We start from the raw sequence: 288,358 nt of genomic DNA on the forward strand, positions 1-288,358 counted from the left end.
CAGTTCTACACCATCTGCAGCGCTCCATAGTGATCAGTGTGTTCTAAGGGGATGACTAATACTCAGCCTATATGAAGATGTCCAAAAGAACAGATACCATCTTGATATAGTTAAGGCTAACCAGCCATTCACCTTCTTCTTCTGTGCTGATACACACGTATTGCCCGAACTCTTACGGGACTCGGTAAGATTGTCTGCCTCGAGTAATGCGGGTAATGGGCAGGGGCACTACGAATGTAGTGTGTAGACATTAAGTTGGGAATGTAGGTCTCACGGGGAGCGTGCAAGGGATAAGTCCCTGCAGTCGCACTATCCTCTGTGCCCTCGGTGGTTCAGGTGGATAGAGCGTCTGCCAAGTAAGCAGGAGATCCTGGGTTCGAGTCCCGGTCGGGGCACACATTTTCACCTGACCCCGTTGGTGTATATCAACGCCTGCCGGCAGCGTAGGGTCTTGATTACAAATACTGCTTCTCAATCTTTACGTTTGGAAATCCAGAACTTGCTCTAAAACGCTATATCGGTATTTCGTTTACTGGTAAATAGAGTTACGATGGCTTACTTGTTTGGAGATGAATCGGATCATTCCTAACCAAGTATTTGATGTGGTTTTCGAATACAGGACGCATAAGGCATCAGGCACGGGTTCATGGTTGGGTTCTGTGGGCGGCGGTCATTGTTTCTTATTTTCTCCTCCTCCTCCAGCAAAAAGAATTTGCTATCACTCCTCTATTGTAACGTACCACAATTGCTTAGGAATAAATAATAAATATAACACGTGCAACATATTTTAATATAATAATAATAATAACTTGCTTACATTAATACCTAGTATATCGCCTTAGCGTAACTCACAAGAATAATAATTTGCGCGACATAAAATCAAAGTGTGCAGTCACCACTGTCGTTACTTCACTTAGCTCTACAATTGCGAACTTCAGACTACGGCTATGCGAACATGTAAATGAGAGGAATGCTGTTTGTTTTAGTTGTTCAAATGGTTCAAATGGCTCTGAGCACTATGGGGCTTAACATCTGAGGTCATCAGTCCCCTAGAACTTAGAACTACTTAAACCTAATTAACCTAAAGACATCACACACATCCATGCCCAAGGCAGGATTCGAACCTGCGACCAAACTGAAGCGCCTAGAACCGTTCGGCCACCGCGGCCGGCTTATAGTTGTCCGCGATCCGCACTGCAAAAGGTGATTATTCATGCTTTTGACAGCTGTTCGCATTATTGTGACTGGACAGGTGTTTATAGACTTCGTGAGCCCGTTACCGCGCTTGCGATCAGAGAAAAAAGTACGCACTGTCGTGCCTGGACCCATTTAGCAGATTATCTTGGTTGTTTCGCATGAAGTTGACGAGACAGCGCAGGCGGCCATGTATTGGTTGAGGCAGATATTTGGCACCTTCGTCCACGCCAGACCTTGGCGTCTGTTAATGCGACGGCGTTTGCGTCCAAGGCAGTTAAGCAGTTCTGGTTTGGTCTATGAATGATACATTCCATAACCATTCCCTACTATCCCAAACCATCATTTACTGAAATGGTTAAACGCAGTCTTCACGCCGCCCTGATAGCTTGCCATCATTTTGATTGTTCAGGATGGGATGATATAGTTAAGGCTAACCGGCCATTGACCTTCTTCTTCTGTACTGATACACACGTATTGCCCGAACTCTCCCTGATGTACGCATTCAGTAATGTTAAACTCAAAACTAACAATGATACTCCGGCTGGGTTAATGTTTCTCTTTCGTGTGAGCTACACGTTATCAAATCTGTGATCAGTTAATGGTCTGTTGCCGAGTAAAGTATCTCCTAGGGAAATTAGGGAGAGGTGTACAGGGCAGGTAAGAACATCTTAACTTACATACTTTTATAAACGAGGGAGGCTCCCAAATACACTGGATTGCAAAACTTGAGGATGAAAGTAGCTTTGCATAATGTGTCACTGCCAAGTCATAAAGCTCAATGAAACTTGGACTATACATAGAAATAACTGCTACAGAATACTACTGAAAAAATACGCATTGAGTGATCAAAATGACACTTGTATTTAAAGACAATAATTCCACTGAAGTCACCGAGATTCATAATGGTCCTTTGCACATTAAAAACAGCTGGATATTGTTCTCAGCAGGGTATGCCATCACCAAAAACGCCAATGCATGCTCTCCAACGTTCTCTCGTGATGGCCACAAGATTGCCAAGGAGTTCTTGTGGTAGGGTGTTCCATTCTTCCGCCAGAGCGGCTGACAACTCTAGATGGTCGTTGGTGTCGTTGGCGTGCTGCAATACGTCTCCTCAACGCATCGCACACGTGCTGGATGGCATTTAAGTTCGGAGCAAATGACAGGCCAGTCTATTTACCGAATATTCTCTCGATCCAAGAGCTCCTCCACCTGCGAAGTTCGATGCGGTCCTGCAGTGTCATCCGTAAAAATGAAGTCAGGGCTGAATGCATCCTGGAAAAAAAAATGTTCAAATGTGTTTGAATTCCTAAGGGAACAATCTGCTGAGGTGTGTTTGAATTCCTAAGGGAATAATCTGCTGAGGTCCCCAGAGTTATAGAGTTACACACTACTTAAACTAACTTATGCTAAGAACAACACACACACACACACACACACGCATACCCGAGAGAGGACTCGAACTTCCGGCAGGAGGGGCCCCACAATCAGTAACATGGCGCCCCAAACCGCGTGGCCACTCCGCGCGGCGAATGCACCACGGAAAAGACGCACCTGCTGAAGAAGTGAGGTGTCACAATAACATTGAGCGGTGAGTGCACAGTGTTCAAAGAACTGGAGATCAGTATGTACCTGCAACATTATACCTCCCCACAACATAACACCTGGACCGCCAAAACGGTCATGTTTGACAATGTTCGTGGGTGCATTTCGTGTTTCCACCCCTTGCTATGTGAGGATATGTCCAGCTTTGTTGAAGACATCTCCGTCAACTTCGTCCGGTGGAGAGACAGTAGCTACAGCGGCTTCCAACTGTGCCTTCCGTCAAAATTCTTCCGGTGGAGAGACAGTAGCTATAATAGTCTCCAACTGTGCCCAGTTTTGGTCCCAGCTGGGACCTCATTGTTGCGATGGAGTACCACCCACAGTAAGGTCAAAAATAAAGAGTATATTGTTCGAGGAAAATACGTTCCGAGTAGTCGCCGTGATGAGAAATGTGAGTCGCTTCACAAGCCACTGTATGGTTCTACGTCCATTTGCGTCGTTCTTGCCGAAGCCTGCGTGGCCAAAACTCACACAAGGTCGAATTGATGAGTATTTCTTGGCCGTCGTACTGGGATGCTAATCGTCGTTCCATGCAGCGGCACGTATAAAATAGATGTAGCCTTGGTATGCAAACAGTCTAACATAACAGTCGCGACACTCTATCTGCTTTATGTTACTCATTGCAATAGCACTGTACCAAGCGGTCAGCAAGCGACACTTCTGAATGCAATATCGCTTGAGTGCAAATCCTGTCGTTCATATTGATTTGTAAAATAGTTTACACAATAGGGACGGTATAAAGTGCAATAAAAATCGACAATAGCTAAAAAAATGATAGCACATTTGTCATTCGTTAGTTTCCTAAGAACGTTGGAAAGTATGAAACGGTACCTTACAGCATATTTTATTTCCGATTCTCTTGTAACATACAGATATGTACTGAATAATGTAGTTTTCCTTTAAAAACAAAAAGCTGTTAGTAAACACCAGAAGACCAGACCTTTTGCAGACAGACGTCAACAACGTGAAGTTTTGTTTGCTACACTTTCATCCAAATCAGTGAACGTGGAACGTAGGAAAGCTGTACGGAATGTAATACCTACATTATTTAACGTATAAAATAAGCCACCACACCTGTAACTGAAGCGAATGCCACACACACGTGATAATAAAACTTCCAAAGAAAGAAAACTGTTTCCCAACACAGAAGAAACCAATACCACAATAGTTGCTACACCTGCACCACAAACGATAAGAATCATCAACATATTCGCCTTTGAAGCAAAAATAATTACATTTACAAAAATATTCATGTACTAGAAAGTCGAGTGAACTATAAGAATGGGTGCATCATTAGACTCCATTAAAAAATTTTATTTGGCAAGGAAAGTTCCTATCACAATAAGAAAGGACAACAATTGAAATACGTGTTTATGGCTCAAATGGCTCTGAGCACTATGGGACATAACATCTATGGTCATCAGTCCCCTAGAACTTAGAACTACTTAAACCTAACTAACCTAAGGACAGCACACAACACCCAGCCATCACGAGGCAGAGAAAATCCCTAACCCCGGCGGGAATCGAACCCGGGAACCCGGGCGTGGGAAGCGAGAACGCTACCGCGCGACCACGAGATGCGGGCTACGTGTTTATATTCTCTTGCTTTCAGTAGGATAAGCTGCAGTTATACAGATATTCTAAAGTATTTCTTCGTAAGTTGTAGCTTATGTAACTGAATCAGTGAGATTTAGCTGTTTTCACATTTCTTACACGATAATTTGTCTCTTGGTTATTTTCTAATGCATGGAACGCAAACCCAACAACTATTTTGTTAGTTAAGTAGAAAAATAATTAAAAATAAATATTGCCATTACGACACAGGTAGCTGTCTGCTTCCGACATCTACATCCTACTCCGAAAGCCACCTAATGGTGTGTGGCGGAGTGTACTTTCGGCACCACTATCTTATCCTTCCAACCCTGTTCCACTCGCGAATAGTGCGTGGGAAGAATGATTGTCGGTAAGCCTCTGTATTGGCTCTAAACTCTCGAACTTTCTCCTCGTGGTCAATACGCGGGATGTAATATGTTGTGCGACTCCTCCTGAAAAGTTCTATCCCGATATTTCGATAGTAAATCTCTCCGTGATGCTCAACGCCTTTCTTGTAACGTCTGACAGTGGAGTTTGCTTAGCATCTCCGTAACGCTCTCTCGCCAGCTAAACGCTACCGTGATGAAACACACCCTTCTTCGTTGGATCTTCCCTGTCTCCTCTATCAGTTCTACCTGATAGGGATCCCAGATAGATGAACAGTACTCAAGAATCGGGCCAATAAGCGCCTCAAAAGCCACGTCTTTCGTGGATGAGTTACATCTCCTTAAGATTCTTCCGATGAATCTGAGTCTAGTGTCAGCTTTTCCACAATCTGTTTTATGTGGTCATTCCACTTAAGGTCGCTCTGGATAGTTACGCCCAGATATATTACCTGGAGCGCTAGTGTAGCTCCAGCTGTCAAACAGTAACAACTTTCTCTGGTGCAGAGAGTGTCGCGACTGTGTGTATTAGACTGTGTTATGAGGCTACATGATCCCCACCGAAGCCTGCATATTTCTGCCATTATTCCTCATTATTGCGTGGACTGTCGTCAGCAGGATGTTCGTAGGCACAGACGTATCTTGGGAGCACTGAGCAGACTGGGTGACATGGTCGACAAATGGTTCAAATGGCTCTGAGCACTATGGGACTCAACTGCTGAGGTCATTAGTCCCCTAGAACTTAGAACTAGTTAAACCCAACTAACCTAAGGATATCACAAACATCCATGCCCGAGGCAGGATTCGAACCTGCGACCGTAGCGGTCTTGCGGTTCCAGACTGCAGCGCCTTTAACCGCACGGCCACTTCGGCCGGCACATGGTCGACAACCTGGCAGTTTTAGCTCTCTTCTTGGAACGCAGTTCACCCATCTTCAATGGTATGGCATGGATCCTCGTAATGTTACATAATACACTTTAATGCGTGTTTTAGTTGATAATGATGAGGGTCAGAGGAGATTTCCTAAACGTGTTGAGCGATGGAAGGCGTGGCCTGGAGCGTCAGCCGTAGCCACAGAGCAGGTCCGCCATCTCTCGCCTGAAATTGTCAAGACTGTACTTTCATGCAAGGCTGTGAACTACGATCTTTCGGGGTCTTGTCCGCCAAAGACGGAAATGTATAAAATGGCATCTCCCGTTCTCCAAATGCTATATTGTTGCTCTGTAATCGGCAGCAGATAGTAGGCTGATTTTCGATAGATCTGTCCTAATAGGGAGCATGGTGAACTTCTTGTGTCCCACGAGTACCTTAAGACGCCGAAATAGCTCAGTGCTGTTATCCTCTAATTTGACTTCTGAGGGAACTGTATTCTCAACAGAGAATTTTTAGGTAGACTTCGTTGTACAGACAAGGCCAGATATCGCTTCTGAGGGGCCGTTTTCTGTTTGTTTTTGCCTCCTTTCTGATTTTGCTTTGGGCCATGGGGTTCTGTTTGCTTCATCTGTTTCAAAGTTTAGTTTTTCGACATAGTCTTACTAGAGAAACAGAAAGTCCCTTATATCAATAGAATATTTTTAAATTACAGTGCCCAAAATTTAAACTACAAGAAATGTACAAATCATTGCGATAAATTGCATCTGCAATTGGAAGAAACTACATATACATCTCCATCTATACTCCGCCAGCCACCAGGCGGTGTGTGGCGGAGGGCACAATTCGCGCCAAAGTCATATTTCGCCCCCTCTCTTCCACTCGCGGATCGCTCAAAGTGGTTCAAACGGATCTAAGCACTATGGGACTTAACATATGAAGTCATCAGTCCGCTAGACTTAGAACTAATTAAACCTAACTAACCTAAGGACATCACGAACATCCATGCCCGAGGCAGGATTCCAACCTGCGACCGTAGCAGCAGCGCGGTCACGGACTGAAGGGCCTAGAACCGCTCGGCCACAGCGGCCGGCTTCAAGGATCGCGCGAGGGAAAAACGACTGTCTGAACGCCTCAGTACGAGCTCCCATTGCGTGATTCGAAAGTTGATGGTAATAATATATGCTCTACATCCTCGGCGAAGATCGGATTTCGGAAGTTAGTGAGCAGCCTCTTCCGTTTAGCGCGTCGTGCATCTGCAAGTGTGTCCCACTTCATACTTTCTATGCCGGCCGCGGTGGTCTCGCGGTTCTAGGCGCGCAGTCCGCAATCGCGCGACTGCTACGGTCGCAGGTTCGAATCCTGCCTCGGGCATGGATGTGTGTGATGTCCTTAGGTTAGTTAGGTTTAAGTAGTTTTAAGTTCTAGGGGACTGATGACCACAGCTGTTAAGTCCCATAGTGCTCAGAGCCATTTGAACCATTTGAACCATACTTTCTATGAGATTTGTAACGCTCTCGCGACGGCTAAATTTACCAGTCACGAATCTTGCCGCTCTTCTTTGGACCTTCTCAATCTCTTGAATCAGACCCAACTGCTAAGAGTCCCATACAGACGAACAAGACTCTAAGACTGGACGAACTGAAGTATTGAAAGCTATTTCCTTTATTGAAGGACTGCATCGCTTCAGGATTCTACCAATAAACCAAAATCTAGAGTTCGCCTTGCCCTTTGCTTGTGTAGTCTGATCATTCCATTTGAGATCATTTCGAATAGTCACAGCCAGATACTTGACGGACGTTACCGCTTCCAAAGACTGGACATTTACTTTGTACTCTTACATTAATGGGGATTTTCGCCTTGTTATACGCAGTAGGCTACACTTACTAATATTGAGAGATAACTGCCAGTCATTACACCACGCATTTATTTTCTGCAAATACTCATTGCTTTGTTCACAACTTTCGTGTGATACTACTTTCCTCTAGACTACAGCATCATCGGCAAACAGTCTAATGCCGCTGTCAATACCATCAACCAGGTCGTTAATGTAAATCGTAAAAAGCAGCGGACCTATTAGGCTGCCCTGGGGCACACCTGAAGTTTCTGGGAGCACTGAGCAGACTGGGTGACATGGTCGACAACCTGGCAGTTTTAGCTCTCTTCTTGGAACGCAGTTCACCCATCTTCATTGGTATGGCATGGATCCTCGTAATGTTACATAATACACTTTAATGCGTGTTTTCGTTGATAATGATGAGGGTCAGAGGAGATTTCCTAAACGTGTTGGGCGATGGAAGGCGTGGCCTGGAGCGTCAGCCGTAGCCACAGAGCAGGTCCTCCACCTCTCGCCTGAAATTGTCAAGATTGTACTTTCATGCAAGGCTGTGAACTACGATCTTTCGGCGTCTTGTCCACCAAAGACGGAAATGTATAAAATGGCATCTCCCTTTCTCCAAATGCTATATTGTTGCTCTGTAATCGGCAGCAGATAGTAGGCTGATTTTCGATAGATCTGTCCTAGTAGGGAGGATGGTGAACTTCTTGTGTCCCACGAGTACCTTCAGAAGCCGAAATAGCTCAGTGCTGTTATCCTCTGATTTGACTGCAACGGGCGGTGGCTTTGGTTCCTTTCGAGACTCTTCGGCATCCGTGTCTAATGAGTGGAGGGTATTAGCGATTTCCGCTGGGGGCGCGGCGGAATGTTCTGCTTGTTCGTAAGCCTCGTGGCCTGTCTATCAGCATCCAGTAGAGACGTTCTTTTCAATTTCTTCCTCCTTGGTGAGCCGCGGTGGGCAGAAGTGACAGCAGGGTCCCTTTTCTTGTACTGTGCACGAAGTCGAAGTTTTCGACGTAGGCTCATCCACAGCGTGGAGCACTGGCACCTGAAGCCAGTCGAGTTCGTAGGAATTATCTTGATGTCGTTGCTCGTAGTTCTAGACGTATTGGATCGGCCGACTGTGGCAGCAGACGAGCCGAATCCTGCCGCTTGCTGACTGGCCATTGCCCAAGTGTGCGGCACTGAGGCTCCATCCACAGCGTGTAATTTTTCCTCCTATCTACGTAACTCTGTAGCTCTCAATTCGTTCGAGCAATCAATCATTCATGATAGGAAACACAGTCATAGCTCAGTCACTCAAAGTGATTCTGAAATTTTACTTGTTAGAATGAAATCAGGCGATGATTCTTGTTCTCTGCAGGCTCGTGCTTTGCGGCAGTCTGCTAATCTGTACAAATAAAATGCCTCGTAATTTTGGGAGCGTTGTATAATCAGTCGGGAAACCTCAGATCAAGCGGATATTTGGCTTTGATGAAGTTTAACCTTCCGGAGAAGTAATGGAGCTCTTGGATTATTAAATGCAGGTTCGTATCCAATCTTTCGGAAGTCCCTTCTGATTAACAACTACGCAATATATCGATAAATATCATTAATTCTCAATTGTCAAATACACACCTTTGTATGAAGGAGCAATCTATATATATATTTCCCTTTTAATCGTACAGTTCGTATCAGTTATCTTCTGTGATAAATCTCAATAATCAGATTACAGTTCTTCCAAACCAAGCTCAGGCTAATCGGCACGAAGACAATCTCGGAAGCTCTCATTCTTTTTTTTTCTAACAACCACCAGAGAGAGTACTACAAAGAATACTTATGCGCTCATGGCATAGCTATTGTATGAACTACTTTTCGCATGGATTCTGCGACTATGAAGATAGAAAATTAGTAAACGTCATTCAAGGGTAGAATTGAATCAGAATAATTCATCGAATATGAAGAGATATTACAAGCGGTAGTACAAGCGTTCTCTCGCAGTGACATACTGTACCTGAATAAGGAACTGCTGATGGGCTCCTGTTATGCCCTTATAAACACTATGTCACAGGTGCTCACAGTATCACCATATGAAGGCATACACTGACTCGTGTTCAATGAACCCGCTTTAACCGTGCAATGGCTGGATCACACGCCGCGCTCAGTTGTAGGCAGACGTCTCTACTAAGAGTGTTATCAGTGATTTTTATTTCAATGGGTTCTTTTATTATACTATCCCGGGAGACATTAGTGCAAGCTAAGAAGGGGTAATGTGAAATTTGATCCGGTGACTATTTCCTAGAGGATGCTCCGCTGAAGCAGATCCTTCGGGATAGTGTAGGCGATATAACCTCTCATGCTCTTCGTTGTGTTCTTCTACAGTGGTCATGGTTTGTCCAACCTAAGACTAGTCGCACTTGCAGGGTATTTTCAAAACGCCAGGTGTTCTAACAGTGACTCATCTTTAACTGGTTTCAGTAGCTGTGGATTTTCGATGGTGGCCTGAAGATGGATTTGATTTTGTGTCTATTCAGCAGATGGCTTATCTTTCCTGATATGGAGCCACGGAATGGCAAAAATCCAAACATCTTTTCCTGTTCCTCGCCGAATGTCTTAATCGATTCTTACTTGAAATCACTTCATTTGTTTCATGATCGTTGTAACCGTTGTTCCTGAAGACCTCAGGCAGGTGGCTCAGCTAATGGACAGGTTATATTGTTCTTGTATGAAATACCAATACTTGTATTGCAGTGCGCTTCTGTGAAGAGTGATAATAGTTGATGGTGCGCAAGTAAAGACCAGTGCGCATTGTTTTCAGTAGACGCTGTGTCCAAGGTGTCCATTTCGTTTACGGCGGACAAGGAAGTCGAGGAAGCGCAAGGCATCGACCTTCCTACTTTCGTAGTGACCTGGATGCTACTGTTAATGCTGTTGATATGTTCCTTCAACGCACATAGTTTTTCACGTCTGTGGGTTCGAATGACGAATGTGTCATCAACGTGTCGAAAGGAACATCTAGGCTTTAATGGCACTATATCCAAGACAATGTCCTCGAATTTCTCAGTAAAGAAGTTTGCGACTGCTGGAACTAGTTGTTTCCTATAACAAAACCGTCAGAATGGTCGTAATACTGGTCGTTGCAAAAAAAAACATGGCATAATAATGTGCCTAAATAGCGAGACAACGTCAGTTTTAAGGAACTGGGATCCTTGGTCCGAAGAATCATTGATAGGCACATTCGTAAACAGCGTCACCATGCCAAAAATGACCATAATATCATCCACACTGGGATCCTTGGTCCGAAGAATCATCGATAGGCAAATTCGTAAACAGCGTCACCATGACCAAAATGACCATAATATCATCCACATTGAGCCGAAGACGTTAATTCGACTGATAAAATCGACTGAGTTCTTAATATAATATTCACAGTGATCCACAAGCGGAGCGAGGAAATTCGCCAAGTATTTCGCCAGTATGTACGTCAGTGAACCAATCGTGGATACGATGAGGCGGAAGGATATCCGATCCTAGTGGATCTTAGGTAGAACATAAACAGTAGATGGTCTTTTGCCTGACAGAGAAGGTTCTTGACAACTTTTTTCCAGCGATGAGAGCTTAATAATCTAAAATGCCACTTTTGTTATTCTCGATGTTGGGTAGCGTGGGAGCTTGCAGTAAGTGTCTTATCCCAGCAGCGCACAGACACATGTTTCATAATTACAGCTGCACTGTACTAGTCGGCAGAAAGATCAAAATGTTTTCATCATTGCTTAATGCGCACAGGGCATTGCGCTCAGCCTCTGGTCATGTTTTGTGCACGTGGCTTTGCTTTCGTGAGAAGCTCTTACACTCAAGAGCCTATTTGTGATACAAACCAAAATATCGAGTCTTTCGTTTTGATTTTTCCCAGGCTGTTGCTTTCAGATTCTATTGAATCTCTTTGTTACTATTGCGTTTTCAGCTGCAAGTCCAATTCGTGAAGACAAGATTACTGAATCTCCTTTCAGACGTAGATATTGTTTCAAATTCCTAGATCTAAAGGCGGATATAAGACAACTTTGGCACTTTACGGCACTCTGCAGGTAAATTATGTTGTTTAAGGCTTTTTATCAGAAGTATCTACCAGTGTATTCTTGGCCATGTGTATATCAGGTGTTGTATCTCCTATGGATATGATGACTTGAATGGTGTCATTGTTTTACCAGTATACTGATGTAATGTTAAACTCATGAGTACTGCTTTTACAATTTGTAGTGTAGCAAGATATTTAAACATATGTATTTCCTTACCGTTCATAATATTTGTTCTAAAGATTCTGGTGATTGTCGCTACCTGAAACCGGTCGCATAATTAATTGGTATATTTTAATAGTAGCTTACTAAACAATTGACATGAAATAAGAAAACTAACAACCACTTCTACTGCTATTATTACTACGTCTATGAATTATGCAAACAAATGGCCGAAAACCACAACGTCTATTCAGATTATTATTAAACAACAAAATTAATTTTGTTTGTCCCTAGGTACGAGGGGCGTTCAATAAGTAATGGAACATATTTTTTGTGAAAGCAGGTTGGTTTTATTCAGGATTCCAATAAACATATTATTCCCCACTCTTTTGGCTACAAAACCCTATTTTGCAACACAATCACCTTTCAATGCGACGGCCTTACGCCACATTACTGGGAGGGCCTGTATGCCGACATGATACCACTGTATTGATCGACGTCGGAGGCAACGTCTTGCTGCATCAGTAACCTCCCCATCATCCCCGTACTGCTTTCCGTGGAGTGCATCCTTCATCGGACCATACAGATGGATTTGGAAAGTGCAAACTCCGGACTGTATAGGAACCTAGTAGGGAAACACCTTTTAGTATCCCAACAGGTGGACGAATGTATCAGCACTACCAACAGAGTCGTCCAGTTGAGCAGCGAGGTCTTTGATTATGATGCGTCGATCACCTCGAATGAGAGTGTCCACACGTTCCAACACTGCAGGAGTCAATGCTGCTTGCAGCTGGCCGACACGCGGGAGATCGGACAGGATTGCGCGACCTTGTTGCGATGATGACAGGAAAAAAATGGTTCAAATGGCTCTGAGTACTATGGGACTTAACATCTATGGTCATCAGTCCCCCTAGAACTTAGAACTACTTAAACCTAACTAACCTAAGGACAGCACACAACACCCAGTCATCACGAGGCAGAGAAAATCCCTGACCCCGCCGGGAATCGAACCCGGGAACCCGGGCGTGGGAAGCGAGAACGCTACCGCACGACCACGAGATGCGGGCGATGATGACAGACACCTCGCCCAACGGCTCATCGTGCTTTTGCCCACTGCCAGGTCTCCGTAGCGCCTGTGGATATCTGCGATGCACTGGTTTTCTGCGGAAAGAAAGTCAGTGATAGATATTTGCTTGGAACGTACCTCCATTACAGGCGCCATTTTGAAGGCTATGGGACTATCGGGACTTCTTCAAACTAGAGGGGCTAAAGCAGGAATACTTCATGATGACCCACAACAAATTCTGCATCTTTCTAATCGAAATTGCCAGAGAAAAAAAGTGTTGCACTCGTTATTGAACGTGACTCGTATCAGCTTTCCCGAATATCTTTTATTACAGCTGATATACAACAAAACTAAGGATATTATAGTCTGTAAATCTTCACTATCTGAATAAACAACTTCTGCTAGCAAAAACACTTTCAAAGTTTTATTTGTTTCTTTGTTTCATTCATTCCGATATTGTTGATAATCCATTAAAACTGAGTGTTACAAAGTGAATTTATAGACATTCATCATATGAATGGATTTATTATTACAATTTTTTTTTAATTTTCCTTCTTCTATTAGCATTAAGTTAGTGTTACTACAATCATAACTGTGATAATCATCAGGGTGTGATTTTTCCTAAGGCATCAGTTTCCATTTCCTGCTTCATGAAATGAGTCAGTTATTTCCATGTTCGTCACACTCTGTGACTACTAGAACTTATATTATTTTGCAGTTACTGTTGGAGGTTTGAACACAAGTAACATATCCTCTTCCTCTTCCTATTGCTACTTCTATTGAAATGTTGTATGCAGCACAAATTATGAGTGAAGTGGCGGATCCGCTAAGACATTTGATTCTCCTTTGAGAGAAACGGAATTCAAATCCTATACAGCCATTCAGATTTAGATTTTCCATTTTGCTATACTGGTTCCTCTGAAAAGGACGCGGCCAATATCCTTCTCTGTTATTGTACAACACGGACTTATTTTCAAATGGAATGTTAAATCTTGACCACGCTTTCTTTCTTTTTGCATAAAAAATATCACAAATGTTATTCCACTATTACTAAATTCCAAGTATTAGAGCTTGATCCGTCGCTGAGACAAGTTGCGTCATTGTTGTCGACACACTGTTAGGCACTGTACCATCTTGTCCCAATATCGTCTTTTTCTGTACATTTCTGGAAGTTACACGGTATATTGTCCAGAGATTTCAATACGTTTATCAATACGCCACAAAACAGATCAGGCGTACTATCGCAATTATAGTCCAGATCATATGGAGATGGATTGGATCGCATTTCCTGTCACAGAGCCTTGTTGAACACAGACACATCATGTTGTCTTCACCTCCTTTCATTACTCAGTTATAGGCCAATTGGCTACAGGGCTACAGGGATTCTTCTTCTCGATTCATATAATGGCCCTCTTTGACTTTGCTTTGGTGTTCGCTGACTTCTAGAAAACGTTTACATACCTTGCGCCTTCAGGAACTTCGAGAGACAGAACATTTAGGTTATATAACTTTAATTATGTGGTTAATATCAGTAGAAGGCCAATGGGAGTATCGGGGAGACATAATCACCCCCAAGAAACGCCGATAGTTCCGGTCTGTTAGGCGACGTGGAAGGAAGACTGTTCCCAAAATACGGACGCCAATTATCCCGGCCCACACCTTCCGGCTGCACCGATGCTGTTGATTCGCTTTCACCATAACATGGGGTTCTGCATACTATCCTGCAGATGACTGTTATGAAAGTTGAAGATACCACTCCGCGTAAAGGTGGTCTCATCTGTGTATAGTATGGATGACACAGATCCCGGAATCCTGGTTGCCTGATGAAGAAACTGGTGACAAAACTGCTCCCGACGTGGAAAATTTGTCGCTAGTAAGCCTTGCACACGTTGTAAGTGATAAGGGTAGTAACAATTGTCACGGAGAATGTTTCATTCGGTAGTCAGGCTTACCCTGTACTGGCGGACCAATTGCCTGGTACGGACACGGCTGTCGCCTTCCACAGTTTTAATCACATTTTCCTCCAAGTCTGGTGTCCGAACATTTCGGGTACGTCCCTCATGATTTCCTGCTTCCTGAAACGACCCTGTTTCATAGAAACGGCGAAACACTGTTGCAAACAGTGAATACTGTGGTTGTTGGTGGTGGAGATAGGTCTTCTGATACAACCTTGCTGGCCGCCGCCCCTCTCCATTTGCCTTTCCGTAAGTAAATACCATGCCGGCAAGCTGTCGATTCGAATACGGAACTATAGTGTACAACGCTGTATCACATCCACTACAAGGTGAGTCAGCAAGAGAAGTGAATCGGACACAACATTACCAATTGCTATGGCAGGAGAGGGCGCTAGAACATGGCGTATGAGGAACAGTAGCACCCTCTTGAGGGAAACCATGCATACCGCAATTGTGGCTGCATGCTACATCGTGTATTAGACCGCAGAGTATGTAATAAAGTATGATTGAATAAATGGTGCCTAGAATGGAAACCATGTATTTCCGGACATAACTTCATTAGACCTTTTTCTACATCTACATACATACTTTGCATACCACCATACGGTGCGTGGCGGAGGATACCTCGTACCACAACTAGCATCTTCTCTCCCTCAGAACGAGGGAAAAATGACTGCCTATATGCCTCTGTACGAGCCCTAATCTCTCTCATCTTCTCTTTGTGGTCTTTCCGCGAAATGTAAGTTGGCAGCAGTAAAATTGTACTGCAGTCAGCCTAAAATGCTGGTTCTCTAAATTTCCTCAGTAGCGATTCACGAAAAGAACGCCTCCTTTCCTCTAGAGCCTCCCACCCGAGTTCCTGAAGCATTTCCGTAACACTCGCGTGATGATCAAACCTACCAGTAACAAATCTAGCAGCCCGCCTCTGAATTGCTTCTATGTCCTCCTTCAATCCGACCTGATAGGAATCCCAAACGCTCGAGCAGTACTCAAGAATAGGTCGTATTAGTGTTTTATAAGCGGTCTCCTTTACAGATGAACCACATCTTCCAAAAATTCTACCAATGAACCGAAGACGACTATCCGCCTTCCCCACAACTGCCATTACATGCTTGTCCCACTTCATATCGCTCTGCAATGTTACGCCCAAATACTTACTCGACGTGATTGTGTCAAGCGCTACACTACTAATGGAGTATTCAAACATCACAGGATTGTTTTTCTTATTCATCTGCATTAATTTACATTTATCTATATTTAGAGTTAGCTGCCATTCTTTACACTAGTCACAAATCCTGTCCAAGTCATCTTGTATCCTCCTACAGTCACTCAACGACGACACCTTCCCGTACACCACAGCATCATCAGCAAACAGCCGCACATTGCTATCCACCCTATCCAAAAGATCATTTATGTAGATAGAAAACAACAGCGGACCTACCACACTTCCCTGGGGCACTCCAGATGAACTCCGATGAACACTCATCATCGTGGACAACGTACTGGGTTCTATTACTTAAGAAGTCTTCCAGCCACTCACATACTTGGGAACCAATCCCATATGCTCGTACCTTAGTTTGAAGTCTGCAGTGGGGCACCGAGTCAAACGCTTTCCGGAAGTTAAGGAATATGGCATCCGTCTGATACCCTTCATCCATGGTTCGCAAGATATCATGTGAAAAAAGGGCGAGTTGCGTTTCGCAGGAGCGATGCTTTCTAATGCCGTGCTGATTCATGGACAGCAACTTCTCTGTCTCAAGGAAGTTCATTATATTCGAACTGAGAATATGTTCGAGAATCCTGCAACAAACCGATGTTAACGATATTGGTCTGTAATTTTGAGGATCCGTCCTTCTACCCTTCTTATATACAGGCGTCACCTGCGCATTTTTCCAGTCGTTCGGGACTTTACGTTGGGCAAGAGATTCGCGATAAATGCAAGCTAAGTAAGGAGCCAACGTAGTAGAGTACCGCATCCTCTCATCGATCAATCCCTAGAGTTTGTACACTGAGGAAGAAATCACCCTGTAGTCCAAAGATAACATGGTGCCTTTGATTACTATCACAGCTCTCATGAAGGTCAAGGTGAATGTCCCCAGTAGCATAATACTGACCCTAACAGCCTGTGTCATTGGCGCAGTGCAAGTTTCGAGCAGGTGTTCGCCTGTATGACGGCGTATCCAGACACGTCCATCGACCTGGTGTAACAAGAAATTCGATTCATCCGACCAGGCGACATGTTTGCATTGACCCACGGTCAAATATCAAAGATCCCTTGCAGGCCACCATCGTAAGTGACGATATCGTTGGGTCAGCAAAATTTAAGGGTTGTCAGATGCGGAGCCCATGAGATATAATAATGGGAGGGGACGCTACAGACTTACGCTGTACATTGGTCTGTAGTGGGCGTCGTCACTTCAGTAGGCCCTTAACATTGGCAGACTACTATTTAATATTGCTTTTGTTCTTAATTTCTGTCATGTCCATGCAACAGTTGTTTTAAACAGTAAATATTAAAGTGCATTCGTGAATAACATAGTATCAGGAAGGCGTTTTAGGACTTTTTTTATTGTTAAATGCATGTTTGGTCTAGTAATACGACGCCTTTAGCCTCGTTACTGTAACTTGATTTTCGTTGCACATTTCACATAGATAAGAAAATAAATATGTAGCGTGACAAGACTGCCATCGTAATCCAGCATTTTGCGTAGTATGGATTGACAAAACTGATGTTCTGTAGCCGGCCGGAGTGGCTGAGCGGTTCTAGGCGCTACAGTGTGGAACCGCGCGACCGCTACGGTCGCAGGTTCGAATCCTGCCTCGGGCATGGATGTGTGTGATGTCCTTAGATTAGTTAGGTTTAAGTAGTTCTAAGTTCTAGGGGACTGATGACCTCAGAAGTTAAGTCCCATAGTGCTCAGAGCCATTTGAACCATTTTTTGATGTTCCGTCTATGTCCTCTTCCCGAAAACGCTGAGAACATATTTCGCTATGCCTGGACGGTTTGCAACATTTCCTACTCACAGCGTTCAAACAGGGCGCTCTTCAAGTTGTACTGTTAGAAAATCTAAGGTCAAATTACAGAAATAAAACGGCTACAGTGAAAGTACCCAACGGAACTAATATTCATGTATATAAAAGAAAGTGTCACTTGATCGAGTCCACGTACGAATGAAATGTAATTCCTCCACACTTTATACTACAATCGGAACTACTAACACACCTGTAAATGATGCAAGCTGGCAATTTTTATCAAAACGCTTCCGCCAGAAGCGAACGTTTGGAGCTATCAACATGGCGGTCGTCGGACTCAAGTTTCTGACGTCATGACAACTCGTATTATACCCCCATGGCAGCGCCCCACGTTTAACAACGAGCGCTGAACGGTGTGCAACTCAGGAAGACTTACGTCTGCACCATCACTGTATTATGCCCTCAGACGTGCCACACATCGCCGCTGAACCTGCTTTATAGGCTGGGCAAGCCTCCGTCATCCACATTCTGCCTTAAGGAGTGGACTCCCAACACCTTATCGCCTACTCCTAATTTCACCCTCGGTCGACCACTTCCCATGGATTCTCAATAGAGTAACACGAGGTTAGCCTACCACTTTCGCCGTTTCCGAGATGCCCGTTCTCAGGAGCCGGGCCATAGCAGTCTGCCCTTTCTTAGTGTGGCTTGTAACAGTGGATTTCCCCATTTGCAGCCCTCATCGTCGCTAGAATGAGTCCCCATCTGTCTCTTCTCAACTTATATACTTTACTTACCGAGTCACACTGGACTCGCATTCGGGAGGACGACGGTTCAATCCCGTCTCCGGCCATCCTGATTTAGGTTTTCCGTGATTTCCCTAAATCGTTTCAGGCAAATGCCGGGATGGTTCCTTTGAAAGGGCACGGCCGATTTCCTTCCCAATCCTTCCCTAACCCGAGCTTGCGCTCCGTCTCTAATGACCTCGTTGTCGACGGGACGTTAAACACTAACCACCACCACCACCACTTACCGAGTCACGTGTCCGCATCACCACTAGGCGGCATTCAACCTCTCGGTGGACAGTGGTCGTAATTTTCTGACTCATCAGTTCAAATGGTTCAAATGGCTCTGAGCACTATGGGACTTAACATCTGTGGTCATCAGTCCCCTAGAACTTAGAACTACTTAAACCTAACTAACCTAAGGACATCACACACATCCATGCCCGAGGCAGGATTCGAACCTGCGACCGTAGCAGTCGCGCGGTTCCAGACTGCGCGCCTAGAACCGCTAGACCACCGCGGCCGGCGACTCATCAGTCTATTCATATACAGAATTACTTAGAAACCAGTGCATTAACAACAGTAACCGCCAGCAGCCAACGCTCCACTCTGTTTAGTACAATGTATCTTCGGATGGTGTGTAAAATTGCAAAACACAAAATTCAAGACATTGAATAAGATATTTTACCCGATTTCCTGTACACCAGCATCAGCTCTCGCAACAAATCCAAACTAATGCACAGTACTGAACTGTATACTGTACTACAGACCAAGGAGAGTGTGACCGCTGTGGGCACACCGTTTGAGGTGAGAACTTCCACTGTGTCCGACGGCGATATGGAGGCAGTCAGCCTGCTAAACACGTGAAATAGTGGGGAAATTTCAGTTATTTTTTGAAGAATCATGAATTTCAAAGCGCTGGAGAGAAAGAGGAATTGCCAGTGCATGATTACGACATATGACTTCAGTTACACTCTGTCATGGGATAATGTTGCTATCCTATGTTCTTAGCAGCAACTAGTCCTATGTACACACATCGAAAAAAGTTTTGCATCACCTCGGTTCCGAGGGTTCCGGAACCTGTACAGAAAATTAGATTAGAAATCAACATAAACATCATTTCCGCCTTTGCTCATGAAAACCTCACATTGTATGTTGTATCACCATGCAGCGAGACCTTCAGAGTGGTGGTCCAGATTGCTGTACACACCGCTACCTCTAATACCCAGTAGCACGTCCTCTTGCATTGATACATGACTGTATTCGTCGTGGTATACAATCCACAAGTTCTCCGGCCGCGGTAGCCGAGCAGTTCTAGGTGCTTCAGTCCAGAACCGCGCGGCTCCTACGGTCGCAGGTTCAAATCCTGCCTCGGGCATGGATGTGTGTGATGTCCTTGGGTTAGTTAGGTTTAAGTGGTTCTACATTCCAGGGGACTGATGACCTGAGATGTTAAGTCCCATAGTGTTCAGAGCCTTTTGAACCATTTTTATCCACAACTTCATCAAGGTGCTGTTGGTCCGGATTGTCCTACTCCTCAACGGCAATTCGGCGTAGATACCTCAAAGTGGTTGGTGGGTCACGTCGTCCATGAACAGCCCTTTTCAATGTATTCCAGGCATGTTCGATAGGGTTCGTGCCTGGAGAACATGCTGGCCACCCTAGTCGAGCGATGTCGCTATCCTGAAGGAAGTCATTCACAAGATGTGTACGATGGGGGCGCGAATTGTCGTCCATGAAGACGAATGCCTCGCCAGTATGCTGCCAATATGGTTGCACTATCGGTCAGAAGATGGCATTCACGTATCGTACAGCGGTTACGGCGCCTTCCATGACCACCAGTGGCGTACGTCGGCCCCACATAATGCCACCCCAAAACAGCAGGGAACCTCCACCTTGCAGCACTCGCTGGACAGTGTGTCTCAGGCGTTCGTCCCGACCGGGTTGCCTCCAAACACGTTCCAACGATTGTCTGGTTGAAGGCATATGCGACACTCATCGGTCAAGAGGACGTGATGCCAATCCCCAGCAGTCCACTCGGTATGTTGTTGGGCCCATCTGTACCGCGCTGCATGGTGTCGTGGTTGCAAAGATGGACCTCGCCATGGACGTCGCGAGTGAAGCTGCGTATCATGCAGCCTATTGCGCACAGTTTGAGTCGTAACACGACGTCCTGTGGCTGCACGAAAAGCATTATCAAATATGGTGGCGTTGCTGTCAGGGTTCCTCCGAGCCATAATCCATAGGTAGCTTTCAACCACTGAAGTAGAAGCCTTTGGGCGGCCTGAGCGAGGTATGTCATCGACAGTTCCATTCTCTCTGTATTTCCTCCATGTCCGAACAACATGGCTTTGGTTCGCTCCCAGACGCCTGGACACTTCCCTTGTTGAGCGCCCTTGCTAGCACAAAGTAACAATGCAGACGCGAACGAACCACGATATTGACCGTCTAGGCATGATTGAACTACAGACAACACGAGCCGTGTATCTCCTTCCTGGTGGAATGAACGGAACTGATCGGTTGTCGGACCCCCTGAGTCTAATAGGCGCTACTCATGCATGGGTGTTTACATCTTTGGGCGGATTTAGTGACATCTTTGAACAGACAAAGGGACTGTGTCTGTGATACAATATTCACAGTCAACGTCTGTCTTCAGTAGTTTTGGGAATTGGGGTGATACAAAACTTTTTGTGATGTGTGTATTTGGTTTTGTGCAGCAAATGGCTCTGAGCACTATGGGACTTAACATCTGAGTCATCAGTCCTCTAGAACTTAGAACTACTTAAACCTAACTAACCTAAGGACATCACACACATCTATGCCCGTGGCAGGATTCGAACCTGCGACCTTAGCGGCCGCGCGGTTCCAGACTGAAGCGCCTAGAACCGCTCAGCCACACTGGCCGGTGCTTTTGTGCTGCACCTCAAACGACTATCATACCTGCATATTTTTACTAGCCTTCTCAGTAGAAGTAGATGTTATAAATGTGTGTTCCGAAACCAAGGTTAATTTTGAGAAAATATGGCCACAAAAATAGAAATAATAAAAATAATTCAAAATTTTGCTGTTATCTTTTTATTATTTCTTAAATACCATCAGTAATTATTTTGTGTAATTATTGCTTTCTTTTAAAAATAAATTTTGTCCTTACACTTGGCGTGTTCCCGAACGCATTACCAAATTGTTGGTCCACATTTGTTAAAACAGTTTCGTCGAATAATACTTCACTCAACAGCTGCAATATCTATTTAGCAGCTATGAAATATAGCAACTGAATAACTTACTTATCGTGTTTGCTACTTATGTTGGAATTTAATTCCAGTTCACTGATATGTAAGGTATTAGACTGCAGAAGTTTCGCTGAGAATTCCTTACACATCTTCCAGACAGTCCCAATCTCTCCCATTGCGATTTCCGTATTTTTGGAGCCGTGAAGAAATAAATTGGTGGCTGTCGATTTGCTTCGGACGAAGAAGTGCAGGTCTAGGTATAATCATGATTCCAAAGGCAACCGCAAACATTTTGCCGTGAAGGCATTGATCGTCTTCCCCACAGTGGGATAAATGTATTACCAGTAGTGCCTATTACTTTTGAAATAATAAACAATTTACTTACTTTATTCCATCTGTCTCATTTGCGTTTTACTGCCCCCTATACTTTCTGAATAGCACGAGTATCTCGAAAAGGAAGAAATATTCCTAATATTTCCGTTTACTACTACACTATTGCCTGACAATTTTGAAATTCTTAACTTTGCTTTCTCACCGTTATTAGCCAGTCGAATCGATTCATAGAAATTTCGTGGTTTCGACGCAACAAATATTTAAGTGTATTCAAGAGATTTACTGTGAAGTATATAAAAAAGTTCTTAACTTGTGAGTTCCTTTTTTGTGGAGACCGACTCAGCGATTAAATAAAAGTCTTTTTGTTTGGCTGCCAAACACGTTTTATCTCTTTTATTTATGAGGTATATTCAGCTGCTACCTTTTGCGGAATAAAATAATAACTATGGCACACAAAAAAATGGCTCTGAGCACTATGGGACTTAACTTCTGAGGTCATCAGTCCCCTAGAACTTAGAACTACCTAAACCTAACTAACCTAATGACATCATACACATCCATGCCCGAGGCAGGATTCGAACCTGCGAACGTAGCGGTCGCGCGGTTCCAGACTGAAGCGCCTAGAACCGCTCGTCCATCCCGGCCGGCGCTATGGCACACATTTAAGAATTATTTTACGTAGTCGCACAGAAGCTTTACATATAAAAAGGGAAGTCACAGTTGATTTTAGTGACTAACAAGCCAACAGCATACACAAAAAATGATCTCCGGAACTTTTGTAGTCGTTATGAATGCATGATGGTAGCGAAACTTCCTCTTGCATTTTCAGTAACGTCGGCCACGTCTGAAGTTCTGTCGAAAACATAATTATGGAAGGGAGAATGGACTGTGGCTCCGTGGTTTACAAAATGGCTCTGAACACTATGGGACTTAACAGCTATGGTCATCAGTCCCCTAGAACTTAGAACTACTTAAACCTAACTAACCTAAGGACAGCACACAACACCCAGCCATCACGAGGCAGAGAAAATCCCTGACCCCGCCGGGAATCGAACCCGGGAGCCCGGGCGTGGGAAGCGAGAACGCTACCGCACGACCACGAGATGCGGGCCCGTGGTTTACACCCAGATCGCATATTCAGGAAAGTAAACCTCAAATCCTCGTCTAACAATGCTGACTTGGGCTTATTAGGGTTACCCTAAATTGTCAGGAATGTGCATAAATAGAGTGTGTTTCTTATGTCCGACATCCCATGCATTTTCGAGAAACTAACAGATGTAACAATCTTTTGTCCTGCGAATTGTTGAATTCACCTGGAAGATAATTTTAGGTAGCATCAAATCGAAGAAGGAGGGCTAGCAGATCTATAGAACGAAGTGCCTGTGAAGGTTTGGTCTAGGTTTATACCTTTACTGCACTGATACTATTATTTGATGCTCAGATATATAAAAACTGGTCCGCAGCTCGTGGTCGTACGGTAGCGTTCTCTCTTCCCAAGCCCGGGTTCCCGGGTTCGATTCCCGGCGGGGTCAGGGATTTTCTCTGCCTGGTGATGACTGGGTGTTGTGTGATGTCCTTAGGTTAGTCAGGTTTAAGTAGTTCTAAGTTCTAGGGGACTGATGACCATCGATGTTAAGTCCCATAGTGCTCAGAGCCATTTGAACCTTTTGAGCCATTGTAAAAACTGTTAAGAAATTGTTATGTCTGAATGATGAGGATAAAAAAGTGACTTACCGTAGCAGTACTCAATTTATGAATGAATAAAAGACGGATAGATCAGATTATGAGACAAATTTTGTGATGACGGGAATTTCTGGCAGTTTAGTACCCGGATCGAGACTCCAGTGTGGGATGTTTTGCCTTTCATGGAAAGTGCTCTACTGGTTTAACTACGCAAGCACGACTCACGATGCGCCCGCATAGCTCCATTTCCGCCAGTATCTCTTCTGCTGCCTTCCAGATGATGGCACTTCAGTCCGGAACCGCGCTGCTGCTACGGTCGCAGGTTCGAGTCCTGCCTCGGGCATGGATGTGTGTGATGTCCTTACGTTAGTTAGGTTTAAGTAGTTCTAAGTTCTAAGGAACTGATGACCTCAGATGTTACGTCCCATAGTGCTCAGAGCCATTTTGAACCAGATGATGATTACTAGTAGTTCAGGATTTCTTGCGCGTCAGGGAATCAGTAACAAACAACGCAGTTAACTGGCATTTCAGCAGTGAGTGCTCAGAACGTATGCATGTATGTCTGCCGATACCAGGACGCACTACATATAAGAAGTGTAATAAGTGATTAGAAATTAGATGCATTTTTAATTTAAGTTCATATAAACAATTTATAATGCATATTTTGATGTAGATCAGTAATATAGAGGGTGAGTCAGGAGGAAAGATACATGCTTCAGGGGCTGATAACACCCGTGATTCTGAACGGAAAACTTCGTACGGTTATATGCCCTATTCCGAATGGTTTCCGAGGTAGAACATATTTAATATCACTTTTGTACGTTTTTCTTGAGTAATTCGAAAACCGCGCCCTCTAGCTAAAACCTGTAACAGTACAAAATTAAACTACTTTAAATTTCCTACAAAAAAGCTCTTATTCATTTTTTCTCTAGGACTAGTAGTTTGAGCGAAAACAGAGCGAGAATACTGAAAATCTCTCGCAACGCGCATGCTCTGCAGCTTAGGTAGTTTTTGTAGGTCAATCAGAGATAGTTTCCCGATTTGATAGACCCCAAATATTCTACAGGAAACTGTTCGTCTCGACTTCCTCTATACTACTGTGGTACGTTGTAAACAATGACAATGGCTGAATAATACAGAATATGAATAACAATGTACATTAAATGTGTTCTACCTCGGAAACTATTCGAAGTAGGGCATATGTTCATACGAAGATTTTTGTCCAGAATCACTAATATTATCATCCTTCAAAGCATGTACCTTTCTTCCTGAATTTCCACGTATTATGCTACAGTTATTAACAAAATAGTCTGTAGTACAAAATTATGCTACACATTTCCTTATTCTGTAGGAATTAGCAAGCTTTGACGTAGCCTCAAGCAGGCAAACATTGCTTATGATGGCAAATAAATAAATAACAAATACTGTAAATTATTTCAGAAAAATACCAGCCCAGTACCTCAGCTGTTACCTTCCTCCACCCTTTTCCACCTGAGTTAATTAGCCGTCATCAGTGACCTCAGAGACGACGAGAAAAACTCAAGCCATCTTTTCCCCTTCGAAAATCGCAATGTCTAAACATGAAATAAAATTCACTTATTTTTAAGAGTTTTATAAGTTCTGAGTACTTTAAGTGAGGCAAAGTGACGAGCTGGTTCCGAATCTCCAATGTTAATGGATAATGAGTATGGCCGTAACTCTTAGCACTTCTTCATAAAACGTCATAGGAAAGAGGAAAGAAATGTAACACTTGCGGACTATTTACATTAAGCAAGAATTCTTTTTCTGTCTGTCGGCTGCAGACTGTGATAAATTTTGTAAGGCACTAAGCTCAGTATTTTAAGGCCGCCGATGCTCTTCTGTTCCTCTAAGAAGCAGTTCAAATTTCCGCTTCGTAAGTGGTAACGATCGATACGAAGTACTCCGCTAGTAACTTCTCCTTCTTCGTTCCCACTTCCAAAACCGCCAGTGGAGCAACTTCCTTTTTTCCCCTTCGTTTTCTTTTTTGCTTTTCTTCCTCCTGGCATCGAGAGCGGCTCCTGCGCCCGTCGTTCTGCTCTTTATTTCCTTTGTGCTTTTGCCATCCAGTGTTGGGAAGGTTCCAAGTCGTTCGTAGCCGTCCGCTTGTGTAAGTAATTCGCCTAGGACGTGAGGTCGTAAGTTTCAACGGCTGTTTAGAGAGCCTCAAACGACTATAAACAGAAATAAAAATATCTCGGCGTCTCGGTTCCGGAGGGAAGCGAAGAGAATACAATGTAATGGGAACAGTGCGGGCTGAAGTGCGCGGGTGGCGGAAGAGGCTGCTTTGAAGCGCAATCTAGGCTGTTTATTGGTGGCGCTATGACGCCACGCGCCCTCGCTCCAGCCCCGGCGTTGATTAATGGCGGTGGAGCGCAGACAGCGCCTGAATAATTTAATTTCCCATTTTGGCCCTTCTTATACGCAGAACGGGGAGAGTTGATGGCAAAATTAGCAGGCGTTGCAACCCCTTTGGCGCGCCGCGAGCTGCTTTGAGGCGCCTCCTTATAGTGGCAGACTCCTCTTATCCAAAGACCATCATTAACCACCGCACAAGGAAAATGGAAGGCTTCGCTCCAGCTCAAAAATCATCCAATTAACAACAAAAAAGGTATTTTGTGTGCATTGTGCCTCATAAATTAAGCTTGAAGATAAAAGTCTCGCGACGGTGAGAAGATCTGAATAAAATTTGCGGAGTAGCCTATCGAAAATGTTCGTATATTCTACGAAGTATTTCTCGAACATGAACAAACAGAACAAAAGGAGGACCACAGGTAATTATATACAGACTAGTTAGTCAGCTGGTTGTTTATTGATCCTTGTGTCATTTTCCAATTATGTTAGACACTTCAGCTTAATCATGCTTCCTGCGAACCATTCGCGACTAGAAGAGGAAAGGGAGAAAGTGACAGTGGTAAACAAACTACCCTCGGCCACACACCATAAGGTGGCTTGCGGAGTGTATATGTAGATACAGAATACAACAACTGAATATAATTGACAGGAAATAACAGTACAAAAGTAAAAGTTCACATATTCATGTATGGAGCCATACATTTACTTATGGGTGTAGCTTCACAACAATTTGTACGCCTTGTACGATGCTCTATTGCAAATATATAGATTGAATCAGTTATAACTTGCACCCCTTATACTCTGCGAACAATTAAAAACATATGAATGAGGTTTCTAGCGAATGACAGTACGCAGACGGGCATCTAATTTTATTGTACTGGTAATACACCTGACTCTTTATCAAGTGAGATATTATAACAAATATAGTTGTCGGATGGAATGATATTTTTAACGGTATTCGAAAGTTCTTGAGAAGTAGAGTGAAGTGATATAAAACTCACTCTTTAATTTTGGATTTTCAGTTTATCGCAGACGTATCAGAGAAGTGCGCTAAAGCTGAAAGGCAAGGCAGCCAGTATCGGCCATTCGGTGTAAACTACGCCATTTGGGGATGATGATGATGATGATAAAGTCCCATACTCCGAGTCGCGTGGGGGACGATGCGGGAGGCCGGCACCGCTGAGTAGGCAAGGTCCTCGCGGAGATGGTTTGCCGACCGTAATGGGGATGAATGATGATGATCATGATCAAGACGACACAACACCCAGTCATCTCGAGGCAGGAAAAATCCCTGACTCCGCCGGGGATCGAACCCGGGACCCCATGCGCGGGAAACGAGAACGCTACCCCAAGACCACGAGCTGTGGACAGTTGGGGATCTCATGTCGTATTCCGTGGTTATATGCAGTAGGAAGATAGTCTTACGCTAATAGGATAAAACGTATTTCCTCTTACTCCTGCGTTATACGATATATAGGGTCAGCTGCGATTGTTGTAACTGAAAATACAAGGTGGGGCAAATAAAAATTACCCGGAAAACAGAGTTTCAGGATACAATGAGACCCACCAGAGGAAAGGAAATACAGTACTAACCTGACTATAGCAGATGTTGAAACTGACCACCATTCATCTCTTGACACTTTTAAGCCCTGGTCAGCAAGTTGCTGAAGGCGGATCGAAGCTGGAATGCTTGAATTGCTGCAGTCTCATCCGAAATGTTCTGCTGCAGTTCTTGAAGACTATGAGGATAGTTGCGATACACATTAGACTTGAGGGCTCCTCATACAAAGTAATCGCACACTGACAGATCAGGTGACCTGGGTGGGCAAGTTAGGGAAGCGACCAAACTGACCTCTGCTAGCAAGTCTGTCAGGCGTGAAGATCGTGTTAATGTGCTCCAAGGAAGCGGTGTGGATCACGTGGTTGGCATACACGTGCTGTGGTTATATGCGTTCATTCACGTCCAATCGGATCCACTCGTCCGGGTCACGTTTATTTGTCCCCCCCCCCCCCCCGCCCCCCGCCCCCCGCCGTATATATTTGCTTCTCGCGGGGTAGGAAAACTGTGCCAAAAGTTTGTACGTACTCATGTTGAAGTGAACAGCTTTTGTGAAAACTAGTAAACAGTCGAAAGGCACGATACAGCGGCTGAGCCGACCATGCACGAGAGCCCGACTTGGCCTTCTTTACAACGCAGTAGCCGTTTCCAGTAGTCTTATATTTCAATTTCAGTGCATGTCTTGGATAATTTGCGAAAGGTTTCAACGTCAACATTAGCGAGCGTTATATCACTGTATTCGTCGTTTCAAGAGGTTTCAAATGCGGTTAAAAAAATTGCTTTTCAAATCAAACCATAATTTTTGCTTCAATATCTCGTCTGACACAAGAGTTAAAAGTGTTACCAACACAACAAAATTAGTGTGTCTTTGCCTACCATCATTTGGCGAAAACTACGTTTCGTTATCTTGGGCCATTGACGAAAGTTCCAAACTTGGCGACGTGCTCTCATATGCAACACCCACATATTCGTACAGCGGAGAGTAATCATGGAGTACTTTTCAGAATTGTAGTCATGTGGTGTCCCACATGAATAACTTCAGAAATTCTGCCAGATAATGACCGCTAGTTCGAAACTAGTTGCACAACGATAGAAAAAAAACTTGTAAAAGCTTGAGTTAGTTATTTTACAACACAATATCCTTTATGCAAACTGTGCTGCACGATTTAGAAGTCTACCATTTAAAATGCGGCGTATTGACAGCGGTACATCACAAGCAACGCACAGTAGTGGGTCTTTCGATTAGAGGAAGAGCTTATGTGTTCCAATATGGATATGTATTAAAAGCTTTTTTGGAAGGTGACCATCAACAGCCGTCAGTAATGTATAAAATGCATGTTTGACCATCAGCTGGTTTTATTTTAAACCTAAATATCGACCGGTTTCAGTCATGGACCATGTTTACGGTAAGGGTTAAAATGGTTTAAGCCACAACAGTACATTTGTCATTACTTACATAATGTGCTGCACGATTTAGAAGTCTACCATTTAAAATGCGGCGTATTGACAGCGGTACATCACAAGCAACGCACAGTAGTGGGTCTTTCGATTAGAGGAAGAGCTTATGTGTTCCAATATGGATATGTATTAAAAGCTTTTTTGGAAGGTGACCATCAACAGCCGTCAGTAATGTATAAAATGCATGTTTGACCATCAGCTGGTTTTATTTTAAACCTAAATATCGACCGGTTTCAGTCATGGACCATGTTTACGGTAAGGGTTAAAATGGTTTAAGCCACAACAGTACATTTGTCATTACTTACATAATGTGTAGAGCATGTCACGAATATTAGTATACGACACAGGACGTTTAGAAGCAAACATACTAATACCAAGTGCATACAGAGCAGTACTGCAGGGAAATCTTCTCTTCAATAGTGCTCTGTGTTTCGTGATGGTCTCTGATATTCTCATTGAGCGACGAAGCCATTCGGGATCCCTGCAGAAGGAAGTCTAGTGTCGATTGGTATGAAAACAATACGCGTCCTTAACCACGACTGGAGTCGTCACCTAACCTTGAGCTATTCAGGACCAATATAATTTTAGATTTAACAAAGTGAAAAGAAATAATACTTCAGAATAAATTTTTAAAATTCTATTTGAAAATATTTTAAATTAACGATGCAAATACCACAATACCAGTCCAGACTGGTTGTCAAAGTACGAGGAGAACATGAGTTGCTTTGTGGTACGCCCTAATCAAGTAATGTCTACGATACAGAGGTACAGGCGATATTGAGAGCACCCGAGCAGATGAGATAGACTGTCTGATGAAAGGTATTCGGACAAGAATGGTTCAAATGGCTATGAGCACTATGGGACTTAACATCTGAGGTCATCAGTCCCCTAGAACTTAGAACTACTTAAACCGTAACGGTCGCGCGGTTCTAGACTGAAGCGCCCAGAACCGCTCGGCCACACCGGCCGGCTAAATTCGGACACCTGTTAGTGGGTATTAATAGGGATGTGTCCACCTTTCAACTTTTTGACAGCTTGAACTCTGCTCGGGACATTTTCAAGGAGGTGCCTGAATGCCTGTGTAGGAGTGGCAATCCATTCTTCCGCAAGAGCAGAAACTAGAGAAATTATTGAAGTTGGACGCTGGGGTCTGGAGCTAAGTAGAAGTTATAACTCATCCCAAAAGTGTTCCATCTTGCTCAGATCAGCACCGTGGGTACGTCAGTCCACTTCAGGAATTTTATTATCCACAAACCAAGTTTTAGTGGTTTAGCATATCCAACATATCCTTTAGTCTTATCGCCCCCCCCCCCCCCCATTAGCGGTTTTTAATTTCTTGACATGCTGAGGCAGTATCATGAAACTGACATTAAATGTGTTTGTCGCTTTCCTTAGTGACAGTTTTTCCGTTATTACACCTTCTGGCAGAGCAGCAAAGAACTTGGAAGAGCAGCTGAACGGAATGGACAGTGTCTTGAAAGGAGAATATAAGATAAACCAAAACGACGACAATGGAATGTAGTCGAATTAAATCTGGTGATGCTGAGGGATTAGATAAGGAAATGAGACACTGCAAGCAGTAGATGAATTTGCTATTTGTTCAAAATGGCTCTGAGCACTATGCGACTCAACTTCTAAGGTCATCAGTCGCCTAGAACTTATAACTAATTAAACCTAACTAACCTAAGGACATCACACACATCCATGCCCGAGGCAGGATTCGAACCTGCGACAGTAGCGGTCTTGCGGTTCCAGACTGACGCGCCTAGAACCGCACGGCCACACCGGCCGGCAATTGCTATTTGGACAGGAAACAACTGACGATGGCCGAAGTAGAGAGCAGATAAGATGTATACTGGTAATGGCAAGAAAACCGTTCTTAACATCTAGTATAAATTTAAGTGTCAGGAAGATTTTTCTAAAAGTATTTGTATAGAGTGTAGCCACATATGAAAGCGAAACATGGACGATAAACATGTTAGACAAGAAGAGAATAGAAGCTCTTGAAATGTGGTGCTACAGAAGGATGCTGAACACTGGATGGACAAATGGTTCAAATGCCTCTAAGCACTATAGGACTTAACATCTGAGGTCATCAGTCCCCTAGACTTGGAACGATTTAAACCTAACTAACCTAAGGACATCACACACATCCATGCCCGGGGCAGGATTCGAACCTGCGAGCGTAGCAGCCGCATGGTTCCGGACTGAAGCGCCTAGAACCGCTCGGCCACAGCGGCCGGCAATGGATGGACAGATCACGGAACTAATGACGAGGAACTGAATAGAAATGGGGAAAAATTTGTGGCACAACCCGACTAGAAAAGAGGGTTCGGTTGGTAGGACACATTCTAAGACATTAAGGGATCACCAGTTTAGTACTAGAGGGAAGAGTGGGGAGTAAAATTCGTAGAGGGAGACCAATAGATGAATACAGTAAGTAGAATCAGAAGGATGTAGGTTGCAGTAGTTACTCAGAGATGAAGAGGTTTGCTCAGGATAGAGTAGCATGGAGAGCTGCATCAAACCAGTCTTCGGACTGAAGACTACAACAACAACGCCTACTGCAGCTACATCCGAATTTTCCTTCGTAACGCCACCAATATTTATGTCGTATCGCAACAACCCAAAAAATACTGTGCGCCAAGTCGTTACAGCTTAACGAGATGTCTCCGTATTCTTATAAGAATCGCCGCTGCGAGACTATGACAACAAAAAGCCGTCTGGTGCACAATGAGCCACATAACGGAACTCCCATTGCTACATAAACATAACTCACACAATATATCTCCACATACAGTTTAAATGCTCTGACGGAAAGAATATTCGCAACACCAAGAAGGAGTTGTGTGACATAAACTAAAGTTGATAGGCGTGTTCCTACATCATAAAGATGATGTCTGTACAAATTTCAGGCCAGTCGCGTAAGAGCAGCGCTTGTAGCGCCACTATGAGGGTGCAAATCATGTTCGATTTAAATACACACTGTAACGATCGCGAGTGTTAGTTACCTTTGAGATTGGACGTGGAAAGTTGTTGTTAGTCAAGAATGTCTTTAAGGCTAAAACGACGCCATTAACACCCCAATGCGTTTGAACGAGGTGGTGTAATAGGGCTACAAGAGCTGGGTGTTTCTTCTTTGATACTGCAAAGAGACTTGGCAGGAATGTAGCCACTGTACATAATTGCTGGTCACGGTGATCACGAGAATAAATGGTCGCACGGAGATCGACCTCCGGACGACCACGCTGTACTACCATCGTGTTCGACGTACGGCTTTGGCGTGTCGTACTGCGTCGGCAGCAGCAATTTGAGCAGCAGTTGGAACCACTCAGACACAATGAACTGTTACAAATTCGTTAATTCAAGGACAGTTCCGTCCCAGACGCCCTATAGCGTGCATTTCACTGACCCCAAACCACCGCCATTTGCGAGTTCAATGGTGTCAAGCGAGAGCTCATTGGAGGGCGGGGTACAGGTCTATTGTGTTTTGTAATGAAAGCTGGTTTTGCCTCGGTGCCAGTGATGGCCGTGTATCGGATAGAAGGAGGCCAGATGAGGGCCTGCAGCCAACCTCTCTGCTTGCTAGACACACCTAACGTACACTTGGAGTTATTGTCTGGGGGTGCGATTTCGTATGGCAGCAAGAGGATTCTCGTGATTATCCCACCATGCCTGACCTCAAATCTGTACGTCAGTGTTGTGATTCGACCTGTTGTGCTGCCATTCGTAAACAGCATTCCGTGGGGTGTTTCTCAACAGGATAACGCTCGCCCACATACCACTATTGTAACCCAACATACTCTGCAGAGTGTCAACATGTAGCCACATATGTCCCCAACCGAGCACATATGGGATATCATCGGACGACAACTCCAGCGTCATTCCAACCAGCATTAGTCGTACCGGTACACACAACACAATGTACACACATTTGCATGCTTGCATTGAACATTTTGGCGGTTAAACCAGTTATTAATACACTAGCATTTCACATTTACAATAGCTTATCCTACGCTTACATAAACCTGTGATCTTGCTATGTTAGTCACATAAATATGATACCTAGACAAATGTACTCCCGAAATATCATTACTCTACATTAATTCTTTTTTGGTGCTGCGATTTTTTTACCGTCAGTGTATACACAGATTTCCTATAACGCTTGGTGGTCGCAAAATACACTGTAAGACAGAATGTCTCGCTCCCACTGGACAATTTAAACCTTCTGGATAGAAATTCCAAACGCAACTACAGAGAAACGGAAACTGGGAAGATTCAGGACCCTGACAGTCTGAAATGACTGCTTATATTGTTCCGACGTAAAACCTTTAACAATTCACCCTTCTAACATCTAGCCTCCCTCCTCTACTTACTTGCAAAGGGCCCACTTGCAACTGTGTTTAACAAAAATTATAATGAACAGTCAACTAACTGCGTCGTCTACATTATTACCATACATCATGTTAATGGTCCATGGATTACTAAAAAATTTTAACATGGACTTAGCATATTAGTAAATGTGGGTGGCTGCCGTGTAGTCTATATGTCCCAAGGAATCAATGGGTCTTTTAAATACATTCAGCAGTTTTATGCATACCTTTTGCCAAACACTTCATTCGGCTAAATTACACGAAAATACCTGTCCCTGTTAGAAGATCGCATTGCTTCTACTTATGTTGTTGTTACGCTCCTTCTGTCACTTGCCTATCGTTTTTCACAACACAAAATTGAAAAAAAATACGCACTTTTTCGTTTCTTTCATACCCTGGAAAGAGGTAATTTAAATTGGGTAGGAGGGCTACGTAATAAATGTGTTGTCTCTAAGAACAACAGCAATCTTTTGAATGATGGCTGGAATAGAGGGGGAGGGATAGAGGGAGACGAGACTGAAACATACGAGTAATAAAAAATAAAAATAATTTAGGAATACGGCTTGCACTGAGGTGACCAAAGCCGTGGAATACCACCTGATTACGTGTCGGATTCCCTTTTGCCCGGCATAATACAGAAACTCCACGTGGCATGGGCTCAACGAGTCGTTGGAAGCCCCTGCTAAAATGTGGAGCCATACTGCGTCTATAGCCATCCATAATTGCGAACGTGTTGAAGGTGCAGGATTTAGTGCACAAACTGACCTCTCAATTATGACACATAAATTTTCAATGGGATCCATCTCAGGCGATCTGGGTGGCCAAACCATTCGCTCGAACTGTCCAGAATGTTGTTCAAACCAATCGCGAACAGTTGCGGCCCGGTGGCATGGCGCATTGTCATCCACAAAAATTCCACGGTTGTTTGGGAACATGAAGCCCATGAATGACTGCAAATGATCAATGATCGGTTTAGTTGGACCAGAGGAACCACACCATTCCATGTAAACACAGCACACACCATTACGTAGCCACACCAGCTTGCACAGTGCCTTGTTGGCAATTCGGGTTCATGGCTTCGTGAAGTCTGCGCTACACTCGAACTATACCATCAGCTTTACTACCTGAAATCTGGACTCATTTGGCCACACTACTGTTTTCCGGTCGTCTATGTCTCAAACGATATGGTCACGAACCCAGGAGAGTCAATGCAGGTGAAGTCGTGTTGTTTGCAAAAGCACTCGTGTCGGTCATCTGATGCTATAGCCCATTAACGCCAGATTTCGCCACATTGTTCTAACTAATACGTTCCTCGTACATGCACACTGATATCTGCGGTTATTTGACGCTCTCTTACTTGTCTGTCAGCACTCACAACTCTAGGCAAACGCACTGTTCTCGGTCCTCAAGTGAAGGCCGTCAACTTCTGAGTTGTCCGTGGTGGGAGGTAATGCCTGAAATTTGATATTCTCGCCAAACACTTGAGTGTATCTCGGAATATTAAATTCCCTAATCATTTCAGAAATGTAATTTCCCATGTGTCTAGTGCCAACTACAATTTCACGTTCAGGGTCTGTTAATTCCCGTCCTGCGGCCATAATTACACTAGTAGCCATTAAAATTGCTACACCACGAAGATGACGTGCTACAGACGCGAAATTTAAGGAGGTGGCGACACCTACAACGTGCTGACATGGAAGTTTCCAACCGATTTCTCATACACAAACAGCAGCTGACCGGCGTTGCCTGGTGATACGTTGTTGTGATGCCTCGTGTAAGGAGGAGAAATGCGTACCATCACGTTTCCGACTTTGATAAAGGTCGGATTGTAGCCTATCGCGATTGCGGTTTATCGGATCGCGACATTGCTGCTCGCTTTGGTCGAGATCCAATGACTGTTAGCAGAATATGGAATCGGTGGGTACAGAGGGGTAATACGGAACGCCGTGCTGGATCCCAACGGCCTCGTATCACTAGCAGTCGAGATGACAGGCATCTTATCCGCATTTCTGTAACGGATCGTGCAGCCACGTCTCGATTCCTGAGTCAACAGAAGGGGACGCTTACAAACATCAACCATCTGCACGAACAGTTCGACGACGTTTGCAGCAGTATGGACTATCAGCTCGGAGACCATGGTTGCGGTTACCCTTGACGCTGCATCACAGACAGGAGCGACTGCGATGGTGTACTCAACGACGAACCTGGGTGGACGAATGGCAAAACATCATTTTTTCGGATGAATCCAGGTTCTGTTTACAGCATCATGATGGTCGCTTCCGTGTTTGGCGACATCGCGGTGAACGCACATTGGAAGCGTGTATTCGTCATCGTCATACTGGCGTATCACCCGGCGTGATGGTATGGGGTGCCATTGGTTACACGTCTCGGTCACCTCTTATTCGCATTGACAGTACTTTGAACAGTGGACGTTACATTTCAGATGCGTTACGACCTGTGGCTCTACCCTTCATTCGATCCCTTCGGAACCCTGCATTTCAGTAGGATAATGCACGACCGTATGTCGCAGGTCCCGTACGGGCCTTTCTGGATACAGAAAATGTTCGACTGCTGCCCCGGCCAGCACATTCTTCAGATCTCTCATCAAGTGAAAACGTCTGGTCAATGGTGGCCGAGCAGGGCTCGTCACAATACGTCAGTCATACTCTTGATGAACTGTAGTATCGTGTTGAAGCTTCATGGGCAGCTGTACCTGTACACGCCATCCAAGTTCTGTTTGACTCAATGCCCAGGCATATCAAGGCCGTTATTACGGCCAGAGGTGGTTGTTCTTGGTACCGATTTCTCACGATCTATGCACCCAAATTGCGTGAAAATGTAATCACATGTCAGTTCTAGTATAATATATTTGTCCAATGAATACTCGTGTATCATCTGCATTTCTTCTTGGTGTAGCAATTTTAATGGCCAGTAGTGTACATCGGAAACCTTTTCACATGAGTCCAAATGACAGCTCCGCCAATACGCTGCCAATTTATTCCTTGTGTACGCAGTACCACCGCCATCTGTATATGTGCATATCGCTATCCCATGACCTTCATCATCTCAGTCCATTACTAATTGCAGTTTTAATAATAATGAGTTACACACGAATCAATAAGGCAAGGGATCTTCGAAATTAATGAAATGTGAAGTATGGTGGTAATGCGCGGCCTCGCAAGAGCTGTAGAACTTGGCACAGTGATACTGGTACAGCATGAGTCAGAAAACTGACTGTGGGTGGTGTGTGAAATTTGTCTTACATAGTGTACCTTCGCAGGTAGCAGTCAGAACGTCAATACGTGTTCTCATAACCTGGCATGGCAATAGAGAATGCACAACGACTCCTAATTCTGAGGATCAGTTCCTCACGCACGGCTCACAGTAACGTCTCCCACGCTGGGTATGCGCCCTCTGCACGTCAACGGTGTTCCGTGGTTGTTGGCGATAAGGTTACAATCTTCAGCTTAAGAGGGCTCCGTTTTTTCCATTAGATTTAATTCAGAAAAGATAAATGGTAGCTCTAGTAGCATGAAGAGCTTATGCTTCAGGTGCTTGTCCAGCAGCCTTATGTAACCTGGCATCATTTGTAACTCAGATCCCTATGCACCATGAATAAGGCGTACATAGTGTTGATGGAAGTCATTCTTATATCCTGTCAGCACCACAGTATGCCTTGGAAACAGATATGATAGCGTAAGTGTTCTTAAAATGGTGCTTACCTAGACGAGATAGCTACAACGCACGACAGCCCGGTCAACATTAGTGGGGTTGTAACCTGTCCCAGAGTCTCGCCAGATCAACAGAGGGTACGATTGGTTCTCGAAGCCAAATAGCGTTCATGCGAGAATAGGCCACTGCCCCATACTGTTGCTGGGTCCACTCTCGCTGGTCAAGATACCATTTTTGCCAAGCTAAACGTAGTCTTTCTGTGAGGGGAATGCGTGTAACGAATCGCCATGCATACAGGGCAGTAACTCGAAGCCGAAGATACACTGTACAGCGGGAGATTTGTAAGCTAGAGACTGCCGCGATATCTCTAGGCAGGACAAGTGGTCCGGTGGTTGGACGTCTTGGAGCACTAATGTCAAGATAACGGTCTTAGTTTTGGGTTTTAGCACATGGTCGACCTTGCCTTGAATATTCCCTCAAGTGTTACACTGCTGTCTGCACAATGTTCTGGAAAAGTTCTGGAAGATACTTTAAATTATGAACTTTATTACGTGTTATCTAATATCTAAGCTGAACGGTACGGCGTTTCGAGACTTGATTAATAAAAAACTAAGGACCATTAAGACCGTGGTTTTAATGCTTCTAGTTTTCTAGATAATCTCTCACAACTTGATTAAAAAGCACAAAACGCTCATGCAGCCACGTGAATCTGTCAGAAAAGTCCTCAATTTGGATGTATTTCAACTAAAGCGTCACATTAACTTGAATGTCGGTAATGTCATCAAAGAGTTGCTCCTTCATGTGAATTTCCACACTTCGTCGCTGTGTGGTAGTTTCGCACTGACAACAATAAGTCTCGTTGTGCATGATGATTTTTTTTTTAGAAAAGAAGTGTCCACGTTCTTTTATTTCAATCACGTCGCAGCAGGCGTCCATTTGTCTCAGTTTTTGTTCGGGAGTCAAGGTATGCGGGATAAACTTTGCACACATTTTTCTCTTCTTCAAATCTGTCTGCAAAATGTCTTGAACACTTGATTTAGAAATGTTGCTCGATTACAATTTGTGACGCAATAACTTTAATATACTACGGTCGTATGCCCAATACTTAACGCTGCCTGTTCACAACTGGATGGTCCAATGTACAGTTGTTATTTCAAACAGTCATCGTAGTTACTGCACTGATGTCGCTTATACGCCAGAAATAAAGTCAGTCTTTGCAATTTTTGGGTAGATGGTGTGTAAATCATTGGCGTGTACGGTAGTCGAAATCAGTATAAAGGCATGAATATTTGAAGGAAAATTAACGTTGTCGGTTGGAATAATTGAGTATGTGTATATGCAACAGTATGAGATCTAGTACATCGACAAATACAATAAAACAGTGTCGTGTTTCATGTCAGTAATACAGTTTATAATAAGACACCAACGCTTGAAATGTTAGAGGGTGGATCTCGGTATAAAGGCAGTCGACTCTGTGCTATGTCAGTGTGTGTGTGTGTGTGTGTGTGTGTGTGTGTGTGTGTTCTATGCAGGTAGAAAACAGACACCATTAGTGACAATTTGTATTGTGTACACAACCCACGATTGTGACAGTGCGACGTGGAAAACAGATATCACGTGATGAAAAAGCAAAAATCGGTGCGTAGAAGGAAATGGGATTCTCTAATCGTCAAATCGCCAAGAAGTTGAAGCGTTCAGGTATTGTGGTTTATAATTACGCTAGATTGGACGCACGATATGGACAGAACGGAAAATATAGACAAAGTAAAAAATTGGTTCAAAAGGCTCTGAGCACTATGGAACTCAACATCTATGGTCATCAGTCCCCTAGCACTTAGAACTACTTAAACCTAACGACATCACCCAACACCCAGAGGCAGAGAAAATTCGTGACCCAGCCGGGAATCGAACCCGGGAACCCGGGCTCGGAAAGCGAGAACGCGACCGCGAGACCACGAGCTGCGGACAAAGTAAAAAATTATCTGTGGCATCGAAGCGGTCACTTTTGAGCATAGCAAGGGCCAAAAAACCGTTAATCTTCTCAACCTGTTGCTGATTTACAGTTGCCAGTAACTGTCAGACGTGTCAAATGAAAACATTTTGCGTTCAAGAGCCAACTGCAGGAACATGCTCTAGCACTCAAACATAAACAGGCTAGACTGGAGTTTGCTGAGAAACGTATGTCATGGACTTGAAAATGGGATAAAATGATCTTCAGTGATGAAAAGAAGTTTTGATTTAGATGGTCCAGATGGATTTCAACAACAAAAAAGTGGTATGATGATAAAAATATCTATATCTTGCCCTGTCCTGCATGTAGCCTGCACTTGAACCCCGAGGAAAACCTTTGGGGAACACTTTCAAGGTGTGTTTATCGCAAAGGAAGGTAATTTGATGCCCAATGTGAGCTGAAGATAGCGATACGAGAAAATTGGGTGACAATTTCACTGTACGAACTACAAACTCTAAAAAAAACCAATGCCGAAGAGAATTTTTGAGGTAATTAGTACTAAGTAATTAGTACTAACGCAAAGTACTAACAACGCAATAACAAAACAGGACAGTGAGTGCCTTTATACTAAGTTCCATCCAGGAAATGCAAACACCTTATTTTGTTACTCGTGTCATGAAAGTTACTATGTAATTCCGTCATACCTGTTTATGTATTATATGTATCGACTTCATTCATAATAAATTCAATACATGTATGCTTCAGATATTGTATATTACTTTCGTAGGAGCCTTATCTTTATACTGGTTGCCATATTGTGTAAGTAATATGACAGTGCAGGAAATACACTTCATGCTCTTGTTTTCAAAACAAGTCGTCCTCTTCCGTTTACAAGAAATGAAACAGACGTACTCCTCCCAGATGTGGAGAAAGTCTTTCTACAGTAAGCGAAGCATATACCAATCTTATAGAAAACTGAGTGGTTTTAAATTTGATAAACTTGGTGGGAAGGATGTGTTGTGACTATCGTGCGAAGAACCGTAACAGGATTCGCTTGAAGTGACTATCGGGATGTACAGAGAATATAAAACAGGACAGCAGCATCCGAATCGACTACGTCCTACCCTTCCCCCCCCTCCCCCCCTCCCACCCCACTACACACGCACACGCATGATTTCGCCGAATTCTTTTGTATCATCGTTCTAGACGGCACAGCAGGCGCCAACACCGCGAAAAGAAAAAGTGAGATAGAAGAACCTTCAGTATCTCTGCAGTATGGACTCGATCCAATCATTGCATGAAGAGTATTGTATTTCTCGGTGCCAGGTGACATTCTAGCCCTGCTGTATGAGACTCGCCTAGCAGCTAATACATTACCCTGCATGTAACATTCATTTATTATACGAGGTGCATTCAAGTTCTAAGGCCTCCGATTTTTTTTCTAATTAACTACTCACCTGAAATCGATGAAACTGGCGTTACTTCTCGACGTAATCACCCTTCAGACGTACACATTTTTCACAACGCTGTCGCCATAATTCCATGGCAGCGGCGAAGGCTTCTTTAGGAGTCTGTTTTGACCACTGGAAAATCGCTGAGGCAATAGCACCATGGCTGGTGAATGTGCGGCCACGGAGAGTGTCTTTCATTGTTGGAAAAAGCGAAAAGTCACTAGGAGCCAGGTCAGGTGAGTAGGGAGCATGAGGAATCACTTCAAAGTTGTTATCACGAAGAAACTGTTGCGTAACGTTAGCTCGATGTGCGGGTGCGTTGTCTTGCTGAAACAGCACACGCGCAGCCCTTCCTAGACGTTTTTGTTGCAGTGCAGGAAGGAATTTGTTCTTCAAAACATTTTCGTAGGATGCACCTGTTACCGTAGTGCCCTTTGGAACGCAATGGGTAAGGATTACGCCCTCGCTGTCCCAGGACATGGACACCATCATTTTTTCAGCACTGGCGGTTACCCGAAATATTTTTGGTGGCGCTGAATCTGTGTGCTTCCATTGAGCTGACTGGCGCTTTGCTTCTGGATTGAAAAATGGCATTCACATCTCATCCATTGTCACAACCGATGAAAAGAAAGTCCCATTCATGCTGTCGTTGCGCGTCAACATTGCTTGGCAAAGTGCCACACGGGCAGCCATGTGGTCGTCTGTCAGCATTTGTGGCACCCACCTGGGTGACACTTTTCGCATTTTCAGGTCGTCATGCAGGATTGTATGCACAGAACCCACAGAAATGCCAACTCTGGAGGCGATCTGTTCAACTGTCATTCGGCGATCCCCAAACACAATTCTCTCCACTTTCTTGATCATGTCGTCAGACCGGCTTGTGCGAGCCCGAGGTTGTTTCGGTTTGTTGTCACACGATGTTCTGCCTTCATTAAACTGTTGCACCCACGAACGCACTTTCGACACATCCATAACTCCATCACCACATGTCTCCTTCAACTGTCAATGAATTTCAATTGGTTTCACACCACGCAAATTCAGAAAACGAATGATTGCACGCTGTTCAAGTAAGGAAAACGTCGCCATTTTAAGTATTTAAAACAGTTCTCATTCTCGCCGCTGGCGGTAAAATTCCATCTGCCGTACGGTGCTGCCGTCTCTGGGACGTATTGAAAATGAACGCGGCCTCATTTTAAAACAATGCGCATGTCTCTATCTCTTTCCAGTCCGGAGAAAAAAAATCGGAGGCCTTAGAACTTGAATGCACCTCGTAATTTACAGAATGGCGTCAATGATAAATTTTTATGTACCTAACTGTACAAAGTGAGGTATTCCAATACTAAATTATACACCAATTTAGAGAATGATAATAATGCACACCTACTCATCTACAAAGAAAAAAATATGTTTCGTCACATAAAGTAATGTAGTGTCAAAACACATTAATTGTATTCTGCAAGATTAAATTTCAGTTTGGGCATCCACATTTAATTTCACCATAGTTTTCTTCAGTCACTTCTAATGAATATCGGAATAGGTCCCCGAAGGGTCACTTCAAGCAAATTCCCAATGGCTCAATTCTGTGACGATATCTTAGGCCATCTTTACCCAACTTTTTACAGCTCCAGCAATTGCAGTGTTCCCTTTACGTTAATAACAAACTTCCTTACTCTTTCACGTGTTAAATAATTCACAGTTGTGCTTGTATCATTCCATGCCACATTACATTTCATTTATGTGGATTGACTCTCTTCTTCCGCATCTACAGTCACATGATCCAGTTAATGGCGAAGGATAGATAGTTCTGTTCTGTTTCACAAAAAGGGCCACAGACTAATAGAATTAATTCCTGAGTAGACGCTCCTACGTGCGTGATCTTGCTCTTACTGTTACTGCGACATGAGTGTGTTGGAGACAGGAACATAGTTTTAAAGTGTACCTCAAATACTGGCAGTCATAATTTATCAATATTATTTCGCCAGCAGAATGCGATTTTATTCCCTTGCGTTTTATATTTCAGCTCATTTTAATTCGGAGTACCTATATCATTGTGACTAATCTAGCAGCAATATCTCTGAATTCCTTCTATATCGTCTCGTAGCACTACTTGGCTACCTCTACAGCATAGTGGTTAGCGTCGAGTTCAGGGTTCAATTTCGTGTAGAAACTTCGACTTTTTCTGTGAGAAGACAGACTGTAACTAATGAGAGGTTTACGAACAAGTTCTTTTATTTAATAAAATAACCCTTGATATTTATAAGGAAGTGGATTCTCACCGAACGTCTTGGATACAACACGAAAGGCTGAGGTGCCTACATAAAATTGGATCCTGTGTTTTGTGTTGTACGTTTCGTGCTTCGATGTTACGTTCTCCTTCACAATTTCCAGAATGAACTTTCACTCCAAGTACTGATATGAAACTTTCTGTCAGATTAAAACTGTGTGTCGCATTGGGATACGAACCTGGAATGTTTTCGTCTGGCTGACAAGTCATCTACCCACTGAGTTATCTATGCACGACTCATGACCGGTTCTCACATCTTTACCTCCGCCAGTACATCTCCTAACGTCCAAACTTCACAGAAGTTTTCCTGGGTAACTTGCAGGACCAGCACTCATTGAAGAAAGAATATTGTGGAGGTTTGGCCAAGCCACAGCCTGTCCTGAGCAGCTCGGTCGATAGAGCACGTGCCCGCGAAAGTCAAAGGTCCCACGTTGGAGTCCTGGTCTGGCGCAAGGTTTTAATCTTCCAGGAAGTTTCAGTACAAAGTCTGTACCACCAACCTATCCGTCGCTAGCTGTATGCAGCCTCCTACAGTAGGAGGAGTTTTCGTACAGAGTACACCAGGAGAAGCGCACAATCTAGACCGAGTTCTTAGTGGTCGGAGTTCTGTAACGGTTTGAGCGAACAAGTCATTGTTTTCAGTGTGTTCTACGGCTATAATTAGGGAAAAGTAACTGCCAGTTTTTTAAACGATTTTAATCACACCCACACTCACACAACTACAAATATGAAATATTTGTTTAATGATAATCCAGATTCGTGTCCCAGTCCGACCCGCAGTTAAAATCTGCCAGGAAGCTTCATGTCAGCTCACACTTCGCTACAGAGTGAAACTTCATTCTAGAAAATGTGAAAAAGCATGTAACATCCAATCATCCAACGTGCAACACAAAACACATGATCCTTTTTTACTGTTTTACATAGGCACCTATTTCTTGCGTGTTGTTCCTAACACGTTCGGCAACAATCCTCTTGCTTTTCGATGTCAGTGGTTATTTTATGCAAAAATCTCAGGAGGCTTAGAATGGAATAGTCCAATCCGACATGTCCAAACCAGCCCTAAAATTTTTTATGCAGGTATAATACACCGAAACGAACAGAACTGCCAAATTTCAGCCGCTAAGGTGCTTTGAGACATGTACACGCCTACCAGAGCCTTAGCAGACAGCGCAAGTGCAACATATCCTTTTGATGGCACGTCGGTAAAAAGATAAAACGGCACGCGATACTAATTTATAAAGCGAATTTCACTTTCTGTTGATAGTTTCTCTGACACAAATGTTCACAGTAACTACTCGCAGAATTTGTAACTCATTTAATGTCAGCAGTAATTAGCAGTTGCCTTTACGATATCGCTAAATGTTAACAATATAAATAAAACTCAATTTCTTTGTGTTTTCTTTGTATATGCTTTGCAGCAGCGTCTGCCTTTGTGCAGGTCCACAGAGTTTCACATTAATGTGGAATCCAACTAATGTTTTCAACCTTCCAAAGGTGAAATATGAAGAACGTGGTGTGCAGCGGAAATCACCTACTCCTGCTGAAGACCTACGTATGTTACAGTTTTAAACATGGCTGTTACTCAGCAAACGTATACTAGTTTCAACATAGAATCATACAGCCAAATGGTGTCATCAGAAGACACCCCTAGTAGTTGTCAAAACCTAAGTCAGTGCACCTAACAGTTATCTGCAACCGGTTGGCTGTATAAACCTATGTCGAACCTTTCATATGGGTTATTTACTAGTTAACATCTTCGAGATTTATTCGAATGATGTCGAAATTTCGTTAGAAATTGTGGAAACGTTAGGAGAACATAACCCTGTCGATTTCATGAATTGTTTTTGTAACGGTGATCGTTGGGACAATTAAATCCCATAACAAAAACACAGTACCTTCAAAGCCCAAAGAAAACATGTAAAGTAATACAGCATTCAGTGACAAAGAGAAGGCTGTAACTTTTTTGAGTTAAGCAAAGAAGGGAAAATCACTTGAAGCTAAGCACTGTGCAAAACCACTTCCTTTTCGTAAAATCTGAATATGAACCGTATAAATGGAAGAAAGACCTGCACGAAGTACGAAATACGCGCCAAAATGAGACTCACAAAAGTGTCAAGGAAAAACTACTCTAAAGATCTAGAATTGTTCGTGAGACACAACGCATCATTACCGAGTGAGATCTTCAGGACTGAGCGCTCTGAATTGCAAGTAAGATGAACATTACTGATTTCCAAGCTTGTTCGACCTGGTTAAACGGATTCAAGGAAGCACACGAAAAAGGGTTGGGTTGTTTGGGGGAGGAGACCAGACAACGAGGTCATCAGTCTCATAGGATTATGGAAGGACGGGGAAGGATGTCAGCCGTGCCCTTTCAAAGGAGCCATCCCGGCATTTGCCTGGAGCGATTTAGGGAAATCACGGAAAACCTAAATGGCCGGACGCGGGATTGAACCGTCGTCCTCCCGAATGCGAGTCCAGCTTGCTAACCACTGCACCACCACGCTCGGTACAGGAAAAAGGAAGTTTTCTCCAAGTAAACGTGTACAGGAGAATTAATTAATACGTAATACTATAGAGAAATTCGTAAGTGAATTGAATACAAAGGTTCTTATTATTCCGTAAAATGCTTTGTTGTATAACGCCAATCAGATTTCGTGCGAGAAATGCTTCCAAACCGCTGTTTATCATTTCGAGCGAAAAATGACAGAGTCGCTTGTGCAGTCGATGAATGCTGTGACACATTCGCATATAACAATGCCAGTGATAAGTATCAGGGAATTACTGATTCTGCAAATTTATATCTGTGTCCTGGAGCCTAAAGGAAAATTAGGATGACTTGCAAAAATCATGCAGTCTACGTAGCAAAATCCGGAAAAATGGGAGAGAATAATTTTGAAGTGGCCGTGCGGTTCTAGGCGCTTCAGTCTGGAACCGCGCGACCGCTACGGTCGCAGGTTCGAATCCTGCCTCGGGCATGGATGTGTGTGATGTCGTTAGGTTAGTTAGGTTTAAGTAGTTCTAAGTTCTAGGGGACTGATGACCACAGATGTTAAGTCCCATAGTGCTCAGAGCCATTTATTTTTAATAATTTTGAATAACACATCTCAAACGTCTTATTATCAGTTACAGAAAATAATTCATTGCTTTTGTTGGACTCTTTCCCTGGACAGTAAGACATCTCCGTCTTCTGGAGGACGACGAAAAGACTATTAATATAATTCTGATTCCACCCGAAACTTATAATGTGATTCAGCCTCTCGATAAAAGAAATTTCTCGACAGTGTAAAGCATTCTTCAGAAAATCCTTAGACAGTATAATTTCCGATAGTTCTTTGTCATTCCAGATTTATCAGCTGAAGGCTATTGTCAAAGTTCAGTCACTCATGCATTGTCAGTTTGCATCACCACATTTTACGAATATGATCAAGTATATCTGGTACGCAGCACAATAAGCAGAACGGCCACGGTCGTGTCTTACTGCATCCCAATTCTGTCTAAATGAAACTAGTAATTACTGTGAAGTGCCTGAATGCATCAAATTTTCTATTATCAGGTGTGCCTGGTGTAAGGAAAAGTCTACAGATACTTTACATTTTTATGATGACTACAGCGAATAAAGAAGGAACTGTTTCATTTCCATTGTTAGTAAATATGCATTATTCTACATTATTAAAAAATTCCACATCTACATTTACATACATACTCCGCAAGCTACCATATAGTGAGTGGCGGAGGGTATTCTGTATATTTCATTTCCTTTTCCATTCGTTAAACGACTATCTAAATGCCTCCGTGCGTGTCCCAATCTCTCTGATCTTATCTTCACGGTCCTTACGCGTAATGTACGTTGGCGGCAGCAGACTCGTTCTTCAGTCAGCCACGTATACAGGTTCTCCAAATTTTGTCACCAGTGCTCATCGAAAAGAATGTGCTTTCCCCCCGTGATTCCCACTCGAGTTCCCGAAGCATCTCCTCCATCCGTTGATTATCATAAGAATTGTACTACTAAATATTTCATGTCAACGAAGTCCCCACTGATGGAAGTCGTCCGTAATGCAACATCATATACTGCCTTGATTTTCTGTCCTCTGCTAGTCACTTTTGTAAAAATTACATCTGCAACAGTTTAGCTGTCGATATGAACTGGAAGTTATTCGAAAAAGTTAATGATCTGAGCCATTTTTGGTGTGATTTAAGTGCTTAAAATTCGCGTGTGTGCATTTTGGATTTTGCACTTCGTCCTCCTGTCGCAGCTGCCCCTGCTTATGCACCGAGTCCCAGGTAGGCCGAAAGGGCTGCGAAAAACGCTGTTATAAGCAGTTCTTCGTGCGACAAAAACGAGGTATATTCTTCCTGCGGATTCTTCCAGGGTAGGTTTCGAAATGCCGGACTTGACCATTTCCTTGTTATTGACAGTCTGTCTCCCCACAGAAAAAGCTGAAGTTTTTACGCGAAACTGAAGCCAGCACTTCTGTCATTAGCTATCAATTATGCTGTAGAGGTATTCAAGTAGGACCACGATACTCGGTCAAAGGAATTCAGAGATATGATGTTAGATTATTCACTGTCATACAGGAACTCAGAATTGCTATGAGCTGAAATATAAAACTCAAGAAAATAAAATCATGTTCTGCTGGGGAAAGGACATTGATAAAGTATGAATGCCAGTATTTGATTACGGTCAGTATCGAAAAAATAATTCTAGACGAGTTTCTCTCTTCAGGGCTATAGTATTTCTTGTGCTTTCGCGACAAAAATGTGTGCATGTGGTCGTAATTGTAGGAGTGAAGTGCTTTAATATGAAGGTGAATTTAAAGTGTGTACCCGAATTAAAAGCGAAAGCTGACACGGATAGAATTATGCGTTTTTTCTTGGCACAGTGGCATCTACCAGCTGGACAATGCAACGTGCCACACAGTTTGCAGTGTACGTGCGTAGTTGGAAGAGCACCAGGATGAGTTTACCTCACTCCCTTGGCTGCCAAACTCCCTGGATTGAAACCCAATCGAGAATCTGTGGGACCACCTCGATCTGGCTGCTCGCGCAGTGGATAATCAACCTACACTCATTATTAAGGATAAATTAAGGATAATGCTGATAATGTAGGTTGCAATAGGTACTGGGAGATGAAGAAGCTTGCACAGGATAGAGTAGCATGGAGAGCTGCATCAAACCAGTCTCAGGACTGAAGACCACACAACAACAATGCTGATACATGATGAAACAACGCTCTGGTGTGCGGTTTGAGGTTCTAATCAGCTCGGGGTATGACCACGCGGTGCATCTGACCTGCGGTCGTCGCACGGTGGCGCTGGAAGCAGTTCACATACGCAGAGGTATGTTGGTGCATGTCAGAGTACGGTGAAACGAGTAAGTGTGCAGACGTTTTCAGACGTGCTAATGATGACTGTGTGTTGAAAATGGCTCAAAGAACACATATTGATGAAGCTATGAGGGGTAGGATACTAGTGCTGGAGGGTGGTCAAACACAGCAGGTCGTAGCACGGGCCTTCCGTGTGCCACAAAGTGTGATCTCAAGATTATAGCATCGATTCCAGCAGACAGGAAATGTGTCCATGCGCTACAGTACGGAACGTCCACAGTGTACAACACCACAAGAAGACTGATATCTCACCATCAGTGCCCGCAGACGGCCACGGAGTACTGCAGGTAGCCTTGCTCGGGACCCTACCGCAGCAACTGGAACAGTTGTCTACAGACACACAGTCTACAGACGACTGAACAGACACGGTTTATTCGCCTGGAGACCTGCAAGGTGCATTCTACTAAGCCCTGGTCACAGGAGAGCCCGTAAAGCCTGGTGTCAAGAACAGAGTATATGGTCATTGGAACAGTGGTCACAGGGTATGTTCACGGACAAGTCCAGATTCGGCGGGTTTTCATCTGGCGTGAACCAGGAACCAGATACCAACCCCTTAATGTCCTTGAAAGGGACCTGCTTGGAGGTCGTTGTTTGATAGTGTGGGGTGCGATTATGATTGGTGCACGAACACCCCCGCATGTCTTTGACAGAGGAACTGTAACAGGTCCGGTGTAACGGGACGTCATTTTGCACCAGTATGCCCGCCTTTTCAGGGGTGTAGTGGGTTCCACCTTCCTCCTGATGGATGGTAACGCACGGCCCCACCGAGCTGCCATCGTGGAGGAGTACCTTGAAACAGAAGGTATCAGGCGAATGGAGTGGCCTGCCTGTTATCCAGACCTAAATCCCATCGAGTACGTGTGGGATGCTCTCGGTCGACGTGTCGCTGCACGTCTTCAAACCTCTACGACACTTCAGGAGCTCCGACATGCACTCGTACAAGAATGGGAGGCTATACCCCAGCAGCTGCTCGACCACCTGATCAAGAGTATGCCAACCCGTTGTGCGGCCTGTGTACGTGTGCATGGTGATCATATCCCATATTGATGTCGGGGTACATGCGAAGGAAACAGTGGCGTTCTGTGGCACATGTGTTTCGGGACGGTTTTCTCAACTTATCACCAATACCGTGGACTTACAGACCTGCGTCGTGTGTGTTCCCTATGTGCCTATGCTACTAGCGCCAGTTTTGTGTAGTGCCACGTTGTGTGGCACCACATTCTACAATTATCCTTAATTTGAGCGTGAGTGTAAAAACCTAGACAGTTGGACACAGCACTGGAGTTGGTATGGCTTCACATCCCTGTCGGAACCTTCCAGAACCTCCGTGACTCTTTTCCTTCAGTTCGCAGCGGCCCGGTGTGCGTGAGGTGGCTATTCGAGCTTTTGACAAACGGTCACATTAATGTGACTGGACAGTGTATATCCATAGTGTTATCGAAAGAACAGACACTGTTTTGATCCTGCATCCACTATAAATCAAGACACAAGGGAATTAAAGGCATGAGTTGCCAGTGGGCATTGATTTACATCAATGGGGCAAGCTGAAAATCTGTGGCAGAAAGGGATTGGAACCAACGTCTCATGCTTACTAGACCCGGGTTCGAATTCCGGTCCGACAAAAATTTTCAACTCGCACCTGTGATATAACTAAATGTCCACTGGCAGCTATGTTTTTAATTCCTATGTGTCTTTATTGCCCTCTGAGCTTCTGGTAAGTATTTATTTTTTTAAAGCTAGTCAGTCACTGTAAAGATATTGTTTTGTTGTTTATGCTCATTCCCGACGTTTCAGTCACGTACTTTCCAATGTTAATGTTTCATTGCCAGTTTTCTGATGTTTTCTCTTTTAATATTGCAGGCACACTGTTGTAAGTTTTAACTTGATTCTAGTAACCTGCCTGGCGCACAGATTAATTAATTACATACTTTAGGATAAACTAACCCTTTACAAATTATTTATTTATAAATTAAAATCTCAGTATTCATTTTATGAAATCTGAGAATATTTTCCTTGAAGGAAGACCTCTCAAGAGGCACATTATATTTGTAGACTTCAATTTTGGTGCTCATCGTGGGGAGAGAAACAGCAAGCATCTCTCAAGGAATCGAAACAGCTTTTTTTTCTGTTGCGAGGAGTGGTGAAAATCGCTTTGCATCTCTATCGATCCCTAGGAGGATTCGTGATGTTTGAAGTCAAATAATGTACCTAAAATGTAATAGGAGTGTGTCTACATTATTTTTCCGATCCCTTTCACAACGTCAACGGTGGTTCACACTTCCTTTCCTCTGTAAATACTCTTGTTACAAAGTGACCTCGTGTTTCTGAAACGGAAAATGTGTTGCGGCCGGGAGGGCACTCAGCTTAGGTAATTCGTGCAGCAATGCTGACCATCGTGCTGTGGTAGTGTAATGGTTAGCATTTATGCCTAGCAAGGAAAATGTGTTGCCGAAGAGACACCGTACAAACCAATTCTGGCCGGCCGCTGGTGGCCTAGCGGTTCTAGGCGCTTCAGTCTGGAACCGCGCGACCGCTGCGGTCGCAGGTTCGAATTCTGCCTCGGGCATGGATGTCCTTAGGTTAGTTAGGTTTAAGTAGTTCTAAGTTTTAGGGGACTGATGACCTGAGATTTTAAGTCCCGTAGTGCTCAGAGCCATTTGAACCATGTGAAACCAATTCTGTGTCCTTTGAGTCACTTCACTGTCGGGAATCACAATGAATTAATTAATCTCGGGCGAGACATAGAAGGAGAAATCCGACCACTTTTATAGGTGCAGTTTATCGGATGCTTAATGGAAACTTCTGCATAATGAAATATGTGTAAAAAACTGAGAAGGAAAATAAGAGAGAAGAGGGTAAAACGAACAAATGCTTTCATTTGCAGAAATGATCGCCATTCAGGCTGAGAGTAACGAAGCCTATGAGGAACTGTTGAATGGAGGAAAGGGCATATAGTTAGGAGAAAATATAGCGGAAACACAGATACGCTTGGATGCTGAAGAGTGGTTGAAAGAAGAAGGTGAAATTATTAAAAATCGGATTTGTAGACTCCAGTAAGGGAAGCCAAATAATTTTTCTGCAACGTATGCAAGGTGATCCGAAGTGGGCAAAGCAAGAGAGATGTTAGAAACTGTTTTTTACAGGAGAAGAACGCTGTGTTCTTTGAAAGAGCTCTATTGGTATTATACACAGGGTGTCCAAGGAGGAATGGTCAATATTCAGCAATATGATAGGAACCATCACTCGAAGCAAAAAATTTCAAATCGCCTTATGCCCTATTTCGAATGGTTTCCAAGACAGAACATATTTAATTTACATTTTATTTATTTTAGGTATTATTTAATACTTTGTCTGGATTACACATTTACACATGTCCAAGAGATAGTAACCACTACAACATGCATTTTACAGAGTATCAATTGAAAAATACGTATTTTTAAAACATTCACCTCTAAGAATTATCGTACACGTCACATTACACCTATTGTAAAGTACACAATAAATGTTCGAATATCCCACACCATCTTCAGCGCATTTGTGCACTCTTGAGAGAATATGTTGTGTTGCTTATCTGAGTGCCTCTGCACGTTCCCTGGTGAGGGTTGCAGCGTCCATGATGCGACCAAGCAGTTGATCTCGGATGTTCACCTTTCGTTTGTGCGCCTTAGACTTCATCTAACTCCAACAATAAACATCTAGTGGCGTAACGTCTAGTTCTACTACCACGATCATTCCAGCGATTAGAGTAGCGTCGCCGGTATTCTTCGACAACAGCGAAAGCACTAGCATTGCAAAAGCCGTAACATACACATTCTCCATCAGTGTAGATGTGTGGCATATTACCCAGCGAGTGTACAAACACAATTAACCTATACTTCTCCTTTCTTCACTATACAATACTTCTAAGTCGATTCTCAGGAAACTAATTGTCTCACAAAATTGATTTTTTGTTATCTTATTGGCTGATACCACAGCTCGATGATGAAGTGTCTATTTTTTCGATATTGCTCATACTTACTGTGATACTTAATTTCTAAATTGCTACCGCGTAAAATTTGAAGGGTTTAAAGTGAAAATTGTAGTCGCTGGCTACTTCACGTTCAGTTTAGGTGATGCACTGTTCTGTATGAAATGCAGCTAACATATCGAAATTATTTTTAAAGCTGAAACGAAAGCCATATTGCACTGCAGTATGGAAAAAAATGTTGGGTTGGTGCAGAAGTTCGAAGAATTTTTCAAAAAAATGGTTCAAATGGCTCTGAGCACTATGGGACTTAACATCTGTGGTCATCAGTCCCCTAGAACTTAGAACTACTTAAACCTAACTAACCTAAGGACATCACGCACATCCATGCCCGAGGCAGGATTCGAACCTGCGACCGTAGCGGTCACACGGTTCCACACTGAAGCGCCTAGAAGAGTTTTTCCATAAGTTTAATAAACACGGCAGATACACACAAATGAGACTTTAGTTATCAATAATACAGTAAAACTTCGTTAACACGAATCCGAAGGGACCCAAAAATCAGGAGTTCGTCTTACAAAATTCGTGTTAAGTGAAAACCACAGATTTTAATAAGTATACATGTATAGCAGTATACTAATGTGTAATACACTACACTATCAATCACGTTATTGTAGACTTATAACACTATAAAGTGACTGTAAAATGCAAGTACTCACAAATTACGTACGTTACTTTCTTGGAAAAAATTTGGTCATGGTTCGCTGACGTTCATGGGAACGATAATATTTTGTAATATTTGAACCTTCCGCATTCCGTGCAAATGCCGTACAATGGTGAAACTATCACAGTTCATCATATTTGCCACTTCTCGAGTACTCTTACGTAATAACTGTGGATTAATGCGCTTAAACGATCTTCATCAAACCACGAACGTCTTCCTGAACGTGGAGACTTATTCCTTAAAAGGAGAAAACCACTTTCTTGCAGTGCTCTGTCCAGTGGCACTATCTCCGTGCACGGTGCAAATGTTTCTAGCTGCCTTCGCTGTTTTCACCCCTTCACTCAACTCAAACAGAAGAATATGGCGGTAATGTTCCTATTTCTCCACTTTTCTAACCTCCACAGCTCCACTCACTGTCTCCAAACGACAAAACGACAGTATGTAAACTCAGATAACAACAGTAAATTATAAATAATAATGAAAATCGATAAATAAATCAATAGCAACCAGAGTCCCTACATGCAAAACAAAAACGCTACGATCTTATGCACTAACCTAATAGAAATCGAAATATTTTATTTGGGCGCGCAGACGTCTAGTGCGCTGCCTGAGTATCTCACTCGCCAACAGTTGGTGGAAGTAGGCTTATTACTACGCCGTCAGCACGCCCTCTTAGTAAGCTCAGTGCATTCATTATGGACAGATGAAAAATATTTTTAACGTAAGCTCATATCTTAAATTTCAGATACTGAAGAAACATTGCCAACGACAAAAGAGTGAGACTAATATTGTATAATCAGAAAGGCATAATCACGGAGAATTTTATCATTTGTATGAAGAATTGACATATCAACCTTTGCTGTTCAAGGAGAATGCTTGAGTGTTACGTACAACGTTTGATTAGGCCTATGCCATGAATGCTATAAAACCTGAAACTTCCTGGCAGATTAAAACTGTGTGCCCGACCGAGACTCGAACTCGGGACCTTTTGCCTTTCGCGGGCAAGTGCTCTACCATCTGAGCTACCGAAGCACGACTCACGGCCGGTACTCACAGTTTTACTTCTGCCAGTATCTCGTCTCCTACCTTCCAAACTTTACAGAAGCTCTTCCGCGAACCTTGCAGAACTAGCACTCCTGAAAGAAAGGATATAGCGGAGACATGGCTTAGCCACAGCCTGGGGGATGTTTCCAGAATTCTGGCTATAAAACCTGTTCTGCGATTGAAATGAAGCAATACGCTTTCATCAGCTCGTTTTTTCTTTCAGAGTTTAAAAGAACGCGATTATTTCCACACTCGTTGCAGAAGTTTGTACAGCTATATGCACAACATTGTTAAGAAAGCACAAGCTCGAGCCAAAAGAAGACGCTTTTAAAGAACCATCACAATGTTTGTAGCACATAAAGCAATTCCGTAACTTTCTTGGGAATCACATTCGCATTAAAAACCTAGTAAATCTGGCTCTATCAGCCGTTGTTACTAATCTTTCTTCTTGTTTAGATTATTAGCTTTCACTGATGCAAATTATAAATTATTACTGTGAACGTTGCTTCCTGCGGTAAAAAGAACGATGCATTTATTTTTTATGACTGACGTTTCCGACATACAATAGAAATGAAAGACTAAAAACACCTAAACACGAATTTTTGCAGGATCCATTATCAAGTGTGCGTATATTTTCCAAGGGGATGTAGCATTTCCTCTAAAGGAATATTTAATAAGGAATTTTCCAGAAAGAACAAACACAGTAGGTGATGCTAAAATAGATACAACTGTCGGTTATCTAGGGCAACAATGATGGCAAAATGTTCTTTTGGTTCAGCGGGGTGATTCCGTGATGAAGTCACAAACTTTCAGGAATGGTGGACGAGGGCAAATGTATCAGTTTGAGGTAAAGGACCTTGGTCCGGAGAAGACAAAGTCGAATGTTATATGCGAAAATCATTCTGATACCTTTGACAGGCGACCTCTTCTACTGCAAGTTCTTTGCTTTCCACATTTTGAGAGGAGGCAATATGAACCAAAACAAGAAAATATTATTCAGTACCATGGGCTCTAAAATGCGTAATTTAAGAACTGTGAGAACGTTTCTAATGGAAGAGATATTTTTTTCTTGTTTTGGTCCTTACTACCTTCTAATAAAACAAGGAAAGCAAAGAGCTTGCAGTAAAAGTGGAGCGCTGTAAAAGGTATCAGTGATTTTCGCTTATACCTTTCGTCTCGGTCGTTTCCAGGTCAAGTTTCCTTACCTCAGTTTGATACATTTACCTTCTCCATCATTCCTGAACGTTAGTAACATTATAACGGAATCACTCTGCATAACACCAAAATTAGAATTTTACATAAATCTATCGAAACCAGTGAAGAAAATGCGGTACATATTGTGAAAGCTATAACTTTATTACCCAACATCTTCCGTGATCTCGAATCAATAAAGACGCTGAGGTTCCATTTTTCCTGGATCTAGACCAAAATACGAAAACAGCAGGAGACAATTTACAAAAGAGATATAACGCTTCATCGCGAGCAGCAGTGCAAGCAAGGGAAGATTGTTAATTGTATTTTGAATAAAATTCTATACAGAGTATGTAAAATAAGATGCTTTGAAAATGTGTTATGCGTACTTACTTGAAGCACCAATTATTTTGACAAGTTCTTCGCATTCACGGTACGATATCAAACGACCAATGTAATTTTTGTCTCTTGTCTTACTTGATACGCAAATGCTTCCATCTATGAAGCAGGTGGCTGTTCAGTATTGGAACCTCTTGATCACAATTTAATTTATTGACGTGTTTCGATACGTCGTCATCAGATCACAGCTGTGTTGAAAAGCAAAGGAAGAATTTCATCATGAAATGTTACCGAACAATTGCATGTCAGCCATTGTATCAGCAGTTACGAAGAAATACAAGAACGAGTCACACAGCCACATAGCAGTAGTCACGTAAGATAGTGCAAACAGCTCATTCATATATAAGCCTAGTGCCAAACTGGTCGTACAGTACATAGGGACCAGTAGTGGTGAGGATAACAACAGCCATTATCAGATGGAGTTGGCAACTAACGCAGTGCCTAAATGACTGCCAAAAAATATTCTTCTGGAGATCATACACTGAACATCGATTATGTACTGTTCAGTATAAAAACCATTGAAGAACCATAGCAGGCATAGTATTTTTTTAAAAATATGTAATGTACAGAATAACAATAAATAATACTACAAAATATACAGATTTCATGTGGAATATTAGTTGCTACACTTAATAATGTTTAGTAAACATAGAGTAGGTATCAATAAGGTAGTTTTTTTGAAGCTTTGTCACATTCTGTGCTCACATTGTAATCCTTTGTGAGCATAAGGCATATTATTTCTGTATTTTGAGTCTTGCATATTGTTATAATTTTCGTTTTATTGCTCTATTTTTGGTGATTATAGTAGCTATACTCTACATGAAATCTGTGTATTTAGTCATATTTATTGTTATTCTGTGAAGTACACAAAGTTTCTAAAATAGTAAGTCTGCATGGTTCCTCCATGCAGTACACAATCGATGTTCAGAGTACGATTTCCTGTAGGTTACAGTTTTCGATAGTTATTTATGTGCCGGCCGCAGTGGTCTAGCGGTTCAGGCGCTCAGTCCGGAACCGCGCGACTGCTACGGTCGCAGGTTCGAATCCTGCCTCGGGCATGGATGTGTGTGATGTCCTTAGGTTAGTTAGGTTTAAGTAGTTTTAAGTTCTAGGGGACTGATGACCACAGATGTTAAGTCCCATAGTGCTCAGAGACATTTGAACCATAGTTATTTATGTGTTTATTAGTTCCCAACGCCATCTGGTAATTCCTCACTACTACTGATCTCTATGTACGTTCAAACTAGGCTTCTATACGTATGAACTGTTTTCAATACCTTATGTGCCCACGTTCTTGTGTTTCTTTGTAAGCATTGATGCAACGGCTGACAATGTAATTATATATTTGTTCTGTGGTATGTGGCATTTCATATTGTAATTCATTCTTTTTAACACTGCTATGTTCTGATGATGATGTATCGAAGCGCGGCAATAGATTAAACTAAGTGCCAATTTTATTCCTCTTGTCCCACTATAAACAACGTTCTTGAATAGCTTTGATCAAAATTTCAGACATTGTAAGTTAAACCTGCAAACTGCAAACCGCATTCACTTACCGCAAGAAAAAGCAACCTAACTGATCAAGTCCGGCTGGCCGAATCGTGCTTCGCTCTATACCACGAGGGTGTGCGCTCACGTTGGACAATTCAACTGCTGGCGACTGTATTGTATTTTCGCGCGGTCTTCGCGCCGCGCTGCGTTCGCAACAGTTTGTTCACGTAGGACAGCGCCTAACACACGTGGCGTGACAAGCGAGCGATGTGACACAAGGTGTGTCAGATACGTGGAACTGACGTCACCTGTATACCTCGACGCTAACAGAAGTGGGAATAGTTAGTGACGTGGACCACTTCTTCTTCGGACGTTGAAACTTCCCTGGCTTTAGTCGACCTATTTAACATTAATCAAAGGGTGCATCCTTTTATTGAAGTTGAGGAGTATGGCTGCAACAGTGATGGGAGAGTATTAAAATAAAACTGTTGTGAAACCACAGTGCATCCGTATTATGGTATCAATTCGGAAAATATGATGCACTAGTTGTCCGGATGTTATGGGAAAATAGGGACCCATTATCAAATTCTTAGAAATATTATTCCATAGTATAATCATAATTGAATCGTGTGTTCCCGAACATGATGTGTTTTGAAATAGATAGAGAGCACATCTGGACAACCGGTGCGTCATATTCTTCACGCTGATAAAGTTCTGTCGGTAAAGCATTGTTTAGTGACGAGCTCCCACTTCCGAATCCTACTCCTTTGCCGCAAGAAGACTGCAAATTTCCTTGTTACTTCGCTGCGTAAAATGCTTTTGCTCTCACAAAACACATAATGAGATCAGATCCTCACAGAAAATTAACTGCTGAAAGGGGAAGAAAGTATGTGTGTAATGTTATTTCGGTATGTCAGTGAGTAAACTCAAGGTGCTGATGCAAAGGACATCACATTGAATATTTCTTTCTAGTTCGTTATCTTCCATCTTTTCCACAAATTCCTTAAGTTAATTTCGATTACTGCACCTCTCTGTGACACCTCGCTTGCAATTATTTCTCATTCTGTATGTCTGTGTTCCCGTTGCTCCGTTCTGTATTGTTGTCGTAAATACATACTCTACAAGATCAACAGAATGAATGTTGAACTCAATATCATCTCTTATTCTCCTAGGTACATAGACAATAGCAAAAGAAAAGGAGAAAGTCCCGTAAAGTGTTATTCATTATTATAGCACAGCCGTGCAAAAGTGCAGCATGCCACATTCGTCTGTCAGTGATGTGGAATGCCAGAAGACGCGGTTATGTCACATAAGTCTGGTATGCCGCGGCATGCTGCAGCAGCTGTTTCACATTTTTTTATTCTGCTGCTATTGTGGGCGGCACGATAGCTCCCTTCATTTCATTCCTCCCCCGTCTCTCAGCACAGTCCCAGCGAAATGAAATGTGTACAAATTTTTGAGTTTTAATTTAACATGGTTTGAAATAAAAGAATAATACAGTGGATTCACTCACTTACATTAGATAATGTAAAAGCTTTGTTCTTATGCATATTTTTAGAGAGACGGCTATGAAGCTAAAGATACATTATCGATAACTGGGCTTAAAGAAGTGCAGGCAGCAGGCCAGACACGCGGAAAAATTTCAACAAATAATGTGAAGAACATAATACACACATCAAAAAACGTTTTGCATCACCTCGGTTCCGAGAGTTCCGGATCCTGTTCAGAAAATTGAAATACAGATCAACATAAACATCATTTCCGCCCTTTTTATTGCTCATGAAAACCACACATTGTATACTGTACCACCATACAGCGAGACCCTCAGAGGTGGTGGTCCAGATTTCTGTACACACGGGTACCTCTAATACACAGTAGCACGTCCTCTTGCATTGACGCATGCCTGTATTCGTCGTGGCATACTATCCACAAGTTCATCGAGGCACTGTTGGTCCAGATTGTCTCACTCCTCAACGGCGATTCGGCATAGATCCCTCAGAATGGTCGGTAGGTCACGTCGTCCATAAACAGACCTTTTCAATCTATCCCAGGCATAAGCGATAGGGTTCATGTCTGGAGAACATGCTGGACAGTCTAGTCGAGCGATGTTGTTATCCTGAAGGAAGTCATTCATAAGTTGTGCATGATGGGGGTGACAACTGCCGTCCATGAAAACGAATGCCTCGCCAATATTCTGCCGATATGGTTGCACTACAGGTCGGAGAATGGCATTCACGTATTGTACAGCCGTTACGGCGCCTTCCATGACCACCAGCAGCGTACGTCGGCCCCACATAATGCCACCCCAAAACATCACCTCTATCTTGCTGCACTCGCTGGACAGTGTGTCTAAGGCGTTCAGCCTGACCAGGTTGTCTCCAAACACATCTCCAACGATTGTCTGGTTGAAGGCATATACGACATTCATCGGCGAAGAGAACGTTGTGCCAGTCCTGAAGCGGTCCATACGGCATGTTGTTGGGCCCATCTTTACGGCGCTGCATGGTGTCGTGGTTGCAAAGATGGACCTCACCATGGACGTCGAGAGTGAAGTTGCGTATCACGCAGCCTATTGTGCACACTTCGAGTCGTAACACGACGTCCTGAGACGACACAAAAAGCATTATTATTATGGTGGCGTTGCTGTCAGGGTTCCTCCGAGTCATAATCCGTAGGTAGCGGTCATCCACTGCAGTAGTAGCCCTTGGGCGGCCTGAGCAAGGCATGTCATCGACAGTTCCTGTCTCTTTGTATCTCCTACATGTCCGAACATCACTTTGGTTCACTCCGAGACGCCTGGACGCTTCCCCTGCTGAGAGCTCTTCCTGGCAGAAAGTAACAATGGGGACGCGATCGAACCGCGGTATTGACCGTCTAGGCATGGTTGAACTACAGACAACACAAGCCGTGTACCTCCTTCCTGGTGGAATGACTGGAACTGATCAGCCGTCGGACCCCCTCCGTCTAATGGGCGAGTTTAGCGACATCTCTGAACAGTCAAAGGGACTGTGTCTGTGATACAATATCCACAGTCAACGTCTATCTTCAGGAGTTCTGGGAACCGGCTTGAGGCATAACTTTTTTTGATGTGTGTAGATTACTTTTAAACTTCAGCTGGGTCCGAAAACTGGCCGTTTTCTAAAATATAATTGTATAACAGATTACACAGGAGAAATGATTTTAATAAACCAATGAGGTAGACAAGGGTATCGTTTACTGCTTGTTCTTTTTAATATTTATACAGACGACGCCATCCCAAAACGGAAAGAAAGTGCCACAGAACGGATGCATATGAACAAGAATAAATATATTAATATAGTATTATATGCTGATGACATTGTATTAATGGAAAATTCTGAAGACGTACTACAAAAATCAATCAATCTTTTAAACTTTATTAGAAACGATTGTAATTTTAAGGTAGCACTAAATGAAACTAAGGCAGCGGTATTCCAAGGGAAATACCCAGTACGAAACAAAACTGCAACTTTTGATAGGTCGTCTAGTGAAAACATAAGACGAGAACTGAATATTTTTGCAGTAAATACGAAGTAGAAGAACACAAACAAAACTGGAACAGCTGGAATGAATGAAAGAAATGAGGATTCCAGATACGACCTTACAATACAAAGCCAGAAGGAAGAGGGACATAGAATGACCCCTTAAAAGATGGAACTGAGGGCAGAACAGGTCGGCAGGACTAATCTGTGAAAGGCAGAAGAGGAGAAGATAATTCAGTGTAAAGCCGGCCGCGGTGGCCGATGCCGGCACGGTAGCTCAGCGTGTTCGGTCAGAGGGTTAGCTGCCCTCTGTAATAAAAAAACTGAGTTAATCGATCAACTTAAACGGATGTCTTACGACATCCGCCCCGAGCAGATACAACGAACGAAAGCGAACAAAATGAGAGAAAAAAAAGCGGTTCTAGGCGCTTCAGGCCGGAACCACACGACTGCTACGGTCGCAGGTTCGAATCCTGCCTCGGGCATGGATGTGTGTGATGTCCTTAGGTTAGTTAGGTTTAAGTAGTTCTAAGTTCTAGGGGAATGATGCAAAAATGGCTCTGAGCACTATGGGACTTAACATCTGTGGTCATCAGTCCCCTAGAACTTAGAACTACTTAAACCTAACTAACCTAAGGACATCACACACATCCATGCCCGAGGCAGGTTTCGAACCTGCGACCGTAGCGGTCACGCGGTTTCAGACTGAAGCGCCTAGAACCGCACGGCCACACCGGCCGACAGGGGAATGATGACCTCAGCTGTTAAGTCCCATACTGTTCAGAGCCATTTGAACCAATTCAATGTAAACCATTTTCAAGTATTTTTAACCTGCACCACCCAATCACCTGATGAAATTTTTTTCCAGGCATTCTATTTCTCTAATTCTTCCCTTACCTCTTTGGATTGACCTTCACTGACATTTTGCTGTTGTTTACTAATCTTGAGACAAAACCGAGGAAATGAACTAATACGACCCGACTAGTTAAAGTCGATAGTGTTAATGGCACTGACTGGAAAGAAGTACAAAGTGTGAGGTTTAGTGGCACGTGTAGCGCATCACGCATGCGCACACTGCAAATTGGCAGCAACTAGGTAAGTGCCGCGGCAGAAAAGCGCGTCACTTACGCTTGACTGTCAGGAAGCGCTCGTGCGGCTGCGTTATCAGGCGAGATAGCATCGGTCATCTTTAGCCCCTTCCGCCAAAGTTAGCAAAGTGTACCCACTCTGTCTCTCGCACACCACAGCCGCCAGCTGGCCACGCGGATAGACCACGCGCCTGGAGGGCTCTACGATGTACCCACGTAATCTTCAGCATTCTTCTGCAGCACTAAAAATCAAAAACGTCTTGTCTTTCCTTGTCTAAAGTGTTTATCATACACGTTTCATTTCCATATCAAACTACACTCCAGATTAATTAACATTTCAAATCGTATTCAGTGTTAAAAATTTTCTCTCTTTCATAAACGATTTTCTCGCTATATATCCTCTGTACTTCGGCTATTGCCAGCTATATCCCTGCCAAAATATTATAGCTCATCTGCTGCTTTAAGTGTTCCATTTTCCAAGTGTCATTCACTTACCATTGCCTGTTTTACTTCCACTACTCTTTTAAAGACACTATCCAGTCACTATATCTCCCCAACTCTTCTCCAACTGCTCTGCGTTTGTCCTCCTCGACGGAAATGAAATTAAATCGCCCATTTAGGATCAAAGAAACGTAACTCCAAAATCAGTGTTTTGAGATAATTCAATTTAAAAGCTTTGTCCAAAAAACTGAGTACTTTCTAATAGTTTTCACAAACCTTACTATAATAAATAAAAAGTTACTTCAGTGGCTGTTGTTTTCTATTAGGTGTAACATATTATAGTCACTCGGTGGACACTAATGAAATGTTTTATGAAATTATGCACGTAGTTACTTTTGTCGGATCCTTATCTGAATGGCTGCTGCTGTATAACATGTGAACGTCAAACAAATTATATGCAGCTTTAAGTAATATTATCATATTAAAGATTACTGCAGTTGTATTAATAATGTCTTTATAAATGCAGATTACACGGAACAAGCTGTAGGAATGTGTGCTGGTGCGATTCAATGAGTACTATAAGCAAGAGAACTGTTTTCCAGCAAGTTTATTATCACTCTATGATGGAGAATACATAAAAGACGTTATTATTTTCTCTTTGCATTATTTGTCTGCAGTTAAACTGAACTTAACTATAAATAGTTTACAGGTACCAGAAATACTATTCTTGCTTTTTAACCTTCACACGGCAAACATAGCAAAAAGCATTTTAACAAAACACAGTGCTCTCTCAGACCTGTTTCTCTGTTTGTGGATTATTGTTTCAAAAATAATACAACACAGACATTTAAACGAACCAAAATTAGGGGATTACATGAAATAGCCAAGGTGATGAACTAGCAACAATAATAAAGGAGACAAAACACAGAAAATAAACATGAAGTCTATTCCTGTGATTCTTCCACGTTTTCCTCATTTTCTAAATCGTTAGCAGTATTAAGTCTTTGATATAATGTGTGATAGCTAGGAGGTATAATACCCTTATTACGTGAATCTACAAGAGCTTTTTTCTTTTCTTGACTTATGCACAGTTGACTGTCATATGCTGGGCACACAGTATTGTCTTCAGGTCCTGGATTTGAAGAATTTCGTAGGCTAGGTCTTTGCTTCGTATACAAAACTTGAAAGTCACGATCATCGTAGGCATACTTGAAAAACATTATATCAGGCTGATCTTTCCTATATTTCATCCAAACAATCTTAAGCCATTTCACAGTTCCCCCATTCTCAGCGGTTTTCCTATTAAGAATTATTTTCTTCTGAAGCTGGTTGAAATCTAAAATTTGAGTGTTATCCATTTTTGTCACTCTGTACTTGCTGGAGGTCATTCTAACAACTGTATACCACCCAATGGGATCAAAAACGTCCAAATATTTGCTTTTTCCGTCGATGCTCCCATAAACTGAGTCTACTTCCATTTGTGTATGTCCAGGCTCAAAAAATCATTGGTCGATTGTTGGAGTGTCCAGTGTATTCACTGCATGAAAACACATAGTGCTCATGTTGGCATTCCTGTTCTGGGTCCCACATGTATCAGAAAATCAGTTTTCCTTGTGCACGATTTTTCAAAAAATCCCAGACATGAAATCACCTCCATGGACCCTTTTTTTTTTTTTTTTTGCTGTTGTCTCGTCCCACATGTAGCAATCGGTTTTGTTTTCTCCTACATTAAGAACTGCCAGACTGCACACAGACAGCCTTCTTTTATAGAATACTGCCTTTGCATTCACTTTAGAGCAGTAAAGCACAGCTTGTAACTCAAACTCAGCTAGCAGAGATTCGCCTTTTCTTGCCCTTTCTTCCTTAATGTTCTTAAATTCCCTTGCCATTTTTTTACTTTTCAAATGCTCTTCCCGTTCCCTTTTAAAATCTTTGTCTTCCTTTTCCTCAGCCGAAAGGTGTGAAAACTTTAAGCATTTATCACACATATCTTTTTGTGGCCTGTGGGATTTCAGACTAAATTCCTTTGTGAATATCTGCCTATACAGTAATAATTTCTGGACTGTCTTTCCTTCCTCATAACATTGTTCCCGATGTAACTCATACATTATCTCGATACTCATATCGGCAGGTAAATAATCTGCTGTACATTCTTTCCTCTTGTAATGAGAAGGAAGGGAAGGAAAAATCTTAATGTGTTTCCTCATAGCCTTTTTACATTCTTCTGGTCTCTTTATACCTGATTCATGACATCCTCTTCGCTCATTCTCAATTACATGATGTTCATCTCTTTTTTAATAGTAATTCTTACAAAGTTTTCAGAAATGTCAAATATCTAGAGAAAAAACTGCATATACACTCGAATCTTATCAGATCCCTTTATTAGATCAAATTTCTTGGTTCTCTTCCTTCGTGAGTTATCAGGTTTTGCCGTCACATTTCCAATAACTTATTTAGGTACTGCCTTTGTAGCACAACTGATCCTAGATCCCAGTAGGTTCTATGAATATTTTGTCTGTCTTGCTCCGTAAAAGTACTGCTACACCGCCGTGGACATTTAGAGCAATCTTTTGGCTTTACATTTCTTGCAGGAACTTCGAAGCTCTTCCTAGAAATATATGCCCTACCATGCTGTCGACTGATTTTTCTTTGATTTCTTTTCCATTCCTCTTTAACTGCTATCCATTTTCGTTTTCTTGTTTTGTTACTATTCTCAATACCAGAATTATCATCTGCAATTTCCCCATCCTGATTGTGTGATTTACTTGTGCACTAACTGCATCCTCAGCAGTTTTTGTGACATTCTTTACAAGGGACATTCCATGTTCAACACTGCCATCTGTAACAATAACATGACAGGTAGTCAGAGGAAGGGAAAAGAAAATTAACTGGAGCTTCTATAGGGTCTAGTAATTGTTTGGCTACTCACCAGAATCTGTAGAGTTGTCCAATTCATAGGAAGGATCATCTGTATCTGAACCAATGAATATCCCGAGCATCTGCACATCGCGCTCTTCCTCAGATATTAATGTAAACAATAATATGATAATAATAGTAATAATAACAGCAGTAATAGCAATAATAATAATAATAATTATTATTATTATTACAGAACTTGCTGCCGAAATGTGTACACTAAGGAACAGGTTCTAATACTTACAAGATTCCATTAAATTCTGTTCCTTCTCCAGACATATGTTCATCATCCTTCTTCCTCTGGAGTCCATAGTGCTCCCACTTGCTTATAAACCCTTTCACAGCTGAAACAATATTTATCTTCCTTGCCAGGAAGTTGCATTTCATTGTTGTCACAGGGCGACGGCGACAATGCGATTAAAGAGAAGTAGCGGGAAAAGCAACTTCTAATAGTTCTGTTAGGATCAGAGAAACGTAAGAGCTGGTCCGTTTCACAAATTAACACTACGTCCTGTGATCTACAAACGGATCAGCTCTTCCGTCTGTCTGACCCTTACTATTTTTCGTAAAATGTAGATACGTTGACAACTAAAACGGAAACCACATAAGAAAGAGTTACGCTTGTTTGATCGTAACGTAGTCTTGATTCCGTATACCTTATGGTACTAACAACTCAAAAGTGGCAAAATGTAGTTACGTCTGTCTGATCCTAAATGGGCGAAATGATCGTGTGGCATTGTTGGCTGGGATGCTCCGTCCGGGGAAGTTTGGCCGCCAGGTGCGAGTCTTATTTCAGGTGACGCAACATGGGCGTCTTGAGCGTCGGTGATAATGAGGTGATGACGAGGACAACACGAAACCCAGTCCAAGGGCGGAGAAAATCTCCAACCCGGTCGGGTATCGAACCCGGGTCCGCAGCATTGTAGGCAAGCACGTTACCACTGAGCTAAGCAGGCGGACTATTCCCGACGGAATTACAAAGTTAACGGCGAACCTCGAAGTTTTTATTTCATCTCTTTTTAGCTCCATTACGAAGTTTCTCCTTTGTTTTCTTTACTCATTTCCCAATGTGCAGACTGAAATGTCACAACCCAGTCTCACTCCCTTCTCAATTACTACTTCTCTTTCATGTCTTTCGACTGTTATAGCTTCAGTCCGGTTTCTGCACAAATTGTAGGTAACATTTCCCTCCCTGTGTTTCATCCCTGCTACCTTCGTAATTTCAAGGATTGTACTCCAGTCAACATTGTCACAAGCTTTCTCTAAATCGATAACTACTTTTTTTCTTCACTCTATCTTCGAAGACAAGCCGTAATGTTCATATATTTCTCAGGAACCGATAACGATGTTTTTCGAGTTCGATTTTACAGACCTACCCACTCTTGTGTAAATCATCGTAGTCGGTATTTTGCAACAACGACTGAGTAAACGAAATATCCACACCTCTCAGCAACTGCCTCCTTTCTTTGTACATACATATGAAAATATTAGCACAAAGCAGATAAAGAATTATTACGTTATCAGTCCAACCGAAGACTAGCACCTTTGAAAGAAAGTAGTTTTGGATATTATTTACCAAATGACCGTGGTTTATGACAGTGCTTTGCATTGCCAGTACCTCAATCACAGTCCCTAAGGCTCCATAGAAAGCCGAGCAGTTCTCTCGTCCATTTCCTGACGGCAAACGGCGGAAGAGGCGGCCGCACTCGCCGCTGCCGTCCAGGAAACTCCGGCTAATAAATATGCGAAAAAAATACCCGCGCTCCAACGGTGCATTTCTGGGAAGTGCTTCTAACTGTTGAAAAAATCCATTAAGCAGTATTAATGGCTTCGGCCAAATGCGATAGTTAGAGAAGCGGGCGCTACGAGCAATCTAGCAAGGATTGCAGAAAACGATTGAAATGAAGCGTCGTTTTTAGGTAAGGGCGCGCGCCGCCAGCGCCGCGGGCGGCGGCCTTATGAATTATTTAAATTGCGCAGCAGCACTCACCAGATTTGCGTTCCCGGGAGCGGCGCTGCGCCGCGCGGCTCGTCCTCTCGCCTCCCTTCTCCCTTCCTTCCTTCCTTTCCCGTCTTTTCCTTTCCCTCTGCTACGGAATAATAGACGTAAACGAGGCTAACAGAAATACGTTAGCAGAGGGGCGGCGCGCTGGCACGCTTTTCATTTTTGTCACTTTGCTCCAGCGCCTCCGCCACCACTACGCCTCCTACACGCTTTCAGCAGCCTCCTCCCCTCTCCCCACCCTTCGGCCCCTCCCTCACCCCCCCCCCCCCCCCGTTTCCCGCAACGCACTGAGCTCCAGGGGCGATAAAATTTGCACTTTCGTCGAATTAACGAGAAACGGGAGTGCACGCGAAAATCCCATCATATTTAGCTTCTCATCTCGCTTGTGATACGGCGTTCGTGCCCCCTCCCCTGCGCTCGCAGACCGCTCCGACGCTGCAGCCTCCATTAAACTTAGTGCAGGCATTTTCGTAGCAATTCTCCAAACACAATTCTGACACGCGCGCTCTACGTTGTAGCCGCACAAAAGGCTGACGTCCTCTGCTCGCACGGAGCCGCAGATATTGTGGATTGCACAAGGAAAGCCAGTTACCCAAAGGTGATAACTGAACCCAAAAAGACGAATCATATACAAAAAATTGACCAAGTGCCAGTAGGACTCGCTCACTGACGGTTCTACATCTACTTAGATACTCCACAAGCTACTGTACGGCGCGTGGCGGAGGGCACCCTGTACCACCACTAGTCATTTCCTTTTCTGTTCCACTCACAAACAGAGAGAGCGAAAAACGACTATCTGTATGCCTCCGTATGAGCCCTAATTTCTCGTATCTTATCTTCGTGGTCCTTACACGCAATGTACGTTGGCGGCAGTAGAATCGTTCGGCACTGAGGTTCAAATGACGGTTCTCTAAATTTTCTCAATTGTGTTCCTCGAGAATAACGTCGCCTTGCCTCCAAGGGTTCCCATTTGAGTTTCCAAAACATATCCGTCACACTTACGTGTTGTTTGAACCTACTGGTAGAAAACTTAGCAGCCCAACTCTGAATTCCTTCGATATCTTCATTTAAACCGACCTGGTACATATCCCAAACACTCGAGCAATGCTCAAGAATAGGTCGCACCAGCGTCCTATATGCAGTCTCCTTTACAAACTTAATAATGTGTATACATAGATCAGCCATCCTAGGAATCGAGAATTTCGACAGTTTTGGCTTGTTCTCTATATCGATACAGGCAAGATATCGCTCCCGGGAATTGCAAGACCGTATCAGAATCTCTACAGTAGTTCCCGAAATTAACCCGAACAAAAAGAAGGGGACAGGGGAGTTCGGTTTCTTTGGGTAGAGAGAGAAGATTAAATTAAATATTTTTATATACTAACTAAAACATGACTACAACTTACATTTTATGTTTGTAGGCTGTAATAACCGTCTCTTACGCTTTTCGCGGATGATGAATGCAATGTAGCTCCTAACGGCAAAAAAATATTATTATGTGATATAATTACACTTAAACAACTCTCAGATTTTCTTCTAGCTTCCTGCCAAATTTCATGATTCTAGGTCAACGGGAAGTAGAGTGACCTGTAGGTTTTGATGAGTCAGTTTGCGAGTATCGAAATACGTGACATTTCATGATTCTAGGTCAACGGAAGTAGAGTAACCTGCAGGTTTTGATGAATCAGTTTGAGAGTATCGAAATATATGACATATTGACAGTTTGTTACTGTCTCCTTCCCCCCCCCCCCCTCCCCCCAAATACACACACCCACACACACTTTTAACGTGCCACGAGATGCCCACGATTTTAATAATAAATTATTTTAATATCATAATAATTTATTTATACCAGTACTAACTACACAGAATTAGTATAACACCAAAGAAATTGTAATTGGCAGACATATAACATTTGAAATGCATTCATCCGGAAATTTTGAGAACAATGTGTGTCATACAATTAATTTCAGAGCTATAACAGTAGTATACTCTCACAAATTCGACAACGTCATAATTCACTCAGTATAAAATCGATGTGTGCACTTGCACTTTTTTGAGTCATTAGTCTTCTGCCTGGTTGGGCGGCCCACCAGTAATTCCTCTCCTATGCCAACCGCTTCATTTCAGAGTAGCACCTGCAACCCACGTCCTTAATTATTTGCTGGATGTATTCCAGTCTCTGCCCTCTCCTATAGTTTTTACCGTCTACTGCTTACTGTTGAGGTGTTTTACAGTATCGACACCACAGCAGGCAGAACGCATCCCGAGGTTAGTAGGAAACCATGCGACAGTCTAGCCAATCCGTCTCGAGGCCACACCTCCGGCTGCACTCACACGCAGCTCCACCACCGAGTAGGGATAAGCGGCCGGCCCAGTATAGTAGCAGCCTACGAGTGGAGCCAGCCGGAGCCTCAACAGTTTATAGTAGCTACATGTGATTGTGCTTCATTACGACGAACTGGACTGTGAGCGGACTCCTTATTATCTGTAATACTAAACACCTTTTTCCAAAGCTGTTTCACAGAGGAAGACTGCACTGCAGTTCCTTCTCTAAATCCTCGCACAAACGAAAAAATGGCTCACATCGAAATAAGTGTCCAAGGAATAGAAAAGCAACTCAAATCACTCAATAGAGGAAAGTCCACTGGACCTGACGGGATACCAATTCGATTCTACACAGAGTACGCGAAAGAACTTGCCCCCCTTCTAACAGCCGTGTACCGCAAGTCTCTAGAGGAACGGAGGGTTCCAAATGATTGGAAAAGAGCACAGATAGTCCCAGTCTTCAAGAAGGGTCGTCGAGCAGATGCGCAAAACTATAGACCCATATCTCTGACGTCGATATGTTGTAGAATTTTAGAACATGTTTTTGCTCGAGTATCATGTCGTTTTTGGAAACCCAGAATCTACTATGTAGGAATCAACATGGATTCCGGAAACAGCGATCGTGTGAGACCCAACTCGCTTTATTTGTTCATGACACCCAGAAAATATTAGATACAGGCTCCCAGGTAGATGCTATTTTTCCTGACTTCCGGAAGGCGTTCAATACAGTTCCGCACTGTCGCCTGATAAACAAAGTAAGAGCCTACGGAATATCAGACCAGCTGTGTGGCTGGATTGAAGAGTTTTTAGCAAACAGAACACAGCATGTTGTTATCAATGGAGAGACGTCTACAGACGTTAAAGTAACCTCTGGCGTGCCACAGGGGAGTGTTATGGGACCATTGCTTTTCACAATATATATAAATGACCTAGTAGATAGTGTCGGAAGTTCCATGCGGCTTTTCGCGGATGATGCTGTAGTATACAGAGAAGTTGCAGCGTTAGAAAATTGTAGCGAAATGCAGGAAGATCTGCAGCGGATAGGCACTTGGTGCAGGGAGTGGCAACTGTCCCATAACATAGACAAATGTAATGTATTGCGAATACATAGAAAGAAGGATCCTTTATTGTATGATTATATGATAGCGGAACAAAGACTGGTAGCAGTTACTTCTGTAAAATATCTGGGAGTATGCGTGCGGAACGATTTGAAGTGGAATGATCATATAAAATTAATTGTTGGTAAGGCGGGTACCAGGTTGAGATTCATTGGGAGAGTGCTTAGAAAATGTAGTCCATCAACAAAGGAGGTGGCTTACAAAACACTCGTTCGACCTATACTTGAGTTTTGCTCATCAGTGTGGGATCCGTACCAGATCGGTCTGACGGAGGAGATAGAGAAGATCCAAAGAAGAGCGGCGCGTTTCGTCACAGGGTTATTTGGTAACCGTGATAGCGTTACGGAGATGTTTAATAAACTCAAGTGGCAGACTCTGCAAGAGAGGCGCTCTGCATCTCGGTGTAGCTTGCTCGCCAGGTTTCGAGAGGGTGCGTTTCTGGATGAGGTATCGAATATATTGCTTCCCCCTACTTATACCTCCCGAGGAGATCACGAATGTAAAATTAGAGACATTAGAGCACGCACGGAGGCTTTCAGACAGTCGTTCTTCCCGCGAACCATACGCGACTGGAACAGGAAAGGGAGGTAATGACAGTGGCACGTAAAGTGCCCTCCGCCACACACCGTTGGGTGGCTTGCGGATTATAAATGTAGATGTAGATATAGATCTGCTCCACAAAATGTAAGCAAAGTTATTGAGCCATTCAGATTACATGTGCGGCTACTTTTCTGCTTTGCGTCTAAGCACCCACGTATCCCTTGGCACCCACCTCTGGCGCAACCAACACCTTTAGGATCGTGGAGATTATTTCTGGATGCCGTAATACATGTCCTATCATCTTGTCCCTTCTTCTTGTCAGAGTTTTCCATATGTTCTTTTCTTCAACGATTCCGTGGAGAACCTCATCATTCCTTAACTTACCAGACCACCTGATTTTCAACGTCCGTCCGTAGCAAATCAAAATCTTCGATTCTCTTCTGTTCCGGTTTTCCCACTGTACGTGATTCACTACCATACAACGTGCTCCAGACGTGCGTTCCCTGAAATTTCTTTCTCAAATTAAGGCCTATGTTCGACACCGGTAAACTTCTATTCCCGTGAAAGGCAAAGGTCCCGAGTTCGAGTCTCGGTCCGGTACACAGTTTTAATCTGCCAGGGAGTTTCATATCAGCACACACTCCGCTGCAGAGTGGAAATCTCATTCTGGAAACTTCTCTTGGCCAGGACTGCTCATTTTGTCTGTGGTAGCCTGCTTTTTATGTCTTTCTTTCTTCTTCCATCATCGATTGTTTTGTTTTCAAGGTAGCAGAATTCCTTAAGTTCTTCTACTTCGTGATAACCAATTTGTATGTTAAGTTTTTTGTTGTTCTCATTTCTGTTACGTCTCATTTCTTTCGCCTTTTTCCGCCTTACTCTCAATCCATATTCTTGAACTCATTAGGCTGTTCATTGCATTCAACACATCCTGTAATTCGTCTTGTTTTGCACTGAGGATAGGAATGACATCAACGAAGCTTATCATTGATATCGTTTCACCGCGAATTTTAATGCTACTCTTGAACCTTTCTTCTATTTCCGTCATTGCTTCTTCTTTTCCTGAAATGTGCTGTCCCGAAATTTCAACAGTAAGTCTCTCCGTGATGCACACGCCTCTCTTGTAACGTCTGCCAGTAGAGTTTGTTTAGAATCTTCGTAACGCTCTCTCGCCAGCTAAACTATGCTGTGACGAAACGCGCCTCTCTTAGTTGGATTTTCTCTATCTTCTCTATCAGTCCTACCTGATAGGGATCCCAGATAGATGAACAATGCCCAAGAATCGGGCGAACAAGCGCCTTTCATTTCGATTTCTTCACATTTTTCCTGTAGCCGTTTGGCCTTGTCTGCCCTGCATTCACTTTTTACTTCATTCCTAAGTGAACTGTATTGCTGTATTCCTGTCACTATTATCTCCATTTCACTTAGTCCTATGATTATATTCACTGGTCTGTAGACTATGGATATGTGTGAAGGAAGTGCTATTTACAAAATTGTTAAGGCTTTCGTGGCCACTTGTTGACAAACTGCTTATTGGCTTCTGTCTCGGGTTCTTCGGCCGACGTTCATCTAATCATTTTTCTGACGTTTCGCCAGCACGAGTGGAGCGTCGAGGGTGAAGCTTTGACAATGTCAGCCATTCGTGCTGGTGAAACGTCAGAAAAATCATTAGATGAACGTCGGCCGAAGAACCCGAGACGGAAGCCAATAGGCAGTTTGAAGTGCTATTTCTTTCAGTGGTTTCCACCTACGTTCGGGAACTTAGTTTTTTTTTAATTTATTTTTTACCTGTCTGGACGTAAGTCCATCTGTGTGGGCAATGCCTCACACAAGCAACCGGAAACTACCCTGTGTTAAATGTAGCTTCTAATTTATAGAATCCTTTACCATCTTCGACACTCTTAGTTTTCAAGTTACTTTATTCTCCGAAAGTTAGCTGTGAAATTTGGAAATTGATTTGTGTAAAATATGAATGCTTCTGCTCAAATGTAACGTGGGGAGAGGGGGATCGTGACCCTCGCCTTGGACATGCGCCTGACATTTCCTCCCCTGTTGAAAAAGTTCTCCTGGAGACCCTAAGGGATTGGATCGGACAAGGAAGTTCAGTTGTCCGGCTCTCCTGATCACCGTTTAGATCTTTACCCGTAGGGGCACGTGAAAGGTGCCGGGTGTGTGAAGCACACTCGAGACATATAACCACTGGGACAACGCGTTCATGCTGCTTAGCGTCGTCCGTACTATGCTGGTGCATTCGAATGGATACGGCAGTCCTTGCGACGTCTATGTTGATACCTGAAGGAATTGGTTCAAATGGCTCTGAGCACTATGGGACTTAACATCTGAGGTTATCAGTCCCCTAGACTTAGAAGTACTTAAACCCAACTAACCTAAGGACATCACACACAACCATGCCCGAGGCAGGATTCGAACCTGCGACCGTAGCAGCAGAGCGGTTTCGGACTGAAGCACCTAAAACCGCTCGGCCGCAACGGCCGGCGATACCTGAAGACCAGTAGGGTCACTACGAACACCGCCTCTGGGTCACATGGCAGTGTGTCGTTCACTGGAATGTACCGCACAGGGGGTATCGCTCGGTGTTATCAAAGGACCCAAGCATTTCCGGGCATATGTGCAATACCTTCTCAACAACTGCCTTCCGCAGTTGTTCGATATCAGTGTGTACAATCTGAAAATCACTGTAAATTGCGTGGAAGTGCGTGCACAATATTTTATCACAAATTGTGCCAAACGTCAATGGAAAAACCTCGCAAAATAATCTTTAGAGAGAGTAGACGCAGAGGCTATCACGAAATGGGTTCAAAAATGCATAATTATACAGTAATCCGTATGCATATATTACACAGAGCACCCAGATTCTTCCTATTTGTGGGAATAAAATATGAGAGACAGGTAACAATATGTACGGTACACTAGTAAATATTTAACGGGAAAACTAATGTGTCCCTGAATACCGCAGAGACAGTACGAATGGGAGGTGTCTGTCCCCTGGTATGATTCAAATTCTTCATTTGTGTGGCCATTGCGTCCCTAGCTGCTTTACAATAAGTGAAGGTATTCCAACTCCGTGTTTGAAACTACAAAAAAATTCGTATTTACTTTACCAAACGCGTTTCATTTTATTCATTTATAAGGTCGTCAGTGACAGCATTTTAGCCCTACTTTCACTTATATTAAAGTGTTGTCTGCACGCACATTGCCCAGGTATTCCTGCCTTTGGCGCTGAACATTTTGACTACTCTGTTTTGGCTTGCAGCACTTACACATTTCTTCACGTAAAACACTTCAAAATATTTCACGACTAATGTTTGTTGTCGCTCTGTAACTAAACGTATGTGTGTGGCAGATCTGATATATCTTTAATAATACTGCCGGCCGGTGTGGCCGCGCGGTTCTAGGCGCGTCAGTCTGGAACCGCGTGACCGCTACGGTCGCAGGTTCGAATCCTGCCTCGGGCATGGATGTGTGTGATGTCCTTAGGTTAGTTAGGTTTAAGTAGTTCTAAGTTCTAGGGGACTTATGACCTAAGATGTTGAGTCCCATAGTGCTCAGAGCCATTTGAACCATTTTTTTTAATAATACTGTTATTTTCTGTGAGATGTAGCACAAAGGTGTACAAATGGAAAATTCTCGAAGCTGCGGTATATCATTGGCTCAGCGGACGGTCATCCTCAGACCAGAGGCGTCACTGGATGTGGATATGGAGGGGCATGTGGTCAGCACACCGCTCTCCCGGCCGTATGTCAGTTTACGAGACCGGAGCCGCTACTTCTCAATCAAGTAACTCGTCAGTTTGCCTCACAACGGCTGAGTGCACCCCGCTTGCCAATAGTGCTCTGCAGACCGGATGGTCACCCATCCAAGTGCTAGCCCAGTCCGACAGCGCTTAACTTCGGTGATCTGACGGGAACCGGTGTTACCACTGTACGTTATACTAGACGCCGAATATTCAAAAGAAACGAAAATAGCGTCGGGTGCGTCACAATGAAACGTAATAGGATGGATGTGTTCTCAATATGCAGTACATAAACGATTTACTATTTTGCGTCAGTATCGTTATCGAATTGTTTGCTGACTATGCTGCTGTCTACACAATTGGTCCGTATGCAGGTTTTGGTTTGTGTCTAGAATTAGTCCCCTATTAAATCTGGAAACAGAGAAGATAAAGCATATAACGGGAGAGAAGATGCATAACATCTGATTACAAAATTAGTGGTAAACTTCAGAACGCTATCACGCCCTTCCGCTATCTATGTGCAATGCGGTAAAGCGATATGAAATGGGACGAATACCTGAAATCAGTAGTACAGAAGGTGAATGGGATATTTAAATTTGTTTGAGCATGATGGAAAAGTGTGGTGCATCTGTATGATCCAGCGACTAGATGCCATATCTAGAAACATGACAAAAGGCGTTGCACGAATTTCGAGACGCACTGCTACAATTACGACGGATCACTATAGAACATACAAAGCTGTAACGCTGATGCTCATGGAGCTGTCATGTAAATCTCTGGGTGAAAGACGACGTTGTTCTCGTGAAACACTGTTGGATAAATAAAGAGAATCGGTATTCGAGGAATAACTGAGCAACATTTCTACTGCGCCCGTCGTATGTTTCGCGTAGGAAGCACGAGAATAAGAAGTGAGGGATTAGGGCACGTATAGAATCACGTAGAGATAAATTTTTCACCCGCTATATACGTTGATATGTTAGTGCCGAAACTCATTAATACGAAGTACCCCTCGCTATGCAGTGTACAGTGGTTTGTGAAGTATACACTGGATGACGAAAAAAGTGAAACATCCAGAAGACATGGTCGGATGACTATATACACTCGTGTTCAGGAAAAATAGAACATCTTGAGCGACTAGAGATAGGACATCCTTAATCACAGGACATGTACAGTCGTGCTCAAAATTATCCGAACGACCTGAATTGTATTTCGCCTGATTCGCATGCAACCCACATAACGCACCTGACTAGCAAGTCCTCTAATCGTTCCTTGGTATAGTCGTTTGACTATTGAAAATGGCTCCAACAAGTCACCACTAGAAAACTCGGCTCTGTATCGCAGTAACTCAAGATGTAAAGTAATACCACGATACTAGAAATATCAGGGAACACCTTATCACAGATAAGACTGTCCTTAAGGCTTGTAAGCTCACATTTATTACAATAAATGACATACCTGAAACGTTACCACTCTCATTATTACGTCAGATAGGTAATGCACGTAGTAAGTTCGTCGTATTCATGATTCCCTCTTCAAATAACATACCGTACTTGTTATTTAACACAAAATGACATTAAAAATTTAAGTTATTCAAGAGCAGCTAGTTGAGAATATGTATGAACTTCAAATGACACGACGAACCGTGTCGTTCTGTATTTGGATTCAAACCCAGGTCATGCAGACTAAGATTTCGTGACTGACGGAAACTAAAAGTCATTCCTGACTAGGCATACAGAGGGTGATATACCTCGATTTTAGACAGTATCAGTTAGCAAATATCAACTTTAAATTACATTACGTAAATATTTTTAACGGACGCGAATTCCTACCCAGCATCTATTGTAGCTGTTAACGAACTACGAGAGATGTTAAATATTGCTTCTTCACAAGTAACTTATTTGAAATGCCGTGATGCAAATCTTTGTGTTGGACAGGGATTCGAACCCAGAACCTAATCGGATTGTTATCGAAGCACAATCAACTGTGACATATCGGATTTTCTCGGCAGTAGCTAGATGTATTAACTGAAATGACGAGACGAAACATTAATTTTTTCCTTCCCAGGACTCCAACCCGGAACCTATCGCTGTTATTTATTAGAGAAAACGAACGTTAAATATGGGTTTGTTACATCAGCAGCGACATGTGAGCATGTTTGAACTAGAATATGACGAAGAGTTCAATGCTGACTGGGAATCGAACCCCACACATACCGTTGTTGAATACACACAAAGAGACGTCAGCTACAGAATTTTTCTCCATCAGCATCTCGGAATAACATCCCTGAATTTAGAGTGATCTCTCAAATAGTTCTGTGTCTCACTGGGAGTCAAACACGTCAGAGATCGTTAGTGTTGACAACGAATGAAAATGCATTAAAAATCAAAATTGTTATCCATCAGCAGATAGGTGTTCTCATGCTAGAGCTTGATAATCCATAATGAAAACTTTAGTGCAGGGCCAGCATTCGAACCCATTCCCGCGCAATATGTGGATATGTTGAGGAATCTGCAGTTTTGAACAAACAACAAATTGGAATTCGTAATACGTCTGATTCGCATTTCGGTAACCAGGTTTAGGGACTGGAGCGTAGTTACTAATAATACTCAGAACTGACTGAAAACTAAGCATCATAAATCAGTAACTCTCATAGTTGTTTTTATATTTCTTTCGTAACTGTACTCAAATCTAGGAAACTCATTCACGGACGTTTTCGTGCCTCGCCGATAGTTGAGCACACCAAACAAATAAAAAAAAAATGTGTGTGTGTGTGTGTGTGTGTGTGTGTGTGTGTGTGTGAGAGAGAGAGAGAGAGAGAGAGAGAGAGAGAGAGACAGAGAAGAGATAGAGAGAAATAAAGATAAAGCAGAATGAGAGAGAGGGTAAAAAATTGTTGTAAAGAAATTGAATACCGGTATGTAAAGAAATCTTTCATTAAAATACCACGTTCCACATCATTACGAAGTGTCGTATTCATGATCTATGGAACAAGTATTAATCCATTCTAATATAATCAATCATATTGCTGACTAGCCGAGAAGAGTCATGAATTACCGAAATTTTCGCCAATATCCGCAACCAAATCTAAACTTGAAAATAAAAGACGACAGTTTTTGTAATAAGCCAGGACTCCTATCAAGATCCTTTCATCCCTGTTAACTAACCACGAAAGATGTCTGATATACCTCCATTCACAAGTAACAAAGTGTGTATGCATTTAATGATGAAGCGCATGATGTGATGTTCTGTGACGGAGGTACGAACCCAACACGTAATCTGATTGTTAACTAAGTAAAATCAAATGTTACGTATCGGTTTTTCTTACCAGCTGCTAGTTGTTTGAATCTAAAATAAGGATACAAATTTTTGTTCCTGAGCGACAATCCAACCGCACTCCTATCGTTCTTCTATATCGTCCACGAATATAGCTTAAGTATCAATTGCTTACTCACCAACAGTAAGATGTGTGCGTGTTTGACCAGAAATTGTTGGCAACACATGAACAGACATTAAAAATACACGTTAATTTTCACTAGCAGGTCGGTGTGCACGTGATAGGGCTTGAAATGAAATTATGAATATTTTTGTACTGGATCAGGAATCGGACCCACATACTTACCTATGGGGGTGACCTAGAGAAGATTGCAGTCTTGGAAAAAGGAACGAAATGATTGAACTATACTGTTCCGAGAGATTCAGATCCTCGAAAGAGGAGATACGAATTCGAATCATAGTCCAGCACCAAATTTTTCAACGTCTCTAGTTCAGTCAAGTACAAGTAAAATAAGAGCCCTGTTCCTTTAAATGGCTATCGGTTCATCAAATAAAATAAACTTTAGTAATGTAAGTAAGTTTATTGGCGACAGTATTTCTGTTTACGGTGACCTCCGCCTGCGTTATTTCCCAAAGCAAACAGGCTCTGTCCAGTTGGTAATGAAGGAACGTGATGTTTAATGCGGATTCTGGATTATAACGTTTTTCTCTTGAGGTTACCAGAGGTAAAGTAAATCTGTTCGTGTCTCTTAAAAGTAAATGCTTGTACCCACGCATTGCACTTGTGATAGTTCGTTCCACCAGACCACATTTCCCAGCCCCAGGAGTGTGCTGTAACGGAAGATGTGCTTAGCTTACAAAATTAGTCACGGTGGAAAAAATGCGAGTCTATTAAATGGTTTAGTAGAAGGAAGCTTTTGACGCGGAGATTATGCTATTCTCACGTCAGCACTATGTAAAGACTCTTCTAGGCATCATAGCCTCGATGTGAAGCCATTTTGAAATTTTCACTAATTCAGGAAATATCTTACTTCGAGAAAATCCACTATGAAGTGTGAAGTTACGGAATAATTCAATTATTACCGTACTTATTACTATCATTTTCTTCATACTGCTGCTGGAACACATGTGCTTGAAGATCATTTAATGCCTTTTGGTCATTATGGAAGTAGTTGCCCAAGAACAGGTTCTTTCCCTGTCTACGGAATCCTTTTCATGTTAATATCAAACATCAGCAATTACTCGTAGATTACATTAAAATTAAAGTAATTGATGAAGACGTTACTTGATAACAAAAGCGCTGCCTTTCTTCGTTTACTTGCGGCTAGAAATGGATGTCGAATACTGCCAAAACAAAAGCCTTCCGACATACGTCGCTCTCAGTTCTTCCATATGATTTGGTCGACGTGACCTGTTTCAAGATGAGTATGACAGAGAATGTTTTAGAAAATCAATTGTATTCCTTTGCAATAAACAGAAAGATTTTCATTCTAAGCTATCCAAGTTCAAAATTTTCGGAATATTAGTTCAAATTTATTATTCGCTTCTGTAATGTAGGAAAGTATTTCACAGTTGCAAAACCCGCATCCGACTCATTGTCCTTACATTTAGTCGCTGACCATAAATCCTAGCTCAGAGTGACACCGGTTTAAGTAACCTAATGTAGCGAAGACTGTTTCCCAGTGCTCTTTCTCATCGGAAAATAAGCACATCACTCATTGGGCTCTATTAGTACACTGTAACAGTAATTTCTGTGTGTATGCAATGCATACGGATTGTAGAATTCAGTGGTGCTCTCTCTTCCACTTCAGTATACAATATGACTGACCTAAACGGTCCCTTTATCATTACAGGCCCTGGGCGGTGCAACATCATACTGACAACAGTAATGTACTTATACTGACCACCTCACTGTTCGTTTTACCTGATTTTGTAATCATTTAAATAAAACATGACCTTCCAGAGGGAGACATTGCGTCCCCCATTTCCTCGTGTGAAATTTGTCAGTAAGCTTTTTGCCTTACAACCAGCGCAATGCGGCAGAGTACGGCCGGTAAACGATTCACAAACCACGATCTAGTGCCGTTAAGACGATTTCTTTAAACATTGGCGTAGCTGAAGGAATTCAGTTTCTTCTTAAATCGTCTTATGCAACAACGTTCACAGATATCTCAAATAGGAAAAGCTCTTTATCCAGATACGAAGGTTGTAAAACAAACTTCCCATTGGTTGTGTCAGGTTGATCTTTTCGTCTGATAGCACTGCGTAAGTATTTTGTCTAAGAGGTATCACAAGTAGCGTTCCTGTAGCTGTGGGAATCATTGGCTGAAAACTAGTTTAACACCAGTGGGTACAGCACTGCTAAATATTCAAAATGATTATCAACCTAAGTCTGAGTTCATCCACAAACAGAGGCGTACTTATAATATTGAAGCTAGACTGTGTATCGCTGTCTTCCTTGAGTGGGCATCGGAAGGAGTTTACACACACGTATACGAGGGTAATCCCAGAAGTAAGGACTCCTAAGGGACATGCATGTGCCAACGCAGGCACAAACGAGAGATCCTTAATTTTAATGCTAAGCATAAACCACAGTAGTACCTGCATAGTGGCAAACTGGGCAAGAGAACGGATACGAAGGTCTCAGGTTCAATCCGCCGGTAGGCCCATGATTTTTATGTGCCATTTTACATTTATTTCCCGACAGGCAGTGTTTGAGGATGTGAAAAATGCCACGTTAAGCTGTAGGTTCCCCTATTAACTGACTAGGTAAGTCAACTCAAAGGTCGTAGGGAAGCAACGGCATACCATCTTCAACAAGACCGTGCCTATTAAAGCACTGTGGTGTTCACTCTTCCGACTGATGGCTGCTTTACTTTCTATGGATTCTAAAGTTAATGATCTTCGGGTTATTAACATTTTTGTGCTTTCATGCTGTAGCTTTGATACCAGTAAACGTAAGTAACCGGGCGAGCACTGTCACCGTTCGAGTTGTCAAGGTGGTAGACGACGATGCTGTCGACCCCAGTTACAGTCTTGGTCATCGCTATGTTTCAGTCGAATACCTCCATGTGACTTTCTGCGTATTTCAAGATATATTTTTATACACTTGGTACGCACCCAAATTTGTATCTGATAGAGCTGTATTTATCAACATGAATCAGATATGTTTTCCGTGCAATTCAGTGCAGCGAGATTTCGTTTGTGTGATGCGCATGGTGCAAGAAATGTTTGTGTTTTGCTTGCTTCTGTGATAGGTTTCACCCAACTGAATGCGAGAAGTTCACGAATAGACTGTTAGTAACTGGAATTACGCAATAATACACTTATAATTTGTATTTTTGCAGTACGTATCCCAGTGAAAATAACAGTAAACAGGTTATATGCCTACTTGCTTATTATTCGCGCTTCTCGATGCTTTCCTCAAAAAATAAAAACAAAAATAAAAAAAGAGAGACAGAGAGAGAAAACAGAAATGTATTTCAAATATCAGCTCGGTGACACCATGTTCGACTCGTGATGTAAAGCAAGGATAGTTGATCGGTAATATCTCGTTGTACTAGCGATATCTATGGCTACAGGGTTCTTTCTTTTCTCTCTGCAAACAACCAGAACAGAATTCAGTAACAAAGTGGTAAGAACGTCCATGCAGTGGGCCAATTAAACACTCAGATTTTCTGGGTTATATTGTTAATTGTCTGTAATGCAGTAACATCCTTGATTACTGATTCGTTATTACTACCATCTATCGGCGAGGCACGAAAACGTCCGTGAATGAGTTTCCTATGTTTGAGTACAGTTACGAAAGAAATATAAAAACAACTATGAGAGTTACTGATTTATGATGCTAGTTTGTAGTCAGTTCTGAGTATTATTAGTAACTACGCTCCAGTCCGTAAAACTGGTTACAGAAATGCGAATCAGACGCATTACGTATTCCAAGCCGTTGCAGCCGCGACTTGGAGACACCCGCTGTGGTCACTTCCCAGCCCACTGTAACATCGGTTCGTCTTCTTCCTGCTGGTACTGTAACAGATATGGAAACAAGGCAAGGTATATTGGCAACTCTGTGATCGACGAGTTACTTCCTGGTGTGCACGGAATTAAGCCTCAAAGTTCACTTGATTTTTCCTGACATTTCCATTGAATAATCTGAGTTATTATCGCTTCAGGTGTAACAAAAGGCTGTAAATTTACGGCTTTCAGCCCAGGAAAGTCGTTGCATGTGTAAATGGCAACTAAACTCGTCCTTTAAATAGCGGTTTACGAGTTCTAGACACTATTGGCCTCGTAAAAGAAATGGGCAACATATACGTCTTCACTAGCTCTGTGGTGACGTGCTGACATCTGAAATAGCGTGTGTTATGGTTCGCGGTTCTAGTCCTGCTGACTGTAACGTTTTTATCCCTTCTGTGAAAGAGCTACAAGCAGTCATATCAAACATCGATAGGGAAATCGCAAGAAAATACTTTCAGCTCATAGTGCAATGGTGAAAAACTCACAATGCTGCACAACAGGTAACGCCTTGTTCCACTGCTGACAAGCAGATTTTGGGTCTCTAGGAATACCCAGTATTATCAAAACAGACTTTCGTCATAAGGTTATCGTGGGTAGTTTTATTTAATTTCTTTTAATACAGTGCACAATTTTTGTAAGGTTTCTTTTAGTGTTGTTATGAAAGAAAAATGAGTAATACAGAAGGTGATTTGGTGGTCTGTTGGATTGATGATAGGTTCCTATACTGATGATCTGGATTCGATTCCAACTTCTGCCCATGATTTTTAATAGGGAGAGACTGATTCTATTCTCTTCTGGCTACGCCAAGTGAAGAAGTTATAATGAGAGAGAAATTAATCATCAACGATGTATGCGAATTCTCTGATGTGATCTATAACACTCTGACATTGCACATGCAGTTTATTGTGTACATGCATGTAGAAAACTTGTTCTGGGTTAAAGCTGTCAAACAAGGATTGAAGAAGAATAAAATGCCACTACCGGACGACAGCTAATGTAGAAAATACTTTTCTGACTATTTTGGCACGATGCGCTCTCCCCATTCATAATGCAAAAGCTTCAAGATGCATCTGCTGCCTGACCGTCTATTAAACCTGAAAAGAACAAAATGTCGCAGAAGTTAGCCGTTTTTCCACATGCGGCTATTTTGTGTTGAGAAGTGAAAGTAATTATGTTCAAAGTTCCATTAAATTGGTAACTTCAGCAGACAGTAGAATTGCATTGTAAAGAAAGTAGCAGCGAAAGAAATGGAACTCGCGACATCTTATCTACGGTGTGTGACACTTACCGTGATGCTACTAGCTGGCATCTACCTACAGCACCTCCAGAAGTCCGCATTCCACAGTGCTGTGAGATAATGCATATGTCTGGCTCTAGACTTCTGAGAGACAGACAGTTACAGCTTTTCTTTTGCACTGCACGACGTTTTCAACAAATAGATAGTGCAATAGAGTAGCTCAAATGAAAAGGAACACTTCCTCTTTAAATTTCTGCATCCTACACTGTTGGCAGTTCTGTGTAGGTGTCAGTTACATGATTTTATTTTGGTGATTACAAAACAGAGTCTAATCTATGCAGTGGGTGACCGAGGCAGCTAGTTCGTGGCGATTCGGTCAACCAAGTAAATGAATGTACTGAACATGCTGCAAACCACTACAGCGAGCCTGTGTGTCAGAATTCTCATCGAGTGTGCCGCGACGGTGTTATGAAAGAAAAATGAGTCATACAGAAGATGATTTGGTGGTCTGTTGGATTGATGATCGTTTGCTATCATGATGGTCTGGATTCGATTCCAACTTCTGCCCATGATTTTTAATAGGGAGAGACAGATTCTATTCTCTTCTGGCTACGCCAAGTGAAGAAGTTATAATGGCATTGTGGTCTGAAATTCACATAAAACATGATATTCCTTCTCTGCCAAGTAGTCGTTAGGTTGCACCACAATAAAGTCAGGAGTGGCGAAATGTGGGAACTCTGTCACCAGTACCCTTTCTTATACTAGTTATTTATTTATAGTGACGAAACAAACGCTATGTAGGGTCACAGGACCCTTATTCCATCTCTTATTTGAGCTTCTGTGTGTCGATAAAATTGGTTCTGAAATTGGAATGCAACTCAGACCGCCCTTAACGCGGAATTTGATCCCTTCGTGACAATACAGCTCGACTACAATTTGTTGTTCGTACAAAACTGCAGAATCCTCAACATCTCCACATATTGCGCGGGAATGGGTTCGAATGATAGCACAGCACTAAAGGTTTCATTATGGATTATCAGCCTCTAGCATGAGAACACCTATCTGCTGATGGATAATAATTTTGATTTTTAATGCATTTTCATTCGTTGTCAACACTAACGATCTCTGACGTTTTTGACTCCCAGTGAGACACAGAACTATTTGAGAGATCACTCTAAGTTCAAGGCTGTTATTCCGAGCTGCTGGTGGAGAAAAATTCTGTAGCTGACGTCTCTTTGTGTGTATTCAACAACGGTATGTGTGGGGTTCGATTCCCAGTCAGCATTGAACTCTTCGTCATATTATTTCTAGTTCAGACATGCTCACATGTCGCTGCTGATGTAACAAACCCATATTTAACGTTCGTTTTCTCTAATAAATAACAGCGATAGGTTCCGAGTTGGAGTCCTGGGAAAGAAAAAATTAATGTTTCGTCTCGTCATTTCAGCTAAAACATCTAGCTACTGCCGAGAAAATCCGATATGTCACAGTTGATTGTGCTTCGATAACAATCCGATTAGGTTCTGGGTTCGAATCCCTGTCCAACACAAAGCTTTGCATCATGTCATTTCAAGTAAGTTACTTGTGAAGAAGCAATATTTAACATCTCTCGTAGTTCGTTAACAGCTACAATAGATGCTGGGTAGGAATTCGCGTCCGTTAAAAATATTTACGTAATGTAATTTAAAGTTGATATTTGCTAACTGATACTGTCTAAAATCGAGGTATATCACCCTCTGTATGCCTAGTCAGGAATGACTTTTAGTTTCCGTCAGTCACGAAATCTTAGTCTGCATGACCTGGGTTTGAATCCAAATACAGAACGACACGGTTCGTCGTGTCATTTGAAGTTCATACATATTCTCAACTAGCTGCTCTTGAATAACTTAAATTTTTAATGTCATTTTGTGTTAAATAACAAGTACGGTATGTTATTTGAAGAGGGAATCATGAATACGACGAACTTACTACGTGCATTACCTATCTGACGTAATAATGAGAGTGGTAACGTTTCAGGTATGTCATTTATTGTAATAAATGTGAGCTTACAAGCCTTAAGGACAGTCTTATCTGTGATAAGGTGTTCCCTGATATTTCTAGTATCGTGGTATTACTTTACATCTTGAGTTACTGCGATACAGAGCCGAGTTTTCTAGTGGTGACTTGTTGGAGCCATTTTCAATAGTCAAACGACTATACCAAGGAACGATTAGAGGACTTGCTAGTCAGGTGCGTTATGTGGGTTGCATGCGAATCAGGCGAAATACAATTCAGGTCGTTCGGATAATTTTGAGCACGACTGTGCATTAGTATGTTCTGCAGAAATGATTAGCATTTCAGTCACCTCGGTTCAGCCTGTGTCCTGTTGCCTTGTATGCAAAGGGTCCGCCATGAGCCCTGATAACTCGTTCCATGCGTGATGGCATCGTCGTGTATAAGGACCGAATGGCATCCTGTGGCATAGCCATCCATTCTGCATTCACCTTGTTCCAAAGTTCATCTGTGGCGGTCGGCACTGTGTCACTGCGCTGCACCCGTTGTTTCACCAATCCCACACATTTTCGATTGGCGACAAGTCTGATGATCGGGCGGGGCAGAGCAAAAGATCGACACCCTGTGACACAAAGAAGGCACGTATTCGTGCAGCAACATGTGGTCGTGCATTGGCTTGCTGAATAATGACATCTGAGGTGGTGTGCACAAAGGGTATGGCTACATGCCGCAGGATGTCGGTCACGTAAGTCACACTGGTCACACTGCCCTGGGTTGTACCCAGCAGCACCCTACACCGTAAGGCCTCGAGTTGGCGCTGTGAGTTTTGTGTGAATTCAGTCACTGTGATGCCGCTCCCTCTGTCTGAGGCGAACCAAAATGTGACCATCATTTTCAAACATGCTGAACTTGGATTCGTCCGAAAACATTATCTGATTGCGTTCCTGTCCACATTGAAATGTCATTCCCAATGGAGAGAAGTCTTCCGAAGTAAGAGTGATTTCAGGTGTGCCGCAGGGGAGTGTCGTAGGACCGTTGCTATTCACAATATATATAAATGACCTTGTGGATAACATCGGAAGTTCACTGAGGCTTTTTGCGGATGATGCTGTAATATATCGAGAGGTTGTAACAATGGAAAATTGTACTGAAATGCAGGAGGATCTGCAACGAATTGACGCATGGTGCAGGGAAAGGCAATTGAGTCTTAATGTAGACAAGTGTAATGTGCTATGAATACATAGAAAGAAAGATCCTTTTCATTTAGCTACAATATAGCAGGCCAGCAACTGGAAGCAGTTAATTCGATAAATTATCTGGGAGTAGGCATTAGGAGTGATTTCAAATGGAATGACCATATAAAATTCATCGTCGGTAAAGCAGGTACCAGACTGAGATACATTGGAAGAATCCTAAGGAAATGCAATCCGAAAACAAAGGAAGTAGGTTACAGTACACTTGTTCGCCCACTGCTTGAGTACTGCTCACCGGTGAGGGATCCGTATCAGATAGTGTTGATAGAAGAGATAGAGAAAATCCAACGGAGAGCAGCGGGCTTCGTTACAGGATCATTTAGTAATCGCGAAAGCGTTACGGAGATGATAGATAAACTCCAGTGGAAGACTCTGCAAGAGAGACGCTCAGTAGCTCGGTGCGGGCTTTTATTGAAGTTTCGAGAACATACCTTCACCGAGGTGTCAAGCAGTACACTGCTCCCTCCAACGTATATCTCGCGAAGAGACCACGAGGATAAAATCAGAGAGATTAGAGGCCACACAGAGGCATACCAACAATCTTTCTTTCCACCAACAATACGAGACTGGAAAAGAAGGGAGAACCGATAGAGATACTCAAGGTACCCTCTGCCACACACCGTCAGGTGGCTTGCGGAGTATGGATGTAGATGTAGATGTAGATGTAGAGACATCGTTCCATACACCATTGCCATCTAGCACGTTTCTGCACATTTGACAGAAATGTGGACTACGCACAAGTAACCTGTGCCGCAAAAGACGGCGACGGTCTGTCACCTCTAGTAGTGCACGATATATTACACTGTTCCACTGTTGCGCCAGAGCCGAGGAGGAGGCAGATCTGTCCTGCCATGCCATTAGGATGATGTGTCTATCTTCTTGGGAGGTGGTCTGGGTGGTGTGATTTGACCCATCTCGTCGAGTTGTACGGCCTTCCATGAATCATTGTGAACAGACCCGTTGCACTGCCGAACACTTAATCCTACACGAGCAGCAATTTCCTGGATGGATGCATCACATTCTCTCATGCCAACAATGCGCCCTCTTTCAAATTTACTGACCTGACGGTACGGTTCGCGCATACGTTTGCGAGGCACCCCGCACGTCTGCTCAAGTCATTCTGATCCATTCATTACTCTCGGTTTATATCGGCAACGATAGCCGCAGGCACATTTTACCGGTAGGTGGTGTTGCGCCGTAATATCGATGTTGACCCTGAACCCGCTGGCTGACATGGTTCAAATGTGTGTGTGAAATCTTATGGGACTTAACTGCTAAGGTCATCAGTCCCTAGGCTTACACACAACTTAACCTAAATTATCCTAAGGACAAACACACACAACCATGCCCGAGGGAGGACTCGAACCTCCGCCGGGACCAGCCGCACAGACCCTGACTGCAGCGCCTTAGACCGCACGGCTAATCCCGCGCGGCCATGGTTCAAATGCTAATCATTTCTGCAGAATATACTGTCGTACACGTCCTGTGAATATGAACGTCATATCTATAGTCGTTCAAAGTGCTCTGTTTTTTTTTCTGAAGATGAGCATAATTTCGTACATGTACACACCGTCAGTGAGTATGCAAAACAATTAAAGTTCCATTTCTCTGTGGCAGGTAGAACAGCCACAATGTTGCATTAGTGTCGTTTGCGTTTGGTGCTGTTACAGGACCGGTAAGCTATGTAAGATGTGTGAACATCGCCAGATGTTCAGTGATTGTTGCCAAGGGCACGGAGATGCCACGTACACGTGTGAGACAGCAATATAAGCAGCTAACAGTATTTGAAGGGCCTCATTTCGATTCTCCATTTCACCAGCTGGTCGAGTCGTGCAATTTCCAGATTCGTGCGGCATTCGGATGTGACAGTGGCCCGATGTTTGACAGCATGTAAACGTGAGAGCTGGTATACGTGTCATCAAGGCCCCGGTCGACTACGTTTAACCCCCACAAGGTGGGATCGCCATATTATGCACCAACTGCAAGCACATTTGCATGTGCCATCTGAGAACAAGCAATGGACTCTCTGCAACATTCTGTGTGATCCCACGCAGAAGGCGAGCTGGGGAATTACCGTCCCATGCGTAGGTGGAACACCAGAACACAAACAACTGTGTTTGGAGAGGTGCCATGACCAGGAAGCATGTCTTCAGTGGCGCATTGTGTTCAGAAATGAATCATGCTTCTGCACCGCTACGGATGACGATCGTCGGCGAGTATGGCGGTGAACTGGATAGAAGTCCCAGTCTTTCAATCCTTTGGAGAGGCACAGTGGCGTTACTCCTCGAGTCATGGTGAGGGAAGCCAGCGGGTATGACTTCCGGTCAAGGCTAGAAGTGAGTGAGAGAACCGTGAAGGCACAATGCTTCGTCATGGACAACCTGTGTCCTCATGTGTTATCTCTCAGGTGACAGTATCACGGTGTAATTTTTCAACAGGAAAATGCCCGTTCACACATGACACGTGTCTCCACGAACTGTCTGCGTGATGTCAAGGTACTCCCATGGACAGAAGATTCTCAGATCTGTCCCCAACAGAACATCCGTGGGACCAGCTCGGATGTCAACTCTGTCCCATGGCCAGTATTCAGGGTATCAAGGACCAGCTGCAACAGTGGTGGGCCAACTTGCCTCAGGAGAGGATACAACGGTTTCAAGAAACTTGCAAGAACCCCCCCCCCCCCTCACCGTACTGGGACTAAACCCCCAAAAATGCCTCAGTTTAGCCGGTGAGTCCGTATATGGTGGTATACGGGGAGTAGAGTATAATTGACTACGCTTTCCCACTCGAGTTTTGCGATAATTAAACCAGTTCGTCCTTGAAGTAACTTTGTGAGCCGCCCCGTGGGAATTCTTCCTACCTGTTATGTGGAGATGTTCACATAGTTTTCTTAGTTTTATGTCCCCTTGCAGAGCCGTAGCAGCGCCGTCGGATTCTGAAAGTGCAGAATGTCTATGTTGCCAGCCCGGCTAGCCGCGCGGTCTAACGCACTGCTTCCCGAGCGGGAAGGCGTGCTAGTCCCCGGCACGAATCCGCCCTGTGGATTAGTGTCGAGGTCCGGTGTGCTGACCAGCCTGTGGACGGTTTTTAAGATGGTTTCCCATCTGCCTCGGCGATTTCGGGCTGGGTCCTCTTATTCCGCCTCAGTTACACTGTGTCGGCGATTGCAGTGCAAACTCCGTTTCCACGCGCGTACACCATAATTATTCTACCACGCAAAAATTTGGGGTTACACTCGTCTGTTATGAGACGTTCCTGAGGGGGGGGGGGGGTCCACTGGAGGCCAAACCGCACAAAAACCCTGGGTTCGGTGTGGGGCGGCGGTGGGGTGGGTGGACTGCTGTGGCCTGTTGTGGGGTTGTGAACCAATGAGGACTAGAGCGGAACGAAGCCTCTCCGTCGTTTCCAGGTCCCCGGTTCAATACACAACACACACACACACTGTCTATGTTTAACGTAATGAAGCGGTAAGAAGTTTTATTTGCAAATAATTCTAACAAGGAATGCCATTAAGGTGCGTTTATTTAAGAAACATCGTAAAATGAACTTGTTCACGCTGATTATAAGCTAACTATTAACGGTACGAGAGCATGGTCTGCCACATGACTACGACTGCCGACTGTGGCGTACAGTCTGTAACTTGAGCATACAGTCGATATAGTTCGTATAAGATCGTACGTCTTCGGTTATGTCGAAGTTATTCATTTATTTGTTAATATCAATGTTTCCTGGCACTGTAAAATTACTGAAAATAACAATAATGGAAGAATAAATGTTCTTTCCATGTGTATCTCTTTGCTGACGTCACGAGTGATTTCTACATCGGCACCTCATCCCACTGGCTCTGTGAAAGCGCCAGGTGGCCAACCGCCTCTGCTAGCTAGTGTGGGAACCCACCGCCCGCACCTCACTGCCCACGTACTGCAGCGCTGATACGTACGTGAAATAGCAAAACTGGAAATAAATTAAAATTTCCTATTATCTGCAAATAAGGGGTATCTCACAACCCCAAACGAATCAGTGCATGCATCTGGGCCAAAGGAGGCGCAATGTCATACTAATAAATGGGCTCATGTTGCCAAGTTCCTTGTAAATTTGACTCGATTTTGTATCACTGAAATGAAATGAAATCACACACCCTCTCAACTAGCGAAGTTTCATATCAGTTTCCACTCCGCTTCTGGGTATTTCACTTTTTTTGTCAGACAGTGTGTATGTAGATGTAGCTTGATTGCTCGTATGCTTCCGTGTGAACTATTAACAATATTATTTTATCTTCACAATACCTACGAGAATGATATGTAGGGGGCTCATGAATTTTAGAGCGTGCTGACGTTGATTAACAGTTCTTGGACCATTCTAACTGGGTTGTGGCGAGATATTATAAATATTACTGTGTAAACTCAATGTCCCCTACTAGACTACCATCATACTGAGCCACACAGTTGAGATGCAGCCCAGTGTAGGTCGTACTAATGGTTCGTGAGCACTCTCATTCGTCGATGAACTGCATTTCCCAACATATCAATAAATCAAAGCTTACTAATCTTTTACCTACAAATAAGACTACTTAATGTCCCTACGTATTGTTACTCCCAAATATTTACATTAATTGTAGTTGTTATCCGTTTACCTGCATTACGACCTACTTTCCTATCTCTGCACTACATATTTTGTCAAGATCTTATTGCTGGTTACTCCAATTTTCATCGGCTGACTCCTCATAGATAATTAGGACTTCCAAGTAATGTCTGAGATTTCATTATCGTTACTCGCTAAGTAATTATTACGTGATGTGGCAGAAACTGACTTATCACACTTCGCTGAGACACACCTATCTCTCCTTTCAGGATCATAAGACGAGATCTTCCAACCGAGAAGTCGTCAGTCTAGTTTCACCCCTGGCTAGGTGTCCAATATGAACGTATTTTCTCTATCAGATGGCAATGTAATATGAAATCTAAAGTTTCTCGAAACTCTAGAAATACCTACTTCATCTTTCTACCTCTCTTCGAGACTTTGAGAATAAAATAACACAGCGGATGGATTCTATATGATTCATGTTTCTCATACCCATCTGATTACTATGATAAAGATCTTTTATTCCTAGAACCTCTTCGTGTTCGAACGCAGAATAAGTAATGACAGAGAATAAAAACGAATTGTAATGTATTTCGTCATAGCAAACATTCACAGTCAAGTTGATTTGTCTTCCAATCGCCTTTTCCTTCTTTTTTATCTAGTCAGTTACGTAACGACTATACATGAGCATTTCAGCTGTTATTTATTTACTTATTCCTTATAGCTGTATTTTTAATTTCATTTTTATGTTTATTTCATGTATGTAACATCGATTTCGAGACAATGTTGTCTCATCTTCAAGTACCTGTTTAGCGTGCTTCACGAAGTATCTTAACTGTTATCCCACGAAAGAAGCCGAGTCTGTCATGTGTCTGCCACCATCTTTGATAATACACCGAACACCGTTTCGAAAAGAGATGTGTGACACGAATTATCAGACTGTGTACCAGACGCATTAAAGACGCCTCCCTCAATCGAACGACAATTAAGGTACAGGGTGACACGGAATAATGAGAATGTTTGAAATGAGTAGTGGCAACCATGGACAGGTGGCAGCACTGCGGGTTCGTGGCAGCGAGTAAACAGTCCGCGATTGCAGTAATCATGAATCAGTGGAAAGGACAACGACGTGCGTTAGCCATAAAAATGTTTTATAAAAATAATGATAGTTTGGTAGTGGAGCAGAGGGAGTTTCGACGTTTTTATAATTTAGGGCGTCATGATGCCGTTCCGTCGAAACAAGCGATAAAATGTTGCATTAATAACTTTGAAGAGGCTGGATCTGACTTCAAGAAGAAACCAACAGAAGGACCAAGAAGTGTGCGTTCTCCAGCGAACAATGATGTTCTACGCGAGTCTGTCATACGGAGCCCACAGCGTTCAGTTCGTAAGCAAGCAGCAGTGGTTGGAACGTTCGCAGAATTATTCATCTTGATTTAAAATTTCATCAGTACAAACTACAGATGGTTCAACAACTGAAGGACAAAGATTACCGGTTACGATTAGAATTCTGTCAAGAAATGATAACAAAAATAAACAAACAATGACGATGAATTTCTACACAAGTTGTGGATGTCAGATGAGGCACGTTTTCATCTCACAGGTTATGTGAATAAACAGAACTACCGTTACTGGGCAAACACAAATCCCAATGACGTTCATGAGTGCTCTTTACACGCTAGTAAAGTGACAGTCTAGTGTAGTGTTTCAACACATGGCACTATCGGACCGTATTTTTTCGCAGATGAACAGGGAAACACAATAACTGTCAATGCCGATCGTTACGTGGAGATGTTACGAACTTTCGTTACACCTGCGTTGAACAGCTTTCCAAAAGTTCAAGAAGCCAGGTTTCAACAGGACGGAGCGACATCACACATTTCACGGCTATCAATGGCATATGTGCAAGAATTGTTTGGCAATCGTGTGATCTCACGATTCGGTAACATTCCCTGTACCCCTAGATCGCCAAATTTATCCGTTTGTGATTTTTTTTTCTTGTGGGCCTACCTCAAGTGCAAAGTCTACACGACTCGACCAAGAGCCGTCGATGAGTTAAAACAGAGAATTCGGGATGCAATTCATAGTATCACAGCTGAGATGTTGCAGCGGTCAATGAGGAATCTCAACAGCAGATTTCACGAATGCATTCGTACAGGAGGACGCCATCTAAAGGACGTAATTTTTAAAAAATGATAAATGTCATCAATGTTTCGTAAATGTCAAAGTTGTAATGTTTCAATTACTACGATTGCACTTTCTTTCCTTCATCACTTCTAGTTTTATTGGTTTGTGGAAACGTGCCTGTTTTTCTGTGTTACCCTGTACTTAAGGGCATCATATAGCTCTGCTCTAAAACTTGATCAGATAGTACAGCTGTGAGAAAATAACATCTTACAGACAGCAGTTACGATGTCATAAGCTGAGTGGCAGTGATAACATGGAACTGAAACAGTGCTTCTGGTTTTGAAGTTAAAATACAAAAAAATGGTTCAAATGGCTCTGAGCACTATGGGACTCAACTGCTGAGGTCATTAGTCCCCTAGAACTTAGAACTAGTTAAACCGAACTAACCTAAGCACATCACAAACATCCATGCCCGAGGCAGGATTCGAACCTGCGACCGTAGCGGTCTTGCGGTTCCAGACTGCAGCGCCTTTAACCGCACGGCCACTTCGGCCGGCAGTTAAAATACACTCATGCTGGTAATGAAGTAATGCGAGCTCTATGAACAGCTGTTGTTTTTGTTTCCTACGACACCAGCCATATAAGTAATAGAGCCATATAAGTAATAGAGGACAGTACTTCAGTCTGCAGCTATTGCAGTATTTAAATCTTCAAGGAAACCTTTTCGGTAGGTTCCGACACTCTCCAGGCATAATTTCTTCCCTTTTTTAGAAACGTGGTGAATAATTTAGGTACGTTTTTGAAATAGTGCGAAAAGAAAGACGTAAGGTTAAAGCTTAAAGTCCCGTCGATAATCGCTTCATTAGAGACAAAGCACAAGCTCGCGCTGAATAACAACGAGAAATAAAATTAGTCGTGAAAATTCCAAAGGACCATTACAACGTTCTACTCTAGTGGTTTAGGAAATCCGCTCCTCCATAGAGCCGGTCGAGTATCTTAACTATTGCGACACCCTGATCGCGTCAGATTTGCGGGCGATTTAACCCTGCTCCCAGTCAGAGCTTTAGTTCATCTCAAAAACTTCCTATGAGTTTCAGTTGGATCACTGAGAAGATCAAATCGGGAAATTCATTAGGTTTTCTTTGAACCACGATGATACTTACTTCATGGACAGTAATTTTGTCATACTGACACAGAACTACCCCCGAAAGGCAAAGGTCCCGAGTTCGAGTCTCGGTCCAGCTCACAGTTTTAATCTGCCAGGAAGTTTCATATCATCGCACACTCCGCTGCAGAGTGAAAACCTCATTCTGGAAACATCCCCAGGCTGTGGCTAAGCCACGTCTCCGTAATATCTTTTCTTCCAGGAGTGCTAGTTCTGCAAGGTTCGCAGAAGAGCTTCTGTGAAGTTTGGAAGGTAGGGGACGAAGTACTGGGAGAAATGAAGCTATGAGGCTGGGTCGGGAGTCATACTTGGGTAGCTCAGATGGGCCCACCGACGTCTCTGGCACACATCCCACCTCCGATGTCACATATCGGCCTTTTCTTTTTGGAGTATAGCTACATATGCACCGAGCTCCCCAGGACCAGGCAGACGACCACCCGCGACTTCTCCGAAAGTCTCCACCCCGCAACCCCGTCGAAACACGTCACCCCCAGGTTTCATGGCCTACAGTTGGAAAGCGATCCACCAACCATATCACACCACTGACACCACCTCTATGTGGTACCTTCTCGTCAACGGCAAGTATACTACAAGACAGAAACTGCATCGCATCGCACTGGTGGACTCACTCCTGTGCCTCAAGTGCAATGTCGAAGATACAGATTTACATCGTTTTGAGTGTGGGCCAGCAGCAGCTGTCTGGACCCTCGCACAGAAGATTGTGGCTTTCTACCTCCGAGTACCACCACATCACGTTTCTCCTACCATGATGATATATCCCGACTCGACCTACTTTCCATCGGCTAAGTGGCACGCCATCACATGGATCAGTGGCATGGCTGTCAACTACCTCTTCCGCGACGACATCGTCGATCCGGCAGACTTTTGGACGCGCCTCCAAGTACATCACCACACGCTTCGCCGACATCGACACTATCGGGCCACTTTCGCGAACTATTTACAGAGTATTTTCACCAACCCCCCTCAAAGCTGGAATCTCAACGAACTGTGCCAGCCAAGACTGGACGATCCCACGTTCCCCTTTAATAGTCAATGATAGAATGCATTTTGTTCTGATGGCGCGCCAAAGTGGAGCATGGCGTGGAAAGTATTCCTATTTTATTTCACTTCCCTTTTCTCCTCCTCTTCTAAGTTTTTTTTCCTTTCACATGTAAAAAAAAAAAAAAAAAAAAAAAAGAAGGCCGCTGCGGAAATATAGCTCCCTTTTATGTTTTACGTTTTCAAAGGATATTGTGTTATTTTATGAAGAATGTCGTCTTTTATTTTCATACGAAAGAGGTTTTTATTTGTTTCCTCCTTACCTGCAACTTAAAAAAAAAGAATGTCAATCCTAACGACCCGGGTTCGAGTCCCGGCTGGGTCAAAAAAAATAAAAATAAAAAATAAATGAAGAAAGAAAAAAAAATGTTGGTAGAGCACTTGCCCGCGAAGGCAGAGTTCCCGAGGGGGAAAAAAAATGATAGAGCACTTGCCCACGAAACTCAAAGGTCCCGAGTTTGAGTCTCGCTCCGGCATACGGTTTTAATCTGCCAGGAAGTTTCCGAAGAAAATGTGATTACGAAGTGTTGCGACAGTGTGAGAAAAATTAAATCGTGTAAAATTTTTTCTTAAACGATAGTATTCATTTTGCCATGGATCAAAATTATTGGACCAAATCGAAACGTAGCATAATAGTAAAAATATCTATAAAAAAGAAAGACCACTCCTGCTGTCTGGAGGACAGTCATAAGGATAAGATCAAGAAACAGCTTTTAAACTGAACAACTTGCAACTTTGATGATTTCAGAGGGAAGCGTCGCCATTCGAAAACATGGAACAGAGTTGAGGCAGGTTGCAGGGTGGGCCAAAGTACGCGTAACACTTGCGGGAAAATCCGAGATGCGGCCAATAACTAGCGCAACACTTTTTTTCTCTGAATGCAAGTAGGTTCCAATACACCATATTACTCCCCACTCTTCTGGCTAGAAAATCCTATTTTTCAAGATAATCTCCGTTGAGTGTGGCAGCCTTACTGGGAGGGTCTGTATGCCCACATGGTACTACTCTGCGTCTTGCTGCATCAATAACCTTCCCATCATCCACTTACTGCTGCCCACGGAGTGCACTCTTCATTTGACCAAACAGATGGAAGCCTGAAGGTGCGAGATCCGGGCTGTAGAGTGGATGAGGAAGAACAGTCCAATGAAGTTTCGTTAGCTCCTCTCGGGTGTTCAGAATTGTGTGAGGCCTTGCATTGTCATGGAGAAGGAGAATTTAGTTTGCATTTTTGTGGAGACGAACACGCTCGAGTCCTTTCTTCAATTTTCTGAGGTTAGCACAATACAATTCAAAGTTGTTTGTTTCACCATGAGAGAGGACATCAAACAGAATAACCCCTTCAGAGTCCTAGAAAACCGTCACCATGACTTTAGCGGCTGACGATGCAGATTCGAACTTGTTCTTCGGAGAAACGATGTGGCGCCACGCCATGAGTTAGAGTTTTGTTTCCGGTTCGAAGTGATGAATCCATGTTTCATCGCCTGTGACTATTCGACAAAAATTGTCACGATGAGCCTCGTAAAGCGCAAAAAATTGCTCACAAATGTTCCTTCGTTGCTCTTTATGGTCTTGGGTTAGGCGGCGAGGGACGCAGCGGGCATACACCTTTGAATACGCCAACTGGAGGATGAGTCCGTCAGCAATACCAACAGAGACTTGCAGATTGTGGAGCGAGGTGTTTGACTGTGACATGTCGATCAGCTGGAATGAGAGTGTCCGCACGTTTCAACGTTGCAGAAGTCATAGCTGTGTGCGGCCAGCCGGCACGCAGGAGATCGGACATGTTTGCGCGACCTTGTTGCGATGAAGACAGACGCGTCGCCCACGATTCATAAAAAAAAAAAAAAAAAAAAAAAGGTCTGAGTACTATGCAGTATGTGAGTTAACATAATAAGGTTATCATCAGTCCCCTAAAACTTTGAACTACTTAAACATAACTAACCTAAGGACAGCACACACATCGATGCCTGAGGCACTGAGGTAGGATTCGAACTTGCGACCGTAGCGGTCGCACGGTTCCAAACTGAAGCGCCTAGAACCGCTCGGCCACAGCGGCCGGCGCCCACGATTCACCGTGCTTTTGTTCATTGCCAAGTCTCTGTAGACATTGTGCCAGCGCCCAGGAATATTTGCGATTCTCTGGTTTCCCGTCAAAAGAAACTCAACGACAGCTCTCTGCTTGGAACGCACTGCGTTACAAACGCCATTTTGAAGCCTACGTTATGGCGCCGCCACCTATCGGAACTTCATGGAACTATAGGTGCTGAAGCGGGAATGTCCCAGAACAAATTCCGCATTTTTTTCAACCGAAACTGGCCAAGAAAAAAAAGAGTGCATTACTTATCGAACGCCTTCGTATGTAGCATGTTGAGCCGGGAGTTACGGACGCTATGAAGCGGCAGGCAGTTAGCTGTAGGATGGTGCGGTCTTATGAACGACCCCTTAGAGGACAGCTCAACGGCTAACAAGCTCGTCAAATACAACGATTATACTGTATCTCGTTGCTGACTGAGTACCTCTCCAGACAAGAAAAGTGCGCGGCAGGATGACAAGAGGCAATTCAAATGGCATACCTACTTAAGCAGACCAATTAATTTGAATAATTAGAAATGCAAACAGCAAAGCGTACACTTTGAAAGTTATTGTTCCAGCGAATCATCCTTTAGCCACTCAACCAACCATCCAGGAAATGCACAAGAAAATGCTTTCCATATAAGACCATGAAGTGATACTCGACGTCAATGGAGAACGTGACGCAATTTGTGAAATACGTGACTAAAACCTATGTAAAAAAATGGCTCTGAGCACTATGCGACTTAACTTCTGAGGTCATCAGTCGCCTAGAACTTAGAACTAATTAAACCTAACTAACCCAAGGACATCACACACGTCCATGCCCGAGGCAGGATTCGAACCTGCGACCGTAGCGGTCACGCGGTTCCAGACTGAAGCGCCTAGAACCGCACGGCCACACCGGCCGGCTAAAACCTATGTAAAACGTTGTCTACTAGGTCCCCTCTACAACCTCTAGAAGTGTGTAACAGCAACTGTGAAACAGCATTTAAATTTGTCTTATATAGAAAAAATCCGGACAAGTGTGCATAGAACTTGTGCTCTGAGCGTCGCATGCAAACTTATTAGTTCATTCATCCCGGGAATTTGGAATCTGGACGACTTTTACCTGTTATCGATATCGATACTGGCAAGACGTCTGCCCCGAGAATTCCAACACTTTCGAGAATGTTTTAATTTAAAGTTTGAAGCTCAAATTTTTTGTGTAATTTCGAATTTGCTATTGTAATTTTTTATTTATTCTTAATTCTGGAATTATATTAACATAGTTAACTGGCAACTGCAGATGAGCCGACTTCGTCTGTTCTCGTCCCTCTTGAGATTACTGGTAAGATTTGATGGAAGACTCCATAGAAGAAAGCGGTACAGTCAGCCACTGGGCTATTGTTGTTATCAAACGTCGAATTGTTCTACGGATTGCTTCAACAGATAATTTATGGGATATCGAAACGTCCTCCCAAACAATGGCAGTGCAGCCCTGCATCAATTATCAGCATTACTTGAAACATTACAGATGCTGTATGTGCCGTAGGCATGGACTGTCTGGGAATGTTTGTATGTAGAATGAGCAGTTTGTAAAGAAGCTGTGATACCAGGACCGGCGCGGCACAATAGTCGGGCGACCTTCCGCCTAGCATCGCTAGATGGCAAAGGCATCATATTTACAGTAGCTCCTTGTAGCTCAGCCAATTATTACGATATATTTGTAAATTATATTGACTAACCCTTCCTCGTGAATCACTCTATCTATTACTGAAAACCATATCAAATTTCCTACAGTAGTTCCTGAGCTTTTGGACGTATTAGGAATGCAATGTAAGTTTGTAATAGCAAAAATATTTTTATGTGATATGATTATGTGATATGATTTCGTTTCTTTTTTTTTTACTTTATTTGTGATGTAAAACCTTGCTTCTTACCAAACTGCATAATACTAGGTCTACGGGAAGTACTCTATACGTTTTGATGAGTGATTTTACAACTGTCAAAAAATTTGCGTATTTTTTAATTGCATTGACCTAGAAGTTTAAATTTTTTACACCGCCATGGAACCGTAAACCTTAGTATGGGACATAAATTTCAACTTGATACCTCAACCTGTTCCAAGGAAAAGTTGTCATTACAGTGAAATCAAATGGCTCTGAGCACTATGGGACTTAACATCTGTGGTCATCAGTCCCCTAGAACTTAGAACTACTTAAACTTAACTAACCTAAGGACGTCACACACATCCATGCCCGAGGCAGTATTCGAACCTGCGACCGTAACGGTCACGCGGCTCCAGGTTGAAGCGCCTAGAACCGCTCGGCCACACCGCGTTGCAGTCGGATAGACACATGGACAACGAGGTGACCATATAAGGGTGCAGTATATATCTATTGAACCCTAAAAACGGAATTTATCTCTCCATACATTGTTTCTAACGTATCTTCATCTATATGAGAAATGTTTTAGAGACGTATTTAGTGTTTTAGAAGCAAAAGTTACCGGTTGTTCGGTTCCGTCTGCACCTCCTGGGAAAAATCTGTGATGCAACCATTTGACAGCTAGCCACCGTTAAGTTCAAAAAATTTCATTGCGTGCATGTGGCCAAACATGGTGTTGAATGTATACTACCTTTTACAAAAAACTGAATAACTACGTTGCAATTGGGTGACCATTCAAAAATTCTTCCAAAGCTCGTTTAACTGGTAGGAAATGGTACGGCATTGGCGTTAAAGTTCCAGTACCTGTTTACTTTCGGCAATCCATCTTCACGCTTTGCGTTTTCGCCTTGTATGTGACTAAAATATTTGATACCAGTTTGAGGAAAACAGCATTCATTTCAGTTTCATTTTAAAGCATTAACATGAAGTTTACGGAACAGTGTTTCTAAACTTCTTTTACAAGGTAAGGCAGCTAAGACAACCCCACAGATAGATCCAGAAAGAGCAGCTATAACCACAGATAGATCCAGAAAGAACATCTATATCGATCTGCGGTTTTAGATAAGTTTAACAGATCATCTGGGGTCCAATGGCCAAGGTCTCATCCGGGTCTCTGGATTAGCAAAGCCTCAGCAACCACATTATTATGAGGGTTACTACTCGACGGATCGACGACCCTGCATACGAATAATTGTTCTTTACGTTTCGGAAGTGATATTTGTAACTGCAGCTCGGACTTTTGAGTTCTACTACCCATGAGCTGTATCTTTGGCCAACAAGCTTCCTATGCGGAATCTATTCCAGACGAGCTGCCACGGACACTACATGTGTCTGATTAAAGAGATATCCAGACAATTTACAACAGATTTCTGAGTAATTCCCTTAGGAAGGAGTTGTAAAGTTTCCGGATTAGAGAACAACATGAAATATTACAGTCTCAGAAACGCATCTACAGCCTTCTCTTTCAGTCGGAGGAAACATGGGTGGCAGTATTGGCTACAGAGGTCCCAATGACTTAGTTCCTTCCTCAAGAGGTAAAACTGTTCTTATTGCATTCGGGGTTGCTGCTGCTACTGGAGTTGTTGCTTTCACGCTGCTGCTATCCCAGAAGCTGTTATTGCTCCAACTTCATAAACTCTGGATTCGTTATGTCTGTATAACACCACTGAATTTTGAATTCTAAAACCAATCCCACGCCACTTCAAGCGGGTAGTCTTGTCGTCATTTTAGTATCGGACACGACAGTAATGTTGTGCCATAAACATAGATAACACAAATCGCAATCAATAGTAACAAGCCAGAGGCCCTATTCCATCAACAAGGAAGAAGATCAGAATACAGAGTCGTTGGTACGTAAACCGTTTCTAAGCCAAGTCAAAAGTCATAAGAACAGTGGAAGAGAGGAGACTGAACAGATAAATTACGCAGTCCGACACAGACTGGTAACTATGATTCAGTACACCTACTGTAAATCGTCCTGCTTTTTTTTTTTAAAAAAAAATCTTTATTCAAATCATTACATTATACATATTAACCCACTACCTGAGTACAATAGTGGGTCCTAATTTCATAGACAGTATTGCAGCTATTTTTCCACCCTACAGGTAAATCTAAGATTTGGATCTTACCACTACAGGGTTCCTATTATCTACTTTCTACAAAACTTATGCAAACTGCAGCGTTACAGGTGTGCCAGTGATCTATAAACCTGATGGATGTTGGCCTGGCTCACTGAGCTAATCCCAGCACTGGGCTGGCCGGTAACTTGGTATCGCTGCAGTCTCTCCTAGAAAACCTTATCCTACCTTGCTACATACTAACCTATTTTAAGTCTAGTGTCACAATTGGTGCGTGTCCTATCCAGTTAAATGTACACCCTCCCCCCCTAGTCCAGAGCAAGGCGGATCCCAACCGTGAAGCGGCTGGCCAAGTCCAGGCCCGGCGTAAAAGGAAAGGTGCACGGAGTCTAAATTGGTGTGATTTTTACTGGTTGTCCCTTAGAAATTTCATAAGGACTTTTCTCGAAATCTCGTCTGTCAATTTGTTTAAGACATTGAAGGTGTCTTGCCTTAGCCGATAGTACGTGTCGTTATTCGGAAGTTGTTGTCTTAGTTCGTTTGCTACGTCATCGAAGAGGTGGCACTCATACACCACATGTTCTGGCGTGCATTGCACAGCGCCACAGTCAAACGCGGGTGTAGCCTGCTTCCTAAACCGACATAGATATGTCTGGTAGGGTCCATGTCCTGTAAGAAAGTGTAGCATTCCTCTCGTAGGCATGAAGTACGTCAGCTTTACCCGTTCATCTATGTCCGGTTACAGCTCATAAGTTCTGCGCCCCGTATCCTCGTTGTTCCACTGTTCCTGCCATAGTTCTATCCCTCTCTTTTTAATTGCAGTTTTATCCCCAGCATAAACCCCCAATATCTCCATTATCTTATCCCTTTTCTCCTTCTTCACCCAGTACCAGGCGGCCTGCTCACGGATTTTAATGTCCAGTGGACAGATCCCCATTAGCACAAGAAGCGCCCCTCCAGCTGTTGTTCTGTATGCTCCTGCTGAACGCAGGAGCATATTACGCTGCACCCTTCTTACGGCCATAGCGGGCATGACCCTCGTGAGTCTGTGTCCGCAGACCCCTGATCCGTATACTACTATTGATGTTGGAATACTGTTGTGGTACAGTTTTATTAGGTTGGGTGGAAGATGAAAGGGTTTGTGGCCTATCCCAATGAGGGTGTTTAGCAGTACTGCTTGCTCTCACAAACATTCAGCGGTAATACTTCCCTGTAGTAGACAGCGTCGTCAACGTACAAATCGAGAGTGCAGCTAACCGTTCATGCGAGCGGTCATGTGACCCTCCTCTGCTGACGTAATTCATGGCTGTGAAGTGGTGTGTATGCATCAGTCGCTTGCATGGACTGAACGACGTAGCACGTTTCTATGCGAAGATTTGAAAGGATGACAGAAAGGAGTTGTCGTGTTTGGATGTGCCCGTGTATAAGTTGCCCATTTTTTTGTGTATCAACGCTTAATAACAAACGTGTCTGTAAGGAATAGTGAACCACTTGCAGTCACGCAACACGTCATAATAACACTGGTCGAAAAAAAGATTCTAAGCGATACCAATTGGAGACGAGTCTCACTTCTTGTTAATAACAGTCTGTTTCAAACCCGACAGGAATTGATGAGTTGCTCGAAGTGGACTTGGTTTAACCTACAGCAGCTACACTACTGGCCATTAAAATTGCTACACCACGAAGATGACGTGCTACAGACGCGAAATTTAACCGACAGGAAGAAGATGCAGTGATATGCAAATGGTTAGCTTTTCAGAGCATTCACACAAGGTTGGCGCCGGTGGCGACACCTATAACGTGCTGACATGAGGAAAGTTTCCAACCGATTTCTCATACACAAACAGCAGTTGACCGGCGTCGCCTGGTGAAACGTTGTTGTGATGCCTCGTGCAAGGAGGAGAAATGCCTACCATCACGTTTCCGACTTTGATAAAGGTCGGATTGTAGCCTATCGCGATTGCGGTTTATCGTATCGCGACATTGCTGCTCGCGTTCGTCGAGATCCAATTACTGTTAGCAGAATATGAATCGGTGGGTTCAGGAGGGTAATACGCAATGCCGTGCTGGATCCCAACGGCCTCGTATCACTAGCAGTCGAGACGACAGGCACCTTATCCGCATAGCTGTAACGGATCGTGCAGCCACGCCTCGATCCCTGAGTCAACAGATGGGGACGTTTGCAAGACAACAACCATCTGCACGAACAGTTCGACGACGTTTGCAGCAGCATGGACTATCAGCTAGGAGACCATGGCTGTGGTTGACCGTGACGGTGCATCACAGACAGGAGCGCATGCGATGGTGTATTCAACGACGAACCTGGGTGCACGAATGGCAAAACGTCATTTTTTCGGATGAATCCAGGTTCTGTTTACAGCATCACGATGGTCGCATCCGTGTTTGGCGACATCGCGGTGAACGCACATTGGAAGCGTGTATTCGTCATCGCCATACTGGTGTATCACCCGGCGTGATGGTATGGAGTGCCATTGGTTACACGTCTCGGTCACCTCTTGTTTGCATTGACGGCACTTTGAACAGTGGACGATACATTTCTGATGTGTTAAGACACGGGGCTCTACCCTTCATTCGATCCCTGCGAAACCCTACATTTCAGCAGGATAATGCGCGACCGCATGTTGCAGGTCCTGTACGGGACTTTCTGGATACAGAAAATGTTCGACTGCTGCCTGGCCAGCACATTCTCCAGATCTCTCACCAACTGAAAACGTCTGGTCAATGGCGGCCGAGCAACTGGCTCGTCACAAAACACCAGTCACTACTCTTATTGAACTGTAGTATCGCGTTGAAGCTGCATGAGCAGCTGTACCTGTACACGCCATCCAAGCTCTGTTTGACACAATGCCCAGGCGTATCAAGGCCATTATGGTGGTTGTTCTGGGTACTGATTTCTCAGGATCTATGCACCCAAATTCAGTGAAAACGCACATGTCAGTTCTACTATAATATAATTGTCCAATGAATACCCGTTTATCATCTGCATTTCTTCTTGGTGTAGCAATTTTAATGGCCAGTAGTGTATTACTGCAACGCGTCGACGTTAAACCAACACAACAAACGTAACTATACTGTCCACTGACAGTATGCAGACAATATGGTGTGCGTCCCATGCTATTGTCACATTACATCGTATAGTATCCGCTCACTGATTCCATACAAATACCACTGTCGTAGCAGTATGCCCTGTAACATGATATCACAAAATTTCTTACCGTAAACCTGTCATTCTATCCAGCTCAAATTTAGTCTGCTACTTCTGATATTGACAAGGCATGCTGTCACTTGTTTCCGCTTTTCCAACTCGAGTTATGGCTTTTCATGGCTTGAGCTGATCATAATAATGACTATTCTGTACACCCCATCTGTCACCTTGTAAACGTTTTGTGGTGTCTCCCACTGTAGTCCAAGTTTGTGTGTAGGGAAGGCGAATGGACGATATCGGTTTATTGGGAGAATTCGAGGAATGTGTAGCTCATCTACAAAGCAGACCGGGTACAGAACAGATGAACTGTGCTCGAGTGTTGGGGATACCAACCGGGTCGGATTAAAGGAAGACATCTAAGCAAGTCAGCGACGTGCCGTTAGATATCTTACCGGCAGGTTCGATCAACACGTGAGTGTTACGGAAAGGTTCAGCGAACTCAAATGGGAATCCCTGGAGAGAAGACGACGTTCCATATGCGGTACAATATTGAGAAAGTTTAGAGAAATGGCATTTGCGACGGATTGCACAACAATTCTACTGTCAACAATGTACAAGTCGCATAAGGATAGCATAGACAAGGTAAAAAACGTACCCTTCTCTATTCACTGTATGCTGGCTTGCAGAGATGTATGTACACTGCAGGAAAAAAACGCAAGATCCTCAAGGACAAGGCCATTTTATTGACAAGTGCTTTGGGAGGTATTCATCATTGTAGGAATATATGGTAACAAATTCAGACCAAATAAAACAGATATGTACCATACAGGATGCCTGAACAGTCGCATCAGTAAGCAGTGTTCTGCCCTCTGGCGACAACGCAGACATGTATTATGGCATGCAAACGATCTTACAGGTACCGAGTTCCCAAGCACCTTGCACCTTTTGTTACATTTCGGCTAAATATGTTGCAGGCTCTGTAGAATGAGTGATTTCACGAGGTCCGCCGGCCGGTGTGGCCGTACGGTTCTAGGCGCTTCAGTCTGGAACCGCGTGACCGCTACGGTCGCAGGTTCGAATCCTGCCTCGGGCATGGATGTGTGTGATGTCCTTAGGTTAGTTAGGTTTAAGTAGTTCTAAGTTCTAGGGGACTGATGACCACAGCAGTTGAGTCCCATAGTGCTCAGGGCCATTTGAACCATTTTTTCACGAGGTCCCATACGTGCTCAATTGACGAGAGATCTGGTGATTTTGCCAGGGCAGTAGTTACACACAATCAAGGGCACATTGCGTGGCAGTACTCGTATGTGGAGGTGCATTATCTTGCTAAACAAGCACATCAACTGCCTGCCGAAGGATTGGCAGCATGGGAATAATAACCTGTACAGTGTAGTAGGCACTTGCTATTTTACCTTGCAGAAACACCATATGTCACCACCAGTTGTTAGTGATGGCCCCCACATCATGATGCCTGGGGTGGCTCAAAATGGTTCAATTGCCTCTGAGTACTATGGGACTTAACATCTGAGGTCATCAGTCCCCTAGAACGTAGAACTACTTAAACCTAACTATACTAAGGACATCATACACATCCATACCTGATGCAGGTTTCGAACCTGTGACCGTAGCGGTCGCGCGGTTCCAGACTGAAGCGCCTAGAACCGCCTGGCCACAGCGGCCGGCGCCTGGGGTGGGACCTGTGTGTTGTGGGCAAATTTACTCTGATGTAGGCCGTTCACCAGATCTGTACTGAACACGTGTACGTCCACCATCGTGAGCGACTGCAGTCCGGAGTAGACCATTCACCAGGTCTACGCCGAACATGTGTATGTCCACCATCATCAGCGAATGCACTCCAGTATAGGCTGCTCACCAGGTCTACACTTGAACTCGTGTACGTCCTCCATCGCGGGTTAATGCACTCAGGTATAGGCCACTCACCAGCTCTATGCTGAACACGTGTACACCCGCCATCGTGGGCGTCTGCACTCTGGTGTAGACCGCTCACCAGGTCTACGCCATACTCGTGTACGTCAACTACTCACACACACTCAAAACCTAATCTCATCGTTGAAGATAAGAGAGTGCCATTCCACTGTCCAGTCAACTCTTCCACTACACCAGACCAGCCGTGCTTGGCGGTGTCGTTATGTCAGTGGTAGCCTGGCCAGAGACACTCTTGATCTTAGTACTGCTGCAAGTAGACGATTGCCAATAGTACTTGGTGAACATGTGCCCAGATTTTTTCCTGTATGATGTTCGGTCGGCCACTGCTGCTCTCACAATGCGTTGATGTTGATGTGCATTTCACTACGCAGGCATCGAGAACCTGATCTGCGTGTGTAGTAATGTTCTGAAGACCACTGCTGAAACCAGCGACACACGGCGCAGCCCGCCGATACATCCATCCAGCTTCCCACAGGCCAGCAGAGCAATGCTGTTAAAATGCCTAATCTAACTATGTAGACTTTCCCGGCGTATCAACAGATCTGATTCGTGTTGGGTCTTCAGCTGGATCAAACTGTCATCTGCACACGCGGTTCACCTGACAGATGAAAAAAACTAAAGCGCTCTCGCCGATAACTGATGCGAACCGTGAATGACAGAACCGTTATATGAAGCGAAAATACACCTCTCGCCTGATGATGGCAGCAAAGTGGACCGTGGAAATATTGTGTGCAGAGGATAGTTTGATCTGGCTGAAGACCCGACAAGAATTTGATGACTGAAGATGTTAAACAGGAAAACGTACTCGTCGGTGGGGCATGTTAATACTATATAATGAATGTTGCACACATTGTCCACCTCCTAACTCTGCACAGGTACTGCATGCAGAGTCAAAATAGGGTGCGCGAAGACATGCTTCCAGAGCGCCATTTGCTCGTCGATGACCGTGATAAATGAATCACCAACACTAAAACCCCTAATTATGTACATTTTATACCATGGTGCCATAAACAGAGGCCTTGAGGGTGTTGCATTTTTTTCCGGCAGTGTAGATGATAACCGGTGTCGTTCAGTTGCAGAAAGTCCTCGTATCAATAATAGCTGCAGAGCATCCAGTTACCTTCAGCTGTTGCGTACAGCTTACGTAAGTCAGGGAGGCACACGGAATAAACGGTGGAATTTGTAAAGGCGTGGAGGGATACACATTGTCAAGAAATTCGGACGTGTCTCTGTGTGTGGTCAGTTAGATGACAAAATCGTCTACATCTACATCTACATCTACATGGTTACTCTGCAATTCACACTTAAGTGCCTGGCAGAGGGTTCATCGAAGCATTATCATACTACTTCTCTACCATTCCACTCTCGAATGGCTCGTGGGAAAAAGAAACACCTAAATCTTTCCGTTCGAGCTCTGATTTCTCTTATTTTATTATGATGATCACTTCTCCCTACGTAGGTGGGCGTCAACAAAATATTTTCGAATTCGGAAGAGAAAGTTAGTGATTGAAATTTCGTAAATAGATCTCGCCGTAAAGAAGAGTGCCTTTGTTTCAGTGACTGCCGCCCCAACTCGCGTATCATATCATTGACACTCTCACCCCTATTGCGCGATAACACGAAATGGGCTGCACTTCTTTGCACTTTTTCGATGTCATCCGTCAATCCTACCTGGTAAGGATCCCACACCGCGCAGCAATATCCCAGCAGTGGACGTACAAGTGTAATGTAGGCTGTCTCTTTAGTGGGTTTGTCGCATCTTCTAAGTGCTCTGCCAACGCAGCGCAGTCTTTGTTTCGCCTTCCCCACAATATTATCTATGTGGTCTTTCCAATTTAAGTTGCTCTAAATTGTAATTCCTAGGTATTTAGTCGAATTGACAGCCCTTAGATTTGTGCGATTAATCGTATACCCAAAAATTATCGGATTTCTTTTAGTACCCATGTGGATGACCTCGCAATTTTCTTTGTTTAGTGCCAATTGCCGCTTTTCGCACCATACAGAAAGTCTCTCTAGATCATTTTGTAACTGGAATTGATCCTCTGATGATTTTATTAGAAGGTAAATAACTTTTTTTGGCACATTGTTCAACAGGTGTATGTAATCATTATTTATATTTCTGATTATTGATGTTTTCATAACCGTTTGTGTAATAGCAAGGTCGTGAAACCGTCTGATATACAGCTTTTAGTGTTTCTTTCTCATTTGAGAATTGCTTTGTCTCCCTGTCTCTCGTAATAATTCTTGTAACCACTCAAAAATTCAATACTTGGAGTAAAATGGTATTGTCAGCCTATGCTAGCACAGAAAAGAGATACGTATGGGGAAAAACGACATTTGATCATCTATTCTTTAACACTTCTCGCAGAACTCCTGCTACTCCTCAGAAGTACTTTGGAGTAAACAGTTTGCAGTATGTGAATGAATTAATGTGTGTGTCCGTGTGTGTGTGTGTGTGTGTGTGTGTGTGTGTGTGTGTGTGTGTGTGTGTGTGTGTGTGTGTTGGCTTGTGAGCGTGCGTGCTAACATACTTGTTAACAAGTAACGTACAACGATCAGCAAAGTATTGCATTAGTGCAGTAACTAAAGTATTTTACATTTTTGAATAAAAGTATTAATGATGCAGACATCCTAATTAAAAGCAAACAATTTTAAACAGTGGTTTTTAAAAGGTGATTGAAAGAGACAATACGTGAACCTAGTTACAGTAAACATGTGTAGACTGTATGACATGGCATGAAATACTTTATCATTAGCCATTTGACGTCAACAACCGAATAAAGGCCTCCTATAGACTTTTCAGCACACGCGACAACGGTAGTACTGCACCTTTACAAATGTCATCTACCTACCCTCCATTATGTCATCAACTACCTCTTTTATTGCCTTTTGGAATTCTGCAAAAAATGTTTTCTATCCATTTACTATCCACATGGCTTCATGTTCCACCCACCTCCATGTCATTAATACATCTAATACTACACTTTGTTCCCAAAGACATCCGTTTCTTTTCCAGTCTCTGCCTATCAACAGCTGCACATAATATCTATATTTTGTGAGCCAGTGTTATTTTACCAATAATATAATAAATCTCACAAACCTCTCTCTATTGCTGTCTGAGCAGCTCTCAGTTTTTTGACGGGTTTCATATAAAAGTCCATGGCCTACTGACATAAACCAAATCTCGTAGTACTGGTTGGTATCTTCATTTTGAAAATTCTGTTTAGTGTGCCACAAACACGAGGGCGAGCTGAAAAGAAATGCATCCGAAATGCTGATGTCAAAACTCTTAAGGATTTTTAAATAAAAGGAATATTATTTACAGTCTTCATCTTTATTCTTCATGTCTACATATTTGCGACCCTCTGATGGTAGAGGACTCCGAATTGTAGCGTGTAACATGGCGATCTGTCAGTGCGTGAGAAACAGCGTGCTGTAATCGAGTTTCAAATTTGATGAGTTCGTCCATACACTTCTCCTTCAGCATGACAATGCAAGACCACACACATGCGCTGCGGCGTCTACAGCCCGACATCATGGGTTCACTGTTCTCGATCGTCCTCCATATAGACCCCATCTGACCTAGTCCAATATTCATCTGTTTCCGAAACTTAAAGAACACCTTCGAGGACTGCACTTTGATAGCGATGACGCGGCGCAAGCAGAGGTGAGGTTGTGGTTCCGTCAACAAAGCCAAACATTCTACAGTGAAGGTATCAACAAAATTGTCTCTCGGTGGGATAGACTTGTGCGTCGCCACGTCTACTATCTCGAGAAATAAATATGGAGACATGAAGAATAAAGATGCAGAGTGTTAATAACATTTGTTTTATTTTAAAAGTCTTAAGATTTTTCACATAATAAATTTTAAGATATTAGTTTTCAGCGCGCTCTCGTATTCCAGACCACATTTTCTCTTTAGTTCATTTCCATTACTGTCCAGCCTGTTGTTATTTTCCACTGTCATAAATATAAAAATTTATCAACTGTTTGTGTCACTTCATTCTAATTTTTTATCGTTATGTGTACCATAAGTTATTTTAGTCTTATTCTAATTAATTTTCAGTCCTAGTTTCAGATATGTTCTATTAAACTTTCTCATTCGTTGTTGAGAGTTACGTACACTTGGGGCAAACTACAGTGTCATTACCAAAGCGAACGGGTTTCAGATATGCTCCATTAGTACACATTCCTTCATCGTTTTCCCAGTTCAAGTATCTAAAGACACCCTCTAAACCTGCTGAGAATAATTTGAATGACACAGAATCTCCTTTTCTGACCCATCCCTCAGTTGTAAATTTCCACTCTAAAGTTTGATGTGTATACTCTTTAGTATTCCTACATAGATTGAAGTGGGACTAACTCTGGAAGATTTCCACAAACGCATTTCGCTGAAGAATAGACACCAAGAGCACCTTGGTAATCAAGAAGAGCTACAACTAAGAACTGGAAGAACAAGGACTGAAAATATGAAGGAAAAGTACAGCAAACGAATTTTGGTGTACTGGGCTAGAGTTAAATTGCAGCCGCAAGGAAAAGTCAAAGTTCAGTTGAATTAGACTGGCCCGAAGGTGGCCAGTACGAAAAAAATAAGAAGACAGTTTGAATAAGTGCTTTCTTTCTCCAAGGCTGTAGAGAACCGATTTCAAATTATGTTTTAAAATGTGTCGATCTCAGGTCAAGTGGTGTACACAGTGTGTCCCAGTTCTGTCAGGACAGCTTGTGTGAATTTCCAAACTGCAGCGCAACAACGACTCTGTAGAAAAAATGTTCAAATGTGTGAGAGTTCTTAAGGAACCAAACTGCAGAGGTCATCGGTCCCTAGGCTGACACACTACTTAAACTAAACTATGCTAAGAACACCACACACACCCATGCCAGGGGGAGGACTCGAACCTCCGGCGGGAGGAGCGGCGCAGTCCGTGACATGGCGCCTCTAACCGCGCGGCCACTCCGCGTACCGCTGTGTTGAAGGTCAAAGCGCTTGGTTGTTTTGGGGAAGGAGACCAGACAGCGAGGTCATCGGTCTCATCGGATTAGGGACGGACGGAGAAGGAAGTTGGCCGTGCCCTTTGAAAGGAACCATCCCGGCATTTGCCTGGAGTGATTTAGGGAAATCACGGAAAACCTAAATCAGGATGGCCGGACGCGGGATTGAACCGTCGTCCTCCCGAATGCGAGTCCAGTGTCTAACCACTGCGCCACCTCGCTCGGTCAAAGCGCTTGTATCGCTGTAGTAGGCGTCCTGCTTGCAAATGTAAAAGTGAGATATGAGTCTCACACTTGTAGGGAAATGGCCTTGGAGCAATGAGGTAACGTCAAGTTTTGTTTTAAGTTAGGTACATCTGCCAGCGTATTCTTCGAATTCGATCCGAATACCGAGAGGCAGGTTCCTGGTCGCTCCTCCACGACAAGCCCCCGCCCAGTGAAGATCGTGCGCGAGTGTTTGGCCAGCAAACGGATCACAGTCCGGGATCATACGCCGTATTCGCTGCATTTGGCCCTAGCCGACTTCTGGTTGTTCCCAAAATCGAACTTGGCAATGAAAGGACACTGAAAAGATGCATTATAGGACATCCAAGAAAATTGTACTTGTTGTAACCTGTTGTGACCGTGACCGGAACGGTCGCGGGGTGGCCGAGAAAGCGCGGCGGGACCAAATGGAGAGCGGCCCGCGAACAAACAAGCGGACGGAAAGGACGACACGAAACAATGACGGACGATGGAGAGAGAACTTACGACAACACGCAAGAAGCAATGGAGTGACAGAGACAACGAAACGAATCCAAGACGTCCACTAGTAATGAAAACAAAGAACGATAAACACGCTGTCTGTAGTCGAGGCGATGGCGAAAAAAAAACGTGGAACTTAAAACATAGAACAAATGGATGATGATGCTAATAAAATACACATGAAGCAGACAGGTAAAATAATAGACAGACAATTAAAAAACACAGCGACAGTCTGGTTCCTGTTCGCAAAACACATAAAATTCACACCCAGCGACAGTATGGTTTCTGTTCGCAACACTTTGGAAGGACGAACGACTCTGAACATTCACTGGAACACTGCACTAAAAAGTTGGTGAATGTGACATATCTCAGACGAGAGCAGGTGGGGGGAAACTGGACAGATGATGGGAAAATAAAAAGGGGGGAAGGAGAGGAAAAGCGAAGGGGGGAAGGGGGAAAGGAGCCGATGGAGGATGAGGACCCATAAGAGGGGTGGGGGGTGTGGGGCAGACGCGACAGGGAGTGGGGCAGGCAGAGGAGGGGAATATAAAAGGACTCAGGGGGGGAGGAGAAGGGAGGTAGGGAGAGGTTAGGCGGGGAGAAAACAGGATGGAAGGGGGGAAGAGGGAGCCCATAGAAAGGACGGAGGTAAAGTGGGGAGGTGAGGATAAGAGTTGATAGGAGGGATAAATGGAGAGAGAGAGGGCATCATCCGGGAGGGGGAGTTGATGGAAGCCACCTTGAGGAAGGAGATGAAGGGTGTAGAGATGGAGGGTAGCGGGGAAACAACAGTGAAGGCGTGGCAGGGGGTGGGGACGGGAGAGGAGAGGAGCAACCAGGGGGTGAGGGGGATCAAGGTGGTGGGAGGTGTAGCATATATGGATATGATCGAGGAACAGGAGCAGGTGGGGGAAAGGAATCAGGTCATAGAGGATCCATGTGGGGGACAGGAGGCGTATACAAAAGGTGAGGCGGAGTGCATGACGCTCAAGGAACTGGAGGGACTTATAGAATTTGGGGGGGGGGGGGTCGGCAGATATCCAGGTGGGACTGGCATAACAGAGGATGGGACAGATTAAGGATTTGTAGGTGTGGAGGATAGTAGATGGGGTTGTTAGGAGGGATAAATGGAGGGAGAGAGGGCATCATCCGGGAGGGGGAGTTGATGGAAGCCACCTTGGGAAATGGTTGAACTTTTGTTTTCCTTTATTGAATTTCGATTCCCCCCTAAGGGCACGGGTTGTCAGCAGCTTAGTACACTGCTCTGCAGCCTACAGACTTTTTAAAACGTAAGAAGAAGGTAAGAATCAATAAAAGCAGGCGATAAAATGGTGACTTAAATTGTAAAACGGCGGATAATTGTGGAAAGTAAAAACATAAAAAATAGGGTTGGCAACGCTAATAAAATACACAGGAAGCAGACAGGTAACATAGCAGACAGACAATTAAAAAACATGGGAACAGTCTGGTTTCTGTTCGCGAGAGATATAAAAATCACACCCAGCAACAGTATGATGTCCGTTCGCAACACTTCGGACAAGACATACAACACTGAACACTCACTGTAAACACTGCTCTAAAATGACAGCACAAAGATGACACACCATAGCCAAGGGCGGATGGGGGTGGGGGGCTGGACAGATGAGGGGGAAAACAAGGAGGGAGGAGAGGAAAATCGAAAGGGAGGGGGAACAAAAGGAGGTAGAGGACACATAGAGGGGGGGGGGGGGACAGGGCAGATGCGAGAGGGAATGGGAAAAGGCAGAGGAGGGAAATGCAAAAGGACTTGGGGGAGAGAGGGGGGCCAGAGAGAGGGTAGGTGGGGAAAAAAGAGGATGGAAGGGGGGGAGAGGGAGCCCAGGAAAAGGACTGAGGAAAGGAGGGGGGTGAGGATCAGAGTTGATAGGAGGGATAAATGCATGGAGAGAGGGTATCATCTGGGAGGGGGCGTTGATGGAAGCCACCTTGGGAAAGGAGATGAAGGGTGTAGAGATGGAGGGTAGGGGGGACACAACAGTGAAGACATGGCAGGGGGCGGGGATGGGAGAGGTGAGGAGCAACCGGAGGGGGGGAGGGGGATCAAAGCGGCGGGAGGTGTAGAGTATGTGGATATGATCGAGGAATAGAAGCAGATGGGGGAAAGGAATGAGGTCATAGAGTATCCACGTGGGGGACGGGAGGCGTATAAGGAAGGCGAGGCGGAGTGCATGACGCTCAAGGATCAATGGCTGAGCGACAGGCAAGCGCTTAATTACTCTATCGGGGACGCCGCTATTGGCCGCTGGAACCACGTGTTCCACTTTGGCGCCCCCACACTAATGCGGACAAGGAGGCGCGCGCCGCCACAGCTTACGGCGCCCGTCCCGGCATTTGCCTGAAGCGATTTTGGGAAATCACGGAAAACCTAAATCAGCATGGTCGGACGCGGGTTTGAACCGTCGTCCTCCCGAGTGCGAGTCCAGTGTGCTAGCCATTGCGCCACCTCGACCGTAACGGAACTGGGACACGCTGTGTATTATTCTTGCTTAAATAAGATAATATATTAACTACTGAAGACTTCCGATTTTATATGAGTCACCGTTTAAACCTGTCAAGTATATTGAAGGCAGTCTGCATAATATATCGTTACTGTTATTCAAATATTTGCCTTATCTCGTCACAACAAATATTTGAATGGAGTGATAGGCGAAGGTAGACAAAACTAGCCTTACAGGGTCACAGTGACAGCTCTGATACCATTCACTGGAGTGTTCCTTTCTCTCTCTTTTTTGTTTCTTTTTTTCAGATATATATGGCTCTTCAGTTAGAAAGGAAAAATATAAAGCACCAATTCTTCTGTCTCCTTGCAGCAAAAGCTTTGGTAGCTCGTACGATTTTAATGAATTGTCCTTTCACTTGGCTTCGTTAAAATTCCTCGCCCGGTCTGCTTTTTATTTGGAACTTCACCAGAGGCAATCCGAAAGAGACGGTTTGTGTGTGTGCGTGTGTGTGTGCGTGTGTGTGTGTGCGTGAGTGAGAGAGAGAGAGAGAGAGAGAGAGAGAGAGAGAGAGAAGCACAAAGTTTCGTCGCTTAAAATGAATAATTAAGCGGCGCAATGACGGCTTTTGGCATCGGGTTTTATTCGTCAGTGTTTTGACACCGAGAGCTCCGAGGAAAAGCGGGGCAGAGCAAGCGCGTGGGCGAAATTCCCAATATACGCTTCGTACATCATGATAAATTCAGTCGTCAGCCTTACTCTCAGACGGCAAATGGCAGACATGAATAAAAAATAAACAGACTTAGGGAATTAGTTTTGTAAATGTAACGTTGAGCGGTAATTAGATTGAGCAAGCGTGGCTCAAACCTATCGCTGCCGCATTCAGGAGCCGGACGCTGGCAACATAACCGAATATAAAGCGCTCTAAAGTGAATGAATAAAAGATGAGGCGGCTGTGTTGTGCGGGGGTCAGCAGCAGACGCGGCCCGTGGCTCCTCCGGCAGCGTCGTGCTCGCGACCGCGACCACGACCACGACCACGCCCCGCTGGCCTGCCGCCACATATTAAAACCGCCTCCTTTTCCCACACCTACGTTCAGATATAAACGGCTGACTTACTCGGTTCGCTACAGTAATCCCTTAAATTAATTCGCCGGATTTTGTGTCGCACGTACGCGCTGGCTCGTGAAAACTGATTACGCCGAGCTCGTCTCTCGCATCGTTCTCCCCTGCAGCCGTAATTCTACAAAGATTTTCTCACAATTTTCGTCGAGTAGGAAAGGAATGTTTGCCAAAAATTGTATAAGTTTGACTCACTATTATTCCATGTTCCCGCTCTGTTTTCTTCTCAAAAGTCTGATTTACGAGATTCTAACTACCCTACCAAAACAAAGGTCAAAAATTAATTATGATTGTAGTGTTGCTCACGCTGCTAAATATTGCATTTTCGGGCAACAACAAAGTTATATTATGTGGCAGGTGTCATTAGAGCACAGTTAATAAAGTCATTTCTTGAAATAATGGATGAACTAGGCACTCATCTTTTCGTGTTTCCCACGCTGGTCTAGTTGTGAACTCATGGCTCAATCGTCGAAAATCTAGGTGGTGATGATTCCAACCTCGGATGCAAGGAGGCCTAGGTGTTATTCTGCGATACTCAAAAGTTTTGTAGATGTGTTTCATAAACCATTCTTGAAGATTAAACTTTTGCAAGTTAGGATAATGGTGATGTAAAAAAGTAATCAGCACTCCGAATTTAAGCTACACTTCTTCTTTATTACTTTTGTTGCAATATCACGTTACTCGTTCCAAAACATCACTACACAATATAAAACATACTTGAAAATATCTTCCACACTGTTAAAGTTCACATTTCATAAACTGACTACAATTTGTGTTCTTTTTAACATGACGACCAAAGCTTGACTCTCTAATAACCGCTTACGCGCTCAAAAGTTACAAGTACGTCAAAGATCATAGTGACAAAAGAAAGAATACACATAAGAATAATATCATTGCAATATATACATATCGATGTATCGAAGTACCTCTACATTAATGAAATCAAATCTGAATGTTGTCACAGAAATATGTTAACTATTTTACAGAAACACAGTAGAAAATATTGCTGGTATCGAGAGGTCGAAGTGAGGTGCCGTAATGGTTACGTAATTCAAGTACCATTATAAGATATAAAACGTCATTACAAAATATTAATCCAGCTGTTTGCGGGTTTCATTCCACAACATATTAATATTCCGCAGAATATCTATTCACTGCAAGGTACCATTTATGAAATGAAAGTAAAGAAAAGTGGGACGCAAATGTGAAACAGAAACAGTCATATGCTTCTAGAATGAAATTTTCACTCTACAGCGGAGTGTGCGCTGATATGAAACTTCCTGGCAGATTAAAACTGCGTGCCGGACCGAGTTTGGAAGGTAGGAGACGAGATACTGGCAGAAGTAAAGCTGTGAGGACCGTGCGTGAGTCGTGCTTCGGTAGCTCAGTTGGTAGAGCACTTGCCCGCGAAAGGCAAAGGTCCCGAGTTCGAGCCGGCCGGTGTGGCCGTGCGGTTTAGGCGCTTCAGTCTGGAACCGCGTGACCACGCCTCGGGCATGGATGTGTGTGATGTCCTGAGGTTAGTTAGGTTTAAGTAGTTCTACGATCTAGGGGACTGATGACCACAGATGTTAAGTCCCATAGTGCTCAGAGCCATTTGAGCCGAGTTCGAGTCTCGGTCGGGCACATAGTTTTAATCTACCAGGAATTTTATATCAGCGCACACTCCGCTGTAGAGTGAAAATTTCATTCTAGAAACATCCCCCAGGCTGCGGCTAAGCCATGTCTCCGCAATATCCTTTCTTCCAAGAGCGCTAATTCTGCAAGGTTCGCAGGAGATCTTCTGTGAAGTTTGGAAGGTAGGAGACGAGGTACTGGCGGAATTAAAGCTGTGAGGACGGGGCGTGAGTCGTGCTTGGGTAGCTCAGTAAATCCCGGCTCGACTTCTGGACCTATTTACGGACAGCCCATGCAGCTCTAGAAAACACGCCACGTTACCGAACATTATTTGCTAATTATCTTCGAGCGGTCTTTGTTAGACCTCCACTGAGTTGGGGGGTGCCTGGCACAGAGGGCACCCACCCCTCCTCCCCCAGCGGTGTCTGAGTTTCAACCGCCTACGATCTATTCTACTTCTGACCTCCGCGGATGGGAGAGCGCGTCGCAGATTGCGCGGATTTTATTTCCTTTTGCTTTTCCTTTTTCCTTTCTTTTTCTTTACCCAGAATTTATATTTCTTTTCTCTTTTGCATATGTGTTCCCATAATTTCATGTTATTAGTGAATATTACAAAACACATGCAAATAAATAAATAACAACGCCTGCCACTACTGTTGATTCCTGTTTCTCCCACTTCCCTAAGCATCACAGGCTCGGTGGTGGTGAGGGGGACACTGTGGCCAGGCCTCGGGTTTCAACCCCTGCCCACTTTGCCCCCCGAGCCCCCAAAGTGTCTTACTTCAAAAAAAAAAAAAAAAAAAAAAAAAAAAGTTGGTAGAGCACTTGTCCGCGAAAGGCAAAGGTCTCGAGTTCGAGTCTCGGTCCGGCACACAGTTTTTAATCTGCCAGGAAGTTTCAGTAATATGCTTTTTAATGCAGAGTTATTCAGTTTGCCATGGTACCTTTAGTTGCTTCATTTATCTCGTTTACGTTATTTTACCCATAGTGGAGCTTTTCAGGACGCAACCAGTCACAAATACTTTTATAATGAATTATTTTACTGCATTTATGCCCAACTTCAGACAGCTACAGTTTTATTACAGCAGCCTGCATCTAGTCTGCTCCTATACTGCATAAGAATATTTAAGGATTTGGCGCCACTTTGTACACCGCGTGGGTGGCTTGTATAATGTAGACAAATATCCTAATGTGCAAGCAGCAGAGAACATATAAAGTAATTGAGGTATGTGCTCTTCCATTTGTTCTAGTGAACGGCTGTGTACCTCGAGACATGAATGTCACCACATTTTTCTATATTATGCAAGTCATCCACACAGTACATAAAGTGGTGGTAACTACTCGAATGTTCTTATGCAGGGCAGCAGCAGACGACATTCTGTTAATGATTCCGATGCAAGTCTAGCCGTCTGAAGACGGGCATAATGGTAAGAAAAATAAATCTTCTTAAAACTATTTGTAGCTATTTGTATTCTTCTTCAACAATCCTTATTCCTATATTACTATAGTTCTAGTGTAAGCAATTGCTAAAACGCGTTACTTCATCAATACAGTAGTGTTTTATGCAGTGAAACTGTGGTGTCACCGCCAGACACCACACTTGCTAGGTGGTAGCCTTTAAATGGGCCACGGTCCGTTAGTATACGTCGGACCCGCGTGTCGCTACTGTCAGTGATTGCAGACCGAGCGCCGCCACACGGCAGGTCTAGAGAGACTTCCTAGCACTCGCCCCAGTTGTACAGCCGACTTTGCTAGCGATGGTTCACTGACAATTTACGCTCTCATTTGCCGAGACGATAGTTAGCATAGCCTTCAGCTACGTCATTTGCTACGACCTAGCAAGGCGCCATTATCATTTGCTATTTATCTTGTGATGCATGTACCGTCAGACCGATGTTCACCAATTATGGATTAAAGTTAAGTATTCCTCAGCTACGTACGTTCTTTGCTACTATAACTTCCTTTACCTGTTCCAGACCTCACGCCAGCCTGCGTGAGCTTAAATGCGTGCCTTTCGGCTACCCGTCATTGTGGATTGGCTGTCTTGCCAGTCCACAACAGAAACAATGTCAGTCATCTACATCTCTCTTTCATTGCGATGTTTTGCTTCAATGCACATTTCACAGATACTTCCATCTCTGCCATTGGTTTTTGTTGCCCGTAGGAGTGGCCAAGCTGTACGAGGTGCATTCAAGTTCTAAGGCCTCCGATTTTTTTTCTCCGGACTGGAAAGAGATAGAAACATGTGCATTTTTTTAAAATGAGGCCGCGTTCCCAGAGATGGCAGCACCTACGGCAGATGGAATTTTACCGCCAGCGGCGAGAATGAGAACTGTTTTAAATACTTAAAATGGCGACGTTTTCCTTACTTGAACAGCGTGCAATCATTCGTTTTCTGAATTTGCGTGGTGTGAAACCAATTGAAATTCATCGACGGTTGAAGGAGACATATGGTGATGGAGTTATGGATGTGTCGAAAGTGCGTTCGTGGGTGCGACAGTTTAATGAAGGCAGAACATCGTGTGACAACAAACCGAAACAACCTCGGGCTTGCACAAGCCGGTCTGACGACATGATCGAGAAAGTGGAGAGAATTGTTTTGGAGGATCTGTTGAACAGATCACCTCCAGAGTTGGCATTTCTGTGGGTTCTGTGCACACAATCCTGCATGACGACCTGAAAATGCGAAAAGTGTCATCCAGGTGGGTGCCACGAATGCTGACGGACGACCATATGGCTGCACGTGTGGCATGTTGCCAAGCAATGTTGACACGCAACGACAGCATGAATGGGACTTTCTTTTCGTCGGTTGTGACAATGGATGAGACGTGGATGCCATTTTTCAATCCAGAAACAAAGCGCCATTCAGCTCAATGGAAGCACACAGATTCACCGCCACCAAAAAAATTTCGGGTAACAGCCAGCGCTGAAAAAATGATGATGTCCATGTTCTGGGACAGCGAGGGCGTAATCCTCACCTGTTGCGTTCCAAAGGGCACTACGGTAACAGGTGCATCCTGCGAAAATGTTTTGAAGAACGAATTCCTTCCTGCACTGCAACAAAAACGTCTGGGAAGGGCTGCGCGTGTGCTGTTTCACCAAGAGAACGCACCCGCACATCGAGCTAACGTAACGCAACAGTTTCTTCGTGATAACAACTTTGGAGTGATTCCTCATGCTCCCTACTCACCTGACCTGGCTCCTAGTGACTTTTGGCTTTTTCCAACAATGAAAGACACTCTCCGTGGCCGCACATTCACCAGCCGTGCTGCTATTGCCTCAGCGATTTTCCAGTGGTCAAAACAGACACCTAAAGAAGCCTTCGCCGCTGCCATGGAATCATGGCGTCAACGTTGTGAAAAATGTGTACATCTGCAGGGCGATTACGTCGAGAAGTAACGCCAGTTTCATCGATTTCAGGTGAGTAGTTAATTAGAAAAAAAATCGGAGGCCTTAAAACTTGAATGCACCTCGTACTAGGCGCTACAGTCTGGAACCGCGCGACCACTACGGTCGCAGGTTCGAATCCTGCCTCGAGCATGGATGAGTTTGATGTTCTTAGGTTAGTTAGGTTTAAGTAGTTCTAAGTTCTAGGGGACTGATGACCTCAGCAGTTAAGTCCCATAATGCTCAGAGCCATTTGAACTATTTTTATTGTCCGTATTCTTCTTCATTTACGTAGCACTGCCTTCCTGGATATTTGTTTCTTTTTATGCGGACCGTGTTTTGTTAATAGGACATATAGTTTCTCTTAGTCAATTTACGGTAAACAGTAAAACGCTAAATGTTGGTGGCCGCACGAGGCTTCGAAAAATACTCCACTCAAATGCGAATCCAATGCCTTAAGAATCATGTCGCCTCTCTCTTTCATACGGTTGGACTGGCTGCGTGTTAATTTCTCATATCTGTGCCGAACTGAACGCGCAGAGTTACACAATTCTTAAAGGTGAGAAACGTCAGAATGTCGTGTATTGCTGAATGTAAGAAACGGACAGCATATACCTACATCTACATCTACGTAGATACTCCGCAAATCACATTTAAGTTCCTGGCAGAGAGTTCATCGAACCACCTTCACAATTCTCTATTGTTCCAATCTCGTATAGCTCTCGGAAAGAACGAACACCTATACCTTTCCGTACTAGCTCTGATTTCCCTTATTTTATCATGGTGATCGTTTCTCTCTATGTAGTTCGGAGTCAACAAAATATTTTCGCATTCGGAGGAGAAAGTTGGTGATTGGAAATTCGTGAGAAGATTCCTCCGCAACGATAAACGCCTTTGTTTTAATGATGTCCACCCCAAATCCTGTATCATTTTCAGTGACAATCTCTCCCCTATTTCGCGATAATACAAAACGTGCTTTCTTTCTTTGATCTTTTTCGATATACTCCGTCAATCCTATCTGGTAATGATGCCACACCGCGCAACAATAGTCTAAAAGAGGACGGATAAGCATAGTATAGGCAGTCTCCTTAGTACATCTGTTACACTTTCTAAGTGTCCTGCCAATAAAAGGCAGTCTTTGGTTAGCCTTCCCACAACATTTTTTATGTGTTCCTTCCGATGTAAGTTGTTCGTAATTGTAATTCCTAGGTATTTAATTGAATTTACGGCCTTTAGATTTGACTGATTTATCGTGTAACCGAAGTTTAATGGATTCCTTTAAGCGCTCATGTGGATGACCTCACACTTATCTTTATTTAGGGTCAATTGCCAATTTTCACGCCGTACAGATATTTTTTCTAAATCGTTTTGCAATTTGTTTTGATTATCTGATGACCTTATTAGTCGATAAACGACAGTGTCATCTGCAAACAACCTAAGAGGGCTGCTCAGATTGTCTTCCAAATCGTTTATATACATAAGGAGCAACAAAGGGACTTTAACACTACCTTAGGGAACGCCAGAATTCACTTCTGTTTTACTCGATGACTTTCCGTCAGTTATTTCGAACTGTGACCTCCTCTGACAGGAAATCACGAATCCAGTCACATAACTAAGACGATATTCCATAAGCACACAATTTCACTACAAGTCGCTTGTGTGGTACAATGTCAAAAGCCTTTCGGAAAACCAGAAATACAGAATCACTCTGAAATCCTGTGTCAATACCACTCAGCACTTCATGCGAGTAAAGAGCTAGTTGTGTTTCACAAGAATGATGTTTTGTAAATCCATGTTGACTGTGTGTCAATAGACCGTTTTCTTCGACGTAATTCATAATGTTCGAACACAATACATGTTCCAGAATCCTGCTGCATATCGATATTAATGATATGGGCCTGTAATTTAGTGGATTACTCCTACTACCTTTCTTGAATATTGGTGTGACCTGTGCAACTTTCCAGTCTTTGGGTACGGATGTTTCGTCGAGGGAACGGTTGTATATGATTGTTAAGTATGGAGCTATTGCATGAGCATATTCTGAAGGAAACCTAATTGATATACGGTTTGAACCAGAAGACTTGCTTTTATTAAGTGATTTAAGTTACTTCACTACTGCGAGGATATTTACTTCTGCGTCACTCATGTTGGCAGTGGTTCTTAATTCGAATTCTGAAATATTTACTTCGTCTTCTTTTGTGAAGGCATCATGGAAGCAATACCAGAAACTCACAAGGAAACAGCAGCTGCTGACTATGGTTTTACAGAATACAAAGAAACGTAGTTTAGTAGTCACATAGACAGAATCTGAAGTTATGAAGTATTCATTAATATTGTTCTGTGTTCCACATACAACTGCATACAAACCTAAATAACAGGAGGAGTTACTTTTTTATACAAAAAAGGGCGTCCTTGAAGTAACAAAGAGAAGGTATTTTTCTGTAACTCGATAATTGTGTCTTTACTAACAGCGTTCCGTTCTTCCACACATAAAAAGAGAGACGTTTCGTAGTATCTAGGATACACAATCGCTCTTAGGCTCCCCATAGGACTTATCACGTAACTGAAGGAACACTGGACGCAGAATATCACTATAGCTGCTACATATAGATTACACATCGCTATTCTAAGTTTCTCCCGAGGGTTTGTAAGCAATGTGATTATTAGACGCAAAATGTTTCTTTTTAGTCTAAGACATTTAAACGAAAGATACACGACCATTCATAGCTACAATTTACAGTCTAAATGCTATAAAGTGTTAAAATCGTGATTTATAAGTCTCTGTCACAAGCGTTAAACCTACAGGCGCTGGGTAAACGAAGTAAGGGGAAGGAAAGAACATTGGGGTTTTAATGTCCAGTTGACAGCGAGAACACTAGAGACGGATAGCAAGCTCGGATACGAAAGGAAAGGATGGGGGAGGAAATCGGTTGTGTTCTTTGCAAAGCAACCGAGAACTACTTAGGAAAAACACAGAAAACTAAATCTGGTTGACCGGACGCGGATTTGAATCGTCGTCCCGAAAACGAGTCCAGTGTGGTAAAATAAAGTTTACGCATGGGTGATATTGTGTATGGCTACCTTTTTCGTCGAAAACAACTTCAGCTCTCCTGGAGATCAAGACGTACATATTCTAAATAGTAGTCGATAACACGGTGCACTCGTCATCGTGAAGAAATTGTTCTAATTCCTTGAGGCCAGCTAGTTCTTAATCATTAATCTAATACAGGACGCAGTATCTATATGCTATTCATATGCGTCGATTATGCAGGCCGTAGAATATGGATTATTTTGTCACCATGCTAAACAAAATAATCTTGGACATTTCCAGCCGTACGATGGGGGGAATTACCATCTTGAGAGATGCAAACCTCTTGTTGGGAATAATAGTTTATGAAAAACAGAGTGCTATAAACTTCCCTTGTTGTTATCCATAGATAAACAATTCATGCGGTAGTGAACAATGTAAGATTAGACACGCTGCATCGTATTCCACTTTCTAGGGTCAGAGTATCTTGAGAGAATTAGTTTCGAAGTTGATCCTATTCAAGGTGTGAAGCATCACAGTCGTGATCACATGAGTTTTACCGTAGGTACACGGGAATGTAACTCGTTCACTTAGAGATGACAGTAAACAAACGGAACGAAAATGAAAATGCGCGCTAGTCATTCGATCAATAGTCTTAAGTTTGCAGTTAATGCTACAGAATTTAATCAAAGAGTGCCTTTACTGTGCACAACATATCGTTTAAAAGACCTATACCCGTGTTATAAAAAAGAAAATACACCGAAGCGCTAAGGAAACTGGTACAGGCATGCGTATTCAAATACAGAGATGTGTAAACAGGCAGAATACGGCGCTGAGGTCGACAACGCCTATATAAAATAACAAGTGTCTGGCGCAGTAGTTTGATCGGTTACTGTTGCTACAAAGACAGGTTATCAAGATTTAAGTGAGTTTTAATGTGGTGTTATGGTCCGCGCACGAGCGATGGGACACGAAATCTCCGAGGTAGCGAGACGTGAACGGATATGGAGACAACCTCATGAATCCATGGATCCTGCATGCCGGCAGCAGACTTCTCAAGCTGGTGGAGGATCTGTAATGGTGTGGGGCGTGTGCAGTTGGAGTGATATGGGACCCCTGATACCTCTAGATACGATTCTCACAGGAGACACGTACGTAAGCATCCTGTCTGATCACCTGCACCTATTTATGTCTTGGGCAATTCCAGCAGGACAATGCGACACCCCACAAGTCCAGGGTTGCTACAGAGCGGCTCCAGGAACACCCTTCCGAGGTTAAACACTTCCCTTGGCTACCCAACTCCCCAGACATGAACATTATTGAGCATATCTGGGATGCTTTGTTCAGAAGAGATCTCCACCCGCTCGTACTCTACGGATTTATGGACAGCCCTGCAGAATTCATGTCAGATCCCTCAAGCACTACTTCAGACATTAGTCGAGTCTATGCCACGTCGTACTGCAGCACTTCAGCGAGCTCGCGGGGGTCCGACTAGATATTAGGCAGGTGTACCAGTTTCTTTGGTTCTTTAGAGTATTACTGTTCTAGTAACTTACATTCTCCATAGACGAGAAGCGTTTTTACCTTCTATTCGGTGGTGTATAAATATGGCATCCTTAAGGAAGTGAGTGAGCAGCGTCACGCTATCGATTCCCAAACGCCAGGCGAAAGCCATTCTAGCATCCTCATTTTTGAAACTTCCTGGCAGATTAAAACTGTGTGCCCGACCGAGACTCGAACTCGGGACCTTTGCCTTTCGCGAGCAAGTGCTCTACCATCTGAGCTACCGAAGCACGACTCACGTCCCGTACTCACAGCTTTACTTCTGCCAGTACCTCGTCTCCTACCTTCCAAACTTTACAGAAGCTCTCCTGCGAACCTTGCAGAACTAGCACTCCTGAAGGAAAGGATACTGCGGAGACACAGCTTAGCCACAGCCTGAGGGATGTTTCCAGATTGAGATTTTCACTCTGCAGCGGAGTGTGCGCTGATATGAAACTTCCTGGCAGATTTTAATCCGCTATAGTTGTGCTCTACCGCCACAGAGGGCGCTGATAACACGTACTACATCTGAGCCGTGTATCGACTCGTGCTACACCTTGTGTTTAGATTGTCTTCGTTTTCCTTTTCTTCCCCTGACATGTTTGTTTGATATGTTGTCTGTCATTAAGTGGCTGCTTGGTTGTATTTCCCCTTTGCTATCGATATATGCGTTTTTGCTTCCGGGAAACTGCTATGGAGGAAGTGAGATCTTTGACCGGTGGTAACTTCGTGTGGTGGCGCGGAAGTAGGGTTGTGCGCTCGGATAGTCTGGTGGACACGGGAGGGCAGTGTGGCTCGCCAGCGCGGACCAGGCGTGGTCGGTTGTACCGAGTCGCCACGTGATGTATGTCGGTTGTGTGTAACGAGCGGGTGGAGTTGACAGAAGAGCTCCCTGCGGGTTGGTTGTATAAAGAATCGCCCCACGAGTAGTTGCTATTCATTGCACCTTAGTTGGATGTTAACAAGCTTCTTTAAGTCCTCCGTTACAACACTGGAGTTTAAAAAGGGGACACCTAACATGAAAGAGTGGTCACTACCCGTCAACGTTGCAGAGAAGACGAACTCCGGTGACAGAGCGTGTTGTCGCGTGACCGTGGCGTGTCAAGTATACTGGCGACGCGTGCGCGGCCGGATGTGTGGATCCTTGCCATCGGAGGTCGTGTACTGCCTGTTAGAGCATAACTGCAAGTTAAGCTAGTGGAAGGTTTAATCAGTAAGTAATACGTTTGCGTAACCAGTGGCTCTTCTGCCTTTTGACCTCCGGCGATCGGGTTTCCTGTCCCTGGCACCGGTGTAATTGAAGACAGTGATCTTTCCTCCTCCTCTCGTTACTGCCCGATGGGAGGTGTAGTTTTGGCAGTTTAATTGTTTAGCTATTCTGTCGTGTGTTATGAGTAAATTCATGCTTTTTGTTGGTTGATCTTGTGGTCGCTCATTCAGGACTGTGTGGTGTTATGTTTCCTTGCACGAGGTTAGCTCTAATTCTGTCAGCAAGTTAAGCCATATTATTACAAGTTTTCGCTGGCTAAAAGTCGGTGCAGTGACCAGTCTGGGAGTGGCAATTGTGTTTACGGGCGTATTTAAATTGGTCAGTATTCTGCCTAGCCTGAGCATTCCTGAGTGGGTGATTTGTGGCCGCCTTACACGGGTCCTTCATATCTGTTATGTTCTAATGATATTCCAGGACAATTTTGTTTAAAAACTTTTTAAAATTCCTCCATTCCTTATTGCCATTAACCGTGTGTTTGCTGAGACCTTTGATTTTTTTTTAATGGCGGTGTTGGTAGCTTCACTACCTCACCGTACTTTAGTAACAAAGTTCTGTATTTACTTTAGTAGCCTGTTTACTAATGTTCTTTAAATTTTTTAACCTGTTGTATTGCTATAAATCACTTGATTGCCGTTAGCGGCGTGTTTTGAAAGGCTGTTATTGCCGTACTGTTAGCTTCTGTGTTTTTTTAAAAAAGGTAATTTTAAACTGTTGTATTGCTATAAATGACTGGATTGCCGTTTTTAAAAGAAATTTTTAAACTGTTGCATTGCCGTAAATGACTTGATTGCCGTTAGAGGCGTGTTTTGAAAGGTTGTTGATTGCCGTACTGGTACTTCTATTTAAAAAAAAAAAAAAGAATTTTTTTTAGATTGTTGTATTGCTATAAATGATATGATTGCCGTTAGCGGCGTGTTTAAAAGGTTGTTTATTGCCGCACTGTTAGTTTCTGTAAGATATGAATAAAACATTTGTGTGTGAAAATCTCAACTCGACAGTAAACTATTAGAAATTTGGCCCCGTTTCCCAACTTGTGGTGTGGCTTGTAATAACCGTAACCACTGTGTGTGTCAACATCCTGCTCCCGCCTGACGTCAGACAAATGGTATGCAAATGAACATTCTTCCACCGACTGCACATTTAAGCGGACTCGCAACTTCACTCGGGCAGTTGCCATCAGTCACCACCAACTTGCCATCAGTCACCAGCAACTCGCTGTCAGTCACCAGCTTGTTGCCATCAGTCACCGGCAAGTCACCATCAGTTGTCACGTCGCCCCAATCATCGCACAGTGTCGCAGGGTATGTTCGTGTCGATGTGTGCGGTATTAAAGAGCTAGAACTTAAGATGCTATCACCGACAGTAGAGTCACACTGCAACTGCTATTAGATTAGCTAGTTTTCTATCACTGGAGTTATGTTTAGACATGTGTTCAGATCTTTAACCGCAGTTCCACACCGTCACGTCATCGCCACATTAAAGGTGAGTATTTGTATATATACGCTTTTAAAATGGTTCAAATGGCTCGGAGCACTTTGGGACTTGACTGCTGTGGTCATCAGTCCCCTAGAACTTAGAACTACTTAAACCTAACTAACCTAAGGACATCACACATATCCATGCCCGAGGCAGGATTCGAACCTGGGACCGTAGTGGTCGCGCGGTTCCAGTCTGTAGCGCCTAGAGTGCTCGGCCACTTCGGCCGGCTATATGCTTTTAACAAGCGTTTGTTAATTGCTACTCATTGTATTGAGAACATCGTTTTTATTGCAGTCCGATTTTGCTCTGTGACGAGACAGTTTCTGCGTGCAAGCCCGCCATCCGAATACAAAAATCCAGAATGAGATTTTCATTCTGCTGCGGAGTGTGCGCTGATATGAAACTCCCTGGCAGATTAAAACTGTGTGTCGGTCTGGCACACAGTTTTAATCCGCCAGGAAGTTTCATATCAGCGCACACTCCGCTGCAGAGAGAAAATCTCATTCTGGAAACATACCCTAGGATATGGCTAAGCCATGTCTCCGCAATATCCTTTCTTTCAGGAGTGCTTGTTCTGCAAGGTTCGCAGGAGAGCTTCTGAAAAGTTTGGAAGGTAGGAGACGAGGTACTGGCAGAAGTAAAGCTGTGAGAACGGGGCGTGAGTCGTGCTTGGGTAGCTCAGATGGTAGAGCACATGCCCGCGAAAGGCAAATGTCCCGATTTCGAGTCTTGGTCCGGCACACAGTTTCAATCTGCCAGCAAGTTTCGAATACAAAAATGTTCAAATCTATGTGAATTCCTAAGGGACCAAACTGCTGGGGCATCGGTCCCTAGACTTACACACCACTTAAACTAACTTATGCCATTGTGATTGGAAATACTTTGTTCGAACACCACAGAAGGCGAACACCACCTAAGTTGAATGATGGCAGGTACCAGACTGATTATATCATAATTCAAAATAGGTACAAAAACTGCCTAATGATTTCCAGAGCATACCGTGGAGCAGACACAGAATCAGACCACAACTTGGTGGTGACGGACCTGTAAATAAGGTTGAAGAGAGTGGGAGAAAAAAACCAACAGACAAATTTGACCTAGAGAGACAAAGGAAGAAGGTAATGCTGCTGAGTTGGAAAACACATTTATGTCAAAATGGGATAGAGGGCCCAATGAAGAGAGTGCAAACAAGAAATGGAAGAGGATGAGACAAAACCTTAAGTAACCACAGAAGCAGTTGTAGGTGTGAGGAAGTTCGAAGAAATATGGAAAGAATGGATATCAAATGCAATGCTGCAAGAGATGAAAGAAAGAAGGGAATAGAAGACAGTAGGAACTGAGGAAGAAAGAAGAATGTACAGAAAGCTGAACAATGAATTAAGGAGAGAAACAGAAAAGGCTAGGAAGACATGGGTGAAAGAGAGATGTAAAGAAATAATGAAACTGGAAAAGGAAGGAAAACATGAAATGCTGTATAGATCAGTTGCTGATCTAGTCTTTGAAGCAAAGAAAAGCGGGACAATTAAGTGAACAGAAAGAAGTGATAGTACTATCGTTCATAAACCAGCAGAAGTGTGAGAAATGTGGCGAGAATATGAAGATTGCCTATATGAGGCTGATCAGAGACACAACGATATTAAACTAGTAGAGGAGATGATAGTTATAGAACAGGACAAAGGATGCTGCATCTTGGGAGGAGAAGTAGAAAGTACTTTAAGAGCAGTGAAGAATCATAAAACAATTGAAACAGATGGATTACCAGCGGAGTTGTTTAAGAGCCTTGTGAGTAGTGGTGTGAAAGAGTTAACATACCTATGTAATAAGATACAAAAAAAAGTTAATGGCAGGATGAATTTCTCTTGGCACTGATGATACCGACTGACAAGAAACGGAATGTGATAATCTTAGAACTACAAGTTTGATTTCTCATGTAGCAAAAGTTTTATTACTGCTGATAAGTAGAAGACTTCACCGAAGACTGGAAAAAAGTATTGCAGAGGAACAATATGGATTGAGAGACAGTACAAGCGATGCAACTGGATTGCTGGGAATTATAATTGGGAGACACATTGAAAGAGGAAGAGAAGTTTATAGTGTTTTCATTGAGTTGGAGAAAGCCTTTGATAGAGCACAGTGGAATAAATTAATGGACACTCTAAGGAAGAATAGTGTCTACTGGAGGGATAGAAAGTTGATTAAAAACCCATATTTACAACAGAAAATCCGAGCACAGATTGGGAATGAGACGACAGAGGAAAGCACAATTGGAGGGGGAGTGAGGCAAGACGTCTGTCTCTCCCCTATACTGTTTAACATATATTTGGAGCATATTATTCAGAAATTTTTGAAAGTGAATAGAGGAGTGCGGATTGAAGGTTGGAGGATAAAATGTATTCGATTTGCGGATGGTGTAATGTTATTTGGAGGGAGCAGAAGAACTATGACTGGAATGTTAAAAGAATTAAACAAGAGTTATGAGGAATTCGGAATAAGAATTGATAAGCAAAAGACAACGTGTGTTGTGATAAGTGCAAGAAAAGTAACAACAACTATAAAGTTAGAACAGGCAGATATAGAATAAGTTAGTGCTTTCAAATATTTGGGAGGCATTATTACGGACGACATGAGACGTAATAAGGGGGTGAAAACCCGCATAGCAAATTGCCAAGGAGGCATTTAATAAGAGTAGGTTTCTATGTGGCTGCAGGGACAGGGTCCTGAGGAGGAGACTGGCGAAGTGCTTCAGATGGAGCTTGGCATTATACGAAGCTGAGACATGGACGCAGGGGAAAGAGGAAGCAAGAAGAGTAGAAGCATTTGAGATGCGGATTTGAAGGAGGGTGGAAAAGATAAAATGGGAAGACCAAGCGAGAAATGAGGAGGTGTTGAAAACAGTGGGGGAAGAGGGAGAAATTTTAAAGGTATTCAGGAAGAGAAAACACAACTGACTTGGACATTAGATGAAAAGAAATAGTTTACTGATGGATGCTATAGAAGGAACGGTGAATGGAAGGAGAAGAAGAGGACACAGAAGATGACAGATGGTGGATAGCAATTGTGAGGAAACGAAGAGAGTAGCAAACGACAAGACTACATGGAGAACAACTTCTGAAGATCTGTCCTAGGGCGGAATACTGATGATGATGACGATGATGATGATGATGAACACGTTTCAGATTTGACCTCTCAGACTTTCTAAGTGTGACTGATTAATGGTGAGCTTTCGGATGTTCAGTCAAGTTGTTGATTACATTTTTATGTACAATATTTCGATGTGCGACGCATTAGTCTAGATGCTGCTTCACGAGCTAAGCGAGTACCAGTAATTTCTCGTTGCTGGATTTCTGAAAGATCAGACATGATGATAAATCAGTACAACACCACCGCGATCGAAGATATACTGATGATACAGAAGACTTCGAGTGCTGTTACGTTAGACAGGAAAACATATCTTCCTCGAGAAATTTAACTACAGTTACGACCATACTGGGCACTACAGTGCTAATTCAAACTGGTTTTCGTATTTATTCGAATATGTAGGCATGGAAAATAATGTCGCTAAATACCTTCGCAGGTTTTAGCGACGGCTGGATATTAACGTCATTCAGGTTCAATCTTGACATTTTCTCGCCGCACTTTTCCTGACTATTTGAAGACGTCTGACATATGCGCAGATGAAATGTCATGCGTGGTCATAAACGATGATCGGTTGCACCCCCGAAACATCATCAAAGCGACCAGGAGAAGGTGACGGAAGCTTCTAGCAAACTGTTAAATTAAGCAAGGAGATGGTGTGTAAATTACGGAAGAAATGTCACTTTGTCGACAGCCTGGCATTCGAATATCCACCCAAATAAATAACAAGTAAAGAACTCACAGTGAGCAATCCTACGATAACATGCACAAATTTTCTAACCGCAGAGATTTCTGCGACATCCGTACATATTAGAAAAGTGGATGTGCGTATGTATGTTCCACATCACTTCCTACATCACTGGATCTATTTCAGTCAAAATCTGTCCACATATCACTGGAACGAACCGCCGGGATAATAACCACTTCCCTCTCAAAGCGGTGGTGGTAGGGGTGAAAAGGTATCGACGTGCAAATAGCCAGACTATATTCCTTTAGTATATGAGAACGTACTCGATGAATATAGCCTATAGCATATGAGAATGCATGGAAGAGGACGTAGATGAAGATGAGATGGGAGATATGGTACTGCGTGAAGAATTTGACAGAGCACTGAAAGACCTAAGTCGAAACAAGGTTCCAGGAGCAGACAAAATTCCGTTACAACTACTGATAGCCTTGGGAGAGCCAGCCACGACAAAATTCTTCCATTTGGTGAGCAAGATGTATGAGACAGGCGAAATACCCTCAGACTTCAAGAAGAATATAATAATTCCAATTCCTAAGAAAGCAAGTGTTCACAAGTGTGAAAATTACCGAACTATCAGTTTAATAAGTCACGGTTGCAAAATACTAACACGAATTTCTTACAGAAGAATGGAAAAATTGGTAGAAGCCGACCACAGGGAAGACCAGTTTCGATTCCCGAGAAATGTAGCAACACGCGAGGCAATACTAACCCTACGACTTCACATAGAAAACAGGTTAAGGAAAGGCAAACCAAGGTTTATAGCATTTGTAGACTTAGAGAAAGCTTTTGATAATGTTCACTGGAATACTGTCTTTAAAATTCTAAGCGAGGCAGTGGTAAAATACAGGCAGAGAAAAGCTATTTACAATTTGGATGGAAATCAGATGGCAGTTATAAGAGTCGAGGGGCAGGAAAGGGAAGCAATGGTTATAAGGGAGTGTGACAGGGTTGTAGACTATCCCTGACGTTATTCAGTTTGTATATTGAGCAAGCAGTAAAGGACACAAAAGAAAAATTTGGAGTAGGAATTAAAATCCATGGAGAAAAAATAAAACCTTTGAGGTTGGCCGGCGGCATTATAATTCTGTCAGAGACAGACAAGGGTCTTGAAGAGCAGTTGAATGAAATAGACAGTGTCTTGAAAGGAGGATATAAAATGAACATCAACAAAAACAAAACGAGGATAATGGAATATAGTCGAATTAAATCAGGTGATGCTGAGGGAATTAGCTTAGGAAATGAGACACTTAAATTAGTAGAGATGATGGTCGAAGTAGGGAGGATATAAAATGTAGACTGGCAATGGCAAGAAAAGCGTTTCTGGAGAAGAGAAATTTATTAACATCGAGTATTGATTTAAGTGTCAGGAAGTCTTTTCTCAAAGTATTTGCATGGAGTGTACCCAGGTATGGATGTGAAACGTGGATGACAAGTAGTTTAGACAAGAAGAGAATAGCGGCTTTAGAAATGTGGCGCTACAGAAGAATGTGGAAGATTAGATGGGTGGATCACATAACTAATGAGGAGGTATTGAATAGAATTGGAGAGAAAAGAAATTTGTGGCACAACTTGACTAGAAGAAGGGATCGGTTGGTAGGGCATATTCTGAGGCATCAAGGGATCACCAATTTGGTATTGGAGCGCAGCGTGGAGGGTAAAAATCGTAGAGGGATACCAAGAGATGAATAGAGTAAGCAGATTCAGAAAGATGTAAGTTGCAGCAGTTACTCGGAGATGAAGAGGCTTGCAGAGGATAGAGCAGCATGGAGAGCTGCATCAAACCAGTCTTTGGACTGAAGACCACAACAACAGCATATGAGAGTGAGAGCACTTTTCTAACTAATTTCAAAACCTTACGAGACCTTTTCTCGTTGAATCCCCACCAAACTATGAAAGGAAAAAATTGATCGCTTATTAGATTTTCGCTATTCATGCATGAAAACTGTCGCATCAGGCGGGACGTTTTAATTTATTACTTCTTTACTGCTGACTCTATTCGCAGTACATTTAGCAGACAGCATCCACATACATCACTGGATGTACCTGCAGTATATAACGTTGCACGACACATAGTTCAGGTGAGATGACGTCGTGGATAATGAGCTGTGTGAGAACTAAACTGCAGGGCGAAATTCGTTAGAGATGCGGGTGAAATATGTGCAGAATTATTACTAAAATATGTTAAATATTTGTGAAACATATATTTGACAAGTGCGTGAGTGGGCAAAGCTACAGGGAAAAAGCTCCGCTTAAACCCCTACATCGATTTCAACCAACCTTGGCACGCATATTACTTACTGTCTGGAAAGAAGTAGTGTGGGGGTAAGAACCAGGAACCTTCTATTGGTATGGGGCAGAGAGAATGGGAAGAAGAATATGGATAGACAGGGGAAAGGAGGATATGAACACACACAGAGGGGAGGAGGCGACGGAGAGAGAGCTAGGGAGGGAGAAGTGGACAGAGAAAAAGATGAGGAGGAGATGGACAGAGAGAGGGAGTAGGAGAGTACAGGGAGAGAGGGGTGGAAGAGATGGACAGAGAGATAGGTGGGGAGGAGGAGGAGATGGAAAAAGAGCGAGGGTTGGAAGAGGTGACCAGAAAGAGGGGGAGGAGGAGACTGACAGGGAGAGGACGGAGGAGAAGATGGATTTAGAGGGGGTGAGGAGTAGTTAGAGGGGGAGGATGAGATGGACAAAGGGGAAAGGAGCAGATGGAGAGAGGTCGCGAAGCAGGTGGAATGAGAAGAAGAAGTAGTTTGTGCAAAATGCTACTGAGAAAGTTAAGAGAAACAGCATATGTGACAGAATGAAGAAGGTATCTACTGCCGTTGACAAACGAGGGCCTGCTGAAAAGAAATGCCCTCGATTTTTTTCTTTTTGTGAAACTCTTCAATCTTGATAAAACGAACGTTATTAACAATCTACATCTATATTCTTCATGTCTACATATTTCTAGCCCCCTGTCAGTACACGGCTTCGAATTGAAGCGTGTAACATGGCGGTGTGTAACGTAACTATAGCAGTACGTGAGAAACAGCGTATCACAATCGAGTTTAGAACTCGAAGAGGTCGTCCACACATAGAGCACGATATCCTTCAGCATGACAATGCCAGATCACAAGAGCGCTGCACATCTGCAACAGTCCGACGCCTTGGGTCAACTGTCATCGATCGTCCTCCATACAGTTCCGACTTAGCCCCATCCGATTTTCATCTGTTTCCAAACCTTAAAGAAGACCCTCGAGGACTTCACTTTGATAGTGATGAAGCGGTACAAGCAGAGGTGACGTGGTGGCTCCGTCAACAAAGTCAAACATTCTACAGTGACGGTATCAACAAAGTCGTCTCTCGTTGGAATGTGTTCGTCGCCACGGTGACTATGTTGAGAAATAAATATACAGACGTGAAGGATAAAGATGCAGGATGTTAATAACATTCGCATAAGACCCGCAAAGATAATACAAGAGAAATCAGGGCACGTAATGTAGCATATAGGAAGTTGCTTTTTCCCTCAATCTGTTTGTGAGAGGGACAGGAAAGGGAATGATTAGAAATTGTACAAGGTACACTCGACCATTAACATTATGGTGGCTTGTGGAGTATGTACACTGAAACGATAAAATTCATGGGACAGCAATGTCTACATATACAGATGGCGGTAGTATCCCGTACACCAGGTATAAAAGGGCAGTGCATGGGCGGAGTTTTCATTTGTACTCAGGCGATTCATGTGCAAAAGTTCCTGAGGTGATTATGGCCGCAAGACGGAAATTAACAGACTTCGAGCCCGGAATGGTAGTTCGAACTAGACTCGTGGTAGATTCCTTTTCGTAAATCGTTAGCATTCAATTTTCCAAGACCTAGAGCGTCAAGAGCGTACTGAGAATACAAAATTTCAAGAATTATCTAGAAGAACTGACAGTAGGGTTCGAGTGTGGTGCAGGCCCCACGAAGCCATTGACCCAGGTTGTCAACAAGGTACTGTGCAATTTGGTGGTGGCTCGATAATGGCTTTTTTTTTTTAATTTAATCATATGGCTAGGGCCCCCCATCGGGTAGGCTGTTCGCCGGGTCTTTCAATTTGACACCACTTCGGAAACCTGCAGTCGATGAGGATGATAGGGTGATGATGCGGACAGCATAACACCCAGGCCCTGGGCGGAGAAAATTCTCCGACCCAGCCGGGAATCGAACCCGGGCCCAGAGGATTGACAATCCGTCACGCTGACCATTCACATACCGGGGGCGTACTCGATAATGGTGTTGGCTATGTTTACATAAAATGGACTGGATCCTTTGGTCCAACTGACCGGATCATTGACTGGAAATTGTCATGTTCGGCTACCTGTAGACCATCTGCAGCCGTTCATGCCAAACAACGATGGCATTTTTATAGATGACAATTTGCCATGGGATTAGCCGAGCGGTCTAAGGCGCTGCAGTCATGGACTGTGCGGCTGGTCCCAGCGGAGGTTCGAGTCCTCCTTCGGGCATGGGAGTGCGTGTTTGTCCTTAGGATAATTTAGGTTAAGTAGTGTGTAAGCTTAGGGACTGATGACCTTAGCAGTTAAGTCACGTAAGATTTCATACACATTTGAACATTTTTTTGAATGTGCCATGTCACCGGACCACAATTGTTCGCGATTAGTATGAAGAGAACTCTGATCAATTCGAGCGAATGATTTGGCCACCAAGATCTCCCAACGTGAATCCCATGGGACATTACGGACATAATCGAGAAGTCAGTTCGTGCACAAAACCGTGCACCGGCAACAGTTTCGCAATTCTGGTCGGCTATAGAGGCAGCATGCATCAATATTTCTGCAGGGGACTTGCAACGACTTGCTGAGTCCATACTACGCCGTGTTATTGCACTACGCCGGACAAAAGGAGGTCCAACACGAAATCAGGGGTTATCTCATGATTTTTGTCACGTCAGTGTATATACACTCCTGGAAATGGAAAAAAGAACACATTGACACCGGTGTGTCAGACCCATCATACTTGCTCCGGACACTGCGAGAGGGCTGTACAAGCAATGATCACACGCACGGCACAGCGGACACACCAGGAACCGCGGTGTTGGCCGTCGAATGGCGCTAGCTGCGCAGCATTTGTGCACCGCCGCCGTCAGTGTCAGCCAGTTTGCCGTGGCATACGGAGCTCCATCGCAGTCTTTAACACTGGTAGCATGCCGCGACAGCGTGGACGTGAACCGTATGTGCAGTTGACGGACTTTGAGCGAGGGCGTATAGTGGGCACGCGGGAGGCCGGGTGGACGTACCGCCGAATTGCTCAACACGTGGGGCGTGAGGTCTCCACAGTACATCGATGTTGTCGCCAGTGGTCGGTGGAAGGTGCACGTGCCCGTCGACCTGGGACCGGACCGCAGCGACGCACGGATGCACGCCAAGACCGTAGGATCCTACGCAGTGCCGTAGGGGACCGCACCGCCACTTCCCAGCAAATTAGGGACACTGTTGCTCCTGGGGTATCGGCGAGGACCATTCGCAACCGTCTCCATGAAGCTGGGCTACAGTCCCGCACACCGTTAGGCCGTCTTCCGCTCACGCCCCAACATCGTGCAGCCCGCCTCCTGTGGTGTCGTGACAGGCGTGAATGGAGGGACGAATGGAGACGTGTCGTTTTCAGCGATGAGAGTCGCTTCTGCCTTGGTGCAATGATGGTCGTATGCGTGTTTGGCGCCGTGCAGGTGAGCGCCACAATCAGGACTGCATACGACCGAGGCACACAGGGCCAACACCCGGCATCATGGTGTGGGGAGCGATCTCCTACACTGGCCGTACACCACTGGTGATCGTCGAGGGTACACTGAATAGTGCACGGTACATCCAAACCGTCATCGAACCCATCGTTCTACCATTCCTAGACCGGCAAGGGAACTTGCTGTTCCAACAGGACAATGCACGTCCGCATGTATCCCGTGCCACCCAACCTGCTCTAGAAGGTGTAAGTCAACTACCCTGGCCAGCAAGATCCCCGGATCTGTCCCCCATTGAGCATGTTTGAGACTGGATGAAGCGTCGTCTCACGCGGTCTGCACGTCCAGCACGAACGCTGGTCCAACTGAGGCGCCGGGTGGAAATGGCATGGCAAGCCGTTCCACAGGACTACATCCAGCATCTCTACGATCGTCTCCATGGGAGAATAGCAGCCTGCCTTGCTGCGAAAGGTGGATATACACTGTACTAGTGCCGACATTGTGCATGCTCTGTTGACTGTGTCTATGTGCCTGTGGTTCTGTCAGTGTGATCATGTGATGTATCTGACCCCAGGAATGTGTCAATAAAGTTTCCCCTTCCTGGGACAATGAATTCACGGTGTTCTTATTTCAATTTGCAGGAGTGTAGATGAAGATACCCGCCAGGGTAGCCGAGAGCGCTAACGCGCTGCTTCCTGGAGTCGGGTAGGCGCGCCGGCCCCGGATCGAATCCGCCCGGCGGATTCACGACGACGGCCGGTGTGCCGACTAGCTTGGATGTGGTTTTTCGGCGGTTTTCCACATCCTACTAGGTGAATACCGGGCTGGTCCCCACGTCCCGCCTCAGTTACACGACTCGCAGAGGTTTGAAACACGTTCACACTATTTCACGATTTACACTAGACGCAGACAGCTGGGGTACACTACTTCCATCCCAGGGAGTATGGGATGGCGGTAGGAAGGGCATCGGGCCACCCCTTAAAATTAATCATGCCAGTTCCGTACTTATCCCCGCCAACCCTGCGCAGAATGCGGGATAAAGGCAGTAGCAAAAGAAAGAAACAAAGGAAGTGTATATAGATGAAGATCTAGATAATTTAGCATCTGCTTTGAAGAAACTGTATCTCACATTGGAACTCGGTCTTTGTATGACTAAAATCCGCAGTTAAAAAGAACAATCCCTGTACTTTAGATATGTCAACATCTGACTTCTTAAATCAGTGTTCGGCGTAGGCCTCTGAATCACTGAAGTTGTAAGAAAGCCACGCAACGGGCCTTCTTGCGAAAATCTGCTCCGGCGTCGACATTAAAAGAATGATTCATGATATTTAAAGCGGCAGAAGGGAAGCTGCAGAGGCAGAAAAAACGTCGCAGGCGGGGCATATGCTAAGAGGACAGTTTCCCCAGATGACGAGACATTCGTTTGTCAACCTCCGCCGGCTGCATTGTGTTGCAGATGAGGCCGGAGTGCTCGGCTCGTTTAAGTTGCCGGGCTGGCTGGCCTCCTCTCTCCTCGCAACACACATAAAAGGCCTAAGCGCCGAAACAAAACGCTCACGCCCGCCCCGTCACACAGCCGAAAGCTACTTGTACTCAACTTCTAAAGATTACAACTGGCCAACTTTCTCTCGTGGAACAAGGGAAGTAAGCCACAAACTGGAACGTTACATAGCCGTCTTAAACGGAAATGACTTCCCCTGCTCGTATAGCGTAAAGTTTAGAGCGCTGGCTTCTGACAGGTAAGGAATAAACAACGGGTGTATGCTACAATAGTCGTCCTGGGAGTGATTTTTAGGAAGTTTCTGCATCTTCCTCAGTAACACAAATCACAAATATTTAAATCACGATTCGTAAAAGTATGAAGTAGACAATATTAGTTGCCGTGTTTGGATGCGTAGGAACATCGTTTAGTGTCACAATCATGCTAAGCGGCTGTAAGGCTTGCATTCAGTCTCTTGTTGACCAGTCTGGCGTGACAGTTGAAGATAGCAAAACGAAAGCTGAAGTTTTAAATTTCACGTTCAAGAAATCGTTGACTCAGAAAATCGTACAAACATACCGTCATTTGAAACTTCCTGGCAGATTAAAACTGTGTGCCGGACCGAGACTGGAACTCGGGAACTTTGCCTTTCGCGGGCATTTCACCATCGGACAGATTTCCATATGGACGACATAGTAATAACCTTTCCTGGAGTAGAGAAACAACCGAAAGATTTGAAAGCAAATAAATCACCCGTTTCGGATGGAATCCCAGTTCGATTTTACAAAGAGTTCTCTACGGCCCTTTACCAAGCTTGCATTTATCGTGAATCTCCCGCCCAGCGCAAATCCCAAGCGGCTGGAAAAAAGCACAGGTGACTCCAGTGCATAAGATCGGTAAAAGAACGGACCTCAAAATTAAAGACCTATATCCCTGACTTTTGTTTGCTGCAGAAACATTGAACATATTCTCAATTCGAATATAATAAACTTTCTTTTGACTGAGAAGCTTGTTGTTGTTGTGGTCTTCAGTCCTGAGACTGGTTTGATGCAGCTCTCCATGCTACTCTATCCTGTGCAAGCTTCTTCATCTCCCAGTACCTACTGCAGCCTACATCCTTCTGAAACTGCTTAGCGTATTCATCTCTTGGTCTCCCTCTACGATTTTTACTCTCCACGCTGCCCTCCAGAACTAAATTTGTGATCCCTTGATGCCTCAGAACATGTCCTACCAACCGATCCCTTCTTCTGGTCAAGTTGTGCCACAAAATCCTCTTCTCCCCAATTCTATTCAATACCACCTCATTAGTTATGTGATCTATCCATCTAATCTTCAGCATTCTTCTGTAGCACCACATTTCGAAAGCTTCTATTCTCTTCTTGTCTAAACTATTTATCGTCCATGTTTCACTTCCATACATTGCTACACTCCATAGAAATACTTTCAGGAACGACTTCCTGACACTTAAATCTATACTCGATGTTAACAAATTTCTCTTCTTCAGAAATGCTTTCCTTGCCATTGCCAGTCTACATTTTATATTCTCTCTACTTCCACCATCAACAGTTATTTTGCTCCCCAAATAGCAAAACTCCTTTACTACTTTAAGTGTCTCATTTCCTAATCTAATTCCCTCAGCATCACCCGACTTAATTCGGCTACATTCCATTATACTTGTTTTGCTTTTGTTGATGTTCATCTTATACCCTCCTTTCAAGACAATGTCCATTCCGTTCAACTGCTCTTCCAAGTCTTTTGCTGTCTCTGACAGAATTATAATGACATCGGAGAAACCTCGAAGTTTTTATTTCTTCTCCATGGATTTTAATACCTACTCCGAACTTTTCTTTTGTTTCCTTTACTGCTTGCTCAATATACAGATTGATAGCATCGGGGAGAGGCTACAACCCTGCCTCACTCCCTTCCCAACCACTAGTTGCCTTTTATGCCCCTCGACTCTTATAACTGCCATCTGCTTTCTGTACAAATTGTAAATAGCCTTTCGCTCCCTGTATTTTACCCCTACCACCTTCAGAATTTGAAAGAGAGTATTCCAGGCAACATTGTCAAAAGCTTTCTCTAAGTCTACAAATGCTACAAACGTAGGTTTGCCTTTCCTTAATCTTTCTTGTAAGATAAGTCGTAGGGTCTGTATTGCCTCACGTGTTCCAACATTTCTACGGAATCCAAACTGATCTTCCCCTTGGTCGGCTTCTACCAGTTTTTTCCATTTCGCTGTAAAGAATTCGCGTTAGTATTTTGCAGCTGTGACTTTTTAAACTGATAGTTCGGTAATTTTCACATCTGTCAACACCTGTTTTCTTTGCGATTGGAATTATTATATTCTTCTTGACATCTGAGGGAATTTCGCCTGTCTCATATATTTTTGTCAGGACTGGCTCTCCCAAAGAGGCTTATGTGCACGAATCAGCACGGTTTTATAAAGCATCGCTCGTGCGAAACTCAGCTTACCCTTTTCTCACATGCTATACTGAGAACTATGGATGAAGGGCGACAGGCAGATTCCACATTTATAGATTTCCAGAAAGCATTTGACATGGTGCCCCATTGCAGGCTGTTAACGAAGATACGAGCATATGGAATGAGTTCACAGATATGTGAGTGGCTCGAAGACTTCTTAAATAATAGAAACCAGTATGTTGTTCTCGACGTCGAGTGTTCATCAGAGACAAGGGAATCGTCATGAGTGCCACAGGGAAGTGTGGTAGGACGGCTGTTGTTCTCTATACACACAAAAGATTTGGCTGACAAGGTGGGCAGCAATCTGGGGTTGTTTTCTGATAATGCCGTGGTGTACGGTAAGGTGTCGAAGTTGAGCGACTGTAGGAAGATACAAGACGACTTAGACAAAATCTGCAGTTGGCGTGATAACTGGCAGCTAGCCCCAAACATGTAAAAATGTAAGTTAATGCGAATGAGTAGGAAGATCTAACCTGTAATGTTCGGATACAGTATACTAGTGTCCTGCTTGACACAGTAAATTCCTTTAAATATCTGGGCATAACGTTTCAAAGGGAAATGAGGTGGAACGAGTATGTGAGAACTGTGGTAGGGGAAGTGAATGGTCGACTTCGGTTCACTGGGAGAATTTTAGGAAAGAGTGGTTCACCTGTAAAGGAAACTGCCTTCAGGACGCTGGTGCGATCTGTTCTTGAATACCGCTCGAGTGTTTGGGATCCGTGTCTGGTCGGTTTGAAGGAAGACATCGAAGCAATTCAGAGATGCCCGGCTAGATTTGTTACCGGTAGGTTTGAACAACACGTAAGTGTTACTGCGACGCTTCGGGAACTCAAATGGGAATCCTTGGAGGGAAGGCGACGTTCTTTTCGAGAAACACCATTGAGAAAATTTAGAGAACCGGTATTTGAAGACGACTACCGGACGATTCTACTGCCGCCAAAGTACATTGCACGTAAGGACCACGAATATAAGATACGAGAAATTAGGGCCCATACGGAGGCACAGACAGTCGTTTTTCCCTCGCACTATTCTCGAGTGGAACAGGAAAGAAAATGACAAGTATTGGTACAGGATACCCTCCGCCACGCACCGTACGGTACCTTGCGCCGTATCTGTGTAGATGTAGATGTAGATGTAGATGAAGAATCCACGGGGCCAGAGGCGGAACCGCTGCTGGCTTGACAACAGGCGAGGCCCACTGTACTGATCGTCCGCGAAAAGCCTCAAGGAACTGATGACGTTATCCACTAGGTAATCTATACATATTTTGGAAATTAATGGTCCAATAACACTCCCTTTGGGTACGCCTGAAATGACTTTCGTATATTAAGGTTTCTCTCCATTCAGGATGGTATACTGTGTTCAGTTTGGTAGGAGCGCTTCAGTCAAGTCATGCAGCAGGCCTGATATTCAGAACGCTCCTATTTTGTTCACTAGATGGCTGTGTGCAACTGCATCTAACGCCTTCAGGAAGTCAAGATACGCGGCATCAATACGGGTGCCTGTATCAATTGCTTTCTGGGGTCTCGAAGACGAAGAGAACGAGCTGGGTTTCACACGATCGTGTTTCCTGTGGCCATTTTCATTCCTACAGAGAATATTTTCGTCCTCCATGAATGTTATAATACGGGAACATAAAAGACGTTCAAAAATTCTGCAACAGACTGACGTCAGAGCTTTAGGCCTATAAGTTTTTGCGTCTATTCCACGACCCTTCTTGAAAACAGGATTGATCTGCACATTTTTCCAGTCATTAGTAAAGCTTCGCTCCTCCATTGTCGGAGGAGATGCAGTCTGAATGTAGCGTGAGAGTGAACTGCAATGCATGTGGCATCTAGTGAAAGAAGTAGTACCAGTTTTGCACACGTTAGTGAGCAGACGTTAAATTATACAGGAGCATCGCAAAATAATTACTTAATGTTTTATATGTTCCTATTGGCAGTAGGAGAGATGGCGTGAAGCTATGAAACAGATTCATGGAGAACTCGATTTTTAAACTTCTCCCGTTTAGTGTTGCTTTCTTTTGGTTCAAATGGTTCAAATGGCTCTGAGAACTATGGGACTTAACTTCTGAGGTCATCAGTCCCCTAGAACTTAGAACTACTTAAACCTAACTAACCTAAGGACATCACACACATCCATGCCCGAGGCACGATTCGAACCTGCGACCGTAGCAGTCTCGCGGTTCCAGACTATAGCGCCTAGAACCGCACGGCCACTCCGGCTGGCTTGATTTTTTTTTTACTCTTGTACTTTTGCGTAAACATTCCAGCATATTTCAGAAGTCAGAATTCTTGGTACTAACCACAGATGCACAGAACGATTGAGAAATACAAATCTTCGCTTACTCACTCTGTCCGGTGGTGATCCTTTGAAAAGAGTAAGAGAGTAATAATCATCATTGAGCGCTGACTGGACTTCTTTCAACATTCGAGATTATTCTGCAGAAAAAGAATTCCAGGCGTGCACAGATAGGCGTCTAATATACAACGAGCATAAGGCTGCAGGCCAGGTGTAGAAATTCTGGAAGAGATCGGTTGAGTAGTACTACAGTGTTATTTCAAGCCCAAGGAACCCAAACACAGCTTCAGGGAAATTGCCGCAATTATACACAGTCTAGTCACATTAATTCACGTGGCCACCTACCAAAAGACTGAAGAACTACCTTCTGCTACGCGGACCGCTGACAGACATACAGGAAGAGTGTCAATGAAGTACCGACAGGGGTTTGGAACCATGCCGACGTCCTGCTGGTGGATGTCATATTGCCGAAGAAGAAAAAAACATTCCTGTAGGGATGGACATGGTTCCCAAGGATAGAGTCATACTTATGTTGATCTGCTGTGCCTTCCAGAATGACGAAATCACCCAGGGAATGCCACGATAGCCGGTTTGCGGTGGCCGAGCGGTTCTAGGAGCTTCATTCCGGAACCGCGCGACTGCTACGGTCGCAGGTTCGACTCCTGCCACACACATGGTTGTGTGTGATGCCCTTAGGTTGGTTAGGTTTAAGTAGTTCTACGTCTAGGGGACTGATGACCTCAGATGTTAAGTCCCATAGTGCTCAGAGCCATTTGAACCATTTGAATGCCACGATAACATTCCCGAGACCACAATGCTCCCTTCTCCGCCATAGACCCTTCCGACTACTGTTAAAGGGTGATTACTTTGAGAAGTTTCACGCCGTACATGCCGAAGGCCATCTATCCGATGGGGCATGAAACCTGATTCATCTGGAAACATCACCTGTCACCTTAGTGGACGTCCAGTCGCAGTACTGGCGTGCAATTTCCAGCCTTCATCGGCGGTGAGCAGCAGCCAGCATGGCTGCATGGATCAGGCGCCTGCTGCCGTGCCCGATAAGCAGCAACGTTCGCTGAAACGTAGTTGCGGAGACAGTGCTGGTCGCCCTTGGCCCATCGGGATGGTCACTTGCTCGCCATTTGCACGTCTATTCGCCCGCGCGCCTCTCGGCAGGTGCCGGTTCTGGGTAGCGCCATCTTGACATTCACGATATACTTTAAACACGGCGGCATGAGATGCCAACAGTTTACAGACTTAACCGTTTCGAAAATGGTTCCACCCTTGGCCTGAAAACCAGTCATCATACCCTTTTGTACGCCAGATAAATCACTCCATTTCCACATTACGACTGCGACTGCACTATTGTCAGCGTCCCCCCAGATACGCTTTCATACCTTCCACTGCAGGTGGAGAAATCAGAGGAATGGCCTACCTCAGGGAAGCGTCCTCACCCCAGCTCTGTATAATATATACACAAATGACCAACCAGTGCCAAACATCACGCGCCAATTTATGTATGCCGATGACACTGCAGTTGCAGCCCAAGGTAACAATTTTATGGATGTAGAGGAGAAATTAACCAGTTCCTTGGAAGCTCTCTCCCAGTATTATGAGGCAAACCACCTAAGGCCGAACCCTTCCAAGACGCAGGTCTGTGCATTCAATTTAAAGAACAGGGAGGCAAATCGTGAATTAAATGTAATATGGAGAGGTGAACATCTCGAGCATTGTAAAACGCCCAAATATCTTGGTGTCACGTTGGATCGCACACTGACCCATAAACATCATTGTAATGCCACAACGGAAAAAGTCTCAACTAGAAACAACATCATCAGGAAACTAATCAGCGGATCCTGGGGTGCAAACCCAAAAGTCCTGAGAACTTCAGCCCTTGCGCTCAGTGTGTCAGCCGCGGAATACGCCGCTCCAGTATGGTCTGCATCAACACACGCGAGAAAAGTTGATGTCGCGGTGAATGAAATGGCACGGATTGTTACCGGATGCTTGAGGCCAGCCCTAGTTCACAAGATGTACTTAATCATGGGGATCGCACCGCGCAACATACGACGTGACATCGCTGCCGAAGTCGAAAAAACCAAGCAAGAAAAGGACATGCGTCATCCTTTATATGGACATCAGCCTGCTGACCGACGGCTTTGTTCGAGGAAGAGTCTCCTGTCACGTACCCGAGACCTGGAAGGGTCAGCTGCAGAGAATCGTTTGAAAAGGTGGGAAATCGACCTGAGAAACCCCCATAAAGATGTAAAAGAAGAACTGGCGCCTGGTGGAGACCTACCATCCCCAGTCTGGAAACCCTAAACCGTATGAGGGTAGAAGTGCCAAAGTGCAAGACAAACCTGCAGCAATGGGGTTTCCTAAAATAGAATGAGAACACTCTCTGTCTGTGTGGCTCTGTCCACGATCCTCAACACCTGTTTATCTGTCCATATTTAGACCAGCCCTGCACAATGAATGACTTATGGGAGGCAAATGACAAGGCCATATTGGCTGCTGATTTTTGGAAGTCTGAAGTCTAGTTCCGGACACGGAAAGTAAGTACCTTCCACTGCCAGTTCTGTCGCCTGCCGCCTGTGAGCGATTATTGCGCGTTGACGTGGAACGTAGGCGGTGATCACATTAATGATACTGGATGGTGTATTTGTTTACTGCTTACTGCAGTGTATCTGTGATGGACATCCTTGAGCTGCTGGTTGTATGTAACTCTGTGCTATAACCTTTGATACAGGGGTGCTAGTCCTGACGCTTTCTACGAGAGATCGCATGGAGTTTGAATGATGTGGAGAGGAACCAGTGGCTACCTCTAGCTTAAGTCTGTCCGTGAGGAGTGCTCGGACAGTTTTAGCGTTAGCGAAGTTCTAGAGACAGTGGTAACAGATTCCAAGATGCTACTCCAGGCGGGTGTAAAAATGAATGTGCCCAACGGAAAATAATAAACGTTAAAATGAAGATTTGGCCCTGTCTGTCTACCCCCTGCAGCAGATCTTAGGATCCCTTAATTCTATAAATTACAAAAATGGTTCAAATGGCTCTGAGCACTATGGGACTTAACTTCTGAGGTCATCAGTCCCCTAGAACTTAGAACTACTTAAACCTAACTAACCTTACGACATCACACACATCCATGCTCGAGGCAGGTTTCGAACCTGCGACCGTAGCGGTCGCGCGGTTCCGGGCTGTAGCGCCTAGAATCGCTCGGCCACTCCGGCCGGCTATAAATTACAATCTAAACATAAATGAATGATGAGGGCGACTAATGCTACTAAATGATAAACGTTGTTCCTGCTTATATATTTATTGTATATTAAAATAAAAACCTTTATATTACAAAGTTTACATTTCCTAAGTAAAATTACTGATCAATTGCCCAACTCTGTCTCTTATTATGACTGTGCGGTCTAATATCAACAACGCAAAACGACTGACATCATCTTCGTACCAAACACTAGAAGACACTACTTTCAAAGATGATCTACGGTGGTGTGGAACCTCAGTGGAAATAAACTAACGTGATCACAGCAGTTTAGCTTTACAGCCCTAATAGGCCGAAGCAGTTTGCGATATCCCCGTATGTACTGCGTCTGGTGCGTGGGTGTGCCGGTTCTCTTACTCGTCGGCGTCGATGGAAGAACTCCAGCCGCAAAATAAAACTCAGACACTAGGACGGCAGAAGGTGGTCCTCTGACTAATATCCTCTAATACTGTCTTCTCCTGTCTGTGTTCTACAGACGATAAACGCGCACCCCCAGCCACAAGGACGGAGTTCAGATATTACATAGAGATGGGGCCCCTCCACGCCCGCACCAACGTGGTGACCAAACCAAAATTTCTACTGTCACCTCCGTCAACATGTTAGTTATCTAGTAAATGGATCACAGGATGCTGGGCTGTGATGTTATCCGTGCGTCTGGGTAAGACCACGCATTAACACGGTCCATCAGGTGGACGAAACGCGAGTGAGGGTAGCGATTTGAAGAGCAGAGGGAAAAAAAGTGCCAAGGCTCGTGCCGTGGGAAAAAAACCTCTGCGACAGTGGGATAGGTAGTAAGAGCAGTAGTGGCTTACTAGCTGCGATAGTTCATGCAAGGTTGGATTTGTTAGTATGGGTATCATGCATCATTACCGTGGCAAGCGATGGCGATATATCCCAGTTGCTGCAAACGCTACATTCCTGGAACAATCAAGATCGTTATACAGTAGTGGGAGATCGGCCATAGATCATCTCACTGTATGGGGGATGTGTGGAGCTTGTCTGCATGCAGTGTACGGTACGGCTTCCCTGCGTGGTGCCAGTTTTTCGGCAGTGTATTCCAGCTGGATTTGCAGTAATAGCGTCTGATTAACAGGGGCTCACCTGTACCATTGTGTTTGCGTGTGCTAGGCCATAGATGTTAGGTCCTTAGAAGTATATCTTTTGGTCTTTTATGTTTCCAGCTATGGTTGTGGTCGTAGTTCCCCAGATTCAGAATAAACGGTTTCTGCGAATGCTTGGAGTTTCTGTACAGTCTTGTGGTGAGTTTTTGGATTACCTTCTTGAGTGTCTCAAGTCGGTATTCACGGTGAAGGTCCGCGATGCGTGTGTATCGTGGAGCATTGCTTATGATTTTGAGTACTTTGTTTTGTATGAGCTGCAGACGACGCAGGCGTGTAGGCGCAGCGTATCCCCAGACAGGAGCTGCGTACGTCATCAGGGGTCGAATAAGTGTCATGTACATGGACCTCGACACCCTTCTGTTCAGTGTGCTACGCCTGTTAAGCATAGGGTAGAGCTGTTTGAGCCTCGCGCTAGCTCGGTTGGTCATATGTTGTATGTGGTCCCCCCAGAGTAATTTCCGGTCCGTCTCAACGTAAGTATAGGCAGAAGAGGTGCTTTCAATTACTGAACGCTGCGTACTCAACGACGACTTCCAGCCCGGAGGTGAAGTCCAGAATCGTATAGGTTCGCAACGGTACAGTGCCCACCTGTTCTAACTATAAACTCTTCTGATAGCAAAGACAGCAAGTCCGTCTGTACCAACAAAGCTGATATCGAGCGACCGTCACACATGGGCGCTCACAACAGAAGACCTCGTCTCTCCACTGCTGGCCTCCCAGCAAGGCTCAGCTCCCCACCGTCGTAATTCCGAAAGCGAATCATATTCCCGAAGCCATGGAATATTCTCCCTCTCTACAGATTCTTCCGAACGCCGACCAACCATATTTTAGTCTTTTGTCGTCCAGCGCGGAAAGTTTGCAAGTAAAAACCTATACTCGTACAATGGTACGCTTCTGAGTAAAAATCCTTGGAATTAACCCAGCCTGCGTGGTTTCCGAGGTGCAGCTTCTTCGTTCCTCGCACCTGCGTCCAAAATTTGCAGAGTTCGGAAGTATTATCCAGTTATCATTCTGGCCGGTAGCTCCTGTATTGTGTCTTCGGGCTCAGGTGTCACGACGTCCGTCTAGCTACTTCCTGTGTTTAAGCAGGACCAACACACCTGTGTGGGCCTTCCATCCAGTGCTTGAGTTCCGCCTGCCGTTTCATCTCCACTGGCGTTCCAACCGCTACTAGTATAGGCAATCATTCATTACGCCATTCTGATACTAAGGACACTACGTCACCTTTCATCCAATAAGCGTTAACAATTATTTACAAGGCGTACGTGACAGTGTCAGTCTCCTTTATGTATTCATATTTACGATGTACAACCTATCAAATTATATCTAATTGCGTTTGTAGATCACAACAAAGTATGTGGATGGGTGCTTGTAAGGTGCGAAATTATAGCCACCTTACAAGATAATAAATGTTCAGAGAGTAGTCATTTGGTACGAAAGAAAGCACTTTTTCAGTTGTATAGGCGGGGAAATCTCCTCTCTTTCATAGTACAGGTTCCTTTCTTGTAAAACGATGAAGAAACTGCGATGTTCTTTCGGAGTTTTCTCACAGTTATAACAAAGTTCTCTCGGTGGGTAGCTGTCGTTTCCTGGTACTGCAAGTGGCAACTCACGTCTCTTTCGTCGAAATACTACTTAGAATCGATGCCGACAGTGACACCGGGAGCAAAACAAAACAGAGTTACGACCCGATCGCAAAGAATTTGTAGGCAGCGAGCGTGATGGTGTTTGTAGCTGCGCCCGCTTTCGTTAAGGAGGCATCTGAAGTCGTTTCCGGCGGGCGCGCTGCGTTGTAAGCGATCTTGGCCGACCACGGACAATATTAATGCAGCGCACTCTGTCCCGGCACATCAAAGAGGGTCGCGGTTAGTTAGACTCAATCAGCAGCTTCTGTGGTAATGTTTCTGGCGAGACCTGTCGCCCGCCGAGACCGGAATGATAATGACTGCTGGTAACACGCAGGTGCAGCCCCGCACAGCCCGTCGTTACGTATTCATCATTCCCGGATTTTGCAGCTCGCTTCTGTGCCGCGCCGCACCGTAACGACGTTTCCGCTAAGACCTCGCTGTTTGCTACTCTGATTACAGATTTCTCTAATACATAGCCCGTCCTTAACGCGAGTAGAATGATAATGGATTGTGATGCAAAAATTAACAGTCTGTCAGACAGTGCTATGTTACTGTTAAACACCAATGGGTGCGTTTTAAAACAGTAACACTTTCCCTTTATTTGTATATGAGAATTTTAATTGTCTTCAACATAAATACCGTAACCAATGATCACTACACCGCAGATGTGGGAACACTTTATAGTTGTCAAAAGACGAACGTGATAATAAGGCGCACTGCAAAAGTGAATAACTATCCACGTGACGTTGTGGGTAGTACATATAAGGACGCAGCTAATAAATACAAAAACAAGATGACCTATGCAATAACATGGCTTCTAAAGAAAATAATAAGTTTGTTAGTTTACCTTACAAGGGAAAAATGAGTACATGGATTGCAACTATCTTTGTAAAGTACAATGTGACAGTGTCTTTTGGAACCAAAAATCATTTAGAATGTATTTTGCAACATACTGTATATACAAAGAACCTATTTCATGCTTCTGGAGTTTATACAACTGATTGCCCGGACTGTGGGGCATGTTACGTTGGCCAAACTAGGATGAGGCTAGAAATTAGGTTTGGAGAATACGTCGGGTTGGACAGAAAAGATGCCACAGAGAAATCGAGTATGGCTGCTCATTTACTTACAAGAAAATGTAAGTTGACGACTTCGACATCTAATGTCAAGACACTGCATAAGTGCGACAAGAGCTAGAGATTTTTTGCCATTTCAAATATGTTACCAACAGTCTAATTAATGATCAGATCATTACAAAAACTAGTTACTGAGGAGCAGCGAAGGATATTGGCAAGAACGTACAAAGTCGCTTCTGCCGTCTTGCCAATATGTAGCAGCTATTAACATAATACTGCACTAGTACAACGGTTATAACATTGAGCCTACGCAACTGTTTTCATGTTACATTAGTTTAGATGTATGTACATTGTTAATAATAGCAATTCAGTAAACTGGTATTATTGTACCTATAATTAAAATCTGTTTGAAATGGCACAGAGATTAGCACTCTCTACATACGTAACGGAACGGCCAGACACACCAACCATCCATCTTGCTGACATTTGCCACCATCTATGAAGTATTCAGTAAATAATAGGAACCACATACCACGTCGCGATGGTTAAATAAAGAGAAAAATAGTACAAAAGATAAAAATATTTAAATCAAGTCATTTGTAATAGTCACAGCATACAGCATATACCTCTGTGTTCTATAAAAAATTAAGAAAAATTGTTTACCAATTGACGTCTCCTATGTGTTTTAGAGAATAACAAAACAATTGGCCCACAAGGAGTGAGTCTGGCATTTTTTACATCTTCTATCTTTACTCTTAAATGTGGCAGTAAGTCAGACATAATTTTACTTGTATTTTATTTTGTGTTATTCCTACGCAAATTTCAAGTTTCTTAATAGGGACCATAACTGCTTTTGTATGAGTGTTACGTAGTACGTAGTTGATATAGAGGGCCTCATGCAGCCAACCGATGGGTCCTTCGCAGCCGGCCGGTGTGGCCGAGCGGATCTAGGCGCTTCTGTCTGGAACCGCGCGACCGCTACGGTCGCAGGTTCGAATCCTGCCTCAGGCATGGATGTGTGTGATGTCCTTAGGGTAGTTAGGTTTAAGTAGTTCTAGGGGACTGATGACCTCAGCTGTTAAGTCCCATAGTGCTCAGAGCCATTTGAACCATTTTGTCCTTCGCAAAGTCCATCTTCGTTATACAGTAGTCTTGAATGAACTATGACGGAAGCCCGAACAACAGGGACTAACGTACTAGGACATGTATTGAAACTATGAAATAGTGGTATGTAATCGAATGCAAGCAAAAAAATGTTCAAATGTGTGTGAAATCTTATGGGACTTAACTGCTAAGGTCATCAGTCCCTAAGCTTACACACTACTTAACCTAAATTATCCTAAGGACAAACACATACACCCATGCCCGAGGGAGGATTCGAACCTCCACCGGGATCAGCGGCACAGTCCATGACTGCAGCGCCTTAGACCACTCGGCTAATCCCTCGCGGTGAATGTAAGCGATGTAGGTTATGACACGAGTTGTAACTTTTTATACTATCGCCTGACTATGTACTTCTTGTATTTTTTAGTGTTGATAATGGCTAGGCAATAGCTGAAATCTGCTTTAATAAGACCTGAAAGGAAAGGATGACTGACTGCTGGGCTCCGTCATTTTGAAAAACTGTATAATCAGTCACTCAATTTGGAACTGAACCAATATGTTCACGTACTATTACGCAGCTGCTTTCTGCACTGAAATATACCCCAGACACGGGACGTGACACACTAATAACACATGTTAGTAGTGTTACGAAGTTTCGGATATGGTAAAACTTTCGCAAAACGCAACGAAAAAGAAAATCGCGAGCGTGTTACTCGGTAGTAACACAGCTGAAATGAGAATCAGAAAATCTACATGACTACTCTGCAATTCACATTTAAGTGCTTGGCAGAGGGTTCATCGAACCACAATCATACTATCTCTCTACCATTCCACACCCGAACAAAAACAATGGTTCAAATGGCTCTGAGCACTATGGAACTTAACTTCTACTACTTAAACCTAACTAACCTAAGGACATCACACAACACCCAGTCATCACGAGGCAGAGAAAATCTCTAACCCCGCCGGGAATCCAACCCGGGAACTCGGGCGTGGGAAGCGAGAACGCTACCGCACGACCACGAGCTGCGGACACTCCCGAACAGCGCGAGGGAAAAACGAACACGTTAACCTTTCTGTTCGAGCTCTGATTTCTCTTATTTTATTTTGATGATCATTCCTACCTATGTACGTTGGGCTCAACAAAATATTTTCGCATTCGGAAGAGAAAGTTGGTGACTGAAATTTCGTAAATAGATCCCGCCGCGACGAAAAAGTCTTTGCTTTAATGACTTCCATTCCAACTCGCGTATCATATCTGCCACACTCTTTCCCCTATTACGTGGTAATACAAAACGAGCTGCCCTTTTTTGCACCCTTTCGATGTCCTCCGTCAATCCCACCTCGTAAGGATCCCACACCGCGCAGCAATATTCTAATAGAAGATGTACGAGTGTAGTGTAAGCTGTCTCTTTAGTGGACTTGTTGCATGTTCTAAGTGTCCTGCCAATGAAACGCAACCTTTGGCTCGCCTTCCCCACAATATTATCTATGTGGTCTTTCCAACTGAAGTTGTTCGTAATTTTAACACCTAGGTACTTAGTTGAATTGACAGCCTTGAGAATTGTACTATTTATCGAGTAATCGAATTCCAACGGATTTCTTTTGGAACTCATGTGAATCACCTCACACTTTTCGTTATTTGGCGTCAACTGCCATCTGCCACACCATACAGCAATCTTTTCTAAATCGCTTTGCAACTGATACTGGTCTTCGGATGACCTTACTAGACGGTAAATTACAGCATCATCTGCGAACAACCTAAGAGAACTGCTCAGATTGTCACCCAGGTCATTTATATAGATCAGGAACAGCAGAAGTCCCAGGACGCTTCCCTGGGGAACACCTGATATCACTTCAGTTTTACTCGATGATTTGCCGTCTATTACTACGAACTGCGACCTTCCTGACAGGAAATCACGAATCCAGTCGCACAACTGAGACGATACCCCGTAGGCCCGCAGTTTGATTAGAAGTCGTTTGTGAGGAACGGTTTCAAAAGCTTTCCGGAAATCTAGAAATACGGAAACAACTTGAGATCCCCTGTCGATAGCGGCCATTACTTCGTGCGAATAAAGAGCTAGCTGCGTTGCACAAGAACGATGTTTTCTGAAACCAGGCTGATTACGTATCAATAGATCGTTCCCTTCGAGGTGATTCATAATGTTTGAATACAGTATATGCTCCAAAACCCTACTGTAAACCGACGTCAATGATATAGGTCTGTAGTTCGATGGATTACTCCTACTACCCTTCTTAAACACTGGTGCGACCTGCGCAATTTTCCAATCTGTAGGTACAGATCTATCGTTGAGCGAGCGATTGTATATGATTGCTAAGTAGGGAGCTATTGTATCAGCGTAATCTGAAAGGAACCTAATCGGTATACAATCTGGACCTGAAGACTTGCCCGTATCAAGCGATTTGAGTTGCTTCGCAACCCCTAAGGTATCTACTTCTAAGAAACTCATGCTAACAGCTGTTGGTGTTTCAAATTTTGGAATATTCCATTCGTCTTCCCTGGTGAAGGAATTTCGGAAAACTTCGTTCAATAACCGCTTTAGCGGCAGTCGTCGGTAACAGTACCATCGGCACTGCGCAGCGAAGGTATTGACTGCGTCTTGCCGCTTGTGTACTTTACATACGACCAGAATTTCTTCGGATTTTCTACCAAATTTCGAGACAATGTTTCGTTGTGGAACCTATTAAAGGCATCTCGCATTGAAGTCCGGACCAAATTTCGCGCGTCTGTAGATTTTAGCCAATCTTCGGGATTTCGCGTTCTTCTGAACTTCGCATGCTTTTTCCGTTGCCTCTGCAACAGCGTTCGGATCTGTTTTGTGTACCATGGGGGGTCAGTTCCATCTCTTACCAATTTATGAGATATGAATCTCTCAATTGCTGTTGCTACTATATCTTTCAACTTGAGCCACATCTCGTCTACATTTGCATAGTCAGTTCGGAAGGAATGGAGATTGCCTCTTAGGAAGGCTTCTAGCGACACTTCATCCGCTTTTTTAAATAAAATTATCTTGCGTTTGTTTCTGGTGGATTTGGAAGAAACGGTATTGAGCCTAGCTACAACGACCTTGGCCGGCCGGAGTGGCCGAGCGGTTAAAGGCGCTACAGTCCGGAACCGCACGACCGCTACGGTGGCAGGTTCGAATCCTGCCTCGGGCATGGATGTGTGTGATGTCCTTAGGTTAGTTAGGTTTAAGTAGTTCTAAGTTCTAGGGGACTTATGACCACAGCAGTTGAGTCCCATAGTGCTCAGAGCCATTTGAATCATTTTACAACGACCTTGTGATCACTAATCCCTGTATCAGTCATGATGCTGTCTATTAGCTCTGGATTGTTTGTGGCTAAGAGGTCAAGTGTGTTTTCGCAACCATTTAAAATTCGCGTGGGTTCGTGGACTAAGTGCTCGAAATAATTTTCGGAGAAAGCATTTAGGACAATCTCGGAAGATGTTTTCTGCCTACCACCGGTTTTGAACAAGTATTTTTGCCAACATATCGAGGGAAGGTTGAAGTCCCCACCAACTATAACCGTATGAGAGGGGTATTTATTTGTTACGAGACTCGAATTTTCTCTGAACTGTTCAGCAACTATATCATTGTAGTCTGGGGGTCGATAAAAGGAGCCAATTATTAACTTAGTTCGGCTGTTAAGTATAACCTCCACCCATACCAATTCGCACGGAGTATCTACTTCGACTTCACTACAAGATAAATCACTTCTGACAGACACAAACACTCCACCACCAATTCTGCCTAATCTATCTTTCCTGAACACCGTCTGAGACTTCGTAAAAATTTCTGCAGAACTTATTTCAGGCTTTAGCCAGCATTCTGTACCTATAACGATTTCATCTTTTGTGCTTTCTATTAGCGCTTGAAGCTCAGGGACTTTCCCAGCACAACTACAACAATTTACAATTTTTCGATGACGCTGTCTCTGCGAATGCTTGTCTCGAAGTACTGCATTTACATCTCTGAAGTGCTGTGAAGTTCTTACGAAAGATAACTGCAAGTGCTGCTTATTTGCGAAGGTTGGAACTTAAATAGTGGCAACTATTCATTCACAACCGATACAAAAGAGTTACATGTTTGCACCTGTTACTGTCCTTGGTTCAAATTGCTCTGAGCACTATGGGACTTAACATCTGAGGTCATCAGTCCCCTATAATTTAGAATTACTTAAACCTAACTAACCTAAGGACATCACACACATCCATGCCCGAGGCAGGATTCGAACCTGCGACCGTAGCAGTCGCGCGATTCCAGACTGAAGCGTCTAGAACCGCTCGGCCACCCTGGCCGGCTGTTACTGTCCTTCGAAGTAGTCACCAGCGTTGCGTAGAACCCGTTGCCAGCGATGTGGATGACGTAGTATACCGTTAGCAGAGCCTGTTCTGTTGATGGTGCGAATGGAGCTGTCTACTGCCTATCGATTTTCTGGAACAGTTCTGAAGCGAATGCCACGAAGTGGTTCGGTTATCTTCGGGATCAAATCAAAGTCACAAGGACTTGTTCGGGGAGTATGGTGGATGGTACAGTACTTCCCAGTCCCATCGACCGAACAGAGCAGCCACAGCTTGCGCTGTATGCGCCCGCGCATTGTGGTGCAAAATGATGGGTGGGTTGCGCAGAAAGTGTAGCCGCTTCTTTCGCAAAGCTGGTCGCAGGTGATGCTCCAAAAACCAACAGTAATACTGTGCATTAACGGTCTGCCGTGGAGGAACGTAATGCGCTAGGATAACACCATCACAATCGTACACGAGAATCACCATAACTTTAGACCGCTCCATTCGCACCATCGCCTGGGTATTGACGGTCTGCCGTGGTCTCCGTTGTTCCTGTTTCGAAAACATAGTGACATCGTTACGACACACCGCACGCTCACAAGTGACTATTTTCCCTCGATTGTGCGCACGCCGGTGACGTGGGACGGGCGAGTCCATTTGCTCGGAGGTAAGGTAGGAATGTCAACAACGTCTGCTATCAGCGGCAATAGTAGATTCCATTGCATAGTGTCTCCACAGCAGAGTTGCCACTATTTAAGTTCCAACCTACGTATATATCGTAACCCCCGAGCACATTGTAATATAAGTCAGTGGAGCATGTTTCATGAAGCAAATGTTAACACTGTCAGAACTTAATTTTTTTCTGGAGGATCGAAAATTTTTCTTTATATGGTATTGCTCTTATACAAAAATATGCACTCGTTTTGAAAACATACTTTGTACACTTGACTTCGTTTTATGGACGAAAATAACTAATTATGAAATATTCTGTACTGTAATAAATAGCAAAGGATCATTCAATAATTACCATGCAAAATAACAATAACAATATTCAGTTATACAGTGGAATATAGCGAACCAATTACATCCATGTATTCTAGTGGTCATGAGCTGCTGCACACTGCTACAGTGACTTGCTGACTTTTCATAATGATGCACAACAGTTGGTAGCGCTTGCGCATGATGGAAAGGTTGCAAATGTTTACCTCACGTTTTCATTTGGAAAAAATTATTATGTTGCAGCTAAGACACAGTAAAATTGAATGTACACAATTGTAGCCAGAGGGTCTGAAAGGGCTAAGTATTCAAATATGGAGATATGGGACACGTGGTGGAATTCGTGAGCAAAGGAAAAGTGCAAGATAGTAAATTTGCAAAGGCCAGACGTATCATAAATACAGTATGAAGTCTGAAAAGTCAATATACAGAAGGTTACTGCTCGACGAACATTCCGTCCGAACATCATAGAGCCGGTCGCGGTGGTCTAGCGGTTCTAGGCGCTCAGTCCGGAACCGCGCGACTGCTACGGTCGCAGGTTCGAATCCTGCCTCGGGCATGGATGTGTGTGATGTCCTTAGGTTAGTTAGGTTTAAGTAGTTCTAAGTTCTAGGGGACTGATGACCAGAGATGTTAAGCCCCATAGTGCTTAGAGCCATTTGAACCATTTTGAACATCATAGCGTAAGAATATTCAAAATAAGATAAATAACTTCTGAAACACGATCTTGCCTGTGAGAGGAACTGTTTACTTGCATTTATGGTTGATTAACTCAAAAACGTATACTGATCACCACGTGTTCTAAAGAGATGAAAAACAAGAACAAAGCCATAACGCTTTCCACGCCTAGTTAGAATGCAAAATGCAACACGAAAAGGACGCAAAGCTACAAAACCCCAAAAACATGCGTTAGTACTGACCTTATTACTACAATGAGAATGCTCGGTGTTTGCAAAATCTCACCGCAGCAGTGAAAATTGTCCGTGGCGTCCGCCCATCTCGAATGCAGAAGACAAGTTTCAATATCACGGCCGCGTCATGTGCTGGCAGCAATCAGAGTGCTTTACGCTTAAAGTGCACGAGGCGTTAAAAAATGGTTCATATGGCTCTGAGCACTATGGGACTTAACCTCTGAGGTCATCAGTCACCTAGAACTTAGAAATACTTAAACCTTACTAACCTAAGGACATCACACACATCCATGCCCGAGGCAGGATTCGAACCTGCGACAGTAACGGTCGCGCGGTTCCAGACTGTAGCGCCTAGAACCGCTCGGCCACTATGGCTGGCCACGAGGAGTTCCATCTAAAAGATGTACAGTAATCATTCTTATTGACTGACGTAGGTCAAAGCTTTCACGAGTCCCTAAGAGGTACGTGCGGAATCCTACACTACTGGCCATTAAAATTGCTACACCACGAAGATGACGTGCTACAGACGCGAAATTTAACCGACAGGAAGAAGATTCTGTGATTTGCAAATGATTAGCTTTTCAGAGCATTCACACAACGTTGGCGCCTGTGGAGACACCTACAACGGGCTGACATGAGGAAAGTTTCCAACCGATTTCTCATACGCAAACAGCAGTTGACCGGCGTTTCCTGGCGAAACGTTGTAATGCCACGTGTAAGGAGGAGAAATGCGTACCATCACATTTCCGTATTTGATAATGGTCGGATTGTAGCCTATCGCGATTGCGGTTTATCGTATCACGACGTTACTGCTCGCGTTGGTCGAGATCCAATGACTGTTAGCAAAATATGGAATCGGTGGGTTCAGGAGGGTAATACGGAACGCCGTACTGGATCCCAACGGCCTCGTATCACTAGCAGTCGAGATGACAGGCATCTTATCCGCATGGCTGTAACGGATCGTGCAGCCACATCTCGATCCCTGAGTCATCAGACGGGGACGTTTGCAAGACAACAACCATCTGCACGAACAGTTCGACGACGTTTGTAGCAGCATGGACTATCATCTCGGAGACCGTGGCTGCGGTTACCCTTGACGCTGCATCACAAACAGGAGCGCCTGCGATGGTGTACTCGACGACGAACCTGGGTGCACGAATGGCAAAACGCCATCTTTTCGGATGAATCCAGGTTCTGTTTACAGCATCATAATGGTCGCATCCGTGTTTGGCAACATCGCGGTGAACGCACATTGGAAGCGTGTATTCGTCATCGCCATACTGGCGTATCACCCGGCGTGATGGTATGGGGTGCCATTGGTTACACGTCTCGGTCACCTCTTGTTGGCATTGATGGCACTTTGAACAGTAGACGTTACATTTCGGATGTTTTACGACCCGTGGCTCTACCCTTCATTCGATCCCTGCGGAAGGCTACATTTCAGCAGGATAATGCACGACCGCAAGTTGCAGGTCCTGTACGGGCGTTTCTGGATACAGAAAATGTTCGACTGCTGGCTGGCCAGCACATTCTCAAGATCTCTCACCAATTGAAAACGTCTGGTCAATGGTGGCCGAGCAACTGGCTCGTCACAATACGCCAGTCACTACTCTTGATGAACTGTGATATAGTGTTGAAGCTGCATGGGCAACAGTACGTGTACACGCCATCCAAGCTCTGTTTGACTCAATGCCGAGGCGTATCAAGGCCGTTATTACGGCCAGAGGTGTTTGTTCTGGGTGCTGATTTCTCAGTATCTATGCAGCCAAATTGCGTGAAAATGTAATCACATGTTAGTTCTAGTATAATATATTTGTCCAATGAATACCCGTTTACCATCTGCATTTCTTCTTGGTGTAGCAATTTTAATGGCCAGTAGTGTATTTGCAATGATGCGTCTCACCAGCAGGGAGAGTCGACTAGCGTCGGAACGAATGACTAAATTGAGGACGCACAACAGTGTGTGGCTGGCGTTCGACTGAAATCGGGAACCTGCCACGTGAGGTCCGTCGCTCTCTACTTTTGAGATGCCATCATATCTCGTTGTTTCCGAATTATAACTGGTGTGTTACGACACCGTTATAAGGCAACGGCACACTGAAGACTTATCACAAATGTGTCACTCTGGGTACAATTTATTATAATTAAATGTGGGTCAATGACACATGAGCGGTAAAAGCCTTCAGGGGATCATAAGACGAACGTCGAAATGATGACGGTGATGTGTCATCGCCGTGGTCTTGGGGTTAGAGATTTGCAGTTATGGAACTACAGAAAGCAGGGTCATGTCATTGCAAGAACTTATATGTATTTTTTCCATCTTTGCATCTGTAACACATTTTGGGACTTTCCTATTTCGTGTAATAGAAGTATGTCCTGCAATATTCGACGTTATTTAATGTAAGACTGTGCTCTCTCATGAAAGAGTTCCTACGGCTTTGTAACTTCAGTCTGATTGAAAAACGAAAGGTGAAATTGCTACAAGAGAAATAACCAGCAATAACACTTATATTCTTTCTCATCACAAATAATTGTCCGTTTTTTCGCATGTGTCACGATTTCTGAGGACTGGTTAGGCAGGAACCAAAAAGCACAGATAAAATTACGGAGATGAAATGAGCAACAATGACGTTTATATGCTTGCTTGTCACAAATATTTAGCTGTGATGGAGTCCTTGACAATGCTTTCGTGTGTTCGTTGGTCAAGGTAACAAAAATCCCACCACACAGCAAGCGAGGGATGTCACGTGACCCGAATACTAACCGAACGCTGTTGTGGCGTCCTCATTTTAGTTGTTCTTAGCGTCGAATCATCTTCGAGTAGGCAAGAAACTTAGGTGTGGCGCGCGATTTGGCGATCACGATAGCCTTAAAGTGGCCGTCTTCCAACTAGTGTTAGATAATGTAATTAAAGGGAGTGTTCATTATTACAAAAATTTTATGTAGTATAGATGTAAATACTTGTAAATACTTGTAAATATCAATCAATATAATACAATGCTTGTGAATAGACTGAAAGACCCGATACCATTTGCGTATACAGCCAGCAATTAGGCACTGGAATCGATCGTGGGTCTAAGGTATCCAGCACTATCTTCCTGGAGTTATATAAGATGGAAAGTAGCATAAATCTAGGTAAGACAGATACCAGAATGATATTATCTGAAGCATCATAAGACAGTGTACATTAGCATCTAACTTTTACTAGTGCTCTGTAGGCTTTCGCCACCAGCGTCAGCTTCCATAAAATGCGCTGACCAGCCAGAACGTAATGACCACTGCCCACTGCGACGTTGGGTGCCGCCTTGTGCCGTTGCAGGCATGTGACGCGGTATCAGAAGTATGTAAGCGGAGCAGACACGGACGGGAGACCACCCTAGAGAAGATAAATCGGGAAATCTGCTGAGAAAAGAGACTTTGACAGAGGGAAGATTATTATTACGCAGAACCTGTGAGTATCTTTAAAACGGCGGAGCTGTTCGAATGTTCACGTGCTACTGTCGTGAGCATCTACGGAAAGAGGGAGAAAGGCAGTAAAACTACCGCGTGGACGCTAAATGGCTGGGTGTTCACGACTCTTCGCAGAACATGGGGTTCTGAGGCTTGTTTGCTCTGCAAATTAGGATAGATGGTGATCTGTGGCATCTCTGATCGCTGCCGAAAGAGCACATTGGTGATGCACGCACCAGTGTTTCGGAGCACACCGTGCAGCGTACAATGTTGTATATGGCGCTCCACAGCAGACCAACCCTACATGTTCACGTGTTTGATGGAAACCCAGTTCTAAGCAAAGAAGGGAAAGCAGAAAGGTGGAAGGAGTATACAGAGCGTCTATGCAAGGGCGATGTACTTGAAGACAATATTATGGAAATGGAAAAGGATGTAGATGAAGATGAAATGGGAGATATGATACTACGCGAACAGTCTGACAGAGCACTGAAAGACCTGAGTCGAAACAAGGCCCCCGGAGTAGACAACATTCCATTAGAACTACTGACAGCCTTGGGAGAGTTAGTCCTGACATACCTCTACCATCTGGTTAGCAAGATGTATGCGACAGGCGAAATACCCTCAGACTTCAAGAAAAATATAATAATTCCAATCCCAAAGAAAGCAGGTGTTGACAGATGTGAAAATTACCGAACTATCAGTTTAATAAGTCACGGCTGCAAAATACTAAGGCGAATTCCTTACAGACGAATGGAAAAAATGATAGAAGCCGACCTCGGGGAAGATCAGTTTGGATTCCGTAGAAATGTTGGAACACGTGAGGCAATACTGACCCTACGACTTATCTTAGAAGAAAGATTAAGGAAAGACAAACCTACGTTTCTAGCATTTGTAGACTTAGAGAACGCTTTTGACAATGTTGATTGGAATACTCTCTTTCAAATTCTGAAGGTGGCGGGGGTAAAATACAGGGAGCGAAAGGCTATTTACAATTTGTACAGAACGCAGATGGCAGTTATAAGAGTCGAGGGGCATGAAAGGGAAGCAGTGGTTGGGAAGGGAGTAAGACAGGGTTGTAGCCACTCCCCGATGTTATTCAATCTGTATATTGAGCAAGCAGTAAAGGAAACAAAAGAAAAATTCGGAGTTGGAATTAAAATCCATGGAGAAGAAATAAAAACTTTGAGGTTTGCCGATGACATTGTAATTCTGTGAGAGACAGCAAAGGACTTGGAAGAGCAGCTGAACGGAATGGATAGTGTCTTGAAAGAAGGGTATAAGACGAACATCAACAAAAGCAAAACGAGGATAATGGAATGTAGTCGAATTAAGTCGGGTGATGCTGAGGGAATTAGATTAGGAAATGAGACACTTAAAGTAGTAAAGGAGTTTTGCTATTTGGGGAGCAAAATAACTGATGATGGTCGAAGTAGAGAGGATATAAAATGTAGACTGGCAATGGCAAGGAAAGCGTTTCAGAAGAAGAAAAATTTGATAACATCGAGTATAGATTTAAATGTTAGGAAGGCGTTTCTGAAAGTATTTGTGTGGAGTGTGGCCATGTATGGAAATGAAGCGTGGGCGATAAATAGTTTAGGCAAGAAGAGAATAGAAGCTTTCGAAATGTGGTACTACAGAAGAATGCTGAAGATTAGATGGGTAGATCACATAACTAAGGTATTGAATAGAATTGGGGAGAAGAGGAGCTTGTGGCACAACTTGACTAGAAGAAGAGATCGGTTGGTAGGACATGTTCTGAGACATCGAGGGATCACCAATTTAGTATTGTAGGGCAGCGTGGAGGGTAAAAATCGAAGAGGGAGACCAAGAGATGAATACACTAAGCAGATTCAGAAGGATGTAGGCTGCAGTAGGTACTGGGAGATGCAGAAGCTTGCACAGGATAGAGCAGCATGGAGAGCTGCATCAAACCAGTCTCAGGACTGGAGACCACAACACAACACAATTGTCTTGTATTGGTTAAAAACAGTCTTGGTTGCAATTTTAGTATTTTATTCTTCAACGACGCATTTCGCCTTATTTAGGCATCTTCAGGTTATCTTTTCTAGATGGACACGAGAGGCACCAAGATCTCCATAACGTATTCCCGTTCACAGGAGCGAGTAACCGAGTAAGATGGGGGCTCAGGTAGTAAGCATAATGCTTACTGTGTAACTCACTCCTGTGAACGGGTACGCGTTATGTAGATCTTGGTACCTCTCGCGTCCATCTAGAAAAGATAACCTGAAAATGCCTAAATAAGGCAAAACGCGTAGTCGAAGAATAAAAAACTAAAATTGCAACCAAGACTGTTTTTAACCAATACTGTTAAGCACTGGTTTGCTGTATGCCACATGTGGATTGGAAGAATTAATACAGTATAATTGTCCGTGTTTCGGAGTCAGAACCGTGCTACAGTGGTTTGAGGAGCGTTATAGTGAATTCACGTTGATGTCTTGATGACCAAATTCGCCTGATGTAAGTCCCATGGAACCCATCTGGGTCGCTATTGGGCACCATCACCGCGTACGCAAATCAGCGACTCGTTATTTACGCGAATTACATGGCCTGTGCGTAGACATCCAATGCCACATACCTCCATAAAACTATCAACTAACTGCCGAATCCTTGATACGCAGAGTCAGGCATGTATTTCACTGCAAGGATGGACAACCATGCTAGTAAGCAAATGGATACGCAGAGTCATTAATGTATTTCACTGCAAAGATGGACAACCATGTTAGTAAGCAAATGGTAATAATGTTTTGGCTCATCAGTGTACTTCTGTGTTGTAGACGACTGCTTCATGTTACAATATGATTTTATGGACACAGAACATTCGAGATCACATATATTTATTTTTATAAACCCTTCCGGACGACAAATCTCTACTTTTATACACACATCGAAAAACGTTTTGCGTAACCCTGCTTCCAAGAACTCCTGAAGATAGACGTTGACTGTGGATATTGTATCATAGACTCAGTCCCTTTGACTGTTCAGAAATGTCGCTAAATCCGCCCAAAGATGTAAACAACCATGCATGAGCAACGCCTATTAGACGGAGGGGTCCGACGGCCGATCAGTTCCAGTTATTCCACCAGGAACGAGGTACACGGCTCGTGTTGTCTGTCGTTCAACCATCCCTAGACAGTCAGTACTGCGGTTTGATCGCGTCCGCATTGTTACTTGGAGCCAGAAAGGGCGCTCAACGAGAGATGTGCCCAGGCGTCTCGGAGTGAACCAAAGTGACATTGTTCGGACATGGAGGAAATACGGAGATACAGGAACTGTCGATGACATGCCTCAATCAGGCCACCCAAGGGCTACTACTGCAGTGGATGACCGCTACCTACGGATTATGGCTCGGAGGAACCCTGACAGCAACGCCACCACGTTGAATAATGCTTTTCGTGCAGCCACAGGACGTCGTGTTACGACCCAAACTGTGCGCAATAGGCTGCACGATGCGCAACTTCATTCCCGACGTCCATAGCGAGGTTCATCTTTGCAACCACGATACCATGCAGCGCAGTACAGATGGGTCCAACAACATACCGAATGGACCGCCCGGGATTAGCATCACGTTCTCTTCACCAAAGAGTGTCGCATACACCTTCAACTAGATAATCATCGGAGATATGTTTGGAGGCAACCCGGTCAGGCGAACGCCTTAGACACACCGCCCAGCGAGTGCAACAAGGTGGAGGTTCCCTGCTGTTCCGGGGTGGCATTACGTGGGGCCGACGTACGTCGCTGGTGGTCACGGAAGGCGCCGAAATGGCTGTACGATACGTGATTGCCATCCTCCGACCGATAGTGCATCGGCAACATATTGGCGAGGCATTCATCATCCTGGACGACAATTCGCGCCCCATCGTGCACATCTTGTGAATGACTTCCTTCAGGATAATAGCATCGCTCGACTAGAGTGGCCAGCATGTTCTCCTGACATGAATCCTATCGAACACACCTGGGATAGATTGAAAAGGGTTGTTTATGGACGACGTGAGCCACCGACAACTCCGAGGGAGCTACGCCGAATCGCCGATGAGGCGTGGGGCAATCTGGACCAACAGTGCATTGATGAACTTGTGGATAGTATGCCACGACGAATACAGGCATGCATCAATGCAAGAGAACGTGCTGCTGGATATTAGAGGTACCGGTGTGTTCAGCGATCTGGACCACCACCTCTGAAGGTGTCGCTGTATGGTGGTACAACATGCAATGTATGGTTTTCATGAGCAATAAAATGGTGGAAATGATGTTTATGTTGGTGTCTATTCCGATTTTCTATACAGGTTCCGGAACTCTCAGAACCGAGGTGACCCAAAACTTTTGTTGATGTGTGTAATAGAACGCGGTCTACAACGCAGAAGAATTTTATGGTACCCTTACCAGCGCATACTAACGCCAGCGATAGAGAAAATTCAGAGAAGAACTGAATTATTCGTCATGGGCTTATTTAATCGGCACTAGAACCTTTAAAATGCTCAAACGTTTCTGCTGGCCACCCTACAAGAAAAGCGCTACGCATCACGAAGAGCTTTACTTTCAAAATATCAAGAGGTGACGTTCTAAAGCGAGACAGAAAATACATTAGCTCCAACATATATCTCGCGCAGTGGCCACGTTGGTAAAATAGGAGAAATTTAGTAAAGGTTAGAAATGTTTGCCCAGTGAAAAATGCTGAGTTACACAGGAGGAAGGGAACGGCGTACCATATCTTAAATATTGTCATGCCTGTTAAAGCACTCTTCGATAAATATTCAGTCCTACAGGACATTGCGTATGGCTACAAATCCTAGTTAATGTTGCAACATTTCGACCGATACTACGTACGTACTACGAACTACATACTCGTACATGACAATAGTCGACCACGTCACATCCGCCGGCCGGTGTGGCCGAGCGGTTCTACGCGCTTCTGTCTGGAAACGCGTGACCGCTACGGTCGCAGGTTCGAATTCTGCCTCGGGCATGGATGTGTGTGATGTCCTTAGATTAGTTAGGTTTAAGTAGTTCTAAGTTCTAGGGGACTGATGACCATAGATGTTAAGTCCCACAGTGCTCAGAGCCATTTTGAACATGACATCCAAATGTACTTTTGCACTCCTAAATTCGTTGTTTTGTGCAACTACATCAACACCCTAAAACTTCTTATGTGTGGGAGAGGATACATTTGTATATATGTTGTATGTTAACCGGGGACCTAGAAACGACGGAAAGGCTCATCCCCCCCCTCCCCCCCGCCGCAGCCTCAGTGGCCCACAACCCCACGATGACTACCGCAGTCCACTTCACCCCTCCACTGCCGCACACCGAACCCAGGGTTATTGTGTGGTTCGACCCCCAGTGAACGTCTCACACCAGACGAGTGTAACACATATGTTTGCGTGGTAGAGTAATGGTGGTGTACGCGTACGAGGAGAACTTGTTTGCACAGCAATCGCCAACATAGTGTAGCTGAGGCGGAATAAGGGGAACCAGCCCGCATTCGCCGAGGCAGATGGAAAACCGCCTAAAATCCATCCACAGACTGGCCGACTCACCGGACCTCGACCCAAGTCCGCCGGGTGGATTCGTGCCGGGGACCAGGCGCTCCTTCCCGCTGCGGAAAGCCGTGGGTTAGACCACTCGGCTAACCGGGCGGGTTGAGGATACATTTACTTTACAACATATTAAAGCTCCTCGAGTCTAACTGACGGATGGAACGTAGCAATAATAACTATGTGCACAGGTCTGTGCCACCTGTTACTAGTCTTACTTCAAATTCATTGTTGTTCAGGAGGGAGATGTCGACGGTTTAAGAATATTCGTATATTCCTCCCTGAAATCCTTGCTGTAAGCAGCAAGTTTTATCATATCGAAGGCATTTCTCCAAGTGCCTGCCATTTTAGCTTTTGCAACATTTCTGTGCACTCTCTCGCTAGTCATAAAGCGTGTAATCATTGACATTGTCTTTCGTCTTAAGTATGCTAAATGTTCCCTGCTGTCGTAAACTCATATTAATTTACGAACTTCCAGTACTCTGGAACAATTACAGGCTAGCAACTTCTGTTAATCAGCACAACAGAAAACCAGCCAAAGTTGCAAATCTCTTTTTTTTTTTATTTACTTGATGACTAGTTTCGTGTCGGGACCCATTTTAAAATCATCTTACAGGACAGGAAACCAAATTTGCGATCATGAACAATACAGGTATTACCAAATTTTTAAGCACACACCAAGAGTACAGGATACATCGTTTCAAGATTTTGCGTACAGATAATCAAAACGGTATTTCCAAAAATAATAAAACCATGTCAAAAATATATACGTATTGTGAAGTTGAAATGCACAGTTACAGCGCATACAGATAACTGGCATTCTACTCCTGCCACTGCCGTAAGGAAATCTCGGAAAGGGGGCGCCCTATCAGGATGTAGGAAACTTGTTGTATTTATAAAATACAAAATATAAGAGGTTTCCTCTATCCTGATAAGGCACCCCTTTCCCGAAGTTTACTTATGGCAGCGGGAGGAGTAGACTGCCAGTTATCTGTATGCGCTGTAACTGGTCATCTGCACTTCATACTTTTGACATGGTTTTTGTAGTTTTGGAGATACCATTTCGACTGTCTGATATGTAAATCTTGAAACGATGCGTTGTGTTTCCTTGGAGTGAGCTTAAAAATTTGGTAATACCTGTATTGTACATGATCGTATTTTTGGTGTTTTGTCATGTACGATGATTTGAGAACGGGTTCCAGCAGGAAATTAGTCATCAAGTAAATAAAAAAAGCGAAATTTGCAACTTTGGCTGGTTTTCCGTTGTATTCATACTAATTTCTCACTCTTAATAAGTATAGGCCATACAAAGTTTTATGAACAAATTATTTTGTGGATAAACTACAGTTTTCCACCTTGCCGCCAGTAAAATGAAGACTTCATATCTATAACCGAGCATAAGTGTGTTTCACTTCACATGCCAATAAACTGCCACACTCAGTGATTTGTATGGCAAGGCTAACTTAAGTTATGAATTATTACTCGTTTAGTAAATGAGTACTACATCTTTATGTTTAAAGCCGTAGTCAGTTTTATATCTTTCTACACTTAGAGGTGTCACTCTATATTTGTCTGATATATGACTACATAACGCTACAAGATTTATTGAGTAATACTTCATCATAGGCAACTGAATAATCAGCGCAAATACCGAGACTTCAACTAACGCTATCCTCTACGAGATTAATGCATACATTGAACAGTAATTTCGCTATAACAATTCCCTGAGGCACACTCAGATTACTTTTGTGTCTACCGAAGTCTTTCTGAGTATCTCAGCTTCCTCTCGGTGGTTCGGGAAACCAGTTACAATCCTCACAAGATGCCAAATACTTACACGCCAACGCTTTAACTGAACGGAGGATATCGAAAGGTTGAAGTCATTTGACGCAGCAAGTTCACTGCGAACATTTCATGCACGATATCCACCGTTGAAGACTTCGTGGCTACGTAGCCTTGGTATTGCAAGCACAAATAGTATTGCAGATTGAAAACAATTAAGCATGTTTTGCATATCACACATATTACCTGAGAGTAAAATTAAATTGCAAATTAAACGGAAATTATTTTATGTTCAACCAGTGTAGAAGGTTTTCGTGGAACGCAAAAGGTTTTTTTGTTACTGATTTAACAATGGAACTGTTGTCTCTACTTAATCTGTTAGTAATGGCTCTGAGCACTATGGAACTTAACTGCAGTGGTCATCAGTCCCCTAGAACTTAGAACTACTTAAACATAACTAACCTGAGGACATCACACACATCCATGCCCGAGGCAGGATTCGAACCTGCGACCGTAGCGGTCGTGCGGCTCCAGACTGTAGCGCCTAGAACTGCTCGGCCACTCCGGCCGGCTCTGTTAGTAATCTTGCACTGTATGTAAACCAGTATCTCACCAGCGGAAGAAATATTTATTAACGTTAGGCACTTCAGATAAATTTCTTGAAAAGTGGTTCTCCTATATAGACTTGGTATTATGAACTGATTTCCAATACCTATGACTTGTTACCTCCTTGAACTGATATTCTGACATACTTATTTCATATTACTGAAAATTAATGACATTATTTAGATTATGACGACAAGCCTGTTCATAAATAAATTACAATGGCTGCTTTAGGCCCAAATATATCTGTCGCATTGTTATCAACAACATATCTGGCATTTCTTTCATGAATAGTTATGTCTAAAAAATATATGATCACACGCGGGTATTTAATTTCCATTTACGATGCTCTGCACTAATTATTCAACACTAATCAACATCGCTCATCAGCGCCTCGCAATATGATTGTTATTAATTTAGTTTAAGGGAATTTTTTTAATATTTCACATATTACCACAAACTTCAAACCATAATGCACAAAATTTTATTTACCATCGTTTACAAAGCAACTGACAAAGTAATCAAAATAGCCTCTTCTCTATCTAAGCCTTATTTATTCTCTGCTTGTTGGCAGCTACTTCCTGACGTATATCTGTTGGTGCAGTGCCAGCGAGATGGTAGAGGTTTACAACCAACGCGACTTGTAAAACTCTACCAAGTCGCTGGCAAATCGCCACCAGATATTCGTCATAAGTAACTGCCAACAAGGAGACAACAAATCAGGCTCAGCAGGAAAACCATACATTACATATGCAGGTCTCAGCATCCCCAAAGTTGAGGTCTAGAAGAAGTGTCCTCAGGACCACTTCAGTCCTGCAAACACCAAGTACAGCAAGAAAACAATTGTGGATTTCTCGACTTGAACATAACTCTACCTGGCCTCAACTTCGGAATCCTTCCCACCTTGGCATGAACAGAATTGGGTCGCATGGAGGTAATCTAGTCGTCTCCGTTCTGGAGTTGGAAGATCCAGGAATAATTTTCAGAAATGGTGCATCCTTGTGAACACCATCAACTGTGACAATGGAAAACCACAGACCATGGAACACCTACTGGATTATCATCTATCCCCTGCTTTTTGCACAGAAAATTATCTGCTGCTTGCGACTCCGAGCGCAATTGAAGTCATACAGTTTTGGTCAACAAAGGCTAGCTTGATAATCTTTCGTTCATTTGTTTTAATGGTAATTAACATGTATTATATTTATTTATTGCTTGAATAAAAAGAGTGCATAAACTTCTAAAAGAACATTTGTAGCTTAATGTTTGAATGCCAAATTTAGGAAAACTGGCAAACAATAAGTACCATATTCAGAATATCTACAATTTATGTTGTATCTTTGTGGAAACTTGATAGATACAGCTTTCTAATGAACAATTTATACCATTGCTTTTTAAGAAGAATCTAAGACCATTTATGTGTTGATTAGAATCGGGCAAATAAAGCCAATGAAGACAGTAAAATAAAAGTAAGTGCGTTTCAGATTTATGTTTATATTTGAAGATGAACTCGTAAACAAAATAAACACGAAGTTGAAGATAAGTCGCCAATGGGGTAAAAACAAAATATTCCACGGAATGACCCAACGAAAGGAAATCACAATAGAACTGTAATGGTCACGCCATAAGTCGTGAACACAAAGACAGGTAAGAGCTTACGAATAACAAGTTTGTTTGTGTGGCCATCCTCCTCAGCAAGCATATAAATACTTGTTTTGTAAATAAAACTGCCTTTTCCTGCTGCTAGTTACCTTATTTATCCCATACGCGTTTCGCCTTCTCCTGTTCTAAGGCATCTTAGTGGGATCTATAACGATACAGTTTTGTTAGTTCTAGATTATCAGACAGTTCAGTTCGCGATTTTTTGTAAAAAAAGTAATGACTTACGATTTGCTGATCTGCGTTTCCTCACATCTGTTCTGGGGTCGCACTACCACTTTTATCACTGCCATATAATCACATCTTTGTGTTCTCGCCTTCCACACAATGTTCACCATGTTTCTCACTCTTTTTTGTGGTGGACTATTGTTCTTTTGTACACTCGTTGTACACTGCTTTTCACAGCGTAAATATTGCGAATCCATCACGTGTTTCATCTTCTTTGGTATGTTATCCTATTTGTTGCCAACCTAACGAAGTATATGTTCGTTACTAACTTCTGTTTATGATGTCTATATCGGAGCCGGCCGGAGTGGCCGAGCGGTTCTAGGCGCTTCAGTCTGGAACCGCGCGACCGCTACGGTCGCAGGTTCGAATCCTGCCTCGGGCATGGATGTGTGTGATGTCCTTAGGTTAGTTAGGTTTAAGTAATTCTAAGTTCTAGGGGACTGATGACCTCAGCTGTTAAGTCCCATAGTGCTCAGAGCCATTTGAACCCTTTTTGTCTACATCGCACGCGCTGCGTGTGTGTGTGTGTGTGTGTGTGTGTGTGTGTGTGTGTGTGTGTGTGTGTGTGTGTGTGTATGTGTGTGTGTACTAGCTATGAGCGAGTGGCTGAAGACTTTGGTGACAGCTGTTTTGACTTTTCGTTTCAATATTCTGTGGAGGGGTTCATGGATGAGTGAGTGTAAATATGTTGGGTTCTATTATTATTACATTGGACATTATTATTATATTAATACTTTTTGCGAACGTTATTCTATTATTTTATCTATTAGTGTAAATAATGAATTGCTTGGCATGTGTACTTGGTCATTTAACAGGATTTTCCCCTCTGCTTTGGTTTTATGTATGTGGTAATTTTCTTGCATGGTCAGGAGGTGTTTTTTATTGTTGATTCTAATTATTTTCATGTCATCTTCTCTAGTGGTTGGTTTGTGGTCATTTTCTCTTAGGTGTTCTGAAAATGTGGAGTGGTTTGTCCCATATTTCCAGGCTCTCATGTGTTCCTTGTATCTGACATCAAATGTTCTCCCTGTTTGCCCTATGTACCGTATGTGCCTTCACTAGTGTTACACTGTAGCTGATATATACCTGCTTTCTGGTATATGTCTTTGTTTTTTGTCAGTTTTGGGGTGTATTTTTGTATAGAATTGTCTGTTGTGTATGCTATGTTTATTCCCTCTCTTTAGAAGATGTTGGTGATTTCCTGGAAGCACTAAGAGAATGGCTGACTCCTCAGTGAGAACTGAACTGCTGCAAACATGCACGGGCCTAAGCGTATGGAGAGAAAAAGTGACTGTCTGACTGTGGTGCACGTTATGAGGTTTAGTTCTGCGGCAGCAGTACTTAAGTTCACAATGTTATTTACTAATTTATATACCGAGTGAAGTGGCGCAGGCAAGGTAAACATAACACTCACGGGCGCAGAGCTGCGACGGCATTGTTGAACGCACAATTTGTTTTGAGTGGAGCAACAACAAGGCAGAAAACTGCAGAGTTGCTTTAAGTTATTGCGATGTATGAGGCAGGGCACTAGGCCAGAGCCAAGAGTGGCGATTTGTAAGTAGCTGACGTGTGGGAATTTATCCATGCCATAGTTTCTGCCGAAGTGGCCGTGCGGTTAAAGGCGCTGCAGTCTGGAACCGCAAGACCGCTACGGTCGCAGGTTCGAATCCTGCCTCGGGCATGGATGTTTGTGATGTCCTTAGGTTAGTTAGGTTTAACTAGTTCTAAGTTCTAGGGGACTAATGACCTCAGCAGTTGAATCCCATAGTGCTCAGAGCCATTTGAACCATTTTGAACCATAGTTTCTGTTTCTCTCTGAGACTACATCAGAAGTGCGGGAAAACTGATATAAACAGACGGACAATTTTAGCTTGGGTCAGAGTGTGCCAGGTTAGTGGAGCGTCGGGACAGACCTGTGCTGGTCTTCGCTTGTAGGGGCCAGTCTGGCAGCAACGTTATAAGTATTCTGCATAAACTTGTATTCTATTTTCCATGTACTTGTTCGGGCTATATTCCACCTCCGGGGACACACCACATGGGTGGGACAGAACGGCAGCCTGGGACTTGGAGATCGCACGGTCTGCCTGAAAGAGGGCAGTGACAGCAATCTACAGCGGGTCCAGGAGGGGCTCAGTTCCATTCGAGTCTACGGGCCACGTTCGCTTCCCAGCTGGCGTACCGGCGTCCAGGCGAGGCATACGCTGCGGGAGGCGCAGCAGCAGCAGAGACGGTGGCAGGTGTTGCCATCCGGCAAGCATTACTAGCGTCAAGTTGCGGCACAGCATCCAGGAGGGCGCGGGTTCGAGTCCGGTCCTGTCCTGGGGGCACCGACGGCCCGAGGGCCACAGGTGAGCAGTACACCCACCTTCGTCCCATGGTCGGACAGAGCAGGCCAAATGGGGCGGAGGGCAGCGAGGACCAGGGACGGTAGCAGTCTCCGGAGTCGCGGGCAGCAGCGCAGTGCAAGTCGCAACGCATCGGCGGGTGGCGACCGGGAGAGTGCGGCCGACTTCCAGCGGGGCGGCCTTGATGACTGACGGGTCGAGTTGTTGTGGGGGACGAGACCAGACAGCGATGTCATCGGTCTCATCGGATTAGGGAAGGACGGGGCAGGAAGTCGGCCGTGCTCTTTCAAAGCGATTTAGGGAAATCACGGAAAACCCAAATCAGAATGGTCAGACGCGGAACCTTGATGACAGCAGCGCGGCGTCGGCATACCAGGAGTCTGCTCAGGGGGCTGGACTCGCCGAACAGCGTGCGGACGGCACACCGACACTACACTTCACCCATCGAGTAGTGTAAATTATCTGAATAAACGAATGTTACCGAATACCGCTGTATCACGCTGCACTGCCCCTCAACGCTCTTGAACTTGCTCGTCCCCCTGACAAAATAGGGTGCGATGTTCTGGCTTCAGCTCTGCCATCTGGAGTCCCGGGTTCGACACGCTGACCCCACAACATAATTTATATTCTGTAAATACATATCATACACAATCCGATCAAAAGAATCCGAATACATATTGGTGAACTTGAATGTGGTTCTGTCCACCCTTCATCTCTGTGACGATTTGAACCCTGCTGTGGACACTTTCAGTCAGGTATCTGAATGTCTATGGTGGATTGACGGCCCATTCTCCCTCATGAGCCAAAAGAGAAAGCAGTGATGTCGGACACTGGGGACATGCAGCGTAGTCAGTGTTCGAACTCATCCCCAAGGTGTTACATTAGGTTCAGGTGGGGACATTGGGCAGGTCACGCGATTTTAGGATGATTATTGTCCCCGAACCATTGCCTCATAAATGCTGCTTTGTGACAGCGTTCACTGTAATGCTAACACAAACAGTCATCGTCTCCGAACTGTTCCTCCACTGTACGCTGTACACAATCCTATATAATGTGTTCATATCTTTCGGCATTCACCTTTTTCTTACTTAAGCGCAGTAGGGAGATCACACCTTAACCACAAGAAACACACCTATACCGAAACACCTCCTCCTTCCACATTTAGCGTTTTCTTAAGTGCAATAAGGGGCCACACCTTAATCACAAAAAACATATCCATACTGCAACACCATCTCCTCTGTACTTTTCTGTTGGCATTAAACATGATAGCAGGTAAGTTTCTCTGAGCATTCGCGAAACCCTTCCATAGTATTGCAACAGGGTACTGAATGATTCATCATTACAAATCATTCGTTTCCAAGCGTCCACTGTCGAATCACGTAGCTCTATACACCATCTCAAGCATCGCGTAGCATTGATTACAGAAATGTTTGGCTTATGAGGAGCTGCTCAACCAAAGTCATCCATTATTTTTAGCTCTGTAAGCATAGGCATTGTGCTAGGTTCACTGCTGGTAGCCCTTCGCAACTCTTGAGTCATTCCTTCCTCCATTTCATGCGATTTTTTACATCCATTCTCCGTAATGTTCGACGGCCCTTGTCCGTCAGTACATGATGTCTACCTGGTCTTCATTTAGCTGTAATTGTTTCTTTGCGTTTCTATTTCACAGCAAAAATGGTTCAAATGGCTCTAAGCACTATGGGACTTAACATCTGAGGTCATCAGTCCCCTAGACTTAGAACCACGTAAACCTAATTAACCTAAGGACATCACACACATCCATGAACGAGGCTGGATTTGAACCTGCGACCATAGCAGCCACGTGGTTCCGGACTGAAGCGGCTAGAACCGATTTTACGGCAACATTATCAACAGTCGACTTGGGTAGATTTAGAACAGTTAAACACTCCTGATGGAATTTCTTACTCAGGTGACACCCAATGCGTAGTCCACGTTCGAAGTAACTGAGATCTCGTGGTAGAGTTAGTGATTTAAAAATAAAGTTCTCGAAGATATTTGTCTTGCGTCTCGAATTACATTCTATAAATATTTTTATAAGCAATCGTAGCTACTGGTTCTGCTCTAAAAGTTTTTTAAAACCCACTCAACAACTGGATCGTTTTAGGGAAGGGTGTTGTAGAGGAAGCTTTGGGGTGGGGACAGAGGATCCATCGCCAACCTTGTTGGCATCAGAGATAAAATAAAAGAATTCATTAAAGCGATCTAAATCGAGATACCTTGACCAAAGCAGATAAATACTGGGAACATCAAAGTAAAAGAAAAATTCTGTTTGCGGCCTAGTTCGTGTAAGGAAATACATTAAAGGGGAAAAAATTAGATAAGACTCCGTCCACTCCGGATGACCAGCTTTGTGTCATACAAAATAGAACCTTCATGCTCCTATCAGGCAATCTAGGTCGATAAAAATATACTTTGATTACAGACAAATCTTCCATGTTGTACAGTCATTCTCCCTCGCACTCATATGAAAAGTAAGCTGTCACTGTGTCATGTTACATTTGTTCTTTTCGAATAAGTAAATTAAATTGTGCAGTGTTAAGATTTTTGTTTTCAACATCTACGCCTATAGACGTATTCTGCAAGCCAACGTATAGTTCAAGGTGGAGGGCACCTTGTACCTCTGCGAGTCATCCCCTTCCCAGTCCACTCGCAAATAGAGCGAGGGTAAAACGACAGGGTATGTGTTTCCGTACGAACATTGATTTCTCTTTGTCTTGTGTTCGCGGTCCTTACGAGAAATGGACGTTGGCGGCAGTAGAATCATTCTGCTGTCAGCTTCAGATGCCGGTTCTCTAAATTGTCCCAGTAGTGTTTCATGAATAGAACGTCGTGTTCTCTCGAAAAATTCCCATTTGAGTTCATGTAGCATCTCCGTAATATTCGCGACCTGATCGACTGTACCGGAAACAGATCTAGCAGTCCGCCTCTGAAATGCTTCGACCTTGTGGGAAGTCCAAACACTCGAACAGTACTCAAGAATCCTGATTCGACTGAGTCTAAAGATGTGTGATAGCGTTAAAAGAATATGGTCCACTTAAATATATCAAATGCGTAACGGAAATTTGTATCGTGATTTCGAGATGACGCTCCAACCTTCACTAATCTTCTCAAGCAAGGAGTGATACTGTCAGTGATCTCATAGGTAATGTAGGAAAATGGCAGAGTGCACTATGGCGAAAAAGAAAATAGACTTATGTTCCGTGAAATAAACATTTATTAGCCCTTAAGTTCTTTCTTAACTTGCTCATTATGTACCAAAAACCTTATCGATATGGTTTCTTAAAGTGGGGTATTTAGCAAGGAATCTTTACCCAGAGGAGATAATGCGTGGATGCACTAACGAATGTAATAAACTCCAGCATTCATTATATCCAAGCGTTTACGCTATCACGGAGCTACAGGAGGAAGATACATAGCATTTGTACACCAATAGGCAACATGATTAGAGGTGGATCAAAGAGGGGTCACAAGCTAACAAGGGACTAGTCCAACCCGATGTGTCGAAACCTGCCCTGAAATTTTTGTACAGGAAGAATACACCGAAAGAAACACAATGGCAAAATTTTAGCTGCTAAGACACACTGCAAATATTTTTAAAAAAGTTGTTGGAAGTTGCCAAATTCATAGCTCGCCAGGGGGATGGAGAACTGTACCCTAGCTGCAGCAGACAGCGTATCCGCAACACGACAGGCACATATCCTAGGTAAACAGATAACACAGCACAAAGCGATAGTAATTTGGAAACCGAGTTACAGTTTCTCCTAATACTTTGTCAGACACAAGTGTTCGCAGTTACTATTCACTAGAATTTGCAACTCATTAAAGATCCATAATAATTAGCAGTTGCCTTTGTGTTGCCGCTAAGTATTAACAACGTACATAGAGCTGTTTTTTGTATATACTTGCAAATAACATCTTTCTTTATGCAGATTGCAGAGTTCCACAGTAATATGAAATCGAATTAATGTAACCAACTTTGCAAAGCTGAAATGTGATAAACGGGGTACGCAATCGAAATCACCTACATCTCCTGAATACTTAAATATGTGTTATTTATTAGTTAGTTTCTTGGACATTCATTCGAATGATGTCACCATTTCGTTAGAAATTGTGGAAACGTTAGAAGAAATAAGAAATAATTGTGACGATTCCTTGAATTGTGATTCGAGCAATGATTGTTGTGCTAATTAAAGGCCGGAGCAAAAAGACAATACCTACCTAACCCCAAGATTATATGTATAGTAATAGCCTTCAGTGACAAAGAAACTGCTGTAAATTACACTCCTGGAAATGGAAAAAAGAACACATTGACACCGGTGGGTCAGACCCACCATACTTGCTCCGGACACTGCGAGAGGGCTGTACAAGCAATGATCACACGCACGGCACAGCGGACACACCAGGAACCGCGGTGTTGGCCGTCGAATGGCGCTAGCTGCGCAGCATTTGTGCACCGCCGCCGTCAGTGTCAGCCAGTTTGCCGTGGCATACGGAGCTCCATCGCAGTCTTTAACACTGGTAGCATGCCGCGACAGCGTGGACGTGAACCGTATGTGTAGTTGACGGACTTTGAGCGAGGGCGTATAGTGGGCATGCGGGAGGCCGGGTGGACGTACCGCCGAATTGCTCAACACGTGGGGCGTGAGGTCTCCACAGTACATCGATGTTGTCGCCAGTGGTCGGCGGAAGGTGCACGTGCCCGTCGACCTGGGACCGGACCGCAGTGACGCACGGATGCACGCCAAGACCGTAGGATCCTACGCAGTGCCGTAGGGGACCGCACCGCCACTTCCCAGCAAATTAGGGACACTGTTGCTCCTGGGGTATCGGCGAGGACCATTCGCAACCGTCTCCATGAAGCTGGGCTACGGTCCCGCACACCGTTAGGCCGTCTTCCGCTCACGCCCCAACATCGTGCAGCCCGCCTCCAGTGGTGTCGCGACAGGCGTGAATGGAGGGACGAATGGAGACGTGTCGTCTTCAGCGATGAGAGTCGCTTCTGCCTTGGTGCCAATGATGGTCGTATGCGTGTTTGGCGCCGTGCAGGTGAGCGCCACAATCAGGACTGCATACGACCGAGGCACACAGGGCCAACACCCGGCATCATGGTGTGGGGAGCGATCTCCTACACTGGCCGTACACCACTGGTGATCGTCGAGGGGACACTGAATAGTGCACAGTACATCCAAACCGTCATCGAACCCATCGTTCTACCATTCCTAGACCGGCAAGGGAACTTGCTGTTCCAACAGGACAATGCACGTCCGCATGTATCCCGTGCCACCCAACGTGCTCTAGAAGGTGTAAGTCAACTACCCTGGCCAGCAAGATCTCCGGATCTGTCCCCCATTGAGCATGTTTGGGACTGGATGAAGCGTCGTCTCACGCGGTCTGCACGTCCAGCACGAACGCTGGTCCAACTGAGGCGCCAGGTGGAAATGGCATGGCAAACCGTTCCACAGGACTACATCCAACATCTCTACGATTGTCTCCATGGGAGAATAGCAGCCTGCATTGCTGCGAAAGGTGGATATACACTGTACTAGTGCCGACATTGTGCATGCTCTGTTGCCTGTGTCTATGTGCATGTGGTTCTGTCAGTGCCATCATGTGATGTATCTGACCCCAAGAATGTGTCAATAAAGTTTCCCCTTCCTGGGACAATGAATTCACGGTGTTCTTATTTCAATTTCCAGGAGTGTATTTCCTTAAATGAAGGAGGGAGAAAACTCTTAAAGTTAAGAAGAGTGGAAAACCGTTTCGTAAAACGTGAATGTGTATTGTACAAACGGGAGAAATAAATGAAGTTCGAAAAAGTGTGAAAGAAAAACTATTCGAAAGATTTAGAACTGTGCGTGAGAGTCAATGCACCGTTACCGGAATGAGATCTTTGAGACCAGGGTCTCTAAATTGCAAGTGAGATGAACATTACTAATTTCCAGACTTCTTCGACCTAGTTAAACAGGTCCCGAAAATGGTATGGAAAAGAAAGTTGCAAACTTCCGAAGTTTACTTCAAGTAAACATGAAGATGAGACATCATTAATTCAGCCGCACGGGATTAGCCGAGCGGTCTGGGGCGCTGCAGTCATGGACTGAGCGGTTGGTCCTGGCGGAGGTTCGAGACCTCCGTCGGGCATGGGTGTGTGTGTGTTTGTCCTTCGGATAATTTAGGTTAAGTAGTGTGTAAGCTTAGGGACTGATGACCTTCGCAGTTATGTCCCACACGATTTCACACACATTTGAACATTTTGAACATCATTAATTCAGCCCCGCGGGATTAGCCGAGCGGTCTAGAGCGCTGCAGTCATGGACTGTGCGGTTGGTCCTGGCGGAGGTTCGAAACCTCCATCGGGCATGGGTGTGTGTGTTTGTCCTTCGGATAATTTAGGTTACGTAGTGTGTAAGCTTAGGGACTGATGACCTTAGCAGTTAAGTCCTATCAGATTTCACACACATTTGAACATTTTCATTAATAGATAATACTATAGGTATAGGAGAACTTGTAGCAGACATGAAGACGAAACTTTTTTGTATCAATGTGTGTGACTAGCGCTGCAACGTGCACTTCTGTTCCAAGCCAGCCAATATTTTTTAGTATGTTGATGACTCCCAAGGATTGTGTGTTTTTTGATTCTTTGTTATCCTCGCGGATTTTGCCGATGGTTTCATCCTACCATACGTGGATGATAGTGTGCTGTCAGGCTCGTCTTTTGACAGTGTTATGAAGGTGCTTTACCGATCATGCATGGTTCGGATCGAATGCTCATCTGCCATCTCATCGAAGGTTTTGCCGAGGAGTGACATGTTTTTACGCGCACTTGCACCTTGGAAGCCGTGGCACATGAAGTATTAGTTTCATATGACCTGAAAACATACCTCCAAGGTATAAAACCGGACGTCATACAGCGAAAATACAATAAACCACCGTTGCAGATTTGGACTGTCAGTCAGTTTAATATAGACTATTTTACCATCTCTGATTTTAAATTGTTTGATTGTCCTTCTTCAGCTGTGGTTGTCCGACTTATAAGGTTATTTGCAGTAACTTTAACATCCCTTGTAATACTCTATTTTAGTGCCTATGTTGTTCAGAAACACGATTCAATGCAACTGCGGCGACTACAGCCGTTATGAAACACGTGAAATGTATTCGTATTTTCAAATATGGGTAACCATCAGCTGTATAATGGAGTGACGACGATAAAAATCCATGCCGGACCGGGACTCGAACCAGATTTCCCGCTTATCGTGAGCGGTCACCTCTTACCATTCGGCCATCTTTTTTTTTTATCTTCCCCTTGCCACTTTTGCCCGGAGTTAAAAAAAACACTACTTCAGGCGTTGGCCCCTATTTAATTCTGCTCCCAGTACGACTAACCTAGAGCTATGAGGGGGCGAGAGAGGATAAAGGGAAGGAAATCGAAAGAGAGCCATGAAAAGTTAAACATAATTAGTTTTTTATTTATTACTTTTTCTACGACCGCCTTGAGTAGCGGGTCCTGCGTCTGCCAGCATGTCCAAACGCGTCTTCTCGTTGAGCGCACGTAGATTCCGTTATTAGTTCTGCTCGTTTCAGGTAAGTTCAGATCAGTCTTCAGCTTCTCATGGCTTGGACGTTCCACCTACGCGGCGGATCATTAAAGATGCTCCCTAAGAAACTGGAGAAGTATAGCTGATAGCGTTGTCAGTGTGTGGGCGTTACGTTGACGAGTTGCGCAACGGATTGATCTGACAAGTACCCTTTGTCTCCTGCAAGAAGCAATTTCCACCCCACACTACTACAGAAGTTAGACAGACGCTCCTAACGTACCAAAAAGAACTGCCTGAAAAACTTTCAGCAACAAATATCTTCTGGAGTCGTCCACTGTAAGGAAAAGACACAAAAATATTCTATTTTCTTACGTAAGTAGTGGGATACTTGGATACTGGAGTATTGCTAGTTAGTGTAAGGAAAACATTAAACGAATGGAAAATATTATTTATTGCAAAATTTAAGAAAAATCAAATGAAACTTTTATTTATAAACTGATACACAAATTTCCCAGTTCTTTTCGGAATAGGAGGTTACCTCTTATGGATAGGAATCCTGTTAATAACATTTATATACAAAGTGTGGGAAAGCGCTTTTATCCCCTTTCTTTAAGAATGTTTTTACTCGGCAGAATGGCTGAGAGACACGCCTACTCAACTTGAATAATTATCCGATTGAATTTTTCTAAGTACGGTCGAGGCTGTCGCGTGAGAAATGTAATGGAGTGATTTGAATGAAGTATGTTATTTCTAATGGAAGAAAGTTGGGGCTCGCCTACGCTGTAGTGCACAATACCGTGAGCTGCAACGACTGCTGCCTGCGTCGTTCGCCGATGAAAAATAACAAAACTATCTCTTTCCATCTGGATTGACCTGCGCCAATCGAACTCTCAGTACATCTTGATGAGGTCAAGGACTCCTGTCTGCACCTAGTCTAACAATTGGCGTGGTACACCGGTCAGATAACCAGTCCACCGCGGTGCCACTCAATTTTCGCTCACAGGCGCTAACTAATACTCTGTCTGTGTTCACACTGCACATTAAGTGTCGTGGCCAACACAGTGAACAAACACTTAAATGCTTGTGACTCAATATAATCACTCTGCAAACACTTAAATGCTTGTGACTCAATATAATCACTCCGATTCGCTAGCGACAGAGGTGCTGTCTCAGTGCAGTACTGAGTAGAGACTTTGTTCCTCGCTCTCTGTGCACACACACGAGCGCACTCGCTCCCGCTAGGTGTTCCCGCTACAAGAGCGTCACCGGAACGACTTCCCTCCATGCAAAAAGCGAAAGGGTATATCACCCACTGTCTTTCCCTCACATCTCCGGCTCGTTGCGTCAGAAATACATGGGTTGCATGTTAGGACGCAGTGTCCTTCGTTGACATAATTCCAATATCCTAGCAGTGACTTATTGCCAGAATTAAAAAGACAACGGATCGTATGGCCACAGATCCAGTTCACAGAGTGAGTTTTGGTGTTGGGGTAAAAATTCCCCTTCAGAAACAAAAGTTAGTGGATGTCGGCTTGAGCGGGTGTTTGGCGCGTAAGAAACACCCCAATACGCCGCGCAAGTGTCCAGACATCAGGCGCTGGATCACAGTGGATCCGGTGGTCGTCTGTGTCACCCAATCCACAGAGGGCGCAGTTGGGCGAGTCGTCTAGATAGATGCGATGAGGTCGATGTCGGTTGACATGTGAAAGCGGGCGTGGATCGCTTTCCATGTATGCCACCACACATAGTGGGGATACTTAATTTCGAAGAGGTTGGGCGGGCTACACTGTTGTAGCACTTTGTAAACTGTCAAACTGAAACAAACGTGTAAGTAGCAAAGACCGGTAGACGTAACTGAAGTCCAAAAAAAATCGTCGGATACGGTAAAAGAGGGATGGGATGGTTGATACCGAAACTGGGGCACACAAAGAGGCCGGCGCAAAGTCTTGGAACAGGAGTCCAGTGAGGCTCTGCAGCCAACGATGCCAGAGTTTGAGTTGGGAGCAAGCTGGCCGCTGTGACCGAGCGGTTCTAGGCGCTTCAGTCCGGAACCGCGCTGCTGCTACAGTCGCAGGTTCGAATCCTGCTTCAGGCATGGATGTGTGTGATGTTCAAAAATGGTTCAAATGGCTCTGAGCACTATGGGACTTAACAGCTGTGGTCATCAGTCCCCTAGAACTTAGAACTACTTAAACCTAACTAACCTAAGGACATCACACACATCTATGCCCGAGGCAGGATTCGAACCTGCGACCGTAGCAGTCGCGCGGTTCCGGACTGCGGGCCTAGAACCGCGAGACCACCGCGGCCGGCATGTGTGATGTCCTTAGATTAGTTAGGTTTAATTAGATCTAAGTCTAGGGGACTGATGACCTCAGATGTTAAGTTCCATAGTGCTTAGAGCCATTTGAACCATTTTTTTGAGTTGGGAGCTGACGTACAAGGCCGTGACTCCGGAGGGCACATGTATTAGTCCCATCCCGTGGTAGTGCAAGGGAGTCACTTTGCGCTTTGAGCGGACGAAACAGGCTAATGCCGTCAACAGACATCGGCTCGGGATAATTGGCACCGGTAGTGCCTGAGCCACGTGTGGTATACGGGTGTCCACTTGTAACTGGCTAGGTAAGTCATTTTCAAGGAAGGTAACGGCATACCACCTACAATAAGACATCGCTAGCAAAACACGATACCGTTCAAACCAACCTATGGGTTGCTGACAGTTTTACCTTCTTTTTTACTTCAGTAAGATAAAGAAAATTATGATCAGTCTTGTAAAGGGCACCGGCAAAGACTCGAAAGAAATGTAAAATCGATAATACAAGGATCATTTCAAAAGTTGTGCTAATGGTAAGACATAACTGAATAAAATAATTTATTTTATAAAGTACCTTTGCAGGCCTTCAATGTAACCTCAGTTTTTTGTTAATGAAAGCTTCCTATCGTTTAGACAACTTCTATGTTATGGATAGGGAATCTTCACTGTTGAACATCCGATTACTGGGGTCACCTCACTGGAAACTTCATCAATTATATCAAAATGTTTTCCACAGAGTTGTTCCTTCAATTTTGCCAACAAATGAAAGTCTGGTGGGTTCATATCAGGACTATGGTGGATGGGGAAGTATTTCCCATCCATATTTGTCAAGTGTTTCTCTCATTGGTAGGGCCATATGTGCTCTTGCATTGTCGTCCAAAATGAGGACACCAGCTGCAGGAATGCCATGCCTTATTTATGAATTTTTGGTCGCAAAAGAAATCGTGCGGAAACTATCAGGCAGCAATTTTTCTCGCCGGCTGGTGTGTCCGAGCGGTTCTAGGCCCCTCAGTCAGGAACCGCGCGACCGCTACGGTCGCAGATTCGAATCCTGCCTCGGGCATGGATGTGTGTGATGTCCTTAGGTTAGTTAGGATTAAGTAGTTCTAAGTTCTAGGGGACTGATGACCTCAGATGTTAAATCACCTCAGTTCTCAGAGCCATTAAAGCCATTTGAGCAATTTTTCTCATCTCCAACTTTTCACTTGTTGTTATCGTGGTCTTCAGTCCTGAGACTGGTTTGATGCAGCTCTCCATGCCACTCTATCCTGTGCAAGCTTCTTCATCTCCCAGTACCTACTGCAACCCACATCCTTCTGAATCTGTTTAGTGTATTCCTCTCTTGGTCTCCTTCTACGATTTTTACCCTCCACACTGCCCTCCAATACTGAATTGGTGATCCCTTGATGCCTCAGAATATGCCCTACCAACCGATCCCTTCTTCTAGTCAAGTTGTGCCACAAACTCCTCTTCTCCCCAATTCTATTCAGTACCTCCTCATTAGTTATGTGATCTACCCATCTAATCTTCAGCATTCTTCTGTAGCACGACATTTCGAAAACTTCTTTTCTCTTCTTGTCTAACCTATTTATCGTCCATGTTTCACTTCCATACATGGCTACACTCCATACAAATACTTTCATAAACGACTTCCTGACACTTAAATCTATACTCGATGTTAACAAATTTCTCTTCTTCAGAAACGATTTCCTTGCCATTGCCAGTCAACATTTTATATCCTCTCCACTTCGACCATCACCAGTTATTTTGCTCCCCAAGTAGCAAAACTCATTTACTACTTTAAGCGTCTCATTTCCTAATCTTATTCCAGCTGTATCACCTGATTTAATTCTACTAAATTCCATTATTCTCGTTTTGCTTTTGTTGATGTTCATCTTATATCCTCCTTTCAAGACACGGTCCATTCCGTTCAGCTGCTCTTCCAGGTCCTTTGCTGTCTCTCACAGAATTACAATGTCATCGGCGAACCTCAAAGTTTTTATTTCTTCTCCATGGATTTTAATTCCAACTCCGAATTTTTCTTTTGTTTCCTTTACTGCTCGCTCAATATACAAATTGAATAACATCGGGGATGGCTACAACCCTGTCTCACTCCCTTCCCAACCACTGCTTCCCTTTCGTGCTACTCGACTCTTATAACTGCCATCTGGTTTCTGTACAAAATGTAAATAGCCATTCGCTCCCTGTATCTTACTCCTGCCATCTACGAGAGCGGAATTGTAAATTATTGCTGATTTTCGATCTGCACTGTCTACCAGTGCATTGTTATTTCTGTTCCTGATCTCAATTATAACAATTAAAGCTGCAAGCTTCGTGTAGGTGTCTTCTAGTCACTAGATGGCGAATGGTTACTACGTAGTTCCAAGCTACATTTTTTACAGTTTTACAGTGGATTTAACATACATCGCAATTACCGTGCGTGCGTTAAATAGTAGGGGTGCGTAGTTACTGTAGTACGATTTACTTGTTTTCTAAGTAGATTATATTAATATGTTCTAAATCGCTTCTGTGGCATGCTGTTCAGATACTTTCGCTCGTTGTTTTGAATTTTATTGTACTTTTAATATGGACGCGTCCCGTCGGTTTTTCCTTTTTCTTCTTTTAACGATCGACCGGGGTGGACTTATATGTGTGCCTCGAGTGTGGTGCTTAAACTCTATGATTACGATTGCCTACACATATCCTCGGTCAGTTAATAAGCCTGTTCGAGTCACTGCGTCACAACATTTCCGTTGGAAACGTGCCGATATAAATAGTCAGGGAAAAACACCGGAAACTTAAATCTACACGCCCGCCCGAAGGCACGGTTTGACCACTCATGCCATTACAGAAAATCCACAGGGCATCAGAGTAGCAAGGATCATGTTTTACAACGGGAAAAATACTTTTGACTGTGCACTTCCGTAGACATTCTCTGTGTATGTTTTCATTCCTCTGTTGTCGAAGTCTTTGGCTTATCACAATTACGAAACTTGACTTTTCCAGTCACTTTGTTTCCTAGAAGTTAAGCAATAACAGTTCGTACATGAATGTTTTATTTACACAATTCCCTTAGTTCTGCTTTCGTGGAAACGGTTTTGTGTAGACTCAGCCTGGGCTCAGCAATAACTTTCCTGGAAGTGTTCTTGTTAGTAAAAGTAACAATAATCTGCAACGCTCTCCTGCTTCTCCCAGTAAATTTAGTCTATCTTTCGTTACTGTGATTATCAAAAGTTTGCTAATGAACTACATGCACTGTCATGACACTAGCTACAGTGTCTTTAGATACTTGTCTATACATATTATAAATTAAAGTCCCGCGCTGCGTTTTTCTGTGTGTATATTACGTCTAATCACGGGAACTACTGTAGTGATTTTGTTACGGTTTTCTCTGTTAGATAGACCGATTCACGAGGAAGGTTTATGTATACGGGGTGAGTCAGGAGGGAAGGTACATACTTTGAGGAGCGACAGTATTAGTGATTGTGAACAAAAAGCTTCATAGGGGCGTAAATCCTACTCCGAATGGATTCCAAGATGGAACCCATTTAATACCACATTTGTACGTATTTCTTGAATAGCTCGAAAACTGCACCCTCCAGCGAAAACGTATTGCAGTGCAAAATTAAACTACATTACATTCCTACGAAGAAAGTGATGTCTATGATTTCTCTAGGACTAATAGTTTGCGCGAAGAGAGCACGAGAATATTGAAAATCTCGCACAACACGAGATAGATTTTGTAGGCCGATTTGAAGTAGTTATTCGACTTGACAGACCAGAAGTGTCCCATATGAAACAGTTCGTCTGGACTTCCTCTACACTACTGTGGTACGTTGTAAACAATGACAATGTTTGGATAATACAAAAAATAAGCAACAATGTACATTAAATCTGTTAAATGCAGGAGAACATTCGGAGGAGGAGGAGGAGATTAGTGTTTAACGTCCCGTCGACAACGAGGTCATTAGAGACGGAGCGCAAGCTCGGGTGAGGGAAGGATGGGGAAGGAAATCGGCCGTGCCCTTTCAAAGGAACCATCCCGGCATTTGCCTGAAGCGATTTAGGGAAATCACGGAAAACCTAAATCAGGATGGCCAGAGACGGGATTGAACCGTCGTCCTCCCGAATGCGAGTCCAGTGTGCTAACCACTGCGCCACCTCGCTCGGTAGAACATTCGGAATAGTGCATATGCCCATATAAAGTTTTTTGTTCAAATCAGTAATACTATTACCCCTCAAAACATATTCCTTTCCTCCTGACTCACCCTTTATAACTTAGTACCGCTACACCACGTAACTCGTCCGGCCGCAGGTACAAGGAAAACTCGCCATCCCACTCCCCTCAGATTTAGTGGTAAAATGGTCCAGTGTATAGACCGTCATAAACTGAACACGGATCAAGCATGAAAACAGCAGCAAGGTGTACGAAACTGTGCAAATAGAAGCAAAATAGAAACACTGAACGGTCCAAGCTCAAAATGTGCAACATCGAGTGACTTGTAGTAAGTGAGGCATCGTGGTTGTGGGGTCACGATGTTGAATTACAAAACAGGCGATACGAATTCAAATTTCCATATTTCCCATTTTTTCACAAAATTATGAATTTTCCGTCCGGTCATTGAAGTGTCTGTTCTCCATTTGTAGTCTCGGCAATTGTAATACTATACGTTGGTTACAGAACATGAGACGTGTGGTAAGAATATATTACCGTCGCAAGTAAAATTGTGAGAGCAGGTGAGATACCGCACAGTCCTCTCGCAGAAATGAAAACAACAAATAAACGAGTGTGAACTATGTTACAACAAAGGAATTCAACAGTCAAAACTTCCAAAACGGAACGCAAGAGTCCCAACATGTGGTACATGTGTGGAACAAATCGAAGGTACGTACTTCTGGAGGTCCCTTCCTTACACTTCCCTGTTGCAGACAGGCGTTACGCCACAACACAGACACAAATTTGACTACAGCGAACAGACACATCAATGAATGGACGCGCAGTTCATAATTTTGTGAACAAAATAGGGGGCACGAGGGAGATTTGAACAGGGATCTCCCCCTTCGCCCTCCAACACCGTGACTACATAACCACGACGCTATGGCTGTTCAGAGTTCACTCGATGATTTTGGCTGGCTATCCACTGGAACATCTTACCACTAAATGTGATGGGGTTGCGATGGGAAGTTTCCCTTGCTAGTGTTACTCGTGGGAAGACAGGGCGGGTCCCTAGTATTAACTGGGCGATCTTACTCACTGTCCCATATGAGCGAGTAAAGACAACAATTTCTTGTTGGAACACTGTAAGGTCTGACATGACGGTAGATCAGAACAACACCACGACGCGGAAATACTACTAGCCCAGAATACCGGGTGATCAAGAAGTCAATATAAATTTGAAAACTTAATAAATACGGAATAATGTAGATAGAGACGTAAAAATTAACACACATGCTTGGAATGACATGGGTTTTATTAGAACCAAAAAAAAATTCACAAAATGTCCGACGGATGGCGCTGGACAGCAAAACGTCAGTGACTGCGCATGACAATCGTGTATAAAAGGAGCTGTAATGAGACAGAGAATCGGATGCTCCAGCAGTCGCAGCATGTTGACGTTACCTGAAAAGGCGCTTTTGGTAAAGCTGTATTGTCAGAAAGGGGAATGAGCTAGTTCAGCGTTACGATCCTATGGCCATAGGAAGGGGATTCGAACGGGTAAAGGTCCGTTGACAAATGCAGCTGTGGCGAGAATGATTTCGAAGTTCGAAGCCACGGGTTGTTTAGACGATAGACCCCGTTGTGGCCGACCGAGCACAAGGCGTAATGCTGCTGCGACAGTTCAGGAAGAAATGGAGACTGTAGCGGATCGTCTACGCACGGGAAAGTCAGCGCTCGTGCAGTCGCACGTCGCACCGGCATTCCATACACTACTGTTTGGTTGGCACTGAGGCGTACCCTCCGATGCTATCCGTACAAAATCCATCGGCATCATGAAGTGTTCCCTGGCGATTTAGTGAAGCGCAGGGCGTTTGCAGTGTGGGCGTTTCAAAAAATGTCGGAAGATGACGATTGGTTGAGTAACGTGTTGTGGACCGACGAAGCTCATTTCACGCTCCGAGGGTCTGTCAACGTCCACAACTGCGGAATTTGGGCTACCGAAAATCCTAGAACTGTCGTGGAAACTCCATTGCACGACGAGAAAGTCACGGTATGGGTTGGATTTACCACATCTACCGTTATCGGGCCTTTTTTCTTCGAGGAAATGCGTGATTCTGGTTTTGTAACTGCTACCGTGACGGGTGAGAGGTACGCCGATATGTTACAGAATCGCATCATCCCCAGCCTGGCTGATAAACACCTGCAGGAATGTACGATGTTTATACAGGATGGCGCCCCACCCTATATTGCTAGACGCGTGAAAGATCTCTTGTGCGCATCGTTTGGTGATGATCGTGTGCTCAGCCGACACTTTCGTCATGCTTGGCCTCCCAGTTCCCCGACCTCAGTCCGTGCGATTATTGGCTTTGGTGTTACCTGAAGTCGCAAGTGTATCGTGATCGACCGACATCTCTAGGGATGCTGAAAGACAACATCCGACGTCAATGCCTCACCATAACTCCGGACATGCTTTACAGTGCTGTTCACAACATTATTCCTCGAATACAGCTATTGTTCAGGAATGACGGTGAACATATTGAGCATTTCCTGTAGAGAACATCATCTTTGCTTTGTCTTACTTTGTTATGCTAATTATTGCTATTCTGATCAGATGAAGCGCCATCTGTCGGACATTTTTTGATCTTTTGTATTTTTTTGGTTCTAATAAAACACCAGGTCATTCCAAGCATGTGTGTCAATTTTTACCTCTCTATCTTCATTTTTCCGTCATTTATTCAATTTTCAAATTTATACTGACTTTTTGATCACCCAGTATTTTTAGAAACACATTAAATGTATTCGCAGTTTCGAATACGAGCAATCATCTGCTGTACAAAGCAATGACGACAATGAAAGTTAGTGCCGTATCGGGTCTCGAATCCGTATTTTCCGGTTAACGCAAGCGGTCTCTTTAACTGTTCTGGCTATCTTTCTTTCCCCCACAATTTCATCATTGTATCGTACTTCTTAACAACACAAAATCATTTTTATCCGCCGATACCAGGCAGCGACTTTCAGTTAACATATCCTCCCCCTGTACGGGAATTGCTTAATGTGCACGAGTGCAGGTTGTGGAGCATGAATGATAACTTCTGGAAGTTTAGGTTGCGCTCTGAGTCGTGCACGGTTAGCCAAAGCAGTTTGGGTGACCGCTCGCGTAAAGCAGGATATCCGGTTTCTAGTACCAGTCCGACACAAATTTTCATTAGCGCCATTCCATCATACAGCCGATGGTTGCCCATATTCGCAACTACCAGTGTATTTAATGACGGCTGCATTCACTGTAGTGCTTGTTCCTTCTATAGTGCATGCATCCCCGAAGGAACACTGCATGTATCGTAGTTCTAGAAACGTTCTGATAGAGGAAGCAAAAAAAGACACCATTACGTTACCGAGAGATCAGAAAATATGTGCCTGAGATTAAGAGTTTATATCGAGGTCTTCCTATAATCTTATGTAACAGACGTATGCTCATATGTCCTCTCGTAGCTTATAAAAAAACACAGGAAATATTCGCATATTTGTAAATTTGTGTACGAGGGTGAGTCAAATGAAAACCTTAAATATTTTTTTCTATATTATTTATTGTGCAGAAGTGGTATAAGGCTGTATCACTTTTCAACATAATCTCCCCCACGCTCAATGCAAGTCCTCCAGCGCTTACAAAGTGCATAAACTCCTGTAAAAAAAAATTCTTTTGGTAGTCCGCACAACCATTCACGTACCATGTGGCGTACCTCTTCATCAGAACGGAACTTCTTTCCTCCCATTGCGTCTTTGAGTGGTCCAAACATATGGAAATCACTTGGGGCAAGGTCTGGTGAGTATGGTGGATGAGGAAGACACTCAAAATGCAGGTCTGTGATTGTTGCAACTGTTGTAAGGGCAGTGTGGGGCCTTGCATTGTCATGTTGCAAAAGGACACCTGCTGAAAGCAGTCCACGTCGCTTTGATTTTATTGCAGGCAGCAAATGATTTTTTAGGAGATCTATGTATGATGCACTGGTGACAGTGGTCCCTCTAGGCATGTAATGCTCCAAAATGACGCCTTTTCCGTCGCAAAAGAGAGTCAACATAACCTTCCCTGCTGATGTTTCTGTTCGAAACTTCTTTGGTTTTGGTGATGAGGAATGGTGTCATTCCTTGCTCGCTCTCTTCGTTTCCGGCTGGTGGAAGTGAACCCAGGTTTCGTCCCCAGTAACTATTCTTGCAAGGAAGCCATCACCTTCTCGTTCAAAGCGCAGGAGAAGTTCTTCACAAGCATCAACACGTCGTTCTCTCATTTCAGGAGTCAGCTGCCGTGGCACCCATCTTGCAGACACTTTGTGAAACTGGAGCACATCATGCACAATGTGGTGTGCTGACCCATGACTAATCTGTAAACATGCTGCAATGTCATTCAGTGTCACTCGGCGGTTTTCCTTCACTATTGCTTCAACTGCTGCAATGTTCTGTGGAGTCACAACTCGTTGTGACTGACCTGGACGGGGAGCATCTTCCACTGAAGCCACACCATTTGCGAACTTCCTACTCCATTCGTAGACTTGCTGCTGAAACAAACATGCATCACCGTACTGAACCTTCATTCATCGATGAATTTCAATAGGTTTCACACCATCACTACGCAAAAATCGAATAACAGAACGCTGTTCTTCCCTGGTGCTAGTCGCAAGTGGGGCGGCCATATTTATACCGATAGTGCGACGGTATGTGTGCAATCTGCAATATGCTGCCACCTACAGGCCATTCTGCACGCTGTTTATAGCACGCTTACCAACTTACTGAATTTAATTGATGAAAGGAGAAAATATAAAAATGCAGCAAGTGAAGCAGGCAAAAAGGAATACAAACGTCTCAAAAATGAGATCGACAGGAAGTGCAAAATGGCTAAGCTGGGATGGCTAGAGGACAAATGTAAGGATGTAGAGGCTTATCTCATGAGGGGCAAGATAGATACTGCCTACAGGAAAATTAAAGAAGCCTTTGGAGAAAAGAGAACTACTTGCATGTATATCAAGAGCTCAGATGGAAACCCAGTTCTAAGCAAAGAAGGGAAAGCAGAAAGGTGGAAGGGGTATATAGAGGGTCTATACAGTGGCGATGTTCTTGAGAACAATATTATGGAAATGGAAGAGGGGGTAGATGAAGATGAAATGGGAGATACGATACTGCGTGAAGAGTTTGACGGAGCACTGAAGGACCTAAGTCGAAGCAAGGCCCCGGGAGTAGACAACATTCCATTAGAACTACTGACAGCCTTGGCAAAGCCAATCCTGACAAAAATCAACCATCTGGTGAGCAAGATGTATGAGACAGGCGAAATTCCCTCAGACTTCAAGAAGAATATAATAATTCCAATCCCAAAGAAAGCAGGTGTTGACAGATGTGAAAATTACCGAACTATCAGTTTAATAAGTCACAGCTGCAAAATACTAACGCGAAGTCTTTACAGACGAATGGAAAAACTTGTAGAAGCCGACATCGGGGAAGATCAGTTTGGATTCCGTAGAAATGTTGGAACACGTGAGGCAATACTAACCCTACGACTTATCTTAGAAGAAAGATTAAGGAAAGGCAAACCTACGTTTCTAGCATTTGTAGACTTAGAGAAAGCTTTTGACAATGTTGACTGGAATACTCTCTTTCAAATTCTAAAGGTGGCAGGGGTAAAATACAGGGAGCGAAAGGCTATTTACAATTTGTACAGAAAGTAGATGGCAGTAATAAGAGTTGAGGGACATGAAAGGGAAGCAGTGATTGGGAAGGGAGTGAGACAGGGTTGTAGCCTCTCCCCGATGCTATTCAATCTGTATATTTAGCAAGCAGTAAAGGAAACGAGAGATAAACTTTGGAGTAGGTATTAAAATCCATGGAGAAGAAATAAAAACTTTGAGGTTCGCCGATGACATTGTAATTCTGACAGAGACAGTAAAGGACTTGGAAGAGCAGTTGAACGGAATGGACAGTGTCTTGAAAGGAGGATATAAGATGAACATCAACAAAAGCAAAACGAGGATAATGGAATGTAGTCGAATTAAGTCGGGTGATGCTGCGGGAATTAGATTAGGAAATGAGACACTTAAAGTAGTAAAGGAGTTTTGCTATTTGGGGAGCAAAATAACTGATGATGGTCGAAGTAGAGAGGATATAAATTGTAGACTGGCAATGGCAAGGAAAGTGTTTCTGAAGAAGAGAAGTTTGTTAACATCGAGTTTTGATTTAAGTGTGAGTAAGTCGTTTCTGAAAGTATTTGTATGGAGTGTAGCCATGTACGGAAGTGAGACATGGATGATAAATAGTTTAGACAAGAAGAGAATAGAAGCTTTCGAAATGTGGTACTACAGAAAAATGCTGAAGATTAGATGTGTAGATCACATAACTAATGAGGGCCGGCCGGAGTGGCCGTGCGGATCTAGGCGCTACAGTCTGGAACCTAGCGACCGCTACGGTCGCAGGTTCGAATCCTGCCTCGGATATGGATGTGTGTGATGTTCTTAGGTTAGTTAGGTTTAATTAGTTCTAAGTTCTAAGCGACTGATGACCTCAGAAGTTAAGTCGCATAGTGCTCAGAGCCATTTGAACCATTTGAACTAATGAGGGGGTATTGAATAGAATTGGGGAGAAGAGGTGTTTGTGGTACAACTTGTCTAGAAGAAGGGATCGGTTGGTAGGACATGTTGTGAGGCATCAAGGGATCACCAATTTAGTACTGGAGGGCAGCGTGGAGGGTAAAAATCGTAGAGGGAGACCAAGAGACGAACACACTAAGCAGATTCAGAAGGACGTAGGCTGCAGTAGGCACTGGGAGATGAAGAGGCTTGCACATGATAGAGTAGCATGGAGAGCTGCATCAAACCAGTCTCAGGACAAGACCACAACGAACGAACCGACTTACAGGATAACGGCGCGGAATTTCGCTTTGTTATTACAAATTTAAGGTTTTCATTTGACTCACCCTCGTATTTTGTCCTCCTATAGATATTTTTTTTATGTGCTAGAAACTGTTATTCATGTCAGACACTCTGTCTCGCACAGAATGCTGCACTGTAACATATTCGAGCAGTCTTCAGTGTTTGTATAGAGTCACAGGAGACCTCGGAATGAAACACACGCGAATTCTTTAGCCGTGGCAACGAACACTGCCAAGGATTTTCTGACGCCGATCCGAATACTTCGCGCGTTGCCGGTAAAAAACTGAAAAGAGAGGAAACCCTTTTTCGACCCCTCTCGGTGCAATGAAGTGTGACTGCCACGGAGGTGCGGGCGGGACTCGGCGACATCACCGCTGTTTACTAATCGCGACACTCTGCTGCATATTCATGCAGGAGCTCGCGACACGTCTTTGTGATGCTTCAGCGTATGTGGTCGACTTTCATCCTCGCACTTTGCACGGCGTTTTATATAAATATAAGGGAAAGAGACCGCGAGTGAGTGAGTGAGAGAGAGAGAGAAAGAAAGAAAAAAAAAGAAGTGTGAGAGAACGAGGGAAAAGGAGAGCGAGAGAGAAGGAGAGGGTGGGACGATGCAAGGGGGAGGGGGAGTGGGTATCTCCGGGAGATATAAAAGAAAATTGCGCCGGAAAGAGTCGTACGGCGAGCTTCTATTAGAGAAGAGCACGCGTCAAAGCGTTTCGTTAAAGGCGTGCTAGATGGCGCGCCTGTGATGTATTATTGACATTAATTCTTGCACCATCAGCCCACTTGGAGGCGCGCTACCGCGTACACACACGCACTCGCTCACACACAAACACACATCAACGCTCAGACAGATAAAGGTACTTCTCGTTTTTTCCCTTTTTTTTTTTTTTTTAGAGTTAGCAAGTCGTAAGCCACTCAAAAAGCAAATACGTGTTTCAACAAAGTTTCCCCCTTACAGCGGGAGATGAGTTGCGCTGGCTGGGCTAGGGGAAACGCGGCGCGGATTCGCCAGAGGAATGATAAAATGTAATATGTTCACCGAGAATGAAGGGAAAGTGGCGAGAAATAAAGACCGGCGACAATCGGAAGAGGAGAATGGAGCTGAAATATAGATGGTAATAGCGAGTCAACTGCGGCGGCCATTGCTGGCAAGTTACGCGCCCTAACAATGGCCGCCAGTGCCGAATTTCTTTACGGAGTCGAGTTAGTAAATCACCGCACAGTAAAAAGATAAATGTTTATTGAGCTTCGCTAGCAGCGTATAAACCGCATTTCTTTCTCCAGAATCACAATTCCTTGTTGATTTTTCTGTCGAGCGCGTGGGAAGTTGCTAGAATTCTGGAACGAAGTCTGCTGTTTTGAATATGCCTCGAAGCCGAAACCCCACAAGACTCATTTCTTAATTCTTTATTTTCCGTTAATACGCACAGTTTTATCGCTCATCTTATATAACAAATGACTGCTCGATCATGCCTACACAGTTACATAAAAATCGTTAGGAGCGTTTCAAAAGCAAAAACTAGACTAACTGTATTTCGTCCGCAATAATAGGCTATATATTTATTACAAGTTCGTTTTGGGAACATTAGGGTATTTCCATGTAACAACTGAATTGTGTCCAAGAAGTCATTGATATTCAACAAACCAAACTAAAATACTATATATATTATCAAGCACACAATTGATCAAAATGTAGGTAAAAAATGTCATATCAAAGTCTCATCTACGAGGGTTATTCGGAAAGTAAGGAACGATCGATCGCGAAATGAAAATACAGTGAAAATCTGATGAAGCTCTGCACAGATGCGTTGGGCGCTGTGTCTAATACGCCCTTCGTTCGCATTATGTCGCCCTTTTCAGTTCTGAGCTGGTAGTGAGAACGTAAAGATAGCTAGAAATTAGCGTCTCCCGCCAAGTATGAAGGCCTGTCGAAAGATTTCGCCTGAAGCTATGCAATCCACATAACATAACTGTTATGCGGTTCGCTCTACACGACAATTCCTGGCCGCACTCTGCAGGAGCAATGAAGATGCTCCTGCAGCGTTTTCGATGGGAAATGTTTGATCACCCACAATACAGCCCGTAATTGGCTACCCCTGAGGTTCATCTCTGCTCAAATGAACCGCTGGCTATGAAGACAATATTTTGACACAGACAACCAGCTGCGGTCCAGAGTAGAAAATTATCGAAAAGCACTGGCGGCAGTCTTATGTAACGAGGGAATTGAAAAGTTGGTACAACGCTACGACAGATGTCTAAGTCTGAGTGGCGACTGTGTAGAAGAGTAGCTGGAAGGAGTAGCTAACCGTTGCAAATAAAACAGTTTTGATTTTCACTGTGGTTTCCATTTCGCGACTGTCGTTCCTTACTTTCCAAATAGCCCTCGTAGCTTTATGTGTCTCGAATGGTAAGCTACCAACGTTTTCACTAGCGGTCTTCGCTTACTATACAGCGCTACGAATGTAGTACACGTAAAGAAGCTTATAGTTAATATAAAGTTGCAGTGTTGCCCGAAATCACTGTACAAAAAATATATCAGGTTCTCCTTCCTACTGTTATCGACCGTATGCTCTTCTTGCAGACACTGTCATGAGTTACACTATGCTCACGTGCGCCATCTGTATAAGAACTATGTAACATTTTTTGTGTGTAGCATCGTATTTGAACTGTTTCCGTATCATTTTTCTGGCATGTAGAGTGGGGTATAGCCTGGCGTTTGAATCAAAGACCGTGGGGAGCGGCGCCAGCCACACGTCGTTAATCCTGCGCGTCGATTTGACTGACAAGGGGAGGCCGCCAATTGTGAAATTCAGATTCGATTCATACTGCGCATAATAAAAGCTCATGGCCAGAGGTGTAATATGGCAAAGCACCAAGATGCACTTCTCAGCCTTTGTCGAGAAAATCGACAGTTAAAAGAAACCGTTGCGGTGAAATACTCTATACGATTAATAATTTTCTACAGCGTCGTGGCGCAGCGGTAAGCGCTCGGGTTCGTAATCCGAAGGTCGCCGGATCGAATCTCGCGCCATGCAATTTTTTTATTATTAGTTTTTTGTAATTCAAATATATATATATATATATATATATATATATATATATATATATGTATATATGTATATATATATTAATGAATTGCTTATGCATGTTGGTGAAGGCGGATCGCTCTCCAATTGTTCCGCCTCCATTTTTCCGATTTTTTTTTTAACAGGGTGTACCAAAGCTCTCCCGTCCGCACTGATTTTCGACGATGTTATAAGTTGCGCTAGGGACCGCATCTACCTTCTTTCGAAGTTAGCAGGCACCTACGCTGTTATGCGGCGGCTCGTTTCGGCCCATCCAACATCTGTCCTCCAAGTGTAACGAGCGAGTAACGGAGTTTATATTTCATACCTGCCACAGCAAATTTGTGTTCGTGGCGTCTCTATTCTAATTCGAACGTTTGACTTACGCTATACGTATTCGTTTCGGAATATCGTTTCTACGTCTTCCGTTAACTATACGTGGTTAACATTATGAAGACAATTAATAGCATTTGTGAAATATATATATATATATATATATATATATATATATATATATATATATATTTGAATTAAAAAAAACAAATACTAAAAAATAAAAAGGTTGCATGGCGCGAGATTCGATCCGGCGACCTTCGGATTACGAACCCGAGCGCTTACCGCTGCGCCACGACGCTGTAGAAAATTGTTAATCGTAGAGAGTATTTCACCGCAACGGTTTCTTTTAACTCGACTTTCTCGACAACGGCTGAGAAGTGCATCTTAGTGCTTTGCCACATTACACCTCTGGCCATGGGCTTTTATTGTGCGCAGTATGAATCCAATCTGAATTTCACAATTGGCGGCCTCCCCTTGTGAGTTCTGAGTCATCTCACTGTCCGGTAAGCAAGCACGCTGTGCATTAAGATATAGTAGCAGCTCATGTAGAAGGATTTTTCCCCCTCATCTGTCCAGGTTCACCCCCCCCCCCCGTCCCCCCCCCGCCCTTGGCTGTGGTGTGTCATCTTCGTGCCAACTTTTTAGCACAGTGTTTCAAGTGAGTGTTAAGTGTTGTGCGTATTTTCCGAAATGTTGCGAACGGAAATCATACTGTCGCTGGGTGTGATTCTTATATCTCTTGCGAACAGAAACCAGACTGTCGCCGTGTTTTTTTTTTTTATTGTCTGCCTGCTATTTAACCTGTCTGCTTCCTGTGTATTTTATTAGCATCGCTAACCCTTTGTTTTATGTTTTAACTTCCACGATTTTCCACCATTTTACAATTTAAGTCACCGTTTTTATGGCCTGCTTTTGTTTTTTATTATCTTCATCTGTTTAAAAAGTTCTGTAGGCTGAAGAGCGGCGTACTATGCTGCTGCCAGCCTGCTCCCTTCGGGGAGAATCGAAGTTCAATAAAAGAAAAAAAAAGGAAGGGTGTATCTGTACTACATTTCAGTTCAAACATCGTGTGTGTTCCAATTTTCATTAGCCGAATTTAGGGATAGTTCCTTTAAGAAGTCCACGTCAGATTTTTCTACTCCATCCGTGTCCATTCTCAACCAGGGTCCTGTCTCTAATGATATCGATGTGGACATTATGAAAAGGTAAGCTTTTCAATCACTTTTATATCATACATAGTAAGATATATTTAAAATATTGGAATATACATACATATGTCTCTAAAATTGGTGTCTGTATGCCTCTCAACATGGGGGTACAATATTTTTACTACTGAAATAACTGAGACCAAACAACATTAACGTCATCTCCCAACACGGTATGTGGCCGCCATGAATATCCGATGTTATATCATGAATGCAGCGGGATTACTGATTCACTCTTGAGGAATTCTGTAAAGAATATTCAATACGTTTCTTATTTTACGAATTAGTTTTCTTTTGTCTGGTTACTACGTACTGCGGTTTTTTTAAGGTCTGTGTCCGTGTCTGCTTATACTTTAACTGTTTCCACGACGAAAAACTCGTAGCTATTCCGGGAGGTGAACTAGAACTGGAATCCCAACTACCATTCATTTTACTGAAAAAAAGTCATCAAAATTGACTATAAATATATGATAGCTGAATTATTATAACGCCGTGAATTACAATAATAACATGCCAGTTATCAACTAAGGCCTCAAATATTAGATATTACAAGTGTGATTATTCAACACCTATTAGATAAACATGTACCACCTATATAAATAAATATTTCTTGGCTCTATAGTGGTCTTCTAAAGGTATTAAGAAGTGGCTCAATATAATACAGTCTTTGCTAGGCATATGGACAGAACTTAATTAACATTTGTTTTAGCTGGGAGCATTAATTTATTCAAAAGATGGATTTCAATGAAAGTAAGTAAATAATCATAGTCTTAATCCAGTATCTGTCCAGCGACATCTTTATCACTCTGATAACAAATCATACAACACTAACTAAACAAAAAGAGGCGATCAGAAACTTTCCGTTTGAGGGCACTGCTGCAGCGTATATGCAACGCAATGCGACTCCGATGCGGCTCTATAAGCACCGGCGTGTTGGCAAGGGATTATTGTGACGTTCATGTCTTTCCGACGTGGGTGCGGTAAATGCAGAAACGTGAACTATGGCGACGTTAATACCAAATGCGTCCAAACAGGGCCAGCTTGCTATTATACTTTTCATGACTGCCGATGGACAAACACAGGTAGACATCCATCGGAGAATGAAGAATGTGTGTGAGGCAGCACATCTGTCGAAAACCAACGTTGTGGAGTGGTGTGCCAAGTTCCGTGAGGATCAAGTTTCGATACAAGACGACAGTCGGTGTAGCAGGCCAGCAGAAGTTACGCCAGCTCAAGCGGAAGACTTTCCAGCACCTGCGCTATAGACCTGGTCTCTCCCCATACGAGTATCGCCCCTTCGGTCTCTTAAAAAAGCCTTCAAAAAGCGATCATTCCTGTCGTGTAAGGATGTGCAGCGGACAATTACGGACTTCACGCAGTAGGACACTGCCTTTTACTAAACAAGTCCTCAACCTGCTGCGTCGGTGGTATGATTGTCTCACGGCGATTTTGCTTGACTGGCATAGCGATTGTGGACGTTCGGCCTTCGGACGGAAACTTTTTGATCGCCATTATATATTGCAGCTCGTATTGGAAACTAATAAGTTAATATATGCACAACAACAACGCAGACATAAACATTGAAGAAAGACGTACGTCTAAAAAAAAATTGCTAAGATAAAACCATACTTCAATGTCTAGTGCTGTCCATTATTTAGAACGTAGAAATAACGTTAATGCCTTTTTTCACTAGAGCATTCATTTCCTTATCTGATCTTAAGAATATTCATCGTCGAGGTTCTGGAAGAGCAAAAGCGTCTATCATGACTGGATGCTGTACTAGAGGGTTTCGTAAAGGTTAAATGTAAGGTGGCAGCTGTGAGGCTAGTTTCCACTATCACTCTTCGATCAAAGATGAGCAGACCCACCACTGCCCTACGCGAATAAAGTTGGGATGCGCACAACATATAAACAAGAGAAGTAAGAACTAGCACAAAAATCTGCTTTACAAATTATCACTTAACACTTGCAGTTTGATTCCCCTTAGTTGGGAAAATAATCATAGCAATCTACGTCCGTGTTCTCAATTGATACTAGAATTTATTGGAGTCCAGACCAATAAGTGACCCTAATAGCGAACTGTGGTTCTACAGTCGTACGGGTGGGTCGTCCACCGCTTTGTTTCTGCCCTATTGACTGTCCCAAATGTCTATAATAAGGTTCATCAGGCATGCACTTATATCCATGACGTTCACCATATACTACAGTAGTTAATGAACGATAAAATAAGTTCAGTAAAAATGAGATATTCAAAATGCTTCAAATGGCTCTAAGCACTATGGGACTTAACATCTGAGGTCATCAGTCCCCTAGACTTAGAACTACTTAAACCTAACTAACCTAAGGACATCACACACATCCATGCCCGAAGCAGGAGTCGAACCTGCGACAGTAGCAGCAGCGCGGTTCCGGACTGAAGCGCCTAGAACCGCTCGGCCACATGGGCCGGCTTTGAGATATTCAGTTGAAACAAAATACTAAATAATGTGGGTAACACGATGGCGAAATTAAGTTGAATACTGAATATTGTATTTTCAATAATAACAAAAAAAATACGATGACCTTGCATAAAATTATTAAATGCGTGTCGGTTTTCACCTTAAGTTATAGAATTAAAATCGTAGCTCAGTGCAATGAAGATTGCGTGAAACAGCGAATACTATTTGACCGATTCCCTAGTTAAAACAGCTACTTTGAAAGCAAACCGATGTCCAAGTCTTCACTATGCATTACTGTAAAAGTCAATCAGTGATGCTAAAGCTCATCATGAAATACACTTACACCCGAACCACGTTAAGGTTCTCCAGTTGCAACAGGATCCACCACTCGAAAGCTGCTGGAAATTATCTAAATCCCCACGGGCTGCTCAAATTCTATCATCCATAAAATTACAAAGTGTTGAAACAGTGCATCTGGATTGCCACCCAGAGACTTAAGTTCAACTCGTGCCGAAAACTACCCACGAGCAGACTGAGTGCCTGCAAGAGATTGAAAACGGAAAACACAAGGAGCAAAATACCAAGACCAAAAGGCCATGAGATACAGCAGGGCGGCCTGTTTAACACCTCATAAACGTGACAACGCTACTTATGTTCATAACTTGTTACAAAATTGCTTTGGAAATGGTGCTTCTTAAAACCAAACATACTGAAATGAGTGACTCAGCACGCTAGTCACTTTCCGACCTTCCAAGCAATTCTATCATGTATGTTACATTAACTGCTGTTCTTATAACATTAAATTACAAGTAAATATGTATACATACACAAGTGTAAACTAGAGCACAATTTCCTGCTTGTTTACCTGGCGCTCTTGGTTTTTATTTAAAACGCATCAAATTTGGATGACGGCTGATTTTGTTCGGTGCCTATCTAGATCAGCTTTCCTAATACTAGATTAAGTAGAGAAGTATCTTACATATCTAAGCACAAATACATTTACGGCATAGGAAAGGTACAGGGTAACGCACGCTGACTTCATAATACCGCGCCAGCTAAAATGTGAAACTAAATTAATAAAAATTAGAGAAAAGTTAAGATTATGGTTTTAACGCTTCCGGTGCTCTACATAGGCCTCTCCCATTTGAGTGCAACGCACAGAACGTTCATACAACTGTCAGAAAAGTGTTTCTTTCTACTCGTGGTTCACATTCGCACCTTCTTTGGTCTTTGCGAACCAGCAGAGAACCATTCTGCAATTTGTCGTTTTGTGGTAGTTCGTAACGTGGTGGCTTTTTCCGGAAAAGAATCCTCCGCGTTTCACATTTCAAGTCAAGGCGGGCCTCAACACGTATTTCACGAAATATATTCGCAGATGCCATTATGGACAACCATCAGCTGTGTGATAGAATGACGACAATGAAAATTTGGACCGGACCGAGACTCGAACCCGGATTTCCCGCATATAGCGAGCGGTTGCCTTTCCCAGTTGGCGAACCGAGCACGACTCACGGCCATACCCAAAATTGCGTATGTCGTCAACCGTGTGTCTATGATCTATACTCGTACATCCATTACGTATATTCCCGTACAGGGGAGACATTTTACGTGAACGTCGCATGCCCGGTGTCGGCGGATAATTACGATATTACAGTGCCTGTGTTATTCCGAATTACAATGCAATGTTCCTTCTGCTATGCATGCATGCATGCATGTCTGAAGGGACATTGTATCGTAATTCGGAACAATACAGGTACTGCAATATCGTATCAATACGTATGTTTTGCTCGGGAGTCAAGGAATGCAGAAAAATCTTTGCTCACAGTTTTCTCTTGTTCAAAACGTTCTGGAGAATGTCTTGAACACTTGGTTTAGCGATGTTCAGTTCGTTGCACCATTGCATTTTGTGACAACGTGGACGCACTACGGCAGCACGTCCACTACTCAACAGTCCCTGTTCGTAACTGACTGGTCGAATGCACGTCTGTTGTTTACGGCAGTTGGTTCACTCTGCCACGGCGGTTACCCGCAACTTCTTGTGTGGACGGTGTATGTGTAATCGTGAAGCTTTTGTTCTGGTCAGTTTAATTGAGTAGTAATACTAATATGTTCGAGTATAATGACTGTTCTGGAGACTAGAAATGTACTCTGTAGGAATCAACATGGTTTTCGAAAAAGACGATCGTGTGAAACCCAGCTCGCGCTATTCGTCCACGAGACTCAGAGGGCCATAGATCCGGGTTCCCAGGTAGATGCCGTGTTTCTTGACTTCAGCAAGGCGTTTGACACAGTTCCCCACAGTCGTTTAATGAACAAACTAAGAGCATATTGACTATCCGACCAATTGTGTGATTGGATTGAAGAGTTCTTAGATAACAGAACGCAGCATGTCATTCTCAATGGAGAGAAGTCTTCCGAAGTAAGAGTGATTTCAGGTGTGCCACAGGGGAGTGTCGTAGGACCGTTGCTATTCACAATATATATATAAATGACCTTGTGGATAACATCGGAAGTTCACTGAGGCTTTTTGCGGATGATGCTGTAATATATCGAGAGGTTGTAACAATGGAAAATTGTACTGAAATGCAGGAGGATCCGCAACGAATTGACGCATGGTGCAGGGAATGGCAAAATGGCTCTGAGCACTATGGGACTTAACATCTGACGTCATCAGTCCCCTAGAACTTAGAACTACTTAAACCTAACTAACCTAAGGACATCACACACATCCATGCCCGAGGCAGGATTCGAACCTGCGACCGTAGCGGTCGCGCGGTTCCAGACTGAAGCGCCTTTAACCGCGTGGCCACAATGGCCGGCAGAGAATGGCAATTGAATCTCAATGTAGACAAGTGCAATGTGCTGTGAATACATAGAAAGAAAGATCCTTTATCATTTAGCTAAATATAGCAGTTCAGCAACTGGAAGCAGTTAATTCCATAAATTATCTGGGAGTAGGCATTAGGGGTGATCTAAAATGGAATGATCATATAAAATTAATCGTCGGTAAAGCAGATGAAAGACTGTGATTCATTGGAAGAATCCTATGGAAGTGCAGTCTGAAAACAAAGGAAGTATGTTACAGTACACTTGTACGCCCACTGCTTGAATACTGCTCACCGGTGTGGGATCCGTACCATATAGTGTTGATGGAAGATATAGAGAAGATCCAACGCAGAGCAGTACGTTTCGTTACAGGATCATTTAGTAATCGCGAAACCGTTACGGAGATGGTAGATAAACTGCAGTGGAAGACTCTGCAAGAGAGACGCTCAGTAGCTCGGTACGGGCTTTTGTTGAAGTTTCGAGAACATGTCTTCACCTCCTACGTATTTCTCGCGAAGAGACCATGAGGATAAAATCAGGGAGGTTAGAGCCCATACAGACGCATACCGATAATCTTTCTTTCCACGAACAATACGAGACTGGAATAGAAGAGAGAACCGATAGAGGTACTCAAAGTACCCTCCACCACACACCCTCAGGTGGCTTGCGGAGTATGGATGTAGATGTAGACGTAGATGTAATACACAAAATCGTAGGTTACTGCGGATTAAGTTAAGTTCCAGATAAACTATTTTGGTATTGTTCGCTGCACAGTTCAACTCCATTTTGACGTATTGTTTGTGAATGTGACAGTATTAGTTCACTAATTGTATCATTTAAAGTATTTTTTCGGTCGTTGTTTGTAAAAATCAGTGTCAATTAGGAACTTCGCACAGTTTCGTGCGATGCGGCATTGAACACGTGACGCAGAGACACATAATTTAATATCTTCATTTATAATTAGGTGTACTGACTTCAGTTTTAGCATTTTTTTCGTGTAATATTCCGTAGCTGCAAAGTGACACTTTCCACTCTCAGCCATGCATTCGGAACAGCCTCTAGCAGCAGAACTCGTTGGGGAAGTTCCACGTGGGCATGCCCACCTTTGCACTCGCACTGGCCACGCTTTCGAAAATGCACTTCTCTGATGTGTTATACTCAGCTCTGCCCTCGGGTCGAGTCGACGGCCAGTCGGACTTGAAAACTCACACACTAAAGATCGCAAAATCTGCAAATTAAAACGAAAATAAATAACACAGCTGAAAACCAACATATAAACCGTTGCTGTCGACAACAAAGCCGGTTCACGCAAAAGCTAATGCTCGTAAAAAAGATGCAAGCACTAATAAAATGTAATGAAACATTAGTCAATCTAGATAAACACACAAATATTATTCCAATTTTTTCAGACGCCCGTGAAAAAACTACTGAATTAAGCGCTGTGGACAAACACAAAGTGCTGCTAATGGGGATTGCATCGCTACTAACCGATACCACTGCATCCTTATACAGTACACGGCGACCGTGGCAGTACTGATTGGTATAAATGGTCAGCGTAAACACCAGTTCAATTACATAGTTAAACATGGCGGCTGTGGTAAGACTAATAAGTTGGCATGGTCAGTGATTCAACCGAATTCCATAAAATGGGTAAAATGTGTGCAACTAGTAACGATTCCTGTTACTTATTTTGTTTACTACAACTGTGATATAAACACTTAGTCCTGCGATCTTCAGCATCAGTTCTAGGATTTGTTTTTAGATTTAAGCTTTAACCTTTACTTGTGCACCTACTGAACTTATGAAGTACCTCTACAAATATTCAGTCAAACTGGAGAAAACTTCAGAATACCGTAGCGAATACTTGTTTCATTGTGTATGTACCCTGCTGTTCACGACAGTTAGTAAAACTAAAATCTCAAACAACTGGATAAACGGCAAAGAAGTTTATTTGCCTTTTCCCTCTACTTACAACTTGACGGATCTACACAGCTCTGTTAACTCTTCAGTTAGACCAAGTAAATACATAATAAAACATTTAAATAGTAAAATAGTAAGCAGAAGAATGAAACGATATTGCTTTGTTTATTATGTCTCTTTGCATTTTGACGTGGTGATACGGATTGGAAATTCATGACTGGCGAGGTCGTGAACGGCTCTGTTGATATTGTAGATGGGCTTATTAGAGGCAACTGAGAACGTTTGCAATGTATCGGAGACATTTAGATACTGGTCGATGTTGGAAACAGGTGGGACGCATGAGTGCTACAGTTCAGAGCTAACGAAAGACTAGAGAAAAAGTGACTGCCAGAATATGGTGTCAAGTCTGCTGGAGGCAAACTTGGTTCTGCAAACAGATTACTTTTGGATTGCAATGGAAGACGGAGCGGGCAGCAAGAGGTATTAGATGATGGGTGCGAGTGCCCTGCCAGTTATGTTGTGTTCTCAACAACAGTTGTGGTAATGTCTTCGCTGGGTGTAAGACAGAGGGAAATGTTTGAATTGAGGAGACCAGTAACTTGGGGGATGGTGATTCTGAATTCGAGGTTTTTTCTTTTTTTTAAAAAAAAAAAAGTATAACAGCGCTTTATTTCCGAAAGGCTCAAGATATCGAAACAAGGTTTCCGGCAAATGATATGACGCAGAGGTTGCACGTAATTTTGCCACATTGTCAATAATATTAACTCTTTGTACCAATCGAGCCACTGAAGCAAGTATTTTATTTTGACTGTACAGAATGATTTGTCGGTGTTCGAAAGCTAAAAAAAGACGAGTAAAGTGACACAACTTATGTTAATATTAGTGGTGAAACTTTTCTAAAATTTGTCTGAGGAAGGAAACATTGAGAATCCAAGGTGAAGGATACTAGCTAATGCGGCTATGTAGTTAAAAGACGGACATACATATATTTAAAACAGTTCTCCTAATCTCCTTCTGATGCGCAGAAAGTTAGCATATAGTACCATTTACACTAACTATCACTGGAGCTATATCCCTGTCGTATAAAGTAGAGCCAAGAGGAAATAAGGTTTATCTTATACTGGAAGTACCCCAACTCAAACGCTGAAATTGAGTAAAAATTATTTTAAAATACGAAGCTGTGTCTGTTCTCCCACCCGCCACGGTCATTTACCTATAAATATCTGTAATTATGTAGAATCACTTTTTAGATGTGACCAGCTGATTCGCAAGTGTCACAGAGACATATTATTTAGCAAAAAGCATAAACAGTGCTTGAAATAATACATGTTAACACATACAGCACTCGTAGAGTCATATCTCACAAAATCGAAATTGTTGTGTTGATGCATGTTCTTAAAACACGGCGGAATGGAACAGTTCGTGGCAAAAATCTGGACGATGTGATCACTGCGGCTTTGATACTAGACCACAGCTGTGCGGATACACTGAAAATAAGATCGCACCACACATGACACCCTTGTCAAGTGCACTTACTGTTCCATTCAGCTGAGTTTTGATGTCTTGATTGAAACTCAAAAATTGCACTTCGATGACGGATAAGGAAGGGACTAGAGCAACTCAGCAACTTTTTTGAGCCGGAAATATGAGTGTAGGTACTGTATATACTAACATACGAGGGAGTGCTGAAAAGTAATGCCTCTGAATTTTTTATGAGTAAACTCTTCAAGCTTTTTAAATAAAACGAACTTGATTAACATTCTACATCTTTATTCTCCATGTGTACATATTTATTCTCAACATAGTCACCCTGGCGATGAACACATTTCTCCCAACCAGTTTGTTGATACTGTCACTGCAGAAAGTCTGACTTCGTTGACGGAACCACAACCTCACCTATGCTTGCACCACTTCATCAGTATCAAAGTGAAGTCATGGAAAGTGTTTTTAAGTTTCTGCAACAGATGAAAATTGGATGGGGGCAAGTCAGGAATGTATGGGGGACGATCGATGACCGTGAACACAAGGCGTCGGATTGTGCAGATTGAGCATCGCTCGTGAGTGGAATGGCATTGTCATGTGAAGCAGAGGGTGCTCCATGTGTGGACGAACTATTCGAATTCGAAACTCGATTACAGCACGCTGTTTCTGACGTACGTTACATGCTTCAGTTTGGAGCCCTCTAGCGGCAAAGGGCTGCAACTACTGTATGTAGACATAAACAATAAAGATGTAGAATGTTAATAACTTTTGTTTGATTTAAAAACCTTAAAGTTTTCACGTCAAAAATTCTGAAGCATCACTGTTGAGCACAATCTCGTTCATTGCTTCGAACAAATGTTTAGCCTCTTGCCGAATACCTTACAGATGACACTACCGAATGCGCTTGTCGAGACTGTACGTTACACGGTTCTGTATCTTCAGCGATTTTTGTTTTTGTTGTCGTTACATTCATAAACCTTCAAATGTTGGTTGCACATAAATTTACTGACAAATCGTCGTGATTGATGGTAGAATAGACAAATCTCGGTATTTTAAAATCTTTCTTTTTTTTCATTTTTAGCCTTTCAACAACATTCGTTGTTGACAGCACAGATGTATCTTTTGGCTGCACATGAAGAGTGGAAATGGAAAATGTGCTAAGTACCAAATCTGACTTTTGGCAGGAGAATAAAAGAACAATGTGCCTCTGTTTGCACGTAACTAATTGTCATCCAAAAAAATGAAAACATATTCTGATATCACAGAATTATGACTCTCATCACATCACTGCAAAAAGTAGAGGGAGAAATTAGAACATAGATACCTTATTAAGAACGCTATAAGCACTATTTCAGGAAACTGACTAGTTCTAAGAGCTAATAACAAAGTTTTTCCAACTTGATGCATGCAAAGATGAACACAGCAAACAGTCACTGTTATACTGCTATTTGTTTTTACAGAAATGACGTCGTTAATGTTCTCTAAGGGACAGGTTCATCTTCAGACGACTGTTCACATTTATATTACACTTGGTGTTGTTTACATTAATTGTAAGGCTATTTTTTTCCAAAAACTACTGTAAACAACAACAAATGTATTATAAACGTGAACAGCAGTCTGAAGATTAATCTGTCAGTCCGAAACCGGTAAATAAATAGTGTGTAAATAAATAGTGGTTGATTTCTGTTTTCTTCTTTGAACGAATCAGCTTACATTTGGTACGCAGCCACAATCTCATAAACGTCACTTTTTGACAACTTAGCAAGAAGAAAAAGTTTTTTCCAAGTTCCATTAATACTGAGGCACGATTTTTTATTTTTGAGAGTGCGGAAATACAACATTAGGTTTCTAACTAGCGGCCACGCGGAGTGGGCGCGCGGTTTGAGGCGTCATGTCACGGATTGCGCGGCCCCTCCCGCCCGAGGTTCTAGTCCTCCCTTGAGCATTGTTGTGTGTATTGTCCTTAGCATAAGTTAGGGACCGATGACCTCAGCAGTTTGGTCCCTTAGTAATTCACACACATTTGAACATGTTCTAACTAACAGAACTGTAGTCAACAAACACCACTTCTCGTATCTTTTAAATTTTTATATATTTTAAATTTTGGAACTCCAGAGGGAAACACAGCTTGGCACAAACACAATGCACCATCTACTAAGTCATGTTTGAAAGACTGTATCCATTGTTTGACACCTGGCTCTTCTCAAGGGACTTGCAACAGAGTACCGAGAACACAACTGCAAAGAAAACGCATTTTGTGAAAAAATTGGTCTTGGAGCGCTATCTGTTTCCATTCGTCGTGTAACTACGGAACCTGGCATAATATCCCCACTTGGCGTTATTTATACTGCAACAAAGCTTTCCACCCACCTTGCTTCTCAGTTATGGCACGTTTCTTAAACAATTTTCTCAAACGTTTCAACCTTACATTAATAAGCGTTATGCCACTGTACCCGTATTTTCGGGAGCTATTGGAAGCCGTTGAAAAGTATGTGAAGTAGAGGTTGCTCCATTTTTATTTCAATACCTCGATGGAGTCAACCATACAAAACTACACTAGTGTCCAAATTTAAAGCAACAAACCGCTATTTCTTCGTCTTGTTTCTAATTCACGATATAATCACACAAACCCTCAACCAAATGTCCGTACGATCGTGTTCTGCGCGGAAGATGGCATTCCGGTCAACGAACAACCCTGCCAACGATGTCGTCGAGTCACCTATGAAACGAGGTAGTGTTTGCCGCGTAGCCCCACATCCGCAAGAGAAGATGCCTACCAGACTCTCTGCGGTTGGCGGCGATAGAAATAAAGGAAGCAGGGCAGTCGCGAACTGATGTGGCACGATGGCTTAATGTGAATCATTCTGTTAGTTCTCAGATGTGGTGACAATTTATAGAGACCTACACAGTATTCCGAAAACCAGGGCAGCGCCGACCACGTGTGACTTCAGAAGAGAGGACCGTTATTTGGCTGTAAGGCTACGACAGTACCGCCTTAGACTGCACGGCAACTGGCATGTGAGCTCGCAGCATCCACTGGACGTGTTGTATCGAGGCAAACGGTGTGCAGAAGGCTTCGGTGGAGTGGCCTTTATTGTCGGAGACATTCTGTATGCCTACCTCAGACGCGTCGTCACACAAGGGAACGTCTAGAGTGGAGTCATCAACATGCCACCTGGACGGTCGAACAGTGGGCAAATCTTATTTTCAGAAACGAGTCCCGATTTAGTCTTGAGAGTGATTCTCGGTGGATTCGCTTCTAGAGGGAACGTGAAACACGATTTCGGGACCCAGACATCGTAGAAAGACACCGAGATCGAGGAGGACCCCTAATGGCGTGGGCAGGGATTATGTTTACCACTCGAAACCCTCTTCATGAAATTGTTTGGATGAATAGGCAAGGTTTAACTGCCGTCAGGTATTGTGACGAGATCTTGGGACCTCATCTGCGGTTGTTGCGAGGTGCTGTGGGCCCAGACGTCGTAATGATGGACGATAATGCTCTCGAAGGACTGTTCTTACATTCGTCTGATTCGTCACCATGTTACGTGCAGTTGCACGTATGCTGATTGAAGGATCCCGTTCCACATGCTGCAAGACAGTTTCCTCAAACGGCAGCGTTCTTACCGTGCGATGGCGTCCCTGTCCAGGTAATCTGCTAAATGATCCGGTCTCACGCAGACGTTTGTACACAGCAGCACAGGTCGTATGATGCGGGATACGGCGATTAGGATATTGTTGTTGATAAACCCGCTGTGCAGCTCGTCCGTAGTGGTGTGCTACGTAGTACGCACCAACCATATCAGTGTACTCACTCCAGGTGTATCGCTCCATTAGTAAACAGAGACAATGCGATACTACACTGGTGGACAGCAGTTGCCTACAACTGAAGAGCGTAATACGCCCTCTAACAACTGAAGAGCGTAATCCGGCCTCCACCGGTTTAAATAATCCCCATAGGAAAAAATGACATTAAGGAAAAATATTTGTTTTGATGTCCCCTACAACCTCCCAAAGTTTGTCGGTTTAAATACTTTTCACTCTGTATTTACCTATCGGGTGTTTGAATGTCTTTGCATTAAACGTGTAGGCTGATAGACCACGTCATGGGGAACAACTTTTGTTAGAGACAAAAAAAGACAAAAAGAGCTAAGCTGACACTTTCTGGCGACCTTAGGCATCCTGTTGTATTGGTATGCCCCTGAGATGTCGCAAGGCTTGGGCACTCTGCAGCGTGCGTACGTCTTGTGTGTTGCCTATACTCCAGTCATCTTCTCCATATAAAGGGGGTAGGTCCAGCAAAATTGAATTTACTGGTTCGCTTCTAAAATATTTTCGCCCGCTTAGAGACACTAATTCTTCAAGTTTACTTGTTGGAAACCACTCTATCAGTTTACTGGGACAGGTAGTATGCAGCACACCTGGTTAATAGAACCTGTTAGTTCGGTGAAGTGTCGAAGTTCCAGGGACGCTTAGCACCGCCGGGAAGCGTCAGAGAACATTTAGTCTCTAACGTAATGACGTAATCTATCACTCCTACACGTTTCATGCAAAGACTTTCAGACACCCCGTATACTCTCCACTATCCAGTGAACACTGCTAGGTGGAGAGTATATTGTAACAATATTATCGATATTCTTTCCTAGTCCAGTTACATATTGGGATAGGGAAAATGACTTCTATATGCCTCTGTGCGTGCCCTAATCTCTCTTATCTTATTCCCAAGATTCCTGCGTAAGACATACGATGGTAGCAGCATAATGATCGCGTTGTCTTCTTCGAATACTCCTTCTCTAAATATATCCAACAGGGTTTCGCGAGAACTGTGCCGCCTTTCTTTCAGGGACTGCCGTTAAAATTTCCCCGACCACTTCTGTTACAGTGATGTGTGATGTCAGACACCACATCTCTCTCTCTCTCTCTCTCCCCCCCCCCTCCCTCTCTCTCTCTCTCTCTCTCTCTCTCTCTCCCCCCCCCCTCTCTCTCTCTCTCTCTCTCTCTCTCTCTCTCTCTCTCGTTCTGTCTGTCTAGGAAGACGAGCCTGATTACTAGGAAGTCATGATGCAAGTTTTGTTTACTTTACTTGTCCATAAGGTGGCTCTGTTGTATCGTATTTACCGGGTGATCAAAAAGTCAATATAAATTTGAAGACTGAATAAATCACGGAATAATGTAGATAGAGAGGTACAAATTGACACACATGCTTGGAATGACATGAGGTTTCATTAGAACCAAAAAAATACAAAAGTTAAAAAAATGTCCGACAGATGGCGCTTCATCTCATCAGAATAGCAATAATTAGTATAACAAAGTAAGACCAAGCAAAGGTGATGTTCTTTACAGGAAATGCTCAATATGTCCACCATCATTCCTCAACAATAGCTGTAGTCGAGGAATAATGTTGTGAACAGCACTGTAAATCATGTCCGAAGTTATGATGAGGCATTGGCGTCGGATGTTGTCTTTCAGCATCCCTAGAGATGTCGGTCGATCACGATACACTTGCGACTTCAGATAACCCCAAAGCCAATAATCGCACGGACTGAGGTCTGGGGACCTGGGAGGCCAAGCATGACGAAAGTGTCGGCTGAACACACGATCATCACCAAATGACGCGAGCAAGAGATCTGTCGGACATTTTGTGAACTTTGTGTTTTTTGTTCTAATAAAACCCCATGTCATTCAAAGCACGTGTGTCAATTTTTACCTCTCTATCTACATTATTCCGTGGTTTATTAAGTTTTCAAATTTATACTGACTTTTTGATCACCCGGTACATTGTCCCATGACATAAAATGCTATGAATCAACGACACCCACATTCATTACTCAGTGCTCTTCAGAGACGTACAGTACAATACGATGGAGCAGTACCGGCACAGTTTCGCAGAACTCACTGACAAGCACCTTGTGCATGAGGAATTACGTTGGAATGCTCTCGCTCCTGAAGGGCTTTACAGGGAACGATTCCCTAACAGGCATCATCCGTCACAACGATTGCTTATTCCTCTCGATCGACGAATGCGCGACACTTGTTCATTGTAAAGAAGAAGCGAGAGACCTGGCGACGTGAGGACCACAACAGGGATATTTGTCAGGGTGCGTCAGAATCGTGTTCGCTGATGTCATGTTTGCATTGAGGTTGATAGCCGTCAGTTTCAGCACATTTTGTAAGATACAGTACAAATGGTACGTTCATTGTGTCAGTGATGGTATTTGCAGCTAGCTGTAACTAATGTAAATAAAAAGTACACAGTAATATGCTTTTATTCCTATTATCTCGTTAAGCTGGCTTTTCCGACCCCAGGTTCTCTGCCTCAAATTGTGCAGTAGAGCATCCTGTATGTCCCGTTAAATTTTTGCATGCTTCTACGGAAACACCCTATATATACTGAAGCGCCAAAGAAACTGGTATAGGTATGCGTATTCAAATACAGAGATACGCAAACAGGCAGAATACGACGCTGCGTTCGGCAACACTTATATAAGACAACAAGTGTCTGCAGTAGAGCATCCTGTATGTCCCGTTAAATTTTTGCATGCTTCTACGGAAACATCCTATATATACTGAAGCGCCAAAGAAACTGGTATAGGTATGCGTATTCAAATACAGAGATACGCAAACAGGCAGAATACGACGCTGCGTTCGGCAACACTTATATAAGACAACAAGTGTCTGCTACAATGGCAGGTTATCAAGATTTAAGTGCGTTTGAACATGGTGCTATAGTCGGCGCACGAGCGATGGGACACAGTATCTCCGAAGTAGCGATGAAGTAGGGATTTTCTTGTTCGACAACTTCACGAATGTGCCATGAATATCAGGAATCCAGTAAAACATCAAATCTCCGACATCGCTGTGGCCGGAAAAAGATCCTGCAACAACGGGACCAACGACGACTGAAGAGCATCGTTGAACGTGTCAGAAATGCAATCCTTCCACAAACTGCTGCAGATTTCAGAGTTGGGCCATCAGCAAGTGTCAGGATGCGGACCATTCAACGAAACACCATCGATATGGGCATTCGGATGACTGCTCGACACAAAGCTTCATGCCTCGCTTGGGCCCGTCAACACAGACATTTGACTGCTGATGACTGGAAACAAGTTGCCTGGTCGGACGAGTCTCATTTCAAATTATATCGAGCGATTGGACGTGTACAGGGTTGGAGACAACATCATGAATCCGTGGACACTGTATGTCAGCAGGATACTGTTCAATCTGGTGGAGACTCTATAATGGTGTGGGGCATGTGCAGTTGGAGTGATATGGGACACCCGATACGTCTAGATACGACTCTGACAGGTGACACGTACGTGAGCATCCTGTCTGGTTACCTGCATCCATTCATTTCCATTGTGCATTCCATAGACTTGGGCAATTCTAGTAGGACAATGCGATACCCTACACGTCCAGAATTGCTACAGATTAGCTTCAGGAACACTCTTCTAAGTTTCAACACTTCCGCTGTCCACCAAACTTCCCAGACATGAACATTATTGAGCATATCTGGGGTGCCTTGCGACGTACTGTTCAGAAGAGATCTCCACCCCTCGTACTCTTACGGATTTATGGACAGTTTTGCAGGAGTCATGGTGTCAATTCCAGCCAGAACTACTTCAGACATTTGTCGAGTCCATGCCACGTCGTGTTGCGGCACTTTTGGACGCTCGCGTGGGCACTACACGATATTAGGCAGCTGTACCAGTTTCTTTGGCTCTGCAGTATAGTATATAAGCGAGGACGACTCTAGGAACTTTCAGTGCAGATGCTCCATAGTTTCCGAACCCCTGCGGGACTTAGCGAATGCTACGAGCACTGGGGCTGACGGATCGGAGCGCTGCGTGCACGTGACAGTTGAAAGGTGGCTACACAGAGCCACAGCGCCAGAGATTGCGCCAAAGAGTATTATTCAGCCGCCTCCACTGGCAGTGCTTGTTGAGAACTCGTAGTAGGCAGTTTTGTTGAGAAGTAGCGGAGTGCAGTGCTTGTCGAGATGTGGCAGTAGTCAGTTCTTGTTGAGATGTGGTAGTAGCGAGTCGGTGTGGAGATATTGTAATGATTAGAGTGCTTTTCATCAATATAAATGAAGGTAACAAAACTTCTTTTCTTTTTTTTCTCATTATTTCAATGTCCTGAATAATGCGTCATTACAGGTTCAGTCAACAAAGCATCTGGCTTGTGTTCTTGTATTAGAGTGTAATTCTGGTTTTCTTGCGCAATTATAGTATTTCTAATTTTTTTTATCACTTCAGTATAAATGGTATTTGAAACTTCTTGTCTTATTGAAGAAGAACCGTGCCAGATGTGTACGTTGAGTCATACTTCCACACACAGAACATTTATACTTGTGCTTTGGTTTCGTAGGTTTTATAGTTGCTGGGGACTTAATTAATTAATTGTGTTAACGGAAATTTCATTTCATTCTTTGTTGTTGTTCTATGCAGTCAGATTGCGTACAAATACTAGTCAGGGCCAACCGTTTACGACACTTCGTAATCGAACATACAGCGACTAAAAAATTAAAATTATTTGCGTTTCATATTCATATAATTAAGCCCCCATGCACAGTTTGAGAATTTGTGTTGCACAGGAAGTGTGTCCGGATGGCCGAGGCGGTTAAGGCGACCGTTCTAGGGAAGCAGATCATCAAGGTTCGAGTCACGATCCGGCACAAATTTTCGGCCTTCACCAATAATTTATTTCAATCCTTGTAGGCGGGCCGGCAGGTGTGGCCGAGCGGTTCTAGGCGCTTCAGTCTGGAACCGCGCGAGCGCTACGGTCGCAGGTTCGAATACTGCCTCGGGCATGGATGTATGTGATGTCCTTAGGTTAGTTACGTTTAAGTAGTTCTAAGTTCTAGGGCACTAATGACCTCATATGTTACGTCCCATAGTGCTCAGAGCCATTTGAACCTGTAGGCGGCTGGAATTTCTGTTGCACATTAGGATGGGCTATACCAACCCGTCACCATTGTAGCAGCGCGTCCCTGAATTCAAAAGACGTCTCTTGTCATGTCTACTTAATAAGAACTACAAACACTGGAACAATAACTTAGAAATAGTCGCTCTAGCGTTTTTTGTGCGATTTCCTTTACATACGCATTGCTTTTTACCAAAGCCCTTACCACAAATAAAGATTTCGTGTGCTCGTCGCATTTCATATCGTTTCTTAACATTACTCCTAAATACTTATATGATGTGAAGTGCTCGAGATGTTCATCACCAATCGTTTAGTTATCTAGAACGGCGTCAGAAACGCAAGGTGTGTTACGTCTTACGTAATTCAGTCTGAGTTCTAATGTGCACAACGTTATACTTCCGACTCCAATGTCAGTGTTCACTATGACGGAGCTTCATTTGTCTCCAGCTATACTTACAGCTGCGGAAACTCTGACTGGGCGCATCTCGCCAACTACTTTCAACTGAAAATAGGGAGGCTGTATCATCAGAGAGAATGAAGTGCGGTGCAGTTAAGTGTGAAGGAGAGAGTGCAGGCGAGGAAAGGCGAGGCGAGCGGGCCTAGATATTAGCAATAAATCCCGCGCTAAAAGCCAGCGCAACAAGCACGCCAGGCGACTTCCGGCGCGCCGCGCGCCGAGCCGCCTCTCCTCAGCTGATATTGTTTCTCTTTTATTTATTGTTCCGGCACTCAGCGCCGCTCCCATCTACAACTCAAATGACAACGGAAGCGAGCTATACTAAAATTCGCTTCGGGTTTAACTCACTTCTTGCCTGCATAGACAGCATATTATATCACAGTCTCACAAGCCGTGCACTGTTCTCTTGTAATATATATCGCCTTTCGGATTTCCACAGGGCTCTTTGCATTATACAGAATCCATTTGCTGCGCTATCAGGGAACGTCACAAGAGATATTCTGGGCACTTCCTCCGATTCGAGAATCGAGTGTGAGACTGCGAGTGCGTTCTAATTCTGCAAGGGGTCACGTTTTCTTCTCTCGTAAACAGAATTTCTGTTCCACACTCTTTTAGAATATTCATTCGCATATTCACATACGTTTTGATCAATATATAGGCACATTTTGATATAAACATATCGTTTCCGTAGCTCGTTTCTGCCTTATCTGTAACTATAGGATGTCTTTGAAAAGACAGAAAACTGCGAAATTCATCACAGAACGATGGCAGAATGACTGGTCACTAGGAAGTCGGCGTCGTCGTCGCCGTCTTTGTTGTTGTTGTTGTTGTTGTAGTTTGCAGTCCGAAGACTGGTTTGATGCAGCTCTCTACACTACCCTATCCTGTGCAAGCCTCTCCATATCTACTTAACTGCTGGAACCTACATCCAGTTGAACTCACTTACTGCATTCCAGTCTTGTTCCGCTTCCCCCTCTAAAATTTGTAATCTCCAATTTTCTCCATTACCAGTTTGACGATTTCTTGATGTCTCAGGATGCCTTGTTGTAGTCAAGGTGTGCCTCAAATTTCTTTTTTGCCCATTTCGAATCAGTACCTTCTCGATAGTTGTTCAGTCTACATACACTACTGGCCATTAAAATTGCTGCACCACGAAGATGACATGTTACAGACGCGAAATTTAACCGACAGGAAGAAGATGCTGTGATATGCAAATGATAAGCTTTTCAGAGCGTTCACACAAGGTTGGCGCCGGTGGCGACACCTACAACGTACTAACATGAGGGAAGTTTCCAACCGATTTCTCATACACAAACAACAGTTGACCGGCCTTGCCTGGTGAAACGTTGTAGTGATGCCTCGTGTAAGGAGGAGAAATGCGTACCATCACGTTTCCGACTTTGATAAAGGAAGGGATTGTAACCTATCGTGATTGCGGTTTATCGTATCGGGCCATTGCTCCTCGCATTGGTCGAGATCCAATGATTGTTAGTAGAATATGGGAATCGGTGGGTTCAGGAGGGTAATACGGAACGACGTACTGGGTCCCAACGGCCTCGTATCACTAGCAGTCGAGATGACAGGCATCTTATCCGCATGGCTGTAACGGATCGCGCAGCCACGTCTAGATCCCTGAGTCAACATATGGGGACATTTGCAAGACAACAACCATCTGCACGAACAGTTCGACGACGTTAGCAGCAGCATGGACTATCAGCTCGGAGACCATGGCTGCGGTTACCCTTCACGCTGCACCACAGACAGGAGTGCCTGCGATGGTGTACTCAACGACGAACCTGGGTGCACGAATGGCAAAACGTCATTTTTTCGGATGAATCCAGGTTCTGTTTACAGCATGATGATGGTCGCTTCCGTGTTTGGCGACATCGCGGTGAACGCGCATTGGACGCGTGTATTCGTCATGCCCATACTGGCGTATCACCCGGCGTGATGGTATGGGGTGCCATTGGTTACACGTCTCGGTCACCTCTTGTTCGCATTGACGGTACTCTGAACAGTGGACGTTACATTTCAGATGTGTTACGTCCCGTGGCTCTACCCTTCATTCGATCCCTGCTAAACCCTACGTTTCAGAAGGATAATGCACGACCGCATGTTTCAGGTCCTGCACGGGCCTTACTGGATACAGAAAATGTTCGACTGCTGCCCTGGCCAGCACATTCTCCAGATCTCTCACCAACTGAAAACGTCTGGTCAATAGTGGCCGAGCAACTGACTCGTCACAATACGCTAGTCACTACTCTAGATGAATTGTGGTATCGTGTTGAAGCTGCATGGGCAGCTGTACGTGTACACGCCATCCAAGCTCTGTTTGACTCAATGCCCAGGCGTATCAAGGCCGCTATTACGGCCAGAGGTGGTTGTTCTGGGTACTGATTTCTCAGGATCTATGCACCCAAATTGCGTGAAAATGTAATCACATGTCAGTTCTAGTATAATATATTTGTCCAATTAATACCCGTTTACCATCATCATTTCTTCTTGGCGTAACAATTTTAATGGCCAGTAGTGTACTTAACTGCTGGAACCTACATCCATTTGAACTCACTTACTGCTCCAGTCTTGTCCCTGTTCCCCCTCTAAAATTTGTAATATCCAGTTTTCTCCATTAACAGTTTGACGTTTCCTTGATGTCTCAGGATGTGTCCTATCACAGGGACAGACGCAGACACTTTCACAGATTTTCGCACTCAGGTTGCCACGTAGTCGTGACTTAGTTAGCTTCCTGAGCGAAAAAACATATTTCACACAAATATGTCAATCTAAATATTGTAGCACTTTGTGCAACCTCATTATGGATACTTGGAAAATCCACCTGAGAAAAGCAATGTAGACGTCCTGGACAGTTTTAACGTAAAAAGATTTATAACTAAAACTGGAAATACCTTGCAGTTCAATCAGTTACATCTCCTCATGCACAAGAGCACTTTCAACTGAAACGGCTAACGATATCGAAAACAGCTTGAAAACAAAGATTGACAGTGTTCTCAAAACCTTTATAAGACTGTAATTGTAATTCTTGCAACGAATTCTTCAAACCCCACGCTTTCTTTAACGCCAGTGAGCTTAGGGAACTGGACTGTCTTCGTCAGAAAGTGTTCCTTCCGCAACGTGATTTTCTTTTAAGTGCATCCCCATCGAATCAGAAAGAAGTTACTTTGCAGTGCCTTACTGTGGGCAGTGTGCAGTCAAACACACTTAAAATGCGACGTCTGCAATCCATTCTGAATGTTCTACTTTTCGTTCCTGCACTCCTTTTCCTTTCATAAAGTCAACAATTTTTGACTTAACCAACGAACTTCGCAGTGATATATGAAGTCTCCATACTCAACGTTCATTTCCATTGAAAACTGTTGTAACTGAAAAGGGAGCAATGAGTGTGATTTCAGACATTTTACTATTCATGCCACTAATTTCTTCAAGTACTCCATGCCTGCAAATTTAGCACAAAGTTCCCCTCGATGTACACAAGAATGAATCTCGTCTGTCAATCGTTGTAATTTTTGCTCTTTCGTTGTCATCTACTAGTTTAAATTCTTTCTGCGAGGTAATGTAAAGTTGTTTAGTAGCAAATAAGCAGTACCCGTTACTTGCGAATTGAGAATTCTCATCACAGTCTTCTGCCATTCCCATCCATTTTAAAGTATTGTGATGATAGATAGCTAGACTGCATCTTTTTGTGCAAATAGCCACTGGACCTCAGAACGTCCTTCATACGACGAACAAATAACGAAGGTTAAACGGCGCTGACACCACGATACTGCGAAACTCAGGGAATCGTGCCGAGCGCAAAACGCCGCATCGCAATGCTAAATGAAGTCCCATAGTGCTCAGAGCCATTGGAGCAATGCTAAATGAAATGTGGCGCTGTTCCGGGAACGTCCGAGAAGGACCGAACAAAGCCGAGTGAGAAGTCGGTGCTTGGCTCGCCCGCTGTGCGCACATGCTGCACGCATTAAGTTTGACACGCCGTTGCCGGCCCTGGTTTAGCTGATCTACTGTAATGTTGGACTTGACGGTCATCCAACGCGTGCGAACTATTTATCTCTACATAGGTAGTGTAATTATAATAATTGTGAATGTGCTAGGGGTATCTGAAGCTAGTGTATTTAGTCAATCTGTGGTGACTGCTTTCAAACTAGGACCCATCTGAGTCCACGCATGTATGCATTCGTTCCTTTCACAGCTCGACACAATTTTGCGTATCGTTTTCCATTAAGCTGCACAGGAGCATCAATGTTTTCACCTTTACCTCTTCGACAGTCGCTTTTAGTGAATATTTTAGCCGCGCGGGATTAGCCGAGCGGTCTCAGGCGCTGCAGTCATGGACTCTGCAGCTGGTCCCGGTGGAGGTTCGAGTCCTCCCTCGGGCATGGGTGTGTGTGTTTGTCCTTAGGATAATTTAGGTTAAGTAGTGTGTAAGCTTAGGGACTGATGACCTTAGCAGTTAAGTCCCATAAGATTTCACACACATTTGAACATTTTTTTGAATATTTTATTTGCAGAAGTAGAAAATTAGTCAAACGTTGCCATCTCAGATGAGTAAAACGGATTGAGGTGTTTCTCCTAGTTCAAACTTTGTTTCACTGATAAAGCATTTTGAACGGACACATTTTTCTGAAGCAAGATTCATCCTTTCCTCCACGACAGAGGGTTCTTCTTATAAGTGTGCGCAACATCTCCAGAACTTCACTACAACGTTTTCGCTTAACTCTTTGTCCGACCCCGGTAGCTGAGAGGAGCCAGCATGGTAGATCAGCGTGTTTGCTCAGAGGGCTGCGTGCTCTCTGTAATAAAAAAAAAAAACTGAGTCAAGGATTCAACGATCAACTTGAGCGGATGTCTTGTGACGTTCGCCCAGACCAAACGCAACGAACTACGTCTGACAAAATGAAAAAAAACTGTCAGACCTGTTAAGATCAAGAAAACACTAATGCAGTACGATAAACCGTAGCCGCCACGGTAGCTCAGCGTGTTCGGTTAGAGGGTTAACTACCCTCTGTAATAAAAAAAAAAACTGAGTGAACGGATCAACGAACAACCTGAACGGGTGTCATGAGACGTCCGCCACGAACATATACAACGAACAAAATAAAATAAAATGAGATCAACAAAGGAAAAAAAAAGTGGTCAGCGCGAAAGAATGTCAATCCTAAGGGCCCGGGTTCAATTCCCGGCTGGGTCGGAGATTTTCTCTGCTCAGGGACTGGGTGTTGTGTTGTCGTAATCATCATCATTTCATCCCCATCGACGCACAAGTCGCCAAAGTGGCGTCAAATCGAAAGACTTGAACCCGGCAAACGGTCTGCCCGACGGGAGGCCCTAGTCACACGACATTTACACTTTTTGCTTAACTCTTTGACCTCTGGATAGCCATTCTGTAATTCTAGTGGCCTTGACAAGGAAGAATGAACGAATTTTGGACTTAAACATTCTGTCGACGAGTTGGTCATTAGTGACGGACCACAAACTCTGACTGGAAACTGATTGGAAACGAAACATGTCGCGTCCTTTTCAATGAAACCATTACGGAGTTTGTATTACGCGATTTAGCCAATACACGGTAAACCTCAATCTGGATATTCTGGCAGAGATTCGAATGGCTTCAATACTGCACCACATCGCTCAATCTAGATATCGAAATAAAGGATAAGCGCTTCACTGAACACCGGATGACTGATACGTGCTTCCTTCACATAGTTTTCGAATCATACTTAAAAATACACTTCCCACAATCAGTGGTAACACTGATTAAAAAACTAGGCTTTTCATTAATCCGTTCCACATTGCCAGATCAAACTTCCTCACAAGGTTTCTTTGTTCATCATACATTTTTCTGCACCGTTTTAGCACACTTGACTCCGATGTTCACCTCCTCTGTTACACTCGTGAATAGTTTCTCTGTCAATGATTAACATTTCATCAAACACTCAGTATGTGGTCTTTTCTTGCTGCTTCTTGATCTTTTGGTATTTTCCTCAATTATTGACGTGCTTGGCAGGTCTGGTCGGTGGTTATCATCAGGCGTGTCCCAAGTTCAATAAATTTCTCATGCCAATCAAAGACATGCGTAAGCTCAAAACACAACCCTCCATATGCTTCCGACAGCATCTGAAACGGCACTGTTTTTGAGGTTCCATGTGTGACAAGAAACTTGGTGATTACTCTCGCTGTTCGATTTTAGTACGAGCGATATTTTTTTTTTTCAGATTTCTATCGGTCGCGAAATGGAAACCACAGTGAAAATCAAACGTTTTATTTGTAAAATTTAGCTATACCTTCCAGCTACTTCCCTACATATTAGACGCTCCGACTTAGACATTTATCGTAGAGTGTTACCAAGTTCCCAATACCCTCGTCTTTGATGGGAGCCGCCTGTGAATTCTACCAATTCCCTGTGCTAGTTCGCAGCTCGTTGTCTGTGCGAAACCTTCTCAGGATTCTTTTGATAAATAGCAGTCTGTCATCTGACTTTCCACTTTCTGGATCTCGGCTGTCATGCGAACTTAAGTCTCTCCTAACTGATACTGCAAGACCCTAAACGAATGTGACTGATTCTAGTGAACTTTCGTCGATCATTTGCTCAGACTATCTTTTAATTTATGTGCAATCTTTACACTACTAAATTTTCGTCACCCGTCAGTTGCCAGGTTTTACACCAAGCCAGGCGCGGATACAAGACTGCGGGGGAGGGAGGGGGGGGGTGATGGTGTGGTGTGGTGACCATGATCCCTCCCCGCCCCGCAAAAAACAACAGATTAGTAGAAGCGTTTATACTTTTACATACATCAGTTTCCTAAATAATAATCTTGTAACTTTCGGGGAATGAAATAGCATGAAAACTAAAGTGTATCGAAAAATTATAGGCATTCTATACATTCAAGAAGTTACAGGCTAACTAAAACAGGACAATTTTCAGCGAGGGCCTCTTCAGGTACAGTTATTTCCACAAGAAAGTGTACGTCATAATTTTAAATGTAATGTCCGCAGTGACATCTGTGGTAGTGGTCTCGAATCTGTACTCTATGTGCTTTTGCACGGTGTATAGATAAACAGTGTGAGAGTTCACTGTTTTGTTTTGTTTGTTTCAGGTTTGGCTATTTGCACTTATTTACAGCCAATTCAAAAGCTGAAAAAATGTGCAGTATTTATCAAAAATGTCTTTTGAGGTCCGTTAAGAAATATTTGCTTCAAATGAGACAAACTGGTTGCTTCAAGAGGATAATGATCCGAAACATCGCAGCCGCCTCTGTATCGCGTGGAAACAAGACAACAGGGTGTCCACGATGTATTGGCCTGCAATGTCTCCGAATGCAAATCCGATCGGAAATGTTTGGTCGTATATTAAGATGAAGCTTAAAGGAAAGACAATGTTCACTTTGAAGCAGTTGTCATCTCAAATCAGGACGATATGGAGTTCGTTACCGACAGAATATGCAGAAAATCTCGTGAAAAGCGTGCCAAAAGGTGCTAAGCTATAATCGATAGTGGCGGTGATTCGATTCAACAAATCTGTCACGATTCATGAGTCCACAGATAGAAGCAGCAAACCTCAGGTAGGTGACTAAGGGAAGACAGAGAAAAGGGCCCTCCACCAAGAAAAAGAAAAGGCTGACTTCGCAAATGCAAGCGAAAATGACCGAAAAAAATAGCATTGCTCTCATTTACCCGGTTACATAGCCACAGTCTGCACACCTGTCATCATACTCGTAGCGCTTAGTGATATATTGATTGTGGTGAGTGTACATTTAGGTTTTATATTGTGTAAATTAAAGTTGTGAGAGTTTGTTGCGATAACAGCTCTTAAACAACTGCTTGATACATGTACTGCCCAAATTTTTGGAAGAGTGCCTTTCAGATGCTATATTTCCTTTAGTTACAATTACTTGAACTTTGCGCTAAAGCGATGCATTAACGACTGGTTTTTATCGTCCTCGTGAAACACAATTTGCTCTTTATTCACACGAAATAATGAGTGTTAGTGACAGGGGATCTCAAATTGATTTCATATTTCTAGATAACCAGAAGGCTTATTGATACCGTTCCTCACAAGTGACCTCTAATCAGATTAGTCGTCGCATTTTGTGCGACTGGTTCAAGTTCAAGTGGCTCTGAGCACTATGGGACTTAACATCTGAGGTCATCAGTCCCCTAGAACTTAGAAATACTTAAACCTAACTAACCTAAGGACATCACACACATCCATGCCCGAGGCAGGATTCGAACCAGCGACCGTAGCAGCAGCGCGGTTTCGGACTGAAGCGCCTAGAACCGCTCGGCCACTCCGGCTTGTGCCACTGGAGTCTTGTTTTCGTGTCTGGAAGTTCGTAGTAAATGAGAGGAAGTCATCGAGTGAAACAGAAGTGATACCTTTGTAAGTAGGCTGTTTAGGTTTTTATGTTGTTAACGTCACGTAGCGCTCTGTATGAAAATCACTGGCTGTGCCGTGTGAAGTCTGTGGCTGGTTTGCATTGTTGGAATATTTGCTATTGTAGTGTTGGGCAGTTGGATGTGAACAGCGCGTAGCGTTGCGCAGTTGGAGGTGGATGTGGGGAGAGAGATGGTGGAGTTTTGAGAGCGGATGATCTGGACGTGCGCAGTTCACATCCAACTGCCCAACACTACAACAGCAAATATTCCAACAATGCAAACCAGCCACAGACTTCACACAGCACAGCCAGTGATTTTCATACAGAGCGCTACGTGACGTTAACAACATAAAAAGCTAAACAGCCTACTTACACCTTGAGTTCCTCTAGGAAATGTTATAGGCCCTTTGCAGATGCATATCTATATAAACAAGTCAGGAGACAATCTTAGCAGCCCTCTCAAATTGTTTACCGACGATGCTGTTGTATACTTAAGTCTAGTAAAGTCATCAGAAGATCAAAACCAACTGCAACATCATTTAGGCAACATACCTGTATGGTGCGGAAAGTGGTGACTCTAAACAATAAAAAGTCCTGAAATGAATCCGTTGAACTTCGGTCACATGATAAATCAAACAAGTTTCAAAAATTGTCAGTTTAACTTAGCACCTAGGGAACATAATTACCAAAAACATAGATGGGAACCATCACACAGAAACCGTTGTGGAGAAGCTGAATCAGAGGCTACGTTTCGTTATCAGAACACACCTACTGCAGACGCAGCCACACTACGTCTGTCCGGAGGACGTCTAAAAGATTCAAAAGAGGGCTTTGTCTAGTCGCGAAATAGGAGTGAGAGTGTCACGGATATGGTTCGTGAGTTAGGGGGGCAATCATTAAAACAAAGGCGTTTTTTGTTGAGGTAACATTTTTTCACGAAATTTCAGTGACCAACTCTCTCATCCAAAAGCGAAAATTTTCTGTTGACTCCCACCTACATAAAGGGGAATGGACGGCGTAATAAAATAAGGGAAATCAGAGCTCTTACAGAAACATTTAGGTGTTCGTTTTTCCCAGATGCCGTTAGAGTGTGGAACGATAGAGCAATAATGTGAATATGAAGATGGCATCTGTTCCTTCATATCGTTAAAGGCTAACCAGCTGATGACCTTCTTCAGTGCGGATCCACACGAATTGGCTCAACTCTTATGGGACTCGGAGGATTGTCTGCCGCGAGTAATGAGTATAATGACAGGGGCACTACGAATGTGGTGTGTGTACTATAAGTTGAGAATGTGGTTCTCACGGGGAGCGTGCCGGCGATAAGTCCCTACAGTCGCCCTATCCTCTGTGCCCTCCGTGGCTCAGAAGGATGGAGCGTCTGTCACGTAAGCAGAAGATCCCAGGTTCGAGTTCCGGTCGGGGCTCGCATTTTCAACTGTCCCCGTTGATGTATATCAACGCCTGTTAGCAGTTAGCGGTATTGAATTAATTGTAATTTCAATAACGTGAAAGTGGTTGCATGCACGTTCTGCCAGGTACTATAGCGTGAACTGGAGAGTAATCACGTATACATCGATGTGGATTATACTACAACAGTCAACGAAACTTCTCTAGGTATGTGACCGCACTGTCAGTGTGTCCACCCTAAGGAAGATCAATTGCACCAGTGGCCGAAACGCTGGGGTATTTTACACATTGACAGTACCCTCACATACCCAGAAAGCTGTGACAACAGCCGCGGAAGCCTACTCCTACATATATTACAACAGTTAATACATTTTTAAGTTATTATTATTATTAAAATCGTAGGCAGATGTTGTACTCTAAAAGTCAGCATGTCGGCAAGTTACGTTTGTATAGCGGTGTTGGAGTGGGTGGGGGGAGGAGAAGAAAGAGTAACAGACAGACAGCAACAAACAATGGCCCCCTCCTCTCCCCCCTCTCAAAACTGATCGCTGAATCCTCGCCTGCACTAAGTGCTGATCATCTGCAAGCCTTTTCGTATGTCTTAAAATATTTGTGGCTCTAAGCCCTACGGGACTTAACATCTGAGGTCGTCAGTCCCCTAGACTTAGAACTACTTAAACCTAACTAACCTAAGGACAACACACACATCGAAGCCCGAGGCAGGATTCGAGCCTGCTACCGTAACAACAGAGCGGTTACGGACTGAAGCGCCTAGAAGCGCTCGGCCACAACGGCCGGCATGGTTCAGCAGTTGAATACGACCAAAGTACGCTTCACACCAAGAGAAAGTTTTTGATAAAAGGAATTTCAGTATTTTCATTCGTAGATAAATTTTTATAAAAAGCGTAGAGTCTGTCCTCTCGGGCGCTAGTTACGTGGGGCTGTTGAGATCGTGCACACTGTTGAATAAGGTTCCCCATGCCCGAGGCAGGATTCGAACCTGCGACCGTAGCAGCAGAGCGGTTCCAGAATGAATCGCCTACAACCGCTTGGCCACAGCGGCCGGCTTTAATATATTTCTGAAGTGACGTCCTTCCAGTACATAACTACGTATTCCGTAAATTGCTTCAGACAGATGCACTGGTTGTTAGCGACGCTGATCCTGCCACACATCCTTAAGGTAAGCCGCACTATACTCACAAAGTTACATAATTAAAAACGAACGTTGTAAGTTCGTTTCCTGAGGAGTCTTCAATCCATTTACGTATCTAGTCCGATATTCCATAACCAAGTATCTTGTTCCCAGAGAAATGGTGCAGAGCTACTTTCAGCGATTTCGGTTTTGCCTAACCCTTTGAATCAGCCTGTACGTGATTCATCTGCACATCACAAACAAGAAATTCGGGCGACATTGACCCAGGTGTTGACAAGATGTGGCAGATCAGCCATCGCTGCCGGGATGAGCTTATCCCCGGCGACAGAAGGGTTGCGGAGCGCGAGGGGAGCTGTAATTGGAAGTGTGTGCTGGCCGCCGGCTGAGCAAGACAAATGAGCGCGCTGGCCCCCGCACAATGCGCCGCTAAAGCGTTCCGCCGCCAACAATGCGTTTACGACCTTTTATAATTTTATACGCGTAAATCGCTACGCATTATCCCCCTCCTTTCGCTGGCCGCACGTTTCGGGACTCCTCTATTCAGCAACATAAATTTCCCTACACCACATCCGTCACAAAATCAGCAGCCGGTGGAGTGCGTTACGCCTCTGCGGGAAAAACTCACCAGTCCCTAACCGGGTTGGTTTCGCGGAGCAGCGACAGCATGAGTCTCTCTCTGCGTTTTCCACTCCTCTTCCCGGGGGCGGCTGAGAAGTAATGCCTCAGAATTTAGTATGTGAAAACTCTTTAAAGTTTTTTACATAAAACAAGCGTTATTACAAGGTGTACAACTTTGCTTCCGCCGTTTTTTCCCCAACATTTGAGGCTTTAATGAAACAAATTGGTTACACATGTATCATTCAAAGAATTTTCCATCGCTTGCCACTAGTTTCTCCCATCTTTCGGGCAGTGTACTAATCCCACGTCGAAAAAATTGTCATGTTTTGAAACAATCCACTAATCGATTCAACTTGTGACTTCTTCATGAGATCGGAAGTGTTGGTCAACCAGGCCATACGCCGTTGATCTAAACAGGTGAAAGTCAGAGGGAGCAATGTCTGGAGAATACGGCGGGTGGGGTAGGACTTCCCATTTTAACGTTTCCAAGTACGTTTTGACCTCTTTTGCAACCTGGGGTCGAGCGTTGTCGTGCTGCAAAATCACTTTGTCGTGCCTCTCGCTGTATTGCGGCCGCTTGTCTTTTAATGTTCTGCTCAAACTCATTAATTGCATTCGATAACGAGCACTAGTGATTGTTTCAAATGGCTCAAATGGCTCTGAGCACTATGCGACTTAACTTCTGAGGTCATCAGTCGCCTAGAACTTAGAACTAATTAAACATAACTAACCTAAGAACATTACACACATCCATGTCCGAGGTAGGATTCGAACCTGCGACTGTAGCGATCGCTCTGTTCCAGACTGTAGCGCCTAGAACCGCATGGCCATTCCGGCAGGCGTGATTGTTTCACTTGGTTTTAACACCTCATAGTACATGATGCCGAGCTGGTTCCATCAAATGCAGAGCATCATCTTGGAGCCGTGAATATTCAGTTTGGCCGTCGACGTGGAAGCATGTCTGGGATATCTCCATGATTTTTTACATTTAGAGTTATCGTAATGAACCCATTATTCGTCCCTGGTCACAAGGCGATGCAGAAATCCCTTCCGTTTTTGCCTCTGAAGCAACTGTTCTCAAACACACAAACGCCGTTCAACGTCTCTTGGTTTCAGCTCACACGGGATCCAAGTTCCTTCTTTCTGAATCATGCCCATAGCCTTGAGTCGTTTTGAAATGGCTTGCTGTGTCACTCCAAATAATCGTGCCAATTCTTCTGAGTTTGACGCGAGTCTTCTCTCAGCAGTGTCTCCAATTCTGGATCTTCGAAAACATTCTCTCTTGCACCACTATGACAGTCTACGACGTCAAAATTACCGATCTTTAAGCGTTGAAACCACTCACGACACGTTCTTTCACTAATAGCGTCCTTACCATACGTTGTTGTTGTTGTGGTCTTCAGTCCTGAGACTGGTTTGATGCAGCTCTCCATGCTACTCTATCCTGTGCAAGCTTCTTCATCACCCAGTACCTACTGCAACCTACATCCTTCTGAATCTGCTTAGTGTATTCATCTCTTGGTCACCCTCTACGATTTTTACCCTCCACGGTGCACTCCAATGCTAAATTTGTGATCCCTTGATGCCTCAAAACATGTCCTACCAACCGATCCCTTCTTCTAGTCAAGTTGTGCCACAAACTTCTCTTCTCCCCAATCCTATTCAATTCCTCCTCATTCGTTATGTGATCTACCCATCTAATCTTCAGCATTCTTCTGTAGCACCACATTTCGAAAGCTTCTATTCTCTTCTTGTCCAAACTAGTTATCGTCCATGTTTCACTTCCATACATGGCTACACTCCATACAAATACTTTCAGAAACGACTTCCTGACACTTAAATCTATACTCGATGTTAACAAATTTCTCTTCTTGAGAAACGCTTTCCTTGCCATTGCCAGTCTACATTTTATATCCTCTCTATTTCGACCATCATCAGTTATTTTACTCCCTAAATAGCAAAACTCCTTTACTACTTTAAGTGTCTCATTTCCTAATCTAATTCCCGCAACATCACCCGACTTGATTTGACTACATTCCATTATCCTCGTTTTGCTTTTGTTGATGTTCATCTTATATCCTCCTTTCAAGACACTGTCCATTCCGTTCAACTGCTCTTCCAAGTACTTTGCTGTCTCTGACAGAATTACAATGTCATCGGCGAACCTCAAAGTTTTTACTTCTTGTCCATGAATTTTAATACCTACTCCGAATTTTTCTTTTGTTTCCTTTACTGCTTGCTCAATATACAGATTGAATAACATCGGGGAGAGGCTACAACCCTGTCTCACTCCCTCCCCAACCACTGCTTCCCTTTCATGCCCCTTGACTCTTATAACTGCCATCTGGTTTCTGTACAAATTGTAAATAGCCTTTCGCTCCCTGTATTTTACCCCTGCCACCTTCAGAATTTGAAAGAGAGTATTCCAGTTAACATTGTCAAAAGCTTTCTCTAAGTCTACAAATGCTAGAAACGTAGGTTTGCCTTTTCTTAATCTTTCTTCTAAGATAAGTCGTAAAGTCAGTATTGCCTCACGTGTTCCAACATTTCTACGGAATCCAAACTGATCTTCCCCGAGGTCCGCTTCTACCAGTTTTTCCATTCGTCTGTAAAGAATTCGCGTTAGTATTTTGCAGCTGTGACTTATTAAACTGATAGTTCGGTAATTTTCACATCTGTCAACACCTGCTTTCTTTGGGATTGGAATTATTATATTCTTCTTGAAGTCTGAGTGTATTTCACCTGTCTCATACATCGTGCTCACCAGATGGTAGAGTTTTGTCATGACTGGCTCTCCCGAGGCCATCAGTAGTTCTAATGGAATGTTGTCTACTCCCGGGGCCTTGTTTCGACTCAGGTCTTTCAGTGCTCTGTCAAACTCTTCACGCAGTATCTTATCTCCCATTTCGTCTTCATCTACATCCTCTTCCATTTCCATAATATTGTCCTCAAGTACATCGCCCTTGTATAAACCCTCTATATACTCCTTTCACCTTTCTGCCTTCCCTTCTTTGCTTAGAACTGGGTTGCCATCTGAGCTCTTGATATTCATACAAGTGGTTCTCTTCTCTCCAAAGGTCACTTTAATTTTCCTGTAGGCAGTATCTATCTTACCCCTAGTGAGACAAGTCTCTACATCCTTATATTTGTCCTCTAGCCATCCCTGCTTAGCCATTTTGCACTTCCTCTTGATGTCATTTTTGAGACGTTTGTATTCCTTTTTGCCTGCTTCATTTACTGCATTTTTATATTTTCTCCTTTCATCAATTAAATTCAATATTTCTTCTGTTACCCAAGGATTTCTATTAGCCCTCGTCTTTTTACCTACTTGATCGTCTGCTGCCTTCACTACTTCATCCCTCAGAGCTACCCATTCTTCTTCTACTGTATTTCTTTCCCCCATTCCTGTCAATTGTTCCCTTATGCTCTCCCTGAAACTCTCTACAACCTCTGGTTCTTTCAGTTTATCCAGGTCCCATCTCCTTAAATTCCCACCTTTTTGCAGTTTCTTCAGTTTCAATCTGTAGTTCATAACCAATAGATTGTGGACAGAATCCACATCTGTCCCAGGAAATGTCTTACAATTTAAAACCTGGTTCCTAAATCTCTGTCTTACCATTATATAATCTATCTGATACCTTTTAGTATCCATATGTACCTGAGAGTATTAGATGAGACCCAGCCGCTGTTTTCTTCATGTTGAAACAAAACAGTAACAGCTCCCACAAATGACTAGAATTAGGCTCGTAAACTGACATTTTCAATCAAGAACAACTTTATGATGCAGACACTAATGTCTGAATTAGGTTATGTTGACCGAGGTCCAAGCTAACTGCCTGACGTCTGCGATCTGCTTCTTTCGACCGCTACGTACCTTTGTCGCCACCTATCGGCAAACAGCGGTAGCAAAGTTGTACACCTTGTAATATTTTACATCTTCATTCTTCATATCTACATACTTATTTTTCAACATAGATACCTGGTGACTAACACATTACTCCCAACGTGTGACCAGTTGGTTGATACCGACATTGCATAAAAATGAATGGACCAAGTCGGAACTGTATGGAGGCTGATCGATGACAGCGAACCCAAGGCGTCGGTTTGTTTCAGATGTCGCAGCGCTCGTGTGTGGTCTGGCGTTGTCATGCTGAAGGACAGGGTGCTCCATGTGTGAACCAGCTCTTCGAGTTAGAAACTCGATTAAAGGACGCTGATTCCCAAGCATTGACATAGTTACATTACACACCGCCATGTTATACACTACAATTCAGAGACCTCTAGCGGCAGAGGGCTGCATAAATGTAAAAATTAAGAATAAAGATGTAGAAAGTTAATGACTTTTGTTTTATTTAAAAAGTTTTGTTTGCACCTAAAAAATTAGGAGACGTTACTTTTCAGCACGCCCTCGTAGTAACATCACACGGGTGACGTATGAAGTTGTCAAATGATACTTTAAATTTACTGTTTCACCGATATTTATTGTTTAACATAGTGCTAAGGAAATACTTCTGTATAAGTCTAAGCGAATCAATGTTAAGAGAGATTTTACACCTTGGCGATACGCATTTAACTGAGAAAATATAAAAAGCTAATCTCCACATTAAAAATAGATCACGTTCAGTTAAAATAAAATCATATTAGTGTATTTTTGTGCCCGTGTCACCCACGAATGTTCACTGTCTCACTAACTCCATCACCACTATTGCTACAGCTGTCTGAATCTCCAGATTTCTCTTGTTGAAGACTTTTGTAAAATGCGTAATGCTGTTCGTTCATAACGCCCGTGCCGCAAAGATCCATGAGGTCTTTTATTTTCTCATCCTGAAGTTTTAGTGCTCAATGGTATTTCGGTTCCAACTCGAAGACTGAATTGCAATTTCGGGATTTTCTAGAAACTGGCCAACTTTTGAATTGGTGATCATGGAAATGTTAGAAAAATGTTTGATTAACATCACTTCTACGATGCTGAAGCTGGGTCACCTTAAGCCATCGTGCTTGGTTTCCTTCTCAGTGAATTTTCTCATTTTCCGTTCGTTCTCCATAGCAAAGAAATCCAGGATGTCCTTCTGGTAGACTTCATACAGTCTTTGTTTTAAAGCAGTCTGAATTACAGTATACCATCCTGAAGGGTCACAGATGCAAATATTTTTTGCATCCCTCTATATAATTTCCTCTTTTCAGCGGGCACAATACGTATTTAAATCCAGTTTTGAGATGTAACGGAAGGGAAGAAAGAAATGCTGAGCACTAACGATGAGGAATAAAGGTAAACAATTGCTGCATATTTCGCAAATGTTGAAACTGAACCGAAAATAATTGAGAAGACTTTTTACACATTTGTCAGTTTTCACATTATCATTTACACCAACCCGCTTAGTCCGACTTCATATACAGGGCTATGTCAAAGTGCCTAAACACATCGTTCAACACACACGTGTCCCTGTAATGCTTGTATCACCAGCGACCATCTGTAATAAGAGATACTTCAGAAGCACCGACAAGTCCTTTTCAGAGAAGCTGAAGTATTTGTCGTGCAGAATCTCTAATGTGGGGAACAGGCGCGGCGAAGTAGGCACCACAAATTTAGAGGTGACCATTTTTGATCATGTAATTGGGTGATTTTCGACTTGCTATTGTGTACGTTCATGACTTTGGAATATTATTGACCTTTAAAGTCGTTAATTATTGTGTCCTCTCTTTAATACAATAGTATGTTAGTTTCAGATTCTATGTGCCTAGTAGCTCAGTAAATTTACGCAGTAGTTAAAATACTGGACTCTTTTTCGAATGGAATGAGGTTCACTATTTTAGAGGACCGCACTTCTTTAGTTTTTGCAGTGGTTTCCCTGCATTTCTTCAACAAATCCACTAAGATCCATTGTCTATTCCGAGCTAGTGTCCCATATCTAAAGATCTCCTTGCCAACGGAGCATTAGTCTATCCTCCCTTATATTCCCTCAAAATATTTTATGCTTTTGGTTTAGTGTTTGATGCGTTTCGTAACTAAGCAGTCTAATATTGCTGTGTATTTGCCGTTGCAGTCCCAAAAAGTCATCTACAGGCTCTTTCGCATTGTCAGAAAGTATTCGCAACTAAATTGGCGATCTTGTTGCAGCTTCTGCTGTACTTTAAATGTTCACAACATCTTAAAAACACGACAACCGTTCTTCGTGGCAGTGCTGGTGCAAGCTGTAAAACGAAGTATTGTTTGCAGCCACGTTGTGTGGTAGTAGACTCGTTCCAGTTGTTTGCTACTTTTGTTTATACTTTTAGATACAAATTCCCAAGTTTATCTATTTTATTACTGATTTCGGAATGTGCGAAGTTTTCATTAAATAAATACTTAAAACTGTTGCTGCTTTCCAACGCCAGTAACATAGAAATAACATTGAATGGTGAGATTAGCTCAGTTACGATGTAATTCAGGAGAAATAAGCGCAAAGTAGAATAGAGCACAAGTAGATTCGTTTTGCGAGCTGGTGAGGTTCGGTTTCGAATACTTGTGTTTGCTTCACAGCTTACACGAATAAATTATATCGAGAGGCGCAGTGGACAGGGGGATTCATAATTAGTGCTTGGTTATCTTTTATACTTGTACTCTCTGCGAAGCAACAACCTCTAACCGTAATTATTTGTCACAGTACAATCCCTTGCGGGTTTAAAAAGTAATTAGCATATTCGTCACGCGGAGACAACACGAATCATTCCACCAATTTTCCATATACACTGCTGGCCACTAAAATTGCAACACCGGGAAGTATAGCAAACAACGAAATTTTAATTTTTGTGTAGCAGGAAGAATACGTGATCAAATTTGTAGGTGATTCAGGCGCATGCAGTCCAAAATTCAGTGCCGCGTTCTCTTGTTGAAAGATAACATCGCGGGGTCGTCGAAGATAGGGCACAGCCTCCGACCTTCACAGGTCGGAAATATAATTGCTGCTGTCCAAACTACCAGCTGTGTGAACCAGAGGTAATCGTGTTGAGTACTTAATACCATAACGCCAGGTGCTGGGCTTGTATGACGATGACGAATGCAATGTGTTAACTGTTGTGGCTGTGCCCTCATGTGATGTTTTGTGGTTCCTGTCTGGATGAGGAGAGGATGGTATGATAGATGGGTGGCCGGTTTCCTCTCACTACAACACAAAATGGACACGTGGTTAAAATACACTTTATTTCAGGAACCAATTCACTACTTAACTTCAATGCTTGGATCTTGTCCGCGTCCATATCATAACCACACAGCTAGCTAAGGCGCGAGACGACAGCTATGACTGTGGAAGACTAGAGCACAGTGCGACGTTTTGAAGTGCAATGCGTAATGAGTTCCGATGCGGCGTACTGAGGTACGGACATTCAGAGACTGAGGCAGCTCGGTCTGCGGCAGCAGCCTACATGCGCGCTGCCCAGGGGGCGATAACCCTTTAATGCATAGTGTAGCTGATCAGCTACAGACTTCAATTCTTCGATGTATCCTATACTGAACAACATTTTGTAACAAATCTGTTATGTAGTTAAGTGTATACACTCTACTGCAGCTGATAAGTTGCTAGTAATTCTTCATAGCGATCGTAAATGACAGGATGAACTAAACCAGTTCGACAATCAGCTATGTGGATGTACTGCCGCGCGTGTGTTTTGGCGGAAAGTAGAGACTTTTTTATGTTTGTACACTGATTTGTCGGGTTGAAAATTACTTTTTTATTTTGAAAACGTAAGTAGATATGATGTGGAAAGTTAATTCGATTGTCTTTACGATAGATTTGAAATTAGGTCTGTTTTTGTGTTTGTAGCGACTGTCAACAATAATGCTTTGTTTATTTAATTAAAAAATTTTTCAATATTTTTTATGTAATGTAGGCACTATAAACTAAACGTGGTAGTTTTTACAGCTTGAAATAAAAAATCATGCATTTAAGGGCGGCACGAAGCCCGGAGCCAGTCTTGGGTTTCTCTTGTCATAGGCGAGCCTAGTTCAGCGCCTGCTATACAATGTTTCCTAGTGCCGACCGGTGCGCCAGCACAGTAGCGTTCATTCCCCTAAGAGCCTCAGTGTATGTATCTTTCCATCTCGATGCTGTGCGCTGAATCTGAACACGTCCGAAAAGATGAAATGATGCCACTCGTGTGTCTGGTTTGGCACACCAATATCGGACCTCTTCTCTCTGCTGGTACATCAAAGGAAGCCACAAAAATGGTTGCCATGCTGACAGTTCATGGTCCTCCACAAGTCGTCGCAAGGTTCGTGTGGATACGCGTATTGTTGGAAACAAGTCCATTTCCTCACTCAACATACGTGATGTCGCTGAATGATCTTGCACGGCCGAAGGAGCAATACGTCTTGTACGGTTACTGCCAGTGTCAACAATTCATCTTTACTGTACTGGGAGAAAGATGAATGAGCGCGCTGCACGAGTAGCGAATAATATCCTTGACTCCGTGTTTAACTTTATCTGTGGCTCGCTTGCTCGCCAGTCAGTTGTGCAGCGCTGAGGCATTCTTATTTGAGGCGCAGTAACTAGCAGTTGAGGTTTTAGAGAAGGAGATTTGATATTTGCGATTCTGAGAGAAGCTATCTGAATGCTTTATTAATAAGATGAAAACTTGTTTGTAAACATATGTTATTGATTCTATTGACGGAGGAATTTTTCAATGCATGTGCAAGTATGCAATTTTTGTCAGACCTATTAATTGCAGGTAATCTTTGTCCCACAGATAACTATTAATGTTCATGATTAGTGATAATTTGAGCTCTTTGTTTTCATTATGTAAAAATAATGCTGTTGGTTCGAATGTCTGTAATTTTTGTGTTGAGAGTATTTCGAAACTCTTAGGTTCTTCTTATGTTCCACAGTCTTTTTTTGACAATAATCACAGTTTAATTTCTCAAGAACGACTTTGTTTAAAGTAAAACGCTCCTCCATCATTCTCAGCTAAGCTTTGAATATTTGGTCGTGTGTACATTGCATCTTACGTCACATGAAGCCACACATTGTTTCTGAGAAACAAAAACAAATTTTGTAGCGAGTAGTTTATTTTTCTTTAGCTGCTGCATCTGCTGATTTCTATTTGCTTGCGAGAACATCAGTACACTAGACACAAAACAGCATGCTGAGCATGAGGTAAGTCACTTTTATTTCAGTATATAATCCGAATTTTCAGGTATTGTGCTAAATAAGCAGATTAATTTACTGTGAACAGTGTAGGTAATCTCAGACAGTTAATTTCTTCTGTTAGAGCAGTATTTTATTTGTGTGGATATTTCAAGTCAAAAATGGCGCTTCTGTTACGCAACTTTCATAATGTACTTCAGTACTGAGTTTTATTTGAATAGTTTTCACTGGGAACGCAATTAGTTTCTTTTTGCATATAATTAGATTCATTATCCTTATTTCAAATTCAGTATGTCATTAAGATTAAAGATTTGTTTCACGACACTGTTCACATGAGCAACACAAGTCCAACCAACAGTGAGTATGGCTCAGCAAAAAATGGTTCAAATGGCTCTAAGCATTATGGGACTTAACATCTGAGGTCATCAGTCCCCTAAACTTCGAACTACTTAAACCTTACTAACCTAAGGAGAACACACACATCCATGCCCGAGGCAGGATTCGAACCTGCGACCGTAGCAGCGGCGCGGTTCCGGACTGAAGAGCCTAGAACCGCTCGACTACAGCGGCCGGCATGGCTCAGTAGTTGAATACGAAATCTAAAGTACACTTTACACCAAGAGAAAGTTTTTGATAAAAAGAATATTCAGTATTTTCATTTGTAGATAAATTTTTATAAAAAGTGTACAGTCTGTCCTCTCGGGCGCTAGTTACGTGAGGATGTTGAGATCGTACACAATGTTGAATAAGGTTCCCCAGATCCCTTCTGTTCCACATTTGAATGACAGTCGTGTTATCCCGACCAACACGAGCAGCAATAATGCGGAACAATAAGCAGCAGATTAGATTGGACAGAATCCTGCCACTGTCAAATTCTGTAGCGTTGTGGTACACCTCTCTTACGTGAAGCGTAACACGGTCTTGTCACAAGTAAACACTATTTCCTTATGCAAAGAATGTATATGGCGTTTGTCCTATCCACTATGTGCGGTCATTTGCATATCAGAGCATGTAGTACTCTTCATGGCAATTTCAGGTTTGTTGCATGTCAGCCTCACGGTGTTGCTATTTTAATGTCCAGCAGTGTACTTCAGATATTGTGATATTGTTTGAGATATACAGTATCTTGGTTTTAAATGTGAAATAAATATGCAAGGCTCTGAAATGAATATCCTGTTATCAAAAATCAATGAGCATCTCTTAAGTCTCCATTTCACTGGAATTGTTTTCCTGATGTCTGGGTCTGCCTTTTGCACAAGTAGCTCTACGATATTCGCCAGACTTAATGAAGCCTTCCCTATCCAGCCGCGGGGTTAGCTGCCTCGGTGGGTTCCGCCTGTTTCTCGCCAACACACGTGCCAGAAGCTGTGCGCTTGGGGTAGCACAGAGCGACGGGCCCTCCACTTCGGCACGCGGTGTGCGCGGATATAAGAGTGCGTGAGACTGCGGCAAGTGTCGGTGCGTGTCAGGTGATTAATGAGCAGCACGCGCCGCGTATTGGCGGGGACGAAGCTCCGCTACTTGTTGAGTCACGGGTATCGCCCGCTCGCCCGCTCCCACGGAACGGAAGGAACGCCGCCAAAGGAGCAGCAATCCCTGACGTCTCTTCTTTATCGAACGACTTGAGCTGTTGGTGAATCTGAGGAATCTATGATGCTAAAAACTTTCCAAAGGACAATTTATCATTTACGGAGTCCAGATGAAAAACTTCTACTTCTGATAGTGAAAGACTGTACTGTTTAAGTAGAAAATACGCTCACTTTTCGACGTTGCCCCTCAATGAACTTTGTTTAGCTTTTTCCTGTTAGTAGATTTCATCGTCGAGAAGCACTCCTGAAAGGTCTACAGTATATCCATCTTTGAAGCTTCCGGGCAGATTAAAACTTTGTGCCGGACCGAGACTCGAACTCAGGAGCACTTGCCCGCGAAAGGCAAAGGTCCTGAGTTCGAGTCTCGGTCCGGCACACAGTTTTAATCTGCCAGGAAGTTTCATATCAGCGCACACTCCGCTGCAGAGTGAAAATCTCATTCTGGAAATATCCCCCAGGCTGTGGCTAAGCCACGTTTCCGCAGTGTCCTTTCTTTCAAGAGTGCTAGTTCTGCATGGTTCGCAGGAGAGCTTCTGTTAAGTTTGGAAGATAGGAGACGAGGTACTGGCAGAAGTACAGCTGTGAGGACGGGGCGTGAGTCGTGCTTGGGTAGCTCAGCTGGTAGAGCACTTGCCCGCGAAAGGCAAAGGTCCTGAGTTCGAGTCTCGGTCCGGCACACAGTTTTAATCTGCCAGGAAGTTTCATATCAGCGCACACTCCGTTGCAGAGTGAAAATCTCATTCTGGAAACATCCCCCAGGCTGTGGCTAAGCCACGTCTCCGCAGTGTCCTTTCTTTCAAGAGTGCTAGTTCTGCATGGTTCGCAGGAGAGCTTCTGTTAAGTTTGGAAGATAGGAGACGAGGTACTGGCAGAAGTACAGCTGTGAGGACGGGGCGTGAGTCGTGCTTGGGTAGCTCAGCTGGTAGAGCACTTGCCCGCGAAAGGCAAAGGTCCTGAGTTCGAGTCTCGGTCCGGCACACAGTTTTAATCTGCCAGGAAGTTTCATATCAGCGCACACTCCGCTGCAGAGTGAAAATCTCATTCTGGATATCCATCTTTGTTGGACTCAAAATGTGTTCGAACATGAATTTATTTTGATGTGAGAGTAGCTGACAGTCAGATGGTGCTAAATCTGGTGAATGGTATGCGTGTTATAAAAATATATACTTCAAATCCCTCACATATCCCACTGTCAAAGCGCTTATGTTCTTTGTCCAGTATCTTTTAATTTCTTTTGCAATCCCAAATTCCTTACACGTATTTTTTATTTTTTCATCTATTTGGCTCTACAAAATCCGCGTAGTATTAGTTAGTTATTGTTCCGTCCCTGACGAGTTAATGAATGAGCAGAATCTACTCCGCATGCCAGAAAACTTCGGCCTCTGCCTTTAGGCAGTAGTAATCGAATTCATTTGTTTGATGCGGGGCTAACTGCTTCACCCGACCACATTGAGTGCTGTTTAATTAATGTCGTCAAACGGTGAAGCCACATGTCACCCGTAGTAAGAAATCGGTGCACAAAACCAGTTTTGTTCGTCTAAAAGGGGCCAAACGAAGCTGATAAATCTGTATTCACGTTCAATGAACGCAGTACTCATCTGCCACAAAGCTTTCTCATTCTTACTTCTTAACATAATTTGAATTGTACTCTTCCTTCTGGTACGACTATGGTGTCGTATTTCTCACCCATCTTTAATCAGCGATCGACTCGTACCATATTGTGCTCCTTGTTGATGTTTTCATCTATGGGTGCAGTTTTGACACGCCTTTCATTAGGGCCATCTTCAAGAGACGGATGACGAAATTTGAATTCAGTCCTGCATTCTTAATTGTTGAAAATGAAAGAGTAGACTGTGCATCAGCGCACCTGATGATGGTAACGTGGTCGATTGCCGAAATACTGTGTCCTATGCACATTCATACCAGGCTGTTCACCCGAGATTTATTTCGTCAAACCTTCACCAGTTTTTCATGGATTATCGATAATGATAAACCAACAGAAGAACGTATCATACGACTGCTCGGTATTCCAGTTTAACAAATTGGATGAATATCACAAGACAGGACGAGTATTTAAACGGTAAGCTTTCACAAAATTATTTAATCTTTGAAGCTGACTCTCATTTTATTGTGTAACTTGTGCCAACGAAAACAAAACAGCACTGATATCAACGCAATATCCATGTCAGACTGGGAAATTTCCACCTTGTCCGGTGTGTAATGATGTTTATATTGAACGACTATCAGCATTGCTACCATTTCTGAAGTTGCAGCACTCTTTAAATTATGTTCTCTGTCAGTGTCTTTCCGTTAATCTATATCTATCTATGCTGATAATGGAACTATAAAACCGTCGTGTCCTTCTGTTGCCGGCTGCAGTGGCTGAGCGGTTCTAGGCGCTTCAGTCCGGAACCGCGCGACTGCTGCGGTCACAGGTTCGAATCCTGCCTCGGGCATGGATGTGTGTGATGTCCTCAGGTTAGTTAGGATTAAGTAGTTCTAAGTTCAAAGGACTGATGACCTCAGATGTTGAATCCCATTGTGCTCAGAGCCATTTGAACCACTTTGTCCGTCTGTTTATCGGTTTGAACACGCTAGTCACATAAAACTACTAAACATATATTTTAAAGTGTGTTCACAAGTAACCTGAGCGTAGCTTGGGGCTACATACAAGCTTTATTATAAGAAAATTGGACCCCGAGAAAAAAAAAGATAATCTAAAACCGTGGTGTCTGTATGTTTCAGCACGTTAATCTCGAAAACTACTTGACGAATTTTCGTTCGATTTTCATCGGTAACTTTAACGTAGCTTGGGGTGACGTAGACATTTTATTTCATCAAAATCGAATCACGAGGAGTCTGCTCTGCTTACTAATTCCTGTGTTTACCTTAGTGAAGCGATCATAACGGCATAGTACACCGAAACACCAAAAGATGGCGTTGCTACTTTAGTAGTACACCAAAGAACCAATAGATGACGCTATTAGTTTTTTTAACCTCACAATCAGCACCAGATTTTTCTCGAAGGTTTACGTCAGTGACAGACTTAAGAGGCGCAATCTTATGCTTGGATTTACTTTCTGTATTAAAAACTTAACGAAACTGTTTTTCTTTCAATAGGTTTTATTTATATTTGACCTGTTGGCGGAGAAAAACGAATTTATCGCCAAATTGAATCTACACTCCTGGAAATGGAAAAAAGAACACATTGACACCGGTGTGTCAGACCCACCATACTTGCTCCGGACACTGCGAGAGGGCTGTACAAGCAATGATCACACGCACGGCACAGCGGACACACCAGGAACCGCGGTGTTGGCCGTCGAATGGCGCTAGCTGCGCAGCATTTGTGCACCGCCGCCGTCAGTGTCAGCCAGTTTGCCGTGGCATACGGAGCTCCATCGCAGTCTTTTACACTGGTAGCATGCCGCGACAGCGTGGACGTGAACCGTATGTGCAGTTGACGGACTTTGAGCGAGGGCGTATAGTGGCCATGCGGGAGGCCGGGTGGACGTACCGCCGAATTGCTCAACACGTGGGGCGTGAGGTCTCCACAGTACATCGATGTTGTCGCCAGTGGTCGGCGGAAGGTGCACGTGCCCGTCGACCTGGGACCGGACCGCAGCGACGCACGGATGCACGCCAAGACCGTAGGATCCTACGCAGTGCCGTAGGGGACCGCACCGCCACTTCCCAGCAAATTAGGGACACTGTTGCTCCTGGGGTATCGGCGAGGACCATTCGCAACCGTCTCCATGAAGCTGGGCTACGGTTCCGCACACCGTTAGGCCGTCTTCCGCTCACGCCCCAACATTGTGCAGCCCGCCTCCAGTGGTGTCGCGACAGGCGTGAATGGAGGGACGAATGGAGACGTGTCGTCTTCAGCGATGAGAGTCGCTTCTGCCTTGGTGCCAATGATGGTCGTATGCGTGTTTGGCGCCGTGCAGGTGAGCGCCACAATCAGGACTGCATACGACCGAGGCACACAGGGCCAACACCCGGCATCATGGTGTGGGGAGCGATCTCCTACACTGGCCGTACACCACTGGTGATCGTCGAGGGGACACTGAATAGTGCACGGTATATCCAAACCGTCATCGAACCCATCGTTCTACCATTCCTAGACCGGCAAGGGAACTTGCTGTTCCAACAGGACAATGCACGTCCGCATGTATCCCGTGCCACCCAACGTGCTCTAGAAGGTGTAAGTCAACTACCCTGGCCAGCAAGATCTCCGGATCTGTCCCCCATTGAGCATGTTTGGGACTGGATGAAGCGTCGTCTCACGCGGTCTGCACGTCCTGCACGAACGCTGGTCCAACTGAGGCGCCAGGTGGAAATGGCATGGCAAGCCGTTCCACAGGACTACATCCAGCATCTCTACGATCGTCTCCATGGGAGAATAGCAGCCTGCATTGCTGCGAAAGGTGGATATACACTGTACTAGTGCCGACATTGTGCATGCTCTGTTGCCTGTGTCTATGTGCCTGTGGTTCTGTCAGTGTGATCATGTGATGTATCTGACCCCAGGAATGTGTCAATAAAGTTTCCCCTTCCTGGGACAATGAATTCACGGTGTTCTTATTTCAATTTCCAGGAGTGTATAAGGGTTCTGTATTTACTGACTGAGATGTTCCGGCCGTACTTCGCCTTGTGTTTCTTTGAATCGACTCAGCGTGTGGTTTTTGTGTACAGTTTTTAGATTTTTATCGCCAATTCTACAGTCACCTCTTTTTTACGCTATCTCCCATTTTGTTTCCCCTTTTATATGTCTGTTTCGCCATATTTCCTCCTTTACGTTGTTTCAAATGTGTCCCTGGAGTCAACTTTGCCTGTGGGCGGTCTTATGACCTTGCTTGTTGAATGACTTAGCACAATATTTGATCTGCACCATTTCTCACTTCGGTGATATGTCACTCATACTGCTGCTCTAGATTATCCCATATTCTTTTCGAGACTGTATACATCATTTTAGAAATATTCGAATGTCGAATGAATGACCACTAATTGCGAATTTGTACTTTTTCTCAATTTTTCTAATAACTTTAGCTGAAACATAGCCCTCAATGCAAGTCAGTATCGTAAGCCTGGCACGCTTTTGTTAAAGAACATTTATACTGATTACACACAGTAAGAGTTCATTGCGCCATACTGATCATCTCTTTCTCTCTAGTTGTACTTTCTGCTTCCTCTGACATTTGTTTTTAAGGAAATCTTTTCTCTAATTATATTTCTCGAAACATGTCCATGCGTGCTCAATTTACTGTCAATCTATTTAAAGGAACAATAGTGACCAGTTATTACTTGAATTCACTGACTGTTATCGATTAGGGATTTTTTTCTCAGAAAAATCGTGTTATAGTGAGTGTTAGACGATACCATTCGAGGTTTTGTGTGCTGTGCAGTAGAGAATGCGTAGGTTGATAAATATTTTATTGCTTACTCTTTCTCAAAAAATGGTGCAGATCAAATATTGTGCTAAGTCATTCAACAAGCAAGGTCACAAGACCGCCCACAGGCAAAGTTGACTCCACCTGCAGTTGTATTGAGACTGTGTAATGTGCCACTGACACTGCCTGCTGTAACATGGTTCTGTATCTGACTCAACATTTTTTCCTTTCGCTGGTTTCCAGTCTCAAAGATAACATTTTACTGCCCCACGCTTCATTGCAAATACTGTGTATTTATCTTCAGGATATAGTAAGAATTAAAACACTGTTCTATGTCGCATCTGCACCATTTATTGTACCACTTTTATAACATGCCTAAATTAATGAAACTCATTCATTCAGTTGAAAGTGGCTAAAAAAAGAGAAATCTCCAGATAATGGAATTAAAATGAAAAAATCTGCGTCAGTGCGAGTAAGCCTCGCGGACTGAGGGTTCCGTACAAACTTAATTGTGTATGTAGATAGTTCATGCATCCCGGGAACCGAGAATTTCGATGATTTTTGCCTGTTATCGACATCGATACTGGTCAGATATCAAAATATGTAACATAAATGGCTGTGACTTTTGATTGGATTGACTAGAAGCTAGACGTTTTTACACTGCCAAAAGACCATAGGCATCAGTATGTGAGAAAAATTTCTACTTCATACGTCAACCTGTTCCTGAGGAAAAGGGGTCATAACAGACGGACAGATATATATAGACAGATGACAAACGCCAAAAATTATTTTTTTCGCGGGATATAATTGCAAATTAACAATAACCGAATGTTTTCCTTTACTCTAACTGTGCAACTTCGCTTCTTGCCAAATTTCGTGATTCCATGTCAAGGGGAAGTATCCTATAGGTTTTGATGAGTGAAATTAGAATTATATTAATACCTTCAGCTGCTGACGGGCGTTGATATATATCTTCTTTTGTGCGGACGCACACATGTTCCCCGAACTCTTACGGGACTTGGTAAGAATGTCTTCCATGAGTAATGAGTGTGTTGGGGTGGGACACTACGAATGTAGTGTGTGGGCATACAAGGTGAGAATGTGGGTCTCGCGGGAGGCGTGCGCGAGATGGTGCCTGCAGTCGCACTATCCTTTATGTCCTCGGTGGCTCAGATGGATAGAGTGTCTGCCATGCAAGCAGGAAATCCCGGGTTGGAGTCCCGGTCAGGGCACACATTTTCACCTGTCCACGTTGGTGTATATCAACGCCCGTCTGCATCTGAAGGTATGAATACAATTCTAATTTCGTTCTAGACAGCTGCAGGTCATCAATGGTGTCTGTTATTTCGGACACGTCCGAAAGAACACACACTATATCCATGTAAGTACACTACTGCCCATTAAAATTGCTGCACCAAGAAGAAATGCAGATGATAAACGCGTATTCATTGGACAAATATATTATACTAGAACTGACATGTGATTACATTTTCACGCAATTTGGGTGCATAGATCCTGAGAAATCAGTACCCAGAACAGCCACCTGTAGCCGTAATAACAGCCTTGATACGCCTGGGCATTGAGTCAAACAGAGCTTGGATGGCGTGTACAGGTACAGCTGCCCATGCAGCTGCAGCACGATACCACAGTTCATCAAGAGTAGTGACTGGCGTATTGTGACGAGCCAGTTGCTCGGCCACCATTGGCCAGACGTTTTCAATTGGTGAGAGATCTGGAGACAGAGCCACGGGTCGTAACACATCTGAAATGTAACGTCCACTATTCAAAGTGCCGTCAATGCGAACAAGAGGTGACCGAGATGTGTAACCAATGGCATCCCTTACCATCACGCCGGGTGATACGCCAGTATGGCGATGACGAATACACGCTTCCAATGTGCGTTCACCGCGATGTCGCCAATCAGCATCATGATGCGACCATCATGATGCTGTAAACAGAACCTGGATTCATCCGAAAAATGATGTTTTGCTATTTGTGCATCCAGATTCGTCGTTGAGTACACCATCGCAGGCGCTCCTGTTTGTAATGCAGCGTCAAGGGTAACCACAGCCATGGTCTCCGAGCTGATAGTCCATGCTGCTGCAAACGTCGTCGAACTGTTCGTGCAGATGGTTGTTGTCTTGCAAACGTCCCCATCTGTTGACTCAGGAATCGAGACGTGGCTGCACGATCCGTTACAGCCATGCGGATAAGATGCCTGTCATCTCGACTGCTAGTGATACGAGGCCGTTGGGATCCAGCACGGCGTTCCGTATTACCCTCCTGAACCCACCGATTCCATATTCTGCAAACAGTCATTGGATCTCGACCAACGCGAGCAGCAGTGTCGCGATACGATAAACCGCAAACGCGATAGGCTACAATCCGACCTTTATCAAAGTCGGAATCGTGATGGTACGCATTTCTCCTCCTTACACGATGCATCACAACAACGTTTCACCAGGCAACGCCGGTCAACTGCAGTTTGTGTATGAGAAATCATTTGGAAATTTTCCTCATGTCAATGCGTTGTAGGTGTCGCTACCGGCGCCAACCTTGTGTGAATGCTCTGAAAAGCTAATCTTGCATATCACAGCATCTTCTTCCTGTCGATTAAATTTCGCGTCTGTAGCACGTCATCTTCGTGGTGTAGCAATTTTAATGGTGGTGGTGGTGGTTAGTGTTTAACGTCCCGTCGACAACGAGGTCATTAGAGACGGAGCGCAAGCTCGGGTTAGGGAAGGATTGGGAAGGAAATCGGTCGTGCCTTTCAAAGGAACCATCCCGGCATTTGCCTGAAACGATTTAGGGAAATCACGGAAAACCTAAATCAGGATGGCTGGAGACGGGATTGAACCGTCGTCCTCCCGAATGCAATTTTAATCGCCAGTAGTGTATTTGATGAGTGAGTTTGCGAGTATCAAAATATGTGATATAAATTTCCGTATCTTCTGACTGCATTGACTTAGAGGCTTACATTTGCTACACCGCCACGGAACTGTAGACTTTAGTATGCGACATAAATTTCAACTTCACATATGTATTCATTCCTGAGAAAAAGAGTTTTTAATAGTCGCACAGACAGACGGACAAACAGACAGAAATAAGGCAACAAAGTGATCCTGTAAGGGCTCCGTTTTAACCGACATAGGTACAGAACCTCAAAAAATGACTTTCATTAACACGATATTTCAGCAGTTTTGCAGAAATCTTTGTTGAGCAGCAGAATACTTGACCAAAGGCTCTGTAACTCAAATCCACTTTTAACTGCTAGGCATAAAACTTTTTAAATTAGACATCTCAGCTTTGGAATCGTCAATGAGAGACAATCGATGCAGCAGCGAGTTGTATTACACATCTTTCAAAAATCTGTGTATTTGAACTACGAACTAAGAAAAAAACGTGCGTAGATAACAGAATGAATGTTGTGCTGTTAAATATCATGAAATGGAGTTGTTAACACTGTCAGTAGGTGAACCTACATCTCATTTTAGATACCTTTAAATTAGCTTCAAAATTAGTCTAATGAATCCACTAACCCTAGCATTACCAACGCATTTTGTATAACGCGCATTGCCAAGGGGTTAGGGTGGGGGTGGGGGGGGAGAGCGGGGGTTACTGGAAGCTTTATGCCCACCCTAAAGAAATTTTAAAAACTCGTTAGTTGTTGTTGATTTATATTAACAACATACTGTTTAAAGAGGCACTGATATGTAGTAGTTGGTTCCACGATATGAAAATATTTATCAGCACACCCTTAGCAATATGAAGACTTTTGCAATAACGTGTACTATCAAGAGCGGTTATTTCATGCGCAGTCTAAAAAAAAATTAAAAATGCAAAATTCTTTAACTGTTGCTAACTTAAGTAAGGCCCTGAACGTGAAAATATTGAATATGGTATTCATTGGTGAAAGTGACTTACACTACCAAGACTTACATTTTTGGATGAAGTTTAACATCGAAATTTAACTCATGCATGAAATCTGGTAGAAGAATTCATTAGAAACAATAAACAGTTTTTCAAAATTTTAAAATATGAAGTATTGTATGTATTGTATTGTATGTTAACCGGGGACCTAGTAACGATGGAGAGGCTCCGTCCCCGCCGCAGCCGCAGTGGTCCAAAATGGCTCTGAGCACGATGGGACTTAACATCTATGGTCATCAGTCCCCCAGAACTTAGAACTACTTAAACCTAACTAACCTAAGGACAGCACACAACACCCAGCCATCACGAGGCAGAGAAAATCCCTAACCCCGCCGGGAATCGAACCCGGGAACCCGGGCGTGGGAAGCGAGAACGCTACCGCACGACCACAAGATGCGGGCCCGCAGTTGTCCACTTCACCCCTCCGCCGCCCCGCCCCGCACCGAACCCAGGGTTATTGTGCGGTTCGCCCCCGGTGGACCCCCCAGGGAACGTCTCACGCCTGACGAGTGTAACCCCTATGTTTGCGTGCTAGAGTAATGGTGGTGTACGCGTACGTGGAGAACTCGTTTGCGCAGCAATCGTCGACTTAGTGTAACTGAGGCGGAATAAGGGGAACCAGCCCGCATTCGCCAAGGCAGATGGAAAACCGCCTAAAAACCATCCACAGAGAGGCCGGTTCACCGGACCTCGACACAAATGCGCAGGGCGGATTCGTGCCCGGGACCAGGCGCTCCATCCCACCCGGAAAGCAGTGCGTTAGACAGCACCGCCAACCGTGCGGGCAAAATATGACGTGAGTGACTAGATTACATAATTTTCGAAAGGTAGACATCAGGTACCCCTTCGCTGACTAGATTACATAATTTTCGAAAGGTGGGCATCAGATACCCCTTCGCCCCCTCCCCATGGTATTCCGAGAGTTAATTTGGGTATTATTTTCGTAACAGGAAAAGAAACTGGCAATGGTCAGCAGCTTGGGTAGTCTTTTAGAAATGTATTGCACAAGTACAAAAAGCATTTTTGTTACATAATGGGTAATTTATTTCTGTATGACACCGCCACAGTTGTACACTTTCAGTTATGGAACAAATGGTTCATATGGCTCTGAGCACTTTGGGACTTAACATCTGAGGTCATCAGTCCCCTAGAACTTAGAACTACTTAAACCTAACTAACCTAAGGACATCACACACATCCATGCCCGAGGCAGGATTCGAACCTGCGACCGTAGCGGCAGCGCGGTTCCAGACTGGAGCGCCTAGAACCGCTCGGCCACCCCGGCTGGCATGGAACAAATGTAATATTTTTCTTCCACTTCACTTGTTTCTTATTCAGATGTGTAAAGAAGTATTCGATTCATCTAAAAATTACTCAGATCACGACGGCCTATCCTTTTCAGTGTTCAGTTAATCCGGAGATTTCCTGCCCCTCCGGGAACGACAGTTTTTAGAGCGTAGGTGGCTAATGCAAATTTGGTCGAGGGGACGCTGATATCCGGCTCAATGAGACATAATAACAAATGTTTAATACTTGTAACATTACTGAAAGGAACAGCTGCAGGTAACGGTAACAAACCTACCACCGTGGAGTAGATAGCCACCTGAAGGATATGCTGCCCGGTTTGTGGCCAATCATAAATCATGGCTGCTACCGCTTTCAAGGGAGAGACAGCCCCTCGCTTCATCACCTGACGGCGTAGGCCCACTTCCTACATGAGAAACCAGACCCAGCCGGAGCAAGCAAGGGTGCGAGTGGTACAAAAGCTTCACAGACAGCTGCGTCGTGAGTCCACAGCATTCACTGTTATATCACACAAGCCATGTGTACAGCAATAGGTCCTCTCTCAATTAATTTAGACTTACTTAAACGCAATTCTATGAAGTTTTTCCCATATTACGTAACAGTAGATGCAAGATGAGTATTACACACAGAAGATGAAACGGTTACCAAAGTAACCGGTGGCAAAATGTGAAAGTGCACCAAAGAAAGCAACGCCGTTTCTACTTGCAGTTTAAAGCATGGCTACTGTTTTTTGGTGTTCTCATGATGCATAGTTCACACACTACCTGCATAAGGATGGAATTGTCACCATTGGGAATTGTACTATGCTTCAAAAATGGAAAAAGAACTGAAGGATGCTGCTGAGACACTCTCCATGTATCTTAATAGTGCGATCACTTCCACTAGCGCACTTAGGTAATGGAACAAGGAACACGGTATGCAGTATGAATCAATCTTCATAAGTCTTTGTGCTCATTGCTGAGCGTCGTGACCCCATGAACCAAGCGTCTCAATCCTTGAGAGTTACCAGCTTCTCTTGAAGCCTGTTGAAGAGGTAGACCACAGATCTTCTTGATTTCATCTACCCACCTGCTTGCTGATATTCGCTTCGGACTCTTGTCCTCGATCTTCCCTCCCATAATTATTTTCTCCACGTTTTCTACATCTCCTCTTAATATATGGCCAAAGAACTGGAGTATTTTGTGGCTGAAAGGAGAAGATAGACGCCTGGAAGTACTGAGTAGCTCAATAATGGACTATTATACGCGGCATCATGCGCCTGCACCAAACTTCAGCTGGTCTCTGGCCTTAAGTGACAATGTTTCGCAACCATAAAAGAATACGGAAAACATGAGTGTTTCAGCAATCTGGGCCTTTGTGGTGTTTGTTATTGCTCTGTCCTGCCAGATCTTGACGACCTTCTTCATATCCAATCGTCCTAACGAGATCCGTCTCCTCATCTTATCTTCACAGCTTCCCGTGTCGCAGATGCTTGACCCGGGACAGATGGAAGAATACACGACTTCCAGTTCCTTTAATCTACCTGTGAGTTGAACCTGTGCTCCGCGATCAGTTATAATGGGTTTGGACTTACTGAGATTGAGGCCCAAGACATATGTCAGACAAATGTCTTTCACTTTTGTTTGTAGCTCAGAAAATTCATCCTCGCTGCTGGCTAATGACACGGTGTCATCAGCAAATAGAGGTTGTTAGTAGTTCTGTCACCAACGGAGAAGCTTTTGGTCCAACCATCAAGAGCATTCGTAATGACATGTTCCGCATGGATGTTGTACAGTTGCAGGGTTAGCACGCAACCCTGTATGACACCTTTTGGTACACTAAAGAAGTCAGACATGCCACCATTTGTCTTCACAGCTGCGAGGGGATTATTGTATAGACTTATGATTAGTGCTTTTAGGAGTGGTGGGAGACCGAACTCAGCAAGAACCTGCCAGAACTTTTCCCAGAGAACACAATCAAAGACTTTCCTGTATTCACGGAAGTAGATGAAGACGGGAACAAAGAACTCTCATGGTTTCTCGATTATTTGTCACATGTTGCGAATCTGGATTCTCTTCACGAGTTCCTCTTCTTTCAACAGAACCTGCTTGTTTTGTGAATATGTAAGGCTGAATGTATGGCTTCAAATGCTGGTTCAAGATGTAGAGCAAAATTTAGATTGCGTGTTATATAAGAGAAAGAGTTCGGTCTTCTGACCAATCCCCAGTTTCCCATACTCTTGTACTCATTGAATGTAGCACATAACACCTTCGTGCCCCATTTCCTTTGTCATCTCACCATGTATACTATCTAGACCAGGGGATTTATAGTTTTTCTGTTGTTTAATTGCGTTCTCTATTTCTTTGCGTAAAATTGTAGGTTGCGCTGTAAATTGCTCATGTGCTTGACTTTCGGTACTGTTGTTAAACCCAAAATACAACTTTTCACAGTGCAGTTACCACCTTGTCTCCGATAGCGTTGCCACTCTCATCGTCTATCACCCATTTTGGAGGATTAAATTCACCGGTGATGCTGTTGAGTTTCTTGAAGACGCTTAAAATGGCATGAGCACTATGGGACTTAACATCTGATGTCATCAGTCCCTTAGAACTTAGAACTACTTAAACCTAACTAACCCAAGGACACCACACACATCCATACCCGAGGCAGGAGTCGAACCGGCGACCGTAGCGGTCGCGCGCTTCCAGACTGAAGCCCCTAGAACCGCTCGGCCACTCCGGTCGGCGTTTCTTGAAGAGCTCACGTACTTGACTATGATTTTGATGTTGTTCTATCTGATCACATATACCGGTAATGAAATGTGATCTATCCTTTCTGCAATTCCGTTGTATTTCTCTGTCATGATCCTGGGTGGTGTAGATACCAGTTTTCTTCAGATTCCTTCTCTCTACAATTAGTTGTAGTGTGGACTGTGATATCCAAGAATGTTTAGAACTTTGTCGTAATTCTGATGTCGGAAGTAACGAGAAAACGACCTCCTTCACTTGGTCCCATGTTTGTGTTACTTGGTATATCTTTATCAAGACTGATGTTGTGGAGTTTTGATCTTATAAGCTCACTAAATTTCCGAAGAGGTTCCTTGTTTGTGAGTCTTAGTTGTCTTTCTCCTCTCTTCTTATTGGATTTGAGCTTAATCTACATTTTCACGGACAGCAGATTGTGAACACTTCCACAGTCAGCTTCAGGGAAAGTCTTAGAGTCCATTGGAAAGCAGTATGGTCACTGAGCGAGGGGTGCTGATACTAGTAACACATTTTAATCAGACACCAACGTACTGCATGAGTTTTATTTCCTAATAGGTAACTGTATAGGTTAAATGGTACGTATGCATATACAGCAAAGCAGAATCACAGAGTCGCTGCGGGAACAGCTCAGCATACCGTCGTTGTGCTGTTCTTCCACTACACTCAGTAAACCCATAGACGAGCTCCATATTGGCCAGCTCTTCATCAGTAAGCTTATTCATACTGCTGTATACTACTTTTAAAAAGCAATTAGTACTACTGGAAAAACAAATCCAAGATAGAACCGAGTAGTAATCAATGTACGATATGGCCGAACAGTAAAGCGGAGATTACTGTTGACAACTGCAAAGATCGTCAGTGAATGGAACAAGTTTATTTCCAAATAAACATGGAACGCATACGTCGAAATTTGCACTGTTATATTGATACTTTCAGTGCAACAGGGATGCAAAACTAATTGGGGATTCAAAAAAATAAACTAATTTCAGTAACTCTGTAACGAACTGTGGGTCGTTTTATCAATCTAAATGGCTCTGAGCACTATGGGACTTAACATCTGAGGTCATCAGTCCCCTAGAACTTAGAACTACTTAAACCTAACTAACCTAAGGACATCACGCACATCCATGCCCGAGACAGGATTCGAACCTGCGACCGTAGCGGTCACGCGGTTCCAAACTGAAGCGCCTAGAACCGCTTGGCCACACCGGCCGGCTTTACCAATCTATTCAGAAGGTATACATCTACATACATTCTCCGCAAGCCACCTATGATGCGTGGTGGAGGGTACCTTGTGCCACTACTAGTCATTTCCTTTCCTGTTCCACTCGCAAATACAGCCAGGGAAAAACAACTTCTATGTGTCTCCGTACAGTCCCTAATTTCTAGTATCTTATCTGCGTGGTCCTTACGCGAAATGTATGTTGGCGGTAGTAGAGTTGTTCTACAGTCAGCTTCAAATGCCTGTTGTCTAAATTTTCTCATGGACGTTTCTCGAAAAAGAACGTCGACTTCCATCGAGAGATTCCCATTTGAGTTCCCGAAGTATCTCCGTGATACTTACGTGTTGATCGAATCTACCGGTAATAAATCTAGCAGCCCACTTCTGAATTACTTCGATGTCTTCGTTTACTCCTGCCTGGGGGGAATCACAAACACTCGAGACTTACTCAATAATCGGTCGCACTAGTGTTTTATATGTGGTCTCTTTTACACATGAACCTCAGTTTTCTAAAATTCTCCCAATAAACCGAAGTCGACCATTAGCCATCCCTTCTACATGCTCGTTCCATTTCCTAATGCTTTCCAACGCTACGCCTAGATATTTAATCGATGGGGCTGTGTCAAGCAGCACAATGCTAATGCTGTATTCGAAGTGTTACAGGATTTTTTCCCTCTCATCTGCATAAACTTACATTTTTCTACCTTTAGAACTACCTGCCATTCATCATACAACTAGAAATGTTCTCTAAATGCCGATCGTTGTGACCGAGTGGCTCTAGGCGCTTCAGTAGGGAACCGCGCTGCTGCTACGGTCGCAGGTTCGAATCCTGCCTCGGGCATGGATGTGTGTGATGTCCTTAGGTTAGTTAGGTTTAAGTAGTTTTAAGTATAGGGGACTGGTGACCTCAGATGTTAAGTCCCATAGTGCTTAGAGCCATTTGTACCATTTAAACAGCATGTTATTGACGCAGGAGGAAACTTCATCGAACAAAAAAATTAACAAAAATTTGACCAATAGACGGCGCTGTAAGCGGTAGAATACGCACACCAGCAGACTCGTGGCACACGTCTGTTCCTCAGTTTGCGTCCGAGACGTCCAACATGACTGTATGAAGGATCGCGCGCTGCTGGCATTGCTCTTTTACAAGAACGGTGACTGTGCGCCATCAGTCCTGTAGAGGTTCCGGGCACTCAAGGGTATAAAGAAGGCAGTGGTCCGATGTCTTCTAAAGGTCTGGAGAAAATTATTACAAAATTCGAAAAGACACTTTCTTTTGAAGTGCAGTGTGACAGAGGGAGGAATGCAGTTGATCCGACGTCTGTCAAAGATGTGGCCACAGTACTGCAGGAGGGTCGAGCGGTGGTGTGCAAACATGCATGCAGTGCATGGTGAATTGACCGAACGTTGGACATGCCTGCGAAAACGGTGCATAAAATCCTACGAAATATCCTGCACTGGTTACCACACAAAATCACCCGTGTTCAGGAGTTGCTTCCTGTTGGCATGCCAGCAAGACAAATGTCAAATGTGTGTGAATTCCTAAGGGACAAAACTACTGAGGTCATAGGTCCCTAGACTTACACACAACTTAAACTAACTTATGCTAAGAACAGCACACGCACCCAAGCCCCACGGAGGACTCGAACCTCCAGCGGGAGGGGCCGCGCAATCCGTGACATGGCGCCTCAAACAGCGTGGCCACACCGCGTGGCGCCAGCAAGACAAAATTAATGTTCTGTCTGGAATTTCTTCCACACATGGAAGCGGTCAGTGAATGGCCATGAAACATTCTGTGGACAGACGAAGCCCATTTCCATCTCCAGGGACATGTCAGTACGCAGAATTGAAGAATATGGGCAATAATAGAAACTCGGCACGCACATCAACGGCAGCATTTCATTCTGCAAATGTGACTGTGTGGTGCAGGTTGACGGCAGCCTGTATCGTATTTTCTCGAGGAAATGTTACCTATACTGTCAGTGGCAAACGCTATGAGAGTATTATGCGCACCAACATAATTCCAACCCTTCAACAGCATGGACGTGTGGGTAGATGAGAAACATAGAAATAGATATCCTCGGAGTAACGAAGCAGCTTAAATCACTTAATAAAGGCAAGGCCGCCGGTCCAGATTGTATACTAGTCAGGTTCCTCTCAGAGTATGCTGATAAAATAGCTCCATATTTAGCAATTATACACAACCACTTGCTCACAGGAAGATCCGTACTTAAAGACTGGAAAATTGCTCAAGTCACACCAATACCCAAAAAGGGAAGTAGGAGTAATCCGCTGAATTACAGGCCTATATCACAAACGTCGATTTGCAGTAGGGTTTTGGAACATATACTGTATTCGAACATTATGAAGCACCTCGAAGAAAACGATTTATTGACACATAGTCAGCACGGTTTCAGAAAATATCGTTCTTGTGAAACAACTGGCTCTTTATACTCATGAAGTAATAAGTCTATCGACAGGGGATGTCAGATTGATTCCATATTTTTAGATTTCCAGAAGGCTTTCGACACCGTTCCTCACAAGCGTCTTCTAACCAAACTGCGTGCTTACGGAGTATCGCCTCAGTTGTGCGACTGCATTCGTGATTTCCTGTCAGATTGGTCACAGTTCGTAGTAATAGACGGAAAGTCATAGAGTAAAACAGAAGTAATATCCTGCGTTCCCCAAGGAAGTGTTATAGGCCCTCTGTTGTTCCTGATCTATATTAACGACATAGGAGACAATCTGAATAGCCGTCTTAGATTGTTTGCAGATGACGCTGTCATTTACCGTCTTGTAAAGTCATCAGATGATCAAAACGACTTGCAAAATGATTTAGATAAGATAACTGTATGGTGCGAAAAGTGGCAATTGACCCTGAATAAGGAAAAGTGTGAAGTTATTCACATGAGTACTAAAAGAAATCAGCTAAATTTCGATTACGCAATAAGTAAGACAAATATGAAGGCTGTAAATTCAACTAAATACTTAGGGATTACAATTACAAATAACCTAAATTGGAACGATCACATAGATAATATTGTGGGTAGAGCAAATCAAAGACTGCGATTCACTGGCAGAACACTTAGAAGTTGCAACAGATCTACTAAAGAGACCGCTTACATCACGCTTGTCCGCCCTATTGTGGAGTATTGCTGTGCGGTGTGGGATCCGCGTCAGGTGGGAAATGGCTCTGAGCACTGTGGGACTCAACTGCTGAGGTCATTAGTCCCCTAGAACTTAGAACTAGTTAAACCTAACTAACCTAAGGACATCACAAACATCCATGCCCGAGGCAGGATTCGAACCTGCTACCGTAGCGGTCTTGCGGTTCCAGACTGCAGCGCCTTTAACCGCACGGCCACTTCGGCCGGCCGTCAGGTGGGACTGACGGATGACATCAAAAAAGTAAAAAAGTACAAAGAAGGGCAGCTCGTTTTGTATTACCGCGAAATAGGGGAGATAGTGTCACAGACATGATACGTGAATTGGAGTGGCAATCATTAAAACAAAGGCGTTTTTCGTTGCGACGGGATCTTCTCATGAAATTTCAATCACCAGTTTTCTCCTCCGATTGAGAAAACATTCTGTTGGCACCCACCTACACAGGGAGAAGTGATCATGACGATAAAATAAGAGAAATCAGGGCTCGCACAGAAAAATTTAAGTGCTCGTTTTTCCCGCGTGCCGTTCGAAAGTGGAACGGTAGAGAACAGCTTGAAGGTGGTTCATTGAACCCTCTGCCAGGCACTTTATTGTGAATAGCAGAGTAATCACCTAGATGTAGATGTAGGATCCTTTTTATGCAAGATGGCGGTGACCTGCACATTACACAGCCAGTGAAGAGGCTGCTGCAGAGGCATTTCGGAAATTCTGGAATTATCAGCCGTCATTTCCCTACAGCCTGGCCGTCCAGATTACCTGGCCTTAATCCGGGGTTACCTGAAAGATGTTGTGTTCAGTGCTTCACTTAAGAACGTAGCTGAACTGAAGGCACGCATCGTACAACGCTTTCCGAACGTGACCACGAGAGACTCCGATCTCTCGTGAAACAGGCTGTTTCCCGATTCCAGCTTGTGGCAGGAAACAGTGGACAGCATATTGAATGTGTCTTGCGCCAGTCTCACAAAAGTTAGAAACAGATGACATTTTTATGTCGTTTTTGACCCCAGGACAATTAAAAAGCGATGTCATTTTGCTTCTTACGCGGTTTTTGGCCCCAGGATGATTGAAAACCGATTTTTCCCATCCGATGAGGTATGACCTTGCCGTGGGGGATGGGCTTACCTAACTAACAGTGCCACGGCTGTTGACTGTCGAACTTGTTAAGTCATGCACATTGAATAGTACGTACTGTATAATGTACAACTCAAACCATGGCCGTTGTGTTGCGATTTATCTATCGTTTGTAGGAGACTACGCTTGCATCTCCATCTATTTGTAATATTTTCTGTAATTTTTTTTGTTCCATGACGTTTCTCCCTGGTTCAATAATATACTGTTTAAATTTGACGTCATTCTGAGCAGTGGATCTCATTCTATAACGTTTCTAAATTGGAACTTTAATTGTGGATAACCTGTACATTCTGAATACCTTGAAAGTATCGGGGCTCAGTATCATTACTTTGAGAGTAGTCTATGCTTATCTAAACACACACACAGCTTTCAAGGTATCGATGACTCCAAAGCAAATGAGAAATGCAGGGATACACTATGGAATTCGAGAGAAAAGTTTGCGAAACATTCGACAGAAGGAAAAGGAAAGAACATTAGTGTTTCACGTCCCAAAAATGGTTCAAATGACTCTGGGCACTATGGGACTCAACATCTTAGGTCATAAGTCCCCTAGAACTTAGAACTACTTAAACCTAACTAACCTAAGGACATCACACACACCCATGGCCGAGGCAGGATGCGAACCTGGGACCGTAGCAGTCCCGCGGTTCCAGACTGCAGCGCCAGAACCGCACGGCCACCGCGGCCGGCGTTTCACGTCCCGTCGACGACGATATCATTAGTGACAGATTACGAGTTCGCATAGGGGCAGTATGGGAAGATAAGCGACCGTGTCATTTTCTCTAAAAAATCATCTTTAAATTTGCCTTAGTGATTTAGGGAAACAACAAAAAACCTAAATACGAATGTCCGGGCGGGAATGCGAATCGTGTGTCACACCACTGCATTACATCACTCGGTTACACTCCGCCTGGAACCGAAGCAAAACTGAGAGAGAGAGAGTAACATGGTGGTAACAGGCGACATCGTGACATACTCAGTCCCATGTGGACACAGAAAGGAGTGTTAGTAAGTGTGCGAGGGAAGGAGAGAGCGCGCATTAAAACCTGGCGTCGGTCCCCGGAGGATTCGCTTTGAGAGCAATAGGGCGCGTTTAGGCGGCCGCGGACAGATGGGGCTTTAACATAAATTTGCACTTGTATTGCGAGGTGCGATAACATCGGACGCCCCCTTGTTTTGCCGGCGGCCGGGCCCCGGGCTATCGGCCATCTCCCGCGCCTAATAGAGAGCGCTCCGGTTACTCGCGCTTCATTTACCCACCGCCGCCCGGATTACCCAGCCCCGCCTCTCCCGCTGGTTTCGCTGACTGCTCGGCCCAAGAATCGCCGCAATTATTCACAGAGCACTCGCTTGGGAGAACATTGCGCCGTCATCGATGTACTTTTTACAGGGTGTCCGTGAAATAAGTGCACCACTCTAGTGTGGTGGTAGGAGACGGTCACGTGTGTCCACGCAGGGGATCGGAGACCGGAGAAGCTGTTTGCAAGCCTGCAGATCACCTCACCGTATGTACAAGTCATTGCAACAGCTTTTTTATTTCATATGCTCTCGGGAGAACTTCAACAGTTAACATATCTTCCAATCAAGTAGTAAAGCGTACATCTACATCTACATCTATACTCCCCAAGCCTCCTGACGGTGTGTGGCGGAGAGTACCTTGAGTACCTCTGTCGGTTCTCCCTTCTATTCCAGTCTCGTATTATTCGTGGAAAGAAAGATTGTCGGTATGCCTCTGTGTGGGCTCTAGTCTCCCTGATTTTATCCTCATGGTCTCTTCAAAAATGGCTCTAAGCACTATGGGACTCAACATCTGAAGTCATTAGTCCCCTAGACTTACAAAAAAAAAAAAAAATAAATAAATAAATAAAAAATAAATAAATAAATAAAAATTGTTCAAATGGCTCTGAGCACTATGGGACTTAACATCTGTGGTCATCAGTCCCATAGAACTTAGAACTACATAAACCTAACTAACCTAAGGACATCACACACATCCATGACCGAGGCAGGATTCGAACCTGCGACCGTAGCAATCACACAGTTCCAGACTGAGCGCTGGCCGGAGTGGCCGTGCGGTTCTAGGCACTACAGTCTGGATCCTAGCGACCGCTACGGTCGCAGGTTCGAATCCTGTCTCGGGCATGGATGTGTGTGATGTCCTTAGGTTAGTTAGGTTTAATTAGTTCTAAGTTCTGGGTGACTGATGACCTCAGAAGTTAAGTCCCATAGTGCTCAGAGCCATCTGAGCCAGACTGAGCACCTAGAACCGCTCGGCCACCACGGCCGGCTAGACTTACAACTACTTAAACCTAACCAACCTAAGGACATCACACACATCCATGCCCGAGGCAGGATTCGAACCTGCGACCGTAGCAGCAGCGTGGTTCCGGACTAGAGCACCTAGAACCGCTCGGCCACTGTGGCCGGCTCATCGTCTCTTCGCGAGATATACGTAGGAGGGAGCAATACACTGCTTCACTCCTCGGTGAAGGTATGTTCTTCAAACTTCAGCAAAAGCCCGTACCGAGCTACTGAGCGTCTCTCTTGCAGAGTCTTCCACTGGCGCCTATCTATCATCTCCGTAACGCTTTCCCGATTACTAAATGATCCTGCAACGAAGCGCGCCGCTCTCCGTTGGATCTTCCCTATCTCCTCTATCAACCAGAAATCAGTCGCATTGATGTTTATTGCATATCTAAAGTTCGGTCACTGTGTGCCCATCTTCAGTGCTAAAAAACATGTAAAGGACCAATTACAATACGGTGACACGCATGCCTTCTTAAATGTAGCGCTGCATAAGCTTTCAGTGCAAATCAGTCATATATACCATTAAAGGTAAGTTAAAACGTTAAAAACACTTCTACATGCACGTAGACCCAACTGAACTATTCATGTCAGAAGTTGAGTTCACACTGCGTCTGCTGTTTACCATTACATCACAGCTGGCTTCAATGTTCGCCATACAAATCTACAGCGCCCTCCTTACACGTATGATGCACTGACGACAATATCTGTTAATATTTTTTACCGACAAAAAAAATGGTTCAAATGGTTCTGAGCACTATGGGACTTAAAATCTGAGGTCATCAGTCCCCTAGACTTAGAACTACTTACACCTAATTAACCTAAGGACATCACACACATCCATGCCCGAGGCCGGATTCGAACCTGCGACCATAGCAGTCGCGCGGTTCCGGACTGAAGCGCCTAGAACCGCTCGGCCACCGCCGCCGGCTTTTACCGACACAAGTCGCTTGTTTTATCACTTGATTTATTATTTTATACTTTTTAAAAACTTATGTACATAAACCAAATAAAAAGGTTGTAACTAAAAGCTGTGACTATTGTTGTACATACTTTCCGGGATGTGAGGTCGTGGTCCTAGAACTTTTCTGCTCCTTACGTTTCGTCCAGAACTGCGCTGGACTTCCTCAGAGGCGCTGCTCCGCTGAGTCTTGCCGACTGACTGGTCGGATGTCTGAGAGCGACTTATATATTGTGAGAAAGGGGGGCGTGGTTCAGGTGACACGTGATGACGTGATGAGCAGTGATAATCCATAGCAAAGATAAGGTTGACTATCGATTACCACCTTGTCAAAGATAAAAGTTGTTAGCAATTTTGTAGAGCCACTGATAATCCATAGCAAAGTAATCGATAGTCAGCCTTATCTTTGCTATGGATTATCACTGCTCATCACGTGTCACCTGAACCACGCCCCCCTTTCTCACAATATATAAGTCGCTCTCAGACACTCGACCAGTCAGTCGGCAAGACTCAGCGGAGCAGCGCCTCTGAGGAAGTCCAGCGCAGTTCTGGACGAAACGTAAGGAGCAGAAAAGTTCTTGGACCACGACCTCACATCCCGGAAAGTATATCAACAGCCATGTCACCCGGTCGTGAAAGCCTTCATTCTACAATATTGTTGTACAGTTGTACATGGTGCTAACTGTGTGAAGTAGCCAGCGGCATTAGTTACTGCTGCACATTTTTTTTTTTTTTTTTTTTACAATTGAACATAGTTTTAAAATACAAAACATCTTGTTCCAGTAACTAAGTTAATAAAATTTTATTAAACCGTGATGCATTCCAAGCATAGTTAAAGGCGGTGGAACAGAAACAGTGGTGCTAAAAGTCGTTGTACCATCAGCAGTATGCAGAGAGTCCTGGAAACTTCCTGCTTTAAAATGTCCTTTATGAGTTTCGTATAGAAATGCATTATATTTTACACAGTTTGGTGTTAAAACTAGTAAACCGTCGATTATATTACGTAATACGTAATGTGGGAAATTCCTTAACTAACATTTACTGGCATGCATTTTAAATATTATGTAACTGTACATTGAACAAGCCGTGCATGTTAGCTTATTGTAACTAGTTCTTCGAATGTTTTCTGGCACGGACGATGGCCACACAGTGACCGAAATCTAGATGTGCAATAAACATCATTGCAACTGACTGCTGTACCCTTTACTACTTGAAATGAATATAGTTTGCTGGGCACAACTGTTTCCCTATGGAATCAAATCTGATATATGTCAGTGTTATTGTTTTCTTTCATTGTTGAATTACATATCAGTAACAGCAACGATTGTAGTTAGGGCATCGTTTCCAGAGTTTATATATATAAAACAAGCTTTTTAGTACTTTGCTAGCCTACTGATCGATCTTCTAAACTTCAGAAAAAATGTCGTACGACCACAGCTAGGTGCCATGATATTTCTGTCCAGTGTCTTGACTACCTTCGGGAACCTGACTCTGGACCGAAATATTGTGGCACCAAGCTAGGACGTATGACAGATTTCCATAAGTTTAAAAGAACGGTTAATAAGCCGTAAAAGCTTTGAAAAACTTGTCTTTTCTGCGAGGGTCATTCTAAAAGTCATGGCAACTGTGGTATATCTTGCGATAATGCGACAACACGTGAATTCCACAGTGTGCACTAAACCGGTACGGCATTGTGTATCTCAACGATAACATAAAATAGGGTTCCAGTACAGGATGTCACGATAAAGGTTGAAATGAAACACGCCCATTGGAACTCCATGTAAATTTATGAATCAAAATCAACTACTGTGCTTCAAAATAGTCCCCCAACGCATTCCTACAACGTTGCCAAAGGTGTTGAAGGCGGTGAATGCCATTGGCATTGCCATCAGTGTGTGCCACCAGATGCTGAAATCGCTACGGTCGCAGGTTCGAATCCTGCATCGGGCATGGATGTGTGTGATGTCCTTAGGTTAGTTAGGCTTAAGTAGTTCTAAGTTCTAGGGGACTGATGACCTCAGATGTTAAGTCTCATAGTGCTCAGGGCCTTTTGAACCATTTTTAGATGCTGAAATGCCGTGGAGACATTCACCTTGTTTGTAAAGCGCCTCCAGCACAATGTTTTCCTCACTTGTGGAATGAGGTCGACGTTTTGTGGACTGTGGTCTGGTGATCAGGATGGGTTGAAGAACACATTTTGTAGCACTGCCACCCTCACGCTGAATGTTTGAGGTGCAGGTACTCGGCCATCCTCGCATGCAGTCGCAATCTATCGGTTGATTTTGGTAATGCTTGCCACGAATTTTCGGATGTATTTACTGCGATTACGATAATGAGATACGTTCACACGATATACCATAGTTGCCTTGATTTATGGAATGACCCTAGTATATTTTTCTTTGGCCCCTGTAAACGATTAACCATTTTTACAGAAAAGAAACAAAATAGCATGAATGACTGTGGTTACTGCGTCAGTAATATTTCTCGTTTGACATTACACATTTAGAATTCATGCCCGCTTAATAAGGTGTCTTTACATTAAATTAGGCTTCATTTTAGCTGTTTATGTAGCAATATTTCACTTTTGGTGGCATTAACTCTTCGTGTTATTGTGGTCTTCACTCTAAAGACGTTTGATGTGACTCATGACACTAGTCTATCTTGTGCAAGCCTCTTCATCTCTGCATGATTAATGCAACCTACATCCATTTGAAATCAATTCTATAGTGAAGGCTTGCTCTCCCCCTACAATATTTACCCCCTCCTCTCTTGCACCTCTCTCCAATACCAAATGGACTATTCTTTGATGCCTCAGCATGTGTACGCTCTCAGTATTTATCCGAAATACCTACCTAATTTCCAGCATTCTTCTGTAGCACCATATTCCATAAGCTTATGTTGCCCTATGAAAAGGGTTTTCCGGAAACGAGTGTCACTCACAGATTTACGTTGATTTACTTAAATTAGCTAACAAACCAACATATTTCGAGTCTGCTGCTAAATGTCGGTATTGAGATGAGGACTTGCTGAAAGACGATCAGCTGCGAACTGGTCGTGTTGGACCCAGTTCCTAAGAAACGTTAGCAGTCACGTAACATACTAATGTTTGTAAGGCCTGAGTGCCTCTTGTTGGCTGAAAGCCAGCCCAGGCTCCCGCGCAAGACGGATAGCAAATGTAACACCCATATGTCACAGATACATTACTATCAACTGAGTCGCATGCTACTACTACTTAGCAAATTGTGAAGTTATTTGTGGTCTGATGCAAGAAACTGGCGCATGTCTCGTGATCAGGAAGATTAGGGTTTAGTGTGCCGACGACGACGAGGTCATATCAGACGGAACGTGATATGGAATGCCACTGTCAGTCCTTCTGTGTCGGGAAAATACCGGCGATCTCCGCCATGATTCGGGTTAAATATACCCTTGGTGTCTCAATCTTCAGAAAAGTTAATGAATATGCACCACAGACTTTACTAATACTCTGTCGTTGAATAATTTAACTATTCTGGGAAATTTTTTTATAAAAATTTCCGATCGCTTATTGACTGTTCCAAGGATGCCTCAAAGACAAGGCATATTTTTGATGCAGTGGATTTTAAGTTAGTGCTGAAGTGGAATACTTAAGTTCCTTCCACAGATAAATCTTAATGCATTTCAAATGGGTGGCGGTGGTGTGCTACTGGGTAGACTCCTAGACTCTGGTGCTGCAATTCCCGGGTTTAGTCCCGGATAGGGGCGGGGATTCTTCCTCGTTCCACCCCCTCCAGGGATAGGGGATCCTTCCCGGTGTTAAATGGTGGCTAGCACGATGGACCCAGCTGGTATTTTGGCAAAGAAAGATTGTATTCCAACGACAATTGACGACTGGGTATGTTGCAGAATTGTATCTTTAACTTTCACAAATTAAGTACAGGGTGAAACATCGTTACATCATCGATCGTTTAAGTAAAAAGAACTGAAATGTCTGACAGTTGTCGAAAACAAAGTGGAAACAGTTATTCACCCTGTCAGCCTGGGTGCTTTTCACTGGACTTTGAGAGCTTCAATAACGTGTATGCCTTCCGTGAGCTTTTATCACTGCCTGACATCTACGTGGCATGCTTCGTAAAGTATACGAATGACACCGTTTGGTATCCGTTCTCATTCTTCACTGAGAAGCGATGAGAGTTCTTGGAGAGTCTGTGGTGGAAAGCGACGACCACGAACACGCCTGGCAAGCATGCCCACATATGCACGATGGGGTTTAGGTAGGGACTCATCGCTGGCCATTCCATTACTTCAATATCCAGGCTTCGCACGACATTTCTGCCGATACCCCCCCCCCCCCCCCAACATACGCACACACATGATCCCTGACATTAGAAGAAAATTGAGGGAGACCACCGTGTGCAGCAGCGACTACATGGTCCAACAGGATCTGTTCGATGTATTGCCTGCCGGAAAGACGACCATGGACAACGATAGTATCCGTATAGCTGTCAACACTGAAGTCTCCCCACAACATCACAGAAGCTAGGAAGTTTGTCGATTTCCTGGACAACATTTCGCAGGTACCGTCCACCACCGCTGTCCACACTTAAGCCATCACCTTGCGTCAGATGATATCTGGACTCATCTGTGAATAACACGGTTCTCCAGAGCCGAGGTTGCCAGTTCATATGGGCAGGACTGGAGATGAGCTGCAAGACGTTGTGTCAAGTGGTGTACTCGAACAGTCAGACCGGACACAGCGGCTCCAATTGGCCCTCTGAGATCGACTTGCAGTGCTCTGGCGGTGTCCGTAACGACGCCGCAACGCAGAGATGGCCAGGTATCGATCTTCATGTGGGATTGTAATGCTTCGAACACTTTGTCCAACACGCCTTGTGTACTGACCTGTCTCCCCGTAGCGTATCCACAACTTATGGATAACACATGCAGAGGCAACATCCGCAGCAACACGACCGAAAATCCATCCGTTTTGGATCAAACAGACCAGCCTCACAACTTGCACTGCGTTAAGATGCAAGAGGATGTGCTTGGTTGGATACAACGTCCACAAGTGACAACTGCCATCTGTGTACCTCACTAGAAAACACTGGGACGCAGGTACTCACTTCTTTCCGAGTGACCGCCTGACATTGCAATGCCTAACACAGCCAATATATGGCGAATGGTTTTAATTGTTGCCTTCATGGAAAGCGAAGGTCTCAAACCATGCAATAAGCCCACGGATACTGCCTGTATCAGATTTAACATACCTCCCGTTGATTCATGCAGTCAACCCACAGGTACCGCCTGTATCAAAATACATGTATCATACCGGAACTTGATACACGTGTTCCCCAAATTCTTTTGAACAGTGTACTTAAGTCGGGCCAACAGGCCGGTCACGGGCATGCACCTCAGACAGAACATTCCAAACAGCATTTTACTGACAGAAAATGAACAGTAAGTAGGGGTACATGTCAAGAAAGCCTGCTTTTTCATGTACCCCTTGTCTGAGATGAGCTATGTTACACATGTTGCACGATCGTTTGTAATCGGAAAATGTTAATATTCCAGAATGAGATTTTCACTCTGCAGCGGAGTGTGCGCTGATATGAAACTTCCTGGCAGATTAAAACTGTGAGCTGGACCGAGACTCGAACTCGGGACCTTTGCCTTTCGCGGGCAAGTGCTCTACCAATATTCCTCCTCCGTACATTAATGTTTAAGTTTTCCCGACTCAATGTTTCTTCTTAAGGTCTTACGAACGGAAAATGATTCAAATGGCTGTGAGCACTATGGGACTTAACATCTGAGGTCATCAGTCCCATAGAACTTAAAACTACTTAAACCTAACTATCCTAAGGACATCACACATATCCATGCCCGAGGCAGGATTCGAACCTGCGACCGTACGAATGGAAAATAATAATGCAAGTTACAACTTAATGTACCGTCAGAGACAGAGATGGAGCACTATTTCGGAGCGAAACAGATCGAGGGAAAGATTATACTACCATTCTGAGGGAACCCTGCAAACGTCGAAAGTGCTTTCTGGAAATCAGAGAAATGCTGAAGGTTGCTCCTCCCGAAAACCCCTCCTGCGACTTAACCACTGTACCAACTCAACCTGTACTACAACTCGTCTCGTGATTTTATTTTATCTTGAGTGCCATAATCTGTGTCGAATAAATTTTTGCTCATCTTATACTGAAATTGTTTTCTTGGACAACTAAATACGAATGTGCTACATTAGAGAGTTAAAATTAGTATCTTCGTAAATTTTTATAGGTTCATAAGTGCAGTGTTAAATGGCTTTGAATAAACACGTATATTTATTTCTGAAGCTCTATATTTGTTTATGCAGGGTTTAACAGAAAGGTACGATCAAACTTTACTCCTCACAACATATTATATGGACATGGCTTCAGAAAGAGTTCATTTCCACGTTGGAACTCATTTCTTACAACTATACATAGTATATAAATCATGGGAAACACGCAGGAGGAGAACATACCAGAGCAATGCATGAATGTTCTTACACGGAATTTTCCAAATCCTTCAATAGCATTGATGCATGCGTCAACTCACCAACACCTTGAATATGGGATGCGCTGATGTACGAGGGCGCGCAGAAAAGTAATGATCCGAACTTTTTATGTGGAAGTTCTTAAAGTTTTCAAAATAAAACAAACGATACAAACTTTCTACATCTTTGTATTTCATGTCTACATATTTATTTCTCAACATAATCACCCTGGCGACGAACACATTTCTCCCAGCGAGACACCATTTCGTTGATAGCGCCACTGTAGAATGTTTTACTTTGTTGACAGAGTCACAGCCTCAGCTCCGCCATTGCCGTTCCCTAGCCCGGGCCCCCATCTCGCAAGTCATGGGACAGGAGGAAGGGACTTAACAAAGGCATATGACTCCACCGACAGACAGACTCTTAATAGGACCCTGAAGAACAGAGGACTTGATGGAACTACACAAAGACTCATAAAATAAATTCTGACAGACACAAAAGCAAGGGTGAGATTCAGAGGAGCACTGTCAGAAGAATTTGAGATCAAGACTGGTGTTAAACAGGGAAATGGATTGTCCCCATTGTTGTTCAATATAGCACTGGACGAAGTGATCAGGCAGTGGAGAGCAATAAACGAGGAAATGGGAATACCAAAGACCCATGTGGGGGACAAAAAGGACAACAGGGCTCAAGTGGACTGCCTAGCCTTTGCAGACGATATAGCAATAGTAAGTGAGACGGGAGAAGATGCAAAGACACAACTCGACAACTTAAGCAAGGTAGCCAGAAATGTGGGACTGAGGATCGCCTATAACAAGACAAAGACATTAAATATCACTGCAGACTGGGAAACACCGGAAGGCACTCTGCAAATGGTGGACCAATTTAAATACCTGGGAGAATTTATGACAGGAAGGAACAGGAGCAAGGAGGGAATAACAGAGAGGACAAAGAAGATGAGGTCAGCCTTCTGTATGACGAGAGAGATATACAATAAAAAGAATATATCCACAGAGGCAAAGGTAAGCCACTACAAGGCAACGGTGAGGAATGGAGTATTATATGCTGCTGAGACGATGACACTAGGAAGAAATGGGGCAGAACAACTAGAGAAAGAAGAGAGAAAAATACTGAGAAAAATACTAGGTCCCAAAAGAGGTGGATACGAAGACCTAGGGAAGAATTGTACCGGAACATGAGAACAATACCCGGGGAAAACAGACTCAAAAGGGCAAGGTTTGCTGGACATGTAGTTAGGATGAGTATGGACAGAATGACGAAGAGAGTGTGGGAAACAACAGGGAGGACAAGGGGAAAGACAGGAACCAAGTGGGTTGTTGAACTTCGGAAGGACTGGTTGGAATTGGGGATCAAGGTCGAAGGAAAGGAAAATTGGGGGAACAAGTATACACTGACCAATATGCCGGAGACCAACGACAGAGAAGAATACAAGAAAAGATTAGAGTGTCACCAGTGAAGCCGACAGGAGAAAAGGACACTGAAGATCTCGGAAGAAGAGCAGGAGAGAAGAAGAGAAAGAATGAAGAGGTTCTGGGAGAAGAAGACGAAAATGCAGTCCACGAAGGGATAGAAGATGGGTAATATCTACTTGAAGTCAGTCTAACAACCCTACCACAACAAAGGTCAAAAATTAATTATGATTGTAGTGTTGCTCACGCTGCTTTAATATTGCATTTTCGGGCAACAACAAAGTTATATTATGTGGCAGGTGTCATTAGAGCACAGTTAATAAAGTCATTTCTTGAAATAATGGATAAACTAGGCACTAATCTTTTCCTGTTTCCCACGCTGGTCTCGCTGTGAACTCATGGCTCAATCGTCGAAAATTTAGGTAGTGACGATTCCAAGCTCGAATGCAAAGAGGCCTAGGTGTTATTCTGCGATATTCAAAAGTTTGATAGATGTGTTTCATAAACCATTCTTGAATATTAAACTTTTGCAAGTTAGGACAATGGTGATGTAAAAAAGTAATCAGCACTCCGAATTTAAGTTACACTTCTTTTTTATTACTTTTGTTGCAATATCACGTAACTCGTTCCAAAACATCACTTCACAATATAAAACATACTTGAAAATATCTTCCTCACTGTTAAAGTTCACATTTCATAAACCGACTACAATTTGCGTCTTTTTAACATGACGACCAAAGCTTGACTCTCTAATAATCGCTTACGCGCCCAAAAATCAGAGTTACAAGTACGTGAAAGATCATAGTGACAAAAAAAGAATACACATAAGAATAATATCATTGCAATATACACATATCGATGTATCGAAATACCTCTACATTAATGAAATCAAATCTGAATGTTGTCACAGAAATATGTTAACTATTTTACAGAAACACAGTAGAATATTGCTGGTATCGAGAGGTTTAGGTGGGGTGCCGTAATGGTTACGTAATTCAAGTACCATTACATCGGTTATCAAACGTTAAAAAGTCTGTATCAACAGGAGACTGGTTTCCGTTTTGTTTAGTTTCAAACTATCACCAAAGAATATTTCAGAGAAAGGTTCAGATGTTCAAATGACAGCCCAGCAGACGTGAGTCATTACAAATGATCGTCCAGATTTCGCAAAGGACAACAGGATGATAGGTCCCTTGCCCGTTCCTCACACTCGTAGTCTCCTGCTGCGAAATCCGGATATCTCATTATGTTTAGCGCAGTGGCTATAATAACAGCAAACCAATGAAGCAAAGCATCCATAATTGACCAAATGGCTTAACCCTAAGCTATTCTCAAGTATTCATTGCATGATTGCGTTAAGCGAACATTTACATGTCGTTCTGGTATACGGGCGGGAGCACGGATTACCAAGTGAATGGGCAGGACGCGGCTGTGTGAAGAGGCCCGGGCGCTACCCCAGGGCGAAACAGATGCGCCACAGGGCTGTCCAAGCGCTACGGCGCGCTGCTGCCTCCTGGCTAGACGGAGTCACACGTGGCCAAATGATTCATTTTCAATCAGACACCAAGAACAGTTGGATTCCGTAGAGATGTTGGAACACGTGAGGCAATACTGACCCTACGACTTATCTTAGAAGAAAGATTAAGGAAAGGCAAACCTAAGTTTCCAGCATTTGTAGACTAAGAGAAAGCTTTTGACAATATTGACTGGAATACTCTCTTTCAAATTCTGAAGGTGGCAGGAGTAAAATACAGGGATCGAAAGGCTATTTACAATTTGTACAGAAACCAGATGGCAGTTATAAGAGTCGAGGTACATGAAAGGGAAGCAGTGGTTGGGAAGGGAGTGAGACAGGGTTGTAGCCTCACCCCGATGCTATTCAATCTGTATATTGAGCAAGCGGTAAAGGAAACAAAAGAAAAGTATGGAGTAGGTATTAAAATCCATAGAAAAGAAATAAAAACTTTGAGGTTCGCCGATGACATTGTAATTCTGTCAGAGACAGCAAAGGACTTGGAAGAGCAGTTCAATGGAATGGACAGTGTCTTGAAAGGAGAGTATAAGAAGAACATCAACAAAAGCTAAACGACGATAATAGAATGTATTCGAATTAAGTCGGGTGATGCTGAGGGAATTAGATTAGGAAATGAGACACTTAAAGTAGTAAAGGAGCAAAATAACTGATGATGGTCGAAGTAGAGAGGATATAAAATGTAGACTGGCAATGGCAAGGAAAGCGTTTCTGAAGAAGAGAAATTTGTTAACATCGAGTATTGATTTAAGTGTCAGGAAGTCGTTTCTGAAAGTATTTGTATGGAGTGTAGCCATGTATGGAGTGAAACATGGACGATAAATAGTTTAGACAAGAAAAGAATAGAAGCTTTCGAAATGTGGTGCTACAGAATAATGCTGAAGATTAGATGGGTAAGTCACATAACTAATGAGGAGGTATTGAATAGAATTGGGGAGAAGAGGAGTTTGTGGCACAACTTGACTAGAAGAAGGGATCGGTTGGTAGGACATGTTCTGAGGCATCAAGGGATCACCAATTTAGTACTGGAGGGCAGCGTGGAGGGTAAAAATCGTAGAGGGAGACCAAGAGATGAACACACTAAGCAGATTCAGGAGGATGTAGGCTGCAGTAGGTACTGGGAGATGAAGAAGCTTCCACAGGATAGAGTAGCATGGAGAGCTGCATCAAACCAGTCTCAGGACTGAAGACCACAACAACAAACAACCAAGAACAGTGTGATTTGCAGTCGCTTTCCAGCCACTGTTACAGACAACGCACTCGACATTAACGGCAAGACTTTAGCAGGCAGCTTCTTCACCAACAGTTCTTTCGTACGATTTGTGCTGTTCAGTATGTTCATAAGCGTCTCCTGTTCTACGAGAGAAGGAAATAATGTCACAGTCCGGCGTAAAAGATCATTTTTATGTCAGAAATGTACTTATATTTCTACTTATTCCTCTGTTAGGTTAATGTGCATTGTCCGACGATTGTTCAGTGAGGAAATTTCATGTCCGATTTGCGAGTCCGGAGGGTCTGCACATTTTCATCAACGCTAGAGTTTCCAAAATTTTCTGAGGTATCGTTATACTGATTTATCGATTCATTAGGTGAATGATATACAGATGCTGACGATATACTGGTTGCAAAAATTGATAATTTAGATATACCAAGTAATCGATGTACCAAATAGGGTGACTCTTATTTGAGGGAAAAAAGGTTTCAAGTTCGTTGTAGTAAACTGATATTTACATTTGTTCTGTGAAAAATCTGTCACTATGAAATTACAATGAAATGAATACCCCTAGCTGCATACAGGCGTTGATATAAGTCAACTGGGACAGTTGAAAACGTGTACCCCGACCTGGACTCGAACCCGGGATCTCCTGCTTGCATGGCAGACGCTCTATCAATCATTTTTTTAAATCTCATTTTGTTCGATATCGTTCGTTGCATTTGTTCGGTGCGGACGTCCCATGACACCCGTTCAAGTTCACTGTTGATCCTTTCACTCAGTTTCATATTACAGAAGGCAGCTAACCCTCTGACCGAACACCCTGAACTACCGTACCGGCATCCATCTGAGACACAGAGGATAGTGCGACCGCAGGGACTTATCTCTGACACGCCCCCCGTGTGATCCACATTCCCAACTTATTGTCCCGCACTATATTCATAGTGCCCCTGCCTTTATACTCATTACTCTCGGCTTTTTGCCGATTCCCGTAAGAGTTCGGGCACTGTTAGTGCATCCGCACAGAAGAAGCTGGTTCTTTTTTGCACACCACAGTTAAAGAACATTATTCGGAAGTTCGAACTAACAGGCGATTTGGGAATTTCTCCTGGGAAAGGCCGATGGCAAAACTCGCCACAAATCATTGAAGAAGTTACTGTTGCCACGACTGACAAACCAGGACGCAACGTGTGATCTTGAAGCCGTGGACGAGCTGTGTCGCGACATTCCATGGTCCACCGTTGTTTCGAGCAATAGCAGAGCAATCCCTAGTGTGGTTTCAGGCTGTTTTGGATGCAAATGGTCGTCGTATTGAGCAACGTTTGTAACTTGGAACGTTAACATTGTACGCAATTAACAAATGTTGACCTCTCATACGACGGGCGTGTTGGCCGAGTGGTTCTAGGCGCTTCAGTCCGGAACCTCGCGACTGCTACGGTCGCGGACGTCCCAGGGCCACATCTGCTGGCCACCAAACTACCCAGACATGAACATTATTTAGTATATCTGGGATGCCTTACAACATGCTGTTCAGAACAGATCTCTACTCCCTCGTAGTCTTATGGATTTATGGACAACGTTGCAGGATTCATAGTGTAAGTTCCCTCCAGCACTACTTCAGAGATTAATCAAGTCCATGCGACGTCGTGTTGCGGCACTTCTGCTTGCTCGCGGGGGCCCTACACGATATTGGGCAGGTGTTCCAATTTCTTTGGCTCTTCAGCGTATATTTTTCCTGCTTTTGGTGCATGGCCACAGACTTTGACAGACTGTTTTGATTGCTCATTCGTTTCAGGCGTGAAGTGGCGAAACCACGTCTCGTTCACAAATAGAAATATGCGGTAGCGTTCTCGCTTCCCGCGCCCGGGTTCCCGGGTTCGATTCCCGGCGGGGTCAGGGATTTTCTCTGCCTCGTGATGACTGGGTGTTGTGTGATGTCCTTAGGTTAGTTAGGTTTAAGTAGTTCTAAGTTCTAGGGGACTGATGACCATAGATGTTAAGTCCCATAGTGTTCAGAGCCATTTTGAACAAATAGAAATCGAAGACCGAAATCAGTTGGATCCTTTTTACAACCGTTCAAACTTTAACGAATATTCCCGTTTGGTTTTGGCCAACAGCCGGCCGCTGTGGCCGAGCGGTTCTAGGCGCTTTTCGAATCATGCCCCGGGCATGGATGTGTGTGATGTCCTTAGGTTAGTTAGGTTTAAGTAGTTCTAAGTTCTAGGGGACTGATGACCTCAGATGTTAAGTCCCATAGTGCTTAGAGCCATTTTAACCTTCTTTTTTTTTTTCCAACACTCAAAACATATGCGGACCCATCTTGCTCACTTTCTTTCTTCGTTAATTTACCGAACTCTTTCGTTTGATACGCCCATAGTGCAAGCTGTTCTACTACCAATATGTGCTAATTGTCGAATACCATATTGTGCACTTTCTCTGTTTTCTTAGATTTATGGTTGAAGATGGCGGAGTCCGCAGCTCGTAGTCGTGCGGTAGCGTTCTCGCTTCCCACGCCCGGGTTCCCGGGTTCGATTCCCGGCGGGGTCAGGGATTTTCTCTGCCTCGTGATGACTGGGTGTTTTGTGATGTCCTTAGATTAGTTAGGTTTAAGTAGTTCTAAGTTCTAGGGGACTGATGACCATAGCTGTTAAGTCCTATAGTGCTCAGAGCCATTTGAACCATTTTTGAAGATGGCGGAAGTCCTTAACGTGAATAACAATCAGCGAACTCAGCCATCCGTTTATTAGCTGTTGAAACTGAAGAAGCGGATTCTATATAAGTTTTCACCAATGCCGCATGTATTTCTGAAAGCGGTAAACCAACTAAAACAGCGTTTTCAGACGGCAGTGTATTTCAGTTTATTCATTTGAACGAATCGCATACAACGCAACTACGTTGGAAAATAGTGTTTCTTCGTTACCAACACAATCTCTGTGTCAGGTCCTGGAGCTCTTTTCGGGTTCTTATAACTTATGTTGATTACTATCCGAAAGTCTTGTAGGGAAGCAGCCTACTCACGCTGTAGTAAATTCACATCAGTTTCCATTGTGTGCCAGCCAGTCTGCTGTAACTAGCTCTGACGTCATAAATGTTGCGCAATACCTTAAAAATCAAGCAAATGACCTAAAACTTTTCTAGCATGTCAGCAATAATACTAAATTAATGTGTGTTAAATATCAGCTCGATAACTTCAGCCATTTTCGAAATTTGGACGTTTTTCTGGAAAAATCATTGGCGCAACAGAAAAGAGCTAGAGACTTCAAAATTTATATTTAGATTCATCTTTCAAAATGATTTAATAAAAACAGTACTTTGGATTTCACAAATTAAGATTTTAGTGGAAATTCATGATTTTCTGGTTTTCGTCTCAAAACTGAAGGAAGCAAGATAGATTAAGTAGGCTAGTAAATAAGGCTAGGATGTTTAGATTTAAATAGGTTGGAGGTCCGCTATGACTATGAAGATGTGTAAAGTTTCTTTTGAATACCTATAAAATTATAGCGATAGCGGATCTCAAAAGGGCCAGTTCAGAGCTCATCTACTGCGTGCAGTGTAATTTAATTAATTCTCTCGCCCAGAATATTTAACTTAGCCACGTCAAAATTTTATTATCAATACTTACCTGCGTGCTGAATGCACGTTTAAATTAAGAGCTTCATCGGCCATCAGCAAAAGAAGCTATAAATTATTATGTAACTTGAAGTGGTGCGTTACTAGCCCAGCGGCTAGTCGAGAGAGCCGAAAAGATCAGGCGTTCCCTTCGCCGTCCGCACCGCGGGTGTATATAGAAGAACGCAGCGCGAGGAAGGAAGGCCCCAGTTCTCTCCAAGCGCTGAATGACACGCCATCTGTGTCGGGAGCCGCGTCGCATCAGTGTCACTGCTACAAACAGCCTCGGGTGCCGTATTAAGTTACTAGAGATACGCGGAACCATGAAAACATTTTATGTGAAGTGTTAATTCTGGAATGATATTCATTATCTAGCTTCAGTTTGCGTATTGTCGTATTTTCACGTGCCGTCGCGGGACAGACATTCTACCAAATATTTTGCGTGGCGTTTGATGAAATATTTTCATCAAATTATGGCGAGCATTCTTTGTGACATTTAATTCGGACATTTATAGTTGCATCAGCGCATTAGACTCTGAACTGCTCTGTTAGTTAGGTTGTAGGGATACTTGTGTTTTTTTTATCAGTGAATTTCAGAATATACTCAACTATTTTCGAAAACCGTTTTTGATTAGAAATCCCGGACAATCTCCTAATTCCTCAGAGCTATAAGTTGCAGCTATAATTGGATCTCAAATGAAGTGGGCACTAGGATCTCTATTACTGGTTCCATGTTTTATTAAATCACTTTCTGGGTGCCACAAAGCAAATAGAGAGCCAGTGTTGAGAACGGCGAAAGACAGCATTAACAACATTCTAAAAGCCAGAAACTGATTCAACATGCAAGCGTTTATCCAGCAATCAGATTTAGATTAAATTTATACAAACTCATCCGCCGCCCCACATATGGTGCATCGGCCGGGAATGTTTCTACATTCAAACAAACAAGGATACAACAGTAAATGTTCCAACTCACTCGCCGCCCCACATATGGTGCATCGGCCGGGAAATGTTACAACATTCAAACATTTATACAACAGTAAAATATTTTTACAAACTTATCCGCCGCCCCACATATGGTGCATCGGCCGGGAATGTTACAACATTCAAACTAGGATACAACTGTGGTGTCACCGCCAGACACCACACTTGCTAGGTGGTAGCTTAAATCGGCCGCGGTCCATTTAGTACATGTCGGACCCGCGTGTCGCCACTGTGTAATCGCAGACCTAGCGCCACCACCAAGGCAGGTCTCGTGATACGAGAGAGCACTCGCCCAGTTGTACGAGAACCTAGCTACCGACCAGATGTACGAAGCCTTTCTCTCTCATTAGCCGAGAGACAGAATAGCCATCAGCTAAGTTAATGGCTACGAACTAGCAAGGCGCCATTAGCCATACCGTGATTGTACTTAAAGTCTCCTGTGTATCGTCAAGATCGATGTACCACAAAGGAATGAGTAAAGTTAAGTATTAAACCTGCTCCGTACTTTTCTTCCTAACATTAATTACGTATCCTGTTCCAGTACTTCACGCCCGTCTGCGTTAGTCTAGCTTGCCTTTTCAGCCATCTCAACTTCACGGTGTCGGCCCAGATACCAACACAACATTGGCGCCGAGGGAAAAGAGTTCTTTCTGATTGCTTACATTTAATTGTGTCATGGCTTCGCCACATTCTCCAGATGTACTGTCCGAATTTTATCGCTTGCAGAATCAGCAGACGCAGGCGTTACTGGATGCCCTTGGACAGCTCGTCCAGGGTCAACGTACCATTCAAACCGATGCGGCCGCCGCCGCTTCTTCGCTACCGCTGCCACTAAACGCTGTTGCACCTCCCTTTCGACCATACGTGGCAGCCGATGAGACCTGGCACCAGTGGTCTCGCCAGTTCAACTTTCATCTAGCAGCCTACAGAATTCAAGGTAATGAGCGGCAGCCGTTTTTGCTTTCTTGTGTCGGTGTGTCCACATACCGTGTGATAGTGAAATTGTTTCCCCGACGCGACGTAGCAACTCTGTCCTACGAGGAAATTTTGTCTGCATTAGATGCCTATTTCAAAGAAACAGTTAATGTGGTTGCAAAACGGTATACGTTCTTTCGTACAAAACGTACGGCTGGTCAAACTAATAGGGAGTGGGTAGCAACATTGCAAGGACTTACTAGGGACTGTGCCTTTGAATGTGACTGTGGTCTTTCTTATTCAGATACAATGGTGCGTGATGCAATTGCACAGAACGTTTCTGATGTTCGCATACGGGAGCAAATTTTGAAACTAGTTAATCCCTCCCTTCAACAAGTGATAGACATATTGGATAGACAGGACACACTTGACTGTGCTCAGGAATCTTTTGAAACTTCGCCAGCCGTGTGTAACATTAACCGGCCCGCTGGACGCGCTGCGCGGCCCGGTAACCGGGCCTCGCGCACGTCCGCACAGCTGCCGCCGCGCGCTCAGCCACGTGTGCCGCGCCAGCCCACAAATGTAGTGAAATCGTGCCCGCGGTGTGCTACTAGACATTCGCGTGAACATTGCCTGTCACGCCAAGCTATTTGCTTTTTCTGCAATAAGAAAGGACATGTGCAAAGTGTTTGCCAGAAAAAGCTCAGATCAGACAATCACAATCATTCCAGGCCCTTTGCTTCGCGCCGGAATCGAACCAAGGACACTCAGGCTCGTGGACCTTCGCCTATGGACATTCATGTCGTTAATTCCGCTCCGTCCAGTGACACTTTCTCTAACAGTGACTGTGTTCGTCCCACAAAAACTGTGCGTCGACGTCGCCGGAAATCACGTCAATTAGCAAGTGATTCTGTACCAGTGTCTATTCAAATTGCACAAAACAGTCGCTTTTGTCGTCAGCAGGACAATAAACTTTTTGTGGACTTAGACTTTGAAGGCAAAGTGATACCATTCCAGCTCGATACCGGAGCTGCAGTTTCATTGCTCAATCATGACACGTACAAACAACTGGGCAAACCTCCGTTGCGTTCCGTAAATGTTAAGCTAACTACATATTCCGGACAGACAATTCCTGTGTTAGGACAGTGCAGCCTTCTTGCAACATACAAGGGACAAACAAAACTTGTGTCATTTTACGTTCTTCGTTCTTCTTCTGCAGTGAACTTGTTTGGTCTCGATTTATTTCAGTTGTTTAACATGTCTATTGTAAATCAGGTCCTATCAGTGAATCAGACTGTGCCTACAGACAGTGTTTCTCGGCTGTGTGACGAATTTGCAGACATTTTTGCACCGGGCTTAGGTTGCGCTAAAAACTATGAAGCACATTTAGAACTGAAGGTAAACGCGCAACCGAAATTTTTCAGGGCGCGCAATGTTCCCCACGCATTGCGTGATGAGGTCGCAAGAACGTTACACGATCTCGAATCACAAGGTGTAATTGAACGTGTGCAAGCTTCTCTCTGGGCCTCACCCTTAGTAATTTTGCCAAAACCTTCCGGAAAATTGAGACTTTGCGTGGACTTCAAGGCCACAGTGAATCCACAGCTAGTGACTGCTACTTTTCCTTTGCCCCGCCCGGAAGATCTTTTTGCTAAACTGTGCCCGGGAAAATATTTTTCAAAGTTGGACCTAGCCGATGCGTACTTGCAAATACCGGTGGACGACGAATCCCAGCGCGTATTGGTGGTTAACACGCATCTTGGATTGTACCGCTTCAAAAGACTGCCATTCGGGTGTGCATCCGCCCCTGCCTTGTTTCAGCAATATTTACAAACTATTTGTGCGTCGGTCCCTACTGCAGCAAACTATCTGGACGATATAGTGATCTCCGGACAGACAGAAGAAGATCATCTTGCGAACTTACGAACATTATTTCAGGTCTTGCGGCAAAATGGTCTTCGCTTGAGGAAGGACAAATGTGTGTTTTTTGCTCGTGACTTACCATACCTGGGATATGTCATTAATGCCCAAGGCATACATCCGAGTCCAGAGCACCTCCGTGCCATACAAGAATTGCCTTCCCCTCAAAATGTGAAACAGCTACAGAGTGTGTTGGGTAAAATTAATTATTACAATAAATATGTGCGCAATGCCTCTTCCATTTCAGCTCCGCTTCATCGCTTACGCCGTAAAGGTGTTCCGTTCGTCTGGACGACGGAATGTGAACGCGCCTTTCGCCAGTTGAAATCGGCGTTGCTTTCTAATACTTGCCTTACGCCATTCGATCCCCAGAAACCCCTTTTGTTGATGGTAGATGCATCGGATTTCGGGATCGGTGCTGTGCTTGCGCACAAAGTTGGCTCCCATGATCGCCCTATTGCCTTTGCGTCCAAATTGCTCTCGTCTGCGCAAAGAAATTATTCACAGATAGAGAAAGAAGCTTTGGCTCTCGTGTTTGGTGTTACTAAGTTCCATGATTTCTTGTATGGTCGTCACTTTACTATCATCACAGACCACAAACCTTTGACATCGCTTTTTCATCCGACCAAGCCTGTACCTCCACGTACAGCGCAGAAATTCATTCGCTGGTCTCTTTTCCTCTCGCAGTACCGCTACGATATCTTGTATCGGTCCACTGCTAAGCACGGAAACGCCGATGCGTTGTCCCGTTTGCCTGTTGCTGAGGATCAAGCATTCGATTCTTCCGAACTTGCTTGCATGTTCATTGATTCGGAAACCGATGAAGTGGTCGAATCGTTTCCGATTGATTTTCGTCGTGTCGCTACAGCCACAGCTGCTGACCCTGTCCTTGCTTCTGTTTTATGTTTTGTTGCTACGCAATGGCCTTTGTCAAAGTCTCGGATCGAGGATCCGTTGGTTCGCCGAGTTTTTGCTCACAAGGAGAGACTTTTTGTTCGACGTGGTGTTTTGTTGTTGCGTTCTGATAATGATCAGTCCAGAGTCGTGGTCCCACGTTCGTTACAGTCCTCTGTTTTACGGCTTCTTCACCAAGGACATTGGGGTATAGTGCGAACGAAACAACTTGCTCGTCAGCACTGTACTTGGTTCGGAATCGATGCTGCGATTACGAATATGTGTTCTTCGTGCCCGGCGTGTGCCGAACAACAGTCCGCACCGCCGCGGAAAGTCTTTGCGTGGCCAAAAGCCACTTCCCCTTGGCAACGCTTGCACATTGATTTTGCTGGTCCATTCTGGAATGCTCGATGGTTGGTTCTGGTCGACGCCTTCAGTAATTTTCCTTTTGTTGTCCGGATGTCTTCCACGACGTCCTCCGCCACCATCCAAGCGTTGTCTGCTATCTTTTGCCTTGAAGGTCTTCCGCAGACTATTGTTTCCGACAATGGCCCACAATTCATGTCCGCAGAATTTCAGTCATTCTGCCAGGCCAATGGTATTCAACATCTGACATCCGCGCCGTTTTCGCCTCAGTCCAACGGTGCAGCTGAACGATTGGTCCGGACTTTCAAGTCACAGATGTTGAAATTGAAAGAGTCGCATTCTCGGGAGGACGCATTGTTGCTCTTTTTGTCTTCGTATCGCTCTCAGCCCCGAGATGGTCGCTCGCCGGCTGAGTTGCTCCACGGTCGTCCTCATCGCACCTTGATGTCTTTGCTGCATCCGCCGTATCAGGTTCCTGTGCAGCGGCAGACTCCTGCTTTTGCTCCAGGCGACGTTGTATTTTATCGCAACTATCGAGGTTCACGGCGTTGGCTCGCAGGGCGCATTCTTCGCTGCCTCGGCCGCGCGATGTATTTGGTTTTGGGGGCCTCTGGTGAGGTGCGTCGGCATCTCAATCAGCTGCGCCTCTGTCTTCGCTCGGGTTCTGCCGCTCCCCGTCTGCTTTCAGCGACGGTGCCGTCCGGTCAGCGCCCTGGGGACCCATCTACTGGCTCGCCTCATCCCCAGGTGTTACCGACGATGCCTTCCATTTTGCCCCATGGCGACGCGCCGCCGCCGCCGCAGCCGCCGCCGCCGCCGCTTGTTCTCCCGCCGGCGCCGCCCGCATTCGACGCTTCGTTGCAGCCGCCCAGCGCCTCCCAGGGTCACGCGCCGCCGATCGCTTCCCGTGACCAGCTGTCCTCCGCCATGGAACTCCCGCCCGCTCCGGACCACATGACGTCATCGCGCGTCGGCTACCCCGACGCAATGGAGGTTGATCCTTCGGTCCCTCCTGTCTCATTACGGGCGCATACACCGCATGTTGACGTGCACCCTGGACTAGTTTTTCAGGCGTTTCCTAGCTCCCCTCGGACCGAATGGCCGGGTGCGGGTGGCACAGCCTCGCCTGTTGTTAGGCTCCCCACCTCATCGCATACGTCAACATGTGGTCCTCCCCACGGCGGGCGGAAGCCTTATCACACGACCGTTCGCCGATTTGCGGGGGAGGAATGTGGTGTCACCGCCAGACACCACACTTGCTAGGTGGTAGCTTAAATCGGCCGCGGTCCATTTAGTACATGTCGGACCCGCGTGTCGCCACTGTGTAATCGCAGACCTAGCGCCACCACCAAGGCAGGTCTCGTGATACGAGAGAGCACTCGCCCAGTTGTACGAGAACCTAGCTACCGACCAGATGTACGAAGCCTTTCTCTCTCATTAGCCGAGAGACAGAATAGCCATCAGCTAAGTTAATGGCTACGAACTAGCAAGGCGCCATTAGCCATACCGTGATTGTACTTAAAGTCTCCTGTGTATCGTCAAGATCGATGTACCACAAAGGAATGAGTAAAGTTAAGTATTAAACCTGCTCCGTACTTTTCTTCCTAACATTAATTACGTATCCTGTTCCAGTACTTCACGCCCGTCTGCGTTAGTCTAGCTTGCCTTTTCAGCCATCTCAACTTCACGGTGTCGGCCCAGATACCGACACAACAACAACAACAGTAATTATTATTACAAACTTATCCGCCGCCCCACATATGGTGCATCGGCCGGGAAACCAAGTGAAAGTGATTTTTAACTATTCGGATTCGCGAGTGAAATGCGACACGCAACTGAGTATAGAACAGTGAATGTGTTACGTGTGCATGTGGACGACGCAATTGGATTAACAACGCATCTGGATTGACGGAGCTGGCACTGAGTCTAGCGGTGCTGCCGGCATCGCGAGAAGCCAGTCTCGCCGCACCGCAGTCGTCCGCTGGAGCAGCCGGCGCAGAGCCTGCAATTGCGGGCCACGCAAACACACAACAGCCGTCGGAGAGCCGTCTGCAGTTCAACGTGCCACGTCGCATCAGGAATCCTGGTACGCCGCGCCGGCAACGCCATACGTCGTGCAGAAGGAACTAAGTTAAGTGAAAAGCTGTTAAAAATTTTACTAACCTGCACTAAAAGACTGTCGGCGATGGAACCGTCAAAAGAAGCTGAGGTTAAACTTAAATCAGAACCTATGTCTGTTGAGGGAACTGTAAATCCAGACAACGGTTCGAGTGTAAATATGCATGAAAGTAGTAATGTTAAGGTGAAACATGAAGTATTGTCTCCTGACCGTAGTGTAAAATGGGGCAATGATTCAATAATAGAGACCCCTGTAGTAAAGCAGAAAGTAGAAATTGTAAATTTATTGGATGATAGTTTCTCTGATGAATTAAAAATGAAACAGTCATCAGAGATGGTAGAGTTTAAGAAGGAGCAGTTAGATATGACTAATCAATCAGAAGTTTCATTTAGCTTTGATGATTCTGGTGTTGGAGCTAGTTTTTCGTCACCTGAGTGTGATAAAAAGCCAGCCAGTGAGCAACCCAAAGATGCTGGGGCTGTTGATCTAAATGTTATATTACAAGCAATAGCTGCCAGTAATGCACAAATGACAGCTGAATTAAAGTCTGAAATAAGCGAACAGGTCAAAAGCAGTAATGCTGAATTAAAGTCTGAAATTGTGGCCAGCCAAACAAATTTTAATAAACGATTGGAGGTAATGGACGATACCTTCAAGGCTGGTTGCAATAAGTTGAAAGAGGATCTAGACAGTTTGAATTATAAAATTGATTACAATCATGAAGATATTAAGAAAAAGGTTGCTCAACAGTTTTCTGAAATGTATAAAACAGTTAAATCCGAAGTTGCTGAGGTTCGCAAAGACTTCCAAATGGAAGATGCGAAGCTGGAGCTCAAGTTAACAGAAAAGATCGAGGCGGAATCTGAACTGTGCTCAGATAGATTTAAAGATGTTAATATAAAAGTAAACATATGTCAAGCAGAAGTAGAAGCAATCAAAACTGACACTACTCATATTGTGCAAAGAGTAGATAATGTTGAAATGAAAGTAGAAAATATAAGTACTAACATCGCTAACATTGAGAGTAAAGTAGCTTCAGTAACTTCTGGTAATGGTAATGTACAACAAGTTGTAACTGCAAATGCCGCTTTTATCGGGTGTCGGCAGTTCTTGCGGTTCGATCCAGACAAAAATATCCATCCGCTAGATTTCTGGAACGATTTTGAAGATGTGATTCCACCAACTTGGTCTGAGCGAGAGAAAATCTCATTTATTAGAAGCCATTTAGCAGGTGACGCCATGCGTTGGTCAGCTGATGTTATGTTGAAGTGTAAAACATTAGCGGAGTTTAAAACAGCTTTCATTAATGAGTATTGGTCTAGCAATAAGCAAAATGAAGTGTTGAGAGAATTTTGGAGTGGAAAACGCTTCAATGCAGGCAAGGAATCAATTAAAGAGTTTGCTAGGTCATGGATTTCACGTTTGTCACATTTGGCGGAAAAGCTAAAACCAGAAATGATTATACTAGGTCTGGAAGTCAAACTGCCATGGTATTGGCAAACTAGAATTATATCTGCCCCTAGAGACAATCTGGATCGTTTCATTGAGTATTTGGAACGTGTAGAACGTGTTGCTGCCAATGAGGAGCAAGCACGTAATAACAGAAATGCCAATAACAATAATAGTAATTTTAGGAACGAGCAAAATGGCAATGTAAACATCAGGACAGTAGGTGTTCACCATCCTAAGAGAGGTAGGAATTGGAGAAATAATTATCAGAACCAACAATGGCATCCAAATGGCAGTAATGTTGTGCCAAATAAAAATATGCATGTAAACAACAGTACGGAAAGTAATGCTGTGCCAGTCAACTATAATGAAAATAAAGGAAACAGTAGTAGGCCGAGGCAGGAAAACTAGTTCCCGTCTATGAGGACACTGGCGCTCACCAGGCGGTTACTTTTCCTATGCCAGTAGTTAAGAGAATTGGTAAGACAGATCAGAATACTCAAACTGAACATGTGGATGAAGAGTCGGTAGCACCTAAGGATACAACAGAAATATTAGATCACTCACAGTATTTGATAGATACCGTGTTAGAGACGCTTTCTAAGTGGGAAGAGAAAGAGAAGGCGCAGCAGTGTAACGATAGGGACGAGCTACAAAATACTGAATTGACAGGTGAAGAAGCAGAAGAAATTCATGCTTATATTTACGATGAGGATGATGTGCTCTTATCTAAAGTGCCTGTGCAGGATGTTGATAATGTACTAATAGATTTAGGACAGGAGATAAGTGGGAATGTAGAGGGTAGGCTGTTTGGGGTCGATGAACCCAGTAGCTGTGACCAGTTGTCACTTGAGAAGGAAACCGACGATAATGGTGAAAGTGGTTTAGCTGTAACTAATGTTATGCCCGGTCTGGAGGCGCAGAATCGCTCAGACTACAGTAATTTGGGTCATGTTCAGCAAACTAAATGTAATGAAGTCGTGCGGTGTTTCGATTTAAAATTAATAGACCGACTGGAAAAGGCAGCGGAAAATGTAATTCAGGAAACCCCTACACACTGTGACCTAAATGTAATGAAGACAGATGTCGATCACTTTAGTTGGAGACAAATCCAAAAGGAACTACTAGATGAATGTAAGGAACCACCTGTACAACCTAGAATAAGCCACCGTATAATAATAGTGAATATGTTGGGTATCAATGTACGTTGTCTCTTAGACAGTGGAAGTGAGGTGAGTGCGATATCTCAGTCCTTCTTTGATGCATTACCTGGTAAAGACAAGCTTACAGTAATGAGAGTATCAGGACTAAGAATAATTGGTGCTACTGGCAAGGTTTCAAAAACGGTAAAGGAAGAAGCTTTACTGCACTTTAACATTAATGGTAATTTAATTGATCATCCATGTTTAATTGTAAACAATCTCAGTATTGAGGTTTTAATTGGCATAGATTTCTTGTCAAAATATCAGAGTGTTGTTGACTTTGAAAGAAGCCAGTTAAAAATGGTCTTGCCAATAACCAGAGTAATTATAGTACCTTTTAGTGATAAACATGTAGTAACTGATCATGAAACTTGGGAACTGCCTATACGAGTTCTGAAAAACAGGAGGTATTGGGACGAAGGTGTTAATCTTAGTAACAGTAAGCTGAACACAGAAGAAGAAGAAGAAGAAGAAGCAATTATTTTAGACAAGATAGAAGCTAAGTTGCAGGAAATCGATAAAATTTCCGCCAATCAGAAGGAAGAACTGAGACAGGTTCTAAAAAGGCATCATAAAGTATTTTCAGATCGACGTGGCGTGGTCAAAGGTTATGAATGAATGCTGTAGGGAGGAGGTTGTTCTGTGACCTCTACACAGTGTGGCAGCTGTGCAGTCCCAGCTGTGTGAGATCTTCTTTCCTTTTCAGGTCTCACTCACTCTTCATCTTTTCTATCCACCTAAAATTTCTAACTCTTCTTTACAGCATTAAACCAATGAATGCTGTAGGGAGGAGGTTGTTCTGTAACCTCTACACAGTGTGGCAGCTGTGCAGTCCCAGCTGTGTGAGATCTTCTTTCCTTTTCAGGTCTCACTCATTCTTCATCTTTCCTATCCACAAAAATTTCGACCTCTTCTTTCCAGACATGAAAATTTTCTGTCATGGCTAACATGCCATGAGTTACGTAACCATTCTATCCTCCGATTAGTGAAAAAAAAAAAACCTAATGTGACAAACCTAATAGTGACAAACAATAGAGAAGTATGACGTAATTAAGATATAAAATGTATTTGAGTAACAATTATGTATAGTACCCTGGTAATGTAGTAACTACAAAGTGTTGTTTTATTGGAAATGGTCCACCAACAGTAATTTAAAGAGATATACGAATTCATGTACAAGCAGGATCTGAAGTGGTAGTGAAACCTAGTGTATGCATTAGAGCTAACTAATAAATAGTAAGAAAGAGATTGCTTAGTGTTATGGAAGAATTTGCAGATAAGTTGTAAGATTAAACTCACCTGGTGTAGCAAGGAAAGGTAGTGTAATAGAATTGAGCAGTGTTTGTGGTTGAGACGTGAAGGACACGTCCCTGAAGTATTTATAAGGTTGGAGCTGACCATTATTTTAGTGTAGTGTGTGACAGGATACACCTACACGTATTGAGGTTATGAGTTGGAGGCGTGAATGCGACCATAGGTACCCTTATGTTAGATGAGACAGAGCAGCTCATGGTGTCCTATAGGTTTAAGGAATTTAGCATTACGTTCGTCCATAATTATTTGATGTAGTTTAGTGGTAGGTCCGAGAGAGACTACCTGAGGTTTCAGCGTCCGATCGAGTGGAAATGGATTGCCATGTGAGCAAACTAATCAGCTGCAATACACTATGAATATGAAGTAAATGTGCTATCCTATGCTTTAAATATTAATAGAGTGAGTGTTAAATAAGTACATACACTAGCAAAGTAAATAAATAACATACTGACAGACGTGAAACATTAATTTTAGCTCAGCATAAATACACTTCAAAGTAAGTAAGTACCTAATTGCAGATGTGGAACTAACACAACAGCAGAGGACCAATAAGTGGATTTTGTAGTCAACTGAACGTAGTGTGTTTTGAACACTCACAACTGTACTATTACCAAAAGTTACTCACATGTACAAAGAAGCTGAGAAAACAACCACTAATCATACTCATACTATCTCTAAGAATAAGGTAATCAAAGATGAGTCAGTTAAGTGCTTAAAA

General features: G+C 43.7%; 1 non-coding gene across 1 annotated transcript; it reads left to right on the forward strand.

Annotated features, from left to right (window-relative positions):
- Window positions 1-320: 320 nt before the first annotated feature.
- On the forward strand, window positions 321-395 carry Trnat-agu (transfer RNA threonine (anticodon AGU)). Its single transcript has one exon. It is a non-coding gene; the product is annotated as a tRNA-Thr (tRNA).
- Window positions 396-288,358: the final 287,963 nt, after the last annotated feature.

Source organism: Schistocerca serialis, chromosome 3, assembly GCF_023864345.2.
Source record: "Schistocerca serialis cubense isolate TAMUIC-IGC-003099 chromosome 3, iqSchSeri2.2, whole genome shotgun sequence".
NCBI lineage: Eukaryota > Metazoa > Arthropoda > Insecta > Orthoptera > Acrididae > Schistocerca > Schistocerca serialis.